Here is a 264,988-nt window from a genome sequence, read left to right on the forward strand (position 1 = left end):
CACACACACACACACACACACACACACACACACACACACACACACATGCACACTAACGATTCCCTGAAGTCCAAAATCATTCAATCAAAGAGGGAGCATTATCAATGGGAGTCGCAGTCGAGGTTCCTCAGTGCAGTGCGCAGAGATCACCGCGTGGTGTCGACAAACTCAGCCAGAGATCCTCCCTAATCCCCCCCCCCCCCCCCCCACACACACACACACACCCAACCCCCCGCCACCCCCACCCATACCCCCTTGAAAAGTATGCACTCCTGACTCCTGCAAGTTGCAAGCCGGCGCAGACCCCCCCCCCCCCCCCCCCCCCCCTTTGTGATGCCTTTGTCCGGCTTCATCTTACAACGATAGGGGGAAACACGACGCAGCGCTCACTGTCGAAACTAATTCATTACGGGTGATGCTCGCTTTAAAACAACCGCAACAAGTGAAAGCCAGAAATTGACAGCAATAAACATACACTCGAAGTGCTTAATGGCTGATATCTTCAAGGCATCAGTATGTATACGGGCTACCGAGGAAAACACCTGTTTTCTACTTTTTTTTAAGTATTGATTTAAGTGATTTTTAACGTTGCTCACCACCTAAAGTACTGTGTATTGCCGTATATCACCTTTACCTCCCGGCGGTGACATGTGGACGCAGCTGAAACATGCAGTGATGAGCTATAGGCGCTGTCCATGGTGCTGAAACAGCTCAGTCAGTCTGTCGTGTCTATAACTCCCTGCTGCTGCACACAGCAGCCGGTGCAATTTACACAAGACCCTCCATAATCGGTTGAAACTGACGTCACCTCGCGCTGCTTCAGCGCATGCAAGTATACAGTTAGAGAACACTGCCTTGAAAAAGGAAGAAGACAACATGCAAGTCGGAGGTGGCTGAAAACACGCGTGGACGGTCGCAAGTCCGTTGTTGTTCACAGAGTGGTGAAGTAAAGGCGCCTAAAATCTAAGCTGAGCGTTCTCTGTAAAACACATGAATGAGGCACTCATGCTTGCGTGAGTGGCATGACATGTAAGAAACCAGTGTTGCAAAATAATAAAAAAATATGTCACAGATGTAAGATATAAGACATGAGAAACAGGATCTGGAAAAAAACAATTTCCCCAAAAGTTCCCCTCCCTCCCTGTCTCGCTCTTAGTTGTTACTAGGCATCTCAGCAGAGCAGGCAGCCTAGAGCAGAGGATCCCCAACACGTGAATACTCCTACGCATTACCGCAGCTCGCTCTCTTTTGAGTGCCTGCAAAATCCCCCTCCGTTGTCAACATGCATATACAAAAACAACAGAAAAGCCTTCTTGACAACAGTTCCATTTGCTGTGTTTAGATTATTTCCCAGAGATGGTAACGCTTGCAAACACAGGCATGCCCTGCGATGAACCCAAGTATCCTTGGATGTCTCTTGTGCAGCAAAAAATGAAAAATGGGCGATTAAGAGCTTCTGTTTCTCAAGAAGTCACGTTCACAAAACAGACCCCCCCCCCCTTAAAAGGCCGACATCATCGCATCATTTAGATCATTATGTGAGAAAGATGAAGTTTTCATACTATGAAACGGTGTGTAACCATGCACTTTGGAGGGCGTTCGCCACCACAACATTCCTGCTCGTGAGAGTGATACTACCCTCATAGTCCCAAAATATCTCATGGTCTGACTGCAAACTTCCCGTCACTAGCACAACACATTCTGTGTCGGGATTTGCGCCACCTACAAAAGAAAGCACTTACCTTCTGGATTTAGATAGTTTTTTTCTCTCTTTTTAAACTTTGTTTTTTTTAAGAGGGGCTTTGTGCAAGCTGAGGCAGAATGAGGAGACATGGAGAGGGTAGAAAGCAGGGCAGCCTACAGTCTCCTCATGCGTCAGGATGGAGAAAGCAGGTCAGTCCGATGTGCGTCGCCTCTCTGCTCTGTCGGTGACTGAAATATTTGGTGTTCTCATTCTGGATTCAGGGAGCCAGCTCAAAAGAAAAGAAGTGAGTTGGTTGAGTCGGAGGTGGTGATGGTGAAGGGAGGCGTGAGGGGTTTGGGAGTGGAAGGGTGGCGGTAGTGGTTGGAGAGGAGCGGGAGAGTACACAAAGTGTACAAATGCGAGCCAGCTGACGGAAAGAGCCCGCCAAATCAGGGGGACTATACGCAATTGGGGAGGCGCGCCACACGATTCACCTCACTGCATAGACTCTCTTCTCCCTCACACTCTGTGCGTGTGTGAGTCTCTCTCTCTCACACACACACACACACACACACACACACACACACCGTGTCTGTGTGTGTGTGTGTGTGTGTGTGTGAGTCTCTCTCACACACACACACGCGCACACACACACCGTGTCTGTGCGTGCCCGTGAATGACTTCCAGACAGAGGCAGAAAACATGAATGGGGCAGGAGAAGTGCGACTGAGAGTCTGCGCTATTATCAGCGCAAACCTGCCGGTAAGGAATAAATCGGGCGCAATTTGTGTTTGTATTTTAACCATTCATGTCACAACACAGGGAAGGGCTTTGGAAAAGTGTCTTGGGGACGAGACCTCCAACCACCTTTCCTTCTCTCACTCCATCTCTGCCTTTGTCTCTCTCTCTGTCTCTCTCTTTCTCTCTGGTCCTCTTCTCCGGCAGTGTGCTATTGACCTGCATTGACGTCATTAGGTTTCCCTTAGAAACACTGACTTTCAAAAATAGTATCAAATTAAGTCAGCCGGCAAAGAGAGAGGAGTGGGGCTTATGAGTGTTTGGGGTGAAGGGGGGTGTGTGGGTGGGTATGGGTGAGGAGTGGGGGGGCATCGTGTTTTATCTATTGATTAAAATAATTATTTTTAAAGTATTAGCTTTAGTGAACATGTCAAAGGGTTTGTCTCTCTCTGGCTTATCCAATCTAAAAATATCCTGCAGCTGACCATGTTGAAAACCTTTTCCCCATCTAACCTGCAACTCTTAGAGCCAAGGCAGCAGACAGACAGGGAGCAGAGAGACAGAAGGTGTAGTTCTACAGGTTCTTGGGATGCTGCGTTCTTCAGATTTTTTCAGTAAGGATAGCAGACCCGTAATGACCATCCCAAAAAAATCATATTGGTTAATTGATCTGGTAAGCCTCACAAGAGCCACCAGAATTATTCTGTCCAGGTCTCACTCGGTACAGATTGAATTCACGCGAGGTGGTTTTAATGTCAAGGAACATAATACATGGGGAGTTGTATTAGGATTTAGAGGAAGAGTTCACTGTTGGGTCTCAGGGTTCAAGTGTGGGAGCTGTCCAGGGTGCTGAAATATCACGCCAAGCTGGGAACAATCAAGATTTTACTGTTAAACTCGACATTTCTTTTTTTGTCCACGCTTTATCTAATTTACCCAATGTTGTTGTAAAGCAGCGATTTGAAAACTCAGAGGAATGGCCTCCATAAATTAGTCTTACTGCCATTATTTTGACAGGCCTCTGACTCATCTGCATCCCGGCAACATATCGTGACTGATAATTGATAATGCTCTGAAGAGGGAAAATGGCAATACACTCCCCGGAATCACTACAGATCTGCAATCAATATGTCTTATTCACAAGCTATGGGAGACGATATAGAAACTACACAACTAAGACCGTTAGTCTCCAAATAAGGTTTACAATCATGATCTTTAGGGTAAACAGAACAAATGTATGGATACAGGGGGTGGGGGGGGGGGGGTGTAGTTATCCATCCACTCTAACTTCTATACTTCTACGACAACATTCATTTTATTGGTGATTGAAGTAGAGAAGCAACTGTGCAAACGGTTGAAAGACTCACTGCCCTCAGTGTTTCAGTATCCACCAGGACACAAAACTGAATTATAAAGGAATACAGTGTAAGTCAGAAATTATGACTCTATCTGGAGATCTATAGTTTACTCACAGAGACACACATCATCATTGATGCATGCACGCATGCTACGAAACACACAAACGTCATACAGATGTTGGCTACTGGTTTGGAACTTTTCCCACCTGTTTTTTAGACTGGCTCCTTTGAAAAGTTGCCCAACCTACTTTACTCACTGGGTTATTTGTGTGTTTTTTCCCAAACGTGCAGAAAGAAACTGTCTTTATGTGTGATGTCTGGTAGAGAGAAGTAGAAGACAAGAGTGAGGAAGGGAGAATGAGACACATCCAGGGAGGGAAGGAGGCGAGCAGAGAGACCGTGACAAACATTCTTCTCCATTAGGACTGAATTAGGCCTTATGATTCATCCTCTTCAATTGAGAAACACATTTAAAATGTCGTATGTTCCATCTCACGTCTGGTAGCCATTTACCACAACGCTTTTCAGGCTTTTGCTGTGACAATTGCGGACCAAACACACTGACAAAAAAGAAAAAGGGTGTGAGTGCCGTTTGGGAGGAGGAAGTGGAGTGTGCGATCACCAACAGAGAGGAAAGATGCTCGGATAACGCCCAAATACATGAACGTACCACTAACCTGCTCAGGTTGTTGCAAACAAAAGGTGTCAGGTTGAACCGGTGGGCGTCCATCCTGGGTTCAGGCAAATGTCTGGCCTGCTGGAGAGCCTTTCAAGACGGCTCTGGAGCTGCCGCGGACCTCTGAACCTCTGTGAATTAAGGGGAACGATGAGTTTTCTCAGAGGAATCTATAAGGGATTCACAATAAATGAGAAAACAATAACTTGTGCTGTTGCAGGTACAAGCTCTGTGGGACTCAAGAGATGTGTGATAGCAGTAGCAGGCGGGGGACCCACATGGGGAGAAATGTATCATAGAAGACGTCATCAGCAGCCATGGAAGTCACGCAGCATTCAAGGGTCAGTGCCAAAACTGATGACAGAGTTAGAGCGAGAGAGAGAGAGAGAGACAGAGAGAGAGAGAGAGAGAGACAGAGAGAGAGAGAGAGAGACAGAGAGAGACAGAGAGAGACAGAGAGAGAGACAGAGAGAGACAGAGAGAGACAGAGAGAGACAGAGAGAGAGAGACAGAGAGAGACAGAGAGAGACAGAGAGAGAGAGAGAGAGAGAGAGATCCAGGGCGTGACTAAGACACTCCGGCCATGGAAAATCAGTGTGCTGTCCTCCTCCATAATAACATAAACACACGAGTCAGACATCCTGTTTTAGCGGAAATGTTGGTCTTGATAACAAAATGAAAATGTCACTCCCTCTATACGGCCTATTGAGCTTCAACCCTCCGCCTTGCCCTCTTTTTAAAAAAAAACCCACGTCAATACAATAATAATACCTTCAAAACATTTGCCTTGGGTGTATGTTGCCCCTCCCCCTCCCTTTTTCCACTTGGATCTCTGCCTGTGTATGTGTGTGTTGTATACACACAGGTCCTTTTAATTTGTTTGATGTCCCCCTCCCATCTGCCTTGTGGCTTTCCATTCCGACTCGTAGGCTTCGTCTTTCTAGGAAACAGTGGGTGTTTGGGTCTGAGAAGGGATCCTTTGCCGGGGTGATGTTATACGTATTGAACCATCATGACTGAAAAAAGGAACCCTCAGAGAATGGTATATCACGATTGTAATGTTTCTTTGTGGATTTTACTTGGTTTCATGTGCGATTTTTGTTTCCTCAAAACCGGCTTAATAAACTGTGGTAATTTAAATCCCTCTACTGTTTGCTTTAAATGTTCCGTTAAAAGAAACAAGTCAAAAATATGTAAAGAAAAGGTTACAAAAAATAGATTATGTTAAAGAAATACCTTTTAAAAGTTGAATTAAAAATGTTAAAAGTCGTTTTTCAGTCATATTTGTTTTCAGGTTTAGCTTCATATGATAAAACAAAATAACACTCAAACTAAATCTAAATCAAAGAGAAGCTTGAAAATATAGCTTATATTAAAATATATATATATATATATATTTGAATTTGAAGCCCAGATTAAGGAACCCTGCGCCCTCTCCTCCCTCCCCCTATTTATTTTTCCATCTCTCCGGCCTAAATGATGTCAATGGAAGCAGAGCTATAGTGCTATTTATAGAAACCCCATCCCCTCCCCTCTCCACTCCACTCTGCACCACACACACACAAATACACACACCACCACTACTTACAAACTCCTCCTACACCCGACACCATCCTCAGCATCACATGCTTGGTTGGGAGCTCTGCTGCACACAATAAACCACCTCAAGAGAAGAATCCGCATGAATCGAGCCGCTGAATATTTATGAACGGCTTTGTCACATGTACGCCGTGCGCGCGCATGCCCCCCCACCCCCATCACCCCGGCCCCCCATTAACGTGTGTGTGCGCGTGTGTGTGTGTGTTTGCTCTCCAAGCCTGGTTATTGTCCGTGCAGCCGTACTTCCCTCTGCAGGAGAGAAAAAAAACAAAGAAAAAGAAAACCCATTGAGAGGGACAGGGGAGATGCGCGGCCCCGAGCTGCTGCTCTTCATTCACTCATTTCGTGCAGTCATTCATTCATTCATCCATCACCTTCCCACTCACTCATTCATACAAATCTCGTCCCGCAGAGTCTGTGAATGGGATGAATGTCGGAAGCCACCTGTTCTGTCTATCTGCTGCTGGTATTCTAGGTTGTTTTGGGGTTTTTATTTTTCCGTTGGAATCACCAACTTGAACTTGTGCGCATGTAAGTGCTCGTGCGTGGAGGGAGGGAGGGAGGGGGCACAACAGTACACTGTGTTCCCTGGGTGAGTTTTGGGAGCTCTGTGCATAGACCAAATGACACCCCCTCCTCTCTCTCTCTCTCTCTCTCGTTCTGTCTCTTGACATTCACATGTTAGATTACGTAACATAGTTTGGGGGGGGGGGGGGTGGAGTGGTGGTGGTGCTGAGGGAGGGGGGGGGGTGTTTAAAGTCTCCTTCCTTCACAAATAAATGCACGGTTTGCTGCACAAGCGTGTTCGACTGAGAATAACTCACGAGGTCTGTTTTTTTTAGACTGCCTACTATTTCTGAAAGGCGGCCGTGATAAAAATAAACTACCCCCCCCCCCCTCCCTCCCTTCCCAAAATCCATCATCCACCCCCATCCTCTCTTAGATTTAGAAGAGCTGCATTTCAAACCTGTCCTTCATCAACGGAATCGTGTAAATATATAACAGGAGCTGATGCGGCTCTATCGGCAGAGGTTAATGATTTCGGGGATCTAACGGAGCAAAACCACGTCCAGAAATCAGTTTCATCGCCGTTTGTGACTTCCTCAATATCTCACTTTAAATGCGATATAAATAATAAAAAAAGGTAATTCTGATCATTTCTGTCTTTGAGAGGCAGAGAATGTACAAATATTTGTATTTTTTCTTGATTGAAGCGCTATCATTGGCATCGTTTCCATGTATGTTGGAACATTTGTGTTTTTGTCTGCGACAGGAGGAACTGATGTATTTTTTAATAAAACTTGGTATATATGCATATAATAAACAGCAGCAGAGGGAAGGGCTGGTTGGGGTTTATAGCGACACGGTGTACATCCACAGCAGTCACATGTGCAGCAGCCGCTACCCTGCACTCCTGCTGAAGTTGACATGTTAACACTCACTGGCTGCTATATTTAGCCCAGCCTCACAGTGCTGTTACTATTCCCATTGTACATGAGGGGGCGGATGGTGCGTTTACATACAAAACATAAGATGGCAGAAAAAGTTCTCTTTTCTCAACAGATTTAGTTGTATGTGTAAACTCCGGGTTGTTATCTGCATCCATACCTCGCTCGATAAATCAATGCCTGGACACAACCAGCTGATAATGATGGATGCAGAACTCAGATGGTGTGTAACTGCCTCGACCTCAACGCTTTCTTCCCTCATAGAAGGAATGTTATTAAACTCCATAACTATTTTCAAGACGTCGAAGTCTGGACATACTGCACAACACTAATAAACTCACACGTTACGCACCAGTCTAGTGAAAAACAAACGACAATCATCCGTTTCAATCATAAATGCTGCTCTCAATTGTATGGAATGAATTCGTCAAAAAAAGGTTTTGTCAAGCAAAGCTCTCCTCGGATGCATTTTGGGCAACCCTGAGTTGGTTAAGTGTGATTTCAGCACCACGGACAGTTCCCGTCAGGACTCGTCCACACACTGAGGTTCAGAACATGGACAGCTCTGAAACATACAGTGCCGTCTACATTTCTGTGGTCCATAAGCTGCTGTCCTTTTACTTCTCCCAACATCGTGTCCTGGACATGGTTGGATAGCATCGCAGGGTCAAGGACGGATGTAGGGCAGAATTCACAAGAAGCTGGGAAAAGACAACTGTGGTGCTGAGAAAACGTGCCGCTGCACTTTCACTGGGCAAAAAACTTTCATGTGGTGCCAGTTGTGATCGACTTAAAAGTTGTGCACAATCCTATAAAAAAAATGGTTGAAACAATGAACATATAGAGACAGTAGCATCTCCTCCTTTCGCACATAATGGTTCTAAAGGAGACGAGTACATTTTTGTGGCATATGGGGAATTTTTAGCACTCCTATCTCAGTTAAGAACCTTACTAATCACTTTTCAATATGAGACGCAGCTTGATATTCTCATCACTTGGTGTTCAGTGAGGAGAGCTCAGTTCAAATTGTAAAAGTTAGAGGCCTCCAGGAGATCTGTCTGTACATTACGACAAGGTGACATAATATGGATCATTTCTCTCCAATTATCTTGATTACAATGTCCATGTAACCATCCCAATTTAACAACACTGAAGGAGGAAATTTAGCAATCTACTCCAGAGATGGTGTAAAATTGAGTTGGCCTTTTGTTTCAGTAAAAGCAGGAACTCCAGGTTGAATTTGTAACTACAGCAATAAAGTATTGCAGGCAGTACTTTTGCATACAACTCCAATACATTTGTTTGAACGATTACTACATTCTCCAAAGTTTCACCATCTTATTCAGGACAACAAATCTTGTATTTATGTGGTTGGGGTTGCGTCTGCTGCCCACTCCCCCTCCTCCAGCGCTTGATTATTTTCAGCTCCGCCATGAGTGTGCGAGTGAGTGTCTCTGTGTGAGCGCGCGCAAACGCATGTGCCAGGCATCTTTGGTTGGCTGGCTGGCTGGTTGGGGAAATACCTGGTCACGATCAATGAGGAGATGGTTCAATCCTGGTCACATACCGCTCCCTACTGTCCTGAAATGAGAACTTGAACTTAAACGACCAGCCTGCAAATCAGTCACGATGAGAGATCAAATTAGGGAACAGATATTGCTTCAAAAGCAACCAACTGATGGTACATTTTGAAAGCTTTCTCTCTGTTGCAGCCTTGTTTCATTTCAGCAGTGACCGAGCACAGTACTTGACCAATAAATAGACAAGGCCCCTCATCACTAAATATTCAGGGTCAAGAAAAGGAGGGGATGTGATGCGAGGATATTTTCTCTCTCTTCCTCTTCTCTGCATCGCTCGCCGGGATCGCAGTGTTCCTCCATGCGCCCTAACCCGAGCAGAAACACAAAGAGACAAAAATACATCATGAAAGCGTTAAGTGACTCGTTGGGTTGGGGATAAAAATAGATCTGGTTGCTCTGCCAGGAAAACCCTGGACTGGATCGCCCTCTAGAGGGGAGACTCTGCAAAGACAAGAGACAGTTCATGGACGGACAAGCGCTTTTGTTTTTATATCTTCTGCAATCAAAATGTGCAGTATTGTTCAACAGTGTTGTAAAGCAACCACCACCTTTATTTCTAATCAATTTATATCATGGATTCATTGTATTTTTGAAACGTCATATGAAATGATACATACTGAGACATGTTTATCCAATGAATTGTAATTAGTTTGTATTTAAGGGAAGAAACTACAGGTGAAGAGGGTGCAACATTTTTACCAATAGGCATCTCCTCAGTTGATTACTTACATAAAGACAATTATTGTACGTGCACTCACATGCAGACCTGTAGCATCAGCAGCACCCACAGAGCTGGGAGTGTGTTTGTGCACGTGTCTTCCATCTTAATGAGAACCAGCTTTGGATTGTTCCGATTGCATGTGGACATGATCCTCCTTTTTCATTTCTGGGTACATTTTAAGAATATGACCTGTCTTTAGAGCAGAGTCTTATATTTTGATAAGGTTTAGCTAAGACTCAATTGGCTACTGGACAAAACCGGGTTAAATTAGGATTTGAATGAGTTTAGTTCAGTTCAAACTTGGATTCTGAGCTAAGACCAAAGTAAAGATCGGGTGAGTAAGAAATACAACACGTTTGACATCCCTCACATCCAGAGTAATGCATACAAACTAAACTCAACCTTTTGCCGTTTTATCTTCAGTTTGTGCTTTTGTGAAACTTTTAGAGCTGCGGTCTTCGCATCAACTGCCTCGAACAGACTTTAAATCTCAATGGGAATCACATATAGAATAAAGGGAAAATTATAAAATGAAGTAAACATTAAGCTGAATGCAAACTATAAAAGTGTGTCTAACGGGCGATTTTTAAGGTGGATCTTGATAGAGCTTTATGTTCAGTCACTTCATCAGAATTACACAAAGTTGTTTCGGAATAATAATCACGATTAGGACTTCGGCATACAGTTTAAGTTCACTTTACGGTAATGAATGTAGAATTGAATGAATTGTAGCATACAGTTGTTTGTGTCAGAAAATGGGCACATAACCAGAGCCTCCACCACCAGAGTGTGTGTGTGTAAAATAAAGTGTTCTAAACAGTAGCAACTATTTATAGCTCGTTTAATTATTGAGAGCCTGATTCTACTCTTTTCTGCTTCAAAAGCCACACATCCACCCCAGCACATCTCCCCCCCCCCCCCCCCCCACACACACACACACACAGGGCTGATGGGAGTGTAGACAGCAGAGAAGGCACGTGTGTGCATGTGGATATTCTAAATGTAGACGCCAGATCGTGAGCTGAAATGACCCTTTCCTCACGCTGCTTTGGGACAGATATAAGAGAGTACAGATAGGGGAAAGACGGGAGGGTGGAAAGGATAAAAGCGAGTGATTGGATCGCCAGGACAGAATGGGAGGAGAGGCTAAAGGTTTTAAACATGCAAGTTTTGAATTGTGAAAAAAGAAAACTTAATACGGAATTGTGTGGCGTTGCATTTCGGTCTCGATACGAGACTAGTTTTCAGCTGAACTACTGCAAACTTCTACAGAAAACAAGTTGAAAAGGACAAAAGGTTCATACTGCCATACAGGTTTATGATAAAAATCCAATGAAACGACATCATTGATTCATACAAAGTAGCATCGTCAGCCAATTCAACTTAAGTTCTAATAAAAAAGAAAAAGATTAAATAAAAAGGTAGAAATAAACGCATTCAACATGTTCCAAACAAGAGGATCTTCATCTCTTCCTACAACGATCCGACAAAAATATTTATCAGTAACAACATGGCAGTCTTTCGTTCCACAAAAATACAGAATAATATTATTAAAAATGAAGGGGGAGAAAACATCTAGGTTTATGCTAACTATCGCTGTGGCCAACAGGATTATGGGGAGTAATTATAATGACTGAGCCCGTTGTCTGATATTCTAAAGACTGGAAACCAAACCCCCCCCCCCTCCCCAAAACAACACAAATAACTGGATGTGTGAGTTGGAAAGTGAAAAAGAGGTGGAGACCAGTTTAAAAAAAACAAATAAAAAAAAAAACATTAGGCAACAGATAGTCCGTCTTGGTGCGGAAAAGATCCTGATGTGATGCAGTTCAATGAGCAACATGTACTGTATATGCGTGTTTGTGCGAGTTTCTCAGTAGATTCGTCCTCGGCTCCTGTTGCCCCGGCCTCCGAAGCCTCGTCCTCGGCCGCCCCTGAAGCCGCCGCGCTGCTCTGGAGTAAAAAATAAATAAAAAAAAACACAGATCAGCACGGCAATATGGTTATGACCTGACCAACGTTGAATTTCTGAGGCAGATACCTTTGTGAGGATTTAAAAACAATGCATATTAGGATTATTATTCAACATTGTGTTTGATAACCATATCGTTAAATCGATTGATGAGCTAGACAGTCTACAGTCGAAAATAAAGTCAGTGCTCCGTCAGCATCTATGTAATAATGACACCGTTTCTAAACGACCTCGAACTTATCTTTGGCATTTCTACACGACAATTGGTTGATACGCATTGGCCGACACATACATCAATGCAGTTGAATATATTAGCAGATTTAGCTCTTTGATAAGTTTTCCCATTTGAGAGCTTGTTTGTTTTGTTCTTATAAAATGAGAAGAACTGCCTTAATATAGAGCATACAGATCTACAATAAACAAGTGGATTACTTAGTTGAACATTTTGATTTGGATACATTGAACGGCTGTGAATCCAAGCTGATTGAAGCGGTCGTCCTCCACTAAGGAGTAGGGTTGGGTATCGTTTGGGTTTTTTCCGATACCGGTGCCTGAACCGGTACCCAACCCTACTAAGGAGCAATCCAGACTTCTCAGACCAAAAGAAATCCTTACTGACACAAATAGTAACCGCAGCTCTATCAAAAACACCCCAATATGCAGTATATAAAAAAAAATTTTTTAAAAGATGCAAAGGCTGCACAACAGTGTTTTAAAAAAGAAAAGTGCCACAGCGCTCCTCACCATAAGTGAAATTGCCGATGGTTGCGCTGAACTTGCCGCTGGGGGGATTGTAGATCTGCCGCGCGTCCCTCCGGGGCTGAGGAGCGACCTGTTTCTTTATGCCGTCGCCGGTGCCCATCTCCTCACCGGACGGGCGCTTGGGCCTGCACACACACACACACACACACACACACACACACACACACAAGAGAAAAGTAGGTGAGGACCCAATAGGGCAGCAAGGACACGCGGACACACGTGTGTGCAACTTCCGATGGCTGAATCAGTGGGAGCAGACTTACGCTGCTGCCTCGGCCTTCTGGACAGGTTTCCAGGACAGACTGACTGTGCTCTTGAATGATGGAGGGTTGTGGAAGAGATCCTGGAAAGAAATATAAAAATAGAACTGTTGGTTGCAATGCAGTTTATATTGTATTCGTCTGATGCACATAAGTTAACGTGTACATTGTAAAGCAATCCTATGAAACAGTTTCTGCTTCTCTAGATCCATAAACGGTGCGATTGATTCATGTTTTAACATTTTACTGCTTAGCGTGACGACGACAAAGTATAGCATGAAAACACCTCACCTTGATGAGGACGTTGATGTTGTTTGTGATCTTGAGGGCCACCACTTTGATCTTATTCTGATGACACAGAGAAGACGGGTTAGTCCGTGATGTACACGTCACAGCAGAACTCAAGACAACGGACACGGCTCAGTTTGCATTTATTGTTGACAGCAGTCGTTACCTCGTCTGTCTTCAGAGCATCTCCGGACTTTCCTTGCAGTGCTACTCGCAGCTGTCTGATATAAACCTGCAGGCCTCTGGCAAAATACTGTAACCTGTTGAAACACAAAGCACATTCACTACCATCTGAAAAGTGTCCATTTTGGGATAAAATGACCACGGTGAGCTAAGCCATCAAACACACCCGACGTGCTCATCTATGTTAAAAGTTCCACTCTACGAGATTTTCTTTGTGTGCCACTCCCTCACCTGATCTTGAAGTCTTTGAGGCGCTCAGCATCCACTTTCTCGATGAGGAAGTCCGGCAGCTTCTTGCCCAGCTGGTGGAAGCCGAAGAGGAGACACTCCACGTAGCTGAACTCCAGTTTGGGCTCCTCGCTTGCCGGGTTCTCTCCGTTCTCCGCTTCTTCTGGTGGCACAGGCATGAACTCCTACATAAACGGGGAAAACATGAGCAGAATATTGTTGTTCGCTTTAATTTATTGTCATTTCAGCTTGGACCATTACAGGGTTTACTGGAACAAATGGATAGCGTATTGTTCCACCAACATATATTTGAACGTTATTATCCTGGAGAAGCAGCGTTCAGTTTTTCTGCTCCACATATCAGGAACAAAGTCCCAGAAAGCTGCAGGTCTGCTGAGACCCTCAGCTCATTTAAATCAAGATTGAAGACCCTTCTGTTTGCTGCTGCCTTTAATTGAACCACATTCAATTAATATATTAAATCAATTTCCTGCATTTTACTACTGAATTTTATTTCTTTAATTGTTTTTAAATCTCCTTTTCTTTTGCCTTGTGTTTTGATGCTTTTAATGGTTTTATGTGAAGCACTTTGAATTACCGTGTTGTTGAAATGTGCTATATAAATAAACTTGCCTTGCTATCCATTACTGCCGTGGACCCTGCACTAAAAATACCGCGACAATAAATCATTACGAGGAGGGCCATTTAAGTTCCTCAAGTTGATTACAGTAACCCCTTTGTATTGTATAGATAATATTAACAACTCTGACAGCAGTAGTTGTTAAACTGTAGGCTTTTAAAAGGGAAGGTTGTTTGTTCACATACAGAGACCAGATGGGACAATCTGACTCAGTAAAGTGAGTAAGTCAAGTTCTTGAATGTCCCACCAACTGCTATTAAATTATCCCTCGCCAGAAAATGAATCCTCAGTTGGCCAGGGGCCCACAGTGAGAGGATGCACACCAACGTGAATGTAAAGCAGGAAAAGCTAAAAAAAAGAGCAGTAGAATCTCAAAATAAATCAGTGGGGACAACTGCCGATGTGTGCTTTGATTTGTAAGTGTGTTTCCACTTGTATTCCTCCAGCTCCAAAAACAACAGGCCAACCAGTTCTCACCAGCAGCTTGATAAACAGCATGTTGAGGTTGGGCTCCAGCTTCTCCATGTCTCCACAGAACGGACTCATCTCAGCCAGCAGCTTCAGCACCTACACACACACACACACACACACACACACACACCGCTTAGCAGATCCCCTCACACAGTGTAATGTGCATTGCTAATGAGAAAACAGTGTTGCGTGGTGCAGACTAATGACCCATTAACAACATGCAGTTGGCTGACACCTCTGACAGGTGGCTGCCACGCTGACTTTGTTTACTACTACAACCGCTCACCAAATGTCAGACATTAGGAGCATCGACCTCACACCGGTGGCCATATTCATCTTGCTGTTATTTAATACATAAACAAAAGATTCTCCTGGATAGTTTAACAACCATATAGGTTTATGCTATGACCTCCGGTTTTAATCATTTTAACTTTGTTTCGTTTTGGCACAGCAGGCGGGTCTAAACACTACACTACCCATGAGCCTTGGCAAGTATAAGGCATGGAGAACGGGCCGGTAATCAGTTATACGCTTTGTCGTTATAGTTGAGAATAAAACACTCAGCATAGCTGCTGAATTCACCCACAATTGAACAAAATTATAAAAGTGAACCGATTTAAGCTACAGATGTTAACACTCAATAGTTAATATCACTTAAGAACCATAAATAAATACACATGAAGAACTCACCTCCAACTGAATGTCCAGCTCAGCCACAGGACTTGTCAGAGCACTGAGGTTGGGCAGGACGTGTTCACAGAAGTAGGTTACAAAACGCGTGGAATGGACATTTTTCTACAAGACAAGAGAAAACTATGATTAATTCATACTTTAATTACAGTAAACCGACCATAAAAAAACACCAATGCTTAGACGAATACATGTAAAAACAGACAATATGCACTGTGTGCAGCAACAACTGGTCGATTAATTGATTATTCAATCAACAGAAAATGAATGATCAGTTATTTTGATTATTCATCTGTTGGTTGTACTCACAGAGAAGAGGGGCAGGGCTTGACGTGTGCACTGCAGCAGGCGGTCAACAGTGTCCGGGTCAGCCGGGTTGAGGGCCTGCTCCAGGAAAGCCTGCTCCACCACCAGCTCCACCAGCTGCTGCCGCCCGTTCACCGTCTGCAGCACCCGCAGGCCCGACACCACACGCATCAACAGCACAAACTCCTCTCCATTCACATCCTCCAGAACCTACGGAGGAGACAGGAAACCCGTAATCAACACGCGCTCTTGTCTGTCATTGTTTGAACTACAACATTATTAAAATGGTAACTAACCCAATGGCCTTTAAGTCAGTCAATCATAATAATCATTTTACTATACATATAGTCCAGCCCTACCTGATTCCAGTCCATCATACGGTGTCATGTAGTACCATTGTTACATTTAGACTTATTCAGAAATAAAGCACTCATCTGTGACCATAGATCACTAATCAATAGTACACTCGATATGCTCACCTTCTTTGTCTCTGCAAAGACATAATCCTCCATCTCCTTTGTCATGACGTCCTCTGGGAGAGTCTTCAGTTTGGTTGACAGAAACTTGATGGCCCTTTCCCGCACTATGTCTTCTCCTTGCAGGATCTGAGAGAAGAGGCCTCCGAGAGTACCTGAGCGATAAAAGACGTTACATGCTTGAAAGGATGGACCATGGACAATTACTTACACATTCATTTTTCACAGGGTCCTCTTTCAGCACAGCTCTGAACTGGGTTGATTTATTGAAGAGCAGTATTTTGGCTCAACGGGGGGGACGCTTACCCTTAGCATCTATCTTGAAGATAGAAACAAGTGCTCCAGTCACTTGGTTGAACTCTGGTGTATCATCTGAAAGCACAAAAAAATACAGATTTCTAACATTTGCAAAATCAAGAGAACAATATACTGTTAAGACTGACAAGACAATCTGATGTCCAAGTTATTATACAGACTGAAAAACAGATTATGATATTCAAAATGGATCACAATAGCGGTGCAAGTAAACGACATGGCTGTACGGCAAGCGAGGTCATTTGTAAAAACAAATAGAATACCCAAAAGGATACCGAAGTCTCTTAAATGTTTAGCTTGAAGCATCCAATACCTGTCTGAAGGAGCTGGGTGAGAATATCTGCAACTCTGAGGATGTTCTCGCCAGTTGCAAACCTCGGCAGCTCCTTGATGGCCTGCCGTCGGATCTGGACAAAGACACATACACACAGAGGGGATTGAGCCCATTTAGATCGTTTCTGTTGTCATGTTTAGAAATGTAGGAGGAAACCCCAAATCAACAAACACATCGAGCCTGCAATTAAAACTGCAAGTTCATCCGATTCCCATACACAGCTCTGTCCTTCAATGCTCACCGACACATCCTCGTCTTCACAAAGATCAAGCTGGGCATTGATGGCCAAGTCGGCCAGTTCCGGAAAGCTGCTGAAGAACTTGGGGATAAACTGTGCCGCCAGGCGCTTCTCCTTCGGGCCACCCTTCACGCCATCCAAGATTACTTGGTAGGCATCTTTGTGCTGCAGAAAGAAGAAATAGTACATCAATAAACCACATTAGAAAACAAATTCATACTAAAGCTCACATTATAATATGATGTCGGTTCCAGATTGAAAGTGACTTTGGTCCAAGGCTCACTGGAGCAACATACAGCTGAACCTTTTTAACAGTGGGTTTCTTGGGACATTGAGTTAGTCATGCTCAGCTCTATGTACGCTTACCACTGTGAGGTGGGACTGCTATGAAGCGGTCTTTGTGGGGGCAGAAATGGGGACATAGAAAGGTAATTTTAACCTGTGAAAACAGTTGTATGATATTCCACGTAATTCCGGGGTAAGCTTTCTTAGGTCTGAGGAAATAACTGGGTCACTACAAATTGATAACAGGAGCATTACAAACTGGCTGTGTGAAGTTTTAAAGAGACCTGCCACGCTATGGCTCTGCAGCATTGACTTTGATCAGTTTTAGTAGGTCCTCTAACACTACACCTCTTTAACTGACAGGCTGGTAACATCCGTGTGCTTAACGTTAATTTAATCTCAAAAGGAAAATGGAGGTGCCTTTAAATTTAGGTTGCATGTGGACTGGGTAGTTTCAGATTTGCGTTAGTCCCAAAATAACCAATTAAACCTGCTGTGCCTCTGTTATACAGGGAGTAACCCAAACTTGCAGAACTGGCAAAAACTCGGTCACTCAACTGCAAACTATGTGCCATACATTTAAACTTAGATTTCATCATTTACAACCAAATGCGTTGACAAACAGGTCAAACTGTTCCCATCAACGTCCAGCGAAACATTATCTTGAATGAGAAGTAATGCGGTGAATTTTAGTCAACATTAGTTGAATTGAGTTGCCCTTAAATCGGTTCACCGTTGATGAAAATGTGTTTGTTCGTAGGTAAATCACCGTTCAGAGGACTTAAGTGATTGTAGTAGTTTGTACCACGGGTCGCTATGGAGAGGCCCTTAACATTAGCACGGACACTGCGTTAGCATGCTAGCAGTTAGCCTAGCAGGCTCACAACAATGTTACGTAACTCACAACAAAGTTAACCACTGCGGACGTGGAATAAGGTCCCGTTATATGTTGTAAAATAAACACGGTCGCCTAATTTACCTGACTGAGGTCGTCCTTAGCATCAGCAAGGACCCCGTAGCTCCGATAGAGATCCTCAATCGTGACCGCCATCAGCGTGCGTCCGGGTGCCTGCCGCTCACAAATAAGACCGCCGATAAGAGAGCTCTTCTCTGCTCGTTTTTGCTCCGTTTCAAAAGAGTTTAGCACAAACAACGCAGTATTATCGGGATATGTGTTCTTCGGAAAAGGCGACGGGGAGAAATTTCGAGAATCCTCTGAGTGAACACCCCACTACGGTCCGTCTTCCCGCAATCGCTGGTGTGCAGGCTGAAACGCTACGGAACAAATCAATAACTTGAGCGCATGCGCAGGTGTAACCAATCGGGTGGAGACTCACAGCACATGTGACCTGTAGAGTGCGCCGAACAGATGCGTAGTAAAACCGCTTACCGTAGGTCACCGAAATGATCACATTAGATGGCTCTGGTTCAAATGACAAGTAAACCGATGAATAAATTAGGCTTATAGCGACATAAATCCCTTTATTTTATTTCATGTATTATGGTCAAATGTTTGACATTTATACTTTTCTAAATTGTACACTACGATAATTTTGGTTATGCATCAAGACACCAAGACATATTTCTTGTATGTGCAAACATACTTGGTAATAAAACTGTTTCCTTTTCCATTTCTGTTTAAAAACTGAAACAGCTGTCAACAATGTCTCAAAACCTCAGTGAGACCAATCTCTATATTCAGAGCTTTGCTCATCATACAATAGTGTTCACTGATGTTTTTGAATGTATAAGACTGACAACTACATGTCAATCATCTTGTGGCAGACTCAGGTTCGTTCACTTGTCAGTTTCTATGTGAAACACAGTAATGTGACCTGAGTAAAATCTGACTAAGAGCCCTTTATTTGAGTTCTGACAAATGATAAAAAAAAGGATACATCATAATGGACAGTCCGTGCAAACACTTTTACCGAACTAATGAGTTGCAACGATTCTGTACAAGCAATTTCCTCTTCCAATAAAATGTTTCTGGCATAAAATTGAATTGAAACACAAGGAAGTTCCAGATGCAAGAAATGTGGTTTCACAGGAACCGGATTCCTGCTCCAAACTGGATCCCGTCACATATCCTGCAAGGAACGGAGAAAATAAGTTGAACTCAATGTCAAAGCAAACCAAGAATCTGATTATTTCCAGTGCATGTAAAGGACACTATGCATGGGACATGGAGATAGAGCAGGTCAGCCTTTCACTACACGATTGTTGGTTCGATCCCCAGCTCATCCTGTTCGCGTGTCCATGAGGGAGACACTGAACAGCAGCCTCCTGCTCCTAATGTATGTGACAATGTTTTTACAATTTTTATTTTTCCCCAAATAGAGGAAGAATGCCGTAAAGAGTGTTGCAGCCCGATATTCCGATTTCAGAACGAGACTTCTCTTTGAGCGGACACAATAACAAACACAAGATCAAGTGAAAGGTAAAGAAAAACGTTCCCCTTAAAGTGTATTTCACCCATGTAGACAAATGTTTACATGTGTGACACCACCTGAGATGATGAGAGCCTCCTGCTCAGACAGTTTCAGTGCGATCGTTTTGTTTACTCTGGTCTTTTTTAAGTTATTCATTCATTGTCTGTTTGCAGGGAAGCTAATGGAGTTAACCTAGTGAGCCTAAAGTGTCCTTAAAGTAAATCAACTTAACCTAAAACTAGCTAACCCAACCAGTCCTACCTGTCTCCACTCTGGACTCCCATGGGAATGCAGTAATTCAGCTCCAGTCTGGCAATGTTCCCCAAACGCAGCACAATGCCGAGTCCGTATGACCAACGGATGCATTCTGCAAGTTTCTTCAAATGTGCTTGTGGCCCCTCACCTGAGTAAAAACAAACATACAACCCCAATCAACAGAAAATATATTGGGCATCTGCAAAATCCGGCAACAATATTTTGAGCTGTTCTTCGCCCGATCAAGAGCCAACTCTGAACTACATAAGATAACAATTCAACCCAGTGACCCAATCCTTCCTTCCATGAAACAATGAACCTTCAACAGTCATTACAGAGGTGCTTGCTCTGTTTCCAACTTCTCACCATAGTTGAGGTTACAAAGGTTTCCGGCGTTGAGGAAGAAGTGTGTTCTGAAGAGATCACCAAAGCCCCCCCTGCCTGGTCTGAAGGGTAGAGGGGTGTAGAGGTGGAGGCCTCCAGCCCAGTAGCCCTCTCCTCCCAGGTAGTCGCCTGCCATATCAGTAATTCAAGCACACAACCTTTCAATTAACCATCAAACTTCAGCCTGGTTACAGAGCAACTCAGCCAAGTTAATGTCTCACCTTCACTCTGTGGGCCCATACTGTACATACTGAATCCCCTGATGCTGGTGGGGCCACCTAGATAGAACCTAGGAGGTCGACAAAGACACAGAAAACATACAACATGCAATGTGAGCTTTCCGTGAAAACAGAAAGAACCGTTCAGTGAATTAAGTTTTTCTGTTGAATTTAGTTAGCATAAAAATTGTACTCCCGCTGAGAGTCATAACTCAGTCGAATCTGAACACGCATACCTATGATACACATATTTTTTAAATCAATGTGACTTACATTTTTCAAGGAAATGTAAAAACATATCTGCAATGTCCAATGCAAATAAACATATATAATCTATTTAGAAATCTTCATTATCACAGTAATCCAGAGATGGTTGTCTGGACATGCATGTGTTCATTGCAAACAGGAACTGCCGATAATCCAGCATACATTCATTGGTGCCAACTTGCTAAAATGGCTCAAGTTGTCTGGAGTGTCGAGACTTCAAAATCCCTTGGCCTTGTTGTTGAGGGTAAAAGGGTGGTGCATTGTATTTCTGTACCTGTCTGCTATGCTTGTTGGCTTGTCACCAATGGGTAGGAGCACACCGCCCCACAATGAGGCAGAAAGGACCTGGAGGAGAGAGTCAAAGGGGTTAGTGGCGTGCACAGAACCTAAATTATTTACTAGAACCTTGTACTTTGGCCCGGTAAAACTGCTTTAAGTTGAACTGCAATAAAGGTAGAGTTAGTAATCTACTTCAAAAACATTTTTTTTTATCTTTGATGAAACTCTTATTACATCCCGACAGAAATCAACAAATCAAATGCTCTGGTATCTGTGGCTGTGTCAGGACTGTAATAAGAATATACTCTTGCTCGTCTCTCAAGACTACCAACCCTAGCTTTAAGAGTCTTTAGATCAGATCATTTGCTCAATGGCTGCAAGGTCAAATCTAGAATCTCACCGAGTCCCAGAAGAGAGTTTTGTTGAGCTGTATCTCAAAGTCCTCCTTCAGGAAGCTGGCATCTCCCCCAGTGTAACCAGCAAGTTCCTACCCAACCACAACACAACAGTGAAATTGTTGTTTATATTGGAATTGAAAAAAAGCTCTGGCTTAGTGTTCAACAACAAACCTGATGGATCTTCAACAGGCCACCTTTCCTGGGAAGAATGGAGGAGCTTCTGGTGTCGATGACCATAGAGTGCTGGAAAACATAATGACACTGTCAGAAAACGTGCTCAAAACGGGTTTAGTACTACGGCGGCTTTTGGATATTGAAGTTTACATTTTGGCCTGTAACTTTGGTATCGTAAGTTCCAAAAATATTTTTTCCCTGGATTCTCTGGGTCCAGGCGTATCTATCCGCATAAGCCACGCCCATTTGTATCCATATTGTATTTCCGCCATTTTGAATCGTGTCAAAATTATTATTTTTTTTTTGCTACCCCTCCTACAAATGTTGAGCGATCGCTCAAGACCAAGCCGGAAAAAGTTATTTTTCATTTTTTCGATGTTCAATACAGTTTTGCTATAGCTGGCCCTCAAATGTAGCTCAAATGCTGTAAGCAGGGCTCATATTACATAACATTTTGAATGATAATGACAAATTTGGTGCCATTTGGGCAACAGGTTGCGCTGCAGCAGTAGAATCTAACTACAAAGCAAGGATATCTCAAGAAAAGTTAATTCAATCTACTTTTAATATTAATAAACAAGTGAAAAGTGCTCAGTGCATCAGCGGGGGCGGATCTTCGGGGGTCTACAGACGAAGTCAAAGATGTCTTCCGCTGCGGGCCTTTACAGGCCGAGGCTCATTGACTGTGGTTCAGTTTTGCTGCTGGATGCTATTAACGTTACAACCAAACTCTTCTTCACTTCCCTCCACACAATTTTATTGGAATGTGTTGTGCGCAAATTTTTGAAAACCCTGGCTGAAGCACTGAACAACAGCTTTGCCATTAATTCTCTGACAGCAGACTTCATGAAACCCCACAGCTGTTTCAAAGCACACAGTAAAATATTCAATGTAAAATAAGAGACGAATACCGAAAGTGAGGACTTGAGGGAATGGCCGCTCTCCTCCCGGACGGCAAACGAGGCAGTGCGAGCCAGACAGCCCAGCTCCCTCCACACTCCCTCCCACTTCAGGGTTTGGTTGGTCTTCCACACGGGGAACTGTGGGTGGTAAATTGGTAATAAGACACCGGTTTATTACTTTTATTTGTACAGATTTTAGGCACTTGTGTCTCCTTAAAACATAGGAAAAATAATGGCTCTGTGAAAGGCTTATCTTGGTAGGCCTCTGTCATCATCCATCCATACGTGATACGTTCATGTGAGGGCAATGCAATTAGTCAAAAACAACGTTTTTTGGTTTCTAGGGAATAAAACTCTAACTCAGAACTGGACTTTGTGGTCCCAAACAGAACATTTTGATGTGACAATCTTCAGCTCATTTTGTTTAAATACAACCTAAATGTGTAAATTCACTTCGTCGATGTGCCCAAAGGCAAGAGATTTTTTTAACTGCAGAAAATGAGAAATAGAAAATAGGCACATAAATATACACAAGTATTTACGCTCAATTCTCCAGAGACGCCTCGATCCGTCTCCCTCACAGAACTCCATGGAAACTGACCCGTTACTTTGTACACGTTGAGTAAGATACTGAAAGGGAAACAAAGAAGAGAGGAAATGTCAACACCCTCCTCGGATTCCCTTGTGATCATGAAACATACCCATCTATAGTTCCTGCATAGATTGCTCGGACACGACTCCAGGAGACCAGCATGCGTACCTGAACTGCACACCGTGTATTCAGGTGATTAGACCTAAAAACAAGTGTGTTTTATGAAGCTGTTCATGTCTTACTTGCGTTCAAAGTTTCCTGGCTGTGGTTTGAAGAAAGACAGGCCGTAGGATGTTTCTTTGGTGCCGTAGGAGAACTGGAAGGTCATTTTCTCCGCCCGACCTAATGCATTGGGTAACTTCAGGCCCAGCACCTGAAAAATAAAGCGGGAGAGATGATCAGGGTTTCCGACTGTGTACCGGTACTTAGAACTTAGCAATGAAACTGATCTTTTCACTGAATCCGTCTGAAGAAATAAATACGTAACAGCATCACTAGAAACGAAAGCTGAAGTCAACATTGGAAATAATCTCAGGTAAGTCAGTGTATGGAAGTCAGTGTATTGTTGCCAAGACACTATGATTTGGATCCAAATCAGTCTGTGGCCTTTCAGAAAGCAGACGATGACATGAGCCATCGCAGCGCTCACCATGCTTCCCTCGTTGTTTCCAACCATGGTGTTGTAGCTGCCCGTCAGCCGTCTCAGCTCGGTGACTTCAAACGTCACGTCGAGGCCGTTGGGAAGAGCGTCTTCACCTGAAGAGAGAGGAAAACAATGAGTCAGAGGATGTATGTACAGCCCAGTTCCACTGTTTAACACGGAAGATGAATCATTAGAAATGTACTTTTATTTGAAAAGTGCATCTGCGCAACCATAAGGCCTCGGAGTGATAGCCAGTACCTCGGGAAGTGTCGATAACAACTTCTACTTTTCTGAAGATACCGAGACGCAGCAGCTTCTGTCGGGCTTCGTGGGACTTTCGCATCACCTGCGCAACAAATTGAATGTTTTGATGCACTCAAAAGCATGAATTGGAAAAGTATTGATCAGTACAGCTGTATCAACATGCGTCTACGTCAATCAAGTTCTTTGCCCGGAAGACTTCTGCGATTTCATAAGTCAGCAGGTCCTCCTTGGTTCTTCCGAGCCCATCTATGTGCACCTGTTGAACTACGACCTGTAGAACAGAACAAACTGAATTAGGAATATTTACCTAAAAACAAACAAACAAAAAACACTCATTCTCCAAATATTAAAATGCTGTTTCTCCCTTCTATAGCATGTCCACTAAAGCTGCAATTTGCCTGCATTTCAGGTTGTTGTTTTAGATTTATTGTTTCACTTCTTTCATTTACAGCTCGTGGGTTGGATGTGAGGCAAACAATCCCAACTCCTCTGCTAGCAGAGCACAAACAAAGCATGGAGACAGTTTAATTACTGCCTGGAACAAAACAAATCTTACATTCTTGTTCTCAAGAACTTCTTGCTTTGGCTCGTGCTCAATCTCCGGAGCCTCGATGTCGTCAGGTTGAACTCCGAGCTCTGGCCCTCGCATGGGCAGAGGGTCCAGGCTCTGCAACACAAAATAAGAGGGTGTGTGTTTTACATTTGACGAATACGGAGGAGTTTACATTCTACATTTACACTATATTACACATGTTGGGAGTGCCAAGTATTCGCCACAACAATGAGGTGCCCAGCAGCAGAGTCGGGCTGCAACGATTGTTCTTTACGATTATTTTCTTGATTATTTGATGAATCAATTGTATGTCCATCACATTTTCAAATGTCTTGTTTACTGTTCAATATAAAACAGAGAAAAGCAGCAAATCAGCACACTGGAGAAGCTGGAGCAAGAGAATTACATTTTTGCTTAGAAACAGTATTGATGGGGTGAAAATAATTAATTGATGAACAAAACAGTTGCTGACTAGCTTGTCAATTGACTAATTAATTGATTAAGCGATTCATTGTTCCCAAGCTAAACCACACCACAATGCAGTGAGATACAATTTCTAAAAAATATAATTAAACCGATTTATAAAAACACATACATTGGACATTTTTGGCCATTGTTGTTGACACATCCATTTTATTATAAAGTATGCAACAGAAGAATAGGAAATGTTGCATGTGTGCCCAGACAAAAAATAAATACAGGAAAATTAACGAATTAAAAAATGATGATTATGGAGCATGACAAATTAACAGAAGAGTGAAAATATTTTAAAAAAAATGTTTTAATACCACATTTATTTACCAAGTAACAGGAGGTTTAAACTCTTTAATCATAAAACTAACAATAATACTTATTGATGTATTGTATTTTGGACTACTCTTGGCCCTAGCTACAGTCCTGTACAATATGTATTGAGAAGAACAACGGTGTAAACAACACTAAGTGTGTAGCAGAGTGTGCAGACTGCAGTGAGTGGAGGAGCCACGAGCATCTCGGTCAATGATTTCTATCTGAATACACTCAGCAGAGCGTGGGCCTCTTTCTCTCTGCACAGCAGCCGCTCTGTCAGATAACTCACTGAACACACGGAGAGGTTAGTTAGTCTTAGCTAACGCGTTCACCGGGCGGTTCCTTACCCTGGCGTGGACGGTGCCCATGCTGAGCTCCGCAGGGCGCGGTCCCGGTAAAACACGGACGAAGCGTTAGGTGGGAAAAGACCGACAAATTTAACCTACAAGTAACCGGAGGAAAGTCGACGAGGCTCCGTTGAAGGAGGCGGCCATGTCACTTCCAGACCACGCCCCTCTGCTGCTGCGCATTCAACACAGCGACGCTGCAAAATGTAAATAATGGATAAATAATAATCATAACATTTTCTAAAAAAGAATAATGTATACTACCATAATATTTCTACTCCTATTTTATTTGTTATGTTGTATCAAATTATAAAATATTATATTGTATTGTTATTTAATTTATTACCAATAAATACAAATAATTCTAATAATATTACTAATAATGGCAATAATAATAATACTATAAAAACAACAGCCTAAAATCAAATACAATTAAAAGCTTTTTCCTTTTCTTTTCAGATAGAGATCATGCTTGCCAGAGATCACATCATATTTTTTAAATTGATCCGCCTGATTAAGTAAATGTATTTAACTAAAACGAAATTGAGTTTACATTTGTGTTTTTATTAAAGCCTTTCATATAATGGAGGATACATACACAAATCACTCCCAACTTTCTGTTGACATCTATGTAGGTTGGATGTATTACTACATACATTAAGTTAGTTATTTTACACGAGTATTCATTGTCATTATTAGAAACTGAATTCATTATCCGGTTTTAGGAAAGGTTATGCTGAGGAGCAAACCAAAGTATCATCCTGTTTGGTGAAAACATACATTATGAAATATATCTTCAACGTATGAGACCTCGTTAGACTGACCAGAGGTGTGAATTTAAACCACTGGGAAATAATTTTGTTTTATTTCGATATCAGAGTAGAGAGGGAAAATAATCATTCAGAACTGGGATGCAGAGCTGCGATGTAAACTTAGGAAACATGATACCCGGTGTACTCTGTTATCTCTGAATAAAACAGTAGAATCTCATCACATATTGCACCTTGACATGGCGTTATTTCTTCAGGCATGGCAGGGTCCGGTTTTTAGAGGAAATTCCCCAAAAATACAAAACTGTAGTAAAAAGGTTGGGAAATGAAAATGACCAAAATCAGAAAACACATGAGCAGTTTAATATAACATGTGTTTCATCGACAAGACACAGCTCCACATAAAGACCCAATGGCAACATCCAAACGCATATCAACATCATAATAAATAACACATCAGCTGAAGGGAACATCAAACAGAAGTTCACAGTTGTTCATATGTTGCTGAGCATCTCTTCAGGCCTTCAACCCTGTAACAACACAATGAGACAAAACGACTTTCATAACATGGTGAATTTTAAAACGCTGGCGAATATTGTCTTTGTAACGCTGTTCAGATTGTACAGGGTGCTCTTACGCTTCTGTTTTGAAGGTCTCGTGGGATATTCTGTCTTGATTGACACCTTCGGGGCATTCGTTGACGTCTTTGATGCCCAGCATGGTCAGAGCTGTGAGGAAAGGAGACTCTGTTAGTAGTTGTTTTAGTCCAAAGTGTCATTATTAATTATTTGATGATATTATATTTTGCTGTATGAAGCAATAATTGGGTGAACTACCTTATGTGACGTATGAATAAATAGGCAATCACTATTGTTTCTAAAGCAGAAAGACTGAATGAATACCTGACAAATGCATTAAAATATTGTTTATCCTTTTCTGATATTAATAAATATCACATATTTAATCATATTGAAAGTGAAAGCCGAATATACTGTCCATGTCCCGTGCTCACCCTGCTTGTATTGGGCCAAAGTGATGCATTTTTGATCAGCGGGGTCCAGTATCCCAAAGACTGCATCCAGGTTGGCTTTGTTGAACAGATTGGGCCCTTTTGTGCCGCTCTGCTGAGCAATCTTCAGCTGCTCCAGCTGCTCAACAAGAAACTCTCTGGGTTTCTCTGAATGAAAGAATACATCACAATTAATCACTGATATGAATGCTTCTGGTCATTAAAGTTAAATCATTGAACACTTACAGGAAAAATATATGGAGCAACAATTTCAAAATGAATAAAATGACATAGAACAATTACTAGTTAACATACGACAATACACTTAGACAATATAACACTTGGGTTCAAGTACATTTGTGTTGTGCTAACAGTTGTAAGAAAAAGACAATGTTTTATATGCAATTGTGTCGTTTTTAAAACCACATTCAGGTTACTACAGGCAATAATAACCGATAACGTTATGTATCTCATTATGTATATTTATTTCAGTGTATTAGCTAACCCTGTTTCCATTCTTTCCATCGAGCAACAGAAGTCCTGATCCAGATAAATAAGGTACAGCAGCCTATAGCCTAAAGAGTGACTGACAAGCTACAACCAAACACGTGTTATGGTCTTTTCATCAGCCTGCCCATAGCACGTGTGTTATGAATGGAGTTAGCTAGCTAAAGAAACGAGAGGATGTTGGCTTGTTGCTCTAACCGGGTCTGTAAAAGAAGAGCATGCTGGTCAGGTTCTCCACGAGCTCTGGGATTTTGTGTTTCTTCAGATAATCAGCGGTGTCTTGCTCTCTATGAGTCGCCATCTTTTCCACTTCACTTGTGTTTACACTTGTTGCTATGATACGCCAACATCCAACCGCGCGCGCACACACCCACACACACACACACACACACACACGCTCGTGCTTGTTTATACTTGTGAGGTCCCTCAATGCTTTGATACATCCAGGCAGAATATAATAAAGTAAAATTACACACAACGTGATAGTTTTCATTTTAATTATGTATTTTTCATTACTGACGTTCCTCTGTGATATTTTGAGGTTGCTTCTTATGTCTGACCAGCAGTCCAAACCCCCAAAATATGAAATTTACAACAAACTTATATAGAGAAAAGCAGTGCATCTTCACATCTCAGAAGCTGCAGATGAATTATCTAAATCATTGCCGATTAAAGTGTTTCATCATTTCAATATAGAGCACTAACTTTTACCACAAAGTCATGACAAATGTTTGTTGTGATATCTTTATTTCAAGCGTATCCTAGAGGGAAAAAACAATCAAAAGATATACATTTGAATAGAATTATCTCATGACTTTCGTAGTTCATGTGTTCAAGAAGCCCTCCCTTACTTCATCACTTGATCTGAAAATGCAAACACATTTCATTCCACTCATGTTTGCTGAAACAAACACAGAAAATATCCATTTGCAGATGTCCAAGAAATGACTTTACTCCCGGGCACGTCGCAGCCTCTAGCTGTAGGCAAAAAATTGGACATAGTGCTTGTTTCAGTGTGTCCATCCGATGGAGGACGTATAAGTCCAGGATCAGTCCACCTTTTGTTCTGCTTTAAGCTGCTGTAACGCAGCCGTAGCTTCTTCTCTGACTTTGTAGCCCAGCAATTCTGTCTTTAGGTCCCCAGGCTTTGGCGGGACCTCTGGTATACTCTGAAAGATTAAAAAAAACAAAAAAACAGGGAGAACTGTTAAACACATACAGCAAGATTGGGCCTGTTCGAATGGGTGGTGTTGTATTATTATTATTATTATTATTATTATTGTTTTGTAAAACATCAACCGTAAGTCTGGCTTTAGTATCAACGAAAGAAAATCCAGATTGGTTGATCATCTTTGAGTAATTGCAACACTTTTACATCTACCATGTGGTGGTTGTCAAATTGCATGATAGGAAATGCAGGCAAACACTATACCATATACAGTGCCTTGCATAAGTATTCACCCCCCTTGGATGTTTCATCCTTTTGTTGCTTTTATACATGAAATCATCGTCAGTATAATTTGTCTTTTTTGACAATTGATATAGCACGTACCAGCACATATTATCCTATGTGTAATAACAGTAGCACCACACAGCGATAGCCACGTACATAAATGGTAAAAGACAGAAAAACACATAAAAACATAATTTTGTCCCTCACCAGATCCGGTAGATAGTACTGGTGGACGACCTGTGCTCCTGCAAACATGGCCAGCATACTGGCACCCAACATTCTCAGGTAACGAGGCCAAGACACACCAGCTGGCATCTTCACAGAAAGCCCTCACTCTGGGGGAGACAAAAACAAAAGAAGAAGAGATGTGTAAACAAACCAAAGCTATATGCCAGAAAGAAGCATGCAATCTTTTTTCCTGCTCCCATTTTATTTAGAAGCAAATAAAAAATATAATGTCAAATGTTGTTCTTGATAATGAACAGTCTCTACTAAAATTGTAAAACAATGCCTCATAATCAGGGCTATGCATCATAATATCAGACAGTATCATATTAGGGTTGTCTAGCTATGTCAAGTTCACTATTTTAGTATCATATGCATGCACACATAACAATAACACACACATATATATATATATATATATATATATATATATATCTATATCTATATATATATATATATATATATATATATATATATGATTGTTAATCACCTGCACAGTACATCCAGTGACAAGGAAGCTAACGTTACTGTGTTTGTTAGCCGTGGTGTAATGTTAGGGCTAAAAACAGATAAATGGTAACACAGCAATAGACACGAGCTGACATATAATGGCGCTAGTAAGACCTCACCTTGTTGATTTCAACGTCTTTTAAATAAGAGACCGCAATATGAATCTAATTTTCACCATAGTAAAGCCCAAATGTCTGTCATTGGGACTCAGGTCACGCTGTTCGCTAACGCAGAGATAAAATATGAGTGGAGCTCTCACTCCGCCTCTATTTACGGATACCACAAAGGTTACGATTCCGTGTTATAATATGTTTTAACTTACTTTGTTGTGCAATTTAATTTAATTTAATTTAGGAGGAATTGACCCAAAAAATGTGGACGATCTGGAGGGTTTAGATATGGACTTTTCCCCATTTGTGTGTTTTTTGACTGGTCCTGTTTTTAATGTAGAGTGATGCACTTTAAGTAAACACACTACTATCTTTGACTGCTACGTTCGTCTGCAGTGTAAATTCGGGCTGGTGCTTTCATATGTACGAGATCTGCCGCCATCTAGCGGTAGTTTGTACGAACTCACACAGTCGATTTCCATACACTGTAATTTCAAGATGTTAAAAATCAATAAATAATGTGTGCTGTTTTACTTTGTAATCGTCGATCATCGGCTGTAATACTATAGTTGTGCAACGTGACTAACCATCCTAAATTATAATTTTTAGTTAGACCCATGCAGTACACCTCCTGACCAAGAGGTGGCGGTAAGCGTTCACTCAACCTGCGCTAAATGAATTATTGAGCGTTTAAATGGTCTTTGTTTTGGGATGAATCCCAGCCCCCAGTCTTCCTATTTGAAAACTAAAGAACAAAATGTATGACAGGTACGGTCGTTCGCTCAAATACCTTCATGTCTCGTTAACCTAGAGGTCTCGTGCGGTTTCAAGACAGCCGTAGGACGGCGTTACGTTGTTGGCTAACTGTTAGCTAAACCTTCCATCTTCCTGTAGCAGCGTCCATAAGTCTTCTTTGTGTACCGTATGTGCTACAAACTCCACACAGCTCACATCTCCAGTGTGCATTGATGCTTTTGGCAGCAGAATGAATGTTAATGTATCCAATAAGTCAACAGTTAAGATGGAAGAAAACCAGTATACATCACTGACGGTACCTACGGATTATTTTCAGCAGTGGTGAGTTGGTGTCGGAGGTGGCAGGTCATGGAAAACTTCTCATGTTTATCTCCCTGACGTCTTCATTTTCATGCATGAGATGGAGAAAATAAATAAATAGCATCTGACACACGACATCATACATGCCTGTATTCTTTGTATTTAGGCTTGTAGCAAGTGTCAGTGTAATTATTAAGGATAATAACCATTTTAACATAAATTGTCCTTTTTTAAATGGGAAGTGGACCAACAGCTTGTATAAGAAGTACCCTAAGTTGTAATTCAATACATGTAATTAACTGGAAAATATAGTTGCCAGTTACAATGTGATGTTTTTGTACTCTGTAGCTGGTTTGGTAAATTGACAATATTTCTTAAATATTGGACTTGTTACTATATTATAAAGCAGTTATTACAACATGACTTGCTACAGGCTTCATATAAATACAGTGGCTCTTATGCAGCCCTTTCTGCCAACTGTGGAATGAACGGGACCACATAAGAAACTCTTGACCTGTAGTTGACTTCACATTAATCACAGTTCTTTGTATGTCTTCATTCCACTGTGGTCCTCCTCACCTGAGCGCACATCAAAGTCGGTGTTAAAAAGATTTGTGGATGCAATGAGTGTCGCAGGTTAGAGGCTGAAAAAACCAACCCACCCGCAATTCGAGCGAGGAAAACTACTTTTAGAGCTGGACTCACGCGCTCTACACTGAATGAAATGCAGAGAATACAAACAGGTGTATATCAGCGCATGTGTGTTTGTAAATATCGTGTCTTGTAAGTTTGCCTCAAAAACCACTTCTCCACGCACCCCATTGAGCACCAGACATCATTTGTCCTTTCTTGCTTTGTCCGGGTCCCGTTTCGTTTTTCTTCTTCGGCTCACCTTCCTTTTCCTTCTCTCTTTAACTTTTCCCTTCCTCCTCCTCCTCCTCTTCTCTCGTGCACCCTCTGTTTTCTAGGTACCAGTCCAGCCAGCAGCACCCCGAGGCGCAGCATGTGATGTCGTATCACAACATGGGCCACTACGCAGAAGGGCCCAGAGATGACCTCGTCATGGCCGAATTGTCTGTCCACCGGGAACCAACTGTCTACCAGGAACCTTTTTACCAGAACTATAACCCCCCGGCCCAAAATCACTACCAGGAGCTGACCTACCAGCCGCACCTCAGGGAGCAGCAGCAGCATCCTGTGCACCTGCACCACCAACATACAATACAGCAGCTGGAGCCGAGTGTTCAGCACCAACCTCCGCCTGCTGCTGCCGCTCAAGGTATGGAAAAGGACTTCATTTTCCAAAGAGTGTCACTTTCCAACCCGACTTTGTCATGTGCACTAAAAATACTGCACTATGGCCCTATTACCTGTGCACTTTAAGGCAACATACATGCATGTATTCATAGTGTAAAACACCACGATACAAACTTAAATAATATCAGAAGTTACGTAATATGTCATGCCAACATGAATGATTTTACCCAATACAAATACGGGATTAATTGGCTCACGCCGTTTGTTTTTGTTCCTCCTCGCTGTCCTAGTTGTGACTCCGGTGAAGAAGAAGAGAGGCCGGCCTCCAAAGCAGCCGGCGGAGGACGGCAAGACGCAGGACGAGGAGAACGAGATCGAGGCCGCCAAAAAAGCCAAGAGGGCTCTCAACCGCTTCAACGGCATGTCGGTGGCCGAGGTTATGACCAAAACCCTGCCTGACGTTATCACCTACAATCTGGACATTCTGATAGTGAGCTATTTACTGGAAGACTATTGGTGTATTTTTTTTTATTTAAAAAAACACCTGGTAACGACTTCATGCTTCTCCCCTCAGATTGGAATTAACCCGGGACTATTGTCAGCCTTCAAAGGACGGCATTATCCGAACCCAGGAAACCATTTCTGTGAGTTGAAATCCAGGGAATTTTGACTTTTACGTGCTCATTGAAACACTTAAGGGGTCGATAGAAAATGTAGAAATGCAATTTAGAAATTTATCATCAACGGAGGTTTCTCTGACAGAAAAGAACGAGTTGCTGAAATCAGGGTTCCCAATGATTTTCATAAACTTTTTACGTATTTGTTATATCACACCGTTTCTGAAGTATTTCATTGAACACAATCCGTTTCTTTGAAGCATCTTTCACTTTTATAATATTATTAGCCATTTATTTTCCTTTATGTTTTGCGCACCCTTTACTGTTCTTATAAGGCCACCAAACACGTTTTATACTGGTGCTGTCGCTCACTTCGCCTCAATCACAGCACAAAATAGACTTTGACTGTCCGTCAGCTCACTGAATTATGCTTGAAAACGTATTTTTATGTGTCTCGATAGCCGCTTGGCTAACTAAATGTCCAACTCTTCTTTCCTATCCAGGGAAATGTCTGTTTCTCTCTGGTCTAACTGACGAGCAGCTCAACTTCATGCATGACCAGAGCCTGCCGGAGACATATAACATCGGCTTCACCAACATGGTAGAGAGGACCACGCCCGGCAGCAAGGACCTCTCCAGGTGAATACCAAAGAAATTGCATTGATCTATTAAGTTCGGGAGGAACTTCTTAAGAATCGCCCGATGTCATCCAGTGTGTCCCTTGAAACAAACAGATAATATTCTTCTGGTTTTATGTTTTTTGTCCCAGTAAGGAGATTCGAGAAGGAGGTCGACAGTTACTTGACAAGCTGCAGAAATACAAACCATTAATAGCAGCTTTTAATGGAAAAGGTAAACTTATTAAAACACCGGAACTACTGAACTTTGAAGTGTTTAGATGGCTTATTCGTAAAAGCCATCGGGTGAGTTTAACAGTGTGTTGACGTTTGTTGATTTTGGCAGGTATTTATGAAATATTCTGCAAAGAAACTTTTGGTGTGAAGGCGAAGAATCTCGAATTTGGTCTGCAGCCGTACAAAATCCCAGAAACTGAAACGGTACATTGAAGCAGCGCCTGGATCACGCTTGAAATGTGCTCAACAAAACAAACGACACGCATATTCACGGCGTATTTCACTTCTCCTAGGTGTGCTACCTGATGCCGTCATCAAGCCCTCGCTGTGCCCAGTTTCCCCGCGCGCAGGACAAGGTACATTTCTACATCAAGCTGAAGGAGCTGCGGGACCAGATGAAAGGCCTGGTACCCAAGATCGAGGTGGAGGAGACGCAGTACTCGTTCGATCTGCATCTAGCAAAAGGTAAACGGCAACAACTGGGCACTGCTGAAACAGGTTTCGGATCGAAATACACTCCCTGAAATACACTCCCTGAAATACACTCCCTGGCTCGTTTGGTTTCAGAGACATACGCGCTTGCTTGGATTTTTGTACCGACATATTTATGTCTTCGATGAAGATCTAACTCCTTTATGTTGCGTTTTTGTTCCGCAGAGGATGCGAAGAGGATGGCAATCAAAGAGGAGCAGGTGGATCCAGAGTATGAAAGCTGTAGTGGGCTGCCTGGTGACGCGAGGCAAAGCAGCAACTCCACCAACTAAGGGAGGCTGAGGAGAGGAGAACAAACAGGCCTGTCTGCCGTAGCACACAGGTAGTGTAGGCACCATGTTAACATCATTGTTTAGTTGGAACTAGAGGGACCTCATGGGTGGTTTCTAGACGTAAAATAAATCCGCTGAACTGTCCGACTTCTCCTTCTGCGAGCAGCACAACCCATCTTCTCGGTTTGCATTGTGGTGTCTTGCAGAAATGGACATTGTAGGCCAGTCAGCGGACAACATGACGCGGGACCACTGCAGCTGGAGAGGTTCGCTGAACAGAAACCAGATACCAGCTGTACTAGTAGCATGATGCATCAATGAGGCTGACAAACCTTCTGATGACACCACAAGAAAAGAGAAGTCATACCGTTTCCTGAGGCCTCGCAGTGTGACGCACAAGAAGGGAAAGTGTCCACCACGGTCACATTTTCTAACTCTCAAACAGACTGCATGTTTTTGGTGTTATTTTTTATCACTATTTATTGCATTTTGTATGGTACACGTGTCCAGTGACTTATTTTTGTATTTTGAAAGAACGACATTTTATGATTTATCAGCTGTATAAATAGGTAATTGTACTCGGAGTTTCTAATCTGTAATTACAGAGTTATTAAATCTCTTCTAAAGCTGGTACGTTTGTCTCATTGTTAAAAGCATGAGGTTTTAATACACAGCCATCAGAAAGCATGATGAATGCTTCTTCTTGAGTGGAAAGTTGGATTTTTACATCTCCACGATGAGAGCAGGATGATTTATACATTTTGATCATTCGCTCGCTATTTCACTTGTTTCCTTCCCAGCAATTAAATACACTGACACACTAAATACAATGTATTAAATACTATAATAACAATAACGGAGCATGGAAGAGGACTTTAAAAAGGAGGAAACCCGACTGGTTGGTACGCAGAGAACACCAGAGCATGAGGCAGACAAAGACCACCATAAAGGTAGCCAATCAAACGGACATTTAGTTATAGGCTGCAAATGATTAACACTACCTGCATGACAGCTGCCGAAACAATGTTTCTGACAAACTGAAGCGTTATTCTGAGCAGTGCTCGTTCAACTTAGCACTCTAAACATCTGCAGCAGTAAAATGCAACATACCAGTTAATACTGTCAGTACATTTTGCGTCCGTCTTTATTGTTACCGCGGTCCAATCCCAATGTACCCCCTAAGGCCTCAAACCCTCAACCCACCTGGTAAGTGGTGGCGTGAGAGAGACTGAGGGCTTGCGAGTGCTTTTACTAATAAACATCGTAACAGGGTGCATCCTGATGGTGGCGAGAGCGGGACTGATGACTTCGTGGTGAGACGTCCTGCACTACCTCCAGCAGCAGCATTGTTGCGTCGCCAACAAGAGGTCACCTAACTTCACCGTGGCATCTTTCTTTGGGGCTCAACTTTGGATGCCAATCAAGGAGAGACTCGAGAGAGAGTCGTCAAAAGTAAAGTCTTCAACCTGGTGACCACGTCCGCTGTCCTCAGTATTCTCACCATGGCCATAGAAGTTGTATCTATACTTCTACTTCTGTTTGTATGCCAAGTTTATTCTGATAGTTGTTTTGATTTATATAGGACTGCTTTATGTTGTGTGAGCTTGAACTCCTACAGCTCTGTTCATTGTTGGAATGCTGAACAAAAGGCAATCTGTATTAATGTATGTAGGTTATTAAGGTACTGGTGGAAATAGGAATATATTAGAATCATGCAAGTAATATGTGTTTTGACTGACAAAAACATCCCTTGTCCTACAGCTCAGTTTTAACTAGACAAACAGGATGCATCCTGTTTGATTATTTATTATAATTTCAATATAAACATGATTTAAAAGTACATATAACTCCAAAATCATTTGTTTACACTAAAAAATGCTTTAAAATACCACAGCGAAAAAAAGTCTGACTGTGTTTGACCCCAACACTTATGTACAAATTTGTTACAGCCTCCAGACACTCAGTTTGTTTTGGCATCATGCCTTTTCTTTAATCTTCCTTGCTGGCATTGTGTATTTGTTTGCATTGTACATGCTATTTTTCAACATTACATCCTGCATGTGATCTCAGGCCTCTATAGAGGTGGGGGGGTCGGGCTCGGTGAGAACGGGAGCCGTGAAGCTGACCCGGACGTCCCGGGTATAAAAACCCTGAAGAACACCGTCCACGACAACATCTGGGAGATCTGCAGGACGAGACGAGAGCTCAGCGGTATTCGTCGGAACGAGGTCGTCACGCTTTTTAATGCTTTTAAATTCACAACGACAGAGTCAGCAGCTGTTACCGTGTGTCGTTCTACCTGATGTGCAGTCGGAGACATAAGGATCCTGAAAGAATCCCAACACTCGCTGATTTGGTAACGGATAACTGAGGAAGCAAAAGTAAAACATTAGTCTTACGCAACATTAATACTTCAAACTTTAAGATGTGTATACCAACTTTGATCATTGTTGTGAAACACATGTTAGTGTAACTGTCATGTTATGTTCATATTCTGGTTAAGTTGAAGGTGCCAGAAGCAGGAGGAGGACGTTGGGTGCTGGAACAGACGTTTGTATGATATAAACGTGTTCTATAGGAGGGAGAACTGAATTCACGGGCCCTCGAATGCAACACACACTGATTTATGTTGTGCAATGATAATCATGGCCGTAATGCTCTGCAGACAGAAGAAGTTAGAAAAGTATGGTGGCCTGGATGTGTTGATTTGTGGAGTGGCATCCAGACTAGAGACAGGAAACGTTTCCAAACTGTCTGATTGCATTAGTATCAACCTGCAGGACTAAAAAGAAATACATCATTCTCAAAAGGAAAAATATAAAACGTTTTATATTGTGGTCATGAAAATGCTTCCGTCATCACTGAAATAATGGTGTTGCAGAGACCAGAAGAGTAATCTGTGCACAATAGCTCCACCACCATCTTTCCAGTGGACACGGTACACATACTGCACCACACAAACACCAGTAGAGAGCTCACCTGTAATCCTGACTGTCCAAATCATCAAGTGATCTGAAATAATAAAAAAACAACTATTACAGACTTCCTGAGAAGACCCCGTCAAAATAAAGGGCCGTGAATACGACTCCAAAGAAACATTACAGACGCTACTCTGCGATTCATTCAGTAATTTCCTGTTTCTTTATAAATATGGTCTTTGAGAAAGAGGACGATCCCACACACAGAACACTACTGTCCTTCCTTTAATGGGACCAGTGGCTGCTCCACAGCACTGGGAGAAATGTGTCGAATGTTTTACTATGTTGCCGCGTTGCCCCCCAATCCAAAAGAATAGAGGGCCTAAATTTAGCAGCGTGTCCAGCATCTCTGGGTCAGAGGAGTCGGTCAGAAGACTGAAGGACTTACTCCATGCTGCTGACCTTGATGCCCGTGTGAAAGTGCTTCACGTGGAGGAAGTCCAGCAGCACCTGCGGCACGTCTTCGTCTTGGTAGATGATGTCCTGCAGCAACAGAGAACAATCCAGACTTGTGACTAAATGATCCCCCTCGGCTCAAATCATTTTAAGGATGTGAATTGTCGTGTCATGCGTGAAGTCAAAGCGTTTGTTGAGTAAAGAATGTTCTTTTAGTCTTTCGCTGTTGTTACTCCTCGACTCTTCAACTGTCTTAGAGAAGCCAAATATTCTTAAAGCATTTTAAACACTTTCACTTGATTTTATAACTTTTACTTTGTTTGTTTATTCACTTATTTTTTCTTTGTTTTATATTTTGTCTTCTCCGTCTCCGCTTATCTCCTTCTTTTACTTTTCCGATTCCTGTAAAATACTTCTTCACAGAAAATATGAACCCATCTATTCAGTCTGGCTTTTATCTCGTGTTTTATAAGTTTATGCTTTTTTATTATTATTGCTTATTATGAAGTTTGATTTTCATACAGTGTTTTAGTATTTATACAGTTTATTTAGTCTAATTTTACTTTATTAACATTTTCCTGTTTTACAATCATCCATTCATTCACTGTTGTATTGTATATTTGTTATTTCCCCTGACTTCATTTGGTGTGCATTAGTCTCATCTTTCCATTTTGGTCTGGTCAATGATTTGTAAAGCACTTTAATTGCTTTTCATTTGCCTGAAAGATGCTATATAAATAAAACTTGACTGATTGATTTGAACTTGTGTTTTGAAAAGAGCTACATAAATTAAGTTGTGTCGCTCACTTAGTGAGGTCAAAAACCCCTGATGGAGATTCCTGTCTTGCACAATGGCACTTGGGCATCACAGAGAGCTGCTGCTGAAGAAGTTGCCGCTTCACTGGACTGGACGTGTTACCTGGACGTAGTCCTCCAGCTCCTGCCTCCTCTGCTCCAGAGGTTTGGTCCTCAGATGGGGGTTCCTTTTGCTCGGGAAATCTGGAGTCTGGATGATCTTCCTGAGCTGCAGGAACCACAAGATAGAACAAATCTGACAGCACACGACACAAAATAGCTGAAATTGAACGGTAGTTGTTGACCAATAGAAGCACTTTTCTGAATGGGCCCCCGCGTGTGTGAGCATGATTCACTTCTTACTGTTTGTTTACCACTATTCCAATGATTGTACGTTGATAATGTACCAAGACACTTAGCAAAGAGCTGATGGAAGGCAAGGGAAGAAGAAGCATGGATGCAAATATTGAATGAGTTAAAATATTTTTCAAATGATCTTTTCAAAGTAGCTCTTTGTACACTGTAAACTCAACTTTTGCACGACATGTTGTACATATTTTTACTGTATATATTCCTTGTTAATATAATTTTGTTTTTTTTCTCTTTAGTGCTACCTTTATATACGTTGCTCTATTTTATTGTTTGATGCGATTTTAATTTAAATATTTAAACATTATGTTATTCTTTGTGCGTGCAGTCCTTTATCGTATAAGAACAATAAAGCTGAACCATGAAACAAATGAAGAACCTCAATGCATATTCTTACAAATGTAAAAGACCATCAAAGGGAAGCTTCCTTGTGATCTTAAATCCATGTTACCAGTCTTATTTTGAGTTACAAAAAACGTAAACATCTCATAACATAAAATGCAGCGCTCCATACAGGAAACAGTCACTAATTCAACAACGTTGGATTAATTGTGACCCTAAAGCAACTTACTTTTCTGTGGAGAGTCTGGAACTCGCTGCTTCTTCGGAGCACAAAATGTTTCCTCCCGTGAAACAAGACTTCAACTCTGAAACGCTGCAAACAAAAGAGGATTTAATCACAATCCGTCATTTAGTGAATTTAATGATTGTCAGGTTGGACATTTAAAGGGCATCATGCTTTTTAAAATGACAAAAAAAAATATATATATATATATTTTTAATCTTCCATTCTTTTTAAAACAGACATGGTTCTCCAATCTACTTTGGGTTAAATTACCAAGAGATATTAAATATAATTACATGTGCTGTAATATTAATTGACTAACTATCATCCACAACATTTAAAACATCCTCCCATCAAGTGAAGACAATCAAATATATCCGGTACATCTGAATATATATTCAGGTATATCTGAATATATATCCGGTATATCTGAATATAAACACCATTGTTCTTTGAATGCTTGATATTTTATTCCATAATTTGTGATGCCACCTGTCTCAGCCATTTTTATCTCCTGGTTAAATAAGAATAGAATAAATGCAACATGTGATGCAATTTCAACTAATGTGTGTGTGTGCAGATTTCTCTTTACATACCAGTGTAACTACAGTAGACGAGCATGGACGGTCCTTTGATACATCTCGTTACACTGTTTGTATGATCGTCTACTGTTTATCATGTCTGTTGATATGACTGTTTCTGATTTCTCGCGTGGCTCTTTGTTTCAAATATAATTATTGACTTGTAACATCTTGGTTTACTACCAATACGGTTTCCTTTGCTTCATGAATGAATTAGAGGCAAAATGTTTTTTTTTGTTTTAATAAATAAAAAAACAATGAGAATCAGGATTCAAAAAGTAATTTCAAAAAAGAGCATTGTGCTGCACTGGAGAATAAACAGCAGGACGTCCTCGTCATACGGTTCCTGCTTATATACTTTATCAGTAATGTCAACAGAAAGGAACACGAGTCAAACGTCTTGTGTTCTCAGACTGAGGTGATAAAACCAAACAGAGGTCAGTTCAGCACACTGCAGAAATTACCCAGGGTCGTGTCATTTTTTTATTTTGTGTTCGTCTAAAATGTAGGTGTGAATGCAATTTATTACTAGGTGACTGTTGCTAACATGGAGAACTATAGTGAAACAAAGAGTTGTTAAACTGAGAAACCGAGGCATTAGTCTTTACATAGGATACACCCAGTCTGTGGGTACTCTGTCTGTGTATGTGCGTGTGTGTGTCTGTGTGTGTGTGTGTATTCAGGGGAGGGGGGGGGCATTCATTTTGTGTGTTTCATGTTTTTCGTGTATAGATTGTTTTACAAGATGATTTGAATGTAAAGTGTCTGAGTATTCTGAAAAGCGCTCTATAAATAAAATGTATTATTATTATTATTATACTGTGGTGAAGTATAAAGTAGCAAAAAAAAATGTAAATACTCAAGGACGGTACAAGTACCTCAAAGTTGTACTTAAGTAAGACTACAGTACGCGACTGTGCAGCCTACTCGCTTACTATCAACATTGTTATTTATTTCAAAGCAAAATTCAAATGGTAGACTCCGTTGATATTTCGATAGTTTTATTGTTTTTGAGTATTTCTTGCACCGCTGGAGGGAAAATCCTGAGCTGAGCTCACTCTTCTACCTGCAGGTTACCTGGCTCACCTGGTGTCGCAGTTATCACCAAACTAGACACGCGGCAGGTTAGAATAGAAAAAAGTGAATATGGAGGAAGAGCACGTTAACGTGTTGTTACGCTGCCGAGGAAAACAAGCGACCAAAAGTTAAAGTGCCAACAGATCAAACGGCGTCCTCACCTTTCTGGTCTTCCCCGACTCGTCCACTTCCCTCTCCATGGATGGTATCGATACTTCAATCATCGGGAAATCTTCCCCCCACACCATCGGACTCGATCAACAGTCTGGGATCAACTTTCTGCAGCTGAAGAGTAACTTCACGCGTGTTTTTTTCTTCTTCTCCGCGTTCAGGAACTGAGAAAAACCCTCAGATCCGTGCCCGTCCGTGTGTCGGTAGTCGGTCTCTTCCTGAGCTCCACCTACACACTAATTGGACGAACACAACCACAAGGCGCGTTCAGGGACGTTAAAGGTGCAGTCCAACATTTAGGGATCAACACCCAGGCTGCTGCTGCTGAGGGAAATGCAAAGTCAGCAGTTTAGTTCACATGACCGACACAACAACGACACCGAGCTGGAGTTTGCTGTCTGGAGCTTTCTAGTGTGAGGTTTAGTGGGTTCAAGTGATGCATCTTGAGGTACATTACTGAAGTATTTTCTGCCACAATTCAGAGGCAACTATTGTGTTTTTTACGCCACAACTTAAGTCACTTTGCAGATTCATATTAACAACACAAAATATTCTAAACAACTTAATTATGATGTGTTACAAGAGGTTCAGATCAAATGGGACTTCATTGGATATTCAGGACATACAAAGGCATTCAAATTAGCCCCACCTTTACCAGCTGCAACATTAAAGTGCATGATGAATAAGTTTACCTTTGGCACAAAATGTATATTTTGATGCTCATACTTAGTTGTACTCTTACTTAAGTAGAAATTGATCCTCCATATTCTACTTTTCTTTCATTTAAACAGTAAATGTAAAAATCGGAATTTTCAAAGTATACTTGCGTCAGTTTCAGAATATGTGGACAATAATTTACATCATTCAAATGCACAGCGTGGTTTTCTTTCTTTCACTCGTGAAGTAGCCATCATATAAGAAAACACCAGCCAGCATTAAAAATAAAGGCGAATCGTATTTTAAACTCTGATCTATGACACAGCGTACAGTTGGAGCTCATAAAGCACATTTATAGAGCGGAAGCACATGATCTCAGGTCAGGAAACAGTCCTTATCTTTAAGACGGTTCCTGCAGTAAAGAACAGCTCCACAATCAAAACTAGGAATTCACATGACCTCCAACTGTCTGTCTCACGCGTACAGAAATGAATAACAAAGTGAGTGAAGTATTAAACAGCCACGAAAGTATCAACATGATGACAACTAAGAAAACTTAATTACTGGTTAATCAGTAAACCGTGAGTTGTTTATCAATCCGAATGTTCGGACTCCACACACATATAACTTAAATCATCTGATACTGTAATACATATGTATAACAGCCCATCAGAGGTGGGTAAACTGTGTTTTCTAAGTAAGAAGGTGAATAAACTGAAGGCTTGGGTTTAAAAAAAGAAAGAAACAGCCTTCTGAGAGCAACAATGACAAATGTTACTTTCAAATCTTAGGTTCACTTCTCACAGAACTTGAAACACAAAGTAAAACAAAAAACAATCCATTGTACATGAAAAGGGATGTAAACCCAGACCACATAACACAAAACTACTCGCATCCTCTCAGGACAGCTGCTCGGAATTCTATAGTAGGAAAGGACACTTCCCGGTCTTAAAGTATGAAGAAAATTAGCTCTTTTTTCCTCACTCAGTTTATTTTATTTCTGGTTCAACACTTAAATAGCACACCCAGATGATTGTCCACGTGTCGATCTCAACCACAATCACATGCTCCTGTGTGTGACTCGTCATCATGGGGTTCGTATCTTCCCACCCCTGTGCTGTTCCTCGCTGTGCTTCAGTCTAAAACAGGCAGAAAACAGCTTACTGAAGCAGCTCCATGTGAGGATATGTGACCTTTATAGAGTCACAGCACGGTTTAAAAATATAACAGCCGTTTCGTCATCGCCGTGTTTTACTACGGCTCATGTGAATCCTCTGTGTCTGAAGTCACAGTGTCAGCAGATACAGATACAGCCGTACACATTAACAAAAAGGAAGTCAGTCTTACTCTTGTTGCTGTAACATAGACTTCTAAAATGAAATCATTTCTTCGTGTTTTTTTGTATGTTGGATTGGATTTAAAGACACTGGCCTGTGAAATTGTTTTTTGCGCTGCTTTGATTTTAGCTTTCTCTCTCCGACAGCAAAGTTCCGTTGATTGAATGAGAGTTTAAAGGGTTTTATAGCATACCAAGAGTTGCACACACCATAAAAGATGTTATGAGGTTTTCATCACGATTACATGTCACTTCAGTAGCCTTGAGTAGAAATGTATCTATTTTGGAGTCACATTAATTTATCTTTATTTAAATGAAAATGTATCTAAATTTAAAGGACTAGTTTGGCATTTTGGGAAATGCACTCTTTCGCTGTCTTGCCGAGAGTTAGATGAGAAGATTGATGCCACTCTTGTAACTGTCCATTAAATATGAAGCTTAGCTTAGCATAAAGACTGGAAACAGGGGGAAACAGCTAGCCTAGCACTGCATTACTGCACCCAGGCAAAACAAATAATCCAACACAAACAACTTGTCATGTTTTTTTTTACTTTGGATTAAACAACCAAGATGTGACATGGTAATCAGTGACTTTTTATAGGTGCTGGTATGCAATGTCTTTTCCTGTGTATGCAGAACTCTCTGTTTCCCCCCGTTTGTAGACTTTATGCTGAGCTTACTGGCTGTAGCTTCATTATCAAAGGGCAGATATTAGAGTGTTATTGATCTTTTCTGACCTGCTGTAGGCCTCATTGTTTCCCTCATGCACACACCTGTTTCCATTTCCCGAATGAGCTCCCCAGAATAACTACAAGCCGCTTTCTCTCAGCTTAGCTGTCGAATTGTCGACTGTGAATTCTGTCTTTGTGGCCAGCCTTCCTGAGAATCATATGTGTCTGTTGTGATCACTTGACTGCCTTTTCAAACCTTTTGTTGCCTCCCTGCCTCGCCCTTGTGCTTTGTTCACCTTTGTTTGGATTGTAACCTGATGCCAAAACAATAAAGCTTTTAATTCAAACTGTCCGCCTGAGTTGTGCATCCAGTCGTCAATAGGCCTTTTTTCACAGATGTCACAGTTTGACAAGAAAAATCAAATTAATGATGAATAGATTCCATTTAGCAGCTTTGAATCCAGGTCTTACCCACGCTGGCTCACTGTAACTCTCTCTGGGACACTTGAGTATATAACTGAGCCATCTTTAGTTGTGTCAGTATCACCTGTGCTTTTCCCACTCTGGCAAGTCAAATTACTTTCGGTTGATCAGGTCATTTGTAATATGATCTTGTGAACCAGGCGCGTCATTGTGTAAATCAGATCATTTGAAAGCTGAAATCAGGAAGTTGTTTTACAAGAGAAGGACTCGAGTTTAGGTAAGTCCCCACAACTTCCCCCATTGAAGTTTTTGCATTTATAGACATACCAGCCGGTTGGGGAGCGTGATGCAATTTGTCCGAGCCGGTGTGTGAATGAAAGAAAGCACTGTCATCCAGAATAACTGTGTTAGCTGACGCATTCTTGAGTTCGGCTCTTACTGCTTCAAACTGGCGTTCAGTAGATCATCCACATATGGGCTGCTACTCAGGCTACAACAACACAACTACATTATTACATATAACAGGAAAATGATGCATTGCCTAAAACTCACGTATAAATGGTAGTGTTTCTGAGTACCAGAGTCCCTTTAGAAAACCTCTCATTTTACCGCAGCAGGGTCTGACAGTTCTCCGCTCAGTGGTTCTGGTTCTCCTGGGCCCAGAAATACAGCCTGGGTCTCCAGCAGCGCGGTGTTGGCTCCCAGAGGGGACCGGACTGGAGTCTGAACTGAGGGAGTTTTTGGTGAACCTGCATGATTTCATCTGATTTTGCCAGAATCCGACCCAATGGCACCAATGACGAGCATTAAGAATAACTACATATAAACAGACAATCTTCTCGCTGATGGTCTTGTTTACGTGTGTAGGTCATAGCGGCATCAGTGTTACATTAAGTTAAGAGTTCCTCTGACTGACTTTAAATGTATATTAAAGTCTTTGTTTTATGAATTAAGTAATGTTTGGATAATGATGTTTGAAAATGTGAATGATTGTGAAAAACAGTCTTTATGAATCTGCTAGTTAAGATCACATCTCCATTTCTCACCAGAAAGCAAGACAGTGAGTGTGAGTAAGAGAGAGTGAGACAAAGGTAATATACAGTATATTCAAAGTGTTCACTACTGTATGACAGAATATTGCAGAATTTTCACTTTCATATATTTTAGGAAAACAGTCCAGCAGGGGCTTTGAATAGGAAAGTATATGATGCAGATAACTGTCTCACTGACTCGATGCCTTTCAGTTTAAATCTCTTGTTTTAACATCCATATACAGATCTCCCAGTAGGGGTCTCCCTAAGTCTTCAAAATAAGGTCCATCTCCTGTCGTCACTATTTGTCAAGATCAAGTCTTCAGAGCTCAACTTTAAGTTGCTTATTTTTAGTGTAAAACAAAAAATATCTTTCTTCAGTTCAAACCGAATGTACCTTTTTATTAAAAGGGTGAAAAGCGCTGCATCTTTTTGAAGACAAAAACACGAACCTTCTGGACTTAGGTATGTAATTTCATGAACACAAAAATTGTGTACGGTTTAGATTTAACTTCCTAAAATATTTGTTTTGAAGTTAAATTGAAAGAGCATCAAGATAAATCTCACACACCGTCTCTATACCAATTGTAGTGCATTTTCTAAATGTAAAGTAAAATTCAAACGCGCAAATAGTTTTTTCTTCTTTCATTGTGGACTCATTTTGTAGTAATTCTCCTCCAGCTATTATTGTAATTTGAATGTACAATCCCTTGTTTTATCTGTTATGTTGTTTGGCTTATGAATACACAAACTACATTGAATGAAAGATTTATTTCATGCCTTTATAGATACTTTTCTTCAATTAACAACATTTTTAACAACTGGTATGAATTAAACTAACATACCAGGATTAAGATAACACAAACGTAAAGCGGCTCTGAAACAAAAGGCCAGCCTTGATAGTGTTACAAGTACAGTGTTTGATATTGTTGGAATGGCAAATGGATTAAAGTTTTTTTTAGAGTTTCCAAGTTGCAGTTTCTAAATGTAGCTGGAAGCTGCAGAGTTAATGATGTCGTCCAAACTGTCCACCTGAAAGAAAGAGTAAGAGAGACAGTTGGACCTGTGTACAGCGTACGAAACGTTTTACCCTCCACTCACTATTGTGATCGTACGTTTTCTAAAATTTGGTGGGAAATGATGATAATCTCATCATTGCTTCTCTGGATCTCTTGCACAGGGTTTCTGAAGCATCATTGGAATGGATCTATAAAGGCTGCTTTGACACTTAGCACTCTGTCAAGTCACATAAAAATAACATCAATGATATTCTCTGTAATGTCAAGACCTGTTTTTAGTAATTGTCTGACATGTTGGGAAAGGAGCTCGTATGCTCTGCAAACAATCCTCAATACAAATAAAAAATAAATAAAACAAATGAATTTATACATGCATGTGCTTGTATATTTTAAGTGTGCAGCAACAGGCTACATGTAGAATACAACATAGGCCACCTCAGTTTTACCTGCTTGTCTTCTCCCACTCTGAGGTTCTTGATCCGGTAGACAGTCACTTGCCCGTCAGTGTCTCCAACCAGGACACAGTCTGTCCCTCTGGTAAACAGCAGGGACTTCACCTTCACACCAGCTGCAGCATGGTGCACAATGGTTGGGTGCATGCTGAAAGGAGGTGTTTTTGTGTTTAGTGGACACGGGAATGTTTCTGGCTCATATTTCAAATCAAATAAATGGAAGTAAACGAGACAGAGCTCTAGAAATACATGCCTACTCTCTGTCAGTCCGACTCACATGCTCGATTTCAGGTCCCAGATCTCCACCTGCTCTTCATTACGGGCTGCAAATATTGTGGACCAGTTTGGGGACCACTTGACGGCATCAACGGCCATCTGGGTGGATGTGAAGCTCAACAGAGGGGTGAAGAGGTCCTTCCTCCACAGATGGATGATCTGGCCAGAGGAGCAGCTCAGGAACACATCAGAACTAAATGGAGACCATTCGATGTGGTTCACAGGGTGCTGAGAGAGAGAGAGAGCGAGAGAGAGAGAGCAAGGTGTAGAGTGAATACACTGAAATGGGGAGCAACAACACTAAAGTCCCCACAAGGTATTGCATGTTGTTATTGTTATTACATGTTATGCAGTGCTACTTGTCACATTGATGTAAGCCAAGTATTTCTGCCAATGGGAACGTGTTCATTTACACATTTCAAATGACTCACAGATTCCATCCAGCTGGACTTACAAAGTGTTGATAAGTGTCCAGAAAATTCAGATTGTTGGAGACGCAGCCCTTGTGGATGGGCCCCTCCGATGTGCCGACCACATAGATGTTGGAGTCCTGCAGCATAAAAGAAAGCCAGGAGAAATATTTCGGTGATATATTTTGAAGTCAGAGAAACACACAACCAGAAACACACAAAACGTTAATCTTAAATTGGCTGTCTGGAAGAAGGAAGTCTAGTGATTGAAATCTAAATTTCCACAGACGCCTTTAGTCTGAGGACTAGGCTCGGTTAAGACCAACCTCGGATCTATTTGATTGCTGGGACCAACTTACTGTTGGATGGAAGTCAACACAAAAAACAGGAGTCACCGCCAATGGCAGAACCTGTTTTGTCTTCTTTATTTTGGCAGATTTCTTCCCAAGCTTCATCAGGTCTGAGAACACGTGTTTTTAAAAAAAAAAAGAAAAAATACAGATATTATTATTACGATTATTGTGTGAGATCACCGATATACAGGTACATGTAATTTACATAAGAGCATTCTCGCAGAAAATCTGCCTTGAAAGTTCCAAAGTGGTAAAAATGAATAAAGCAACATCTTAAAATTTGTTGGACGGGTTATGATATGAAGTCAGGGCTAGTGATGGAATTGATACTGAGCTTTGTTGTTTTCCTGCCTTTTAAGCTCAAAAGCTAATCTGAACATGTGTTGCCAAAAATGATGACAATAGGTGACAATATCACTCTTTACTTCAGAATCTACTGTATTTACTGTTCAAATCCTACTGAAGACCACAGTACCTGAGCAGTCAAAACGATTGCTGCTGTGGAACCACTTGGCCATCCTGCCATCGTCTGACACAGAGACGACAGCATCCCTGTCCTCCCCTGATAATGTCATCGCTGGTTTGATCCAGTTGACCTGCCGCACTGGTTTCAGGTGCTTTTTTAAACAATCGCTACAGAACAGAAAAGTTAGGCAAGCTAACAAAAAAGGAGTTTTGTCCAATAGTATTTCTTTTTAGCTTATTTCCATGCTGCGCCGTCCACACGAACTCACCTGCTGTCGGCGATACATGTGACGTTGTACTGACTGACATCGTAGATGGCGACAGTGCCAGCGTGCATCCCTACAGCCAGCTGGCTGGGGTGGTCGGCTGAGAAATCCAGGGATATGACACAACTGTGACAGTTGAAGACGCGCTCCGGCCACTGCACAGGGGACACGTTTACAATCCGTCATTTACTTAACAACTGAATTGGTTAATGGAGTGCACCCATACACACATCGATGGCAGCTGACTCTGCGATCAGTGGACAACCCGTTCTTTGCCCTGGGCCACAGCCGCCCCATGAATTCAAAATGTACTTAGAAAAAGGAGACAAAAGCTGATATTTCCTATTACCACTTAATTGCAGTAATACTAGCGAGAGGAGATAGGGCGCTGGAAGATGTTGGCTAAAAGGAAATAAAGGGCAAAAAATATCTAAACATACCGTCGGGTTTTTAAGGCACCAGCAGCAGATCAGACTTGGTTTCTGGTTCCTTGATTCAAAGTCACCGTAGCCCACTGCCAGGATATCCTTACAGGGAGTGCAAACAGAGATTTAAGTGAAGTTTGAGATATTTTGCCTGTACAGAAAGCAATAATTCAATTCATTTGAAAAACAAAGAGTAGTAATAGTAAAACAATAACAACGTAAATGTTTGCCCATTTTAATTCTACAAAAAGGGCAACTCCTGCAAGTCTGCTATTTTTCATTAGTTTGGCTTTAATCTCTGCATAAAATGCATCACGGTGTAGGCACAGTTGTTAAAGTATGGCTAAGTGCAAACTGCATATATCAACATTATTAAAATGTGTATTAAATGTTGCCCCTGAAAAGTAAGCTTAAGACACTGAAAAAGCAAAACACAAAATGACAATGAAGCTGGTGGGAAGAATTTGTTCTGCTCTTAAACAACAGCAGCTGGTTTGGGTGTTTTTTGTTGTTGTTTTTTTGGCCTTTGTTACCGGGTTCTTCTTGTTCCAGGCCATGCTGGAAATGTTGCATCCTCTGGTGAGCTTGCAGCTCAAAGTCAAGACATGTTTCAGAGTTGGAGATGAAGAGCTCTCCTCACCGTCCTCGTTCCGTTCCTCTGCCCCAGGCTTCACTGTGCTGTCAGGGTCTTACACCATCAACATTACAACTCGGTATATATGGTACTTATTTAAATACACGTACATTTTACAACTGACTAAATTCCTTAAGTTAAAACAGGAATGGTCCCGAGCGTAACTCCACGGGCTGGTGCACCTGCGCCAATAAATGTGTGAAAGCAGTGGTAACCTGAGCTTACCTTCCATTGTGGGCAGCTGTCTGTAAGCAGCCAGCCTGGTTTGAAATATGTTCGCCACGATGCTCCTCTCCATCACTAACAAGCTGTATTTAAATGACTCTGACGACATGATCAGCTGCAGGTGGTAATCAGCATTGAAACTGTCCTCACACATTTCCATTTCTAACTTTGAGCAAATGGTGCTGGCTGAGGAAATGAAATATAAGAAAATGATACATGTAAGTTATTGCAAAGCTAGTCTCAAGCAAGAATGTTTTCATTCTTAGAACCTCTCCAGTCCTAAACACATGCTGGGACAAAGAAGTGAAACATTAACACAGTCGATGTTCTTCTTACCTGTGCTGAATGAGCTGCAGCTACTGCTCTGCTGTCCCCTCTTTTCTTGACCATTGCTGGTGTTCATGGTAGTCTCTGGATAGACAGCCTCCTCACCACTTGGGGTTTTAATTTGGTTACAGAAAGAGTCATATATGTCCCAGACAGAAGCAATCGTCCCTGTGGACATGAGAGAATTTCAGCGAACTGTCTACTTTGAAAAACTGAAACCTAATAACCATAACCGCCAAACCCACCAACATATGGGTTTATGTGTATAAACTGCAGCACAACCTTGTACTGTAATGGAAAAACAGCTGCATCAATCTGAAAACTCTCAATTGATTTGAAGGATAATTAAGCCTGACCTTCATCCACCGCGGCCATCTTGTCAGTCTGGATCTGCTTGTCTTTGAGTGCTCCATTGCACGTCTGCATTGCTCGTCCCACATACTCATTGTTGTCCAATCTGTTCTTACAAAGGTCAGCATATTTCACGTTTCTCTCGCTGTAAGAACAAGTTGAACATGTCAACAGCTTGCTACAACCAAAGAAGAGTACTGGTTACGACATTTGCACAGACACACAAACTGATATGCACACTGCACAGTATGTGACAGGCAGCTCCCAAGTTAGAGACAAGAAGTGCCACTTCCTGTGCCTGTTGTGCGTTTAAGATTTTGCCTAACATTCAAGAAAGCCAACAAGCATGCACTCACTTAAAAGCTTCTGCATCACCAGCGTCCTCTGACATAAAGATGCTGGGTATGTCCAGCGGTGAAATGGTATCTGTTTCAGAGAGGCAGATGTCTTCTCCCTCAGCCAACATCTCTTCTGTCACATGTTGTTTCACATTGTCTCTTTTCCTCGGCACCTCTGGCGGGGAATAGAAAAATAAAATAAAAATAATGAACATACATGTATAAAACACCACATACATTATCGTATTATACATATGAAAGACCAATTCAAAGCAAGAGAGAAAATTCTAATTGCCAGAAGGAATCAGTGATAATAAACATATATATATATATATATATATATATATATATATATATATATATATATATATATATATATATATATATATATATATATAGATATGTAATACTAACCACTTGTAACTGGAGGGTTTATTGATGTGTCCAGTTTAGGAACACTATGCTCACTGTCTTCAGTCAGTGACGCTATGCTAAATAGTCCGCTGCCGCCCAAAAGTGAGCTGAAAAAGGAAAGAAAGAAAGTCATTATTTAGAACATTTTGTGGTCAGAAATGTGTCTATATATGACAAGCTACACAAATAACAATTGTAACGTAATGTAGGAAAATCTGCAGAACATATATGTATCTTTATATTTAGCTACAAATCATACTTTGATGGAGTAATTACCCTCCCCCACCATCAATAACAATACATCTGTACATAAGACTACTGACTAATGGATTAGTTAATGTTCAACAGAGCTGGTGGTGAGGTAAACAAACTGCTGCTTTGCTCAATTCAAGTCAATTCAACCTGCAAGAGGTCCCACAGAAGCTTGAAGAGGACTTCACGCGGTCTGATTCTGAGTCGGTGAAGAGTTCATCCAGAAGGCGTCTGTCTGGTTGTGATGTCACGTCTCCTGGCTCTGCACGATGCAGCGGCAGAGGGGTGACGTCATTGCCGTCAACGTCAAACACCTGCAAAGACAGGCAAATACACAGAGCCAGAGTCAGTATTTAATACTTAGACATGCTTGATAATAACACAAAACTACAACATGAATAGGAAACGGGAAGACGAAGAATCCTTTAGTTTAACGTTATTTAGCGTTAGATTATAATATAATAACTAGATACCCGGACTGCTCTTCTGGGAGCTTGATCGGTGCTCCTCTTAGGTTTATTCCTCTTCCTGCCACCGACCGAGATGGAGCTTCTACTGCTTCTGAAGCTTGACCTGTGTGTTAAAAGGAAAGCAGCGTGTTGGAACTTGTCCTGAGACTGAAATTAATCGAGAAGATCTCACGTTTCTTTGTCTAAAACAGTGAACTTACGCGGTACGTGCCAGACTATTTTTCCTCATTTTTCCCACACCTCGGCTCGCGTATAAGCGACGTGAAAACAGCTCAAAGCTACTTCTGCTCCAAGTTGCCAAAGAGACGGGACTGAGGAGCCTCGCGCGCTGTCCGTTGGGAGACGTCTCGAGGTTGAAGTTGGCTTCATACACATTATTTTTCTGTTGTTGTTGGTGTTTTATACTGCAGTAAAGTTTCCACAAATCTGAAAATGACTTTGGTTTCTTAAAGCGCAAGACAGTACTGTAATATAGCCTAACTACGTACATTTACTCAAGTTATGCGATTTGAAGGACTTGTACTTTACTTGAGTATTTCAATTGCATGCTAACGTTTCTTTACATTTCTATTCCACTGCATTTGATTGTACTTTCTACTCCACTTTATTAATGTCATAGCTTTGCTACCCAGCAGTAAACAAAGCAGTTCAAGTAAACCCCACCTTTACCAGCTGCATCATTAAAGTGATGCTAACATTAATGCATCACTCATTTTAATCCAGTAGTATATTACAATTCTGCAATGGACCCTTCTGCCCAATGATGTTTTTTTTTACTTTAAGTACATTATAAAGCTAATACTTTAGCACTTTCACTTAGCGTTAAGTAAAAGTACTAAAGCACCAATGTTTTTTCATTACAATGACTCGATCTTTATTATTTCATCACAGTACCGGAAATGGTCTTCCATACATCTGATGGAAGCCTACATCCTGGTAGAAGGAACTACAAATCACGTGACCAGAGCATCACCCCCCCTCTGCACCGAGCATCTCAGAGAGATAAGGCCGTGTGTGTGTGCGTCTGTGCGCCTTTAAGAGCCGTATATATCCTGCTGCCCTCTGCACTAAATCTCCATCGCTGCTCTGTGAGGGCGACAGAAGAAATAAACAACAGCAAGCCACGGCAATGTCCGCCAGCTCCGCGTTCAACGACGAGAAGGGGGGCTCGTCCAGCGTCGGAGAGCCTGAATATGGTCACGACCCGGCGAGCGGAGGGATTTTCTCGTCCGACTACAAAAGGTACGAAGCCACCTGCCTCTTGACGCCGTTTTTATTTGACATAATGTGCAGCGGGCGGGGGGGGGGGGGGGGGGGGGGGGCTATACCGGGGGCAGCTAATGGCGGGGGAGGTGCTGCGTGAAATGTGGTTTCCTGTCTGTTAAAACGTATTGAAATGTTTTAATGCAACCCCTTTGAAGTGAACTTAGTTTGTTGTTCGGCCCGTGATTTTAAAGCGGTGTCTGCCTTTTCTCTCCTGTGGTCGTGAGTCTGTCACCGTGATTTTGGTCGCTCAGGCAGCAGCGTCACACGATGCTGGTGTTGACTTAGATGTGCATTCACTGGTGTGTGTGTGCGTTTTAAAGGCGTTTTGAAAGGATCGGGGTGTTTATATTTCATGTTTTTGTGAGGTGAGATGTGACAGGCCTGTCGGAAGAGGATGCCAGGCCAGCGTTTTCAGCACCACCCCTGCTGGACAGCGCGCAGAGCGGCAGCACACAGCTTCAGTGTCAGATAACCACTCAGACCCGGGTCATAACGACCTGAAATACGGTTTGAGTAGAGAAGAGACCTTCTCCAGTAATGCTCCTATATAAACAAAAAATATATATATTTGTGAGTTTACAAAATCTGATCATGATATATCAGCTGATAATAATTTCCTGAAACATCAGCAAACAATCTTGATACAGACTCCCTAGGTTTGTTTTGTTTATGTGTTGTGACCAACAAAAGTACTATGTTGTACTAGAGAAAAATACTCTTGTCATAGTCCTCCACTGGACAGAATAATGGAGACTAGTTTCTAAATTACCTCAAAGCTACAGTTTGACATTGCTGTACTATAATTTATTGTAATTTATTAGCCGTCACATACACAATACAATATATCCACAATCAGTAAATAACAGGCAGTACATCTGCCATGGTTTATTTATCAATCTTGCTCTATTTTTAACCCAAAGATATTTAGTTTGCTTCCAAATAAGAAAAAAATAATTAATATCTGCAAATTTGAATGCATTTGACAGTCTGGAACCAGCATATGTTTGGCAATATTGATGAAAAATTACAATGAAGCGATTGTCAAATTGCTGCATTTCTTTGTCCATCAACTGATCTATTAATAGCTGTTGTTATCTTGGTTTCTTAGGACGTGAACAGACATGAACAGATTCATAATTTTGGAGGAAAACCTGTCGGTTAGTCGTCCTGCACGGGAACAATTTGTTCCTTCAGCAACATTTTCTTTTTGCACACAGGATTGCTATGGGTAGCAGCTTAGCGAGGCTAAAAATCTTACTCAGTGTTTTGCTGAATGCATCTTTGATTTTCGGTTCCATTGGTTCTATTCATTGCCATATCATGGTTCAATAATTGGGTTACAAACAGCGTGCTTCAGTGTGCAGCCTGCCATAAGCCTTTTTTCACAGCAGACATTTTGACTTATTTGACAATTTAGTGCATTGATTTTGTTATTTGCACGGACATGTAAAAATGTCTCCTATTGAAAAAGAGTGTTTGGTTCACTGGACAAACAGGGAGGAACTCTGGGCTCTGTGCATGGTTTGATAACATACTATTTGGATATAGAATAGTATAGTTTGATATGGCAGTTTCGTGAATTTTTGCCATATTTTGTTGTCTCTCTATTTGTCGACATACCTATACAATCCACATATGTTTAAGGCCCTGCACGCACATGAAAACACTCTTTTTACCTTCATGTTCTCCATAAGCCAATCTGCTTTTTTTTATTCCTCCTCTAATGCTTTGCAGCCAAACAGTTGTGGGTTTTATTATAGTCCTATAACGCTAACAGCAGGTGAAACAAATGCCATTAACAATGGCTCAGGCCCATTGTGTGTCTCTTTAAGCCGCGTCAGTGAGCCAGCATGCACAGTGCCAAAGCCCTGGAGCTCGCTCACCTAAATGTCATGCAGTCATTATTAATGTCATGAATAAACTTCTCCTGTGATGACATGCCAAAAATGTCTGCTGCGAGTAAGAGCGATGCATGTTGGTAGAGCGAAGCTCAGGACATCCTGGTACTTTTGACACAACGCTTTTCAAATACAAAACTAAATATTTTTTTGGCATGTTAAATATTATGGTACAGCGTGTTTCCAGCCACTTCCCACTTCTTCCAGACTCCTGCATTGTCATTCTCAATCCATCCACCAGATGCCCTCAGCATTTCCCACCTGTCCCAGTGTCTCTCATTCCTCTGCTCATCTGTTTCTGCTTCTCATCAGCCCCTCAGTGTATAACCAGCTCTTTACCACTCATTCTCTGCCAGTATGGCAGTTATGCCTTTGCTTCCCAGCACATCCGAACCTGCACCTTTTTTTTTTTTTACCTTGGATTTATCTGTTTGGACTGCCACCCTGTTGGCAACCTGTAAGCCCATTCCTGACCATTGCTGTAGTAATACACGGGGATATTTCCGTCCTATTAAATTGCCCCATCCACTCAGTCGACCCCGAAAAAGGAAGTGATTTCACGATTGTGACGTGCGTGACAATCGTGGGTGACGATGATCAGGTTTTTGTTTGCAGTCTGGTAGAGTGAACATGTTCTAACAATGGTGAAGAAACAAGCTAGAACTAATGACGTCTTAATTTCCAAACACAGCACATCAGTGTTTCTATTAGTCACCAAACCACATCCACCAAGTCCACGAGAGCCAAAACAGGCTTGGGTTTGTCCATTGCAAGGGCTTCAATATAAGGGAACGAGAGCTGAACAGAAACGTCTGTTCCATAGCATAGTTTGTACTCACACGCAGTCTTGAGGAGAGGTGTAGTCTTGCCAAATAATTAAAAACACCCCAAGGGTTTTGTACTGTATCTATGTAGGGCCTTTAAAACGGTTTCATGGCTTCCTCTACTTATTCAAAAAGAATATCAGAAGACGGAAACATGCTGCCAGCTACTGTATGCTGACTAATACTACTAAATGCATTCACATGACTCATCAGTGCCCATGTGTTGTGAGCTACACTGTATGCCTCTAGTTGTGTTTATTCTCTCAGATGTATTCTAAAAAATACTTTTATTTTGTTAATCATTTTCTACGAGTTGTCTCTATTCAGTGTTTCTGTGAACTTAGAGCGTTCTCCTTTTCCCTCCTGTTGTGTTTCACACCTGTTCTCTGCATGTATCTCGGTTTGGGAACATGTTGCAGGCTTTGCTATCAGATGCCACTGCTTCACCATAATTCACCAACAGAGGGAGCTCATTGTTCATAGATGGTAGATGTAATTTGTGGCTGTAAACTGTGACCTTTGGATGTTGAATACTTTTGCCTTGAGTTTTGTTTGCCAGGTTTTGTACTTTCAAACTAAATTCAGCCTTCGTCAGTTGACTCCAGTGTAGACTGGGCGTTGCTGTTATGTCTGTCGTGTTTGCAGAAGTCGATGTCTCCTCAGTGAAAGTAGATTAACCAGATTGTCTGTAAACACGGCAGTGAAAGCGCTGACTCGACCTTCACTCTGTCGTCTCCTTGGAAACACGGCAGATGTGAGATGTTGCTTCAGCCCTCAAACATATCAATCTCTGTGTTACTATTACTCTGAGCAAGAAAAACACACCTTTCCTCTCTTCTGAACGGTGTTCAGTCAGTGTCAAATGACTGTTGTACGAGTCAGTGGATATGGCTTCTACTGTTTTGTTGTGGGGCTCTGCAACACATTGTTCTCTCAAACCATGAAAGCAAATAATTATAAGTAGTATAATTATGTATTTTACAGGGGATGGTTGCCCCTCTTTTGGTTGGGTCTGTGGGCTTTCGTTGGCTTGTTGCTTGTTCTTTTGTGAAAATGTGCCTTTTACATTTCTTTGAAAGACACCCGCCCGTTAGCGATGCCAAAGACATCTGTGTTGTTTTGGGGTTTCTTGGCCCCTCAGAAAGGGTGATAGAAGTCAAACATTGCATTTTTCTTTAAAGGAATAGTTCAACATTTTGCTCAATGCCATATGGAGGTGGATTATGTTTCCCTCTGACAGATCCAGGCTAGCTGTTTCCAGTCTTTATGCTAAGCTAACTTAACCAACTGCTTGACTTAGCCTTTTAATTTAGCACACAGTCATGAGAGTGGTATCAGTCCTCGCATATAACTCTCAGCGTGACCACAAAATGTCCAACTATTCCTTTGAAAAAACCCCACCCACACGCACACACATGCATCGGGATCAAAGATAACACAAATGTACTGAAGTTCACAGCTTATCTCCATCGTGGCCCCAGTGGAATATGAATTACTTGCATAGAGTTAATTAAACCAGAACCAAGAGATCAAAGAGTTTCTTTTAAAAACACCAAAAATACTTTCTGAAGGAAGAAATTCTCTCTGTATTACATCCAACATGGCATCAGTTGTCACAGCATTGTCACTGTCAGTGTAATTCATTGTCAGTGGGTGTATTTACAGATTAAACATATCGTATTAGTCTTGAGCAAATGTCAGCAAGTCCTGACTGAGCCGTTACAGATCACAGGAAGAGCATACGTGGAATTGTGCTTCAAGGCAGTTATTTTTGTTGGAAAAAGAAATGAGTGGGAGAAGGAGGAGGGAGGGAGGGAGAGGGAGGGAGAGAGAGATGTCCTCATCACGACACTGCCAGGAAAGCTGAGTCATGTAAGACAAGAAAAAAAGGTACCTCGCGGAATATAAAAAATTAAGAAAACAGTGACATATTTTTAAACATAATGAGCAAGAGGTGTGATCATTATTTCAAAAGCATCTGTCGGGTATCATAGATAGTAGATGGTTGATGGAGTTTAGCAAGATTGGCACGAGGAGGGGAGCGACAACGTGGCAAAAAGGTGTCTGAGAGGCGGTGTCACTGTGGGAGCGCTCGGATGCGTGGAGAACGTTGTTGTGTGCACGAGAGGGTAGAGAGAGAGCTGGTGCAGCGGCGGGAGGAGTCGCGAGAAAGAGAGGCGGATAAATGTCCACGCCCCTCTCTGCCCGAGCATCCATTTACTGAGCAGCCGATGAGGATGCGTACAGGCTCGGCAGCAACAGAAGGAGCTGCACCGGAGCTCTGGTGGATTTGGATTACAGCACTTCAGGAGGCAAAGCGCATCAACCTGGCCACCGTCTGAAGAGGTCCGTCGCATCATCTTCGTCCACATTGGACGAACTCAACCGCGGAGTGTTAGAACACAGAAGCTGCTCTTTGCTGTGAGGAGCATTTCATAAACTGACCCAGCTGATTTCACACAGAGGAGTGGCTTGGGAAACTGCAGCCTTCCCACTTTTATCTACCGGGGGATTCTACAGGTTGCTACAAGTTCTTCGAAACATGACCACCATGCAAAGGCTGCTGCTGCAGCTGCCGGTGAACGCGGCGAACCTCGTGAAGTCGGTGCAGAATCAGGTCCAGGGCCAGGAGGAGGACAAGAGCCCCGTGCTGAGCCCGGACGGCGGGCAGCAGGCCTGGTACAGCGCTCTGCAGGCGGACGAGCTGCGCCACCTCCGATCCGGAGGTACGGGAGGAGGAGGAGGAGGAGGAGGAGACCACGAGGAACGAGCACCACTGGAGGAAGGTGGTGGAGGTGGCGGAAGTTTCCAAACACAACCTTTGCGGTAGGAAAATCCAGACCTGTTTCAACCCTTTCACGCTACAGTTATTGGTAAAATAAGAGCGTAAGATATTTTACAACAGTATATATAAAATATATTGTAAACAGTAAGTCAATAGTCTGTTCCCCACAACGGGTCTCAAGATAAGTCTTAATTCTAAGACAAAGAACAAGACAGAAGATAAGAAAAAATCTATTTCATCAACACTGAATTGCTTTCGTATCGTGAAATTGTGGATTGATTTGCCATAGGCCTTATGAAACTATTTAAATAGTGTTCTTTTATTGAACTGCTTCCAAGTCATATGCAACATATGAAAAGAGATGCAGCAGACTTTATTTTAAAGGGACACAAGCCAAAGAGGTTGAGGACCACTAAAACTGCACTGAATAATGTGAATACTTTCCTTTTACTCAATTAATGGACTAGTTCTTTGTCTATAAACTGTCAGAGAACACTTAAAATGCCCATCGCAGTTTCACAGATTCCAAGATCACATTGCCAAAATGTCTTGGCCTTCCAGCGATTCCAAACCCCCAAAACATTCACTTTACAATGTAAAACCGAAACACTCATATACAGCAGAACATCCTCCTTTGAGAAGGACATATTTGTCATTTTGGTTTTCGAAAAAATGATTCAAACGATTAATTGGTTCGCAACGATTTGTGTCGTTTCAGCTCCAGTCTGAAGACATCATAACAAAACGCATCGACATCTGCAGCATGTGAAATAGACTAGAGTAGAGAATGCTTCATTTTCAATGCTCACAAGTCAAAACAGATGGGAACTAATGGTAAAAACAAGTGGGTAGTACCCGTTTACTTTTCATACAAATACTGTATGTGCAGCGATGCATAAGTCCAAGGTAAATGTCCATATCTTTTCAGTATTTGTGCCGTTATATGAATATATAAGACGTGTTTTGTGAATCAGATCTATGATATCATGACGGCATGTAGGAGCTGCTGTGCACCTCTATTAATTAGACTCCAAACCTTTTCAAAGGAACATCAAAAGTAGTTCTCTTCAGAAATAGATTTGGTTAAAGAGAGCTATAATTACACTTTTGGGTGTTATCGGGTCGTGCCTATAAACTAGATTATTCTCATTTTAGAGGATGAGAGCTTTACTGAAGTACAGTTCCGGTTGGTTTAAGCAGACATATTTTACATCTGTCACCAAGAAGAAAAAACAAGAAACGTTCAAAGTGTCCGCAGAAAGACTCGGCTTATGTAAAAACCGCCTGCTTATGAATGCATACTGCAACTATTCAATCTTTCCCTTTCCTCTGATTCATGCAAATACATTTCCATATCTGCTCCTTTTGAATGTTGCTGCAGAGCTCTGTTCTTGGTGAACACCGTGACATTGCGCTCGAAGAGGTAACGTTGGTGTTCTTCTATCGAGGAGACTTTTCCGGCTGATCTCTTGGCTTTGGTGCCAGGTAACCTGACCGCTGGTGCTCTGTTGTACCACACCGGGTTCAATAATTCAGAGCTGTTTGTAAATTCAGCTGTTGTTCGTCAGGACGGGACAAAAACCAGAGAAATGAGAGACCCGGTGTTGGTGTAGAGTTACTGTGGGCGTGAGCAGGGGAAGAGTGAACCCAGTCCCTGTAGGTCCTCACTGAGGTGGCATTTTATAGTTTGTTAGAATAAATCATGGTTAAGCATACATACTTTAAAGTACCCGAGGCTGTATTTTGTCTCCTGGTCCAGTAATGACTTCTCAAGTTTTAATTCATTGCGACATTTATTCTTCCTTCTGGGCCACTGTGCTCTGATTAAAATACAGTAGAGTAGAGTTTTAGTGTATGAAGGTATAATGGTGAAAGAGATGTTCTTCTTTCCTTATTGGCTGATTGTTGTTTAATTTTATTGTTTTCTTTCCCACCTTTTCCTGAAATCGTAATGATGCTGCTCTGCTTTTAACCCTTTAAAATCAGACATCCCGTTGCCGGCTGTGGGACATCATTGTTTAAAAGATCTAAAATACACTCTGCTTATAAATATCTAAAATACAAAAAATGTAATGTTTCTACATTTAGAAATATTTTGGGTATGTTTTGTGTGCTTATTTGGTAAAATTGGATGAAAAAAGTTTTTTGTAGATTTGATATAGAATTTATGACACAATTTCAATATTTTTAAATTCATTATTATGATGTATTGACTGAATAAGCTTTTAGCTTGGGTGGTACAGATTTGAGGGATTTAAATAATTTGAAAATACAATAAATAGCATCACAATAAGTAAATAAAGTAGACGCACTGACCATTTCTGTTGCAGAGTTCGAAGGGTTAAGCAGCCATATGTGCCACTACTCCTACTAACACCACGACTTTTACCAATAATGCATGCGCCACTTGTCTGTGGTTGCAAATTGCTGATAATTCCCCCTTGACAGGTTTAATGTTTGGCTGCAGCAAAAGTAATCAACGTTTTGGGGTCCAGTTTTAATTAGATTTCCAGAAAGTCTGTTTGTCTTCAAACACGCCGCATGAATCCCTGTCACGTTTATTAATTAGTGAAGCTGATCGCGGTGGTGAATTGACACCAGCCGTTAAAACAAATTAAAGCTGTGGGTGGTTGATTGGTGAGTGTCTCTAATCCTTCGTGACACTTTGGCGGGTTAAAAAACGTCGAAAGTGCCCGTTGAAGCTTGAACTTTACTCGTCAAGTTGTGTTTTAAATCATGATTGAGTTTCCTGTTTCCTTGTTGAATTTCTTAAATATATTCCTGTAGCTCCACTTTGTGGTTGAAACAGCTTGCGGAAGTATTTGATAGAAACTTGGTGCAGATGTTCATCTTCCTCTTTGGGATGAACAAGCAGAGACTGAATCCAGATGCTGCCATTTAGCAGCAGCAGCAGCAGCTGAATGTTTTAATTTGTCCAATACTTTTGGTTTATGACTAAATGATCTAACGTACTGATGAAATTCCCAGACCAGACCAGTTTTGTGTCCAGTACTAATTAGCAAATGTTAGCATGCTAACATCTAAACTATAATTGTGCAAGTTAACCAATATAAATGCTTATTTCAACTTTTGTCAGGCTCATCCAAATGTTTAATGCAGCACATCTGGTAAAGTTGAAGGGGTCTGTTCAGGCCAAAGTACACTTGATTTCATTTTAGGTTATGACCCTTGGCAGCGACCCCATCATCAGGATTTCACAGGGAGCAGTGAACGAGTGGGACCTTAATTTTCTGCTGGAAATCAGCATTTCAAGAAATCAGCTTTGGATAGTGTTACTCATCCTCATGTCTGGGCTGTCAGTGCTTTGGGCAAAGTTATCTTTGCATTTCCAGAGTTCATTTGTTTTGGGAGGCAGCCACGTACTTGTAACCAAGAAACCAGCTTCGGCTCTCTGCTCGCGTTCCAAATGAACCCGCCACGAACAGCATCTTCTAGATCCTGTCAGGTTGTAATTTGATAATTCTTTGATGCATTTAGGTTTTGAAGCGCGTGACGGTTTGATTTGTATTATTCATGCACTGAAATTACACTTTGATGCTTGATCATGGACACGGAAGCAGAAATCTTTCTTGGCAGAAGCAAACTTGAGTCGTGATAAATCGACTGTGCTCTGCAGTGGCCGCCTCCTCACCGCTGTCACACCAGAACACATGAAATATGTCGTAAACCCCAACAGCCTCATACTGAGGTCTGATGTAAAAACCTCCAACCACTGATGGACCAAGTAGTTTGGAAAGTAATTTGTAGTGTTTGTAGTGTTCTTCAGTGTGTTTTGAAGTACATGAAGATGTTTGAATGGGCAGTTAAGAGTATTAATGTTTGAGTACTCTATAAAGATACAAGCTGCACAATCTTCTAAATGAGTTATTTTACTCTTAGAACATGTTTAGATTTTAAAATCTGCATCTGCAAATGGATCAACTTCAAAATACACATACATTGTTGAAATGATTGATCTGTCGAGGAATATCAGGGCTCTGAATTCTTTCAGTGAAGTCAGACTCAACATTACATTACGGATATTTAAATATGGCCGTTATCTACGTGTGGCACATTAAAACGCAAATTCAATTTCTCCTGGAAAGGAGGGGTGGAGATTTAATGTGACAGACAAAAAAAGAAAGGTGACTGAAACGAAAGAATCCAGATAAAAACTGAATATTTGTACATATATTCTATATAGTGTGAAGTGCTTTATGAACACACTTCTACCACTTTACCTAATAAACGTATGAGACATCCTGCTAATTAAACGGACAACAACACAAGACAAACAAACCTCTTTGGTGTCTGAACGGCATTGAATCCTGCGTGTTATGTATCCGTGTGAGTGACATGAATCGGAGCAGTATACGTCTCAGGAGGAGATCACTGCGTTTCCACAGCTCAGCACATGCAGACCTTCAGTCGGATGCAACAAAGGCGCTGCAGGAAGACAGGAAATCGCTTAACATCATTATATTGCATCTTGCGTTGTCTTGGAAACTAGTCCAGGGAAATGTGCAGCTCTGCGGCCGTTAAATCACATCGCCCACCACCAAACAATCCCCACCCAAGACTCTCTCACTGGGTGGATTCCTCCTGTTCGGTAGTTCTGAGTTTAAACTTTTGATTATGAATACAGGCTGGCGAACTTACAAAGAATTTTTTCAAATTGTTAAATTATATTTTCATTTTGACATAAATATTGCTTTCATGAATAAAAAAAATCTGCTTACAAAGTTTATATTACATTTGAATGTAACTGGCGTCTTTATCCCAGCAGCTGTAGCAGTGATCCTGTCTGCACTGTTGCAGTTATACATACTTTACCTGTTGGCTTACTTTGAGAAACATAGCTCTTATTAGCCATCTTTACACTATCTTTATACATTTATAATCAGAATAATTGCTTCATGCAATATTTGATCAATATCCTATTGATCTACTGTCATTTCAGCACCACAATCTCCGTTCCCACAATAGTAGGTTTCTGAGTTATCTAAATAAAAAAAAGAAGTGAGCGTCTTCTGGATCACATCTGCTGATAGAGAAATGTTTCTTCCTCCATTGCTGCTAAAATATCCATGATTTCTATAAGAGGTCAACATGTTTTAAAGATTATGTCTCTTTCCAACTACCCCGCTTTTTTTTGTGGGTGCAGTTTCAAAGGTTCCCATATTTTGCAAGCTGGATTTCACACTTCAAAGAGAATCATTTCTGGGTCACACTGGCACATTTTTGAGCACTGCATGGAAATCGTAAAACATGTCTACGTTTTCTGGTCTGAGGCCTCGGTAATCTTTCTGTAAACGTTTTTTTGCTGCTTTGCGCGCTGCTGAAACAAAAACGCTGTGAGCTCATTTTCAGTGTTTTGTTTTTTTTCTACTCCCTCAGACATGACGACTTGAAGGAGATGCTGGACAGCAACAAAGACTCCCTGAAGCTGGAGGCAATGAAGCGCATCGTGGCTGTGAGTATTGTTGGGCTCTGGCCTATGGCTTAAACATGTGCTGTGGACAAAGAGAATCTGGCCTTCACTGTTTCAAGCACAGGTCTCATCCTGACTTGTAGTTTGATGAGAACAAGCCTCCTCTGGGTGAAATTTCACACTCAGGTGTGAATTCCCCCTCCCCCCCAAAAAACCATGGTAACCGCTGCAGTCTCATTGGCCGAAGGCCAGGCGAACCCAGGACCCCTGTGGTTCGACCTCTGTTCTATAAAACTATCTGCTTCCCCCAACTCTAAGCTTTCCCCCTTCGACCTCGGTTGAGTTAGGAAGCACACAACCGCTCTCTTCGCCCGGACACCCCCCCCCTGTCCAGGCCACAGAGAATCCAGCTTTTTCCAATCGACCTCGGTTGAGTTAGGGAGCACGCAACCGCTCTTCACCCGGACCTTCGTCCTGGACGCATGAAGACACCTCGGCCTCTCCTCCCCCCTCCAGCATGCACGAGGCCACGGGGAAACAACGGCCCTTCTCCCCTCATCAAACCCTGACAAGCCATTTCGCTGGATGAAACAGCCCGCGCTCACGAATCTGCTTCAGCGATCCGTTCAGTGCTTCCTGCTCCTTTTCCTTTTTGCGCACACCCCGGCAGGAAGACGTCTAGACCTCTCCTGACCGATGATTACCGGGAGACCTACGTACCACGTCGTCTCAACCGAAGTTAGGTCATCCTCCCTGAAGCGAGGATTGACCACGTCTGCGTTTCGCTCCAGAACGAGCTCACGCCACGACGGGCCGAAACAGCGCCAGCTCAAACGCCGCGCTGAGAAGCCGCCCCCCCCCCCTTCCTCTCGAAGAAAAAGGACAGCTTTGCCACGAACACTTCCAAGTTGCAACGAAGCATCTACAAGTAAGATTCTTGGCATTTGGGCATAGCTTAGCTTAAACTAACTTAAGTTTAATTCAGGCCATTCATGTACATGTTGATATTCCCGTGTTTTTGTGTGTTTAAGACTGTCGCGTGATATTGAGGTATTACGCAATCATTACGGAGCAGAGAAGCTCCGCTGTATTTGTGTATCAACTATGACTGTTTCTTTGGGATTATTTTCATTCATCGTCTTCCACTCCGTGTGGAAGTTCTCTTTTCATTAACTCGACTCGGTGAGTGAGCTGAGGTGCGTGGTTTATCACGGCATAAGTTACCGGCAGTTCAAAGACGACAGCGGTATATTTATGCATGATAGAACCAGCAATCAGGCTCCCTACCACATCGCACGCCGAAGCGTGATTCACTTCGAGTTCTCGCTCCTTTTTCTCTTTCCTCCTTTCACGAAACACGCACACACACAGCTCCTAGCTCTACACCTGGGGAACCCCGTTCAAACGAGCGCCTCACATCACGTCCTGCCCAGGCACACGTGACTACATACAGCAGCCTAACTGCCATTTTGGTCCGCGTCACTCGACTCCGCCATCTTTGTAGTTTTTAGCTGTAGTTCTTAAGGTCCCTCCCCTTTGGCCAGCGTCACTCGACGCCGCCATCTTTGTAGTCTTTAGCGTAGCTGTAAGACTCCTTCCTGTTCACCCACAGACCCACACACACACATACACATACACACACAGACATACACCCTCATCCATTTTATTCATTCTTTAGTTTAGGCATATAAAATTGTATGATAACGTTTGTTGGTTGCAATATTAATTGATTTGATCATTTATTATTTTGATTCAATAAACTCTGTTATACTTTCAGGAGCAGTCGTCTGTGATTACTTGTGCATATGTATTTGATAAGACTGTATGTAGTAGCCTGTGCTCGAACTTAAAACCTTCACTGTCACTGAATGTATAGTCATACGCAGACTATTGACATTATGAGTGACTACTAATTATGAGACTTAGTTTTATCGTTTGGTTATTGGTCCCTGTTCGCAGGGTGGTGCCCCGTTTATATTAATAATCATTAATAATTGTTACATACATCAATAATTCTATTGATGTCAAGAATTCAGTTTCTTAAATGCTAATAACCCAAACACGCTCCTTTAGATCCCAACATAATGGTGCCCCGTGTGAGGCTACGTTATTCCAGTTTTGTTACAGTATATATGCACATTAATCCATAATTAATTTTGAATAATTAATTTTCCAAAATATTTTTTTTTCTTTTTCGAAAAATTATTTTTTCTTCTTCTTTTGAATGATCCAAATTCCTGAAACTTATTTCCCAAAATAGGTAGGCTTTGATCTTCAAAATCTTGTCTTATTGTAATTAAATTTTAGATTTTAAACCCAGATTTTTAATCTTAATCTTTAATTCCCTTCTCGAAATTTTATTTCGTTTCCAGGTTTAATTATTCGTTTCATTTCTTAAACTAACAGCCAGCTGTGTAGTAGATTTGATCGTTTTATTTGTAATACCTTGCTTTTTTTTCTTAAATCCCTCCAAAGAAGTTACACACAGCTGTCACAGGCCCAAAGTGCTAAACCACATTAGCATTTTCGCACCTCTGGCTGCAAAGCAGTAGTGATACCTCAGAGCAGCAACAGTAGAAACGTAAGTCACAGAGCTAGACATTTCACTGTGCGCCTGCATGAACCGTAACACTAACAGTAATTAACATCTAACAGTAGAAATCCTAAGTTACAGAACTAGACATTTCACTGAGAACCGTAAACACTAACAGTTTCCGTTCTAACACTAGGGAATTAACAACTACTGGGAGTCGCACTCATTAGAGAGAATGAGTGACGAGAAATCCCCCATTCCTGGAGCTGTAGCTCCAGAAGACACCGCATTACGAGATGCGGTGGCTGATGTCCTCGGACTCACAGCAAAGGAAAGAGAGTACTTTGAAAAATACACTGCTGTCCTATGCGACGAGCAATTAGAGCAGCTGGTGGCTTATGTAAATAACCCAGCAGGTAACAGAGAGCGCCTGATTCAGGACGTAATCGGCGAAATACTGCTCATCTACCATCAGAAAATGCAGCTGCAAGCTGCCCGAACCCGGGCACAGAGCGACGAGCAGCAACGCGAGATCTGGACACTCCGAACAGAGGTTCAGGAGTTGTCACGTGACTGTAGAGCCCTACAGTCAGAAAATAGTAGCCTGCGCAGTGACCTCAGAGAGGTCAACCTAGAACTCTCTAAAGCATCAGAGAGTGATGACAAACTGAAAGCGCTTCAAGGTGTTCCAGCAACCCCGGTAGGTACTGCTACCCCCTATCGAGCCTTTCAGCCCAGTCATTTCTTGGTCTCGGCTCCCTCATTCCCCGAGACCCGAACCACCTTGCATTTCTTGAAAGCGACATCCCCGACCAGGAGGAGAGAGGACCAACACCAGGTCCTAGTCGGCCCAGGTGGCTTCAAAACCACCTCAGGCGAACGCAATCCTCCACGCAGTTCACGCGCGCGACAAGAACTGACCCCATCCCCCTCAGGGAGGGAGGATGATAGTCGTTACCACCATCGCGAGTATGGAGATTTAGACGACTCGGATGGCTCAGGCCCCATCAACCTTGGAGGCCTGTGTACTCGACAGATTGAGTCTCTGGCGAAAGACGTAGAGCGCTTCAATCCCGATAATCACGACTCGAGCATCGATGGCTACCTTAGGGAGATCGCTCGCTGCCTCCTCGACCTATCGCGCCCCTCATCGTGCGAAAAGCTAAAGCTAGTGTGGAAAACCACAGCGCGAAGCGTCCACGCTTTCATGGAAACGCTCCAGCCGAGCATCCGCGACCGCTATTCACCCCTTTGTCACGCCCTTAGGGAGGAGTACTCCCTGTACACCAACCCAGCTTCTGCCACCCTCGGCGCCTTTGCCATTTCCCAGGAAAGGCTAGAGTCTCCGAGAGACTACTTCAGGCGCTTGAGATCTGCGTACTTCCAAGGACGTAACGCCCCAGGTCTAGAAGAAGACCATGCCTTCAAGTCGCTATTCCTGCACAATCTCCACGACAACGTGAGATACGATGTTACCATGCACTGCAGAACGAGTAACCTCACCATGCCAGAGATTAGGAAGTACGCGCAACTTGCATGGGAGACACGCGGACGGCCGACAAATCGGTACGAAGACACCGCCATAGTCTTAGGCATCCAACAGTCGAGCGACTCCGACCTAGCGTCGGAAGACGACGAGAGGACTTGGCCTAGCGAGCCCTGGTCACCCCCGAGGAACAAACAACCCTGGCGGTCGAAAGACCAACGGAACCAGGGGGGTGAAAGACGCCCTCAAGCGCAACCCATCAGGTAACGCTGACTCGCAGCCCACCTGACTAAGCCGAGTGACCTTTCCCCCTGCTGCCAAGTCGACATGGTAGGGGGGGGGGGAAGAGAACTCAGCACACTTCCGGAAACGACCACTCCCATTTCGCACCTCGTTCTTTAACCTTCTTGGGCGACCTTGCTCGCAAAGGCAATGCCCGTTATGTATATCTCTATACATATTCTTCAGTCTTACTGGGGGGTCATAACACTCTTGCTCTACCCGACTCCGGGTCAGAAACGAGCCTCATGTGTTCCCCCACCTTTTCGCATACACCTCTAGGGTGCCACAACCTTAGAGGCCTTTCGAGCACCCTAGCTCGTAAGATCTTTCGTCAACTAAGCCTTCTTCTCCTGCTCTGTCAGCATGAGCCACCTCCAGCTTGTTCAACGAAGCCACCGCCTTCTTTCAGCCGAGTCATCGGCCGGGCCTGTCAAGTCGCCAGTGCCGTAGGTAACTGAACTTGACCTGTGCGCCGGACCTGTCTCCATCTCTAATTAGGAGGGTGGGGGGAGGGAGATATCACCAGCCCGCCATGACACACTCCAGAGTGAAACTGTTCGCGACGTTTCCCTGAGTGCTGACGAACGTGGGATATCTGCCCTCGCCACTCGAACAGCGCGAGGGGGGGTGGGATCTCTGACAACAGAAACTTAGAGAGATGCACTTCACAGGAAGTACACTCTAATCTCGCCAGTGCCGAAACCAACCGGCAGAATGGCGGCTTACTATTGACTACTAACGTTTAACTGCATGCTTCAACTCACCCTGTAGACATGCACTAACCGCTAACACAGCCTACTTCAACCAGAACAGTTGCATGACCTGACAAATCATTGTGACTGTAAACTGATGCTCCACGCTCATAGAGAACCCTTTGCATGCTTTATAGACTCTACCAGAAGTAACCAGAGAAGACATAACCTCTGCCGTAGCAGTCAGATTTAACCCAGGACCTCATCCGAGAAGGCTCAGCTGTCAACAGCTGGAGCAGCGAGAGACCAGCCTAGCTAGTCACACTAGCCGTGCTAACGAAATCCGTAAATCTGCTACCACTACTGTTATGCAACCCTCACAGGTACCTCTGGCCTATAGTCTTGGCAACGCAACTCCAATATCGATAGATTCTAAAACTTAGACACAGGACTCGCTCTAAATCTACCGATCAGAGAGAGATAGACGCACATATCATGTACCAATAGATCCAGAAGCGACAGACTAAACTGGATTCCCTCCTATTCGTAACACCACGTAGCCAACCTACGACTGCTCCGCCGACGGACTCCAGTACTGTCTAGGAGTTGAACCAGTAACCACTGTTTGCCCCTCACCTGCTTCTTGTCTTTCTATTCTTTCCTTCTCTCTCTTTTGTGTTTTGTTTTGTTTATTTGGGTTGTTACTTTCTTTGACACTGTGCCGCAATGCTAGATTATCACAACATCATAATAGCGATTGAATTATTTGGGAATAATGTTTTGCTCACCTATGATTTGAATTGTGTATGATAGTAGATGTAGGTAGAAGTAGTTAAAGTCATCTGCCCAGATGCCACCTTAGTCATCTGCCCAGATGCCAATGAACTCTGAACTTGAACACCATGAACTTGACCACTATGAACCTTGAACTCTATGAACAATGAACACTGCCTGTTTTAACCACTGCTTTTGGTCTCAGGAACACTTGGACTGTCTCACCTCTTCAGGTTTCCCCACCACATGGATGCACATGCCAGCCCTTGGTTTGCTCTAAAGACCGAAGCCAACACCTCGCTCTTCAGAACAAAGGGGGGATGTTGGGCTCTGGCCTATGGCTTAAACATGTGCTGTGGACAAAGAGAATCTGGCCTTCACTGTTTCAAGCACAGGTCTCATCCTGACTTGTAGTTTGATGAGAACAAGCCTCCTCTGGGTGAAATTTCACACTCAGGTGTGAATTCCCCCTCCCCCCCAAAAAACCATGGTAACCGCTGCAGTCTCATTGGCCGAAGGCCAGGCGAACCCAGGACCCCTGTGGTTCGACCTCTGTTCTATAAAACTATCTGCTTCCCCCAACTCTAAGCTTTCCCCCTTCGACCTCGGTTGAGTTAGGAAGCACACAACCGCTCTCTTCGCCCGGACACCCCCCCCCTGTCCAGGCCACAGAGAATCCAGCTTTTTCCAATCGACCTCGGTTGAGTTAGGGAGCACGCAACCGCTCTTCACCCGGACCTTCGTCCTGGACGCATGAAGACACCTCGGCCTCTCCTCCCCCCTCCAGCATGCACGAGGCCACGGGGAAACAACGGCCCTTCTCCCCTCATCAAACCCTGACAAGCCATTTCGCTGGATGAAACAGCCCGCGCTCACGAATCTGCTTCAGCGATCCGTTCAGTGCTTCCTGCTCCTTTTCCTTTTTGCGCACACCCCGGCAGGAAGACGTCTAGACCTCTCCTGACCGATGATTACCGGGAGACCTACGTACCACGTCGTCTCAACCGAAGTTAGGTCATCCTCCCTGAAGCGAGGATTGACCACGTCTGCGTTTCGCTCCAGAACGAGCTCACGCCACGACGGGCCGAAACAGCGCCAGCTCAAACGCCGCGCTGAGAAGCCGCCCCCCCCCCCTTCCTCTCGAAGAAAAAGGACAGCTTTGCCACGAACACTTCCAAGTTGCAACGAAGCATCTACAAGTAAGATTCTTGGCATTTGGGCATAGCTTAGCTTAAACTAACTTAAGTTTAATTCAGGCCATTCATGTACATGTTGATATTCCCGTGTTTTTGTGTGTTTAAGACTGTCGCGTGATATTGAGGTATTACGCAATCATTACGGAGCAGAGAAGCTCCGCTGTATTTGTGTATCAACTATGACTGTTTCTTTGGGATTATTTTCATTCATCGTCTTCCACTCCGTGTGGAAGTTCTCTTTTCATTAACTCGACTCGGTGAGTGAGCTGAGGTGCGTGGTTTATCACGGCATAAGTTACCGGCAGTTCAAAGACGACAGCGGTATATTTATGCATGATAGAACCAGCAATCAGGCTCCCTACCACATCGCACGCCGAAGCGTGATTCACTTCGAGTTCTCGCTCCTTTTTCTCTTTCCTCCTTTCACGAAACACGCACACACACAGCTCCTAGCTCTACACCTGGGGAACCCCGTTCAAACGAGCGCCTCACATCACGTCCTGCCCAGGCACACGTGACTACATACAGCAGCCTAACTGCCATTTTGGTCCGCGTCACTCGACTCCGCCATCTTTGTAGTTTTTAGCTGTAGTTCTTAAGGTCCCTCCCCTTTGGCCAGCGTCACTCGACGCCGCCATCTTTGTAGTCTTTAGCGTAGCTGTAAGACTCCTTCCTGTTCACCCACAGACCCACACACACACATACACATACACACACAGACATACACCCTCATCCATTTTATTCATTCTTTAGTTTAGGCATATAAAATTGTATGATAACGTTTGTTGGTTGCAATATTAATTGATTTGATCATTTATTATTTTGATTCAATAAACTCTGTTATACTTTCAGGAGCAGTCGTCTGTGATTACTTGTGCATATGTATTTGATAAGACTGTATGTAGTAGCCTGTGCTCGAACTTAAAACCTTCACTGTCACTGAATGTATAGTCATACGCAGACTATTGACATTATGAGTGACTACTAATTATGAGACTTAGTTTTATCGTTTGGTTATTGGTCCCTGTTCGCAGGGTGGTGCCCCGTTTATATTAATAATCATTAATAATTGTTACATACATCAATAATTCTATTGATGTCAAGAATTCAGTTTCTTAAATGCTAATAACCCAAACACGCTCCTTTAGATCCCAACAGTATGAATAATGTTTACTTTGGGATTTCACTGATCAGCAGGTATGGATGCACGTCAAGTGGCAGGACAAAGGCAAGGTGTTCAGAGAAAAAGAAACGGCACATGTACAACATTATTAATTCAGTAAAGACCCAAAGCTTGTGCCCTGCACCAAACTTGATGTCATCATTTTGACGGAAAAGATGCGGCCATGAGAGACGTAGATACAAACCAAAACTGGATAAGATTTAATGTCCTGCAGCTGTAAGACAAAGTTTTAGATGATATAATTACAGTGGTTAGAGAAACAAACTGTGCAGTCCGCTGTTAAACATTCATGATCTGAAGCTCCACACCTGTCTCTTCAGTCAGCATCCCAGCAGGACAGCGGATAGTAAAAGAGAAGGAAAAGCTTGAAAACAGGCTGAGATCAAATCTAAAACAGTGCCACCTTCTCTCACAGATGATTGAAAAATGTCACCTTATGATTTATTTTTTTATTTTTTATTGCTCTCCGGTTGTCTCTTTCTCTGCAGATGATCGCCCGAGGTAAAAATGCATCAGATCTCTTCCCTGCTGTGGTGAAAAACGTCGCCTGTAAAAACATCGAGGTTTGTAATGAGCCCGGGTTTCATGTTTCGTGTCTTATTTGCTCCTTTTCTTCATTTTGTGTAGTTCAATGTGGTTAAAAAAATAAAAAAGCTTCTTTCTGCATTGAGGCTTTTTTTCTTACTTAGCTTGCTTGTGATTTATGAATCATCTTATCGCATTTTTTTAAAAGACCCGTGAGATTTGGCTTTATCTCACCTGAACAAAATAGCCATTTTCCTCTTCTTCTCTTTTTAAGTTTTTTTTTTCATCACTTTGCTTCATCTCTTCATTTCAGATTAATCTCAACGAAAATAATTGAAGTAATCTGCATAATTTGGATGAAACATGTTTTCTTTCCTTCTTACTTCTCTCTGTAGGTGAAGAAGCTCGTCTATGTTTACTTGGTGCGTTATGCCGAGGAGCAGCAGGATCTCGCTCTGCTCTCCATTTCCACCTTTCAGCGAGGGTTGAAGGTACAGCAGCTTTCACCAGCGACAATTCCTTCAGATTTTGACTTTTCACATGAGAAATACACACATTTATCAAGATTGGGGGTCTGACGTTATGATTAAACGCAGAAAATGAAGTATTGTTTCAGCCATGCTAGCAGCTTGGCTCTGTGGATGGTAATGTCGATGTGTCAGTCGGTCCACCACTTATAATGTTTCAGCCACCACTTTCATCGCCTCTATTACATTTCCGCCGCTAACGAAGAGCTTATCGTGCGCCACCAAACTGCTTGTGTTGGAAACTCTTCGTCAGTTTGGAAAATAGAGACTTTTACCTTTTTTAAAGCGTTGTTTTCAGCTCCTGTTCATAGACTGCTAGCCACACGTATATGAGCCACACAGATTTGTCATGCACATTTGTCAAAAAAACTCTGTTACCCATTCCTCATGGCAATGGGATATTCTTTTGCCTTTTATAGACCTGGCTAAACTAAGATGATGAGCATGGTAAACATCATGATGTTAGCATTGAGCTCATCGCACACCTCTGCCTAACAATAGCCTCTCATTGCTGGAGACTCTTATTCATATGAACCGTGCTCTGTTCTTCTGCAGGATCCGAACCAGCTGATCAGAGCCAGCGCTCTGCGAGTCCTCTCCAGCATCCGAGTCACGATCATCGTCCCCATAATGATGTTGGCCATCAAAGAAGCGGCCTCTGATATGTCTCCGTACGTCAGGAAGACGGCTGCTCACGCAATTCCTAAACTCTACAGGTGAAATACCGAAATCCTTTCAGTTCTCAGACCCCTGATTCCCTGTTTTGGGTGTAAAGAAGATTATTTAATATTGGAAGATTTCTTCTAGTTATAGATATCAGAAGGCTTTATATCAAGGATTAAAAGAACCATAAATTATACTTTTGTAAGTTAGAAATCTGGTTTTGAGCCTTCAGCTTATTAGAGAGTCCTGAACCCCAGTTTGAGAACCATGAGAGTAAGATCAACACTCAGATCAAATGTTGTTATGACTTATTATCATTGTGAAATTTAAAGCTTTTTATTGCAGTAAAAGCTAAAACCAATACTGGAGGTGATATCCCTTCGTTTTATAATCACCAGAGCATCTTTTTCAGAGCAGATGATGGGTAACTCTTTCTCCAGCATTTTGCTTCATGCCTTTTTCATGATTTTATTCTTCTCCGCTTCCAGTTTGGATCCGGAACAGAAGGACCAGCTCATTGAAGTCATAGAGAAACTCCTCGCTGACAAAACCACGGTGGGTTTTTGCTGATTCTTTTATTTTCAATAAACGCAACTTCAAGTTTGAAAAAGGATCAGAGCAGTCAGCAGATGAGATTCAGTGGCTCAGCTGTTTCAGGGCTGATCATTTGTTTGAACAGGCTCCCTCTTCACCGTTGTCATTTCCAACCGAAATTCAGGTGTATTGTTAAACCCGAGAGGTAATTTGAGTATGCATGGCTTGTATTTTGTGCGTCACTAATCCTCATGGATAACATGTACTCTCCTGACATTTAAGAGAAGCAGCCTAACATCACCACCTGTTGTGTGCTGCAGTTGGTGGCAGGAAGCGTTGTTATGGCCTTTGAGGAGGTGTGTCCGGAGCGCATTGACCTGATCCACAAGAACTACAGGAAGTTGTGCAACCTCCTCATCGATGTGGAGGAGTGGGGGCAGGTCGTCATCATCAACATGCTGACCCGCTACGCCCGGACACAGTTCCTCAACCCAAACATGAATGTGAGTAAGAATACAGAATCAGTACAGTACCCAAACCTTCTGAAATCACGGCGGTTACGTCATATATGTTTGATTGCATTAAGTGTGAATACGGTCCAACGTGCAGACGTCTGTGATGTGTAGCCGTTTACTTCGGATTAGCTTCAAGTCACGTCTGATGGTGCCATCCTCCTCATGAGGCAACACATCAATCAAGATGCTCATGTTATCTGCTGCTGGTACCTCGCATCCAGCAGCTGTCAAAACAATCAGCACAGATAATCAGTGAAGCTCAATGCACCGCGCGCTGACACAATCCATCCTCATCTCTGCACTTTACACCGTAACGCACTTTACTGCTTCTTTTGCACGTCTGTTTAAATGCTACTTTGCATTTTGTTGTCTCATCAAATGAGCTCCGTGCAATGACAACAAAGTAGAATCTGATCGAATGAATCTAGTCTAATAACTCAAACCCTTTTCCTTTCTATGTCGACTCTGGGCTGAAGTCTTCAAGGCTGCTGTCTGAGCCGCAAGTTGGCTGTAGCGGCACACAGTACATAGAATGACTTCACAATGTGCAAATCTGAACTTGCAGCTCGAACTTTGACCGAATAAGAAGTGACTACCACAAGCTCGGTCTGTAAAAATAAAACAAAAGAAATCAGAGACCAGAATTAGTTGCTTTTGTACAGCAGCATTGTGGATTAACTAATAAAATAATAATATTTGCACATCGTCATGTACTGTTATGCTACCGCGTGTAGCCTCATCCTATGTTACGGAGGTCCATGCAAATTTGCAAAACTCAGAAGTGAGTTCACTCGTGTCTCGTCTCAATCACTCATTTGCATAGGGACAGGATTTAGGAAGATTACTGTGCAACAATAGTGTATAGGTGCTCAGGTTTTATATTGTCGGATTCATTTTTCCGCTTCTGCCATTGTGGCTGTGCAGAGGAACAAATTGAAACCATCCAATCATTGTTTCCCTCTTGCACTGTGGACCACTTGCTGTTTTCTGTTTATCAATTTTTTTCAGGCCCACCTGTCAACTTATTTTCTCGTAAGGCGATAAGCAATAAATTGAGACCTTTTTCATAACGTGAGGAACATTGTTATTGTGGTAATTCCCAATGCATGTGGTGACAAATTGGTTGAACCATTTTGCACTGAAGCGAGGATGTCTAATGGTACTTTTCATACAATGTTGCTGCTTTTTAACAAATATATTCAAGAGCAGATTACCATCTGGTGACTTTTTAAGCAACCAATAACTTTCCTTGCAAGAGAGATTTCTGTCTTGGTCTGTTTGCCTGCAACACTCTGCTTAACTCCCCACTGTCGTCGCAGGAGTCCCTGCTGGAGGAGGGAAACGACAAGACCTTCTACGGCTCAGATGAAGATGAGGACGAGGAGGAAGAAGAGAAAGACAAGAAGGCAGAGGCTACCATGGCTAAGAGGAAGCCGTACGTGATGGATCCAGACCATCGGCTGCTGCTGAGAAACACCAAACCGCTCCTGCAGAGCCGCAACGCAGCTGTGAGAGCGCTGCACTTCTAAATAATACACACGCCGTGCATCAGTATAACAGCCCATTCGCTCTCCTCTGAGTCAGTTGCCATGGCGGAGATCACAATTGTTTTCTCTCAAATCATTATTCTACTTTTAGCTGCAGGTCGTTGTTTCGAGTAGCCGATGTCTTCAAACGCGCGGCCTTGGTTCACGTTAACAAGCAGCTGAAGTGCCCCTGAGCCCTTAATCAGAGCTGACCTCGCACTCTGAAATGGCGACAATCTCCTCGAAGGAAATGAATAAAGCAACCCAGTACGCTCGTGCTGCTGTGGTCACCTTGGAAGGCCTGTTTTGTTTCATGTTGGATGTTATGAAATCCTCCCCGTCACACATTATTCTGCTGTAGTCGAGCGGTTTGCTTAAAGGCGGTTCAAGATTAAACCCATTCCTCAGGCAACAAATGTGTTTCCTTATCTTGCATGTTGTAAAGCAGACGATCATTGAGCTCTCAAATTTCACTTTCCGCGGCTTATTGTTTTGCACCATTAAGTAATTAATAAATGGTTTCTCTTTGCCCTGATGTTTTTAAATAGTTACCGGTATGTTGTTTTGGGCCTTTTTAAAGCTATTATTTTGCCATATGCATGTGCAACTTGGCGGTAAGTGGTAAAAAGAAAGTGATTGCAGGTTTGAAGCTTCCTTAATTTAACAAAAATTGTAAGGGCTCTCTGCAGCTTGCCTCACCTCTGCATAGCATTTTAGCATCTTTCAGCTCATTTAATTCCAGTTTATTGTCCATAACTTTACTGTTTTCTTCCACTCTCATCAGTGTTGCAGGCGGCTGTTTTCATCTAAACATCCAACACATTTTTCTGCAACATACTAAATGAATGGATTCTTAATGGAGAACAAAACGTTCCAGATGGAAAACGTATCACATGCAACTGTTGTACTGTATTTGTGAGATTGTATCACTGGTGATGATTTACCCCTCTCTGCCCGTTCCAGGTGGTGATGGCTGTGGCTCAGCTGTATTTCCATCTTGCCCCTAAAGTGGAGGTTGGGGTGATTGCCAAGGCCCTGGTCCGTCTCCTGAGGAGCCACAGGTGAGCTGCACTGTCTATAATTTGAAATAAATTGTCTATTCTAATTGCCATACCATAAATTTTAGGCAGCAGCGTATGCCAAAATGTGTAATCAAGCCAGCAGCGTGAGCAGTCTCGCAACGTTCTCGTGGCTGAGAATTGAGCAACGGTTGAAGATATGAAGCGCTGCGTTTATCTCGCTTGAAAATTAACGAAACATTCACGGCTGAATGTGAGAAGAGGGAACCATAATGACCATGAAACTCAGCAAAGTGGAAAACAGAATGAGAATAGGAAAAAATGACAAGTGAGGGTAGTAAAATAAATCTGTGCGGCCCTGAAGCAGGAAGTGAAATTAAACGGGGAGCTCAGTGAGTCTGAGGTAAACATGAAGGCATAAACCATAAGGAGTGATGACGGCACAGAGGTGGCCTCTCGGCAGTAAGTCCTGCAAACTGTCAGCTTCTTATTGAACAAGTGCTCTTTTGGCTCAGTGTGCTGTAATGGGTTCATCATTCAGCAGCGACCAAACAGCAGCCTCTCTCTGTGGGGGATTTGTCAGGAATCTGTTGCACCGTACGATACGTTTCATTGGAATTTATTATTGCTGTGGAGTCTCGGCTCTAATTAAAACCACATCGGTTTACTACCTTGAAGAATAATGCCGAGATGTTGAACAAGAAATCCACTTAAGTTCTTTAAACAATTGTATTGGTCTTGTTTGTGTACTAGACCATTTACAAATATACCCGAATGGAGATGTCCTGTGGTATGCATGAAGATCAATTGTTTGCGTTTTTTGACTCAGGAAACGCTGTAGCCATGGTTTTTTTTAATGGCCGTTTCAGTGTCTGTATTGTAAAAGTAACAAATTACTTTGAAAATGTAATCTAAGACTAAGATGAATTAAGATGCACGCTACTTGATTGGATTTTCTTTAGACGTTATGTTGCATCTCAGAAAACATGGAACAAGAAAAAGTACAATGGAACGCCACTCAAAGTCAGAGTTCCTACTTGTGAACCCGACTTCACGAAGAAGCAGTTGTCTGGCGTCACACAAGCGCTCACTGTAAATGGTAAACCATCAACTAAATGGAAGTGTAATATATAATTGCCTGTATTTATAAAAAAATGTGTCATTTATTCAAAACGGTGGTTTGTGCCATAGATTTGGACCACAGACTGTATGGTTTGTAGCCACAACTGTGATTTTCACTTCTGTATTGTTTTCACCAAGTGAGAGATATTGTAGCTGGGAGAAATGTCCCATAAATCAGACTCATCTACAGCAGAATATGTCCGTTTCTACTGTTTAATACGTCCATTTCTAATACGTCCATTTCTACTATTGAATACGTCCGTTTCTACTATTGAATACGTCCGTTTCTACTGTTTAATACGTCCATTTCTAATACGTCCATTTCTACTATTGAGTACGTCCGTTTCTACTGTTGAATACGTCTGTTTCTACTGTTGAATAAGTCTGTTTCTACTGTTGAACACGTCCGTTTCTACTGTTGAACACGTCCGTTTCTACTGTTGAACACGTCCGTTTCTACTGTTGAATACGTCCGTTTCTACTGTTGAATACGTCCGTTTCTACTGTTTAATATGTCCATTTCTACTGTTTAACACGTCCATTTCTACTATTGAACACGTCCATTTCTACTGTTGAACACGTCCATTTCTACTGTTGAACACGTCCATTTCTACTGTTGAACACGTCCATTTCTACTGTTGAACACGTCCGTTTCTACTGTTGAACACGTCCGTTTCTACTGTTGAACACGTCCGTTTCTACTATTGAATGCGTCCGTTTCTACTGTTGAATACGTCTGTTTCTACTATTGAATACGTCTGTTTCTACTGTTGAATACGTCTGTTTCTACTATTGAATGCGTCCGTTTCTACTGTTGAATACGTCTGTTTCTACTATTGAATACGTCTGTTTCTACTATTGAATACGTCCATTTCTACTGTTGAACACGTCCATTTCTACTGTTGAACACGTCCATTTCTACTGTTGAACACGTCCATTTCTACTGTTGAACACGTCCATTTCTACTGTTGAACACGTCCGTTTCTACTGTTGAACACGTCCGTTTCTACTGTTGAACACGTCCGTTTCTACTATTGAATGCGTCCGTTTCTACTGTTGAATACGTCTGTTTCTACTATTGAATGCGTCCGTTTCTACTGTTGAATACGTCTGTTTCTACTATTGAATACGTCTGTTTCTACTGTTGAATACGTCTGTTTCTACTATTGAATGCGTCCGTTTCTACTGTTGAACACGTCCGTTTCTACTGTTGAACACGTCCGTTTCTACTGTTGAATACGTCCGTTTCTACTGTTGAATACGTCCGTTTCTACTGTTTAATATGTCCATTTCTACTGTTGAACACGTCCATTTCTACTGTTGAACACGTCCATTTCTACTGTTGAACACGTCCATTTCTACTATTGAACACGTCCATTTCTACTGTTGAACACGTCCATTTCTACTGTTGAACACGTCCATTTCTACTGTTGAACACGTCCGTTTCTACTGTTGAACACGTCCGTTTCTACTGTTGAATACGTCCGTTTCTACTGTTGAATACGTCCGTTTCTACTGTTTAATATGTCCATTTCTACTGTTTAACACGTCCATTTCTACTATTGAACACGTCCATTTCTACTGTTGAACACGTCCATTTCTACTGTTGAACACGTCCATTTCTACTGTTGAACACGTCCATTTCTACTGTTGAACACGTCCATTTCTACTGTTGAACACGTCCATTTCTACTGTTGAACACGTCCATTTCTACTGTTGAACACGTCCGTTTCTACTGTTGAACACGTCCGTTTCTACTATTGAATGCGTCCGTTTCTACTGTTGAATACGTCTGTTTCTACTATTGAATGCGTCCGTTTCTACTGTTGAATACGTCTGTTTCTACTATTGAATACGTCTGTTTCTACTATTGAATGCGTCCGTTTCTACTATTGAATGCGTCCGTTTCTACTGTTGAATACGTCTGTTTCTACTATTGAATGCGTCCGTTTCTACTGTTGAACACGTCCGTTTCTACTGTTGAACACGTCCGTTTCTACTGTTGAATACGTCCGTTTCTACTGTTGAATACGTCCGTTTCTACTGTTTAATATGTCCATTTCTACTGTTGAACACGTCCATTTCTACTGTTGAACACGTCCATTTCTACTATTGAACACGTCCATTTCTACTGTTGAACACGTCCATTTCTACTGTTGAACACGTCCATTTCTACTGTTGAACACGTCCGTTTCTACTGTTGAACACGTCCGTTTCTACTGTTGAACACGTCCGTTTCTACTGTTGAATACGTCCGTTTCTACTGTTTAATACGTCCATTTCTACTGTTTAACACGTCCATTTCTACTATTGAACACGTCCATTTCTACTGTTGAACACGTCCATTTCTACTGTTGAACACGTCCATTTCTACTGTTGAACACGTCCATTTCTACTGTTGAACACGTCCATTTCTACTGTTGAACACGTCCATTTCTACTGTTGAACACGTCCATTTCTACTGTTGAACACGTCCATTTCTACTGTTGAACACGTCCATTTCTACTGTTGAACACGTCCGTTTCTACTGTTGAACACGTCCGTTTCTACTATTGAATGCGTCCGTTTCTACTGTTGAATACGTCTGTTGCTACTATTGAATGCGTCCGTTTCTACTGTTGAATACGTCTGTTTCTACTATTGAATACGTCTGTTTCTACTATTGAATGCGTCCGTTTCTACTATTGAATGCGTCCGTTTCTACTGTTGAATACGTCTGTTTCTACTATTGAATGCGTCTGTTTCTACTATTGAATGCGTCCGTTTCTACTATTGAATGCGTCTGTTTCTACTCCTTTGCTCCATCGATATCTCCTGTGTCTCTCCCTTTAGTGAAGTCCAGTATGTCGTTCTTCAGAACGTGGCAACCATGACGATTAAGAGACGGGTGAGCTACACCTGGCGGTATCTCTTTTGGATGTTTGCAAGTGAAATTTGAAATGAACTGCTGCAAACGGCGCTGCAGATTCACTGAGGGTCTTTCCTCTTCGTCTGTGTTTATGCTTCACAGGGAATGTTTGAACCGTACCTGAAGAGTTTCTACATCCGGTCCACAGACCCAACGCAGATTAAAGTCCTGAAGGTTATTTTCTATCCCGTTCTATTGTGCCGGTGTCCCTTTTCTCTTTAATGTTCATGCTGAATCGATGGAAGACTTTTCATTCTCTGAACTCTGAGGCGTGGTGGCATCTTTTGCCTATTATCAACCATTTTATTGAAGTAAAGAAAAAGTAACATTTTAAAAGTAAAAGCGCAATCTTACTATAGGTAAGCAACATTCCATGAAAAATCTTTACAGTAATTACAGCAAATATGTTTCTGAATATCCCTTTATGAAGTTTTCAGTGTTTAAAAACTTTATTTTTTGCCTTTTGCAGCTGGAGGTTCTCACCAATCTGGCCAATGAGACGAACATTTCCACCATTCTCAGAGAGTTCCAGGTACAGTGAAACATGCTCCATGAAGAGCGGATTGTGTCCTCAGTTCCAAGTAGCAAAACTAAAATTGTACAGGTTTCTACTTCAGCAAGGAGGGATACGCCAACTTCCTTTATGTTTTGCATTGCTCAGTAAATATGTATTTCCTGCAGACTTACATTAAAAGCATGGATAAAGACTTTGTGGCTGCCACGATTCAAGCCATCGGCCGCTGTGCTACAAACATCGGCGAGGTGAGGGACACGTGTCTGAACGGCCTGGTGCAGCTGCTGTCCAACCGAGACGGTGAGTGTTTCTAAGATGCTTTTTAAGTGATTCATATTGCAGTATATATATATATATATATATATATATATATATATATATATATATATATATATATATATATATACTAGAAGGACTTAATTGTTGCAGCTACCATACTTGGATATCGGGTCAGTAGTATCATTTAATCATTTTATCCATCTGCATTTGCAGAATATGAAATATAATTTAGCACAGTGAAGAAAATAGAAGCAGAAGATAAGATGCAAGACTTCACATCCAAACAAGCTGAGAAAACACTAAAACTGTCTAAAATAAAATAAGTATAGGACTGAATTTGAATTTTAGTAACTCAATCTCGGATGAAGATGAGAGAAACATCGTCACTGTTGATTTGTTATTCGTGTATCTTCCTGCTGCTGTACAGAGTTGGTCGTGGCCGAGTCGGTGGTAGTTATTAAGAAGCTGCTGCAGATGCAACCGGAGAAGCACAGCGACATCATAAAGCACATGGCGAAACTAACAGACAACATCCAGGTGAGAGTCTCATTCACAAGCTGTCACAGCTGCCGGTCACAGCAAAGGAAAGGAGGCTGCTTCTTGGTTTGAAAAGACCATGGGTTGCTGTGTTGAAACAAGCTCGCCCAATGAGGTTTAGCCCAACAAAACACAACCGTCTGATTTTATTCTAATTGTTGTCAGGTGCCGATGGCGCGCGCCAGTATCCTGTGGCTGATTGGCGAATACTGTGAGCATGTACCTAAGATCGCCCCTGATGTCCTGAGGAAGATGGCCAAGTCGTTCACTAACGAAGAGGACATTGTCAAGCTGCAAATCATCAATTTGGCCGCTAAGCTCTATCTCACCAACTCCAAACAGGTGTGAACATGTGTTTCTTCATCAATAGTAGTATTTAGATTGAGGCTATATAACTTGTCAACAATGTGTGCAATGCCACCAATACAATTGTTATTTCAAGAGTAAGATTTTACAGTCTTAACTGTTCTTTGTCCCTCAATTTCCACAAAGAGAGCCCCTCTCCACAAACACAAGCACACATATGCAGAAAGGCATCAGATGGTAGCTTTTTCATGTTTCTGCTGTCCTCATCCTACATGTCCTTCGTATTCCCTCGTCTCGCAGACCAAACTGTTGACGCAGTATGTTCTCAACTTGGCCAAGTACGACCAGAACTACGACATCCGTGATCGGGCGCGCTTCATTCGTCAGCTCATCGTGCCCACCGAGAAGAGCGGAGCTCTAAGCAAGTACGCTAAGAAACTGTTCCTCGCCCTCAAACCTGCACCGGTCCTCGAGTCTCCATTTAAAGGTACAGGAGCCGTTTACATTTTTCAGCTGGGAGAGAGTTGAAAGCAAACACCGTCACACTATAATGCTTAAGATAAACCGGAACACTGAAATAGAGATTACTCAAATAGGTGCTGTGGCTCTTTGCAGATCGAGACCACTTCCAGTTGGGTTCACTGTCCCACTTGCTGAATGCCAAGGCTGGCGGCTACCAGGAGTTGCCTGACTGGCCTGAAGCCGCCCCAGATCCCTCCGTGCGCAACGTGGAGGTGAAGGATTCTGTGCGTGCAGTGGGAACAGTAACTTACAGAGACACAGGGGCCCTCTGGGGTCTCCAGGGGTCCGGAAAGGTGGAGGGCAGCGAGGGTTGCTCCCGCCCCAGAGCAGTGCCTCAGAGGGGCTGAACAGAGTCACCAGAGCCTCTCATCCAATACAGCACTAACTCCAACATAACATTGATTCCTCTTTCACGAGCCATCCTTCATCCACTTACAGCCCATAAGCATTAACCGCTCATTAGTAACATGCATCCTTTTTGGCCTCCATCTATTTCCAAAAGGATGCTGCTTCACCACTCCCCCACTCCATGAAGGGAAATGAATAAAGGAGAAAAGAGGGTTATAGCCTCTATTCAATGACTTCTGATTCACGATCAAAACACAGTCGGTGGTGTTGAACCCCCTCGCCCTCTCTGCTGCACTTGCTTCTGTTCGGCAGCAGCTCACTCGACCCGTCCGAGTGATTTCTCACCGACGTTTGAGCCAATAGCACATGCGATACAGAAGGGAACCGATTTGGGAGCTACAGCTTAAGTTTTCACGACAAATCGGTATCAACCGCAGTGAACCACCTCCTGTAGTCCCTGTTGAAGGTTGACCTAAAATAACACCAATATTTCTGTACAGATGCAGCTAATAGTTGATATTAGGCATCAATGTATTGCTTAATTATTGCCCTTAAGTTATCCTCTTCATGAGTATAGCTGAACAATCAAACTTTAATTCGATCTGAATGTATTTCTAGAGCTTCATCCCAACTCACCAAAGTCCCCCCTCTTCTTCTCCATCCCATTCACTCCACGTGCCATCGGTTCATAACCAGCAGTGTGATCTAAACAAAGACATAAAATCAGGACTTGAACGTGTCACTTCTTTGTCAAAATCAAGACTCGTAAAATCACTTGATTTTAAACTGCGGGAGCGACCTCAAGGCTTGATTTTGTCGTCACAGATTTGTTCATTATTGTGATTATGGTGTAGTTTGTTTTGACTCTCAGCTTTATGTTCCATACCCGGTGTTAACTTGTCGTTTACTTGTGATGCAGATTTCAAGATGAGGCCACAGGTGCATTGAGTTACATTATTGATTTGATTTCCGAAGCATTTAATCCCTGCTCTCCAGGCAGATAGTGTTTCTCTTGAGCGGTGAAACTTGCTTGAGATAGCTGATCCATCACAGTGAACAATGTCATGATGCAGCTCTGTTTTGAGAACTCAAAGAAGCGCCGACGTCGGATTGATTTTCTGACTGCAGACCTCATAGCTGCAGCTGGGATTGCAATGCCTTAACCCAGTTTAACCTCTCTTATGGTGGCCTGGCAGGGATCAAATGAAATTAGCTTCTGATGTCAACTGACACATCGACATCAACCGTTTCTATACCTGACTAGAGAAACGCAGGAGTTTTGATCTTTGCTTTCAAACTGGTGAAACATGGCAGCTGTTCATAAAAAATCTCTAAATGTTTTCCCTAATTTCAATGATTTTAGGCCATCGCAATTGCAAAATGATGTTACATTTCATCAGGATAACATTGAGTTAAAATAAAGACTTACATTTGGAGAGGTGATGATCTATTGTGATTATGAGTTATGGTCTTGCAGGGAGTACCACTTTAGTTGCATCCAGTACATGGAAAAATCATGGATTAGTTTATTTGAAATGTACAGATTGTAATTTGGTAAAAAAACAAAATAAAAACCAATACTGCACAGGAGTCTCCTCCCAGCATCAGCTGAAACACCTGACCCTGGGTCAGGAACAACTTGTTGGCACAAACAATGAGAACCTTGAAATAGCTAAAAGCGATGGATGAATTGTTGAAAAAAGTTTTAGTTACGCAAATGTTTAAAAATCGTAAATAATAATGAATATATTTAGGTGATATCCAGCAGCGTAAAATCCATCACAATGACATTTAAACATGATGGGTGGTTTCGATTACGGGACACTTAAACTCATCTGATCTCAAGCACAAGTCTCAAATCTCAACAGTGATTGGACGGCTTCGAAGTTAGTTATAAATCAGTCTAAAAACCAAAATAAAAGAAGGTTTGCTTTGAAAAAACTGTTCAGCAATGACGTATGATACACAACAGCCTCGCTGGGTCATTATCAAAGTGTGAGTGTCCCATTACATCCGCTGCTCTCCCTCTGCACGTTATGCATCTCCACAGATGGAGGAAGTCATAACCACCGGCGAGGGGCGGATCAGCTTGCTAGGAGGCCGGAGAGAGGTGCCCCCCCCCCCGCCTCAGTTTGAGAGTGTGGTGATGTGTGCTTTAAAGACTGCTCTCTCTTTCCTCTCATAGTCTCTCTCTCTCTGGTTGTCATAATGTAGTAACTGATGATGGTCGAGTTGATGAGATTAATACGATTCTACTCCTCAGTGCTGATTCATATTTAAAGAGGCGGCTGCATTTGTCCGAAGTGGAACGAGGTTAACATGAAGATACACAAATGATCATGTTTTGAAGTTGTGGAATAAGAGGTAATGTCAAATCGTAAAGAGGAATTCAAGTAGCAACTGAAACGAGTCAAAAGGATTAGAAAGCTGAGCCTGACTGCAGTTGTCTCTAAACTCGAGGTCCATTCAGTTTCCTGTCCTGGAGCTTTTGACGACATCATGGTCTTCATCAGCAGATGACATTTTCTCAGTTGTCAAGGATCTGCAGATGTTCAAACTTTCCATTATATTATATATTTCATTATTCTGAGCATTTACACAGCTGAGATTGACACTTGCAGTTGACAGAATCTCCACTCAAGGTCCACTTACTCACTTCAGTTTAAGCCGACGGGGACAAGACGTCCCAGAGTCCTTCTGAATAACAGAAAGTTTTCACCGCTACAGTTTCATGACAACTTGGCAATCTTCGTCTGTTGATGATAAAGATGAATGAGGGGTAAATCGTAAAGCGTTTTGGTTAAAAGGTGCGATATAAATGTGATTCATCCAAAAGACATCAGAACAAGAGAGTAAGTGGACCTTGAGCGGATTGTTTTGCCAGCTGTGAATGTGTCACAAATGTTGTTGTTGTTGTTGTTGTTGTGATTCTGAGTGATGTGATCCAGAGCTCTCCCGTCCCGTCCCACCTCGTCATCCTAATCCATGCTAGAACAACATCATGCTTTGTCACTGATGAAGACTGAATGCATTCCTGTGTATTTGCTTGACGTATTAGTAAGTAGTGAATGTTAATGTTGACCTTTTCTCTCTTTATTTAGGTGTATACAGTATAATTAAGTTATATTGGAGTGCATTGATTTTAACAGGGAAAAAAAGACAAATCCCTTGATCGTTTTATTAGCTACCTAATTGCCAGATATTGCGGTAAATACACAAATTTGGCGTTTATTTTTGTCTCTGATATCAGAAGCTGTTCTCACACGTCTTCTTTTTTAGACCCAGAAACATTTCCTCTGCCTGTTTTCTCTTACTTTCCTGACTTTTTATCTAAAAACAACAACAACCGTTCTTCTTTCTTATCTCACCTCCATCCCAATCTTTTTCTTTTCTACATCTACCAGGTTTTTACGCTGCTTGAAAGAGTCACAACATTAACGAGTGTGAGTCAGTTGGCGGCAAAGAGCCCAACCTCGTTGAGCCTCAACCCATATAGCGGCAAAACCCAGAGTGCTTTTTGAACCCCCCCCCCTCGCCTGACGTAGTTGCTGTTCTGTGCTTAGCTCAGCCAAAGCTACCTGAAACACAGCGCCCTCTTCCTCGGGCTCCACCATTAAAGAAGTGATTCTTTTAGCAGGACGTGCTGACCTCTGACCCGTCGAGATTCATTAGCAGCCTCGTGGGTTTTAAATGGGGTCTGGGGATGTCCACACTCATTAGCTGATGTTTCCAGTTCATGAGTCTGGTCACAGACAGAGCGAGACGGATCAATTTCTTTTTTTTCTTGTGTGGGAGGATAGTCGCCGCTCCTCAAAGACATCACTTCTCTTAATGGAACTGCTCCCTGTATTTAAAAGAAAAAACATTTCTGCAACTGGTCATGAAGGCATCACCTGGTGCTATCTGTGCACAAAAATACATTGGTGTCCGCACCGAATTTCTCCTCCGACTGTCAGAATGTCTAAAAGCACATCTGATGGCTGGCTTCATTTGGCTGCATCACGCCCAGGCAGAGGCATTCATGGCCACGCTACTGTAATCTGCCCACGTCTCTCGCCGCTTCTGTCCGAGGAGGTTCTTCAGCGAGGCGGAGCCGACGACTTACTGTTCTCAACTTCCTCTTCCAGGTGCCCGAATGGACCAAATGCAGCAGCCGAGAGAAGAGGAAGGAGAAGAAGGTGGAGAAGCCGTTCTACTCTGATTCGGAGGGCGAGTCCGGGCCGACGGAGTCAGCTGACAGTGGTATCTCAAACGGGCTGTGTCTGTGCCGTCGCACCCTTTCGTCTCATGAGTCCAGTAGATGTTTGTGTGCGAGCATGAGAGTTTTGCTGCAAGCCGACGTGAATGGAGTTTGCTTTAGGGAGACATATCATGATTCAATGTTCTTCATATTGTCAACAAATCCTATGAAAAGTCTTAATATAAAAATGGTCATAAGTGTATATCGTTAATTTTTAAAAAAGGCTCAGTAATGTTCTAAATCTGTTCCATAATTCTCTGGTGTGACATATATTCAAATTGAAACAATGAGGAATAAGAGACAAAAGTCTGGATGCCATTTTCCATCTGACAAGTTGTTCAGTCTTTGTAAAGATGAACAAGATCACTTAAAATATCAATAAAAGCCATCCATGACTTACACCAAATTATTGACAACAAAATCCTAATATGTTGATAATATTTTAGTGCAGGTGTAACACAACTGTCTTTGCAATATCTTTTTAGTCGCATTGTTGTGTGTGTGCACCTAAGAGACCGAAAATCTGGGAATGTCATTGGTGCTGCTTAATCTTTTTTATTGTAACTTGCCCAATACTACACAGTACAAATGTCACTGGATATGCTGTGCACTGTTACCGGGTAGTCTTCACTGGTTTCTGTGTAAAATAACTGACCCGCTCGCCCTCTGATCCCGATCTTCTCCGTCTTTCAGAGTCGGACTCTGCCAGCGGCTCGGAGATCGGCAGCGGCATCGGGGGGAGCGGCTCCGGATCGGAGAGCGAAGAGAGTGAGGAAGGCTCCGAGTCTGAGGAGGAGGAAGAGGAGGAAAAGGACAAGCAGAAGATTAAGAAAGAATTAAAGAAGCCAGTGCAAGAAAGTGAAAGGTAGCACATTCTGTTAATATTTAATGTATGATATTTTATTTTGTGCCAAATATTTAGACTGTTTGACCTGCTCTCATTCGTACAGAAAGCCCACTCTGTGGTTAATGGAGGTCCCTTCATTCTCTTCTTGTACAGACCATTTCACAGATCCAGTTTAGTTGGAATCTGTCTCGTCCCTTATGATGTTAATAACTGCAGCATCCTAAATGGGACCGCTGAAGTTTGCTTTCCTTTCCAGCGAGCAGAGCAGTGACGAAGAAGAGAGGAAACACGAGAGGAAGAGTAAACAACGCAAGAGCGACTCAGAGTCTGAATCTGACGAGGACGAAGAGAGCGAGTCTGAAAGCAGCCAATCGGAGTCGGAAGACTCGGAGTCTGAGGCAGAAGTCAAAAAGAAAAAAAAGGTATTGGAAACAAAACACTCTAAAATGTCAATTACAGTTGAATTTAGGACCCCATCTACAACTAAAATAACATTCACTCATTGACTAATGGACCGAACATTCCTGTATTTAGTCTTCACAAAGTAATCGTCGGTTTTCTTTCATCTCCTCTCAGGCAGCTGAATCTAAACCTCCTTCTAAGCCGGTCAAGAAAGAGAGCAAGAAAGAGAAGAAAGAGATGTCTCTGCTCGACCTCGATGACTGTGAGTTTTTCTCTCTCTCAAAGAGAATACGACAGCAATGACGCTCACTTCAGTGGACGTGTGATTGTTTCTCCTAATCACTGTTGGAAACAAATACCCACAAGAGATAATATAACAAATGGATGAATACAGTCTGAATTTGGGGACATCTTGTTGAATGCGTCTCACACTCTCGTCTCTTGTCCCAGTCGAACCTGCTCCCTCTCCTCAAGTCACACCGGTCAACACCTTCCTGTCCAACAGCCTCGTGACCGACCTGGAGGGACTGTCTATGTCTGACGCCGTTCTCTCTCCGGCAGTAAGTACATCGCATGTCCTTCTTCTTCTTCTGTGGCAAAAACTGATGTGAGTTCAGGCAGGCGTGGACGTAACTCTATAGTCTCCACATCTCATACCTTGCATGCTAACTTATATCAACCCGTTCTTCATCTCCTCCTCTGCCTGCAGGCCATTTCTCCCTCCAGCGCACTGAAGAGCTACGAGCTGCTGCACCGGATCAGAGGGGAGGGTCTGTCGGTGGAGTACTGCTTCAGTCGACAGCCGTTCAGCCCTGACGCCAACATGGTGGCCGTGCAGGTGCAGTTCACCAACAACGCCGCCTCGGAAACCAAGAGCCTGCACATGGAGGACGTGAAGCTGCAGTCCGGGATGAGGGTCAAAGAGTTTCCAGAGATCGGTGAGTGACGGGCGGGTGGGGCCCGACGGGGACGACAACTTCTCATGGGATACAATGTCTTTGTAGTTACTGTAGAAGAATAAAAGGAAATAATGCAATAAGTTTGCCAATGGACGTCCATAAAACCGCATCTTTGTAATAAAAATGAATTCTCTAGTTGAATATAAATACACATTTTTTCATGTTGTAAGCTGTCTCACCAGCGTTCGCATCTTTTAGTATCCGTGCTGCAGTGGCGGACACATGTTTAATCTCAGATCAAAGTTGCTGACTGGCGGTTTGTGTTGTTTTATTCGTGCGTGTGTCAACACTGCTGGCTTTTTATTCCTGCACGTTGACAGAGCTGCTGCCAGCAGGTGAGACGGCCACAGCTGTGATGGGCATCGATTTCTGTGACTCAACGCAAGCGGCGAACTTCCAGCTGTGGTGAGATGGATTCTGTGTTTTAATGTGTAGACTTCCTGCGTTTCAACGCCTGCAGTCCTCTCATAGTACAAATGTTTAGAGCACATAAGTGCAGACAACCCTCTGTCCTTTTTAGAAATATGATAACAATTCCTTAAACAGCTGGTTTTGTTTTTTCACGCGTCTCTCTATTTTCAGCACTCACACCAGGAAATTCTTCGTGTCGATTCAGCCGCCGGTCGGGGAGCTGATGAGGCCCGTCTTCCTGACAGAAAATGAGTTTAAAAAAGAGCAAGGTGAGCGATAAAAGGAAACGAAAGTACTCTATTAATGACTGTAGAATATAGAAAACACTGACTTTACGGGGGAGTTGGTATGTCTGTACTGTGTGGAGGAGGGTAGATTTATTTTATTTTTATTAACGGATTGACATGGGCAATATCTTCTGATCACATATATGCAGTCCACTTAGACCCGTGTTTTACATTTGATGACATATTGATTTGGTCTTTTTGTAAAGGTGAATTACACTGCAGTTCATTTCATCGCCATTTGAAGTCGAGTGCTTTTATTTGAGGGTTTTGCAGCTCTTCCAAATATGTTCATTATTTCCTTTCCATCACTCATCACACAGATTATTATTCTGAGATCATATTGAAGGGATTCATATGCTGTTTTTGCTAAACAGGCGTTGGACCGTCATGTTTTGTGTCAGTAAAAACATTTGTATTTCTGGCGCTCTACGATCAGATTTTACACATTTTATGTAGAGTGAAAAAGTTTCATCACTTAGAAAATTATTTGTATCACCTTGAAATAAATGCAACACCTGTAATTACACAGGTGAGAGTTTACTTTGCATTTAGTCACTTTTTTTAAATTTTGTATTCTTTTGTCATCGTCCCATTATAGACACAACAGTTAGAGTACATAGTCGCATGAATAATCACAGTATTGCACTGTTGTATGTTTCTTTATGTCAAACTGTTTGCTGCACAATAGTTTCATCAGTGCAGGAAACTAAGGGTCCAGCTCAACACCCTAATTTCCACATAAAGAACACGTATACAGGATGAAACATCAAGTATTACAGTTATATTCAGATGAGGGGAAAAAAAGAAGCACATTTAGGAGTAATATAGTCAATAAAGACTTAATTGAGTTATTCAAGAGCATGCAGCTCTTCTCTATTATTTTTAAAGTCTGATACAGTCCTGGTATCAGTACACAGTGAAATGTTCGTTGTGCGACCACACTAGCTGATGTTTCGCAGTAGACCGGATACATTTAGCGCTGAATACTTCCTTGAAGCGGTGTTTTTTACCGTGTGTTGGTATATTTCTGAGATGGGTATTGGGACATATCCTCAGTGTTTACTGACCACTTGAAATACCCCAGCCAGGTTTTTGAAATACAGCCAAGTCTTAAGTGTTTGGTAAGCAGCTACAGACACCGGTTATCAGCATGTTTCTGTTGTTTGGTGTCCATTTCCCATCCTGACTAACACTGAGCGAGTTGTGAGCTCTGACAAACCCGTAGTGACTCTTTAAACATGTGTCATATCCACGGTTCCTCCCTCTTCGCACTGTCCCCCATAGAGAAGCTATTACTAGGTAAGTTGATAGATTTGTTTTTCCCAGCCATCTGTGTGCCCACCTGCCTTTTAGCCAGCCTCACACAGACCACCCCACTCCTCCTCCTCCTCCTCCTCCTCCTCCTCCTCCTCCTCCTCCTCTAATGCCTCCGGCTGACTCCCCCTCCTGCCTTGGTAATCAACACTTAATTGCATCTCCAGCAGCTGCAGACAGACTGACCTGCATCTTATTAAAGGCCGCTCACACTCTGCTACACCGGGAATGACTGGAATTGCTCATCCACTGATCCCGAGTCACTCTTCAAGCACCGTGTGAACAAAAAAAGAATGACATCCGGCTCGTTCATATTTCTGTTTCCTGAGCTTTGAAGCTGCTGATGACCTCTGACCCTGTTGGGAATCTGAAGTGTTGCAATGTCACAATGTTTGTTGTACATTCAAACCTCGTAAGCACGGATTGTTTTTGTGATTTGCAGGTCGAAAGACGTCTTAATGTCTAAAACCAAGCTATATTTGGTTGACGAAGTCAATTTTTTTTGGACGTCTTTGTTTTGATTACTAGATTTCAATATGCAACAAACAAATATTTTCATCAGTGATTAATCTGCTGAATGAATAGTTTGTTTAGTGTTTGAGTGTTTTCCAGCCTTTGTGATTCAGGACTCAAGGAAGTGTTTTATCTGAACACTTTGCCAAGGGCCTGGATATGTATAAATAAAATACATAGCAATTCATCAGCAATAAACCGCGATTTAAGTCAGACGAAAAGGCAGATGATTATTTTGTGTTGTGATATTGTGTGTTTCTGCTCTCCTTCCCTGTTTCCTTATCTTGTGATGGGTCCTAAACCCTAAATTTGGAAGCACTGGTGATCTATACAATACGAATAATATATTAGATATCAAGCAATTTTTAAAAAAACAATCAAATTCCTTTATTTAAGAAGCTGGAACCAGCAAATGTTTGGCGTTTTTGTTTCTTAGTAACTCAAATGGTAAGTCAGTTACTTATGTTGTTGATGAAGAGTTATTGTTTCAGCACTAGTTAGGACTTGCTTCACACCGACATACCATTCAAACGCTGTTGAAACTAAATTTACTGTATATAATCAAGTTTTCAAACAGATGTCTCAACGTCTTTTGACCTGTAAATCTCCGAAATCAATGCAAATAATGTTCATGTAAATGCTTTGGTACAAAATGTCTTCCTTTCAAACTACATTGAACCAGTTTTATTGCTTTGAATTCACCAAGAAACCTTCAGTGGGAAGCATCAGACCGTTCCAGTTTAAGTTCCAGTAGCATTTTGTACTCATTGCTGTATTGAGTCTTGCATCAAATCACCGTTGTGCGCCCTATATACAGTATCCATATACTGTGTGTGTCTGTAGCTGGCAAATATCGTTAAATAACAGATCTAATTTGACGTCATATGTAAAGCAGCACTGTACTGAGTCCCCATACTGATACTGTACGAGCAGCACCTTGTTATTAATAACTGCGTTGCACTTTATGCTACTGGTAGATGTTAAATAGGCGGCAGCTACAACTTTAAAGCTTTCCCAGTTTGACCAGCGCTCCGCTCATTCCTCCACAGGTCAGCTGATGGGTATGAACGAGATCACGGAGAAGCTAACCCTGGCCGCAAAGTGTCGGAACGAACACGCCATCGTCCAGAGGGTGACCACCGCCGCCAACCTCAGCAGAGTCCCCTGTGGGTCAGATAGAGAGTGCAGGTGAGACGATTAGAATGAATGTCATCAGGAAACGTCCTCCTAAATCTCCTGTGATGCTGCTGATGATGCTCTAGAAAGAGGGCTGTACGCTGTCTGTGAGAGAAGCTGAGATCCTGTTCATGTTCACACAAGTCAAGTACAAGCTTGTATGTGTAATGTGTCCAAGCATATTTCTTCACAGCGTTATGCGGAGATGTTTAAAAGTTCCTTTTTGTGCATAATTGTTGCCAAACCTGCTGATTGACGCTCACGTGTGTCCCTCCTTTATTCTGTGGCTTCATCTTTACTTCCGATCTTTGCTACTTTGACCTCAGTCCTCCTGTCCCTCCTCCTGGTCATCCTGTCCACAGGTTCGCGGGCCGGACGGTGACCAGCGGCAGCCTGGTGTTGGCCACCGTGGCGACCAAAGAGGAAGGCGACGCCCAGCTGACGGTCAACTGTGAGAAAATGGTGATCGGCACGATGCTGGTGAAGGACATCCACCTGGCTCTGACGCAGTGACGCGTGAGCTTTCTCCCTCCGCTGCCTCACCTTAACTCACCTCTCGCATATCGTCTTGTAGCATCTCCTCCGGTCTCCTGTTAGCAGCAGCGTCAGCGAGGAAGTTTCCAGAACTCCAGTTTGTTGTTTTGTTCAAGAGCCCTATACTTTTAGAAAGTACTCCTATATTCCCTGCCACAGCTGTACGCGATGTTTACGACAATCAGACCTGATATGAAATCCCTCTCTCCCTTTTAAAGTTTCTTTCATGACGTTATCCAAAAATACTTTTTAATATTTTGCAACTTATTTTCCTTCCATGAGCCAATTGGATTTATTTGACTCAAATTTCTGAGTCAACAAAAAAAAGAGATTTGTGCATCTTCTAAACCTTAAATCCACTTAAAATGATCCCGCATCGACTCATGTCGTGTGAAATAATTGAGCAGAATTTGCTCGCTGAATAACAGGACAAGAGGTGAGCAAAACACAAGGTCGGCTTACTCAATGTTCTCTAAGCTTTCAACCACATCTTGTGGTCTTCCTCTCAGCGGATGCAGTGACTGAATGAAGGAAAGGCGAGTTTATTTGCAATTCAAAGTGATTAACAAAAGACACAAAAAGGTATGAGGACAAGATATAAAAGAAACAAAACATAGGACAAATAGAAAAATACACAAAGTAAGTCAAGTAGAATAGAAAAATGGAAGATAAAAAGAAGAGACAGCAGCTTGTTACAACCCATATTTACGTTTATTGTTAAGCGCCCTCTAGTGGCGGTAGTAAGTACGACAGGAGCAAAGGAGGAAGTCAGGTGACGTAGTGTAAAGAAAAATAAATCTCCTTGCGTTTAAGCAACAAACCTACTTGGTGAGGTTTAGTAAAAGATCAGGGTGTTGTTTACATTAAGCCTTTCTGGTACGTCACGTATCGTATGTCAACTTATATACGCAACATGAGTCACTTGACAAACATGCGTATTTCATCCCAAACCTTTCTTTTCCTAAACCTAACCAAAGTCGTTTTGCTGCCTAAACCGAAACAAATTTGACAGTTCACAACATTAACCACGTGTTCAAAATTGCGACCGTTACATTTCGTAAAACAGATTAAACAGGAGAATAAAAGCTGCAGTTCAAGATAAGATCAATAGTCTCAAATTAAATTGAATAAAAGACAGTTGTATGTTTTAAGCCTTGAAGTAAAAGAAGTTTGTAGAGTTGGATCAGACCTCAAGTTTTTGGGAGTTTTGTGCATAAAAGTGAATGAATGCTGTTTGGTTTTGACTCTGGGAATCAGTGAGGCGATTCTAATCCTCGAGGACGATAGATGAGGCCTTTCACATCCAATGATGGACCCCAAAGTATGATAATAATGTGATCTCACTTACATACTTACATCATGTGATAACAACTCCATCTGCTGAGGAAGGCCATGAGATGCAGCTTGACGTCCCTGAAACACAGTTGGTGAACCGTGTTTTAGGATTTATTTTTTTCCAAAAGGAAGTCTTAATTCAATTGTTTTCTTTAAATCTTGTTTCACCCATGAAGTTTATTTTATTTAGAAATAAGGTGCCCCAAGTAAGTAATTCTAATTCTTTAAATAGTATTCCCACATCTGTCCCACCAGTTTTAGCTAAAGTTATTAATAATCAGACTAATTTAACATTTTAAATAACATAAGTAATGTTTTACATACTGGAGGAATAAATTCCCCCTAAACGCGTCACCACAATGAAACAGACTCTCGGCATTGTCCGTTATTTGAAGTCATTACTTGAATGTAGCATGAAGGCTCCACTGAGACAACTACCGATAACCGAGTCATTCCGTTTTGGCACAATAAACTTTGTTAGTTGAAAACTGCTCCTGGGAATAAAATTCTGCGATTTCCAGCATCTGCCTCGCTGTCATAGTGCACATGTTCATTCCAATAAGTGGGGCATTTATAGAAACTGAAGATGTATAAATGTTATTGTATGTATTGCAACATGTAATACAGCACTACTATACGTAAAGTGTGGCGTGAGTGAGTGTGTGGGCGTGATGACACTGAACATTTCATTTGCTGTTTTTAAAATGACTCAAAATGACACTTTACTTGAAATCATCATGAAGCACATTATAACAACAAACACTGGACAACAATAAGTAGAAAACCTCTTGTATTGGTTGACTGCTACGAGATACAAAGATTTAAAAGTCTTACATTTTACATTTAATTATAAATTCATAAATTTGCCTGAGAACAAATTTCTGACGCAAAGTTCATTTTAATGTAGTTACTGAAACAAATCAGTTTAACACGAGTCACCAAGTTCTCGAGCTTCAGCTAACTCAGTCAGATGAAAACTAAAATCTGATTTCCAGCCGACTGTGTGAAGGTGACTGTTTAGTTCATGAGGATGAATTGTAAGACCTAGAGTACAATGGTGCTCATGATCACGTGAGACACTTTTAACTTGAGTCTTATCTTGATGTCATTTGTCAGGCGAGACCGTTTTCATGCCTTCGGTTTGGTTTTCAGGTCGGAGGTCATGTGGCTTTTTTGTCGTCGTGGACCCTCGTGTGTCCAGCGGCTGCATGTTTCTTATCTTTTAACACAATATCTGTGTCTTTATTTAGTGTTTTACTGTTGGAGAATGTGTTTTACCAAAGGAGTACGTTACAGTCCAACTTCAGCCCTCGTCATAGAAAGCGGAGTGTCAGCAGCAGTGGACGTTTTTGTTTCTGTACCTGTTGCATTGTTCACCGTTAAACCACTCAGACCTGATACTTGTACCGGTAGTTACTGCGTCACAGTCATGATGAAGAATGTAAAGAGTAAGAAATTATACTTCTAATGTAAAGATCCACTTCAAAAGAGAATGCTTCCACAGAAACGGTTGGATAAAATTATTTAATTCATGTCTTGCGATTTCTTTTTCTTTTTTTTAACCTGCATCAGCTTTCAAATATCCAAAGTGTTTTATTCAAACTGTGTGTGGTTGTGAAATGTGGTCCTGAAGTATTACAAGTTTATTTATTATACAAATAAAAAAACCGATACATTCTCATGCGTCATGGGTTATTTACTCAAATCATTCTCCATAATCCGTCCAAAAAATGTCTGAACATTTCAGGGGACGTCCTCGTTTCCTGTAGTGTTGAACAGTTAGAGAAAGTACTGTACCAGAAGGGTCACTTTTTCTACCACTTCTGACGGGTTATTTCCATTAATGTTGTACACACGATATATATGTATGTATATATTATTTATGTACTTTTACTTAAGTTTTTGAATGCAGTAGGGAAGTATTTTTGTTTACTGTTGTATTGCTATTTTTTTAGTTAAGTAAAGTAACTGAATACTTCCTACCCCACCAGTGTTCAGTAAACACACAGCTGAAATGAACAAAAGTAGTATTTATTCAAAAGAAAGATTTAATCACAAACCCGTCTTTACAGATTCCCTTATGGGAGCCCATCAGCACTGTGGCCGCTCTGATATGAAGCTCTGTACCTGTTCTGGTCCTTTATTTTACAACGATTGTGATCTTTGGCTTTCCACAGGATCGCTGAACTGGTGCGGTCCAGTTTGTGCAGAGTCTCCTCTCAAAGCCTCGGTATGCATAGAAGTGCACACGCTATAGAGTTTGTAAAAAGGACTCTTGGTCGTTTATTTGAAAACAATTTGCAAACGGCTGTGCAGTCTGAGCTGGAAAAATGATCACGGAAGACCATTTAAATGGTAAAACTGAGGAATGTGCAGTGTGTTTAATTTCTTTGACTAATTGCAAAACTCTCGACTAAGCAGATAATCAGACTCTACACCTAGAAGCCGGAAACATCCTTCCTGATCCTTTTAAGTTCAATTTGACACGGTGGAGACTGTCCCGACTGTCTTCTTTTCTCTTATCGTTGGCATTTTTTAAAATTAAAACAAATAAGGCACAGAGAGATGACAGAAGGCACAGGATTCAAACATCCACTTGAGAGCAGAAACGGGAAGTAAACGATCAGAGAACAAATGCAGTGATCCTCCAGTCTGCTTCCATCAGGACATTTAAAGGATGTTTTCATATTAAAATGTCATGTAGATCCGAAAGGGATCAAGTGAGCTCAGTCTGCCTGGTTTGTGGAAGCACAAGAGTCACCAGGCCTCCGATCAGCAGCAGAAACGACACCAGCAGGACCGGCACGGCACAGTTTGTGTCCATCAACCGGCCAAAGGCCACGTTACCCATGATGGCCGCCACCCGGCCCACGCCGGTGAAGAAACCGAGAGCAGAGGACCTGAAACACACCAGGACAGAGAAATTGAAACCGCCACGCATAAGCCACTGTTACGCACTTTGCTGAACTTATGCTTGAAGAAACGTTACCGTAGCTGGGTCGGGTAGAGCTCCGTTCCCAGCACGTCCAGGGCGTTCCAGGTGATCACGGACACGCCGCTGAAGATGCAGGACAGGACCAGACTCTGGATCTTGGTCTGGACCATGTAGATGAGGAAGATGCTCAGACTGGACAGCAGCAGGCTACAGGCTGGAGACACAACAAGGAAGGTGGAGAGATGTCGGGACAAGAGACAGCTGGTTATGTGGATGGACATTTCTCAGCAGCATGATCTTGTGGTATAAGTGCATAAATGTTGATAAAATAGTGATCAAAAATACTGAAAGACTCACACAGTAGAGCCTTTCCTCCTAGTCTGTCTATCATGAGAATGGTGAAGATGTTTCCCGGTAGGTTTGATGCAGCAATGATGAAGCCCTCCATATACACTGTCAGGTGAGGAAGGTAAAATAAAATCCATTCATCGCTTTTCTATTCCAGATCATTCTGTTTCTTGGTCGCTGGAGTTTATCCCAGCATGCAGTTGGGTGGAACACAATGGGTAACGCTTTATTTTAGAGGTCTGTAATTCTCCTGGAAATAACTATGTAAATATGAACTAATTATAAGGGGGAATAAAAAAGAAAAGCTCAATTCAAACCCATTTATCATTGAAACTTTATCATTCATGTATTTTGAATTGTATTCTGGCCAACAGGTTAGTGTCTAGGTCATGCAAACAGTTAATTCAATTAAATGGAAGTGTAGAAGTGTAGCTACTGAACAGGGAACAGGGATTAGTCTGATCTGAGGCTCTTTGCCTTTAAACAGTCAGAGATGAATTTCAAATGCAAAGTAATTTGCCTGCAAGTCTAAACACACCCTGAGAAATTTAAGTCATCTGTTCATTTCTTTCCTCCCTTGTGTTACTTTTGTTTTAATAAACACCTCTCTAAATAATATCAATACCTCTTCTAACTATTTGGAAGTACTTTCATGAGATGTAATGTACCGTAATTGCACTAATGATGATTCGACCTCATTCTCAAAACTCCATATTTTCTTCTGTGGCTGAGCTATAAACTTGTGCTTCACGTCGCGTTCTGCGTTTGCTGCCTGCAGTAAAATCTGCATAACTTCTTTGTCATCCCAGATACACACCTGCCATCTTGACCGGGTAGCAGCTTTGGTTGTTGAGTGAAGACGGGAGCGACACGTTGGCGCAGGGCGAGCCGCCGTTCTCCATTCTTTCAAACAGCTCCGGGAACCACATCCATAGTCCGTAGTAACTATATACACACACACACACACGTTAAAAAAGAGATTTTAGCTTTTCGATGACAACAAATGGTACAGTACAGACAGTTTCAATGTGAAACTATAGAAGTGTTACACCGAGACTACAGTAACATGATGAAAAGTCACATAAGTTGTTAAAGGTGAACTTGTTTTTGCAGTTAAGTATCACGATTACTGGTTGTTGAAGATGAACTATTCACAGCGGTTATCTCTCGCTGTCATTTAGAGCTGCCTGCTGTAGATACATATCACATCAGCAGTGTTGAAAGACACTGAATTTGTAGACAATTCTGACAACACAGATATAAAGGAGAGCTCCAGTTTCACTGCAGATGCTCTTCAGCGTAGGTGGTTTCTCACCCGAAGGAGATGCAGTAGAAGACGATGAGCAGAGCGATGCTCCTGGATTTGAGCGGCCCATTAAACATCTGTTTAATGGGCCTCAAGACCTGCAAGTCAAACCAAAGACATTATGTACAAATGACAATGACGGTACATTTTATACAACAATCAAGGAAATATACCAATTATAAATAAAAGGAATAAGAATTATTACCAACAGGGCAGAATGCCCACAGGGGCTCGTAAAGTCCAGTCTTACTGTTAACTTGTTTGTGCTGAAACATTGAATATTCTTAAATAAATGTGTCAAACCCAATAACCACACAGTAAACTTGCATAGAAGTACATACAACCATGCTGCTTCAGGTCCTACAGACACATATTGAACAGTGATGGTCCCTGTGGGTCTACGAAGATGTAGAAGACAGGCATCACCCTTCAATATACACAGCAGAATTTGAAAAATGTGCTTTTACACAGTTCTGCAGCGGTCCTCAGATCAGACAACCTCTACAATCTCTCTGTGGATGTCGAGTTCGTGACGTCACCTTCTTCACAATACAGGCCAGTCTCTCTCTCCGTGAGCCCCGGGTTCTGGTCTCCTCCTGTTCCCCTCTTTGCTTGGAGCTGATGCATAAACCAAATTCCTTCAAAAGACGAGAATCAATACACTTAAGAGTTGAATGAAGGAAATGTTTAGAGAACTATAAAAAAAACACACAAACAATGTACTTTCATCACAAATATCACTTCCCTTTTGATTTCCTCTTTTGCTCTATTTCTGTTTTCTGTTTGTTATTCGTCATTTAAATCTCTATCCTATGCTACAAATATGTACATCACATGTTAAATGTGTCCACTAAAACCATGATGATGAGTATGAGAACATCACTCAGTTCATACCGGTAAATCCTTTCCTTTTCCCCTCATGTTCAGCTTAAACATCACTTGGAAGACGCGGATCGCCTCTTTCTCCCGGCCCGCCTGGCAAAGACGGGACCAAAATCTCAAAGACAGCTCGGAAAAAATAAATAAATAAATAAAACAGCAGGCTGCAAACACCAGAACTAGTCCGGGCCTTTAAATACCTCCATGAGGAACTTGGGGCTCTCGGGCATGAGCAGCCGGAAGAGGAGGGCTGAGGTGAGGCTGGGAACAGAGCAGAGCACCACGAACAGTCTCCAGCTCTGGAAGTCCAGGGTCCCCAGTGAGAAATGTGCCCAGGTTCTTGGGATCACCAACCAGGCCAGACCTGCAGACAAAAAGACAGTAACTCTTTGAACTTCGTTGTCTTATTTTGAAAGCGCCTGCCAAGGAAGTTCCTGCTTTCACCCTAAAGTTTAAATGTGTAAATCTTTGTGTTTGAAGGATGTATAAATACGATTAAGGTTTTTAAGGTGAGAACAATTTGACTAAACTTTGTATTGATCCAGCTTTGGGATTTCAGCCACCAGATGATTTATTTTTGACTACGAGCCGAGACTGAATCGCAATTTGTAGACGTGTTTGTAGTTTCTGGTGGTTAAGACTTGGACGATACGACTGCAATGTGCCCGGTTCTGGAGCTTTGTAGCCCTTCACAACCCTCTGTGTCTGCATTTCCTGTCTGCATCTCCACAGCCGCTATCAAATAAAGGCAAAATGACAAAGGAATATATATATATATATATATATATATATATATATATATATATATATATATATATATATATATATATATATATATATATATATATATATATATATATATATATATATATATATATATATATATATATATATATATATATATATATATATATATATATATATATATATATATATATATATATATATATATATATATATATATATATATATATATATATATATATATATATATATATATATATATATATATATATATATATATATATATATATATATATATATATATATATATATATATATATATATATATATATATATATATATATATATATATATATATATATATATATATATATATATATATATATATATATATATATATATATATATATATATATATATATATATATATATATATATATATATATATATATATATATATATATATATATATATATCAAAACATCTTATTTTTGAGGCATTGTTTTTGCTTTTCAGATATGGAATCTATAACATTTAAGCGTGTAGGTTGTTGTTAAATGCTAACAAAATAACTGCTCTGATATTTCGGTTAAAATGATGTGGTGTTCATACTTACATGAACATAACTCGCCAGTTCAGTGATATAATACGGACAGAAAACTCCACTAGAATGTTTCAGTTTTGTAGAAAGATCAATGAAACAAAACCTTCTCTGAGAAAATATAGTCACATAATATATTTTGTGTTATCCATAATATTGTGAAATTTTAACATTTAGGTGGAGCTTCAATTAAGCCCAGTAGATTTTCTTCCTCTTACTGCACTGGGATAGTATTTCTCTCTGTTATGTTCGTGTTTCTAAATTTTGCAAATAAAAAATGAAATAAAAAAACCTGCTACTGTAAGACAAGTCAAAACGTCTGTCATTAAAAGGCTGATTGATTACACCAGCGAGCTAATGTGCAAAATAATACACACCTCGTTTTAGCATGTGACATGTGACTAAGGTTTGTCAGCACTTTGGTGAAATTGTGTTTTTGATCCCACAACACTGACATTGTTGTGTTGCTATATTCTCCCACCTGCAGCCAGGATGTTTCCGGCCATCCAGAAGGTGGCCAGAGCGCTGATCATTGCACCTCTCCTCAGTCGGGGCATGAACTCTGAGAAGTACGAGAAGATAACAGGGATCGACCCGCCGACCCTGCAGAGGTAAACAAAAAAAGCTGTTCTTGTGTGCTTATTCGCTGCCGTTAACTCATGTTGGACATCACACAGTGGTTGGTCAAATGAGGGCACAGCTAGATTGAGACCGTTGTTTTCCCAAAAAGTCCTTCATGAAGGAACATGTAGGTTCTGTAAGAATAAAAACTGAGACCTGTTGCTGCAGTGTGATCTCTCCAAGCATGGAAATACATAGACAAACATACTGCAGTCACCGTTTGGCCGTCAGCTAAACAAAATATGTAAATCGTATTCAAATCATGTGCTCACCCGATGCCGCTGATGAACCGCAGCAGCAGGAAGAGCCAGAACCACGGAGCCACGCTGGCCAGACCTCCAAACACCCCGTTAACCGTCAGGGACACGACCAGGACCCTGCGCCGCCCCCTCTGGTCCGCCAGGTATCCCCACGCGTAGCCCCCCACCATCATTCCTAGAAAACAGGAAGTAAGACAATAACATGCAAACATCAGTATTCAGCTGTAAGCATAGTTCTGCCAGACTCAACTGTAGTCTTATTTTCCTTTAGTGTTGATTTTACAACTAGACTGAACAATTTAGGCTCTTTTTTGTTTTATACGGTTTTATACAAATGTTGGTAACATTTCTAAAATCTAGTTTTAACCCCTCTACACTGCAGCATCATGTGTTTGTTGTCACCAAACATTAGGTTTTTAATTAGTTTAGACAAACAACAAAAATCCACAACAAAAATCCACCTATATTTTAATTTCCCTTTTGTGTTAATTGTTATTATCTAAATTTACCTCTTCTCTGCTGTCCCAACAAACCATTATTTTCATTATCAACCAATCTGTTGAGTATTTTCTTGATTAATTGTTTAGTCTACAAAATGCTAAAATATATAATAACATTTAAAAAAGTGCCATTCACAGTTTCTGAGAGCCTATGGTGATGTCTTTAATGTGCTTGTTTTGTCCGACACACAGTCTAAACCCCAAAAATATTAAAACCTTGTCATGTATGACAAAGAAAAACAGCAAAACCTCTCATCTGAGAAGCCAAAACCAGAGAGTAATTAGCATTATTGCTGAAGAAAGAAACCTGGAACGACGATCACAACGATTGCCGATTAATTTCTCTGTCGATCGACCTCGGCTCCGTTCAATTGAATGATTGTGAATCACCGAGGAATATGCTGGCAGTGAGCAGGCCCATGTCCGAAGAGCTCAGCAGCAGGTCGCAGCGCGCTGTTGGCAGCAGAAAAGACACGCAGAGGATCTCCACGGCATCGCTGGCATTGGCCAAACCGCACACCACCAACAGCAGCCAGTGGAACGCTCCAAACCCTGAGAGACAAAAGCAGAACAACGAGAGAAGTTATCCATTAAACAATCACCTGACCTCTTTACAGGCTTGTTTCTGATACACATTCAACAGTGGTGTAGTGCAGCTGCCCTGCTCATGACGGTCAACAGACACTTTAGGTTAGAAAGATGTAATCCTCTCCAAACGACATATCTAAATCCTCAAAACTGATTCACCAAGTCCCCCTCCCCCCCCACACACAACAATGACAGCCAAAGGTAACAACAAAACCATCAAACCTGCTTCCTCGACTGCTTCCTCATATGTTAATCTTCTTTCTGCGCTCCCGCCAGCATCACATGTGATGTTTGACGTGCTCCTGTCGAAAATTATTTCTCCTAAAAAGCAGCAAAAAACACAAACAGGTCAAAGGGAACAGAGGTCCCAGATGAAAAGGGATATTTAAGATGCTATTTTATTGTTGGTACATATCACGCCACACATTTAGAGGTTGGTCTTATTATCAAATGAAAGCACTCAACACCTCAATCAACCAATGTTGGAAACTGTCACTACAGATAAAGTGTTTTTATTTTAAGAAGAATAATTCGTTTTTCCACCAAATTACTGAAAACTACAAAAAAAAAACCTGAGCCAGGAAGTATTTGAGTGCTGGTTGGTTTCAAGGGCTCATGTCGCGGAGTAGATTAATTGATTAGTTAATTGACCGAATGTTAATCAACAACTAATAGCTACTATTTTGATAATTGATTCATCATTTATTGGCATTTCAAGCAAAATGCCAATATAGGCAGTTATTGTATTATCAATTACTCCGCAGATTATTTGCCCAATAACTGATGGTTTGCTCTGTAAGAATGAGAAAATGGTGGAAAAATACCCATAACTATCTGTATGCATTGTATTTTATAATATTTTATATGTTTTGTTTGTATAAAATCTGAATCATGAAGAGGAGCTAGCTGTTAAATAAATGTAGTGCAGTAAAATATAGTGCAATATTTCCCTCTGAAATGAAGTAGTAATAGTAGAAAGTAGCATTAAATGGAAATACTCGAGTAAAGTACAAGTTCCTCAAATGTGTACTCAAGAACAGTACTTGAGTAAATGTAGGCTACCTATTTATACAGTATATAGTCAGTAAAGTTGTCATAGAAATGTTGTGGAATCTAATGTAATAGTAGGAAGTAGTATTAAATGGAAATGCTCTCAGTTAGGTACAAGTTCCTCAAAATTATACTGAAGTAGCAGTTATAGTTGTGTAAATGTAAATGTCATGCACTACAAAGCATGTTTTTTCTTCTTCTGCGTGGATAATGTTTATAAAACAACAACTAAAAGAACAACATTACCTCTAAATAAGGTGAGAACTACTGAGTGGTGTGTTGTCAAGACCGAGTTAAACTCACAGTATCAACAAACTCTTACCTTCATCCGGGTCCCTCTCGTTTTCCCCCAGGTAGGTCACACCTGTGAGAAGAGGATCTCGTGCCTCCGCGTCTCCGGTATGCACGTGACGAAACATCACCACCCCGGACGTCTCTAATATGGGCACAGATTGAAACTACAACCCCTGCCCAGTTCCATGTTATAATGTTGCATCTGTCTCGTGACTGCTATAGCTAACAGTGAAGCTAACCAGGAAGTAAAGGAGGGAGGAGGGAGAAAAAAAAAGACAGCGGCGGTTTGCACGTCCTGGACCGCCACACTCACTCACTCTGCTCGCGCTAAGTTGTAGCTCCGATCTTCAGGTGACCTGCAGAGCTTTAGCTTCACGCGAGACACGTCTGACCGTCTGTGCAAGCAGCGAGCAGTTGACTGTTGCCTCCCCGCGTGTGTGTGTGCGCGCGTGTGAGTTTGTTTTTTATAAGATTGAAGATGGCGACCAGCTCGGAGCGCAGTCCTCCTCCGTTCTCCGACTCCGAGGACCAAGATGTGCTGGAAGAAGTCGGAGGCCGAGACAGTGACGAAGACGACGACCTCTTCATGAGCACAGTATGTCTGAACGGAGCTAATAACGTCGGTGTTCACGCTAAGCTAAGCTGCCTCCGATGTTTTTGGCTAACTGACACGAACTGCAAAAAGACTAGTGGGCTATAACGTCACAGCAAAGAGAGTTAATGAGGCGCTTTAGGCAAAAGTTTGTGGAATGTTGTTGGCACACATTTCGCTTGTTTTAGCGTTGAGGAAACTGTAAAATAAATAAAGTTGACTGTGACTTAAAGGATCAAAGCAGTATCGAGTATTTTGATGCATAAACTCCACCTTCTATCACCGATTTGTTGCTTTTAAACATCTTTTGTGGTGATCTTTTAACGCTGTTGTAACACAAACTCCCATTTTGGTATTTTTCTTCCTGAAAAGTTGCATTGATTTTTATCAGGTTGATTGGGCAACCGAGATGACTCCCTTGTGTCTCACAGAAGTTCCTACTTTGCTCAGTATGTGGATGTTTCCTGTGCAGAAATGTCTTCTACATGTCGAGGTTAACTTGCACTAAAAACCCTCTCGTGCAGACTTTTACGACATGCAGTGATGAAGCTAGCAGCAGCTACATGTTAGCAGTCTGGAGGGAATGTGGTCTGTGTTTCTTGTTTTGTGAAAGTTGACATCATCTTGGATTCATTTATTCATAGAAATAAGTGGTTTAAAATTCACTTTCCTTTTTTGTTTTTAATGAGTATTAAAAAAAAGATGGCTCGCGCAGCCTCCTGTCATGTGAGTCACATGACAGGGACAGTGGCTGTGGTCACGCGGTCAGAATCCGGATGTTTTCCCACAGTCAAAGTTCAGAGGAGAGATTGGAAAGTTGCTGTCTTTGATTTTTTTTTCACTGCTGCGTGGAAAACATTACTCAGCAAGTTGTGGATGTTACGTTTGGAAAACATTTTTTTAAGCTGATGTAATGTTTGGAGATTCATTCAGAGTGGCCTCATATATCTATCTATCGCTATCTATCTATCTATCTATCTATCTATCTATCTATCTATCTATCTATCTATCTATCTATCTATATCTAAAAATAAATAAAGATGGGTGTGACTATTGGTTCATTGTTGAGCTCTCAGGCCTCTAGTTGTTTGTTATATTTATTTCAAGATGCACTATGTTAAGAATGTATTTAGAGTATTACTCAATGTGATAATTAGCAACCACGCATGTTATTTACACTATACCTCTGCTGAGAGTTGTTTCTTATGTGGGAGTGGACTAAATATTCCACCTCTCACAATGAGTTTGAGGAAGTTGTGTTTTCGCAATATTAAAGTGAAAACTCCTGGGTAAAGACCACACAACTGGATACCAGAGACTCGGGATAATGCTGCAGGAACAGTTTAAGAAGGTTTATGGACATTTTGATTTTGTTGACATTGATGGTAGGAGGAAATGTATTCGTTTAGCCAGTTCGCTAGATGCACCAAGTGGAGAGGTGTCTCTTGTATTCTTCTAAATATTACACCTCTCTGTATAAAACCATGCAATTCAACTGCAGCCTCCAAAATGATCATAAAGTTTAATCAACACCTCTCTATAAATGTTTCAAATAAACCTTAACTTTACAATCTTTAAGAAAGTGGGATTTATTGCAGGACTGTTGTGTTGCTTTCAGCTAGAAGTACCTCGTCTCTATTGTCTGAGAAAGCTATTTCAGAAACACGATGCAAGGTTTCACCATGAGATTGCGAGCTACTTCATTTTTCATTTCAAAGGATTATTTTTGTTATCAGCTACAAACCCAGTAGCCTGGAAGTAGGTGCTTCCAAAAGTGTCATCTAGCAAAATATAAATGTGTTAGGATGTGACTATGGCTGATGAGTGTGTGGAAGTTGTGTTGTTTTTTTCAGCAATTTTATATTCAAAATAAATGCATCCGTCATGTAAATATCATACAAGAGACGTGGACAATGCTGCAGCGACAGTTTTGTTTAAGTTTGTGGTATGAGGAAGTGTAATAAATAATCTTTTGGTTGAAGTATTTCCTTCCAGACTGTAACAATGACAGTCCTGGAATACATATGACAAAGTGTGGAAAAGGGATTAGGTGGTTAATCTATTAGTTGATTGACAAGAAATGTATCGCTATTTTCATTTCAGTCGTTTGCCAAGCAGAATTCAACGGTTCCAGTTTCTCGAATATGAAGATTTGCTGCTTTGTTATGTTCAGTATGATTGTAGATTTAATATCATTGTTTTGGACTGTTTGTCAGACAAATCAAACAATTGGAAGACATCACATGTAGCTGAAGGAAATTGGGAGTTTTGCAGTTTGTCATTTTATTGTCCAGATGAATAACCCAGAAAACAATTGACCGATAATTGTTGGGTACAGCCCTATTCAAAACTCTAAAACAAAACATATTTTTTCCCTTTTCCCCTCATCTCCAGACCGACACCACACTGCCACCTGCCAGTCATCCCAGCGATGTTTTAATGAAGCCTCCCAGTGACATCATGGATGATCCCATAATCGAGCCCGTCGGCAGCCAAGCGGAAATCAAGCCAACGTGCGAAGTCGTCAGCGAACCCTCGGATGACTTTGTCGACCTCACAAACAACATAACCGACTCTCCTGAAGCTGAAAGTGCCTTCGCAGACGCTGCTATAGACACAACTGAAATCCCTCTAGATGAACCCTCAGATGAGTTTGTTGACATATTTGGAGGTGAAAGTGAAGCTCAGCGAGAGGAAGTCGTCGTGGTGGCGGCTGTAACTGTTGAGGCAGCAGCGGATAAAAGTGAAGTGGCCAGCGACGTGACGGGTCCACCCGACTATAGGAAAACAGGAAGTGATGATGAACAGGAAGCAAAAGAAACGGCCACTGATTCCATTATCGACCTCAGTGACGATTTGCCAGCCAGTGAGACGCCACAGCCACCACCTGCCAGTGACACATTTGTTGACCCTCTGGTTGACTTCCTGAGTGATGCTCCACCCTCTGCTGATGCCAAAATACCCAGCCGTGCAGCAGTCGATCTGTTTGAAGATGAGGGGAAGGACTTGTACACGGAACCACGGCAGACCAAATCTGCCAAGCAGCTGCAGAAAAGCCTCTTCGGCGAACGGGACGAGGATCTGTTCGGTGAGCCGCTGGGTGCCGCTTCAAAGAAACCCGTCAGCAGACAGCTGAAGAGCAAACCCGTCACAACCAAAGCTGCCAGTGACGTTAGCGACACAGGCGGTCCTCTGCAAGACAGTGGTCCTGCTGACATCTTCTCCGAGGAGGCCGTCACCACAGTGCCCAGCATCAAAAAGACCAGCACGGTCAACTCCAAGACTAACGGAGTCCACTCTGAAGAGGAGGCCGATATATTTGCCGGTGGGTCCACAATTTTTTATTAATGTGTAACATCTATTCTAAGATTTAGTGTTCGACAGGGAGAATGAGGGACAAAGGGAGCGTCTCATTCACAACAGATTTATGTGAGAACGGTTCCATTCAAAGTCAGGTGTGCAACAGATGACTGCACTCTGGGTTAAAAGTACTACAATTTAACAACACCTGATGGTCATATTATAGCATTTCAGTGTGTTTTTCACTTTCCAGTGTTTATTTTTTGGAGGTTTAATGTTATGAGATGGCGGACAGTAGAAAGCTGACAGGAAATGAATAAAGACAGACTGAGGATGACGCGTAACAAAGGCTCACTGCTGGACTCAAACCAGGAAATGAATTTCATGGTCAACATCTTAAAATAATTTTGCATCGCAGTACACAACGTTGGATTCATGACGGACAGTTTAATGGAATCCTTAAAATCTTTTTTTAACTCCACGCATCTTTTCCTTGTTAAATCCTGGCGCCTGCATTACCCACAATGCAACTTGAACGCTGACGGTTCGGTCAGAGATTAAAGTGTGTTGTGTTAGTCTACACCCCCAGACTTTTTTATTTTCAAACTAGTAGTCTTCAGACCAAACCGTTGCCGACTCTATTGGCATTACTTTAGGCTATTTGTCAACTTTATTACATGTGCTCCACAACACCTGTAATCAAATCTTTGTGTGTACAAACGGTGGAGTTCCCTTTTACCGCTCCAATAAAACCTGCAATAAAACACAGTGACTGAATTGTATTAAGCTACAGGCTCAAAGCAAAAAAGACAAACGCACCAGAGTCCATGTCTGTGCATGAACGTGCATATTTAGACCATCCAGGATGTAAAGTAAATAATGAACGTCTCTCGTCACGTTTCCATTCAGCATGTAACGTCCTCGGTCTGGTTTCTTTCCTGTCCGTCTCTCACAGAAGCCACGGTGGAGCTTTCTCTGGACAGTCCGCGGGACGAGAGAATGAAAGATGTGCCGATCGAACCGTCTGCGTCCGCCCCCTCCGTGTCGGCAGCTGCCAGCCTGGCCAAGCCCCAGTCTGCTTCCCTGGAGGAGGTACGCGCATATCTAATCCAAGAGTGAAATCTCTGCAGCAAAGTAACCCTGGAAAACTGTTTAGGGATTTGCAAGTTTAAGGTTTCTGGAATATCAGAATTTGCATGTTTATTTACTTGTTTAACGTCTTACCAGAACGAACATTTCAAAATAAGCTGTTAGAAATATTCAGTGTACTGTTCAATAGAAGTGTTTGGCGACTTCAGGCAGTGTTACACTTTCTGTTCAATGTTTGTTTCAGTTGGATGAAGAGGAAGAAGACGAAGAAGAGCAGGAAGACAAATTTGAGATCGCTATCTCTGTCAAAGACCCTGAAAAAATAGGTGAAGCTTATTTCAGTTTTATTCTTTATTTATTTGCCATAAGGCTAGTATTGCTACACTACTATAAACATCAAGCAAGCAACGGTTGTTTTGAGGTGCTTGACTCCTTGATTTAGTTATTTCAAACTTGTGAAGAAGACAAAGGAGTCAAGTAGTGAAACTAGTGATGAAGTATGATGAAGGACCACGGGCAGCTCGCCTTGAGTAATACTCTGTAAGTACGCCTATCAATTTGTGTCTTTTTTGTTTTTCAGGGGATGGGATGAACGCCTACATGGCCTACAAAGTAACCACACAGGTAAAAACTTGTTGAAATGAAGCATTTCATTTGACCTAAAGTTGTTCTTCTTTAATCCAGAGGACGTTCGCTCAGTTACTCATTGGATGTGTGGTAACAATGTCCTAAAAGAGGAAATACTGGTCAGCGTCTTGTAGGGAAAACGCCTACGCACTGGTCTTGGAAGGCAAACATAGATTACATCAGAGTTTCATAGTAATCCACCAAATTTCAGCCTCTTGGGGACATCAACTCCAACCAATACCGTGAATGTGTTTCAGACCCCACTGCCCATGTTCCGCAACAAGACATTTACAGTGAGGCGACGCTTCAGCGACTTCCTCGGCCTCTACGAGAAGCTGTCTGAAAAGCATGGACCAAATGGATTCATCGTGCCTCCGCCACCAGAGAAGAGCATTCTGGGTAGGCTGACTCGGCTTCACTGTTTCCTCTGATACTGTAACTTTAAACGTTTTCTCCATCAGCTGTAAGAAGGGTTGTTATCTTGCACAGGTATGACGAAGATGAAGGTGGGAAAGGAAGATTCCTCATCTGCAGACTTTGTTGAGAGAAGAAGAGCCGCTTTGGAGAGGTAGAGGAGAATAGATTGAATATTAAAGCTGCTTTATGACAATTCAGATACAAAGACCATAACGTTCTGAGCTGTTATGATGTTGCCCTGCTCATAAAAAAACAGGAAAGTGAGGTTTTTCTTTGCATTTTCCCATTCAACAGATATCTCCAGAGGGTCGTAAATCACCCGTCACTTCTCCAAGATCCGGATGTTCGAGAGTTCCTGGAGAGAGAGGAAGTAAGCCAAAAAGTTTGGAGAGTCTTGGTGATCGGTGCCTTTTTACAAAATACACATCTATTTAGTTTTATGCCTGAGCCGCAAGAAATACATCGCCCGCAAAGAGACCACATGTCCATCAACCACTCAACCTGTGTCACCTTGTATTCCTGAGGAAAACCTTGTTTTTCTCACATGCGTCCACTGTGTCGTTTACCGTGAAGGTGTGCGAGAAAAAACGTTTTTACAGTTTTCTTTAATACTTAAAGGTCTTTCTGATTTAATGACACTTTCAGAATAATCCTTTTTTACCACTTCTTGATCACTTTGTGAATCTGAAGCGTTAGTATGTTTGTAACTGCAGTCTGGTGACGGCTGTATTGTAATATGCCTTCAGTTGCCCAGAGCAGTGAGCACCCAGGCTCTGAGCGGCGCCGGCTTCCTGAAGATGATCAACAAAGCAACAGATGCTGTCAGTAAAATGACCATCAAGATGAACGAGTCAGACGTGGTGAGTTCAGCTGTAAACGGACACGTTGTTGCATCACAGCTTCTCAGGAAGAGCAGATTCATCTTTGTTGTGGGGAAATCTGAATTTTCCAGTAAAAAGCAGAACATTTCACGCTCTCAGCAAATGTCATGCCACTCAGAACATTAGCTTGTTTGATTTTCATTATTTTACTGTTTATTTAGTTTGATCGCATAGTTGACTAAAGATGAAGCCGATCAAAGGACCAGTTTGTAAAGAGCTGTTATATAAAGAAACTGAGCTGTGACGCTGATTTCCTCTTGATCTGAGTTCACCACACGCATGCCTTCACTGAGCCGCTTCACACATTCAAGCTGAACACGTGGGATTTCTATGACTCATCTTCATACTTAAAGTTATAATTATTTCACCGTAGTAACCAACAAACTGTGGTAAAGTATTGAAGTTCAATCATCATACAAATGTAATGCATGAGTCAAATTTGTATCCATTTTTGACCCGACGTGACGTGTTTTGTGGTGATGTGGCTTTGTAATGTGATGGAGCGAACAGATGTTAGAGTTTGTACAAACCCTTCGTGTGTTTTGCTGTAGTGGTTTGAAGAGAAGCTGCAGGAGGTGGAGTCTGCAGACCAGCAGTTCAGGAAGCTCCACGCGATGGTCGAATCTCTGGTCGTCCACAGGAAAGGTTCGTCGTCTCCCTTCCAACTGAGATCAAACCTGCATTCTTTATACTGGCCAGCAGGGGGCGACTGCTCCGGTTGAAAAAGTAATTTGATTGTGTCGAAGAAAAGTACCCGGTGTATCTTAGTTTTCTTTACCAATGCGCTCCATAGAAAGTGATATTTTTACACAAACCCACGTCCAGAGAGTATCTTACCCAGATGATCGCGTGCCTGTTTTTGGTGTTTCGAAGAACACGGTGGACGACGCCTGCTTTACCTTTACGTCTGTCTCTCTCTTCCCCTTCAGAACTGTCATTGAACACGGCCAGTTTTGCCAAAAGCACGGCCATGCTGGGCAGCGCAGAGGACAACACCGCGCTGTCCCGAGCGCTCTCTCAGCTGGCAGAGGTGGAGGACAAGATGGAGCAGTTACACCAGGAACAGGCCACGAACGACACTTTCAGCTTTGCAGAACTCATCGCAGATTACATCCGCCTGCTTGGAGCCGTGAGGGTACTGAAAATATCCGTCTTTCTGGATAGTTTAATTTAATAAATCACGGCCAATGTTAAAGCACCGAAAGCACTTTCACTTTTAAAAGGTTAGGAGGTGACTTGAGACATATGTGAGTGAAATTAGACGAGATATGTAGAGTTTTGAGTCATTACATTTCTGTGCTGGTCTCACAGAAACATATTGTGTTATCAGACCATTTATGAGTAAAAAGTTTATTTGCTGTATACAAAGACATTGTAGAAAGGGATCAGTAATTGTTTCTTGAACATTGAAATTCCTCTCAGATCATGTCGGCGCTCGTTCATTTGAAACTATTTTGTAAATGTAAAACAAACATGAAATGATCCTCTGTGTCCGTGGCCTGCAGGGCTCGTTTGATCACCGGATGAAGGCGTGGCAGCGCTGGCAGGATGCTCAGACCGTGCTGCAGAAGAAGAGGGAGACTGAGGCCAAACTGCTGTGGGCCAACAAGCCCGACAAACTGCAGCTGGCCAAAGAGGAGATCTCCGAGGTACTAACATCTCAGGCCAAAAGCAACAAAGTGGACCCGACTTCAGGGCTGGAGTTTGATGTTTGAATCACAAATGAGCCTCTTGAAAAGCTTTCATATTGTTCCTATCATCAGAAACATGGAGCACGGTCAAACAAATGGAGTTAACTTTCCCTCTCGTCTTGTTCACAGTGGGAGGTTAAAGTGACGCAGTATGAGAGAGACTTTGACAGAGTTTCTGCCACCGTGCGCAAGGAAGTCACCCGCTTTGACGTACGGACGTTTATCCTTCGCCACATCAGGTACGAGACCGCTGAAGATGATATTCAGTACTGATCGGTGGATTTCTTCTCTATTTATCTGATCATACAGAAAGAAAAGGCCAGGAACTTCAAAAGAGAGATCATTAACTACTTGGAGTGTCTGCTTCACTCTCAGCAACAGGTGAGAACGTGAATATTTCACGTTTCCATAATCAAGTATTCTTCATCAGTGTACATCTGTAAATAGTTTTTAACTTTTAGTTAGTTTAAGACTTTTCCAACTGTGGCAGTCCTTGTTTTGTCATGTCACAGAATCATGTCTTGTGATTTAGATGATTTGGAGCTGGTGATTTTATTTAGAAAGAATCATTAGTTCATTAGTAATAACTATAAATTATCAAAATGAAAAGTAACAATAGATGTTTCTTTAAGGAAAAGTAAATATAAGCTCAGGAGGGAGGTATGAATGAATTTTAACAGGATGTAAGGAAAAGGAAAGATTCGGCTTTCAACTAACAATTCATTGTATTATTAATTAATCTCTACTATTAATTAATACTTTTAAAAAAGTAGTACATGAAAGTATTTTAAAAAGCCTCTTTCCAAGTTTCAAGAGCCCAAATAATGTGTTCAAATGTACAGTTGAGAAAAGCAATACATTTCATTATTTCATTTCAGAAAGTGAAGTTTTAATTTTCCGTCTGTTGACAAAGTGATTCTGAACTACGAAAGCTTGTCTGTTTGTTTTCGATGACTCCGTCTCTCTTTCTTTCCTCCAGCTCATAAAGTACTGGGACGCTTTCTTACCAGAAGCAAAAGCAATCGCCTAATCCGGCCGTGTGGACGACTAAACAGGCTGCCTTTTTCTGATACACTTTACCTCTTGCCTTTAAACCAAGGAAAATGCAAATGCGCGCGTTGTAAAGGGAGATACAATCAACCTGTTTTTTTAATCACCTTTAACATATAGCTCTGTACTCTATTGTATTAATAATTGTATATTTTCATTTAACCTTCCACAAATATTTTCTTAATGGATGAAAAGAGTTTGCGTATACAAAGATATGGACGCAGGAAAGAGAGAGAATAGACGAATGATTCCGGGAAATGACCCGAGTCCGTAGTTCTCAGGATTCTCTCCGTCGTGTGATCGGGAGCTCCTTCACATCAGCGGTGGTTAATTGTTTACGGCGCGGCTGCTCGCTCATCAAATAGTTCTGGGGACCCAGATGAAGAAAGTGGCCAAGAGTCTCACTATGTTTTTTTTTTTTTTACGACTCAAAGGGATAAAATAACAAAAAAATAAAGAGAGAATTATGAGCACTTCCACCAGGTGGGTCACGTACTTGAGTACCAGCCATGTTGTTTTTTTTGTTTCAGATTTAAGATACTATTGATGCTGAAGGGGGGGGGGGGGTGCAGGGTATTGAGAGGCATTAGATTAGGCTACAGCTGTGGTCAAGGGTTGCATTGTAGGTCAAAGCTTGTGAGTTTAATGATTTACATACGATTTCAATCATAGTGCAAACGTTACTCTTATGTCTGTGCCTTTTTAAGTCAGAATGGTGTTTTTGGTATCTTCCAGTTTGGGAGAAAGTTGTGCAGAGGCTTGATTAAGCGTTACTTCAGCAACTGCCATAACGATATGATGAGTGTCAATGCTGGGGTTGAAGAACGATACTGGTGTTTTCATGTTAACGCCCATTTACTACAAATTACGTAGTTTTTCTCTATATACCTGCGTATAACTCTGGAAAGTAGCGCATTCAAAAAGAAAACAACAACTTTCCAGACAGGTTATTGTATGGAAATCAACCTGCACAGACTTGAAACAGTTAGCATCATGTCTGAGTCTGTTTCTAGTGCGTCATTGTTGTGTGATAATGCAGTATAGTGAGTGTCAGTTGACACCTTTTTAAGGCATAACCAAGCAACAATGACTTCCTTTAGGATAAATGCTGACATGCCCACTGTATGGAGTAGCATTCCCAAGCAGGTTTCAAGTCTCTGCAGTACATTTTCATGCTGTGGAAGTGAAATGATTGGAAAGCAAACGGATTATAGGGTTCTGAATTCTGCTTTAAGATGTGGTTGGCAGTAATATGAGGGTTGCAAATAAAAAATATTTCAATTATGTGTTACTCTCTCCAAAAAAATTTTCATTGTTTGTTCTATAAAATGACAAAATAATTTAAAAAAATGTTTCAGAGAGCCCAAGAAGACATCTTGAAATAGTTCTGTCTGACTAACGATTAGATTATTCTTTTTATGTTAAAGGTACCCTGTGGAGTTTCTGACCAGTGATGGAGGTATGGAGCAGTTTTTGTGACGTTTGGGTCCCTATTTTCATACTACTTCACATGGCGCGGTACAGTCCTGCAGATTGTCACACCTTTTTCCGCTGATTAACACTTGGTGACGTGCCGAGAAACGCAGCAATGCGCCAACCAAGGCAAGGAATACAAATACTGCCAGATTGGAAACTTAGATACAAACTGCCGATTTCAAATTCCTCCACACACGCACACAAAAAAGAAACAAGATACTTAATGCACTTTGTTTGAGAAACGGTGGATGTACATACAGTTTGTGCAAGAAGTCAACAGGGTACCTTTAAGTTACAGTGATAGAGCAGATAAGACGCAGATCCTCACATTCGAGGAACTGGAACCAGCAACTGTTGGGGCATTTTTGCATGACAAGTTATAATCATCAGAATTTTATGTTGATTTATTGTGTTGATCCCGTATTCATTTCAGCGCTAAATAATACTGTCGTAAATGGGCAACAACATGCTAAAAACGATTTGCTGTTGACTTGTAGACATGAGATTGATGTCAAATACTAAACATGTCATGATGAACCTGAAGCCTTGGTCTGCAGTTTGACAAGTTTTGAGTGTTAACATCAAGCGGGAACAAACTCGTCACATGTGGCACGGCTGCCATCTTTTGATTACAGCTTTAACTTCACGTTTGCACGCACCTGAGGTTGTGTAGTGACAAGCTGCACTTTCGTGTAGGCACCTATGCACATATGCAGGCTTTTTCTTTTTTTACAGTTTGTTTTGTTTTTATTAGGTCACATTTTTTGACTGTTATACAGCACTCAGATAAAACTGGTTGTTTGTGCGGCCTCGTACTGTATGTCATCACTTGTCAATGTGCAGAGCAATGTCAGCACTGTGTCATAGAAATTACTTTAAAATCAATAAAAGTTGCACTGTTTACACTTGGAAATTTCATTAAGAACTTCAGACTTCCGTGTCTTATTTCTCCACTTGGGTTGTTTTCTTCCATCACATTAGGTCCTTATAAGTGGTATAGTTTCAATTATGTCAGTCTTACTGTAGTATGTTGATTAATTTCATAGAATAATATCCCATAATAAATGTCCTAGTATAGTATTTAATCAAAAGTAAAGCCTTCATAGTTACACCATGAAGACACATGTCAAAAAAGATTTCATAGTATAGTACGCTGTAAAGAAGTAATTGTATAGTATGTCATAGTATAGTATGTTAAAGTTACAGTATTAAAAAACGTTACAGTATGGCATTAGGAGTCTTATTAAAGTTACAGTAGAAAAATGCATTTAAAAAACATTTCATTTCCGGTTTTATTTTGAAATGTCTTGCTTGCTGTGTCCTGTTTGACTTCCTGTCTGTTTTCTCCCGTCTTGCTTCCCTTGAGTTTCCTCCGCCAATCAGCAGTCATGTCTGCCCACCTGTGTCTTATTGTCCGATTAGTTTTAGTATTTACTGTCATGACTTCCATCTGTTGGTTGTCTGTCTGCTGTTTTATTGGACGGAAGCCTGAAAGCTTTTCAATTATTGGGTATTTTCTGCGCCCTCCACATCTTCTCCTGCGTTTGCGTCCATCTCCATCTCGCCATACAGAAAGTCATACAAAGTCTTTAATATGTGATAAAAAGTCATCGTATATAAAGTATGAAAACATAGAATAGTATGTCATAAAAAGGTCCTACTTTAGCATGTCACAGTACAGTGTCATTAAAAATGAATTTGAAAAGTATAGCATATTTAAAACAATGTAGAGATTCACATTACAGCACATCATTAAAAAGTTTGGTAAACAGTCATAGAATAGTATGTAAGGACTTAGTCCCTTATTACTTGTAACTGCCGCCTTGTTACATATTACACAACTAGTTTCCACAGACTGATGATTCGGAACTTTTGTGTAAAATCAGTGACGTTACCTTCACCAGAGCCTCCTGACGCTTCACAGACAGCCACAGCGTTGCCTTACCATTTATTAAAAACTATTTACAATACGAGTCAGAGTTACACACAGACACCTTTTCACGTGTGCAGCAACACACTTTGCGTCCCTGAAACTGAGATTGTGGGAAACGGCAGCATTGGACCAATTAACTGCTACACATGCCACTACAGGTAAAGCTTTCACGCTGTGCTGCATCCAGGTATCACCAATTAAAACCCAGCCTCACACTAGGAAGGCAAACAGTGAAGATGGGCTGTTACATTACATGTAATATGAAGCAGTGTAGAAACGACGACTCATGACAGCTCGCTACTTGTTTTGGCAGTTGATTAAACAACGTCTTCCGTCACTGTTAAAACGACAAACAGGTTCAGGCAGTATATGGTTTCAATGAATTACATAACAAATAATGTCTCTGAAGCACAGCCAGTATTATACCACGCTGCCGAAAATAATATAAAAGCATAAAGGCTCCAATCTATATAATGTGCCGAGATACAATGAAGAGATGACTTTTAGAAAGAGCCATTAGCCAACAAATACTCTTTACTGTGCCAAAATGACTCGAACATGCAGAAAATGATACAGAGCAAACGGAAACACAGTCCAATACCTCAGCACGTGATGCATTATAGAATACTACAGGCCGGGCTGCTCTCCATCCATTCACTTAGAATTCAATTCAAACTGCAACATTAGCTGGAAAATGAGCATTTATTATCAGTCATTATTCACTACAATTGATTTGATGATCTCCTCATGCAAGGAGCTTTAGGATTATTCAATAAGTCAAGAAGTCAAAGTGAGAAGCACCGAAGATATGAAGCGATATCATCACTTGTCCCTTTCATGCAGCTTTTAACTCGACATCGCGCCGAGTCACGACGGGACACGTTACCAGAAATGGGTCCAGATGTTAAAAGTGAGAATTTGTGTAAAAAAAAAAGAAATTGTGGGTAATTTTGGGAAATAAAGTCATTCGCTTTCTTACTTTACTCCACACATTCTTCTTTCTTCTCAAAACCTGGCACCAACATTACCCACAATGCAACTCAGGAGCCAGCAGTTCAGACGGACATTTGGGTCAAACTGACACTCGATGCTGCGTGACCCACAACAACTCAAAGTTGAGCTGCTTTGTGTTTCACGGTCACCTTCTCTCTCCCGCCACAACTCCATTCCATCTAATAAATGGAAAATGTCTCGTCGTTTGTCAGTTTGCTGCGATATTAAACGACATAACTGCACAACGAGCGCTTGAGCAACACTTCAGCGGCGACAAAGTAGCTGTCCATACATTAACGAACAATACTTTTTGTTGTGTTGCGTTGTCGCTCGTAGGGTGAACGTTAGGCGTAAGTATTCAAACAAGGTATCTCTCCAAGGCCTGTGAAGAGACTTTGGTGTGTAGAATCTGTGGACTTCCCCTTTAAATAAATACATGTGCTAATAATGCAGGTCGTCAAGTCTCAGGAAGAGATTCAACTGGACACGTTCACTGGCGACACGCAAGTAAAAGCTATTTGGGCGATTCAAGGGTGTCACATAACGATGTCAATTCTGCAAAGATTAGACGTTGCTTGGATGTTGGTAAAAACAGGCCCCGCCCTAAAAAACAAAGTATTCATGCCGTAGTACCTAGCACCATGTCAGCCTTTCTCGGCAGCATTGTTTATTGAATTATTTTGTTAAATGACAACACGAAGCAGACACGAGTCATTTCTTCGTGGCTCAAGTCCTTAAGAAATATCCCCTCAGTACGCAGCAAATCCGGTCTCACACACAATAAAATTAATTTAAAAAAGGATGTTCAAATGTCGTCCTGGGTTCAATCTCCTGATTGAGAGAATGTCACCACGTCGTCGTCTTCTTGTGAGGAGAGACGCTGCAGTCGTGCGTAGTGACGAAGAAGCAGCTCAGGTCTAAAACGTGACGTCTCATGACTCCAAAAGTCTGGGGAGGTTCATCCAGCTCGAAACGGACAAATCATCAGGCTCAATGTCGCTCCGATGAGCCGCATGTCCTCCGTCCTGAAGACAAACTGGGGAATTGATGAAGAGACCGCCGGGCACCTTCAGTGGGGCTCGGGGACCGGGCTGCAGGCGGTTTCAGAGCAAAGTCCGAGCAACATATCTGAGATGACCTCCGTGTCGGAAAAAGATAACGTCCATCTCCGTGTCAAACAGTGCGGTGACGGAGAAGGACTTTCCTTGGCTGGTCTGGAAGAGAACATAGAAACTCCTTCACTGAAGCGTTCAAAGTGTTTTATGAAGATGCTTGTGAAGAGGATATTTCACTAACATCTAGCAGCTCATACTTATTGCCACATCTCAGCCAACAAACAATAAAACAACCACACAGGTCCGGACGGTGGTCACAGCTCAGGGCCGAGCCTACCTTGACTGTGAGCTGCTGCCTCGGACTCAGGCTGTCCGGCTGGGCGATGGTGAACCTCTCCTTCCCGCTGAGCTCCAGCGAGTCTGCGCTGTCGCCGGGCAGGAACTGGAGCGGCATGATGCCCATTCCCACCAGCTGGTTCTTGTGCAGCTTCTCAAAGCTCTCGGCGATGACCGCGCGCACCCCCTGTCGAGGTGAGCGACAACAACGAGTGAGGCACGGGGGTGAGGGAGAACTGGAGAAATGTGATACCTCCTTGTGGAGTGTAATCACTGGAATGTAACTGTACCATGTTAGATGAAGTAAGAAGTTGTGAGTGTGTGCTTGAGTTTACCAGCAGGTACGGTCCTTTGGCAACCCAGTCCCTGGAGTTTCCAGAGCCGTAGTCTTGGCCTGCCAGGATGATGAGGGGAACGCCGTCTCTCTGATAGCGATCAGCTGCCTCGAACACATCCAGCTGATTCAAAAAAGGCAAACAAGAGGAGGACATGTTATTAGCAGCTGGTCTGACACTGCAAAAACAAAGGCGGTGCCAGTGCCACAGCTAAAGTATCACAAACACAGGTGTTTGTATTCGCTGCAGTCGTTTACTGCTCTTAAAAAGCTCTCACTCACCGTCTGGCCTGAAGGAATGTGCAAAGTCTTCGGGCCCGGTTTGCCGATGAAGCGATTTTGGAGCTTGATGCTGGCGAACGTGCCTCTGGTCATCACCGCGTCGTTCCCTCTGCGAGCGCCGTACGAGTTAAACTCCCGCGGCGTCAGGCTGAGGTAAACATTCAAAGTGGGATGTAATTCAATGTCACGCTCAAACCCTTTGCCGACTCAATCATACAACAGACATCCGTCCTCGACATTATATCTTTCAATATTTATTCATCAATGAAAAACACATTTCGACATCATTTTGGATGATGAGTTCCTCTAGCGCCACATATAATTCCTGTTGCTTTTGTTGACAATTTACAACTAATTATTCACATTTCTCAGCTAATTTTGGATTGATATCATCTTCTCAAAACCTTGCCATTGACATTTAAATAAATAATAAACTTTATTATTCACACTCGTGGGACAGGCTGTAGTTTGGGAGCAGCCAAAATAAGTCTTGCTTAATTTAGGACGGTGATGAGGACTCGGTGTCCGTGCAGTAATCTGTAAACAACGTGCATCCGCTATTCGATCAGAATCTGGTTTTCACTCGTCTGGACTCCTTCACGACTCTCACCACCACGTCTGATTGGAAACTGACCGTTTGCTCAGCAGGTACTTGGCGGCGGCGCTGACCCGGGCAATGCTGCCCGCCGGTGAGATGTGGTCCGTCGTCACTTTGTTCCCGAGGAACAGCAAGACATGAGCGTTCTCTATGGACTGAGGAGGCGGCACCTCTTTACTCTGAGACAAGAGACAAGCAGAGGAGGCACTTTGTTGTCAAAACTGCTGCCGTTTTTGTTATTTCTGTACTTCCTTCGATGTGAAAAATCAGGAGACTCTGAAGACTTACCAACTTGCTGAAGAAAGACGGCGGACGGATATATGTGGACTTGTGATCCCAGGGGAAGACCACAGAATCTGGACATTCAATGTTGTTCCAAAGCGTGTTCCCTTTCTGGAGCGAGAGAGAGAGAGAGCACAGTGGGAATCATGAATTCACTTGATTTAAATTCAAAGAGACATAAAATCAATAAAGATGGATCGTGTCCTGACCTCCATCCTTCCTCTGAGGTCCTTAAAAATGGAGCAGATGACTGTGTCCTCCTCAGTCTGTTGGACCTCCTCCCTGGACGGCCAGATATCACAGAGATACACCTCCTTCCCCTCCGACGTCACACCTTCCCCAACAGGATGCTCAATGTTAGAAGTGTTCAAGTCTAAAAGCCTTAAATTAATGTGGCTTTTTTTGTTTAATGTCACTGCTATAACCAGACTACCCACAATGCTCCTCTGTCACCTGTTCTACGGCTGATGCATGTCTGCACAAGACACAAAATGACTAAATGTTCACTGCCTGTAATCAGCCAAATCCCTAAAATCCCGTAATGAGCGTCGGGTTTTAGTGGAGCAGCTTAAGAGCTCCTGCCGTGTGCCTTCCTTACCCAGCGGCTCTTTCTCAAAGTCGATTCCCACAGTCCCCGCAAGAGCGTAGGCCACCACCAGGGGAGGGGAGGCCAGGTAGTTGGCCCGCACGCAGTTACACAGGCGCCCTTCGAAGTGCCTGTTTCCAGATAGCACACCGCAGACCACCAGGTCCCCCTGAAACACAGCAGATCATCAACACCGTTGACACGAGGTGCACAGAAAAGCTTAAGATTGCATTTACGGAGATCGAACCTGTTTGATCGCATCCACGACAGCGTCAGGCAACGGAGCCGTGTTCCCCACACAGGTGGCACAGCCGTAGCCGATCACCTCAAACCTAAAAGGTGTGAAGGAACACACAGCGTAGTCGTCAAATCACTCAGCATTCTCTTTCACACAAAAACTCTAACTCAACCATGGAATTGTCTTACGGCCGATCCACACCGACAGTACTATCAGAAGCCCTTTTGACCTCCGTCTCACAGAACAGATACTCTTATATATAATATTTTATTAAATGTATCGATCCACACTCAGTCCTGCGCTTGTTTTATGCTTTCACGTCTATTTTTCTCACATGTAGTGAATCATAATCTGCATCCACAGCTGTTTAAATCACACAAATATCTTAAACATATGAGCCGTATCTACATTGATTGATCAAGGCTCCCAGTCGGTCGGTGAGGTAAACTCACTTCCTGTTTACATAGTTGATTGCTTTTGATTGGACGGCACTACAGATGTTTCCTTGCAACTTTCTTAGGTCCTAAGGACTTTTAAACTGTATTAAACTCTACAGAGAGGTGCTTGTTATTTTTACATGTAAATGGAGTGGAAAAAATAATAGAAACACCAATCCAACAGCAAACTACATCCTCCAAAATGATCATGGAAACTCTTTCAAAACCAGAGCTGAGCAAAGTTAAACTCATGGCACGGGTTTAACCCAGGTCAGTGCCCTGGTGATGAAGGGGCCTTTGTGTGTGTGTGTGTGTGTGTGTGTGTGTGTGTGTGTGTGTGTGTGTACACACGCTTACCCCAGCTGGCTAAAGTAAGGCAGGACTCCGCTGGTATTGAGGTAGTGCGTGACCATGCCACTTCCAGGAGCCAAGCTGGTCCGAATGTAAGGCTTGACAACAAGCCCCGCCTCCACAGCCTTTTTGGCCAGTAGACCTGTCAATCACAAAAAGAGATGACTGAGTTCAGAGACACAAAACGGGATATGCATTCTGTGAATGACTGGAAAAAGGAGAACATTTGGGGATGTGAGAGTGCAGACAGAATCAGATTAATGGATTTCAGTGAAACAAACCGAAAACAGACATAAAGATAAGACGAACAGATCCACCTCAGAATGAAAACCACAATATGCGTCATCTGATAGAGCGACGCTTGGGAATCTTACATGTTCAGTAATGTTCAGCATGATATACAGATGAAATTAGGGGATATTTTCAGAGTAAATCTGATCACAGTTTCATCTTCTGACTCGGTCCTCTACCTGCGGTCAGCATGACAGACGGGTTGCAGTTGTTGGTGCAGCTGATAACAGCAGCGATGACCAGCGAGCCGTGGGCCAGCTGGTACTCCTGACCACCGTGCAGGAAAGGAACGCACGTGTCCTGCTTCTCCTTAGAGATGTGGAAGCCTTTGAAGCCGACCTGCAGGGAAACACCAAAGAAAGTAAATGACTTGTTGTGGTCCACCATGCATCACCATGTACCATGTCAGCATAAGACTGAGGTCTGAGGACACGCCGAGCACAGAAGTGGGAAAGCCTTTACACACCGGCGTAAATATGTTGTGAAGAACAGGTTGAGTTTCGGAAACAAACAACATGGAGGCTCCATAGTCTGAACCAAGACGGCAAACTTTATTACTCATTTCATCCTCGACAACAGCTACGCAGACCAGATCTACTCCTCCTGTTCTTACCTTTTCACAATAAAAGCCTGAGACATATGCTATTTGCAGTGAGTATTCGTAGTTTTTAATGCTCCTAATAAATAGTTTATTTCTCCTTTTCAAGGCAATGTTTTCCAATTGCAACTTATTCTCTTTCACACTTTGTACCCGAGTATCTCTGCCTGGATGTACACTTGGTTCCTCTCCTAAAGAACAGAAGTAGACATTAATATGAGTTTTTTGTTTGTTACCTTCTCATCAAGACAACTCTGGAAGTCTTCTTTCATGCTGCTGACCGCCACTCGGTCCTGAGACCTCTTCGGTCCGCTCACATGCGGCACTATAGAAGTCAGGTTGATCTCAATCACCTGCACAGATGAATGGTTTTAGTTTCACTTTATTATGAAATTGAATTCCTCTACTGCGGCACCCACAGGCTCATTTTGGCACCAACATCATTCCAGACAAATGGGGGAATTACTTGACGTAGTTTTAATGTTAAACACATACAGGGTGTTGAGCCACCACCAATGGCCCTCGAGGTCTGAACATTACCTCAGTGTACTGAGGGTCTTCTGAGGGTTCTTCATCGTTTCGGAACAGTTTCACAGCCTTCATGTAGGACTCCAGTAAGTCAAGTTTTTCCTGGGTAAAACCTGGAAGGAAAATGATGACAAGTTACCAACGCATGACAGAATCGGTTGTTGTAGCCCTTATTAAGCAGCGTCGCTGTTTGCTGACTCACTTGTCTTTTTAAAGTGCTGGAGGGTGACATGGTCGACTGGGAAGAAGCTGACAGTAGCGTTGTACTCTGGGCACATGTTGGCGATGGTGGTCCGGTCAGGAGTCGACAGCTGGGAGACGCCCGGTCCAAAAAACTCCACAAACTTTCCAGCGATCGCAGCTTGCCGCAAGTGCTGGAAAATAAATGCAGAAGATACATAAGTACACACTAAGCAGCAAGAGGTCGATGTTTGTACTGCATTTACAGATGACAGTTTCAGTTTTGATTCTTGCGGCGATGTTTTCGTTTTGATGATTCAAAACTAACTGACTGGGCATTTTTAAACACCACTGTCTCACTGAGAAGAACTGACGTCCTAATAAGGCAGAAGGAGGGCAGAGCAGTGTTACCTTTGTGATGCCGAGGACGATGTCTATGGAGGTGGTCAGAGGGTTGATGGAGCCCACCAGTTTACAGCCCACCACCTGAGGAAGGGTCAGAGACACTGGCTGGCCCAGCATCACCGCTTCAGACTCAATTCCCCCAACACCTGGTGGAGGAAAGCATAGATGTTTTTTTTATTTTTAAATGCTTGACAAATGGGTCAACAACTGGTGAGAACGTTTGAAGTCTGTAAAACGGTTTACCCCAGCCCAGGATGCCCAGGCCGTTGATCATGGTGGTGTGCGAGTCGGTTCCCACCACACTGTCGGGGTAGACGAACCCGTCGGTGACCTGGATCACTCTGGACAGGTACTCCAGATTCACCTGGTGGACTGCGCCAACGTCCGGAGGGACCACGTTCACATTCTTAAACGCTTTCGAACACCACTGTTTGGTTGACAGACAGGGAAAGGAATAGGAAGGAAACATATTTAACTTTGTGTCTCACTCGAGGTACAAATACTGGTTTGTTCTGCTCTGCCAAGTGGGAGAGACAAAGTTCTTTACTTTGAAAGCTACAGAACATTTCCATGAGCCGAAAATGTATTTTGTTTGACGAATAAGCGCTATGAGCCAGTTCCCTCTTTAATAAAAAGTGTGAAATAGTTGTTTTCTTGCTGAGGGTACCACTCCTGACTGTGTGGTAGATATGAAGCTACAGCTAGCTGCCCGCTAACCTTGCTGAGGACTACTTCTTGATCAGGACCAGTTGAGCAGCAGAGTTAAAATAAATAGTCCGACACATAACGCCCATGACATGGTGATTTGTGTTTTTTACACTTTGGTTTCTGCATGGATTAAAAGAATGAGATACAATTTGTAAAAATGTCCTTCAAGACAAGTCTTACCCTCCGATTGTCCAAAACTATTTTTGCTGTTATCTGTACCTTAAAGAACTGAAGCCTCTCTTTGTTTCTGCTGAGTTCCAGTTCCTGATTCTTCAGAGTGGTTTCAGGTCTGCAGGAAAGAGAACAAATCAACTCGAGACATGCTAAAGAGGAACTCTGTGTCAATCAGTCAAAAGATACGCAAACGCATCACCTTGTTGGTTGTGTTTTGATTTAGAAAACGCTCGCCCATCATCGCATGTAAAGTTAGCTGTTAACGTTATGTCAATGGAGTCTAACGTTAGCTAGCGTACTTGTTATTGTTGTATAATGTCACTGACTTTGGCGCTCTGGGACTACTTGTTCAACATTTACCATTTTACCGACGATTAATCGCCAACTGATTCATCGTTAACCGCTGACGCTTCCATTCCAGTTTGTGAAATCAATTTGGTCTTTTAGTTGACCAAACAGCCGTTCCCACAGCTGCAAAGAGATAAAACCACGTTCATGTTCACGAGCAGACTCACTCAGACACAGGCTGCTGGTGGAAAGGGCAGAGGAGAGGCGTGTTCTCGATCTGCTGGACAGAAGGTCGACCCGGGGAGGCCGGAGGGTCACTGCAGGAAGCTTTACGACAGGAGCCCCGCTGGCTCCCGCACTGTGAGCCTCGCCTGGAGGGGGTGGAACGGGAAGGCCCCTGGCTCTGGTTTGGACCGTCCCCTCCACCTGGGTTTGGGGCATTCTGTATGGCACTGTAGGTAAAATATATATATATATATACCGTATTACAGAATACATTATGAGAACAATGCTGTTTGAGTGAATACAGCCAAAATAAGTATGTTTTCTCACTTTCTTTAGCTCATTGTCAACATTTAAAAGGGATAATATTAATGCAAACACACCATTTGCTGAAGTCAATCTGTAACGAGTGGTCTACGATGAGGTCTGTGGGACATTTAGGGTTGACTAGTCCGGGGTCCACGCCAAGTTTGGCCACGGCGTCCCTCATGGCTGCCAGGTCCACCATGGCAGGAATACCTCTGTCAAAGGAAACCAGGAGAGGAACAATCAATCAAGGATTCATAGGAATGTTCAAAGTATGATGATATTCATGATTTGTTTATGTGAAGGCTCAGAAAGAAAGATCATGATGACACAAGATCTAATACGCCAACTCCTAGCGGATCAGCTGTTTCACCCAGATCCTTGTGAAACTCACGTGAAGTCCTGGAGAAGGACTCGCGCTGGAGAGAACGGCACCTCGGCTTCATTCTGCTGCTGCTGCCAATCCAGAAGGTTCTGGACGTCGTCTTCTTTTGTGTAGAAGCCATCACAGTTACGGATTGCTGCCTCCAGTAAGACGCGGATGGACAGAGGCAGCTTGTCTACACAGAGGAACAATGAACACAATGTGCTGTTTCATTTCCTACAGTCAACAATGTGTAATTAAATTGGATTGTTTATTAACCAGACCATGAAGTTACAAACCAAAAAGAGGCTCTCAAAGGTTCATTTAACAATTGTATTTATATACAGGTATATTTACAACATCTTTAAGACTTTTCACACGCATACATTTTTACACGGCTATCTTGAGACACACCTACAGTAAACATGTCGGACTACTTCTTCTACATCGTGCAGATCTGAGCAAAATAAATGCCACCTGGAAAAGGGTCTGGAAACAGGGACATGTGTGTTTAAATATGCGACCTTTCTGTCAGTCAGAGGGCCTGAACTCACCGTATCTCGGATCATTTAGTTTCTGTGGATTGAAGAACTTGATGCTGCCATCTTTCAGCGTGTCGATTAGATGGCTGTATGGGTGCTCTGCAGAGGGAAGACAAACAGGTGTTCATACAACTATCAGCCCAGCCTGTGTCATCAAATTATTTTTTTTGCTCAGCATGTGTACTTGCAGGTTGGACAGGTTTATTACTCCATGAGAATTTAACTTTAAATGTCTGTGCACACACACAGCAGTGCATCCATAGAATTGGATTATTACTGTACATACCACATTGTATTAGTGGTTATAAGTAGCCGAGCAGTTGGTCTCAGGAATGACCAAACTCTGAATTCAATAAGCTTCTTAAATAATGTCTCATAGCCGTCTCAATTCCTGTCCTGCAAGTTTATAGAAAAAGAAAGGTGAGGCTGCGAAGAAACAATAGTAACCATGCAAACGTATCAAACTTAGCATACATTCCTCGTCAGCCTGTCCAAATAAATTGGGCAAAGAAAGCTTTAACCACATTAAACTTAGCTTTTTTAAATGTCAGGTCTCTGTCAGGAAAAACATTTTTAATCAATGATTTTATTGTTGGGCACAAACTGGACATTTTGTTTTTAACTGAAACTTGGTTAAATCAAGATAACAGTGCAGCTGTTCTTATTGAATCAACACCTCACAACTTCAGTTTCATGAGTGAAACAAGAGCGCATAAGAAAGGAGGTGGAGTTGCTATTTTATTTAATGATTCTCTTGTTAATGATGCAGAGAAATGCTACGCTGGTCAAAATAGAGAAAAGAGAGTGTCGGAAAGCTGAGCGCAGGTGGCGAAAAACTAATCTCCAGGTTCACTGTGACGTCTATGAAGAGAGACTTCGCAATTATAATTTGGAACTTAGAAATGCAAGGCAGTCATTCTTCTCTGACATCATAACCAAAAACAAGAACAATACACGCGCCTTATTTGCTACCGTCGACAGGCTAACAAACCCTCCAGTGTCGGTAGCTGCTGAGCTCCAATCCACCTGGGCATGCAATCAATTTGCCTCCTTTTTTACTGACAAAATTCAGAAAATTAGACAAGCAGTCAGTGCCTCCACATCAACCACAGGATATGTGTTGTCCCGATCTCTGAATAACATCCATTCAAATATCATGACACAATTTCATTCAATCGACCTTAGAAGCCTAGAAGACATCATACAACATCTGAAGTCATCCTCCTGCTGCTTGGATATTCTACCAACACACTTTTTCAAAAATATTTCAAACTGCATGACCACTGATCTCTTACAAATTGTAAACACATCCCTTCTCTCAGGTGTCTTCCCACAAGCCCTAAAAACTGCAGTTATTAAACCGCTCCTAAAGAAGGCTAGTTTAGACTCCGCAACGATGAAAAATGATTGGCCAATATCAAACCTCCCATTTTTAAGTAAAATAATTGAAAAAGCGGTTTTCCAACAGCTGACCAACTTCTTGGCCGTAAATAACTGCTTTGATGTTTTCCAGTCAGGCTTTCGACAGCACTGAAACTGCTCTTGTTAAGGTTTTCAACGACGTCCACTTAAACATAGACAATGGCAGAAGTTCAGTCTTAGTGTTACTAGATCTCAGTGCTGCATTCGACACTGTTGACCATGCCATACTCCTAGAAAGACTAAACATCTGGGTGGGACTCTCTGGCACAGCACTTAACTGGTTTGAATCCTACTTGAAGGGCCGAGAATACTTTGTGTCTGTGGCTGATTACACATCAGAGCTGACTAAAATGACATGTGGTGTTCCCCAAGGTTCAATACTGGGCCCTCTTCTGTTCAACATCTACATGCTTCCACTAGCTCAGATTATGGAAAACAACAAAGTGTGTTATCATAATTATGCAGATGACACACAAATCTACATAACTATGTCACCAGGGGACTATAATCCCATACAAGTGCTGGGTAACTGCATTGAACAAACCAACATCTGGATGTGCCAGAATTTTCTTCAATTAAACAAAGATAAAACAGAAGTAATTGTTTTTGGTACCAAGGACGAACAATTGAAAATCACCGCTCAGCTTCAGTCACTGATGTTAAAACTCACAAACCAAGCCAGAAATCTAGGTGTAGTTATGGATTCAGACCTCAACCTGAACAGCCATATCAAGACAATTACAAAATCAGCCTATTATCACCTGAGGAATATATCAAGGATTAGAGGACTTATGTCTCAACAGGATTTGGAAAAACTTGTCCACGCATTTATCTTCAGCAGACTGGACTACTGTAACGGTGTGTTTACAGGTCTCTGTAAAAAGTCCGTCAGAAAGCTGCAGCTGATTCAGAACGCTGCAGCTCGAGTCCTCACTAAGACCAGGAGGGTGGACCACATCACTCCAGTTCTGATGTCTTTGCACTGGCTTCCTGTCCAACAAAGAATTGACTTTAAAATCCTACTGTTGGTTTACAAAGCACTGAATGGTTTAGGGCCAAAATACATCTCTGATCTGCTGCTACCTTATGAACCATCCCGACCCCTCAGGTCGTCTGGGACCGGTCTACTTTCTGTTCCCAGAGTCAGAACTAAACATGGAGAAGCAGCGTTCAGTTTTTCTGCTCCACATATCTGGAACAAAGTCCCAGAAAGCTGCAGGTCTGCTGAGACCCTCAGCTCATTTAAAGCAAGATTGAAGACCTTTCTGTTTGCTGCTGCCTTTAATTGAACCACATTCAATTAATATATTAATCAATTTCCTGCATTTCTGCATTTTACTACTGTATTTTATTTCTTACACTTTTTTTTAAAAATGTTTTAATGCAATGAATGTTCTTAATTGTTTTTAAATCTCATTTTCTTTTGCCTTATGTTTTGATGCTTTTAATGGTTTTATGTGAAGCACTTTGAATTACCTTGTTGAAATGTGCTATATAAATAAACTTGCCTTGCCTAACAATGAACAACAGTGCATTTGGGGGGAAACCGGTAAACGATCTCTGTGGTTTCATTTCTTCCTTTGTGACCTTTATTTAGGCTCCAGCTGTTAAATGTTGATGATATTCTACTTTAAAACTCGGTGTAAAAATTAGGCTAAGCAAGTGCTGAGCTCCTATGGACGCAGTAATCTTTTGAATCTTGGCACAACTCTGCTCACAGGTCTCTCAACAGGACATCAACACGCTGTAACTTTGGCTCTCGGGTTACTGGCTTTGAAAGCAACACTTGTGTGATGATTAGGAAACACAAACTGCATAGCACACACTTGACTTAATCAGTGTTAAATAGTGTAAAATTACTATATGTTGTCTTTTTAAAGAATGTACTGTAGGTTTGGTTTCCTAAATCATATTAAGCATTCACTGAACAAATATAAAAAGGAAGAATGCCCTCAAGCATCACGCATCCCTGATACAGTTCATCACGTAGAGGTGAAAGTCACGGATAAGATGTCAGCACATGTCACAACTGGTTTAGAGCGAGTCTTTCAAATCTGATGAAGCAATGTGACACACTTGGGGTTTCATATCTTCTTCATCTGCAGTATTTCCTCTCAACACGTTCACTTGCGGTGCAGCAAAGAAACAAGAGTATTATCACTGCTGCCAGAGAAAAATTAAAAACAACTAAATGTGATTTAGCTCCATTCAACTAAGCAGGCATGAACCAGCTTTTGTCATAGTTATATCTTTGATTTAAGATCAGCGTTTGTGCCCACTGCAACATATCTAGAAGTAAAATGATTCAAAAAGTGTGCTTTTATTATTAAGGCAGAACAATTTGAACATCCACAGCTAAAGATGCTCGTGACTTCAACCCATTCAATGGAATTTGTCCTCCTTTGGTCACATGATTCACTGCATCACCGTAATGCTTTGTGGCACTCAGCAAGTGTTTTAAATAACTTTATGCAACAAATAAAAGCCATAACCTAATGCAAAGCAGGCAGAATGGAAAACATTCAGTATCATATGTTAGTACTTGACAAGCAACAAAGACACTAGTGAGATCCTGTGGAGATAAATCATTTTGTAAACCTGTTTTCCCTGATAATAACCTATTATTGTTTGGCAATATGTCAAATATCAAAAATCTGACTCAATACTACACTCTCATTTGGGAGTTTGCTTTACCAGATAATGCCATTCCCACGATGGCCTATAATCCCACTTTCAACAGATCCGTTTTGGGTTAAAATATAAACCAATCCTCGTCTTCTTTGTCCAAAATCCCTGGGATTAATACAACTGTGAATTCACGCGTTGTAACGGTAAACTAACGTGGTCTGGATGCTGTCTGCGAACATCAACCATTAAATCCTCTCGGATGTGTCCTGGTGACATGGTATGAGAGACAGCTACAAAGCTAACGTTTAGCTAACACTAGTCCTTATCGTGAAGCACACTCGCTTACCACAACTACTTATCGAGCTACTGGCTGGACGTCTTGACGTGATAAGAAAAGGGAAAGACAATTAGCACACACTTTACGCTTAGCTATAGAGGACGCTAATGTTGTGACATATGTGAGAAGAGCAAATACATATCTAGCTTTCGGCGTTAGCTAATTTCTCTTGCTAGCAAAACGTTAGCTTATATGTCTCCCAAGTTTGACGCCGGGTACACTTTAATAGCAACTAAAAGCAATCGACAGCTACTTTCAGGGGGGATGCGTGTCTTTTATAGAAGGTAAACAGCTGATCGGATGACGGCTAAAATAGGTACGGTTAGCAGAAGACACCTCTTTACCTTTGACTGGCGGAGTGAGCGCCATGATGACTTCTGAAATCAACACGACCCCGTTTTTCACGACTGAACTGGCAACTCCGAGCCGACCAATCAGGAGCACGGAGATGTCGAGCCACGCCCATTCGTGCATCTTCTTTTGTTTTTAAGGGCGGTTTGCAAGTCCTGAACTAAATCCTTCCTTCATGTTGATTCAACTGTATCCTCATTTCTATTGACAGGTGTTTCTATTATTTTGTCCACCACATTTATATCAATCAGGGTATCCAAAATAACAGAAACGCCTCTCGCCATAATGCAAAACAGCTACACAGCACATCAAACTACATTCTCCAAAGATGATCTTGAAGTTGAATCACATGTAGGTATTTAATGTTTCTTATTTTACAGTTTCCAGAATCGGAATCAGGTTTATCTCCAAATAGGTTTTCACAAACGGAGGAGTTAGGTTGACATGTTGTTTTTGCGTATTACACCGGTGGCCCCCCTTTTTTCTGTTTTTAGTTGTACAATTATTCTTTCATATCATTTTTATCATGTGTTGTAATTCTTTTATGTTGTTCATTCCGTACATATGTACGAACAGGGCCAGCAAGGCCTTCTCTGCTTGCTATATATAGTTATAGCTATTTTATAATTGAATCATTTTTCATGAATTCAGTCCGCTTTTGAGGCTCTGACAGGCGGACAGGTTTGCAGCAAGGATCCGCTGTCTCCCCTCTGGAGCTCGATAGTGGTCCCCTGGCGCCCTCCTGTGGAGAAAGTTAGGTTTGCAGGTTGAAGAGACACTTCAAAAATAAGAAAGTCATTGCTGGGGAAGTGGGGTTAATAGGGAATAAAGGAGGGATAGTACGAAAATAAAAATTATAATAATAATAACTAAAGGATGAATGAAACATAAATCTGTAAAACTGTATCTGAGCAAAAATAAATAAATAAATAAAATCAAAAGCAAAGTACTGCAAAGGTCATGACATGAAAAAAGAATAGAAAAATGTACAAACAGAGTACTATAAAATATAATTATGGACTAAGGAAAGTAATTATCTAACACGAAAACCAAACAAACAAACACAAAATAAAATAAAACAAAATAAATATAATTCTCAAATTCTATTCTCCAAAAACTCCAAAAGAGGCTTCCAACACTCTTCACCAAAGCTTTTATTTAATATATCAGTTATATTCTCCTCTCCCAACTCTCTTAGACCACTTTTTAATATTTCTCTCTTTGCCTCGTACCTCTGACATGACACTAAAACATGGTCCACAGTTTCCTCTTCATTACAAAATCCACACATTCCATTATTATGTTTTCCAATAATACAGAGGGAACTGTTAAGACCAGTATGTCCATTCCTTAATCTTGTCATTACACTCTCCTCTTTTCTATTTCGTCCACTAGGCCCTGCACTCCCAACCAATGATTTATTTTTAAACAGATATCGTCCTTTGCTCCCTTTATTCCATTCAGTCTGCCATATCTTTTTGATTTGTCCCTTAATCACCACTTTAGCTTCTGACTTACTTATATTTAATTTAACAATATTTTAATTGTAAGAATAAACTCCAACATGGGCAGGGACCCACACAAATTTAACCACTCCGCATTTGATGGATTCTGTACAGTGCTTGAAGTATTTCATACAGTAAATCCTCTCTGCATCTGGAGTGGCTCAATTTCAAACTCGTCAGTACTGCACATGAATCTGATGCAATCACCACTCTCTCTGGCCTGACGTCCTCGACCCACTGCAAGGCAATAACTATGGCCATCATCTCACATGCAAACAAGTCATCACTCAGTCTCTCCCCACACTCATACTGGAATTCTGGTATTACTACTGCTGCTGCTGTTCTACCATTATTGGGGTCTTTTGATCCATCTGTATGTAATTGTGATAATTCCTCCTGATGTATGACTTGAATATCCCACAGTTTACCCCACATTCATCTCTCATTACTTCAAGGAGGCCAACTTCAGGCTGACGCCCATTCGTTAACTACTGACAGAGCACGTCATTCTAATTCTATATGAATTAGAATTGAGCAAAAGTAAAAAATAAAATAAATTTAAAAAAGTAAAAAAAGGCCATTTTAAGCTTTGTTTGCTCATTGGATGTGCGTGTTCTTTGAAATTCCTACACTTGCATCGCGCCCTGAAGGCATCATCATCATTGACACAATAAACAACCCGCTAACCTGCTAATGTAGCCGAGTTATGTTGCGCCTGTACTTTATAATAATAATAATAAAACAACAACACGGGGCTCCGTGGTCTGCAGCAAGATGGCAACCACTTTATTTCCTTTTCACACACTCCACAAGAACCTCTTTCCTCCTTCCGTCTTATCCTTCACAATAAAAGCCCCAGACACATCCACTGGAACACTGCTTCCTAGAGAGCTCTTAAAGTAACTCAACATAACAGCGTTAACCATAACAGTTACAGCGATCACCTGCAAGTGGAAACTATTTTCATCCTTTTTTCTTCTTTTTTTTTTAAATCAAGGAAACGTTTGTTATGCCGCTCGCAGTGAAACACAACCCATGACCTTTCACCTTTCACTTAGTTTGTTACGGAAGACATGACCCACCGTGTAGCGCTGCAGGCCGCAAGAAAGCAGCGAACAGGAGGCGGAAGGTGAACCAGAGCTACATGATCCGACCAACAGGTAAATGTAATCGGGACGTTAAATAGCGGGCTTATTTCTTGCACTGTGCGGAACTCTCGTGTTAGCGCGAGTACACTGGGTGACATTGCACGTGCTTCCCTTTTTTTCTCCACCTTCACCAACCGCTGCAAAATACGACAACAACAAAAATGGCTGATTGGACTTTCACATGGCAGTGTTACGAAACGGTGCCTGCTTATTAATGTGTAGTTAAAGGTGTAACGTTAGACGCGGATAAAGAGTCGGTCACACTGGTCCTCACTGCTTTGAATACCAGCCGCACAGAAGCTGTACCTTTTCATTAGCAAAGCTAGTCCATGCAGTCAAACGTCCCCTCTCTGTCCTGTGCTTTTCTTTTGCATGACCATGAACGTAACGTTTGGTATTATATATTATGTAGTGTGTAACGTTAGCATGTATCGCAGCCTGATTATAATGATGAAAATAAATGGCAGATTAATTAATAACTGAGATAAGTATTAGTTGCAGCCTTATTTAAGCTATTTATTGTGCGAGAGCCCTGTATTGTTACACAGACTGATTTAGTGTGTTATCTGGTATTGCAATGCCTCTTGACAGCCGTCCTGGGACCAGTCCAAATTCTGAACGAAAGAAAGAATCTTTTAGTGAACCCAGCAGGTGCTTACCTCTGATCACAGAGCTGCACTCTTGTTTACAGGTGTGATGGCAGTTCGAGGGCTGATGACTGTAGATGCGTGGCTTTAGGGGTGCAGCGCTGCTCTAGCCGGCACCATGCAGCAGAAAGGTGCCATCCGAATTATCGAATGGGAGGACCTGGACAAGAGGAAGTTCTACTCCCTGGGTGTGTTCATGACCCTGACCACCAGGGCCACCGTCTACCCGGCCAGCCTCATCCGCACTCTGCTCCAGGTGCAGAAGGGGAAGGCCCTCTACTCCGGCACCGTTGATGCTTTCTGCAAGATCCTGCGAGCGGAGGGTGTGCGAGGCCTCTACCGTGGCTTCATGGTCAATACGTTCACCCTGGTCTCAGGACAGGCTTATATCACCACCTATGAACTGGTGCGCAGGTATGTGAACCAGTACTCGCCCAGTAACACGGTGAAGTCGGTGGTGGCTGGAGGGGCAGCTTCCCTGGTGGCCCAGACCATCACGGTGCCGATAGACGTGGTGTCCCAGCACTTGATGATGCAAGGACAGGGGGAGCACCTGACTCGCTTCAAGGCCAAACCCAAAATGATGCTCACAACAACTAAGCGCAGACTGACTTTCGGGCAGAGCCGTGACATCACAGTGCAGATACTTGCAGCCGATGGTTTCAAGGGATTTTACAGGGGCTACGTGGCGTCGCTTCTGACGTACATCCCGAACAGTGCACTGTGGTGGCCTTTTTACCATTTTTATACAGGTAGGTCAACGCTCTTGTTAGTTGTGGTTTACAGTAGCTGTTCTTAGCTGCTATGCGTGTTTTTAATATATCCTTTTTCGTTCCCAGGGCAGCTGTCCTTGTTGGCGCCAAGTGAGTGTCCCCATCTACTTCTGCAGGCTTTGGCCGGACCAATGGCAGCAGCAACCGCCTCCACCATCACCAACCCCATGGATGTTGTTCGTGCAAGAGTACAGGTAAACCCTGAAAGACGCCATTGTGCACCACATAAATGCTGACATTTCATATGTATTTACGTTTAAGGATTTGAGAGGGTGGGGATACAAATGAATTTAACATTTCATAATTATGTTATTACTTTTGCTGTGGTCACATCAAGTCTATCATATCTGCATTGGACAACACCAAATACAGCTGAGTCAGCTGGTTCTCTCTGTTGCTTCACTTCCTTTAGTTCCTAACGTTACTCAACTTGCTCTCGAGTGCAACAACAGGCTGGCTGGTCAGCTGATGTGTTTGTAGACACCACTGGTTTGTCGTACATACACATCACTTTGTTTCACTCTGTGCTTATACATACGGAACTAAGCCCGGAACGTTTTTTGTTACTTCGCATTATAAAAACTCAACGTCGATGTTGCATCAGGATTGAAAGTTCATTGTAGACCATGAAATCTATTGAGCAGCTGTTCCTGAGCTCGTGATCGTATCACACGATATCCCTCAGGAAAATAAAATGTTTAAGACTTTTTGGTAAGATTTAGTTTTCATGGTCTTCAATACAAATCAAGATAAAATGTGATTGCAACTCAAAGGTGATTTACCAGATGTTCTGTCTGTTGAAGGTGGAGGGACGGTCGTCCGTGAGGGAGACCTTCAAGCAGCTGCTGGCAGAGGAGGGCGCCAGGGCGATGACCAAAGGGTTGTCCGCCCGCATCATTTCCTCCCTGCCCACGTCGGTGCTCATCGTGGTGGGATACGAGACTCTGAAGAGACTGAGTCTGCGAGCTGATCTCGTGGACTCCAGACACTGGTGAAGGGCCAGAGGGACCCAGGACGGCCTCGCACCGGGCTTCACCTCCTCGCAGCCGGGCAGGAACTAGAGATAACAACCCAAATCTGTGTCCAGCCTCGGGGTGACCGCTCGACTGTGCAGCTGCTTTCCACACACCTTTGTAGATCTGTGGTGTTTTAATACAGGTGTGTGGCAGTAGAGTGCAAATGGAGGGAGGTACAGGTGGTATTACCGCGTCTTTCTGTTTGTCAGACACATTTATAATGGCCTTTCTTTTGCTAAACGGTTTCTGTAAAACATTAAGATACATTAAGTGTATAAACATTCAGTGAAAACAATGTTCTGCATCTTGCTATAAATTTGCCTTTAAAAAAAAAAAAAGAATCGTCGATAACTCGCGGCTCCTATGATCATTACCACCTTACTGTATATTTTACGATCATGGAATGACGACACCATTGTGTTTCTTTAATGCCTTTTTTTGTTTTCCTGTGTCATGGCACAGAGGCAGCCTAAGCTTGTGAGCACTTGATGCAGCTTTTACGTTCACAATCCAGCCGGGTTCAGGTTCTTTTTTAATTATAAATACTTACTCCGCATTAAATCACGTGTTTTTTCAAGAGAATAATGACTTTTCAATGTGCCAAATTCTTGAGACACAAATGACGTCTTTGCCCTTTTTGAGCATTTGTAGAGCAGAAAAGCTTTCTGTCTGCATTCCAGTGAAAACTTTGTGCAGAGGTGAGAAACATCTGCTCAGAATCTCACCTTAGTTCAGGCATAAATCAAGTAAGAATACGATTTATTTAATCAGCCATGCAGTTTCTGCAATGCAGGTCTTTGTAACCGAAAGGCTTTCTGTAATATATATATGTGGCTTTATTTACCAGCTGTCTCTGAAGTCACCGCTGCAGGTATGAGGATGTACTGGAACACAAGTGATCAACTTATCAACGTTCTCGGCGGGTGATTCTGCTTCTTTTTGTCCGTGTAAATGGAATGTACAAAACAAAGTGGAGATCGAGAGAATAGAGGTAACGTTACAGGCCTGGGATCAGATCGCTGAACAAGAGGTGGGCATTTTCCACGGTTGTGTTCTGTACATTATTTACAGTGCTGAGATGTCTGACGATCACATCGCCAACTGTTTGGTCACAGAACAGAAACCACAGGGGCCATTGTTTGCTTAAAGCGGACACACGGGCAGACAGACAGCAAAGGATTGTTAAACGTGCAGTTTGATGCGATTTCAACTTGGAGAAACTTGTGCACCTTCGATGAAAAGTAATAAAGAATTCTGAATCACTGCAACTAATTTGAGTGTATGTACTGTATAAAATTGTCTGTTTAGTAGTTTAGAATCAGTTCATTATGAGGCTGCAGTTCACCTGCTGGGCCACCGGAGGGAGCACTACCTCATCTACACTGCTGAAACAACGCTCCCTCCAAACTTGCATTTCCTCAATGCCTTTGCCACAATCTTTTTCACTAGATCCGAAAGTAATGTCTCCAAATGTTGACGCCTCAAAACTGACAAAAGACCATTCGTAAAGTCATTGGCTGTCAAGTAAATGGATCAAAAAACCATGATTAAACGTGCACGAAGACCAAAAAAGAAAAACGCAAGATGAATAAAATAGGAATAAGTAAAATAGGTTTTAATTTACTTCATCGTAAGGGGATTTTTTGTTAACCGATTGTAGATTAAAGTATAAAGCTTTAATATCTGATCTTTTGTTACAAAGTTCAGCCCATAAACAAACAATACAATAGAAACAAGAGTACAAAAACAACCCTTTTATTTGACCGCAGTGGGCCAGTGCAAACCCCCCCCCCCCATATCACATTTACAGTTCGCCCCCCTCCCCCAATTACCAACTCCATGATTTGGTAAACAGCTGAGTAGCTCCTTCAGCCCGTACAGCACCATCATCACATGGGACAGTCGTAGATGTGGATGGAGCGGTCGTCTCCGGCCGAGATGATCTTTGAGCCTTTGCTGTTGTACTTTACACTCCACACCTGAACAAAACAGGAGCAGAAGCAGAGAATGGGACTCAAGTGACATGAAAACTGATATTCCATAATCACAAAAGTGTCCACATATTAAACATTATGCATTCAGCCATTTAAAAAATAGGGAATAAATGTACTTGCTTGGAGAAATTAACCCTTTGACCGACTGGATCCTCGAAAGTTTACAATGATGTTTTTCTATGTGGACTTACAGCATTATACAGTTTGCTCTGTTACTGTCCAGCTGCATTAAGACTGAAGAAGAGTAAGTCAGTGAAAGCACAAACCAAGCAGGTATACTCGTTAAACACCTCACCAAGTGGTGCAGAGAGCTGAGACTTAAGCAAACAAGGGCTACAAAAATGCTCTAAACAGAAGAACAAAGCCAAGCTGAACAATTAATTAGCTGCAAATTGTCCCTGAAGATTTTCGTTTCATGATGACGCATAAAAACAATACAGCGGTCAGCCGCCTATGATCTCTGAGGAGTCGTGATATTTCATTTGGAGAACAGATGAGCCTCCCCACAGGCGTCTGCAACCAGGGATCTAATGACAGCAGGGTTTATTGGTTTAGCCCGAGCTGAGACGTCAGAGGAGGGTCATGTGAGGGGCCACTCCGTGACATTGGCCGTATTGATCCCCCCCCCCCCCCCCCAACACATCAGCACCTACAGCAGATGCATTTTCTCCCTTTGAATCGGATTATAAACGCGCTCCGCGAGGATGCGCCGGGTTCTCTTTGTCACCTGGTCTTGATGGTCGAAGAAAGTGTTGATACACGCTCTGGAGCCGGCGTCCCAAACCTTCACACTCTTGTCAGACGAGCTGAAGGGTAGCACAGGAGAGAGGCCGTGTTTTTAACAGTTTAAAAGTCAAACGTTGTGTTGTCTGGCTGACCTGCTCAGTTTATTTTGCCAGCGTGAACTTGAATCTATGTCTGGAAAAACAGCCTCAGCTGACAAACGGTTTCACACGATGAGAGTGAAAGCTTGGGAGAGCAGACGGCTGCTAAAATACACCGACAGTCAAAGGCAGATGCTTCACATTATAGATAAGAATGTATTTACAACAGCGGGGTCTGTTTCAGGTCTATCCATATTTTCTTCTGGTGGTAAAATGTATTGTTCCAGACATGCAGGTCTTATAAAACGTAATCCTGTGTTATGTGGCAACCTGAAGTTCCCTGTGGTGTTTGATTTTTACCTTGAGACGAAGTGGGTGTTATCTGGAGAGAAAGCCACATTAAGAACCCACGATCCGTGTCCACTCAGTGTGGCGGCCAGGTTGGCATGTTGCCTGTAAAACAATAGCTGAAAGTTAAAAACAAAACACCCTTTTTCCTTCTGTACTGTTTTTGTGTTTGTCACTTCTGGAACACTGGTGCGTCCTTCCTCTCCCTTGTGCGGTGTGTGTGGGTGTGTGTGTGTATTTTACTGTGTATCTCTGAGCATCTCTGGCACAGAATACAGTTCATTCACAAACTCCTCAGCATCCACAAACTCACACGTCATATATTTTGATGTAGCCGTCGTCGGAGGCTGTGACCAGGAGCTGGGAGTCGGGGGAGAAAGTGAGGGATCTGATGGGCATGGCGTGACCTGAAGAGAGAGGAGACTTATTTAGCTTCCTCACTGAGAGGTGGTTGATCAATTAACTGATGAAAAGAAAACACAGTTCAGTGGCTAAACATCTTCCAGCTTGTGCGAATGTGAGTATTTGCTGCTTTCTCTGTTTATTATAATTATAAATCTAACTTTTAGTCAAACAAACAAGCAATCTGAACACCGTGACATCAAGAACATTGTGGTGGACGTTATTCATTAATATATATGAATGAATATATGTATTAATATTTGAACCTACCTTCCAGTGTGTGGAGTAGCTTTCCAGTGGCGATGTCGAAGATGTTGATGATTCCATCGATGGCTCCGCTGGCCAAATATTTTCCATCAGGGCTCTGAGAGGCAAAACAGAAGAAAACCAATGTTATCAATTCTAAAGACAGCTTCCAAATATAGACATGAGACTGGATGAGCTGTTGCTAGTTCTAAAAGCCTTTTTTTTTAAAAGCATTGGAGCTGGAGAGAAAGACTGAACCAAGTTAAAAGGAGGGGAAACACAAATCGAGATGAGCTGCTGTGAAGACGAATCAGTGAGGCCTCAGTCCTGACAGACGTAGAGCCACCACCCAGCCGACCAACAGGACAATGTATGGCTCCTTACGTAAGCTATGCTCAAGATGAATTTCCCTCGAGTGTCCAGAGAATATTCCTTCTTGCCGCTGTCCACACCGAAGATGTTGACCTTGCCGTGGTGGCTTCCTGTGGCAATGTGTTTGGAGTCTGGAGAGAAGGCGAGCGACCAAGCGTCAACTAGAGAGGAGAGCAGGAAGATAGAGAGGGAAGGCTGAGCATATCATACTTATTCTTTTCTAGGACATGTTTATTCTAATCATGCAGCAAACACAACCGAATTAATGCCATGTGTCTTTTCTAGTTAAAATGTCTTTTTAATGTGTCTACCTACTGTATTGTCAGTTGTATTGTAATGTCAATCTTTAGCTAACAAGCCAAATATTATAACATAAATCCACAAAACAAAGGTTTCACATTAACGGGACGTACTCCTGAAGACTCGTTTTTATACTAAACTCTACTCATCACACTATCCCACCACCCAATACAAACTCATTTTAAAAAGTCACAGATGCTCTGAGGTCCAGTCATACCTGGTCCGGCGTCCATGGACTTGATCTGTTTTCCAGAATCGAGGTCCCAGACACGGATGTGAGCGTCGAGGGAGCTGGAGGCGGCGATGGATCCGTTGTGACTGATGTCCACTGACACCACACCCAGCTGGTGGCCCTCCAGAGTCCACTGCAGCTCCAGTTTCTCATCTGACCTGCAGCAACAGTGTGAGACTATTCGGTCACTTCAAGTCAAATAAACTCAACTCAACTTGTAGGCTAACACGGACAACAAGTTCCTAAAAGTGCTCAGAAGAAAGAAATGTAACATCTACAGGTCAACAACCACTGGGCAAAATCTGTACAGCCATGATGTGAAAACTGTAAAATATGTTTTTGTCTGGTGAATATAGAGAGAACAAAAAGAGAAAAAACACAAATACAATATTGTGCAAAAAAACACTCACCATTTCCAGACTTTCACCATATCGTCTAGTGAGCCGGTGATGATGGTTTCTGACCCATCCGACTCACTTTTACCCCACGCTGCTGTCCAGATAGCGTCATCGTGTGCTGAAACAAACATGACAGTGTGATTACAAGTGATGTAATGCGGGGCGGTTATTATGGTCGACAAATCCAATGAAAACACCAAAACCAATCATTTGTTAGCACGTCTCTGAATACTATCTGACTTTCCTCAGATTATCTGTTGTCCTCAGCTCCAAGCATGAACATAAAGTTTCTGTCAAGTTTTTTAAGCATACGTTATTCAAAAATTAGTTAATTGTTGCATTAGTGTGCCAGCTGCTCTCTCTCTATACAACCAGTCCCCCTCAGTGTCTGGACAGGGAGGTGAAGTCTTGTGCTTCACTCTAACGGACCAATACTGATACAAACACCCTCACACTGACCTCATGCACCTTTCAACATCTTTCAATTATCTTATCCATAACTGCACTACAACTTAACAGTATACTATTTGCACTACTTGCATTATGTGCACCTCACTACTTGACTGTCACTGCACAGCATTTCATATGCATCTACATGTTAAGTTATCACACTTATTTCATTTATTGCTCAGTCTTTTATGCTCAAAGTGCATTGCTGGAACTCATGAAGTTCTCTCTCATTAGCACACATGTGGTTCTCCAGGGAGTCTTTACAGCGGGATGGTGAATGTGGGATTGACTTAAAATAAATGTCAGTGACCATGTTCATGATTATAAAGCAGCATGTCACCCAGCACATCTGTGCAGCTCACTGATTTGTTTTTAATAGATTTTGGGGAACAGTGGAGCTCCATGACAATGTATGACAGCTATAGAGGGAGATCTGTTCATGCATGTGGTTACTCACCGTGTTCTTGCTTGAAAAGAATGCTGTACTGAAATCAAAACACATGTTTAGTAAGTATTTGAGGCGTTTCACTCAGAAAAGAAATAAAGTGAGCAATATGTTGACTGTAAATATGAGACTATTTAAATTGGTTGCTTACTTGAGTGCTCATTTTCTTGGTCCTGAGAGTGTGAGTCGGTTAGATTACCTCACGTTAACCTGAAAACAAACGTAAAGTGTGTTAGCTTTGACAAAGCAGGACATGTTCATTTAAAATAACTTAGTTTTCATGAGCTAACATTAGTTTTGCTGCCTTGAAACACACAGCTTATGGTCAACAGCTTAAACGTGTAGAGCTGCCAGAGTTAATGGGAAAACAGCCAAATAAATACCAAATTAAACGTAAGGTTAACAGCACAATATTTGTGTCTTTGCTGAAGAAAAAGCTGCTAAACTACCACGGCTAACAGGAGCTAGCTGTGCCTAGCAGCGGCTATCATTGCAGGTTAGCGCGACAACAAAGTGCAGTTTGCTGTAATAACAGCTACCACAATACCACGTGATCGCCCAGTTTAACGGACTATCTATTTTCACGATAAGGTATTTAACGTTAACTATGATGTAAAATGCGCTCACATACCTTTAAATCTCCTAAAAAATGTTTTATTCAATTTGTGAAACTCGGCGATTTACATGTGAGACGCCATGACAGCTTTCGTTCTTCTTCGTTTGTTACAAAACGGTTGGCGAATAACGCCCGAATCGCACCATCACCCCCAGCGGTGCTGGGGAGATAAAAGCAATTACTGGAGTTGAAAAAGATACAGCATTTTAAATTACACGTAAAAAAACACATATAAATACATTTTGAAAAATATAATTTAAAATATAATAGGTGTTTGAATTAATAAAACAATCATTATGATACAAGCATTTCTGTAAACAATCATTCTGTAATTCTTTCTCTGACAACAGTGGGACAGAGAACTGGAAATATTATTAGATAAACCCACACGATTCCAAATTGTTTAACGAAGTGTTTCATTGATAGGCCAATTTAAATTTAGTTGTATGGAATTCATCATATTATACATATTTCTACACAAACTTACAGCTTGTGTATAAAGAAGTAATTTTAGAAACAGATTTTTGCAGCGGCTCACGATTATTTGACTTCAGATGAGCTCTCTGCCTGTCGCTTGTCTGAAAGTAAAACCTCTGTTGTGCAGAGAGAAAAGCAAACCTGGGCCAGATGAGTTGGGAGAAAAATATTCCAATATTTTGACAGTTGGTGCAGCAGCAGTCTGAGCTCCACACACACTCGAAAACAGTTGTCAAGATAACGTTTCAAGAGAATTATTCCCCAAGTGGAGAAAAGCAAATACAGCCGGTGTGTTTGAAATAACTCCTGAAGTAAAGCTGAAATGGGCAGTTGTGTTACAGAGAAAGGACATCAGTGTGAATCTCCTGACAGCCTGAGTGAAGAAGATGAGAGATGTCTATTTAGAGCAGCGTTTGTGTTACAGACTCAGCATCTCACCCAGAGCGATTTATTCTTGTATAGGACGGAGAACTCTTTAAAATACCAGTAAACAGTCACATTAAACCCCAAATAAATAAAGAAATATGTTTTTAGTGTTGGCAGATCAAGACATCGCGACCCATCATTTATACTCAACAGTCAAACATCCGCAGTCTTTCAAAAAAATCGAGTTAAAAAATAACAAATCTTGAACAAACTCAAAATTGTAATATATAAATAAATAGATCCGTTACAAGACTCATGAGAAGGTTGGCTCATAGGATCCCAATTGGAGTAAAACTCATAATGCAGAGCAAGGCAGCAATTTGGCTGCTGACTTGTTTTTATCGATCACATAAACCACCCACCACCCATCATGGACCGACTTCTTTCTAAATCTTTACATGTTTGTTCCAAAGGCTGTTGTATCAACATCTTCAGTAATGTTATTGTACTTTTTCATACATGCTAAAGGGAGGAAAATTAATCTCCAAAAGCAATTATATGAACACTGAAGATGTCAAGTTAACCTCAACCATCAAAATTGTACATGTACTTGTATTTTTCCTTTTTATTGGTCCTGCAGGTGACGATGCTATTTTCAGCCAAGTGATTGATTTGTTATATTCAGGGAAATAATAATGAAGGCAGCGTAATGCATGAGCTGCAGCATGCTGAAGGGAGAGGAAAGGAGCATTATCTTTTGATATGACAAAATAAAGTGCTTTGAGAGCAGAACAATATCAAATCTATGTATCCATCTCTATCTCTCTGTCTATCTAATCATTCTGTTTGTAGATCACATTGAGGTATTACCGTAGAGTCTATTTTTGCCTAAAGACAAAAACAAAACCTTAAATGCTTCTTTTACATTGAAAACATAGAGTATAAATGGATATATTTACAGTAATATCGAGATAAAGATTGAGAAATCTGGTAGAAATTCAGAATCAAAGCTTTGTCCCGCACAAACTTTTGAATATTCTTTAGAGCAGGGGTCTCAAACTCATCTTCACTCCGGGCCACATCAGCATCACGGTCGCCTCAAAGGGCCGGTTGTAAATGTAAGACTGTGTAAATGTAACTACTCATAACATATTGGTAAATAACTCTCTCTGCATTTTATTATTGTTTATTCAAGTGTAAAAATATTGTACATGCAGTTATATAAATGTAAAAATATATTTAAGCACATTTCTGTTATTATAACTTAAATCCTTTTAATTTAGGGTTAAGAAACCCACATTACTCTATCAAAGATCAAACTATTAAAGAAAATAGCAAAGACAAATATCAAACACAAGTTATTACAATAACTTTGTTCAAAGCTTAAAATCCTTTCAAGGGTGCGTTTGCACAATCCCACATGAAGTATTTCATGTGTTTTCAAAGCCACGTTTAAAGTAGTCTTCAATGTACTCACAATACATTTACATGTCAAATGTACAGTAACCAGCCAAAGAGCTGCTTCTGTGACTGTGTGTTTAAGTATCTCATCATTTTGACTTTCTATCATAGTTATGACTTTCTATCTCATAATTTCGACTTTCTATCTCATAATTTCGACTTTCTATCTCAGAATTTTGACTTTGGGGATATTTTTATTATCAAGTCTAACTTTAAATATTTTAATTTTTTTTAAACTTCTTTTTTTTTTTTGCTGACGTGAAAAAATGACATGGCGGGTCACGCGGGCCTTGAGTTTGAGACCCCCGCTTTAGATGTATAAAAGTGCCTCTTTGTCTCTGCTCTGTTCTTTAAGTTCTTGACGCAATAATTAAATATGAATGCAAGAGGTCTTTACAAATGCTCGCTCCTGATGTAATCATCATTTTACTACTTTTGGCTTTTAAATGATCAGTCCAGCCTGATTATGGGATTGAGTCTTGGTGCACTGTGTCAATGGAAACTTTGGAGATATTAAAAGAAGTGGAACTTTTAAGCTGAGGTGTCTGTTTCTAAGAGGTTTTGAGTCATTTAAATCCGTCCTGTGGAAACTATTTCTGATCCAACACTTAAATATAACATTTGGGAAATGTTTGAATTGAGTAGTTGACCAGTTGTGTTTGGGTGTTGATACTCAGCATACATCATGCCATGCTCCTGGTTTAAGTAGTGTAGTAATTGTCAACTTCCTCTAAAATCATTTCGATAATATTCCCTTTCTTGCCGTTATCTCTGTGGACATAGACATGAGTTGAGGACAGTGAAGGTCAATACAAAAAGGGACAGAAATAGTGTTTTGTCTTCATTTAGCTGCCTGCTCTTCAATGACTTGTACAAATCAATGACTGAATGGACTTGTACCTGTGTAGCGCTTTTCTAGTCTTCGACCACTCGAAGCACTTTAACGCGTGTTCAACATTCACATCTGTACACTGATGGCAGCTGCTACCATGCAAGGTGCCACCTGCCCATCAGGATTCTAACGAAGCATTCACAAACACACATTCGGGGTTAAGTGTTCAACAGAAAACCAACAGAAGCACTTCACACAGTAAAATATAATAGTTCAACATTTAATATCTAAATCAGGGAGTTTAAATAACTTTAAGGAGGATGCTTATATGTGCGTTATTTTGGATTAAAGTTATCAGTTTCAGAAACTTTATTCTCTCAACTACATATTTTGAACATAGTGGTTGGATTTAGAAAATTGAGCTCCTTCTTCTTCTCCAAAAAAAGCTTTTTGAATTATCTTGCCAAAAGATGTCAATTAAAAAAGAATGATTCACAATCAAGTTGTTGGCAAAGTAAAGCACGATAAATACTGTCTCAAAGAACGGATTTAGTCGTTTCGATCCCCAGAGGACACAGACACGTCAGCCTTGCTCTACTGTGTTAATGACACAGAGCTTTCGGTGGGAGGGACCTCCGCTGACTCCCACTGAAGACAGCAGCTATAAAGGAGCTAAAGACAAGATTGCAGCCAGCACACTGGGGCACACAGACGAAGCAAGAGTGCGTGAATAAAACGAAATAAAGAAACGAAACGCTTGGGTATACGAGAGGCAGAGCCCAGAGCAGAGGAGACAGGAGCACAGGGAAGGAGGAGGAGGGTGAGAAAGAGTCAAAGACAGACACAGGGAAGAGGAAAGAGAGAAGCATCAGAGGTTCTTTCGGAAACCCTTCGGACTCAGCCTCAAGCAGACATGCCTAACTTTGCCGGCACCTGGAAGATGAAGAAGAGTGAGAATTTTGATGAACTTCTCAAAGCCTTGGGTAAGCCCTCTCCAGTCTCTTTTCTCCCTCTTCCCCCCCTATCCTTGGTCCATAGCCAGCGCTACATCCCTGCATGAGGTTGACTATCCATCATGTCCATATAGAAAAAGGCTTTTCTTGTTCTTGGAGAATGGCATGCCTGACTTCCAACAGCCGCGTATTGTACGAAGAAGCTCCAAGAACGCAGAGATCTACGGGGAGATGCTGCTGAAGGGAAATCCCTCGGCTCTTTACAGGAGATATGAAACACTGGATGCTGAATTCCAGCCTCAACAGACGTGGTATTGTTCCATGAAGAGAGGAGGGGGGCACAACATTATTCATGTTAGGCATTTAAGTAGGGCATGCATGAGCAATGCCAGGGGAGGTCTCTGGAGCCCAGTGCTTTTCTCTCGTGTCCCACCTTTATTCATTCTCTTTCACCCTTCCTCGTCTTAACCGATGATTGTGATGGTTTAGATTTGGAACCAGCTTAACTGGGTCATTCAATTGTGTTGCGGTGCTTCGTCACGCCGAGACTGCTGAAACAGACAGGACACATCAAAAGGCTGTGTCTTTAGAATAACGCAGACATCTTGAGGGAGTCCCACTGTGTGAGCACGAGGAGCTGCTTCGACAACTCGCCCAGAACTTTGTAGACATCAGCGGTTCCTGTTTTAGCACAATCTGGAAAAGTTGAGCTGAAAAGTGAACAGTTTTGTACGTTGTAAAGCTGAAACAATTAACAGTCTAGTTGTTTGTGCACACATGGCCGATTTCTTGAGTATCTGAGTGAATATTCAACTTCTTTAAACACCCCTACCTGCTATTTTACACTCTGCTGTTTTAATAGTTTAAAATATAAGGCTAGTGTTATTCTACATTCGTCTCATTGACAACAAATCCAATGCTTTTTTATTAAAAAGTATGGCCTTTGTCATCAAAGCTTGGTGTACTGCAGCTTGTGTATTAATCCTCAGCTGAAAATAGTCCCCAGAAAAAGCACAAATTACTCCTGTTTGAGCTACATTGTCTAACATCTACAGTGCCCAGCTGTTTTAGGAAGTGATGAAACTTATTAAAAGTGTGTATTTGTAATTTGTTATTACAGATTTACATCTTCAGTCGGATCAATGGGCTTGGGGCTTTTGGAGTATTACAGACTGGGTCGGGAGGTCAGACAGTATTGAGAGACAGACGAATGCAATGATGATTTTGGTCTTTTCATGGGATTTGTTGACAATATGAAAAACATAGATGAATGTCCGCCTTGTCCTTCAATCCAATGTTCTCTTTAAGACCCTACAATCATTGAGTAAGCCCTCAAAAATGATCCTTCATTCACTTAAATCAACTGTAAAATAGTTTAGTTTGGATTACTTTTGATTCACAAGAGAAAAAAGAAACTCCCCTCAACACCACTTCCCATGTCTTGATACAAGGTCCATAAGGAAACTGTCCCTGGCGCCTCATCCATTCACGAACACATTAAACCACATCTGCTGGAGCAGATCACTCGTTCGTCCGTACATAAGGTCTCGGTCAATGGGGAGCTGCGATGGGCAACTACATTGGATTCCAGTGCCGCCACTTTCCATCAACATCCTCCTAATTATCTGTTGACTCTGAGGTTTCCCTACAGTAGGAGGGGATTGTTATAACCAGGAGTGAACACGCTGAGTGAACACGCTGAGTGAAGAGAGCTGTACGAGTTGATCAGACTCACAGTTTGATAATTGAGAGCAGGCATGTGTGTCCCGTTTTGATCAAAGAGTGTAAAAAATAGTGCAAACTTCATGTACAATTTGACTGCCGAGTAAAAATGTGGATTTGTTTTTGAAAGACTTCCCTGATTCAATGGGGTCTGCAAATTAAATGCAAACTTAATTTGTTATACAATGAAACATTTACATTTGTTGTCGTTCTTGGTTCAAATGTAGGCTTTGTTCCTGTTCACCATACAAGGAGACATGCAGCCAGCATGTGCCCCAATATTTAAGGTCTAGAGTCTGATAGAAGCTGGCATGAGGGCCCGGATAGGTCTAAATCTGTTTGGGGGGTCGAGGGGGCCGGATAGAAAGACAACAGAACATACTGGAAGAGGTTTCTGTGAAAATGTTCGCTCCAGCAGAACAAAAAGAAGCATCTTCTCTCTATTTCTCACTTTCTTTATCAGACACAAATGTAGCCTACATTTGATTTTGTTGGAACAAAAAAATATATTCCTACGACTGAGACGCAGCTTTTGCACATTTTCTCTTGCACGTCTCAATTTTTCAGTATCTAACAGAGATCAACCTTCAGCCTATTTCCTGCCTTTCTTCTATGTCTGTCTCTCATTATTAAAGATGTAACGGGGCAATCTATGACTCCTGTTGACCTCCGTCTGTAGTCAGTAGATGCTCCTTTAATGGTATAGCCTCTACTGGACACAAAACCATGTGTTTACTGTATCAGCAGATCAATTACAACAATCGTGAAACTGCATTTTTGAAAGTGCAAAAATAACATAATGCATATTACTGTAATTAAATATGTTAACATATATGTCTGTTTGGCTCTTTTTCAACTACAAACCAGGCTTAAAGTGACACAAAAGTCGGCATGTTGTAATTGATTGAGTCATAGTGATCGACGAACCGAAAACATCCACAAGGATATTTCATTTGCTCTGCGACAGTGAAACCTCCCACTACTTCCCCCTTTAAAAACGATATGGATCTTGGTGAAATGTTGACTCGTGTTTCCTCCCTGTTGTCGTTCTGACGTGGGTTGATCCTGGTCAGGAGTGAACACCATGCTGAGGAAGGTGGCCGTGGCAGCGGCCTCCAACCCCCACGTGGAGATCCGTCAGGACGGTGACAAGTTCTACATCAAAACATCAACCACTGTGCGCACCACCGAGATCAACTTCCACGTCGGTGAAGAATATGACGAGGAGACCGTGGATGGACGAAAGTGCAAGGTAGTATTGAGAAATTAAGGTATTTTAAATATTTTAATCAGAAAAATTCTCTTTATGGTTGAGGTTATTGGGGAAAAGGATGTAGCGGTAGTCGTTAAGGGTTAAAGTTAGGAAAAGCATCCCAGACATTGATATCGGTCAATACAATGTCTTCACAATGACAAAAACAAGCCAGTGTGTGTGTAAGCAGTCACAAAGAAGCTTTGAATCAGTCAAAATGACCTGCACCACGAGTATTTATTGTGAAATATAAACACAATGACATCTTCTGATCTTTGACATACGTTGACTGTCTTTCATTCCAAGAGCCACATCCACATATGTGTTTTACCACAACATATGTCAGATGTTAAAGTGATTAAATCACTTTAAATCAATTTATGTATCAACAAACATCTCTTTAACAACCATCTACAGATATCCAATTGAATATGTCCTCTAAACTTTGTTTGTATGTGTGCATTGAAGGTCTTCACAGCTACCTTGCGTGCTACTGTTGAAGACGGTTGAATGAAAAATGAATACCTCCTTGCAGTTTCATCCATTTGTATCATCCTCACGTCTGTGCGGCTGGATTAAGGGCAGCTTGAGTTGGGGGGGATGAGTTTCTCTCTGAACCTCTTCAGGCCCTGAGGGGGATTTCTCACATCCTGGTAGACAGTCAGCAAATCATAAACACAAGCGTAACACATAAAATAGGATTTTTAAAATAAAATTAAAAAAAACATACAAGCACTGACATTTACGCTGTTCTCTATTATATGTAATATGAGAAAACTGACTTTAGAGACGTCTGATATGATCCCAACACCGAGGCTTTTGCCTCATCTGTGTAATAAATATATAGGTTGTATAGCAAGATGAAGTGGATGAGGCAGCTCGAGTGTTGAGCCCGACAACGTACGATCACATTCCCAAAGCATAAACGTTTCTCTCTCTTAGGATTTTCTATCTTACTTCATAAAATATATTCCTTTGTAAGTTGGCCACCTCGAGATAATACATGCTGTATATTGTAGCATATTATGAGTCTTGAGGCAAGAAATAACACAAATGAATCACACGTTTTTACTGAGCTTTTTCATGTTTCATCGCAATATAAAAATCTACAACTTTTATGCTCGGTGTGATGTCAATTTACACAACAATCCAATTGCAGCCACACAATGTAGGAAGTCAGCGCTCCAATTTAGAGACGAGACGCCACTGAGTCACTTACCTAAAGTGACTTTAGGTAACGAGATATTTTGCATTATGGTCCAGAGGCTGACATCTGTTTATCGCCCTGTTGCTTAGTAACCGGTGTCTGAGCTGGAGAGAAAGAGAGTCCTGTTTGGTATCAGTGAGGACACACAGTGGGTAAACAACATGTACCGGATATGTGAGGTAGGTTGGTAGGTTGGTGTCCCCTGCTGAAGTGTCCTTGAGCTCGGCAATGCATCTCTAGACTGCTGCTCTGACCACACAAACACTCTTTGGCAAAAAGAGCGTTTTTCCAAAGTTTCTCTTCCAAAGAGGGCTGAACAGTTTCTGGTTCTATCCTGAAATGTAAAACAGAAAATCCACCATCCTGAATAATTCTTTGGCAACAGAAAGCAGTGATATTCATGCTTGTGGAGAGGAGATATAGCACATGGAAAGGGGAACAATTTGTAATTGCGTGCATGCACTACATTAATTCAACAGAATTCAGTCAAAAGCCTGAGAAATGTGAGGTAGGTATTTTCTGGTAACCACATTGCCTTTCTGGGTTTGAGCAATGCAGAAGTCATTAAGGCTGAACTTATGTCCTGCAGCCGTTACATTAAGATGCAAAGTTGCACCGCATAATGTTTGTCAAACAGCAATCAACAGCTAAAGTCTGAAAAATACACTGTTGTCTTTACCTTTCATCTTCTAGTAACCATGTGTTGCAGTCTAGGAGAGCAGACATGACTGATTTCAGGAGACAGTGTGGCTTCTTCTGTCTGTGCCCTGAGGCATGCTGGGTACTGGGCAGGGCTAGACGGCGGTCAGTGTGGCTTCTTGCTACATGACGCCTCACGTCGAGTTGTCATCACACATTTGCCACATCCACTTGTTTGGGTCTGAGCACCAGCATCACAGAAGGTGTTGAGACAGTGACATGATTTTCAATGTTTTGTGTCTGTACTGCAGCACACTGGAGTTAAAAGTTCTCTGTTCGATATTTGACGTCATTCAGTAATAATTATTAGCCATGTTGCATGGAGAGTGTGTATTTTCGGAGCAATGGGTCTTCAGAAAAATATCAGGATAATAAGCTGGTTTCAGAATAATGGTCCATTGGAGCAATGCGCAGTTCCGTTACAGATGATTGCACTGTTAGCGATGTTAGCACTGTTAGCTGCAAGCCGTTGCCTCAGGCGTCGCCATGTTGAGAGCCGTTGAGAGCCAATATGCTCTCAGTTTTACATTTAGCACCTTTAAAGACGCTTAGGCTATTGTCCAAGATTGAAGTTGACTGTATCCAGATTTGGTGGATATTTTTATTTACCTACAATTTTATAAAAATATGTCATTTTTTAAATGATATTCTCTGTATCACATTGGATTACAGAGCCAACAGAAAACATTTTTTTAGTTGTACTGAATACTTTGTCTTTCTTTTATTAAGCGGAAATCAAGAAGGTGTCTCTCGGCAACAAGCACATTGTGTTTTTGTGTGGCGATCATTTGCACGAGTGAAGCTAAACCTGCAGGAGGCAGCGCCCACTGACACTGGTACATGTACCCGGAGGGGCGAGGGGGGCAGTGTGGGGTGTTGGCGGACTCTCAGGTGGAGCGAGTCGGCAGGAGAACCCAAAGTGGGTTTTGGCTGAGGCCGGCTGCCCCTGTGGTTAAAGGGATTACACGCTAATCTGTGGCTGGCAAAGAGCACAGGGCTGATTAACACCGGCACAAGGTTAAAAAGATCCAGTTAATCTGCGTGAGTGCGGTGGGATCAGACGGCCTCCTCTCACTTACAGGAGGAGACAGTGATAAGAGACTTCCTGTCACTCTCAGAGACAACCGCGAAACAGACACCAGACGGGCGTTGGTGCAGAGTGGGGGTCAGAATGAGGCGATTATGATCCTGCTCTGATGGATGGACGTGGAAGACAAATTTGAGGTTTTGCTGCTTTGTGCAGCTGAGGTTGAGTTTTGAGAAATAAAACAGCATCTGTGGTGCAGCAACATTTTCATCTGAACTCATAAACTTAATTTCCCAGCGCAGGACAAACCAAGTCACTTCTGGGCAGAAAGACGTAGACAAAGGGAGTCTTTTAACCCAGCTGGTCACAAGCCATGGGGCTAAATTGGAGAGAGGAGATGTTAAGGATCAGAAATACAGCCTGTCGATAAAAATATTTGACTCAAGAAACAGATGTAGCATCCACGAAAGAGTTTCATCACATACTGACAGAAAGTGCAAGGACAAGATGCCATATTTATTTCCACATAATGGACGTTTTACCCCCTGACGGGTGATCCTATAATTTAATGGTGACGGCAATATGTGAGCTGCAGCCTTGGAGAGGTTTGGAATAAATGGATTAACCCATCTAATCGTGGACCAGGACGTGCAGGGCTGCCTCTATGGAAGCCATTGACGAAGCCGCGTCACACTCACCTTAACCACACATCCGTAGCTGTCGAGCACCGATTGTCCGGATACAAAGGCATTACTTGGAGCCGCATGAAATGGATTTTCAAGTAGCCTAAAAAGCTAAAGAAAAAAACAAACAGGACATGGTAAAAAAAAAAGAAGAAGCTATGCAGGATGAATTTGTCTTGGTCTGAAATGTGTGTGCACAAGCTCTGGTGTGTTATTTGGAAGAGAAAGACTGAAGTCACTTTGTGACTTAATGTGCAACAGGGAGAATGAGAGAAAATCCATCCGAGTCAGAGGCTGAGACGGATGCTAACTTTAAAATGGAGCCGTAGCGAATCGACTCTCTGGGATCTGGCTGTAGAAAAGCCCTGCTGTTGTTCAGCTTGGCAAAGCCTGTGGACGGACGCCCGCAGGGATCCATGATGGCTTTCCTTACCTTTGATATGGTGATTAACATTTGCCTCTGAGAGACAAAGGCTACTGATCCGTCCAACATTGAGCAGGGGTGTTAATAAAATACAAACATTGTACAAATTGCCAAACAAATTGTCTTTGAGCAACACTACAAATCTCATGCTCGAAAAAACATGATGGCATCTCATTATAGGCCCGTCTAGATTTCACTTTAGTTGAGTTGGATTCAAGCAACCGCAGCTTTGATCATCAGTTCCAGGGTTTTGGAGCGGGATCACTAGCTTGAGATGCTATGTTGAACTGGGACATGCCGCTGGCTTCATTGAGAGGCGAAACGAACATCAGCAGTGTGGGAAAATTGTTTCCTAAAATGTCCAACTGTTCCTCCAACGGGACAGCTTTTGTGTCAGTAGACAGTTGAGGTAACGAAATAAGAGCTCAGCTAATGGACCCTAAGCTCAACAAAATGATAAATCCTCTCCATTAACACAAATTAGCGCCACATTAGCGTTCTTTTATGGATTCTTAGCTCTCTGAGTCAGTTACTTCAGGAGAAATTAGTCCTGAAGTCAAAGTCTGACTAATCCTGTTGAAGTCATTTGAAATGTTATTGAAGAGAATCAGCAGATGGAGACCCTGATCGACCAAAGAGCTAAGAGGATTTTATGGTATTATATAGCTTTGTTCATTGACAAATGTCATTTCAAAGTAGGCTGGGAAATATATGGCCAAGGATATATGGACATTATATCCAGTACGATTGTTGAAAATATCATTCATGAACCGTGAGAGTGAATCTGCTGCTATAACTGCCTCCACTCGTCTGGGAGGGTTTTCTTTAAGGACCTGGCTTTGTCTTAGATATCATTGTACTCTGTAGCATCATTTTGCTGTTCCGGAGCAACAATAAGATGAAATGGTGTTTATTCTCCACCTGATGAATGTAAATCCAATTGTCACTCTCTTTTAACTGGTTTCCACCAACTCTTCAAGGAAATACCGGTCCGTTCAGCTTCTAAATGCTCCACTGTTCTTACCGTCTGGCCTCTAACTGTGTCCGGATGTTCTTTGGTGCTGACCAGGTAGTTTAATTAAGGTCTGTTTCTCTGAAAACAGCTTCCTGCTGTTTTTAAAAAACAAACACAAAAAACCCTTGCCCTTTTGTCATCTGATACATCATATTAAACATGTTGACTGTAGCTGCTTTAACTTCTCACCTCGATGCAGTGGTGTAGAAATGTATCCAGGGTGATCCGTGCATTGTGACATCACTGTTGGGTGCAACAGAGCTCATTTCTAACCACACCAATCAGTGGCGCAGGCATAAAGCCTGGCATTAAGTGACCCTTTAAGGGTACGCCTTGCTGATGTGTTTCTACCTTCACTGACACCATCACACTGACCTTTCCACCTTGTTGCCCCCCCCCCCTCTACCCCCCTGCAGAGTCTCGCCACCTGGATGTCGGAGAACAAGATGTACTGTAAGCAGACTCTGGTGGATGGTGGCGGCCCCAAAACCTTTTGGACCCGAGAGCTCAACGGCGATGAGCTCATACTGGTGAGCGCACGGCAATGACTCATCGAAGCTTCTTGATAGACTGCTGCTTAGGAACGAAAAAAGAGAGTCATTCTTTGCAAAGACAAACGCTCTGGAGTTCAGGCGATTAATGAACTCTCAGTTCAGGCTGGACCAACAAAACGAAGACACAAAGTTACTCCCAGTACAGAGAGAGTGCGACCTGATGGGTAGCTGATCTGTATGGGTTGTCTGTTACGTGGCTTGTTCTCATGGAGACGAGAAAGACATCAGGTGCATGCATGAAGATGGGATTTTCGAGCAGCTAGTGTCCTCTGTTTGAGAAATAGTTAATGAAACCAGGCTGGGAGTGCATGAAGTCACGCTGGAGATTCATCCGTAAAGGAAATGAGAGAGGCCGTTTCCCTAGGAGCCGAGCTTTCATCCACCCTGCAGAGAGATGTTGAAAGGAGAACAAGGGGAGCTGCTACGCTGACATTGCAGTAATACCCTCTGTCTTTAGCTAGATTAATATGGGCAGAAGTCAATGGGTGTAAAGCCCCTCCAACGATGTGCAGGGGAGCCGTCCAAGACCAATGGACCGGACAAACAGTTCTCAGGGACTCAACAGCTTTCCTCTCTGAGCGTTCAACGCTCCCACGCTCTGCTTTGTTCTTCCCAGAGTATTTGTAAGATGAACGTCCAAAAGCCAAAAGCTCGAAGCGATAACACAGAAGGTTTAGATGCTGAAAAAGTAATCACAGGATGTTTGATTAGCTTTATATTAGAAGCAAGTGTTTGGAAGAAGCAGACGAAATAATTGAGCGGTGTACAAGAGGGATTTAAATAAATTCCTTTGCATTTGATTGGACTGATAAAAAGTGGGCGGGCTTAGAGCGATAGGGAGCCACAGAGCACCTTCCATGTCGCTAAAAGTTGCAGATTGATTGGTTGATGCATGTCATGATATTATCGGTTGAAATTGGTTGGTATTAGCTCACGTATGTACACGTTATATTTTGTTTTACAGGAAGAAAAGATGATTGAATTTCAATCAATATATTGCAGAATATCGCCGTGGATGGGATCTAAAAGGGTTAAAAATGCATTTTTTCTTCATCATCTTGACGTTAAATAGCATCTCAATATTCAAACAGAAGCTCCTCATTATTCAGAGGAAGCCAGAACATATTCAATCTTTTCTATTGTTTGGGTTGTAAAAGCAGAATGTGTTACAGCGCCTGCCACTCTGGTGACACTTTGGCCCGGCTGCCCTGGAGGAGCTGAAGCATTCATGCACTATCATGGAGATTGATCTGGCCGAGTTGTGACAGCATCTGCGTCTCTCTGCTCTTCTCACCTCAGTCCTCCCTTCTGTCACACCATCGTACAACCTGCAGACGAACCACGTTTACGGTGCAGCTTGTAGCGTCTCAGTTTGGACATTTTCTCATCAGTGTTCACAGCGAAAAGCCACGCAGGGACACATTCTTCCGTCACATAGTCGGGTTCCCAGACGAGACATAGGTAAACGGTATGAGATTGGTTCTCAGGAGATGCATCTTGTATTTGTTACCACAACAACACCAACAAGTAAATCTCGTCACCGTTCACCTGAGACAGCTGGCCGAACTTTGGTGGCAGAGCTGCTTGATAGTGTCTGTGTAAGCGTGAAGGATAATAAGGAACAACTGCGCAAAGAAAGTGGGATGACCACATCGATTGGGGAAGTGAAAGTGAAAATTCCAAATCTGTCTTCTCGAAATTACATTTATATATCTCGAAATTGTTTCCCAATTAGATGGTAGTGGCAAACATATATAATATATAATGCCTGGATTATGTTCAGGGGCATTGATTCCAGTTAAATGTTAACAAATACCTTGTGTGTCAAGTCCCTGCAGACATCTCTATATATATATACATTATACACACTTTGTATATTAAATCATGGCATACTAGAGAGTAGCTGGAGAATTGAAGTGTTAAGATTTGCACTGAAGCTGAAAATAGTCTGAACCCGGCTGTCAGTGCTTTCCTTAAATTAGAGCATGACGATAAGATAACACACAAGAGAAAATGTACTTTTGTATTGCGTATATTTTGCTCTCTAAACTGCAACACGTAATATTTTCTGTCAATATCTGACTGCAATTGGATTTACATGTGTAAATATGAAATCGTATGAACTACTCTGCTCGATGTTCAAACTAACACATGCTCGAAGGCATTCATTGACACACAAAAAGTGACAGAATAAAAAAAAAGAGCGCTTGAGAGAAATGTTTAAATCCTGCCTTGCATTGGGTTTAAACAAAGCAAGGTCGTGGTGCGTGTTGTTTCAGGTACCGGTGAGACATGAAAAACAATCCAGGAAGTCCAGTTCGAGTGACAGGTCTGTGAAATCGGCGGCTTTTCCGATGCCAACAGCACAATGGTTTATAATACTCTGACACTGGATGTTACAACTCTGGAGTGTTCACTTTGGGGCTATTGTGAGGTAAACAGAAGAAATACGGAGCTCACGTCACAAAGCACCCTGTGCACTTGCATGTATTTGACTGATCATTTTGGCGAAGCCCCCTGCTTCACCAGTCTGGCTCCGTTGGTATGAATGCAGCTTAAACCATCTGTCAAGTTGTTCAGTTGCAGCATTGAGCTCTGGGAGGCTTACTGCCACATGTGTTTGTTGGATTAAAAAGCAAATGGCTTTTAAAATGTGTCGCTAACTTAACATTTTCTGCCAGCTGACTGTGAGGGCTACTCACTATCAATTATCCTTTTGTTTCCTCCAGACTTTCGGGGCAGACGACGTCGTGTGCACGCGGATTTACGGCAGGCAATGAAGCCCCTTAACCTTCATCAGGACAAGACAGCCGCCCAGTTGGCCCACGACAACACGTTAAACCCCAACAACACTCTGTCACGCTAACACGCGCTAAACGCATTTGCAGAGTATCCTGTGTCATCTCTCAGCACCAGTCTGCATCGTCTCCACAAACTCTAGCAATGTCTCTGTAATCTGGTTTTCTTGTCGTGAGTATTGTGTCTGCAGTGCAGTCGCTGGATATCTCAGTGTCCATATCTGCAACCCTGGTGTCAGCTGTGTACGTAGGATTTAGTCATCAGTTGCATTGATCAAGTGTTCATGTTTGGATGACGGGAAACAATAAAAACACGGAACAAACAGCAGCAGAGCCTCTTTTTTTAAATGATATGCTAAAATGTAGCCACATGGAGTTATCTTTCAAACAGACATATGTTCACGTTCAATGTTTCCAGAAGCCAAACAAACATTTCCTTCGTCATAAAACCACTTTTTAAAAACAACTTTTAAGAATATGCATTACTTACATCGGCTTGCAGTCTTCTTCTTTGCCTCCTTTTGTTGATGTCGTGTCATACTTCTTGACACATTACTGCCACCAACTGTCAACCAGTGGAGCAGCGGGGCTTGCATGCATCGCTCCATGGCACCACTAGTTGTCGAAAACACCACAGAGCATCTTTAAATAAACACCAAGTGAGTATGGAGGTTATAATTTCATTGTTTACAAGTTGACGAAAGAAACGTCACCTCGGGTCCATTTAGTAGCTGCTCTGGAGCTTTTGATGAGATCACATGGTCTTCAGCAGCAGATAGAGCTTCATCGGTTGTAATGGAGTTGCAAAGATTAAGCTCTGACAAATAGTGATGACATTGAGCTTTTTTTACACATCCTGTGCAGCAGTGATGCAACATGGCACTAGAGTACCTGAAAACATCACAGCGGTGACCTGGGGTTGGGTTTCGCTCGAGCCAGCCAGTGCAGCTGCGCTTTCTCACCATCCAAAAATCTTAAAGTGCAAAGACAAAATGGACAATGTGGCAAACTCCATCTCCGAACAAGAATCCTGTGATGTGATACAAAGCTTCAGAGCAGCTACTGAATGGAGGCACAAGGTAAGGTGGTATTATTTGATCAACAAAGAGGGATTTAATCTGCAAACTCTTGTTGAAGTGAAGACAAATGCAATCATTTAAATATTACCTGTTCCAAGTGGAGGGTAACTTGTGTGACACAACTAGGGGCCGGAGATCAACTTCTGGGATGGAAACAGTCTCTGGCTTTGGGAACAAAAGCGTTGATGTATCAGGCTGTAAGCAGTTATAACAGTGGACACATTAAAAAAAAGAAAATTTAAGATTAAAAAGGATCTTACACAATTTATTGAGAAACCTCTGACTCCCACCAGCCTTACTATCGTAAAAAGCCCGATGAACTTATGCTCCTGAAAGACAAAACAACTGGTGCTCGTTCGGAGCGACCTACAAGAACTCCCAGTTGCTGATGAACTCAGTCACACTTCTTAAAAAGCCCTAAACTGCCCCTTTTAAACCAGCCCTGGCTTTTAAAACCCCACATCCCATCATGCTCCTGCCTCACACTCCTCGCCGCTATTCGTCACTTGCACTGATTCTTCCCCAGAGACACGTCTTTGTGTCTGACACAGCTCTAAAGCAACAAGATTAAAGACAGAGTGGTGCGGGGAGATAAGACCAGACAGACTGGAGCAAATACAGTCAAAAGCCTTCAAGCAGGGCTCAGTCGCTCCAGCGTGACGAACACATTTACATCATGACAATTCATGTGACTTTCCCCTCAGGGCCCGTCATGTGGAGGCAATGTTATTGGACCGAACAGACACAGAAGCATTGTGGTCATCGATCTGACCTCTTTTGCTTCACTAGTCTTTCTAACGGTCTGTGCTGCCCCCTTGTTTCACCAACAAGGTTCTCAGACAGAGAGATGAGAATGTTGAATACAAAGTCCAGTGAAAAGGGAGGATTCAGGCTCCTGGTAAAGATGCACCACCTGTCCCCTCATCTGAGGTTGGTCTACGATCAGTGTACGTGATGCGCGTGGTGGAGAAGACAGACTATGTTATAAAAGGGACACCTGATCTGATGGCGGCTCACTTGTGCATCTTTTTTTACTTTCCTCTTAATCCGCTTGTACTCGCTCTTCCTTCCTCTGCCGAGATGGTGTTTTTTTTTTACTGCCGACAGCTTGAAGAGAATTGGCTACAAATGAACCCATTCACACAGGTTGTGCACATTGACCATATTCCATTTACTTAGAAGTCTAGATTTTGACTGTTCCATCTTGACAAATAATTTAGCTTTTGTTTCATTTAAACAGTGTTTCTGTGCTGCTCGGCAGCTAATTTATTGTTTTCGGTGCATGAGCCAGGCAGTGCACTGCTTCCATACAAATCTTTCAACTGGAAAACCATTGGGCAACTTATTCAAGACACTTCCCCGGTGCAGGTGCAGGACACATGAGTGTATGATCCGGGCCAACACAGCCACAGCTTCACTGCAGCGACATGTATGGCAGCCTCACCCTTGGCGTGGACTCCAGCCTTGTCCTCGGGGTGAATATGGCGAGAAAGGGGCACAACATCAAAAACAAAAAGCAAATCTGTCTCTGTCCTTCACGGCTGCCAGGGATTAAAAGGTTGTCCTTTCAACACTCGGCCTTTCGCGAGGACCAACACAGCGGTACGGCGACTGTTCCCATTCCTCAACGCCAAGGCTTCATGGACGCGTCTATACCGCCCCTGCTTTTTGACCTGGTATCCCCTGAAAGAATGACTTTCCTCCCGAGTGCACCACAATGCTCCGGGAAGCAAGGACCAGGGCGCGCGCCTGCTGTGATGTTAATTTAATGACAAGCCGCTGTTCAGATGGCAGGTCCAAACAGCTGAATAAAGGGATTGTTGTGTTCATGCTCCATTTTGTCGGAGAAGGGGCCCCTCCACCTGTCTTACTGCTCTCTTCTGGGCACCAAACAGTGGAGCCTCTGTGAGCGCAACGCCGCTTCCTGAAGACAAGCGAAACAAAAGTGTCCCTCCTCGTCTCCACTTGGTGTCCCAGTGTATAGCTGCTCCTAGGGCCTGAGTGGGTTTTGGAGTTTGGAACGCTGACGAAGAAAGAGCCCATTAAGTTTCCTGCAAAATAGGACTTGGACTAATTCGTGCATTCCAGTTTTAAACAACTTGGTTCTTATTTCCATGGCTTCGGTCACCGCTCCTGTTGTTAATAACATGTATATGCACCAAGTGAAATGTTGAGATGTGGGAACGCTGCAACAACGTTAAAAAACAGGTTCGCTGGAGCAAGAAACACAAGTAGTCCGATGATCGGGAATGTTTTTAAGACACATCCGGGTTAACCAAATAAATTTAGAAGAGAAACATGAAGACAAAAATTTAAAAACGCAAACTCGTAAGTCATCATTACCATCCATCACATACTACATTATTATGAAGATGATAAACACTTGCCAATGAGATTGTTCACAACCTGGCGACCCAAAATTAGTTTTTATCAATTGCTTATAACTAATCTACAAATTGAACAATTACTTCCATTAATATATGAGGGATTAAACAGAAATAAACCCATAAGTCAGAATTTACAAGCCCTTTATAAACGATGCATTATTAGAAAGCGTTACTAAAATAGTGATACTAGCTGTGGCCTGTCACGAAGCTGCTAAAGTTCTACAGGACGAGTCTAAAAAATGTCAGAAAATGCTAATCAGTGCATTTCTTTATTTAAGATGGTGCTGACTCACCCTCCACTCCGGTGTAGCAGGTGTAACATGCAGCACATTAACGTACATGTATTGCACATGAACACCAAGGGAGGATGGAAGTTCAGCCAAGTGTGTGTGTGAGAGTGTGTGAGAGTGTGTGTGCGTGTGTGTACCCAGCATGCTTTGTGCCTCTGACGTCCCCAATGACTTTCATCTGGGGATATATTTAGTCACGCTTAGGTCTCAATAAATGCTTTCTGAGGGGGTGACACGCACATATTCAGAGCACTCTGGTACCTCTGTCCAATGTCTGCTGAGGAAGAAGATGAAGAAAAGAATGATGACAAAGAAAAAAACATTTACATTTAAGGCACCTGAGTAATATTCTTACACAGAGCAACTTTTGAGTGTATTACATGGCAAACACAGGATTATTATTTTGCATGTTTAGCCTGTTAACTATTATGTTCACATATTTTAGATTACCACAGATCACATTTCCCATATCTGTCACACATCATAACTGTCACACAGTCAGTGTTTGCTTGTTGTTTGTTCTCTGGTTCTGTATTCCAACAGCCAAAAGGTTTTATATAGGTTTCCACATCTTTGCTGAAACCGTGTCCTTGTTATACTCAATATTGTCATTTATGACAATTTGTTACAAGCAGTGAGAACAAACGAGATCATGGTCAACGCGGCAGCAGGTGTAGAGGCCAACAGAGGTTGTACATCTCTGCAGTGATGCTGTTGTTTGTTGTTGCTGTTGTTTGATGTGATTTTGATTTAAATGTCAGTAATTTGGACAGAGCCACAGTAAAACAGCATCGTTAACAAATCTAAACATGAGTCACTCGTTAAGTTGTAATGTGATTTAAAAGACATGTCCCAATTGGTAATGTTCATGAGATAATACTTTCATCGTGTGAGAAGAATACTAAGTCGACAGTAATTAAAACATTTGACAAAAAATCAACTTTAGGCTTCTTCGGCACTGCAGCACTTTGAGTTAAATACTTCAGCAGGCTAACTTCGCTCCCAATGACAATGTTAACATGCTGATGATCAGCAAGTATATTTGTTACCGTGTTCACCATCTGTAGCCTCAGGCTACATCCACACTAGTACATTTTAAAACGCATAACTTTTACTTAAATTACGCTGTAAGCGTTCAAACTACTCCGGCGTTTCCGAACCCCTGAAACAGAGACTTCTGGAAACGCTGCGGACCCCGTTTGAAAACTCTGGGATTGTATTTAAACGTAGACTTTTGAACAATGATGCTCACACTCACAGTTGTTTTTCCTACAGTTGTCATGAACGTATGAACCAAATTTCGTGGCAATCCATGCAACAGTTGTTCAGAGATTTAGAAGTGAACCTCATGGTGGCACCAGAGGAAAAGTCAGAGGATTACCAAAGTCATTCTGATTCATCCTCTGGGAACCATGAATGTGTGTACCAAATTCCCTAACAATCCATCCAATAGTTGTCGAGACATTTCAGTCTGGACCAAAGTGGTGGACCGACACCACCATTTTCATCTCTAAAGCCACATGGTGCATTGTGTTCTCTACTTTCCTAACCTTACATCCAGAGCGTGGTGGACTACGATAAGTTACGTTCTTGTGTTTGACAACTCTGCATGTAAAATGTCCATCCAAAGGTTAAAACAGTTGGTGGAGAGGTTTTTTTTCTGGTCCGTTCAAGTTGCTGAAACTGTTCCGGACAGCAGCTTGCAGCGGTTATGTAAGAGTGCCAGACTTCACTAATCCTTTTATAGGGGGAGAGGAGCCTGCAGGGTTTCTCTTCATCAAGACAAATCAGCCTGTAACGCAGAGACACCTCAGCTAGGCTGTGCATCCACCACCATACTGAAAAAGATCCTCTCATACGGACAAGAACACTGCCTCTGGATGGATAGAAATCACCTGTGAAGCTGTGAGACAGATGAGCAGTGAAAAAAAAGACGAGTGCTTTGTAATATTTATAGCTGCTCCAATTCATGCTTCTTATCCTTCTAATCTGTCTGTCTTCAAACCTTATAACCCATTCCTAAAAATACATCATTTTGGATAATCTGCCCTTATTTAGCAGCGCTACTGATGTCTTGTGCACACAGACTGAGAAGCTGCCATCATCCCAATGCTGTCAACTTTCTTGTCGTGGTTGCCAAGATTGTCTTCAGGAAGTACTCTTCTGTAAAAGAGTGGAAGCTTGTTGAATTTTGAAATACAGCTAACACTGTAGAAAAAGAAAAGAACATGCCTCCCCACACACAAGAAAGAAGAACAGAAATCTACGTGGTCAGCCTCAGTGAGTTAATTGCTCTGCATTGTGGGTGCCAGGGCCTCCGAGCTCGAGGGACAATACCAGCTCTGTAGTAGTGACAATAGCTCTGCTCTCCGAGCCAGAAGTTGCGGAAGCGCCGACATTAGGCAGCTGAAAGCTGTTGAAAGTTCAGGAGTGTGCACTCCAAGGACGAAATCACGCAGAAGAGCTTTTGGGGGGGGGGGGGGGGGGGTGCTGCCTTTGAGGAACTCATTGTTAACGCTGCCAGTGGGAGGCATGGAGGGCTCTGCTGGCATGTGTCGGCCTCACTCCTCGTCAGGGCCTCAGCACCGTGACGGCCAAGTGGGTAAAGGGTGTGTGTGTGTGTGTGTGTCTTTGAGTGTTTTGTTAAGGGGCTGAAAGCTGCAGGTACTGTCAGGGTGGTGACGCTTGGGGACATGTTCAGTCTCTCTGCTCTCACTGTACAATATGTGGGACCACCCATAGAGGCCTGACTAGAGGTCAGTTTCCCAGCAGATCTGAATCTCACGCAAAGCTGCCAAAAGATATTGGTCATGTCTCATCTCTCATGTCACTAACAACAAAGTGAGAAAATAAAATATTCACTATTGTTTGATAATAAGGAGTTTGCTTTGTTTTACACATAACCTTATGATAATTTCAAAGTATATAGTTTCGTTGACTCTTCACAGCCCTTTGACTTACGTATGACTGACTGACTTTTAAGTATGGTGAGTTAAGACAACATGGCTACATTTGCATCCGTCTTACCCAAAATTGACCTTGGCCAGTTTCTGAACACGTGCAATATGTATTTAGTCAAAGAAAATCCAAGCAGAAAATCCTCACTCAATATTTGATAAAATGATTACTGAAGCAATTCAGATTAAAATTTGTTTCTCCTTTTTAAATGTGTGGATTTGCCGTTTTTCTCCATTTCATTTAATGAAGAGATTACTTTTGAAAGACGAACTAATAACCTGTAATCAAGTCATTAGATGTGTTTAATTCATCGTGAAGGAAGCTTAATATTCCTCCCATTGAAAAACAATACTGTGTGTACAATGCAAGGAGCTCTTTGTGCTGGTGGCCAGGTGGAGGACTCCCTCTGCAGGATCCTAAAGGGAATACATCATTTGATCTTTTCACGAAAGACCACCTCTGTAATGTAATTCTTTTTTATTATCCTCTCGGTCTCTATAAGTCTTCACAGATTTTGATAATTAAATCATTGTTCAACAATAATTATGATGGAAAACCAGTATGAACAATATGGACGAGAATTATTCATTATTATAATTACATCTTCAGTACTTCCAAGCAGTGTATATATATATATATATATATATATATATATATATATATATATATATATATATATATATATATATATATATATATATATATATATATATATATATATATATATATATATAAACATATATATATGTAAACATATATATATATGGATCTGGAGAAGCGGCAGAACATGGCTGGATGAATTTACCAATTGAATTACATCAGTTCAGTTAAAGGTCCAGTGTGTAGGATTTGGCAGCATCTAGTGGTGAGCAACTTCTCCAGAGCGCTTGGTTTGTCCGTTCTGGGCTACCGTAGCAACATGGCGGTGCATCACAGCTGACTTCGAGCAGACTTTGACTCCTTTCTGAACAGCCTTCTGCGCACAATACACAGTCCAGTCCAAGTTCACAGTCTGAACATATTTAATAACATTGTTGCCAACGGCAGGCAAGAGGAAAATATTCCAGACCGTTGTAACTGAAATGTACGACTTTTTAAAATAACTTCTAAGACATATTTTTAAAAACTGATCATAGATTTAAGCCTTTGGTATTTCATAAAAAGAGGATATAGCTGAATGATTTAGTACAATTAGTACAACAATAAGTACACTGTGGTGCTGGTTTAAAAGTTAACTATTGTGTTTCACGATCTGTGTGCTGTACTACTTCCTTACTATGATTAATCTAGTTGTCTAAACTGATGTGAATGAGGCTTCGTGTAGTCTTAAGTACCAGGAAGTAAAATGTAAATACCATATCTGAGAAGAAAACCAGGACTACTCTCTGTATATTTATTGTGTTTGATAAAAGGTAAACCAAAAAAAGATTCTCTTTCCGCTGAAACGCGAATGATTGGAGGTTAAGTGTGAAAAAAATCAATTAAAAAAAATCAATCAACTCCACAAAGGGCTCCGTAGGCTACAAATATTGTTTTTATTATTACTTTAAATAATGTCTAAATAAAGGGACTAAAGACATGCTCGAGTGACTTCTTCCATTATCAAAAATATGGCGTGGGCCGATGTTTGCAGCAGAAATCTATCCAGGGAGGGAGGCGCGCTTCTCAAGGTGAGACGTTGTGGAGTCTATCCATCTGAAGACAGATGAAAGGAATCCCAGCATCACCACGGACGGTGTCGGTTGTCAAAGGGGGGGGGGGGCAGTGATTTTTCGTTTTTACCAACCAAATGTCACATTCAGAAGAAAAAACAGAAGTTATTTGTCATATATAAAAACTGAAAGACCTGGATACATTTCTACTTTTCCACATTTTTACTACAGAAATTAAAAAGTAAAGACATAAAGGACCACACAAAGGGGGGGGGGGGGGGGGGGGACAGCTATTTTTATAATCAACTCCCTTTGGTAAAAACTGTAATAAATGGTCTCGCATTTGTCTTTTTCATATACATACTAACTTTAGCCATTGATCACTAAAGTCCACAGTAAGCTTGGAAAGTATTACTAGCACAACAACACAGATCTGTCATAAAAAGTCTGAGACTATATACAGTGTATTTACAACGTGAACGGCATGTGGACAGTCCTCCCAGGATGAGACGAACGTGTGTGTGTGTGTGTGTGTGTGTGTGTGTGTACAAGCTGGTGTATTGGCAGAGGGCATTTTAAAACGGTTGACTTCCAGGGCGGCGAGGATCATTTGTGTTAATAGAACTATATATAATATATATACACAACACATACACTGGAATACATGTCAGTATCTGACATTCACAAGCTGTACAATTTTACAGTCCGAGACCAAACAGTGTTGTGTGGCAAATGTTTTTTTTCTTTTTCAGTTTTTGTTTTTACATAAATGCAACAGTGCTTTTTGATGTTACCCCGACAGTACTGTTTGGGGCTCAGGCACAGTTTCTAATAATGCTGCCATGTGTTTCGGAAGAGCAAGTGTAACCGTCGCTCCGTCTTGTGATTGGTACATAATTGTGATTTGGCCGTAAACCCAGGAATGTCAGAACCAGATCTCTCAGACTTTGTTGTGCTCCCGTCCAAACCTTCAATCTGTGAAACAAAACTGTTGAAGACGTTTTCCTCTCTCTAAATAAGTGCACTTGTCCACCATATTGTTTTCCATGGATACTGTAGAATAACACCATCATAAAGAAATCCCTGTATGATTGATTCACATCTGTGGAGCGCTTACTCTGGTGGCTTCAGACAAAATGGTCCAAACCGAAGCTCAGTTGTGATAAAAGTACAAAAAAAAGCACCACTCTATCTCTCACAGGCTCACCGCTGACGTCGCTGAGCCCCGTAGAGAAGGCTCAGGGACGTGAGGAGTGGCTCCGCGTGCTGGTAAGAGCTCAGGTCTGCGACCGGGTCGTGACGATTCCTATGTTTTGGCACCAAAGGCCCTGCGAAGAAATGGGCCCAGCTAAAAACGCTGGTAAAATCAGTAATCCTGCCGCCCCGGGTGCAACGTACACGGTAGCTAGCTTAATTGTGCTCCCATGTCGACCTTAAAAACACATTAATAAGCCCTCGGCCCTACCTCTGCTCCTGACCTGTTTGACTTCAGACCCAACACCCCCAGAAATCAGTCTCTCTCTCTCTCTCTCCTGTTTGTCCTCGGCTACGGCGCCTTGCTGGGCAGGCCGTATTTGACGCGGTACTTGTTGATGTTCACGAAGTGAAGGATCTCCGGCTGGCGGCTGGTGGTGCAGGGTAATAGGCCTTCGCGCACGTCGCCCATCAGCCACTTATTGGTTTCGCCGCTCATGTCACGGGTGACGTGCTCCTTGGCCCACGTGTCCACCCAGGCCTGGAAGCGCCTGTGCAGCCGTGTGCTCACCCTCTCGTGTGACTGAGGAAAAAGAGGATGTTGTTAGAACGCTCAGCGGGTAGACAGCGACTTCTACAGAGAGAGATGATTAGGACCTTCCCTCATTGGTGGCTGAGAGCCCAAACAATAGACTGTCTGTTCATCTGTGATATACAGTATGTTACGCGCCTCTATACGTCTATTTGCCCGATAAACAGTGTTTATATAGGCCTAGTTTGTACTGAACTGAAAGGAATAGTTTATCATTTTGGGAAAGACCCTGTCTCGCCTAAAATGTGCTACTCTCACATCCTCACATCTGTACAGTAAAAGGTCAACTTTGGATTGAGCAGAACGTGGCTGTTTTCCCTTTTTCAGTCTTTTTTGCTAAGCTAAGCTAACCGGCTGCTGGCTCAGGCTCCATATTTACATATTTAGATATGAAAGCGGTATTAATATTATCATCAAACATTCTCGGCGAGAAAGCGAACAAGCATTTTCACAGAACGTTGAACTATTCCTTTAACGACTAATTACAGCTATCTTTTTAGACTTTTGCATATCTTTGCTGTTATTAGATCGGTTTACCTGGTGAGCTCGCAGCAGAGCGGTGCGTCTGTACATGTAATCCTCAGACTTAAAGACATACACCATCTTGTAGGAGTTGAGTTTGAACATGCACTGCATTTTCTCCTTTTCCAGGGATTTCTTGGCACCCTCGCAGGCCTCTTTGTCCAACTGCTCGCGGCCCTTCTGGTATTTCCTGATCCGTCTCAGATTCCTAGTTACGAGCGTAAAGACAAACGTGATGAGAGTGACTAATGAGAGCCGGCAGGAATGTGTCACAACAAAATCGATTGGAGTTAAATGAATCAAGAGGACTCGTGTTCGACGACTTTGATAGCAGGCGATGTGTTCAGTATACTGAGCAAGATACTCTGATGTTATGTAGTAAAATAAAAATTCCTTACCATTAACATCACCCTATTTTTTCTGCGTCAAAAGACATAAAAGTGCTTTCACAATTCAAAAATAATATTTGCAAATTTGAGAAAAAGAAATGATGCGATAACTCACCTGGGAAGAAAAACGGGCTTCTGAGCGAGGTGCTCCCTTAACTCAGGTGTGGTGGAATCTGGGTTTAAGTAGCGCCCAACATAATCGGACCAACGCTGCAAACAGAGGACAAGTAGAGCGCAGAATTAAGACACAAATTAGGTACGTAAACACTCCCACTAACACCAGTATTACCAAAAGGTTGGCAATAGGTCCTTACTAGTCTTTCCACTCCAGCTGGAAAAGTAGACCCTCTTACTAGACAAAATGTAAAAACAACTTTTATTTGCATTTATTCACTGAGTATTTAGATTCCTCATTTAATATGAAGACAATACTCAAATATAATACTTACTCACTTACTGTGACATAAGCAGCCAAATGAGAATCACTCACTGCCACTAAACATCAATGTGGGAATTCATGACCAGTCAAAAGCCAAAAAATCACGGCCCCAAGTCCTTCTAATTGTGTCAGTTCGCCAGCTATCACAGACTCTATTTGTCCAACTGGTTTGTAAAAATAGAAGAAAAAGAAAACCGACAATCTTTGACAGGATGTAACGGTGTCTTACCTCAGCCTCCATGGGCTCGTCCGAGTTCTCCTCCTCTGTGTCGAGCAGCTCCACCGCGAGCTGCACCTGCGACCTGTTCCTCGAAAACATCACCTGAGAAAGTGACGGAGAGGAAACGAGTGTGACGCTAAATTAAAACAGCGTGTGAAAGATTGTTATAAAGCCAGGTTGTCCTGAGAGGTCAGAGGGCTGAGACGCAACATCAACATATTAATTAAGCCTCATCTCCACTGCATGGTGTGACTTCACTCACAGGTCCTTTTCTATACTTCTTGTTCCACTGCGGATAATAAACCCTCAGAGTTGGCGACATTTGTAGCCGATATGACCAATCAGTGGCCTGCAGTGTTTAAACAACCTTCTAATAACAGGCCTTCAGCTGCATTTACACACTCACAGTGTAACTTTAAAGAAATGATATCCCGCCCCCCCTGCAGAACTTCCAGTGACTGTAGGAACTTTCTGTATTCACCTTGAAGCAGTTCTCATCAGACATGAGCTGCTCGGCTTTCCGCTGATACGTGGCCTCCGCAGAGCTCCTTGAGGACTGGGTGGACACGGTTCCTCCGCTGGCGCCGTTCGTGCTCTCTGAGAGGTAGAGGTCCGTTACTTGGACACATATCTCATCACTCACGATGTGCTGGAGCTGGATGGAGAGAAGGAATTGTTTTAAAGTGGGGCAACAACCATCTCAAAGTGTAGGAACACTGTGCTAACGGAGGCTCTGTGTGGCCGCCAAACGACACGAGAACAACTGGAGGTGAGAGAACAAACGGATGCTTGCCTGCCGGACGATGCTTTGGATGAGTTTGTCCATTGTGAAGGCGATGTAAGCGTGAATGGTGAACATTTCCCTCAGTGAGTCTTCGTACTGAGAAGCCTCCATGTTTCCATCCAGCAAATTCCTAACCATCTCCAAGAAGGCCGAGTAGTAATCCTCCACCTCAATGTCCACTAGAGAGAAGAAATATGATATTAAAATAAACAATCTGATGGCTGCGTTGATCAGCACATGACAGGAAGACTGGCGGCATTTCAATCAATCGTCTTTGGCAAGCGGTGCTTATTTTGGCAGAAGTTAAATTTTTTAAATCTGAGTGATTCATTGGTTCAATATTCAGTAAGTTTTGATATTTTCAGCCACTTTTAGTTTTGTTTATTTTTATTTTGGTGCTTTATGCACCACAAGCCGAGCCTCCTAGTTCCATCATATTGGAGAGAAGGCAGACATCTCTACGGCTGATATCTCAAACACTCTACAACTCACACCAAAGCAATCTAGATTGATAAATAGTACTACAGGTAAGAGGGAATCCATGCATTAGTGATTGTGGGGTGAACTGTCCCTTTAAGAACATAAAGCATGCGAGGGTCTGTCGGTTGTTACTCACTGGGCTCCTTCAGTCTCAGCTGGCTGGCTGGATTATCGTTCTTCTCCTTCTTCAGTCCCAGCACCTCCCTCTCCCAGTCTCGTTCTCTGACCTCCTCCTCGATCTGCCGCTCTGCCTGCCCGTAGAGCTGCAGCAGGCGCGAGCACAGCGTCTGGTGCAGCCGCAGGAAGATGTACCAGTTGTTGTTGACGTAGAAAAGGTTGTAGGCGTCGTCGGAGCCGCGCAGCTTCTGTGCCGCCGTGTTGCTGAACAGCAGCTTGGACTTGGAGGGGCTCCTGCTGCCAGGGACGCCGTTGTGCTTTTTGGACGCGCCTTCCTCCAGATCCATCTCCTCTTCCTCTTCTTCCTCCTCCTCCTCCTCCTCCTCCTCCTCCACGTCGGAGAGCTCGCCCCGCTGGGAGAACAGCATGTCGGGGATGAAGTGGTAGATGATCTGTTTGATCTTGTACTTGTCTTCCTTCTGAATGCCGCTCTGTCGCTTGACGTGGTGGATGATGAGCGCCGCGGCGTCCTCCAGGATCTGGCTGTCCTCGTGCTCCAGCGTCAGGTGGGGGCCCGTGGGTGGCGTGGTGTTCTCCTCGGATGCCTGCTCCTGGCGCTGCGACGCAAGAACAAGTATATGTCAGCGTTTTGGATGCACAGAATACATGTTGACCCTGAGATGAGTGTAATTCTAAAATATGTTAATTCCCATTTGAGATACAGTTTATGTTCATAAAAACCAGACATTACATAAGCTAAACGCTTATGTAAATTCAGATTCCGTGCTGGTACGCCACTGAGGTTCAGAAGAGAGAAACGTACCTCATCGTAAATGCTTTCGATTTCGTTCAGCAGGGACTTGGATCGAAGCACTTTGGTGTCATTCTGTTTGTAGTTGATGCCTTGATGGTCGAGAGACTTGAGGTAATACTTCTCGTTCTGCTCCCTCCAGATCTTGTTGAAGCCCCGTTGGGCTTCCCGCCACTCATCCTCCTTGGTCTTTAACCTGGTTAGAAGAGAAGGCAAAAAGTCGATTCATGTGTGCTCACACAACGGCAGAGCAACATTATGCATTTTGTTAAAGATCAAAAGCTGCCTCCATTTCCAAACACATATTGTAAAAGAATGATTGTTCAGGAGTAAGTTTGACTCCCACCTCTTTAACACGATGGGGACAGACACAGCAGGGTTTTTCTTCAGGCCATCGATGATGTCGGGCGCCTTGTCTCCGTATAGCCTCTGGATGGCCTTGCGGTGCACGACCTCTGAAGAGCCGCCCAGCGTGTTGTCCAGGCGGAACTTGGCCTGCTCCTCCGCCGACATGCGGGACAACTTCCGCTGTACCGCCTCCAGGACTCTGATGGTCGCCAGGTTGGTCTCTAGCACTACATCCAACTGTGGGCGAGAAAACGGGGCGCGTTTAAAAATCCATTGCTGTGTGCCCTTTATCTTGAACTCGAAGTCAAACTGTATAACGGGTCTCAACCTTCTGAAACGCTTTTACGATAGTGATCTATTGGGAAACTTTTCATTGCAGTACCGCACGTGTCCACGGGAAAATGAACCGACGGCGGCGTATCCAGTTCTATAATACATCCAAGAGCATGAACACGTTTGGCTGATACGTTTCCTGATTGGAGTGGTGATTTTCAAATGTAACATTTATGTGAATTCTTGATCACATTTAGACATAGAAATACATAGCTTTTTCAATTTTAAAAATATATGCATGAGGCCCACCAGTTGAGAATAGCCAACTACTGCTTGCCACTGAGGAGTCTCACTGTAGTAAGTCAGAAGTCTTTGTTCGGGGAAGTTTTAAAAGAAAGAAATCCCGGAGGACGAAAATGCAACCGCTAGTTTCTCCCCCCTGTGGTGACGTCAACAGAGAAGTCGTACATGTTTAATGTTCCTGCTCACCTCAAAACGCTCGTCCTCACATCTGTAGATGTGCTCCTCGTACTGAGTCTTCTTGGAGCTGACAAACGTGGAGTCCTCAGACCAGGAGGGGAAGGAGACCCAGGTGTCATTTAAGACCTGGACAAGGCAGAAACAAACACTGCGTCATCTTTAAATTTGAATTAGACATAATTAATCTGTCCACATCAACATGGAGATAAGTCATCTAATTATTAGAAAACTTGTCGTAGGGTTTAAAACAAAAACTTGACTTTTAAAAACACAAATGACAACATTCTCTCACATTTTCCCGCTCTTACCTCTTTACAAAGGGGAGTTCTGCCGGTGCACTTGGGCTGTTGGTAGCTTTTGGGCAGAGCTCTGTAACTGGAACCGAGTCTCTTACAGGAAGCATAATCAATCTCCATGGCGATGCCCTCGGTGGCCCGTTCCTTGGGGTATATTTCGATGTGGGACGTTTCCCGATATCCCAGGAAGTTTTTAAACCAGTTGAACAGCTCTGGGAATTTTCTGTATAACATAATTAAGTGAAAAACATACGTATGATATATGCAATAAATTGTAAAAAAAAGCATTTTTCCAGGTGAGATGACGGAGGACTCACCCTAAAAAGGGCAGCACCAGCTGCACTAGTTCAGCCCTGGAGATCACCTCCTGATTAAAGATGACCAGACAGCGCAAGAAGTTGTCGTAGGCCTCTGCACTTCGCAAGGCTTTGCGCACCTGAAGTGAGAAATAAAATGTCAGAACGGTATGTGACTGACTAAAATACCGTAACATAACTGAGCTGTGCTTATCTTGGAAAGTTTTACTTCACTGAAGTCTTACAAACTTCACTATTTCAAGATTTCCAGAAGGTTCCAGAATGTTAAAACTATATGAAATAACCATGAATAGATACTTGATAAGTCAAATCAATATGAAACAGTATTACTTTCTGAGGTTTATTCTTGCTTAGTGACTGCTTTCTTCCTTCATATCCTTTAATTTAATTAATGTTTGCTTTCACATGAACACAAAGATAAAACACAGCGCACAAAAACCCTCACCTTCTCAAAGAACAGAGATTCTGTTCCGACTCCATGCTTGCTGGCCTCTGCCGCCGAGGAATCTTTCAAGTTTAGTAACTTGGGCTTCTTCTGTAGCGTTACCAAAATAGCAACAAGAAGACATCGGTTTAGTCATCTCAAAAGCACAGACAGGAAATAAAAAGGAAACAGGAGGGGTCGCCAGCTCCAGCGGTATGCGAGGATGCATGCGCGCACCTTGACAGGGGGCGTGGTCCCTGGAGTTGGATGGCGGCGGATCTGGCAGCCGTTCTGATTGGGCCTCTGTTTGTTGTTGAGCTGCAGCTTTTTGGCAGTGCCGCCGTGGTCGTTCCGTACGGCCTCCGCCTTCTCGGCTGTGGTTTTACTTAACAGCTATGAAGAATACACAACACTGATTAAGACGAGGGTACACGAATACGCTCCACCTGACTCTGGATCTCCAGATACGATGGGATTATTCCAGCAAGTCCATGTTTAGAAACACGGTCGAATGCAGAATGTTTAACTGGTATAAAGTATCTGAATAAGAGAGAAACAGCCCATCCTAAAAGTAACTTTTAACATCTGCACTGAAGTGACGACGAGGGTCTCTGCTCACCACTGAGCTGTTGGCATCGGGGAGAAATTGCCCAAACTCTGAGAGCAGGTCCTCCTGGTTCTTGAAGAGTCTCGCCACCTGAGCGTACACCTCCTGCTCCGTCAGAGCCGGTGTGTAGTTCCCACCAGCCTCCTTAGCGTTACGTTGCTCCTTCTGTAGTGGAAAAGCACACGTTCACTTTGAACTTACTGCTGAAACTGAGGAACATGAGAGGCTACAAAGGCCTCCCATCTACATTTCAAAATGCACTTGCAGATTTTCTTATTTGTTGATAAAAGTTTTGAGATTAGGGTCAAACTTGTGGTTGTGTTGCCTCTGCCGCAGGGCCAAACAGAGCTAAGTCGCTACGCTCACGTTATTGAAACGGCAACAGTTCAAGTTTCATAAGTGAAAATGGTTTCATTACAAACATGAGGTCAAGCGGTTCCTTCCTTCAACAGGAAGTACACACGACATCTTATTTTTGCGCTGTACACTAGGGCTGCACTTTTCATGTCGTAGAAAAATAAATGTTGCAATGACAGTTTTTCCCAGAATTGTGCAGCACTTACACATAATCATATAGATTCCTGTTGGCAAAGTATGTGAGAAATACACATAAACATATTTTTGCTAATAAATTAGCTTGTTTGTGTCTTCTTGGTTTAAAAACTGCAGTTCAGCCGAATTCTGTGGCTCCTCCCAAAATGTGACGACATTGCTAAGACCCAGAGGTCTGCTAAATTCTCTGGGCTGACGAATCGTAATGTTGACCACAACAGACAGCAGGGTTACCGCTATGTACCGACTCTTCCCCACAGACAACGGAAGAATAAGATCCTTTGATCACTACGGCTTTCAGCGGCAGGCCACTGACCTGGTACGTGTGGAGGATCTCCAGGAAAGCTTTGTAGATGTCGGGCTGGCCCTGGAAGCGGTTCTTGATCTTGTTGACGTAGTTGATGGCGTGGTTGAACTCCACGGGCTGGTTGTTCTGCATGGGCGGCCCAGTGGGGGTCCCGCTGAGGGGCGGGTGGAGCTGCACGGGCGGGGAGCGAGGAGAGGTGTACGCAGGGATGGACGGATTGCTCTGACTGCTCGGTGTCAATGCCTGGGGCTGAAGAGGCTGGGGGAGGCCACAAAATGAAAAGTTTTAGACGTGTTGCTGCACCGCAAAACGCCAGATTTGCAAAACGTTTTAAAACCCTGTGGAGATGGGAATAACAATATATATGGAGTGAGCTTTTTTGCATTGTTTTGTCACTCGCTGCTCACCTTGCTCATCTTGGCAGGAGTGGGCTGCATCAGAAGGGGCGGGGGGGCGGTGGTCGCAGCAGACGGGAGCTGGGAAGGATGTAAGGGAACTACTCCTGATAAGGGGATGTTCTGGACTGAAATGCCGTGCGGGGTGATGTGGTGGATCTGACCAGGCGTGGTCACGTTGACCAGGTCAGCATGCTGGACCTCAATCTTGTAGCCAGGTGGCAGGAAGGTATTGAAGCCCATGATGAGGTCGGGGTGACCTTTGAAGAGCTGTGACACTCTGCTTATGACGCCAGGGGTGTCAATACTGGGAAAAAACAAAAATAGACTAAATTAATTCAAATGTACCCTGACTGTAATCATGCAATTTCTTATTTTTTTGTAAAGTTTAATTTTTCAGAAGTTCAGTATCAGCTATGGTAGGACTGACTGAGGAGCCTCTACGTGTAAATATTGGAACACTTATTCGGAAAAAGATGAACCTGCCTTTAGATTCTTGGATTATACCTCAATTGTTAAATTATTGTTGTCAGCTCTTTCTGTATTATGTTTCTACTTGAAGAATAAATTAACTCACGTGTCTCTTGGTTGTATCTCCAGAGAATCAGTCACAAATTCATCCCCATATATTTTCCAAACCTGACAGATGCGGCTGCAGCTTGTGTTTGAAATCAACTGTCATCCTGCTCCACCTGGGATGTGACTTCAAAAGCTGCCAACATTGTGGAGCATTGAGAGTTTTACCAAACCAAGAGCAGCTTGTATGTGACCTTTGAACTTTAGATTGTTCTGAACAAATGCATTTCTGACAGAGACAACAGACGGACCGTTCTCAGCAAAGGAGGTCAGTGGAAATTGTGATATAATTGTCTTTATGGAAGCTAAATTTTTTTTTTTTTTCAGGATTAAAAGACAAGTCAACGGCGTTTTATGTTTTTGGGACACGTGGGAATGGTTCTGGTAAGATTCATGGTCTTAAGTTGCAGAAAAACAAGTTATTATTATTATTATTTGTATTATTAGTACTGAATTGTAGAAATGACTTACCATGACAATGTTGATCAAGGTGGGACTGAATGAGTTATAACTCATAAAATGTAGATTCTGAACACTGAGTTGACTGACTTCGGCTGTGCGTCGTAGTAACACAGTATTTTTCTGTAAAATGAAAACGTTTCCTCACCTTTGAGACTTGAACTCTTTCATTATGTCCAGAAAGTCATTGTAGACCTGAGGCTGGTTACCAAACTGCAGTTTCACTTGATCCAAGTAAGACAGAGCGTCTTCTACCTTTGGGACAGAGAAGAGGAGAAGTCCATTTTACAGTCAATTTCATCAACCTGCCAATCTGATGTTTACTTCTACATTTACTTTGGCAGCAGTGACCTGATTCTGATGTGAAACATTTACACAGTAAAAGAACCAAAACTTCATTTAACAAATCAACAGTGACCATTTACCCCACAGTCACTTTTTTAATTTACCACAATAACAACTGGGGTTAAGGGGGAAAATCTGATGTTTGTGTGATACAGATGAACCATCTGTATATTTATTTTCACTGAAGTCTCTGGCATGAACATTCCTTGACATTTGCAGGTTTTCCATTGGACTGTAAGAATCTGTCAAAATAAAACGGGCTGACTGACCTTGAGCCTCTGGAACTGCTGGCCCTGTGCGGAAGCTTGTGGAGCAGCTGTGTGGCTGTGCCCTGACAGCACTGAGGGCCCATGTGACTGGACTGCCGGGCTGTGGTGGTGGGACCCGCCGTGGATGGCTGGGTTCGGGGTGTGCCCATGCCCGCCACTGTTCTGGGCCACGGTGGGAACCTGGGAAAGCAGAGACACCTATGACAATGACGGAAAGTAGTTTTAGTATATCTGGTAAGAATCACCACAGAAAATATGTATGTACAGTTATTTATCTTCATAAAAAGTGAGGCATGCTGATGGCTTCTAGAAAAAACAACAACAACAGAGCTTCAGTTTCTGACAGGCAACACAAACGTTTAAAAGGACAGCCTGAGTTCTGAGCAACGGGTGACTTAAAACTGCTGTATTTGACCTGGTTCTAAATCTAAAAGTCAGAGTATACCTGGTATCCTTGGGGGACGGAGTACTGGACGCCTGCTGTGGGCTGCATGTTGTCAGACACGGCCTCATACACAGCCGGGGCTGGAGCGGGGGCCAGGACGCGATGCTGGAACGCCTCCGGGTTGCCAACGAGGCGCCGCTGCTGGGACGCAAAAACCGTTTCCTGATCCTCCAGTCGCCGCTTCATTATGAACTCATTCTCGTAAGAGCTGAGAGACCTGCGAACAAACAAGCATATGGACCGTATTTCACACTGGCAGTCATCAGAATCCATTAAATCATCAGATGTCATTCAATACTTTGTTGAAGGGATGTGGCAGTCATTTTTTAAGCTGTGAATTTATGGATACACACCACTGTGCCATTTCTGTTGTTTGGCTTGGGAAGAAAATTAGTCCATGGTCTCTGATAATAAAGCCAATGAAACACCCAATGCTGTTAGTGGCATAAAGATGCCTGAGGGTTCACAGAGGTGAACTACATGGAGCGTATTGATTCATTTACTTGTCAGTTTGTGTTATACCTTTGGAAATTTTTTGGGGGAACTCAGTCACGCTGACTTAAGATTAAGTGTGTGTGTGTGTCTGATTACACTTTTCTTTGCAGAAATCCTGAGACTCTCTGGTAACACCAATCCCAGAATAGTACACACAGGAGATGTGCTGAATAGCTCCATCCTGCTATGTACGTAACAACAGAGCAGCTACGTCACCAAAGGACGGCTGCAGAGACGGAGAAGCAACAGTATGCAAAACAAGGAGACTTTGTGTGCATGAGCAGATTGGAGGGAGGTATTTAAGGAAAAGTAAGCAGTTAGGGAAACAACAATATACAGCTTTTGTGTATACAATCTCTTTATTTGGATATTTTAACTTTTATTTCATAAAAGGGGGGGGGGGGGGGTCTCAGAAAGGCCTACTTAAAGATCATGGCATTATTACATTACATTACATACATTTTATCCTCCTTGTTATAAATAACTTTCATTATTTGAAGGCTTTAGACTTTAGAACGACAGAACTTGCAAAAACAAAACTGTGAAAATGTCACGAACAGCTTTAGGTTTACAAATGGTAAAGAAGAACTATGTTGCATGACATAAATGTAAAAATCTTTAATTTTATCCCCACAACTCCTTGCTCATTCAGTGCTAAAGCGATGACGAAATGCATCAGACTGTGAACTTGCACTGAAAGCATTTCATTGGCTGCGGAGACCGAGAGTTTTACAGACCGCCTTCGTCACCGATGCAACAAACAGGTGCTGTGGGAGCGTCGGAGTCAGTCTGCCATTCACAACTTCCTCGAGACAGCAACAACACCATACGCATCTGAATGAATTGCGTTAAGAAAGACAAAGCTTAAAAAAACCGACGGGAGAAGAATGAATTACGTTGCATTACCCAAAATATCGAGCAGAAGTGACACAATGGCTGTCTCGCTGAAGTGTACTTGAGACGCTTCCGACTAAAAAGTATTGCTCCTAAAGAAAGCGAGGCTGCATTATTCATAGAAACCGTCAACTCCACATGGTGTAGTGACGTTATAGTCACGTACAGACAAATACGTTAGCTACATGCTAATCACCATCCCCTTTATGGCCTGGCAACACAAGCACCGACCTCGAGTTACAGCGCGACGCTTCCCCCACGCCCGCCATTTAGAGCGTGGTGCAGGGGGTTACCGCAAAATTAAACTCCCATTTCAGACAGGTAAGCAGGAAAAAGTAGCTGACTTACTGTCCGCCTGGCTGCCTATGCAGCTTAAAAGTATACGAAAGCATTTTCTTTTATATTATCCACACCGATAACTCGTTTTGTCGACAGGGGCTGTGAGCTGCCAGTTAGCTGCTAGCTAGCTAATGTAAACAACATGAGTAGCGCCGACAGGGGCTAAGCACATGCAGCTAGCCGTTAGCGATATAGTTTGCTGAAACAGGCTAATCTACAGCAAGCGTTAGCTATCGATTCACAAGAGAACTCCTATCGGGTCTAGTTACGAGTGAGTGACAAGCAAAGAGAAGCCGATTCTCTGTGTGGTGCACTTACAACGTCTGCTAACGGTTGGTCTGTAGCTATCGCTGTGCTAGCTTGCTGAATGAATTCAGCTGAACTCACCCCTCTCCCAAATAGCAAGCTGAAGATCCCAAATGATGCTTTGATAATCCGTTATTTGTGGGTTGACTGCTGCACCTGAAGATGCCAAAGTGACGTATGTGCGAAAAGCAACTTATCAGTGGCGTGTGGATTTAAAATAAACAATTCAAGCTGTGGGGCTGCAAAGTGAAAAGCTCTCCCCGTGAGAGGAAAACAATCTCCGTTCGGTTGGCTCTGGAAGGGAGGCGGGGGTTTCATATAAATATGGCCCCGCCCCCAGGCGGGCGCTATTGGTCAGTTCGATCAGTGCAGCCACGGAAGGGCGGGGCAATGAACCCAGGTTGTGAGTTTGAACTGTCAATCAATCATTTTTCTCTCACCGTCACCATGCACGCCCATTTTGATTTGAAGCGCGACAATACCAGCGGTGTGAACAGTCCCGCCTGTATTATGTGTAGTTAGTATAACATTTAAGTAAGGCCCCCGTGCAATGTTAATGCGTCTTTAAATTAGACTTTGTAGAGTTTTTTTCGATTGAAAGAGTGACATACCTCTTTATCCTTCACAAGTCTGCTTCACATCTAACATATTCCTGCGGGATATTTTGTATTTCTATCGTGATAATAATAATAATAATAATAATAATAATAGTAATAGAGTTGGATTATACGTTAAAGTTAAAATGCACATCAAACTTTAAGGGAAAAATGCACTTTTTGACTTCCATACTGGGCAACTGCAGTATCTTGTGCCTTCTCTCACAGTATACACAAACAAACTCACACCCTCCATGTTTTAATAACATACGAATGGATAGATATGCATTTTAAAGTATTATTGTAGTTATTATTTTCTTGACCTGATAAACTTATTTGGGGGCCCCTAAAGGTCTTGAAACTCGATTTTGATGCATCGGCTCATTTCAGGACACAACATTATCACCTTGTGGCCCTTGATAACCCATCCCGGTGTGTATTACATATCCGTTTGCATATATAGATTCACTATATGGTTACTTTCAACACTCATCTAGTCAACCAATCATATTGCTGTACCAATACGACATAATACAATACCTCCTTGACTTACACTAACCATGTAGACCACATCAAATCACCAGGCCCTGTGATTGACACCATTTAGAGTTCATCAGATATATCAACATCTATCTACAACGAGCTACTTCCTGGAGTTTGGTAACACGTGACTTTGTAGCAGGGAGTCTGCTTTTGCACTCGTGTCCCGCCTCTTTGTGGGCGCTTCAGCCAATCATCGCATCCGACCGTCGTTGCAAATCCCAAAAAGGTGGGACTTCCAAAATAAACCATCGCCCACGACAGGCGGAGCTGCAACAGCCAGCTCGGGATTCCTCATTCCAGCCCGGGCAGCGGACTCAGCAGCAGCACACAAACATAGTACTCCACTGTAGCCTGGGTTTGTACCACACAATTGCGTGCCTTTCTACAACAAAAAAACATGCACCAGCCGACCGGCATTTGACGAAAAAATACAGCTGTTTTTTTAAACGCACAAAATAGGATTTGTTTTTTCAGCCGCTTAAAAAGTATCAGTTTTCAAGTTTTGTGCAAAAACATGCAAGACAACGCACTGCGGGCTGTGGCGATGCCCCCCCCCCCCCCACACACACACACAACACCGAGCTACACGGCGAGGAGGCTCAGCCCCCCCCCCCCCCCTGCTCTCAGCGTCGGTCGACGTGTGTATTTACAGGCTGCACTCGCCAAACAAAAGGCACTAAAATGCATCATCTGGAAAATCGACGCTTTTGCAATGAACGCTACAGCAAGGGGGCCCAAAAGGCGGTTAACGTTGCACCGTTCCCCTCCCCTCTCCGGTAAGAGCTGATCCGGTTGCCCTTACCAAACAATGCCAAAGTCAAACGGAACGGGAACTACGGCGTCGGTTCGCTGTGTGGAAACATCGGCGCAGCGGAGCCACGCCATTCTCCGCGCCGCGATCCCAAAAACAAAACACGCAGCCCCATTTTTTTCCCCTGCAGAGAGGACGACCGCGCGCTTAACAAATCCTATTCTTTGTTTACTTCAATAGTCGGGGAGTAAAACGTCTAACATGTCTCACCACAACAACCCCCCCCCCCCTCCTCCTCCTCCTCTACCGATCCTTCAGCGTTACATGCTCACACAACGCTGCAGACGAAAGGTTTCGACTTCCAGACCGCGGAATGCCTCACATTACCACCACGCAGCCCGCGCGAGGAGATTGTTTACTACCCGACAAAATGACGTCCTGCACATTTTTGCCATGTATTTGTTGGGGGCTATTCTGTAGTCGACCATTACACCAAAAAAAAAAGCCCCCTTCAATTAATTTAAGGACACAAAAAGCATACGGAGGCGCTTCGACACAAACATCGTTCACTTGTTACATCGGCAACACTGTTAATATTGTTGAGTTTAACCAGCTGTTACATACCCAGGAAAAAGACTCCTTACTCCGGATTCGTGTTTGTAACAAAATAGTTGGAGACGCCCCCCTCCGTTGGCATTGGCGCACACTAGTACACGCGTCATTTTATTTTGAATATCACCCGCTAAAACCGAGGCAGCGCCAGAGAAACAACAGAAGAGTCTCTATGAGTATCGTCTAAACTCAACATCTGTACTGGGGGAGCAGAGGACTGGGAACAGTGGCGGAAAGTAATCAAGTACATTTACTCAGCTGACGTGCTTGAGTACTTGTCCTTTATTTGGGTGTTATTCTTCTACTCCACCTCTACTTTTTTTGGACAGCTGTAGTTAGTTGGCATAATCAGGATTGAATGTACAAAAACAAGTTAAATAAAATGTGATGCATTGTTATAATTTTAACCCGTCAGTCAGGCTTAATTTAAATTAGACCCACCAGCTACATTATTACAATGCTGCTGACATGTCAGTGATACTAATGTAACAATACAATGATATCTATATAATATATGTATACACATATAATATTTAGAAAATATAGTGAAAGGGGTCATTCTGTATTATAATAACTTTTACTTTGATATTTTGATACTTAAATTATTTTGGTTTCACTTTGTTACATTTACTTACGTAAACATATAAACAAGATGTGTTTACTTGTGTTATGACTGCATTTATTTATCGGTAAAATATGAGTACTTCTTGCACCACTGTCTGTACATTAATTGCACTTGTCAAATACAAACGTTCACTCCATCAATGCCTCAGTGTCTTTGCCCTAATTAAGGATGAACATCTCAGGGAATTTTGCTCGTCCCCCATATAATTCTTATATCTATATGAATTATAATATATAATAAAATATGATTGTGCTGGCCCTTCCTTGCATTTTATATGTGCAGTACATTGCAGCAGATATGTTTAATAACTATTAAATATAGAATCATAAATATAAGATATAAATTGTTAAAATAAATGCAAATAGTTTGGTGTGTATTTGTGCATCTATAAAATAACTAAAGCCTTTTTTAAATATTGTTTTCACAACCACTTAATTCAAGTTACCACACCACAAGATAATACTTATCTTAACACGCATTATTCAGAAGATTTTTTTTATTTGTTGACATTAATTTAATCTCTTACTGCGGTTTAAAAGAAGCTTTGCTCTGAGACCTTTGTAAGCAGTTTCGGTGGTGGGTGGTATTCCATAGATGCAACTGTAATACAATTAAATGAAAAGAGAATGGAACAATTATCACTTAGTGGCTAATGCTCTACTTAAACCATGAATGAAAGTAATGGCAGAGATGCCTTTTCTCTTCACCTTAAGGTTGGGGTTGTTCGGTAAACTTCTGCTTTAATCACTTGCTATCAAACAATCACACTAAATGCACTTAAAGAAAAGTTAAGAGGAATGAAATAGATTCGTTAAGATGAGCAGTAAAAATCTTTTCAAAACGTTGCTTTTGCTATTCCGAAGGCAACACAATGGTGAAATCGGAAAAGTTGTTAGTTGCTAGTTGTTAGTAAATCCATTCATACACGATGGAGCAGCTCCATTCTGGTGGGAGGCTGACTTTGTGATCCTTGAACACTTTCCTGCAGATGCAAAACAAATACTTTATGAAGAGAAACTTATTCACAGTTGATTTGTCAAAGAGCTGTCCACGATTTTACATTTCTGTCGAATTACAAATTCTCAATTTGAAGAATTGAGGCGTTCTTGATATTAGGTTGTGCATTCATGAACGTCCCCATCAGTTCAAAAACTACTAAGTTAAGTCTCATGTGGTTAAAATGTAAAGTTTCAAAGATTTCAAACTTATACTTGCTTCCAGATCTATGCAGTCAAAGGCTCAGCAGCAGCATCAATAAACAGAATTCTTGATTCGAGGTTTGTTTCCCTGGTTTCAACATCTTAATTTTAGGAGGAAGATTAGAGGTTTTGGATCTCGAATGAATCGCTCTTGTTCTGTGAACATACCATCAGGTGTAGGATTCAGGGCCTGTGACGCAGTGCCATACAGGGATAATGCAACATACAAAGAGCAATGGTTTCCCCGAGGACATCATACCACACCCAAGAACAAGCATTGTTGAGAGAGAAATGCCCACATGCTGCTGAATTCAGCTCCCAGCATGCTTCACGGTTGCAGTGTTTCAACGCACTGGGAGTACACATCGTTTTGTGGAGACTCCTTTTTTAACACCGTTGCTTACACGGCTGACTTTGGTGTGGTGGGAAACCCAACAGTCAAATTCACAGTACTTGTTAAGTACGCTGCAGTGTGGGAGTGTTCCTGGAGCCACCGCCTCTGCATTTCAAGAGGAAAGTGATGCTTTGGACCTTCAGCTGTCAGCCGAAATGACTGGTATTCATTATCTAGCCCCGAAATGAGGTGAACTTGGTTCAGGTTAGATTGAGAGTCGGATGTGTCGTAGCTTGAAATTTATTTTTGTCTAGACAACACAGTTTGGCTGGATTATTAAATATAAATAAAACAACTGATCTTATTCCTGATTCATACTTTGTTCACCTTTTGATTTTGTTTTAACTTCTTATCTCTCCATACTGTACATTTTCTTTATTATTCGTACCCGTCTTTTATTCTCAATAAATGCCTGATAGTATACAAGACAGTCAAACTGTGATTTCAACAAACGCTTAATGGAAAACGAACATTAAATTACCGATAAATCAGCTTAGTAAGCCAAAAAAACACAGCTTCACGAATGTATACGTTGACATAGTTTGTATTTAATACAGTATAGGTTGATTCAATAGTTTAATAAAGTAATAGGTTATAATATAACAAATATAGAATGAATCTAGATAACTGTATATCGAATACAACAGAAAAATTAAATGAATTGAAAGGAAAAATGATTGTAAAATCAGAGTGCATGATGATGGCAGACTTAAAAATGCTTCATCACAAGCAAATTCAATATGAATTCTGTAGCAAAGAACACTTTTCTTTTTCACCCGGCAACAGGTTTCTGGACCTCGATCCTGTATCCAGGTGGCAGGAAGGTATTGAAGCCCACGATGAGGTCGGGGTGAGCTTTGAAGAGCTGTGACACTCTGCTGATGACCCCAGGGGTGTCAATACTGGGGGGGGGAAATGAATGAATGAATTAAAATGTACCCTGACTGTCATCATCACTTCTGGAATTTGAGTGCATCTGTTTCAAAAAACAAGGACAAGACAAATGACAACAGCAATAACTCAATGACTCAACAAATGTAAGTTGGCTCGTCTGTTCAATCATGTCCACAGTGTAGGAATTAATAAGTAATTCATAAGTCAGTGAACGATAGTTGAATCTATATTCTGTCGTTTGCTTTTTACTCTATCAAACCTCATCAGCACCTGGTACAGGTAGGAGAAAACACAAGCCATCAAAGAGAACCGATCTTGCAGTCCAACAAAGCTTGAATTCTTCAGAAGGTGCGTATCAGCGATGGCAGGACCGACTGAGGAGCCTCTACATGTACATTTTGGTACACTTATTCGGAAAAGGATGAACCTGCCTTTAGATTCTATTCTACTCTATTATGGATTCAGCTGTTCGATTACACGACTTTAAAGATGACTGAAAGTCAGGACTAAATCCTCAAACTCACACAAAGTCATGCACAGCTTCTAGTTATCGTGCTCTCTGAGAATTCACGAAATGACAAAACAACGCTTTTAGCTGCTGAAGAACAAAAGTCTCAACACTGTTCTTGTGGAACTGTTAGTGGAGGGGTAGCTAGTGCTTTAATGGAACGTTTGTTTGAAGTAAAACTATTGTTATCGACTATTATTAGTACTGAATTGTAGAAATGACTTACCATGACAATGTTGATCAAGGTGGGACTGAACGAGTTATAACTCATAAAATGTAGATTCTGAACACTGAGTTGACTGACTTTGGCTGTGCGTCGTAGTAACACAGTATTTTTCTGTAAAATGAAAATGTTTCCTCACCTTTGAGACTTGAACTCTTTCATTATGTCCAGAAAGTCATTGTAGACCTGAGGCTGGTTGCCAAACTGCAGTTTCACTTGATCCAAGTAAGACAGAGCGTCTTCTACCTTTGGGACAGAGAAGAGGAGAAGTCCATTTGACAGTCAATTTCATCAACCTGCCAATCTGACGTTTACTTCTACGTTTACTTTGGCAGCAGTGACCTGATTCTGATGTTAAACATTTACACAGTAAAAGAACCAAAACTTCATTTAACAAATCAACAGTGACCATTTACCCCACCGTCACTTTTTTACAATCTTGACAGGCACTGAGAAAAAAAAGCAGTAAATACCGTATATGAACAAATAATTTACCCAAAGTTTAAAATGTTCATTAAAAGTATCTACTACAGCCACAGCATGCTTTTGGTTAAATGCTTCCCTGTGAAAATCTGATGTTTGTGTGATACAGGTGAACCAGCCATGTAACTACACGAAAATGTGCTCAAACCAGCAACCAACAAATCAACTAAACCTCTTCCGGCCACAAACACACAGATGTCCCTAAAACCTCTAACAACGTCTGTATATGTATTTTCACTGACGTCTCTGGCATGACCATTCCTTGACATCTGCAGGTTTTCCATTGGACTGTAAGAATCTGTCAAAATAAAACGGGCTGACTGACCTTGAGCCTCTGGAACTGCTGGCCCTGTGCGGAGGCCTCCAGGTTGCCAGCGAGGCGCCGCTGCTGGGACGCAAACAACGTTTCCCGATCCTCCAGTCGCCGCTTCATTATGAACTCCTAGTAAGAGCTGAGACACCTGTGAATAAACAAGCATGTGGACTGTATTTAACACTGGCAGTCATCAGAATCCATCAGAATCCATTAAATCAGCCTCTTGATGTCATTCAATACTTCGTCGAGGAGCATGTGGCAGTCATTGTTTTGTGTTAAAATGAGTCCATGGTCTCTGACAATAAAGCCAATGAAACACCCAATGCTGTTAGTGGCACAAAGACACCCGAGGGTTCACAGAGGTGAACTACATGGAGCGTATTGATTCTTTGACTTGTCAGTTTTAGTTTGTGTTGTACTTTTGGAACTTTTTGGGGGAACGAGGCTAATGTCATGTTGACATACGATTAAGCTGGTGTGTGTGTCTGATGACACTTTTGTTTGCAGAAGTCCTGAGACTCTCTGGTAACACCAATCCTGGAATAGTACACACAGGAGATGTGCTGAATAGCTCCATCCTGCTATGTAACAACAGAGCAGCCACCTCACCAAAGGACGGCTGCGGAGATGGAGGAGCAACAAAATGCAAAACAAGTAGACTTTGTGTGCATGAGCAGGCTGGAGGGAGCTATTTAAGGAAAGGTAAGCAGTTAGGGAAACAACAACATACAGCTTTTGCTCCTTTAATCGACTGTCTGTTGTTATATTATGTATCCGTGTGTGTGTGTATTTTATCTATTTCTTTGGATGATAAGTATGTTGCATAACATTAACAGTTTTAATTTTATCCCCACAACGCTTTGCTCATTCAGTGCTAAAGCGATGACTCAATGCATCTGACTGAATTTGCACTGAAAGCATTTCATTGGCTGCGCAGACAGAGTTTTACAGACCGCCTACGTCACCGGTGCAACAAACAGGTGCTGTGGGAGCGTCGGAGTCAGTCTGCCATTCACAACTTCCTCGAGACAGCAACAACACCATAAGCATCTGAATGAATTGCGTTAAGAAAGACAAACTTAAAAAACACGACGGGGGATACACCGAGAACTCGTTTTGTCAACAGGGACTGTGAGCTAGCTGCTAGCTAGCTAATGTAAACAACACGAGTACTACGTCTGACGTAACACTGCTGCCCCCTAGTGGTTAAATCGTGTAATGTTTATGATTCATTAAATGATGTAACACTGCGTTACTAAAACAACTTCGTTACTATACACCACTGCATGTCTATTACATAAAAATATACTTTTATCTTGGTCATGTTTCCAATAAGGTTGTTTCCTTCTTTATTGCTCATATTTCTGACAGTGTACAACAACATGTTCTGTTGTTTCCTCCACCAAATAGTCGCATTTGCCTGGATCGTGTTTTTCTATTTTTAGTAGCGTGCTGTTAAGCCCAGTGCGTCTAAATCGAAGCCTTGCTATCACTGTTTCATCTCTCCTGTTCATTCCGCCACATCTCATTTCTCCCACTTCTGAACTTTGTAAAACCATGGTCCTGTTTCTGTCTTCCTCCCATTACTTCTGGCACCATTCCTTCAATATAATAACACTTTTGCTTTCTCTTTTACTGAAGGTGACTGCAACATCAGTGCAGCTATTATTTTTTTTTTCTTCATCTGCCATTTAATTCATTTGACACCAAAATGTGCTGCTACCCAAATGAATACTACGGTCAGACCAACAATTTGAACTCTGTTTCATGTTTTCTTGTATCTTGTCTGCTGTCTGAATGGCTCTTCTGTCAGCTGACTAATGATGGTCTGTGGTTGTCGACAGCTGTTGAAAACAGGAAGAGAACACGTAACGTTAGCTGTCCTCGTGAATGCCGCATTGTTTAGTTGTTTTTATTACAGTGTCAAAAACCTTCTCATATAGAGTCTATGATCAAAACATACCGGATTCGTCGCTGGGAGTCTCCTCTGAGGAAACCAGTCCACTCCCGTTGGAAACGTCAAACGTGCAGAAACAGGAAGAGAGCACGCTGCCCTTCCTTTAAAATAATTGAGTTTATAAATATACATACGCGTCAGTGGAGTCTGTTTTGGGTAAACACGTGTCACGTAGATTAACTATGTCGCATTTTGAAATGTTAAAATAAAAAATATTTTAACGGGATTCGAACTCATAACTATGGATGCCCATTTCAGCCCTGTGAAGAAAAAATCATGACAAACTCTCAAAATAATGACCTAGCATCTCAGTATCTCATTATTAGATTTACTGTCGCTATATTATATTGTGTAGAAAATTAAAATGGGAATACAGAGAGCTGTGTATGTACAGTATAAATCCACTCTAAAACTACCGCAAATCCCGCCAAGGATAACTTCCGGTCCGGATTTCAAAGTAAAGGATCGTGTGGGTTTAGTTTACGATATTTGCGATTAAGTAATTTATGAGCATGTTATTTCGACGAAAATCAAAAATGAATATGAACAACTTTTACTGTGTACTTTTTGAATAATCCAATGTCCAATGTTTAATTCCCTTCCAGAGACCCAGAATAGGCTTTTTTAAAATCTAACTTTGATGTGGGATAAAAACCCTTTCATCCACAAGTAGTTTATGAGTCTAATCGTTTTGGACTGAGTACTTCTTAGACTACTTGCACAAGTAGTATGGACTACTTTTACCGTTTACCTTTTGAGTAATCCAATGTCAAAAGCCCTCCCATAAAACGAGAATAGGCCTTTTTGTCCAACTTTGATGTGGGATAAAAACCCTTTCATCCATAAGTAGTTTATGAAACTAATATCTTTGGACTGAGCCCTCTGAGACTACCTGCACAAACACGATTAAGTACTTTTACTGTGTACTTTTTGAATAATCCAAGATCTAAGTCCCCTCTGGAGAACAGATTTGGGATTTATTAGAATACATGCACCAATAATGTGAACTACTGCTTTCTTTCTTTTTTGTCTTAACAGGTTTATGATACTTTTTATTTATACCCGTCTTGAAGTTTCAATGAATGTTTGATATTATACAAGACAGTCAAACTGTGAAATAAAAAATACCAAAAAACAAGAAAATTAGTAACCTTAAATTAGCGATAAATCAGCTTAGTCAGCCAAAAAACCCCACAGCTTTATGAATGTATACGTTGACAGTTTGTATTTAATACAGTATAGCTTGATTCAATAGTCATACGAATGATAAAGTAATAGGTTATAATAGAACAAATATAAAATGAATGTAGATAACTGTATATCCTGGGTAATCGTATGAAAACTGTTGCTGAATACAATAGAAAAATAAAATAGGGCACATTTTGCGTCCGTCATTGAAAGGAAAAATAATTCTAAAATCAGAGTGCATGACGATGGCAGACTTAAGAATGCTTCACCACAAGCAAATTCAATATGAATTCTGTAGCAAAGAACACACTTATTTTTTTTTTTCACCCAGCAACAACATAATACAACATATGACACACAGACACTCAGTTTTTGTACATGTACTCCATACTAATGGCAAGATACTGGGACCAGATGAAAGCACTGATTACAACCACAGTCTGTAGAACTTAACAAGTAACACAATAATAATGAAAATATACTTCAGACAAAATGTCTGACTTTCAAGTGTCCAAGAAGGACTCTATAGGGTGTAGGCACAGATTTGTGGATGCCTGTTCTATCATTCATTTCTGGCCTCCCTGTAAAAAATCCTCGTGATAAAGATCCATGCAGATGTTTACAGTGATTCCAAAATGTCACTAAATGTTTCATATCTCAGCATTACTAAATGTAACAATCAAGTTATCCCAGCATCACGTGTCGACCTACAGAATTACGTTTTATGCGTCATCCCATCCTATCACGATGACTGATCTCAGAGCACATTGGGAATAGTTATCTAAAAGTGCTAAGACGTGATTGGTGTGAAACAAAAACAAAAATAAGTATTGCACTACTCATGAGGTCTTAACCGATGACTTCCACAGATGTTGGCTTCGATGGCGTAGTCACTGCAGACGGCTCTAAATGTGTGCGTGTGTATGCGAGTGGGCGCTTAGCGGTACAGTCCCACAACCACTGAAGCACGATGGCACTGCTAGTGAGCATCGGCGACCACAAAGACACTAGTCACTGTCTGTATACGTTAGAAAAATCTCAATTTCGTGAGATGGAAGGTCAGAGGATACATTTGGAAAAACAAAAGAGGAATTCACATGGACAGCAATTTAATGAGTGATCACAGTGGGGATGTATCGGCCATGTATTTACAGCCTGATCATTTCGGATGTGCTTTACCCCTCTTTACTGAGTTTTCTTTCTAAGGCAGAGGAGAATGCATCATGCAACAACGTCTTGGCAAAAGACTTCCTGTATTCATTTTTTTTTTTTTTGAGCGGTTTCACCTCCATGTGTTCAGTATGACACTCCTGAGACTAGCTCGTACCATCCAAGTGACTTAAACCATGTGCTAAAAATGCACTACTCAACATTTCCTGGACACAGGAGGTGTAAAACTATGAACCTAACAAAAAATACATTATTGTCGCATGACAGTGGAGATCAAGCTCCCTATTTGGAATAAAAAAAATGGTGTACTTAGTTAAAGGCTCATTTCACCCCAAAATGAAAATTGTTGTCAGTAACTTGCGACTTGTCCATGTTACTTATAAATGCAATAAATACAATTTGTAAATGTATTAGAAAGAAAAAAAGGTGAGCTGGCTACTGTGGTTCCAACTGTGTTTCCAATAAAATAAGTTTAGCGCTTACTTCATGCATCTAATCAAGATATTGTCTGTGTTCAGTAATTATGCCTATTGGCCATTCATTTGGCTGTTAAAAAAACAAAACTTTCCACAGCAGTTGTGAGGAGAAAAGTAACTTTTTGGTGCACAATGGCCATGTTAACTTGACTGAAATGCAATTAAAAGTCATTTATTTGCAGTCAAACAAAGTTTAGTACAGTCTTAACCAATATGGCACGAGTAGATAATGATTGAATTTTTAATTTGGGGTGAACTACTCCTTTAAGGTCCCCTAAACCGTCGGTTTAAAGTGGCAAAATAAATATACAAACATCACCTCGATCACTCCACTCAATGTGCCCGACCGCAGACCTGATCAGGAGCAGTTTGTTCACGCTACCACGTGTCATCTGAGATATGTTCGGCACAAACAAAATGTCACATTGTTGGAAGCGAGAATGTTATCGCATTGAAACATCACAATGTCACCCCTCAAGCCTTTTTCTTGTCACCGTCTCGTCTTGGCCTGCCAATGAAGAATGGGCCTATAGTTTCAACAGACAGCCTCTCCCACTTTACTTTCCTGGTCTCACAAATTGGTCACACAACACAGTTTTGGGGTTGACAGATTTGACTGCAGAAATCTCAGGGCTCGTAGGTTAATTGGGGAAGTCGGGGGGGCTTAAGCTCACTGATTGGCTGGGAGCAGGCCCTGCCTTTGGGCATGCTCCAAAATGGCATTGTAGCAGAAGTAGTACTGGTCGGGGGTTTGAATGCTGAAGGCCCTCTGTGTTCTCATGCGTTGCACCGTCTGGCAAACGTTCAGTGAGCCCACGTCCTGTAACTGGGACAGACAGATGTCCAGGGCACAGAAGGTACCTGCAAGCAACAGGGCCTGTTAGCAAAGACACTTTTTAAAGATGCGTTTCCATCCAATTGTTCAGCACGTTTTCAGCATTTGAAATGGCGCAAAATAAAGAAATGTGAATTGTGCGTTTCCATCAGCTGTTGTGGAGCGAATAAACTAAGTTTCATCTGAAGTTTGCTGGACAGGCTACGCTTTACGCATGTGTGTAATCTGCCAGTAAACAGTAGAATTAATGTTAGAGGTTGTGAACCTGTGAACCTATATATAGAATTAGTTTCAATTGGGCAAGTTTCATTTTCTTTTATGCCAGCTAAAATTGGCCTCGTTTCATGCTGTCAAAGACAACAGAAGTACATAAAATACGACATCCGACGAATGAAGCACAATGTGTAATACTGTCTGGTATGATATGACGCAAATTCAGGCTTAAACAATCTCAGGACCTCACCTGTTCTCCCGATCCCTGCACTGCAGTGCACCACCATTGGGGGTCCCTGTGGGTGGCCCGCCCACTGAAGTCCCAAACTCTTCACCACTTTCCTCTGTTGTCTCTTCACAGCTCCCAGGAAGTCAATGAGAGTCACTGCTGAGGTGGGAACGCCGTAGTCAGGCCAGCTGAGGTACTGGAAATGACTCACTTGTCTCTGTTCACATGTCTGAATGGATCAAATATGTTTTTAGTTGTATGCTTCTTGAAATATGGCTGATATAAAAAGGAATTTGACATTTTAGGAAAATATGCTAACTTGCTCATTCACCAAGAGTTAGACGAGAAAGTCAATCCCACCCTCACGTCTGTACGCTATATATAAGGCTAGAGCCAGCAGGTGTTTAGCTTAGCTTAGCATAAAGTAAAGACTGAAACATATCTTTGATTCTACTGTGCATGTATGCTTTGTTTTGTTTGTTGACATCCTGAATATCGATGCACTTTCCTGTTGCAATACATATTCTCGGTGCATGGCTGTACCTCAGTGTTGTGCAGCTCGAGCGTGGTGTGGTTGTAGTGGGTGTGGTGGTCCACCCTTTGGTTAACCACCGCCATGTGGCCATAGACCTCCTGCCCCCCTTCCTCCAGAGGCCAATACTGTCCGCACTTCCTCCGACTGCCCTCATCTGTCCTGCAGCACAGAGACAGACAGGACGTACTTAGTCAGAATAAACTCATTTCACCAACCTTCAAAAGGAGAAACTGGCACCGTAAGTATGAATTATATTTGGAATTCAATAAAAAGAAAATAAGCTTAGATTACCTGGTTGTCATCACAATAACGAGCATGTTTTGTTCCCAGACCATTCTCCAGAAATCCCCGTAGGTCTTTTCCAGAGGTCCTGCACAAGTACAACAGGAGATTCAAGGCACATTAAAAAGACTTCAGTTCAGTCAGTGATCTGTGTAATGGAGCAAATCCATTTCATAGAAAATCTATTTGGATTTTCTTAAAAACCTAAAACCATCCACATATCCGTCTCAAATTCAAGTATCTCTTTAAACACTTGTAATAATAATAATAATAATAACAATAAATACACAGTTATCATACCTTGAGTACCAATGTATGCATTCCTCTGTTTGTAGCCGTCCATGAAGCTTGCGTTGATGTAGTCTGATCTCTGTGGGAACAACAAAGCTTTGCTACAAAGACGAAGTAAAGGAAACACTGAAAGGAGACTCGTGCTATCACGTGAATGAGGCTGTACAGCTCAGTTGTCTACATGGGGCTGATGGAGTATTCAATTGTTTTAAAAGAGTCAAATAATGTGGTTCCACTTTGTGGACAAACGCCAGCTAGCTTGTGAATCAGAACACTGGCCGTGTGGCACATTTCTGGACAGCTGACAGCGATCAAGAGTGGAACTGGCAGTCTTTTTCTCTCCATTTGAATGACAACTGTAATGTGCAGATGAACAAAATGAAAAGAAATAATAATAAACCCCCCACCTCGTTCCTTCTGGATTTCAAACGAACTCTTGTTTGATCAAGGCACAGCACGTCTCCATAGCGATTCCTCTCCTGGTTGTAAGCTAATCTGTAGACAAATGATACCAAACTGTACTAATGACACTACTTCAGTAGCCAGTTTGCTGGATTGCTCGTTTTATACAACCAACAATGCAAAATCCAAATATATTCTATTTTCTCATCGACATAACAAATCAAATCCTCACATTTGAGAAGCTGAAACCATCAAATCGTTGGCGTTTGTGCTTGAAAAAGTAGTTGCGGATTAGTTTTCTGTATAATCGACGAATCGATGAATTGTTTCAGCACCGACAACAAATCATTTCACCTGCTTCTGATGCTCGTGTGAGCCTCAACTATTCACCCCATGAACAGAACAAGCCTCAACGACGACATTGATTCAGAGTGGAACCCTGAATTGTTCCCAGCAAAAATGTAAACTTAATGAATTACTTTTAGAAAAATAATAACAGTAAGGGTATTGTTAAATAACTCCTTGTTGTGAGAAATGATCTCATGTTTGTTCTGAACCGCCACTGCTCTAAACGTCTGCTGCTGTGGACTCACTGTGCACAGTGGAAGCTTCCGGGCGGCGGCTCTTTACGGAGCTCCTCGTACTCTTGATGGACGCCTGAGCGCTGAAGCCTGCCGAGGTGCGTCAGCAGCTCCTGCGGGCGCATCGACTCGGGTCCCGGGACGTGAATGGAGGCGTCTTCCACGGGAATGCCCACCAGCTCGTCCACCGGGTCTACCCGGCCGTTCTGGCCCGCCAGGAGCTGCTGGTTCCAGCTGTACGACTCCAGAGGCAGCAGGCCGCCGAGGTGCTGCGGCAGACAGTCTCTGGGGAGGTGTTGGCGCAGCTCGGCCATTTTCACCATCTGAACCTGGAGTTGGAAGAGAAAGGGGATCCACAGATGGGAATAAGTTCACCTGGTAAAACGTGCAGCCAACTATGGACACCTTTGGTGGAGGGCTGACATTGCCGATTCGTAATTAATGTTCCTTTGTTTTACAATTTGTATGTCCTTGGTTGCATGAATAATCCTGAAACACAATTTAGAGTAGACCATCAGGTGACTCTCAAGAACTCCATACTAATGAAATGACTGAGGGGCAGTAATGTCGGCAGGATGATCGACTCCTGTGATTCACGCATCAACATCCCAGGGAGTAGGCGGCAGCGGGTGGATTAGTGGTCAAAGAGAACCCCCTAATCAAATAATCATTTGCAACAATCAACGACACTGAATTGCCAGCTCACTCATCGCAAACATGGAGCAAGTGTGAGGAAAAGAGCTCCTCCATTTACCCTCTCCCTAAGTTTCTCCTTGAGAAGCAGGCTGAGCAGATTGTACGGCACTCGAAACCAAACGGGGGCCCCGACGATCAACACCTTCTTCAGCCTGGCAGGGAACGCCCCCTGGTGGAGAGAGACAGAACAACTTAGAACAAACTACAGCGTGCATCAGATTCAACAGGATTTATTTCATTCTTTTGGGTTAAACAAGCTCAGGTCCTTTTCCCCAGTTAGTACAGTATGTTTGTGCTGGTGTGAGAACTGTCAATAGAACCCCGAGGAACAAACAACCGAACAGAGACCGCCTGAAAAAGGGACTCTGGACCACAGGATTTTATATTAACAGATATGTGATTTGAGCATGATTTCAGAAGCTAAACTACGAATAAATCCATCGTCTGATTGTAAAAGCTGCTCAGGAAAGATGCACCAGTCATCTGGGAGCGTGTGAAAGGACAGTCCCGTCTCTCTGTCAGTCATTATTTATGATGTGCAGTCCAATAGAAGCTTTCCGTTCTCGTGTGGTACTCCGGTATATATTAACTGCATCTGATGAATTCACTGCTACAGTCCGTTTTCAGATCAATATGTGGGCACAACTGACATGCAGCTGATGCCGATGTGGCCACAGAAGTGTCTGCGCTATTGACTCCAGAGGACATTCTACTAGATCCTTAAAGCACAAATCACTTAGAGTGGTGCTTATTTTGGCAGGTGCCTGCAAGTATGCCTACATCTGAGTACTACACAGCCATGGTGTGTGGATTAAATTACTCTTATGCTTGTCAACCCAGTCAGTGGAGCCACTATTTCTGCCCTTTGGACGGGCATTCAATTCCGAGAAGACACCAATCCTGTTTAAATCAATCAGCTTCTTCGCAGGATGAAGGACATAACTCCAGAGTTACGTATTAACCTGACCCCGAAGAGGAGTCAATCATTTTTAACAATGGCAGATCACTCAACCTACCTCCTTTCAATAGGTGTAGTCGTGTGGACAATAAGTAAATCTACATCCTGTGAATATTACACTGCATTCTTTAGGATAATGCATCTCATTTTCTCAGATGTTTAACGAACATTTACTGCAGATGTATGAAATCATTTAATGTAAAACGCAGCACTGTGAATCAGACCTTGAGCAGGTTGAGGATCTTCTTGCTCAGGTCCAGCTCAAAGTTAGTGTAGTTGGAGCCCGCCATGTCGTAGATGAACACCAAGCCGTTCCTTTGGGTCTCAAAGCTGTGGGAGAGACGTCTCTGTTAATGCTTCGGATATCTCAACAAACAGGTCAGGTAACAACTCACTTATGCAAGCAAGCAAATAGACAGCAAACTGAAGCAACACTTCAAATAGCAGCCGGTGGAAGTCAAACGTTCAGGATTCCCTCAGGGAAAACTAACCCACTCGGAAATACATCGGGTGATGTATTTGGGAAGGTTTCCAGTTTAAGTAAAATACTGCACCAGACTCCATTGCTACAGCAGAGCATATTATCCCAGGGGAGACCGGCTGCCCAGTGTTGGTCAGAAAACGTTTCACTGATACCGCTCACCTTTCCACGGCCCGATCCAGGAGGTAGAAGAGGGCCTGAAGCACCACATGGTTGCCTGTCTTGTTCGGGTGGTGCAGTTTGGCCGTGTACAAGGCAATGGAGGCCCCCGAAGGATCCCGTACACTCTGGAACACACAAGACTAACAGGTTATATCACCACTCAGTCGATACGTTTGGCCCCTTTTCACCAACACCTCAAACTGTACTGAGCTGTTGATCAGCATTGGATACGTGTCTCGGTTGTTTTTTCCCCTGCATCTCCAATAACAGTTATTGCATTTTTCATTCGACGCATGAATTAGGATGTTTGTGAAGAATGTTTTTACCAACATTTGACAGATCTAAATGGTACTTCTATGAGTTAACTGGTGCTGGTTTAAAGTGTGACAACAAGGCAGCCAAATGGAAGCTCTGCAAAAAAAAAGTAAGAATGAACAATGACCACAGGGGGGCACCTCATTTCATATGCTGGTTACTGGCAGGCTGCCAACAGTTCAACAGGGGGGAAGGACTCTTGTCATGATGCTGCAGGTCTTACAGCTCTTTTTCATCCTGAGAGGGACGCGGATCATATTTTTCCTGTCAGACCTGATCAGTGTCAAGGCTGCTGGTGTCAAGAGAACTAGAGGCTCTTCACTTGTGAATGAAGCCGCACTGAGCAGCCTTTTGTAAGCAAATAAGCCCGTGTTCTCGGGCACGGGGGCTAAAAATACCTCAGGCAGGATATGAAGCACCGCTGCTGAGGCTCGAGACCGCCGACGTCAGACGAGAGGATGTGCAGCATCAATGCCACTGTGGCACATCAACGGGGAAGGAAGAAGGGAAACGCAGGAGCGTGTGTGTGTGTGTGTGTGTGTGTGTGTGTGTGTGTGCGCGCATCTTTCATGGTTGTGATTTGGCTGACAGAAAGCTAAATTTATCTGGCACAGGATATCCACTTGGCACATCAGTCAATCAATAGCTTGCACCCCAAAAAAACCTTAATTCCTCATTATGAGAACATGCGTTCAGGATTTGTACCCTCAACCTTTTTTGTCAATGAGAACTGGGCTCATCACATGAGCGAGTGGGGGTCGCTTTGTTGTGAAAGTTATTGATCGATTGATCTTCAAGCCATGGTACGTCCTTGCCAAGGCCAGAAGAACCAACATTTTTGGAATTTTATATTTTTCTTTTCAAATTCTGTGAAAATACCAAAACAAGCTAAACCTGTCTTGTGATTTTCTGATCATGGTTTGATTAAAAAAAGGCAAAGTCATTTTCTGAAAGAGCTGACGCCATCGTTTTCACCAAATATGACTCAAACAAGAACAAACAGTACATTTGTTGGGGACTATTTTCTGCTGCGGATTAATACACATTTGGTGCACTAGTGAAAAATGTCAGCATGACATCAAGACAGTGTTATGTGGGATTAAACCAAAAAATACCTACAAAACCCGTCGATGATAATAATGAAAGAACATGAGACAGTGAAACAATCCGTCTCATTGTTCACATGTTCGTGGACAACAATGGAGGACTATGGGACAAAGGAATGAGCTGTGTTTGAGGATACTCAGACAATACCTGTCTTTGGGGTGAATTCAGCGTTGGTTTTGGTTTCTTCATTTGATTTGTTTACAACAAGTAAACAAATAACGACCTCCCTTATCCTTTAATTGTTTTGTATTCTGACATGTGACTGAACTTTAGCTGTGGAGGAGGTATAAAGAGCACTCTTACCAACACGGTGAACTTTCCGCTGAGCAGCTCCGAGCGCAGAGGTTCTTCCTGAGGCTGAAGTCGGACGATTCCTTCTTTCAGACGCGTTTCCTGAAGAAAACAGATCACAGCAGGTGAAGTCAGGCGGTGGAGGAACTAGAACAGGCCGTCACTTTGAGGTGAATTCCTCTCTGTGAACAATGGAGAACCACCCGCCTGACTTTCCTGTCAGGAGGATCCCTCTCTGGAAGGTTTCCATTCCCTTTTTTCCCCGCATACCTCCAGGGAGGTTGTGTGGGAGTGTCTTGAACTCATTCTAAAAAGGGCCAAGCATGGGAGGTGTCTTTTCCATTTGCTGTTGAATTTATCTTTTTTTTTTTTCTTCTTCTTCTTCTTTTAAATAATGTGGGCCCTAAACTGTGATTAAGGGCTCTACAAATATACTTCACCAGTGACAAATATAGGACAAACCTAATTTACCTGGAGGACAAGGCACCAATCCCAAAATAATTCCCCCATAATTTCACTCACACTGATTTTAACAGTTTGGTTTTCATAAAAGCTTTTTCGTTTGATCAAGAAGCCACGATGAAAGCTACTTCTATTGATTTCACACTCACTGCAGCGCTCCTATTCCTTCATCTTTTAAGATTAATGTTGTCGTCAGTCATGCGTTATTAGTAATGAGAAACAAATGTGACAGAAAGACGAACATGTAAAATAACCCACTATGGGTGTATTATGCTGGAGGGCAGCCATATTCCAAATCGCGTTAATGCAGCCTAACTATTCATTGCAGAAATTAAGAACCCGTCTTGGTGGTTGAAGGGACGTTACTTAAAAAGGTAAGAGGCAGAAATCCTGCCCCGGAGGTCATAACTCACTATTCACTGGGATCACTGCCAAGAACATCCAGAAGCTGCAATACATCCAAAACAGCGCTGCCAGGATCCTGATGAGAGTCCGGAAGTATGAGCACATAACACCCATTCTGCACTCCCTACACTGGCTCCCTGTCTCATTCCGGATTGACTACAAAGTCCTACTACTCACACATGAATGCATAAATGGACACGCACCTCCCTACCTACAAGACCTCATCACTCCCCAAATCTCCACCCGCACCCTCAGATCATCAAACAGCTCGCTCCTCCGGGTCCCCAGCACCAAGCTCCGCACCATGGGCGACCGGGCCTTTGGCTCGGCAGCTCCACGCCTATGGACCAGTCTCCCTGACCACCTCAGGGCAACACAGACACTGGTCTCTTTAAGACCGGCCTAAAAACCTTTTTATTCAGGAAAGCCTTTCTGACCTAAATCACTGTCAGTTATTTCTTTTGTGTTTCTGTTCATTCACTGGTTTTTATTTTATTATCGTTTTTTTTTATGTTTTAACTATGCTTTTTACTATGTTTTTACTATGTACTGGCTCTGTGGCACTCTGACATTTTGTTTTAAATGAAAAGTGCGTTACAAATAAAATGCATTGTATATGATGCATCCATCATATACAATGCAACAGAACACCATTCCACCTGGTCATCCCTTACTATGTTTCTGCAAACGTGACACCACCCATTCTATTAATATTGAAATATCTACAGTATATATACACCGGTATATATATATGTTTTTTACTCTTGTTTTCTGTTTTGTTTTTCTTGCCGGACAACCAATTGAAACCCACGTACATGCATACATGAACATCTATATGCACACATACTTACCTGTTTTTCATTTTTTCATATTTTGTTTGGTTTTTTAAATTATTATTATTATATAGATATATATTTTTTTCCTCCATCTCGAAAGGCTCAAGGACATTCTCACACACACACACACACACACACGCACACATACACACACACTGACTATATGGTATTTGCTGGCTTTTATCCCACTGTTCTTGTCATCCTCTTGTTATGTCTATGTATTGTCTTAATATTGTCTCGTGTCTTTCAATAAAAAATAAAAAATAATAAAATAAAATGCATTATAAGAGTCTGTGCGAGGCGACTGTGAAGTTTCCGTTTGCTGCAGTTGATCGGAGCAGATAAACCCCATTTTGCGTGTTCAAATTTGGCCAGAATGAAATTTACAGCAGAGTAAACCATTTAGGGACAAATGGGACACATCCCTCGACTCCCTGGTAGTTAATACGTGACCAGAGGAGAGGGCCTTGATCACGTGATTATTTTCAGATCATAAAGTTAATGAGACCTGCAGTCTGATCCACTGCTGCTGCCCTGGAGGTTTCATCTTCATCATCATTTTCCGGTTTGATGGTAATAATATCACCACGGTCACCAACTGCTATTTCAGTGATGTGGAGTGAACAGACGTCTTCTCTCTGCTACGCTGTGGCCCACAGTCAGGTGGCCTCTCAACCTCCCTATGGCAGACACTTCTAGATATACAGCTCGCTCCAATGCACTGAAATGTCTGAAACTTGGTCCAGTTTCAATTGATGGTTCTCCCCAGAGCGGTGGTTAAGAACATAGCAAACAAACGGGAAACAAAAGCGAGACCAGCAATGTTTAAGAGCTGTTGTTCACCTCTAAGGCTGAAAAGAAGAACCAAAAGCCCCAGAAAAGAAATAACCGAATGCAGCGAGAAACCACAATCCACTTCTTACATTTGTCTTAGAAATATAAAAAGCATTGAAGAGGATTGAGCTCAATAGGACACTGTTATGGAGGATATTTGGTGACCAATTTCTGAAAAGAAACTGAAAATAAAGATTGAAAGAAATATAAAATGCGATCATTGTGTTTGATATTGTGGAGCCTGCAGGCTCAACACACCCTGCCCTGTAAAACGTTATGTTCCTCATTGAATCGAACCTCAGCCGTCTCAACCAATGAGCTTTTTCTGATGACGGCGCAACACTTATTTCATGACAAGCTCAAAGCTCTCCGGAAAGCTGAATAAGCCTGCATGCTGCGTCTTGAAGTATCACCCCGGAGTGTAATTCAGCGGGAGTGTGTGTGTGTGTGTGTGTGTATGTGTGTGTATGTGTCTGGCACCAGGTTTCTTTTGGTGCATCTGTTTAGGCGATCTCTTGCTTGGCTACGGCTTCTGTAGACATGTGTTCAATGAAACAGGCCTCGTGTTACTGCGCTATTGGGTGTGGAGAAGATGCTCTGAATGACCTCCACCCTTCTACCTCCAACTGTGTTGTTTGATTGCTGTACTTTATTTTGAAAAGGACTTTTAATACTTTTGCATTTTGTGCAGATACGATCTCAAACCCACCGAATGCAGCAGATGTGTTGTCCTGATTTTATTCATTGTCCTTTGCAACTTCTTTACTTCTTTCCATCTGAAGTAATCACAGTAAACTGCAGTTTGGGTCGTTTGGGTCGACTTTGCGGTCGTGTCATAATGAGGTTAATAGAAAACAACAGGTTCTGTGGAAGTAACGTCTGATATTCAGCATAATGACATTAGATTGTTCCAGTGTGGGAGTAGATTCCTCCGATAATGTTGAAACAGAAAAAGTGTTTAGACAGACTTGACAGATGAGTTTCTAAATTTAGCTTTCACAAAGACGGAAACTATGTTTTCACCAAAACATTGGAGTTATTGCTTGAGATGAGTCAGCTCATATCAAACTATTCCTTCACATAATGACTCTTCTGGTCGCAGCTTTGGGTTTCTGTTAAACTCGGTAGGACTAACGTTGAGAGAAGCCACGAGCATCACGGTCTCCCTTCATCCACTCATGATCTTAAGCACAGCCGAGAAAAGAGACAAACAGAACAGTCCTTCATGTTTTCACAGAGTGATGACATATGGTAACATCATACATGTAGAACTGAGTACAAACGATGAAAGGTATTGAAAAGTGTAATAGTAAGTTGAATTGTGCCAACTTGGTGAAAATCATTAAGAATATTATAACAATGCCCAGTGTTCCCAAAGATGCTCTCACTTGCATGTAAAAAGGAAAATGTGTTCATCTTAACTGTATTTTTATAGAGTTTTATAAGTTGGTCAGCTGTTTTCTAGCCACTCTGTTTAACAGATGAAGATTCCAATATGGCAACCAGAGAGGCCGCCACCTCCGCCGCTCTGCTGTTGTGCACACGTAAGCAGCTGCAAGTTCATTTGAAGTGATTCTCTCGTCTATTCTTACTCTGTAGCTGTGGAAAAGCTCGATGGCTCGGAGGACGTCAAACTTGCGAGCCATGAGGAACTTGACGGCCAATTCCCTGGACAACGGTGACACTCCATGCTGACTGGTCCACTTGTTGATTTCCTCCAGAAACTGCCTGGTAGCCTGAAACAGACACAGATGTGGTCACAAAGGTTGGTACTCCCGTAATCGAAGGGTCAAACAGAGAGGAAGTGAAACTGGGTTTTAAACTCGATACATCCTCGGAGGAGGAAGCGCTATCTACGGCTTCGCAGAATATTTGACAGCGTGTTGAGGCCCGGTGAGACGGCTGTGATCGGGTTTCATGAAGAGTCGTATGCGTGCTCTGCTCACTGCGCGCGTGTTTACAGACCGTGCGTACGCAGGGAGGTACAGAATTAAATGTGTGAACTGTAATTTGTGCAGAAAACCAAAAACCATGCTCGTTCAACTTGTGTGTCAACCGCAGCTATCTTGGGGAGAGCGTTGGCACTTTGTGAAAACCATGAAGGGACAAAAACATTTTAAAAAAGGGACAGTCTATGGTTGAGCTAAAAGTAAAACTGAGGGGTGACGCATGTAAACAGCAGCATGTAGATGACCAGGGAATTTTGTTAAGGAAAAGAAAACTTCCAGTTTACAGCTAACAACGTTCATATGTGTGTGTATGTGTATATATATATATATATATATATATATATATATATATATATATATATATATATATATATATATATATATATATATATGACAGTGGAGGTATCGGACAGTGGAGGTATCAGACAGTGGAGGTATCAGACAGTGGAGGTATCGGGACAGTGGAGGTATCGGGACAGTGGAGGTATCGGGACAGTGGAGGTATCAGACAGTGGAGGTATCAGACAGTGGAGGTATCGGGACAGTGGAGGTATCGGGACAGTGGAGGTATCGGGACAGTGGAGGTATCGGGACAGTGGAGGTATCAGACAGTGGAGGTATCGGACAGTGGGGGTATCAGACAGTGGAGGTATCAGACAGTGGAGGTATCAGACAGTGGAGGTATCGGACAGTGGAGGTATCGGACAGTGGAGGTATCGGACAGTGGAGGTATCAGACAGTGGAGGTATCGGACAGTGGAGGTATCGGACAGTGGAGGTATCGGACAGTGGGGGTATCGGACAGTGGAGGTATCGGACAGTGGAGGTATCGGACAGTGGGGGTATCGGACAGTGGGGGTATCGGACAGTGGAGGTATCGGACAGTGGAGGTATCGGACAGTGGAGGTATCGGACAGTGGAGGTATCGTACAGTGGAGGAATCGGACAGTGGAGGTATCGGACAGTGGAGGTATCAGACAGTGGAGGTATCGGACAGTGGAGGTATCGTACAGTGGGTTTTTAATGTTTGTCTGCTGAAAACAGCCGTCTGCTGTGGCTGAAAATGCTACGACAGCAGTGAATAAAAACAGTTGCAGTGACATCTTTTGCACAAAAGTATATAAAAAGGAAAGTTGCAAATGTGTTTTGTTTTTACACTTTTTAAAAATCAAAACACAATATTCAGACACGAGTTCAAATCTAAAAACAACAAAACAAATGCACTAAACTTGTAATTTGGGAAATGTGTTCACCATAAAAGGCCTTCCACCCATCTTGCAAATAACTTATGCATTTAGCCGGGAGTCTTTCAAGAGCTTCCTGTCCTCCCCTCTGCTCTTATTATACACTCCCTCAGGAACCATCCCCCACCACCCTCAGCACCCGCAGAGGGAGCGAGTCAGCACCCAGTGAATCGTCAAAAGGCGACACAGGAGGCAATGAAAGCTCACACTTTAAAACACAGGAGCCCCGCTTCTCTGGTGAGGCGCAGCGGCGGCGGGGCATGCGCGGGAGACAGGAAGTCGAGTTCTGGGGGTCCACGGCTCTTTAGGAATACAAAACGATCAGTGAGAAGCGCTGAGCCTCGAGACAGGACGCCACTGTCTCTCCTCAGGAAAGCCAGTGCTTTCACAGACAGGGGGGGGGGCGGTAGCTTCTGCTCTGTTCAGCTGCCTTAACATGCAAGGGATGCGGGACGACTGCACCTGACGAGGCCGAGGTCGCTTCATATCCGATTCTCATGGGGAGGGGGTGTCGGTCTGAATCCTGAGCTTTTTCAGCGCGGCAGTGAATGGATCTCTGATCACTTCGAGTAGATTCTGCAACATTGGCATCAAATATAGACAATTTAAACTCGTAAATGTTTCAGACCTCACAAGTAAACTGTGACAGAATACTGTGGACCCGATAAGAAAACTCTACCAATACTTTACTGGGTTAGGTGTCTTTTTCAGCCCAGTATTAATACGCTTTAAGTTCCTTATGGGAACAGTACGTGTTGTAGAGTTTATAGGCACATCTAACAAGGTTTAACAAGGTTTTCTTCTGTGGAAAAAAAGAAAAAAAGGTTTGTTTTCGTACTTTGAAGTTCTGTAGATTTACAAAGGCAATATTCCCATCGTTGTCACTATAAAAATGTGTTGGACTTCTTTTACAAGATGAATTATCAAATTCTGTGGTACTGTCCTTCAACAGAAAGTCCACTCGGTCCACCTAACGCGGGCCGCCGGCTCCTTCTTGTTGTTGCACTGTGAAGCGGTAATCCTTCGGTGTCGGCCAACGACAACTTCCTGTCAGGCCGCTGTCAGGTACACTCGGGTTTCCACGATTTCAATGGTTTGACAGCTGCTCTCGCTCTCTCAGTCTTTTAAGGAGAGGCTGCCAACTCCAGGCAGTGACCCTCTGTTGGTTTATCTGCACTCGGGGCCATATCCGCCAGAGTGGAATTTGAGGATGAACCGGTTTGTTTTTGTGATAGCCCACCAGACTGCATTGGAAGACTCAATGCGGAGGAGTGACTTATTCCAATTCCTGGAGGATGCATAAATATTTGCTTGACTTGCTCCAGTTCTGATACAGCAGATCATTTCCTCTGAGTTCTTGAAACACTTAATTCTGGCTTAAACTGCCTGACATGAATCTAAACAGACTAAATCAGTCCATCGGACCACAAGCCTTTATAGTTTCCGCTGTCTTTATGTCCACGGTTTGTAGTTCTCAAATGCTGACCGAGACATTTAAACAATAAACTGCTGACATTACATAATTCAGTTTGTTGGCAAGGGTTGTTTATTTGTGGTGTTGACAATGACTGTCGATAGGTAATTGATTAGGTTCACTGCAGTAGGAACATACTGTGAGTTCGTAGATTAAGTTGCAGTTGGGTCTTTGCCAAACAGCCCTAAAAACAAGTCCACGGGTCCAAAAAGATTTGAAACCCTGACCCAGATAACCACGACAGAGAAAAATGGCGTCAGTGTCCGAAATCACTACCTTATTCAGTCAATTACTGCTCCAGCTGTTCCGATACCGCTATCAGAAATGCTTCCAATAGCTATTAGCAACGGGTGGGCAGCACAGTCCTGCTCGGCTAAATAACGGCGCTAACAGCTATCGTTAGGCGAGGTACATGTTGATGCGTTCAAGCTCCATTCAGTAAAACTGAGTATTAGGCAAAAGTAAATTATGTCTGAATGTAATATTGTAAAATGTAGTTTTTGGCGACAAACTTGAAGACCGGTAAATGCAGTTGTTTGAAGGAGATGTTTTCACAGCAATAAAATAGAGACAAATGTTGTCCTATTTAACTTTAGTTTTTGACGCAATGGTATCGGATTGGTAGCCTACTTGTATCGGCCGATACGCATGTTCAGTAATAGGATCAGTATCGGTAAGATGGTGTCGAACATCTCTTCTCCGGAGTAAAAAATAAACACTCAGAAGTCTGCAGTTTGGTCTGACCAATCGTGGCACATGCACAGATATTCCGTTAGCTATCACAAAAGACTAAGAAAACCAGTAATTATTTATGTTTGAGATGATGGAACCAGTGACTTTTCCGCATGTTTGACTAATTGTGTCAGCTCTACATGATCTTTCAAATATTTATAACTCATATCAAGCAATGCTGAGGCTGCATCTATGTGTTTCGCCTGTTGTACACGCTCGACACGTCTCTGGTACCGACTGCTGTCACGGGCCGATGAAGCTTCGGTAACCTTCTCATGTCCAAGAGACGGAGACCAGTCTGGATTATCGGCATCTTGGAGAGTAGAGGGTTTACCTGAAACAGTTTGTAATAAACATTGAAATACAAGTTTACCGAAGTAGTCTTATCGGATTAATTTATATTTCCTTTATTAAATACTGTTCACAAACGAATTAGTAAATAAAATCACTGACCACTTATAAAGTGATCCGCACATACTCTAGTGTACGCCAAATTCCATTCCTTTATATCTCGAGAGATGCGTGACAGCCATTTCTCGCGACGTCGCTTGGATAGCTCCTTCGTGTCATTTCCTTGATGTGTAATGACCGCTGGCAAACGAAAGAATGATTTCTTGTCTCTATCAGCTCTGCTGCCACAACCAAAGACAGCACAAAAGTTCACCACCGATGGGTTATGCGACTCAGCCGTGCATGCCAGTGGCTTTGTGTGTACTCCAACATGGCCGACAGCTAAAACTGTGACGTCACACGAGATCGCTCTATAGTGCGATAGATGACTTTGTCCAAATTGCCAACCACTAATCCACCTTCAGCGGCCATTCTCATGGTGCCCATTTTGAGATGTTAAATATAGGTGTATGTCAATGAATAGCTGCCTTTCATTTAGATGTGTCAGTGCCACGGAAATGGTCTTGTACGCACTGGCTTACTGGCACACACATTATTTTCACGTTGTTTTATTGACTACAAGCAGGATCCTTTGTTACAGGAATTAATGTCCGAGTATTGACATACTGTCGACTGTACTCACAGTCCAGCCAGGAGTCATAATGTACACGGTGACTGTGTTATTGTCTCAGCAGACAGAAACTCGATTAAAGGGTGATGGAAAGTAGTGTGTGTGTGTGTGTGTGGGGGGGGGGGGGGGGGTGGGGGGGGGGGTGGGGGGGGGGTGTAACTGCAGTGTCATGATTGCAGATCTTAATGCATTTCTTTATCTTTACATTTCAAGAGAGGATTCGTGGCTGACCTCGACATTACCTTTTTAGAAATCTGTCTGATTACAGACGCCATGCGAACCTATTTACAAATGTGGGACTGCTGCTGCTTCAGTGAGTCCCATTTGGCACGAATCAATACCAAAACAGGAAGTCAATGACGTCACTCTCTCCCTATTCCCCAATTTCTCTCACTTCACTGCTTCCTGGGAGTAGACTCACCGCACACAAACACAACACACACACACACATACACACAGTTTCTCTAAAGCACATGATAGACGCACACTAACGCACTCTGTAACTCGTAAACTCCCCCTTCCCCCGAGTCTAGTGGAAATGCTTTTAACAGCTGCCTTTAGAATGAAGTTCCAGTACACCAGTGTATGCTCCCGAGAGAGCCACCCTGCCTGCCACACACACACACACACACACACACACACGGCTGTGGATGTAATGAGGGCGTCCGGTACCCTAGCGGGGGCCCTGGCTCACACAGGAAATGGAGTAGCCAGATAAGGCTTTCTGCTGGCCAGATGATGAGAGGAGAAGAGCACACACGAGCCCAAAAGCACCAAAGAAGACTTACAAATTCAAAATCTAGAGACTACAAACTGATATTTATTCCCAGTAACTGACAATGTACGGAAACAGAAACTACAGTCTCTTTGCTCATGTTGGATTTTTATGGTGTTGTACCGTTTATGCCACGATAGCTTTGACTGGTCATGTTTGAACTACAAATCAAGATAAATGCAGTTACACTCGTTGCCAGCTCATTAAGACGAATAGTTTGAAACAACAGTCCTACATTACACCTTCATAGATGTTGTAATGTTACGTTTTTGTAAAGGAGTCAATGCAACTTAAACTGGCCTTCCCTCCTTGATATAAATGTGATGGACAAAATATTAGAGACACCTCTCAGTATAACACTGTACAATTAAACGGCTTCCAAAATGACCATACCTTTGAATCAACAGCTACAACCATTATAACGTTCACAAAGGAAGGGCTTACTGCAGGACTGTTTTAATAGCTACTTTTGGCTCGGGATAGCCTAACCTAATATATTTGCTACTTTATTTGTATTTGGAGAACACTAATACAATCAAGTTTAGCAATCCAGGTTTAGCTGGAACGACTAATTGGGTCTTTTAAAAGTCTTCAGGGCCTGAATCCATGAAGCATACTAGAGGTACAGATGTCAGAGCTGAAAGGATTGTTCAGTTATTAATGATCAGTCGAAACCGGTTCAACTCTTTTATAAAAAAAAAAAAAAAAAAAAAAAAAAAAGATTCAACTTCTTTCTGATTCCAGCTTCTCAAATGTGAATATTTGCTGTTTTCGAGCATAAACTTAATAAACAAGATAGAATAGAACGTTTTATTTTTTTGCCACTTTAAGTTTTTATTCCAAAATATGTGTATGCCAGGATGTTACAAAAAGGAAACTTGTCAAAACTAAAGTTTACAGATTTGTTTCGGCTTACATGAACGAAGTGTTGATGAAACTCATTTAGGCTTAAAGGACCAGAAAGAAGATGAAGTTAAATGCATTTCCCATTCTTGAAATTGGATTACACGTGTGTCTATTTCAAAGCCACATCACTAGAAACACAGCAGAAACAACGTTTATGCTGTATACATTCCTGAATGAGCCGAATGTGGAAGCAGACAGCGTTTCCAACTCTTTCCCGGAGTAACAACACGGCCCGTGCCCTCGAGTGAACAACGCTACAACAACCAGGAATGAACATTTCACATGCGTGGAGGCTGATAGAGGCTGATATCGGCCTGTTTCGCAACACTTCAAGCTCAAGCGCTGGAGAGGAACTGACGCCGATGCAGCGCGAGCAACAACAATCCGCAAGAAATCGATACAATATTTCCGCTCCGCATTCAGGGCTGCGTTTCGCAACAAACCCACATTGCGCACGGCCATCGCTGCAGCGCGTTCACGCAAACGCTCGGGGGGCCAAAAAAAAAGAAGATAATACCTCCAGGTAGGGCCGAGGCTGGGACATTAAGGGCGACGACACACAGAAAGGAAGAAGTGGAAGGGCTGTAAAAAGGCCTACCTGTTCTTCCTCCGCCGATAAAGTAGCTGCCATGATCCCCCACCGTCAGCTCTCTGGTCACCTTCTTCTTCTAACCGAGACACGTCCTTTTTCATGAAGTGGAAGATGACGGAGATGTCCGTGTGTCTGTCCCTCGTGTAAAAACGGGGTTTAGGGGTTGTCCCTCTCGCTCAAAGTGGAAGGCATCTGAATCGCTGCAGTAATGAGCTGAACGTTTCTTTTCCTCTGGAAGCCGTTTATGACTGCGAAACACACGCGAGGGGGCCAATCTGCTCGACTCTTTGCCTCCCAAACTACACAGAAAACCCGCTGATGGTCGTATCAGATTTCACCGAGGAGAAGAAAAAAGAAAAAGAGAGGACAGGGAAGAGGTAGAAAAAGAGGACAGCACTCGTGCAGCTAGACGAGGCTGTGCTTCGGCTCGATGACAGCTGGGTTCAGACCATGATCTGCTGCTCAGCCCACTGACTCCTCCGGGCCAGGAATTGCATGTTTCTACCCTTGAACCTCGCCTTTATGTCGTGTGAGAGACACACACAGAGAGAGAGAGAGACTGGACGCTGTTCGTTCTGCATGTTGCTCCACCCCCTGGTGGTTAAAACCAGAAAATGACAAAAGATCACGACCTCCGCCTTCATTCATAAAAACAGGAAAATCACCATTTTGAGTGTCAGTTTGCACCTTGGAGGAGGGTCGAGAAGGACTCCTGACATATAAACACTGTAACGAAAATAACGGAGGACTTAACGTGATGTGGCAAACTAGTTCTTGGCTTGTGCAACTTGCTATTTAACCAGCGAGACTCAGGTTACAGGGAGTAGCAACAGTAAGGCCCATAACCAACTGAAAAAAGATAGGATTGTGGTTTCAATCATGTTTTTACACACATTACATAAGCAAAAAATGAAATGTTGAGTGAGTTTTCGAGGTTCTGGTCGATGGATTTCGTTACCTTTTAACAAAGCCTACGTTTTAATTATGCATGTTAAACTCACCAGCTTGATATGGAAGAGCTATCAATCTTACCACACAAGTAGTGAAAGAAAGGACAAATAGTGCAAATGAATAAATACTAAATGGATACATGGACTGGGTTATAATGCGCAGTAGGCAGCCGACATGTAAAGATGTCTATAAACTGTGTATATGTATATGTATATATATATATATATATATATATATATATAGCGCAGGCTTTATATTGTGAGTAATAGAAATGTAGATCATGAAAAAAAAAAAAGAATTGAACACAGAAAGTAAAAAGATTTGCATATTCACTCCACTTTTCTTGTCAAAGAGGGAGAGTGGAAAACAACATACACAAATGCATTGTATGTCTTAAAACATGTCAGGAAGGTTTCTTTGATGCAGCCATTGTAGTCTATACTTAACAACATACTGCTTTTGTGCACATTATGTGCATTAGCTATAGCCTACCTACACGTACGTCACAAAGCACTCTCCAAACTATCACTACACATTACTAATGCATGAAATAAAGTGAGAGGAAATAACTAATAATAGGAGCAGGCTCTTACGCAATAGTTGGTTGCAAGAATAGCAATTTAATTAGTGAAACTCGACTCATGCATCCCCCAGGCTACATCATAATCCAGTACGCTTTACAGGAATTACATGACATCACAGGAAACAGAAAACACCGAACGGTACAATAAAGTCGCTGTAATATGATCCACGAACAAACACACTGCGGGTCTGCATTGAAATATTATATGCAGATATCTTTCAGCAGGGAAGTTCAAGTGCAGTCAGGATATTGCATTTCCTGCAGGACTATTGACAGCCCTTCAATTCATACCTTGATGTGTTTCTAATGGGGTCATGAAAGTAATCTGATGCAAAGCAGGGAGAGTGTGTGAGAGAAGTTGGTAAGATTCCTCAATGCTGCGTTAACTTTCACGTCATCTTGTTCCAGTTAAATAAGGAAAAGCCTTCTGACGTCAAGTGTTTTTGTAAGAAGAGGTCGGAAGTTATAGGTACATTCACATGCCGCTTATGTTTTCTTTCCACAAAAATAAATAAAAATAGATCCCAGAATAGGCGAACTGTAAATAATGAGGCGTGAGAAAGTCTCGCTTGAAAAGTAAAGGGAAAAGGGAGCGGACAACAATAGACTTCCTGTTGAACTACAGCTGACATCATGTCAGTTGGGAAATGTGATTGGCTAAGTAAGCACTGCCCACGTTACGTCCAAAAAAATCAAACGTGTAAGAGATGAAGGCCTGATTTAACTCACTGCACTGGTTACTAAAAGCTGGAGAGAGATTACAAGCACCTCTAAAGCTCACTAATTAACAAAAACAGGAGCCTAACAACACACACTGGTTTTAGCACACAATAAACAAGGCAATTTAATATATTGTTAATTGGTGAACTTTAGCGGTACAGGTAGGCCAAGTTACCGCGCAGGCTAAACATCAGATGTCTGGAGAGTTGCAGGAGAAACACAAATCTACCTCCTTAGAAGGCTTGTGACGGCAGCTTTCATAGAGATCAGAGGCCTGAAGTAACAGTGTGTGTGTGTGTGTGTGTGTGTGTGGGGGGGGGAGACGGAGTGTGCTCTGACAAGTGCTCAGTTCCTGGAAAGTGATCGGTGCTGCTGACTAATAGCTGGTTTCTTGCAGTAACCACATGCCTGACTTTGCTCTCTTCGACAGCCCTCTCGGCTTAGCGGTGACTGAACGTGAAAGGAAAAAAAACATCCGACTGTACTCGATGAAATGCACTCGTCAAACATTTCTCAAACACTAAACGTCTGGAGGAGTCAAATACTTTGGACCCTTTTTGCAGACATTTGAATTTGCACACGTGTTTTCTGGAGTATCATCCAAAGGATATTTTACTACTTTAGATCAGATTTATCCCAGACCACATCAACACTGTTATAACATATTTATTGATTTTTTACTTTTAAGTATAACTGAAATCTCACCAAAAAGACCAAGAACCTGCCAGCTACTAAATACTCTTTCATATTACCGTTTAGATCAGTGGTGTTTAATGCTTTCCAGGAGTTATTGCGTGATCACATATTGTAATTGTGGTTTACCAAGAGTTTCCTTCAGCAGCGTCGTGCACCTCCCTCTACTTCAGAGATCTCCTACGTTTCCCAGAATATGTTACAACAGTCCCCCACAGAGGGGCGGTGGATGTGGTATCTGCACCTCGATGTTCCGTTAGGTGGTGAGAGCAACAGCGATACCATCGAAAGAGCAAGAAAAGGAGAAAACAAGTTTTTTTGTTTTTTCCAGCGAAGATGAAGTGAGTAGTTGCAAAAACACAACTTGTATTTTAGCTGCAGTGCATGCTGGTCTAGTGAAGCTGCAAGTAGAGACGATACACGTTCCTATAAATCAGCTTTTACTGCGTGACTTCTGGACATTTAAGTTGTTTATAGAAAGATGCATCTTCAAATGCACAACATGCTGTACTGTTCAGGAGCAGGAGCTGCCAACAGCAGCCATCATGCTAATTCGCGGATTCGCAGGCCACAAAATGACATGGCGCGGCCGAATTTGGCCCGCGGGCCGGGAGTTTGAGACCCCTGGTCTACAGCCAAGCTAGTGCTGTCGCTCTTTGGGGTTAACATTGCTGACATAAGCATGTTTACACTGACATTCCTAACATGTTAGTAAGCAGCAGGTATGTTTACATGCTATACTACATCTGAGGTATAAGGGAATTAAATAATGTGATAGAACTAGAAAAAAGTCAAAGGATCCCTAAAGGGTAGAGAGTAAAAGTTAACACTTCTCCCTCAGCTACCTTTAAAACCATATAACTAATCATTCCACAAGCAACTTTACTTCAAACTATTCTCACAAAAAACAAAAGTGCAACAAAAAGAGAAGTATAAAATGAGGTTGGCGTTCTTGCTAAGTTATTGTAAACGACTTCATGCAGCTCAGACCCGCTGACCCGAGGCAGAGATCTCAGGTGTTTGTTTCTCATGTCACCGAAAACTAAGTTCACAACCCTGCCAGACACTTTCACGTCTTTTCCGGTTGACAATTTCCGCCCAGCTCTTCAGTTACGCAAACGGCACACAAAGCTCAGCGCAGAGGGGAAGAGAAGTGCTGATGTGCGCTGCTATCAGCAGAATGAGTGAGTCACGTCTCACCATATACTGGAACATCAGCAGCGTGCACTTATATCGACAGTGCATGTGCAGTGAAGTCTGAGGTGTTCCTGCAGAGGGTTTTAAGACTCAGTTAAATGATTTTCCACTTTATTGCATGAATAAACTATGTCAATTATAATCTAATATCATTTTGTATGTAGCTTTGTTTAGCAATGACATTTACATAATCATTCCCTAAGAGGTATACATTTGTAATTAGATTGGTTTCTCAGCACTTGTTTTTGGAACAAACTGTTTTTGAACAAATTATTCAACGGATTCAGAAATATACCTTTAAAAAAAAAACTTGGGAACACAGTGCAGGCTAATAAAAAAACATTTATTTAGAAACATACGCTTTAAAAAAAATCGTCTAAACAATTTTGAAATTCAACATTAAACTGTAAAAGTCCACATCTCTGCTGCCATTCTGCATTGATCGCAACTTACAGGGTGTGGCCAGTCAGCGACACCTCGCATCAGAACAGAGCGCCACTCTCCGCTTTGGCTGCTCAAACATCTGATTTCTGTATTTGTGTCGCAGCGATGACAGCCGTAGTCTGCAAACCACTGACAACAGTAAAGATGTTTCTTGTGCATTATTCGCTTTAAGTGCAGCGTGGCAGAATAACACTTCACCACAACATTTATCTCTACACTTCGCAGTAAGCTACGTCTCACAGAAGAAACCTCTCGTCCTTTTTGATTGTATGCGATGGCGTTATGAAAGGAAGCTGCGTCACAGACCGCGACTAAGTCCTTTTAGTGGCTAAATACTGTGCAATTACTCTGTTCTGCAACAGGTACAAGTTGTCAATGGCAGAGTTTAAAAAACGCACATATACGGCATAGCTCTGCTACTCTGCACTCTGAGGGCGTCCTGAGCAGTGCCGGATTAGAATTAGCCATGCTTTACAATTGTCCAGATCGGCAAAACCATTCAGCAGACATTCTAAAGCGCCATATGTGGGCCGCCGCCACTCAGAAACACAGAGTTAGCAATTTGCATCTCGTTAAGCCTCGCACTCAGTTCTCCATGGTGGCTTCCCGTATTGGCTTTTGGTTCAAGAAGTTCACAGCGTCCCCGCCGCCCTGGCTCGGCGTGGACAGGTACTCTAACTCATAGCTTCCGCTGCTGTTGGCCGGGCGGACCTCACTTGATGGTTTTTTGTGTTCCAGGATCTGCTGCAGCTGCTGGCTGGCGTACTCGGGTTTAGTGGTGAGGGGTCCTACGGGGACCTCTATGCCCAGGATGTCGGTGACCATGTAGGGGCGAAGCCAGCCCACCAGAGGGGTGCTGCCGGGGGTGTAGTGGGTCTGTCGGTGGTAGAAGAGCAGGCCGTCCACCTGCGGCAGGAAACTCAGAATTAAACTAATCAAAGCACCATGAGAAGCAAACTAAAAGTTTGCATGCATTTCTTAATAAGATGAGTGATCGGACTCTAACACTACATGCGATGAGCAGCAGTAAGGTGTTGAAGAGTTGAAGGAAAAGAGATGTTCTCTTACGCTGAAGCTGTACTCCGCAGCCAGGGCTTTCTGAATCAGCTCCGCTGTGCAGTCGATGCTCTGGAGGCTCACAAACCGGAACTGTTGGACCAAACAAAACCAGAGCACCGCGTTGTTAGTTCCAAACACAGTTTGTCTTCTTGTCAAATGTGAGAAACATGCTCTCCAATGGTGAGTTTACGCCTCAAAGACTGAGCCTGATGTAGCTCCTGCTTGGCCGTACCACCCCATCATCATCTAGATTTGTGTGCAAGAATAATTTTAGTGCATAATTAGTACCGAAGACGGTAATGGACGTTTGCCTTTAATTTACCTTTCTCAAGGTTCAAGTTCAGCACTTTATTTATCCCTTATGTGTAAATAAGGTTCAGCAAGCACAACAAACACAACATGCAGAAAGTCAAGATTGAATCAACATGTTGAAGTCTCTGAAATAGCAGCGAGCAAGGACAAAATGGGGCACGAAGTGAAGCGGCTCTCTTCCCGTTACTCACAGGGTTGCGCTTGGCGATTTCTGAAAGGCCGTCCGTCTCCTGCACTTTGGACTGGAGCCAGTAGAAACGGAACTCAGTCTGTTGATGAGAAACAAGTACTGTAAACAAAAAAAAAGCTCCTTTTTGCATACCGAGCCAATAAGATGGGCAACGTGGCAAAAAAAAAGATGCACATCTGTGGCCCAGACTCTGCTACATAAGCAATTAGACAAGCATTCCCGGATCGCTTGCTGGAGAACTAGACGCCAGTCTTACCGGGCAGTCGTAGACCGGGTGGCCTCTCCAGCACATGACGTCCAGGATGTAGTACGTTCTGTCCACCTCGCTGTAAATGCAGTCCAGGATCGTGTAGTCTGCACGGGGAACGTAGAAAAGGGCCATTTACGGATATACAGACTATACCACTGTAAAGCTTATCTATAGTCACTGACTATCTCAACTCTTATTTACCGAATAAAAAGGCAGAAAGACGTTTACAGCCTTGTAGCACAAAACAACCTCATATATTCTGTTGTAAATATATTTGGTACCTGTTGAAAAGCTGTGATCGCCCCTCCCTCTTCTAAAAAGCCTGAATGTGAGAATTCCATTTAAAGTGTTTTGAAGTTCTTTCAATGTTGTTGCTCAATGCACTGCATCTACTACAGTGCACCACTGCGCTCCCCACACACACACACACACACCCGCCTACCTTTCCCCATGGCCGAGTTGTGTCGGTTCCCACCGGGCAGCAGGGAGGGGAAACGGTTCACACAGTAGCCGCTTTTAGTGTACGCTGCAGTGGAGCCCTTCAGGAAAACAAAAAGAAATCTGATGAGGACATCACTTCTGGATTATTGCCCAGCTTTATTAGAAATATACCATCATGCAAGTGGATATTTTATGAATCAACTTATTGCATTCGTGCCTGAAGTTCCACAGCAGGAACTTTGAAGATAAAAGAGTCACGCTGGGTAACCGTAACAAATGATTGTGATGAAACTCGTCTCATTCAGTTATCCTCAAACCATCGGTTTCGTAGAGAGCGCTGTGCTGCGGTGTTCCAAGGATTTGTCGCCAATGAGGTCAAGATCTGAAATACTGAATAAGGATCCAGATGACTGTCGCTATGACGAGATGGATGTTTGCATCAAAGGGTGTGGAGTGACTCTAGGGTGTGGAGTGAGAGGAACCCTGTAGTCTTGGGCCAGTATGACTGGACAGGCATGTCGTAGCAGAGCTACCAGTCATCCAATGCTGCCTCGAACCTTTTCATTACTCGTTAAACACAAAAAGAATACAATACGGAGGCAAATGAAGCAACGGTTTAACATGTAACACTACCACAGGAGAAACCACGTGCAATGTCCGAAAGGTAAACCGGAAAAACCCCAAAGTTCTAACAAGTTCATGAACGAGAAGTTATTGAGAGCAGAGTATTATTCATGTACCGATGATGATTTTGAAACTTTAGAAGGTTTTAAATTTGACGGGTTTCTCAGTGTCACCCTGGCTCCAACTCATGTGTCAAATTTGGATTTTCTTTCACCCCAACAACTGAGAAGATGGCGACAGTGTAGATTGAAACTCAAAAGTTCCAAATCAGTTTGCCACGATGGACAATTTTCAAAAGAACTCAAGGCAATCTCCAACACACTCAACAAAGAAAAACACACAATGAAAAAGCTAGACTGTCAGAGTTGCAGCCATGGCTGACTGCAGGATAAAGGCCTTCAGAATGCAACTGTGAATCAGATGAATCGTCTCTTTAACAACGGTCGCCAAGTTAATGATTATGAAACAAACCACATTCCATTGTGGGTTCTAAATCTTTACTTCCAAGTAAACTGCCCAGGTCCCAGGAGGAGATGAGTTTTCATTGGTGCCGTGCATTTTGGCTACAGAAACCCTCATATTCATAATCTCAAGGCGAGTAGTAATCCACTGTGAGGTTGTGAGATCACGTGGTGGTTGCCAGCGGAGGGCCAACATGGCAGCAGTCAGGCCAGCTAACATTATTCATCTCTGTAAGAAGCCAGCGCTAGAGTTGACTTATGGTTAAGAAGTAAAATAATAGGAGAGCGAGGTTTATCAACATTTAGTATCTTCAACTTCTCTGCAGTCCCAAAATAGGTGCACAAATGAGTTCATGTGATTGTCTGGTCAGAGATCACAAATTGAAGAAGAGTTCAGATTCGTCGCTCGTGTGTGACACAGCGTGCTTTTGTCACTTCTTGTTTTCTATCGTCTCAACACTTCTTGGGCGTCACGGCCAAACCCTTTTTTTCTTTTTGCATCATGTTCTTATAGTTATGTGACACTCATGTTTTTACGTGTTTAAAACAACTATATAGCAGTGGCTCTATAAATGCATCTGCATTATTTCATTTATATAAAACTGCCTGTAATGATCGACATGATCCTATGAGCGCACATGTCAACATGAAATCACTTCAGACTTACCGATAACTCCGTCACAAGCTCAGGAAAAGTGTGCCGAACTGTTCGCCCACATTATTCATTTGGAAGAGGATTGCTCACACAAGGTGGCTCATCTTACTCAGGGGAACGACACGCATCGCTTCTCCCCGGCACCAGGGAGGCAGTGTTACATTTACAAGCAATGAATGCAAAGTATACAACAATCCTCTCAGAATATTGATTCAAGCTAGAAAAGATCTCGACTGCGTGTTGCAACTCATGACGTAATAACTTAAATTTAATCAAAGCTCATAATGTAATAATGTTCTGAAAACCATGACACAGGTTTTCCACCAGGAAAGTTGTTTCAATGTCACTAAAATGAGAATAGCTGGTCCACCTTAAAAAGGTCAGACCACCTTAAGTGAGCCTGACTAACCCTCTTCACGTTGACAAGCGGCCTCGGCTTGTAGCGTTTATTCTCCGGCAGCCTGAACTGTACACACACACACACACACACCACACTGCAGTGCTACGCTAACAGTTGCTAACTTAACAGGCAACTCACCGTCACACACTCTCCTTGTCTTCTTAAAGCACCCTTTTAGTTTGACATGACACAAGTTGAGTTGTTCACTTAAAAGGAGGATATTTTTGTTATTTTCAACCAGTTCCAAACTGGACGTGTGACAAAATTCATAACGACAAAATATCCGGTGACCTCGACAACCGAGAAGCTTTACAGAGATGATGCTGAATTTAATATACTGGGTGACGTGTAGCGTGTGAAATAATTGTTCCACATGATTGCACTCCCAGTGATTACATTATGAGCTGCTACATTCATGTTAATCACATTCCAGGAGTGAACAGACTTTTGGTCAGGGCTGGAAGATGAGACATCAAAAATGAGAGGAGGTCGAAACTAGTTTAAAAGCCAATAACGAGCAGCTCGCAGCTTAATTGATGGGTAGTTCTAAATGTGGTGCCTTCAAATAATCATCTTCCTCCTCGCTGATCCAGGGACATCCTGTGAAACAGAAAGGCAGTGACGTGTTCTTACCTTGGAGGCAACAATGAGAGATCTTTTCCCCACAGGACAGACCACTATCATCCAATCGGTATCCAGTTCTGACGGCACATCCACCAGCCACTCTGACAGCATGAGCTGAAGGAGGAAGACAAACTCTGTTAACAGCAAAGCAGCATTTCATCTTCATTAACACTGTAGTCAAACAGTCAAAGAATGATAACTTCAAAATCTGTTTGGCTTGTTAGGCCGCCATTCTAGAGACTCCTGTGCCCTCTGCTGGCCCAGAGGAAGAATGCAACAGCAAAGCACATGTGCTGTCATTTATGAACAATATCGCTGGGTCACACACTGACCTGGTTCGCATAATGCTTTGGCAGCTTCCTCTTCTCAATCTCCATCCCCTCTTCCTCTGTGTCGCCATCTTGCTTCCGTTCCCCCTCCTCTTTTTTCTCCATGTCCTCCTCTCCATCGCTGTCTGCACCCGTCCAGTCCCCATCGGCCAGACGCCGCGCATGGTTGACGTAGTTTAACCTTTTACTGAGGATGAACACATCGGCGTGATTAACTTGTACGTAAGGCATGGTAGTCGCTCAAAACACTGGAATAAAACTGCACACCCTGATGAAGACATGTCGGTTCTAACAAGTTCATTTCAAATACATTTTGCCACGTAGAAGAAAGACATTTTAATCTTGCACAAACCCTACAGCTTGCTTTTGATTTTATTAGAAGGAGAATGCCATTTTATACTTTTTTTTACCATATTCCACTCATGCAATAAGCACAGTACACCTTAAGGATCCAAAGAGCACCTGTATGTGATTTGTAGATCACACATCAGTGCATCTACACACCCTGCATTCTTAAGTTCACCAATCATGTCAAGCTGGGAGGAAGCCATCTTTAAAAGTGCTTTCCAGAGGATTAGCGTGTCTTGGATGTATCCGACTGTTACTGTAGTCCTAAGTGTGCAGCTTGGAACACAAAGAAGAAGTGAATGGAGAAAAGGTCTCCGGTGTATTGTCTTACGTCATTTAGTAGTAGTGGTGCTAAACATGTGTTCATGGTGCAATGTAGAAGTAATAAGTGCTGCGAATCATTGTTTTTATGTAATCTGTGACTCTAGATCGGAGAACATGTGATCAAGAAGAGACATGCTCCATACTGTGAAGTAATATGATATCTACCTTTTCTGCAGGTCAAGGAAGCGCCGCCGTCGCTCGCTCTGCTCCAGCACGCTGTACTTGCTCTTGTACTGGGCCAGCCGAGGGTGGGGGGCGGCGGTGGTGTTGGGCTCCTTGGACACAGCGAAGCTGGCCGAGAGGGCTTGGGTGAGGTCATCCATGGGGGCTCTGTTGAAATCAATGCAATTCTATATTAATGCTGCTGATAATTCCTAATCTTTAGATTTGCATCGACATTACCTTTGTGTGCTTGAACATTTGTCAAATTCCCAAAGTCTAAGGTGATACTTTCAAATTGCTTGTTTTGCCAAAACCTGCAGATCCTTACTTTTAAGAAGCTCAAACAATAAAAGCTTCACAAATTACCTAAACAAATTTAATTGATTATCAAAATACACTAGGCTTTAGTACCACCATTAATTATATTGTGACTAACATTAACACAGCTACAGTAAGTGTATAAACACATTAATGGACAGCCATTGTCAACATCAGATTATGTAAAGTTTCTACATTTATCATGTCTGCACCCTCGACATGTGGCTCCACAAATTATTTTTTGCTCCATTAAAAGTAAAGAGAAGCTACACGCTGAAATAACGTTAGCTGGTGCCACAACACAATATAACGTTGTGTTGTCATCACTGTAATATTTGCACATGTAGCCATAACAAATCCACCCGGACGACAGAGGTCTTCTCAGACGGGTGATAGAGTTTTCAAAAAGCCCGGGGACTGCTACGTATAGCCAGTTAAGAGAGCTAGTCACGTTAGCAGCTAACGTAGCACTGTGCTAATCCTGCTAGCAGCTAGCACTGTGCTAACTATTGGTACTATGCTAAACCTGCTCGCAGCTAGCACTGTGCTAAACCTGCTAGCATACAGTTAGCCGGACCAATTGTGCGCAACACTGAACCTAGAGTTACGTTACTGCTTTAAATGTCTACTAGCTACACCTAAGTATCAGCCCCAAAATAACTAACTACCTGGACAGCAGGTTTGGTCAGATATTAGCATTAATAACATCATTAGCTAAATAGATACCTTGGGCATTCAGGGAGGCTGCTGCTGAGACGTCACGCTGTCATCTTTCCCACCAATGGAGACTATTAGTTGGCCGACTAAATACTGAAAACTAACCCGGAGTTTTACGGAGCAAACTTCTGCACTTCATAGATGTATTAAGTGTTCGAATACATACTAACATCTTCAACTGAAGTAAAAGTAGCAATACTATTGTGTATAAATACTGTTGTAAAAGTGCTGTATTTCAAATATTACCTAAGTAAAAGTACTAAAGCTTCCACATATACTTAAAATACCAATAGTTAAAGCACCCCGCTTTGTATATTGCTGGGTAGCTTAACCTGTACTAATATAGAATAATGAATTAGTTGTTTTATATTTTGTATCAATTATCTAAATCTGCAAAGTAACTGAGGCTGTCAAATGAATTTAGTGGAGTAAAAAGTGCAACTTCTTGCTGAAGTACAAAGTTGCATAAAATGGAAGAACTTAGATATGTATATAAAATGCATATTTGGAGTGTATAATAAGACATACTACTATAATAGGTCCTCATAGTAGTAAGTAACAACAACATTATTATCAACATCGTCTGGAGCCTGCTGTTGTAATCTGTGTTGAAGGTTATAATCTGTTCCTCCTGTTGGGGGCGACGTTGAGACAGTTTCTCTTCTCCAAAGAATATAAAGGAGCTGATGAGAATAAAAGACGACGAGCAACTCCAATTGTCCAAGCCTAACGTCATGGAAAGAGTTACTTTGTTGCAGCGCGCACAGGAATAAACCCAAAGAAACAACACCGACCCGTGGTCTGTGTTGATAATATGTACAAGGAGATTGTTTAGTTGCTGTTATTGCTTTTTTTTTTTTTTTGGTTGGAGGGGGGTTGAATTCAAAGGATCGACTGAAGATGCGCAGGGACCTGTTTACAAGGAAAACTCAGCAAGTTTCAGTCCGAGGGAATGCGGAGCAGGATCACGATGCACAGGGGTCCTCATCCCTCTGTTTTCCTTCACGCCAGGCCACTTTGTCTTGAAGATATTTTCATCAAGGATCACTTTTAGGCTCCGTAATAAGTGTTCGACACCACGCGAGGTTGTCGTCCTGTTTCTGAGGATTAAAACCACCGACGGTGCTTTTTGGAGGAGCTCTCTGGTGAAACCGGTTTTTTGTGTGTTTGACCCTGTTGTGTTTGTGATGTAAAAGGAGGAAGAGAGTCCTTCTGTTGTGAGGAAGTCACAGTGTTATGGAGCATTTATAGCTTAAAGTTGAAAGACTTTTAAGTGTAATGGACAAGAAGACAATGGACTGATAGCCTCAATGGGCTGAGGATGCAAGTGGTCACAGTAGGTCTATTTTAGACTTTGATTTGGAGAGCGGATAGAAGTAATAGTTTTACATAACTGTTAAATTCTCCTGTTTTTCCTAAGTGTCAGCTCATTAACTTTACATAAGTTATACTGTGCTGTTGCACACCTCATTCAACAGCTGCCATGTAATTTGAGATGAGTTTAAATATTACAGTGAGCTGGTGTCAGATGTTTCCAACACGGCATGCATCAAGACAGCAGCATCAATATCGACTAGGCACTATGTGCATGTAGATTTATTTTTTTTGCTTGCTTTTGGACCCACTGGAGTATCAAGATGTCGGTGAAAGCCAAAGCAATCTACACTTTTCTGAGTGAAAACAAAGAGGAGATCAGCATCCAGGAGAACGAGGAACTGGTTATCTTCGACGATAAGTCGGTGGACGGCTGGTTTCAGGGGGAGAACAGCCGCGGGGAGAAGGGTCTCTTCCCCGCGTCCTATGTGGAAGTGATTCGCACCCGCTCAAACTCGAACGTCACCGACTGCTCCATAAGCCCGGCAGGGTCTCTGGGAAACGACTCCTCCTATTTCCCCTCAACCCCGAACACCCCTCTGCATTTGCAGCGGAGTTTCAACGACGACGATGACGACGATGACGACTGGGACGACTGGGACGACAGATCCACGGTGGTGGACGACGGGGACCACATCAGGAGCCCCGGGGCCAACGGGCATGCCCATCCGAGCCCACTGTCCAACAACCCCAATGTGCACTACCGGGCCAAACCACACATGGAGAGACAGGACAGCATCTCCAGCTCCAGGAAGGGCAGCATGGTGGGCCGGAACCTGAACAGGTTCTCCAGCTTTGTCCGCTCAGGGGTGGAAGCGTTTGTGTTGGGCGACGTGCCCATGATGGCGAAGATAGCGGAGACGTACACCATCGAGATGGGCCCCGTGTGGCCCCTGTGGAAGGAGAGCCCACAGCCTTTCTCCTGCTCCATCGAGGACCCCACAAAACAGACAAAGTTCAAGGGCATCAAGACGTACATTTCGTACCGGGTCACGCCGAGCCACACGGGGCGTCCCGTCTACAGGCGCTACAAACACTTTGACTGGCTGTACAACCGCTTACTGCACAAGTTCACTGTGATCTCCGTGCCTCACCTGCCTGAGAAGCAGGCCACGGGGCGATTTGAGGAGGACTTCATCGAGAAGCGCAAGAGACGGCTGATACTGTGGATGAACCACATGACCAGCCACCCGGTCCTCTCCCAGTACGAGGGCTTCGAGCACTTTCTGATGTGCGCCGACGACAAGCAGTGGAAACTGGGCAAGAGGCGGGCGGAGAAGGACGAGATGGTGGGTGCCCATTTCATGCTGACCCTGCAGATCCCCAACGAGCACCAGGACCTCCAGGATGTCGAGGAGCGTATCGACACCTTCAAGGCCTTCGGCAAGAAAATGGACGACAGCGTGATGCAGCTCACGCACGTTGCCTCGGAGCTGGTGCGCAAGCACCTGGGCGGGTTCAGGAAGGAGTTCCAGCGGCTGGGAAATTCTTTCCAGTCCATCAGCCATGCGTTCATGCTGGACCCTCCCCACAGCTCGGAGGCCCTCAACAAAGCCATCTCCCATTCAGGCCGCACCTACGAGAACATTGGAGAGATGTTTGCAGAGCAACCCAAGTACGACCTCTTCCACATGCTGGACAAGCTGTCGCTCTACCAAGGCCTGCTCGTCAACTTCCCCGACATCATTCATCTACAGAAAGGTAAAAATCAGCCATGAGCAGTTTTAATCTGTGAGAGAATTCTCTGATGTAACTATAAATGTAACCATGCTACAAAATGTTAACGATGATCACATCCATGATCAACACAGATGTTTGGATGTATCCTCGGCCTCCCATCTGAGTTTTAATTCCTGCAGCTTCATTCATATTTGAACTGAATGTCCAAAGACAGCTTCTTATTATGATATTGAAATGACTATACAGTAACTTTTCTTCCCCCAGCCACCAGGCCACACAATGGGCTCTTCATATCACAGCAAATACAATTCATCAGAAGGGCCAAGCAGATTATTATTGGACCTAAATACTCGTTACTACTTTGTAACAAGCGCTGTAGCAGTCTTCACTTGAGACGAGCAGCAGCTGTGAGATTTGCAAAGGCTTCAATAATTGTTACGAATAAAACACACATTCTCTGCTCATGGGAACAAACTGAGCTGATGGCCCGTGATCACCTTTTGTGCTATTTGTTTTGTTGTGGATGACAGGTCAGGTCAAATTTTGCCTCCAGCATCTCCCATCATCACACACATACACGCACGCACACGTACACGTGCACGTGCACATAGACATGCACATGCAGACATAAGATGTTTTAACCTGAGAATGACACATAGTGTTTGTAAGTTTTATGTGTCAGACTGTTTGCCAGCAGCATCTGAGGTCACTTGCTCCAACTCCTTGACCCTCACACACACACACACACACACACACACACACACACACACACACACACACACACACACACACACACACACACACACACACACACACCACACACACACACACTTTACTCACTTTCCACACTCTCTTTAATATGACATCATACAAAGTGTGTCAACAATTACTGTCATTAGAGCCTGAAAATAATTCAATTTATTACAGAATTAGTGATCTCAAAAAAAACGAATGCTCATTATGTGGACAATTAGGCTGCGTCTTTGGTTTGGAGGTTCTCCTTTTCTTGCTCTCTGGGTTCTGTTCAAAGTTTGATGAGACAAATAGGCAAGTGTAGTGTAATATTACAACCAACAGCCATGATGTGGCATGATGACACCTGGGTGACATGGGCAGGGAGTGGCTTATGGACAAGTGATCTTTTATCATTTTATTCATTTATTATTTCATCTTAAAGGTGCTGAACTCCAAATTCGGAACTTATCTATGATTAGGATATGGCCTCGACACGGCTTTCAACATGGCGGCGGCTATTAGCTAACAGCGCTAACAGCTAAGCACATGGCCGCTTCCATGACCATGGGTCATCGGCAGTAACCGCTGTATGCACGCGCAGCCGTAAACAACGTAAACAGAGAAGCTCGGATTACAACACACGCAGAGGGACAGTGACTTCATTTTACTGCTCAGGTAAACATAACACCACTATATATTTACATGGTAAATAATTGTTTGCTGCTAAATGCTCTGAATTTCAAATTTAAGTAGCATTTAAGTACTAATCCTTTCAAACTATTTTATTCTGGTGACACCCTTGCTCATGTACGAGCATACTTGCGGTTAATCAGTGACCTGTAACTCTAACTCACATTCCTGATCTGAATCCTCTGTGACGGTTGTGTTTGTGACGGCTGATTTCCATAAACCTCACGGTGAAATATTAGTTCTGCTCAGTTCTGCACGGCAAACTCTGGCAGTTTTCTCCTGCGAGCCCTGTTAGATGTTGGTCCAAGACAGTGGGAGAACGGACATATCAGCATTCTGTGTCAGCTCTCAAACAAATAACTGTATCAGCTGTTGGAAGGAAAGGGCTGCTGCCAGTGAGGAAATGTGCTTTCGGTAAATGTTATTATCGTTCCTTCAAACAGCTGGCAATCATTATCACAGAGGTCATTTGTGATACAGTTCGGCAATACTTTCGTTTAGTCACTCCACCCACGAAATAATGTGAAAAACAAAGCCACCTGAATGACGTTAAATGGTCAGTCCACCCAAATCACAAAATGAATGATGTTATTATTGAACCCCGGCGGTGTCAGATCGTGGAGATAGTGTCGGTTTCACGTGTCAAAGTTTTGAGATATCTGGCTCTGAAATATCATTTTTAAATGCTCGGAGCGCCACAGAGGAAATTCCATTCACCCCCATCATATCGGGTTGATAAAGGTGGAAATCCCCAAAATGCCTGCTAGGCCATGCACCACCATGTAGGAAAATATGTCTATCTGTAATTTTGGCTGACTGACCTGAAACTTTCTAAAAGATAAGATGTTCGATAACACACACTCAGTTCAACACAGTCAAGCTTATGGTGCTTAATGTTGGCTAAAGCTGCATATTGCTGTGTCACCGACATTACGGAGTCAGATGTACGGCTTCATAACTCTTTTTCTACTTGTGCTGCTGTTACCATTTTGAATGTTTTCCCATTATGTTGTAATTGTCGCATGCAGCCACACTGCTAATCAAAAGTTACATTGTGTTTCACTTTCAGGGAATATTATCAAAACTAGGAGGAAAGGAAAAGAGAGAAATTATACGCAGTCATTTCAATGTTCTTTTGCAATCATGTTCAGCATTTTAACATCACCAAGGGATTTCTTTTTTTTTTACCATAAAAGGATGAAGAGAGCCATTTTTAAGAAGATGACCAGGTCTTGTGTGGAGGACAAACATGTGCTTTATGCCAATAAAACAAATTATAGAGTAACTGTTTGCAGCATCTAATATTTCGGAGGATAACTTACCTTAAGTTTAATAACCTCAACATACTTTTATACACGTCATGCATTGCTTGACATATTTTTGCGGGAGGTAATAAATCAAGTTAGAAGCAGTCATTTTATTATCGACTTCTATACAGACTTATTTTTGCAACCAGAGGAGTCGCCCCCTGCTGGCCATTAGACAGAATGCAAGTTTAAGGCACTTCCACATGCGCTTCACTTTTCAGAACTACAGGTCGCCGCCTGGTTTTGTGGTTAGTTTCATACTAAAAGACAACAGACGATTAATTACTTGCTCTTTAATGAAATGGTTTGTGATTCCAATCTTGTTGTTTTAGGCACATACAGTTTTTGTATATCTGGTTGTATTAGACAACATTCAACATTTGAGAAGCTTGATTTCTTTTATTGAAAAAGGGGATTTGTATAAAATGCTTGTATTCCTCACAGCAAGGCATTTAAACAAAAGTATAATTTTGTAATCTGTACTGAGACTCAGGTGTATTGTAGGTTCTATTGGAAACAGTATAAAAAAATGTGTACCGGAACTCAACCTTAGCCAAGAGACAACAACTACTGTACGCGAGGAGGTTGTGGAGCAGTGTTTTTGTGAATGCAGAGACCTTTTCCCTCCGCGGAGTCGTCCCTGCCGGCCCAATAACTCCCCTTGATGTGACTTGTGTTCTGCTGAACCAGATACAGCTGTGGCAACACTCAGAACACGCAGGACTGAGGTCAACCTTTTCCGGTGCACTACTCCTCCTCTTCATGTCCTCATTGCTCCTTCCCTGCCTGCCTTTGCCCTTTCACTGACTTCTATAGGAGCTCAGGAGGTTTTTTGACTGTGATCCTGGTGAGCATGTGAACTTCAGGAATGTTAACCGTCTTTGAGACGTGGTGTTGGGCAGGGACTGCATGTGGCCTTGATGAAAGGGATTTACTATCTCGTTCTCCCATTTTCTCTGTCCTGTTTTGATTTTTACTCAACTGATTTTAAGTCTTTTAGTCTTTGTTGTTGCTCAATCTACCATCAGCCCTGGTTTCAATAATGGAGAATGGAGTAAACCTCTGCCAAAACCAACCCCAAAGACCTTGATCTCATTTGAATACCAGGGGGATCTCGATGAATGGGGTTAATTACATTCGATTGTTATAGAATAAAGGACCTGTGAGGTTTTCGTGCGAGAGGCAGATTTGTAACAATTAGTTGTTGGTAATCCTGGAAATGTATTGTACTGTCTCTTTTGTGTTATTGTACATAATCATGAAGTGAGCTGTGCTGGTCTGGTATCAAGCTGGTCTTGAATATTAAATGTGTAACCACTGCGGTTACATTGACAGCAGTGGTAACGTGTAAGGTATTCGTGAGAGTAAAGCCAGATATCATGTTCTGTAGATTTAGTACCTGGCAACAACCGGGACTCTAATCAGAGACAAAACCACCTCATAGCTTTGACCAAACTCAAACGAGTTCACAATAGAGTGAAACCACCCCGCCCCACGGATTGGGTATCAGTCTGTTCTGATCTGGTGATGAAATGTGAGGCGTTGGCTCTGCATGCGATCTGGATCTGCATCACCGGTGTCCCCAGAATGACACGTTGAGGAGAGTAACCAATTGAGGTTGGATTCTTGTGCATAACCCCCAAAAAGTGATGGTTATTGTGGGTTAGCTGGAAAAGGCCACACTGGAATAATTGCAGTTTAAAAGTTCATAAATTAAATAAAACCAAGAGGAACAAGTCATGACATATGTGCAGTGTTTTCAAAATAAAATGCGTCAGACCATAGATTTTCTCCTTCTATCTCGACTTGTTTCTTTGGCATTTAGATCATGTAGAAAGTGCCCCCCCCCCCACCCCCCCGATAGTGGGATAAAACCTTCTCTGATCCACACCAGAGGGGAGCATTATTCACTTTGAGAATGAGCGAGCTCCTCTGGGACGCTCCCCAGCCCACCAGCCAGACTTTTAATCTGGACAAGAGGTTAGTTGTCCTCCATACGGCAACACATTACAGCAGCACATGCAGGCTCCATCAGTTTTGAAGGAAACGATATGTCGTTGGCAGCTGTGAGGAAACGCGTGCGCCGAACGCCCCCTTGATCTGCAACAGGGGTTCGTCTGATTGTGCCTGCGTGCACACACGAACGTCTTTGTGCTCTTTATCTGGAACCGTTCTCAATATTGTTTCATTTCCTCAAAGGGCTGACCAGGAGCTCATGCCGTGTTTATGTTGTCTTACAAACGTGTTGCAGATTAACATTCCATACACTGGAGACTGGTGACAATGGAGAGCAGACGTTTTCTCTCTCCTCTTTGCTTACTCATAAATCTCGACGAAGGCCCTCGTCTTCACACAAACTGTCAATCCCACATGCCTCTGCATTCCTGTCTGTGCTGGCCCAGTGCGCTGCTGTTTCACACTGAAGGAGATTACAGATGTCTCCAAGTACTCGGCCTTTACCACGACCCCCTCCCCCCCTCCCCCCCTCCTACTGACTGAGAACTGCAGATTATGTGGTGAAGTGTCATTAGACTGAATAAGGCATGAGGTAAGAGAGGAGTTATCTTATTTTGTGAAGACCAGCGCCATATTTCTTTTAATATTCTGTCCCGCTCGTGATAATAACTGGAACTGGACAAAGCATTGATACCTTTCAGTGCACAACACAGTCTAATAAACCACCTCCGCCAACCATGACGTCGGTTACAACAGATTGTAACACTTCTCTAACACTGTGTCAACAAAAGCTGTGTTGACAAAGGAGCGTCAGTGATAGCTTGCTCTCGTAGCTGACTTCTGAAGTTTAAATTAGGCATGGTAGTCTGTAAGGCCATGTTCAGACAAACAACAGCCTTGCTAAAAATGCAGCATCCTCACTCTGTGCAAGCACTGCATTGGCAGCAGTGGGGTTGTGCCAAGTTGAACCTTGCTCAACTTTTGCATCACAGCAATGCAAAGCCATTCGTCACACACTGAAGTGGCCAAATAAGTATGCTATCGTCGACATGCACTGGGAAAAATATGGCCTGCAAAACAAATCATATAACATCGAATACACGGTGTTTTTTTACTCGTAATAAGTAAGTGACTGTTCACTTGGTAAGATATCTTGAACTAGGAAGTCATATTTAGGCCTTTGAAGATAAAAAAAATAGTTCTTGAAATAAGCTGAGAAAACTCAATTTGAGCTATATTTCACCAGCATTTGGAAATGGTGTGTGTCATATTTAGCCTGTAATGCTAAAAAGTAGAATTATTTTAACTTAACAAGATATTCGAGATGCATTGTCTAAAGTTAAGTCTACATTGTCCAAGTTCCTACACCTCACTAACATGTTACTTGTCAGGTGATTGTATGCCATATTAATTGTTATAAGATATCTTGTAACAATGAGACAAATAAACTTGGTAATATGCAGACGTGGTTCGTGGTTAGCAGTAGAGCCTCACAGCTGGAAGCGTTCTGTGTGCAGTTTGCATGATCTCTCTGTCGGCATGTTTTTCCTCAGGCCCAAAGAAAGCCTGTCGATGTGAATGTTTGTCTGTCCATATGTTTTTCTTGTGAAAGACTGGCAACCTATGCAGGATGTACACCTCTTACTCAATGCATGCTGGGATAGGCTTCAGTTCCTGTCGAGCCTGAACAGGAAAAGAGGTTGACTCTCCCTGCATTGTTATGAATCAATGGAAAATAGAAGTCATCTAAGGCATCTGCATGTGCGCATGTTTTCATCAATTTATTCTTTGGCACCACGGTCACCAGTTAGCTCACAGATTAATTGTTTTTCTGGCTCTGTCCATTGAGCTCCAGTGCAGCAAAATAAACCCCAAAACTAAAACTTCGAATCTTTGTCACGTTCAAAGGGAGCAGTTAGTGTCCTAATCTTTTCCCGCCCCTGACAGGAATGAAGCTTTAACTGTCAGAAGGATTCTGGGTCGTCTGCCAATGTAGCTGTAGTCATGGTAGCGCTGACAAGATGGAGACGCCGTCCCCTTCGAGGAGAGGACATTGTCAGCTGTTGCATTCTCTGGTCTTTTCCCGTGTCACGAAGAAGCGCATCATAAAAGTCAGGACGATGGAAAACCCTCGTCATTTGACCAAGGCTGTGATTTGGTAGCAGGATCGGCCAAATGTCTTTCATCAGAGGCACATCTTGCATTTTTTAGATTTGAGCTGCCTCTCTAATGTTATTGCAACACTTCTCGTTAGACAGACGTTACAGGGCAAACAAACGCAGGAAGGCATCCATCTGTTTTGTAGCAAAAGAGCTAAGACTGTTTTAGATTAATTGAATGTCACAATCAGGAACTGAGCAGAACGCTCTTCGACCCAGAGGGATCAATACGCCACAAAACAATTGTGATGTCACAGTTAATGTTGACACTGTCATTTCTTTTACTTGACGTGTGATGACGTAAAAATATTTTGTATCCATATCCAGTCCAACTTTTGATTTCACTGCGACATCACCGAATATTTCATAAAAATGCATGAAACATAAGCTGCAAAGGGATGAAATAAATCCCTTTGCAGATGAATGTTGGGCTATTAGTGGTGATTGATTATATTTCCCTTCAAGATCAGCGCTGAGCATATCCCGCTTAATAAACATGTCTGAGGAGCGTGGATTAGTAACACCAGCTGTGTGAAAGTGAAGTTTATAATAGTTTTAGATGAGATTCTCTGCAGCCTATTAAAAAAACATCTGTCCAACATTTCTTTGCATGGCTTGCATTAACAGCTTTGGGAAGCTTAATGTCCTATTTATTTGAGTGTAACAGTTGCAGTCAAAAAAGTAGTAGATGTGCAGAAAGTCATATCGAGCGAGCGGAGGAAATTGCCCGATCGCAGATGAAGCATTTCTGGTAACTAATTCCCTGTGCAGGCTGGAGAGGGTGGTTCTGTTTTGAACATTCCTCATCCCTGAAGTAATAATATAAAAAAAAAGAATTGGAAATGTTTGTTTCAGTGTCCCGTAGCCGATTAGCCCCAAAGATGAATGGAAAAGGATATTTGAGATGGCATGAATCGGTTGTGAGCACATTCCAGCTCAGGACACAAACTCCAGCTCTGTTTTTATCGGTGTATCTGATAGGCTGGCGTAAACACCATTACCTACTGTTAGCTGACTCAGCAGGAGGCTTTTTCATGTTTGTGTATCTTCAGGGCTTCTAAGAGCCACATTAAACACTGGCAGATATGACGGTCCGTTTGACCCCGGCATGCATTCTTCAAGCTGTGCCTCAGTTTGTCTTCCTCTCTTCTCTTCTGAAGCCTCCCTTTCCTCTGTATGTTCAGCTCTTCTGTACATCTCTTGTCTTGTCTTTTTCCTTCCTTTCCTTTTCAGCTTTCCTCTCCTCTACGTTCTATCAAACTCGACTATCAGTATTTACTTTGCCTTCTCATTACTAAAGGCCCGGTTAAACCAGCATTTCAAATCACAAAATGTTCCAATAAATGAATTGATTTCTTTGGAATTGCCACAATGAATAACTTAAACTGTGGGGTAGATGCAGATATGTACTTTATTGAGCCTCAACTTCAAATTCAGCTCCGCTGTCACAAGGACAGATACAGGAGAACATTCCTGCCCACTGCAATATCACTGTATAATAAATCACCTCTGGCCAAGTCAAACACAAGACTGTAACTCTGATGCACTGTTGCTGCTGCTGTTGGTGATCTTGTGCACTACTGTTTTGTTTATTTTTATTTTTATTTTTTTGTGTGAAGACGAGATCAACAGGGAACAAACGCCTCATCAGTTCACCGCGGTGCTCGACTCTGACGTCAGCAGCCCCCTCCACACACACAGCCCTTCACTAATGCTGAGTGTGTTAGTGGTGACAAGCCTCATTTGTCCTCAGTTGAAAAATGTTTCTGTTTACTCGTCTGTCCGATGTGAATAACATCCACTCATCTTACTCAGTCACGTTAGTTCTTCCCAAGTTTGAAGTCTTGGAACCAAATTCACAGATTTGTTTATTTTACAATACACTGATGAGTCATTCTGATTACGCACATTTGAAAAGGACACTGTGTTTTCTTGTCAGTATTTGGACTTTAAAGCAGTTTATGGCTTTCAGACTTCCAGTATTTTAACTGTGACTGTATTCTAGAAAGGTGTATGGCCGTTTCAGTGACTTTATTTACCAAACCATAGCACATTATCTTAATAAATATTTCCACGTCTTAAAGGACAAAATGGGGTTTTTGCATTGCATTTGCAAGTCAGTGGCTATATTGACCGAGTACTGTTCACACAACTAGAAGATTGTGAAGCAATAAGCAAAGTGTCCCACAGTTGGAGATTGTGTTCAGCTTAATTACACACCAATTATAGTAAAATTCCTTGTCAACAAGTTGATACTAGCACACCACATCAGCTCATGTTATGTGTATAATACATTGGACCTGCACATTACAGGGGGCAGCGGATTGAAACAAACTAAAGAGGCTCAACTCCAGTTTAATGATGCCTCCACTTTGGGATTCAACAGGAAGAAATTATTTGATCAGCTGTGATTTGAAACCATGGTCCCGGATGAGAATGAGTTCAAATTAGACACACGTCGCTTGAAACTGCTGTTTGCAAATGTTTGGATCCTGGAAGGATCTGCAGTGGAGAGAAAATAACGCTGGCTTTGCTGAAAAGGAGCTGAGCTGTATTGAAGTGGGGAATGTCAGCAACACTAAACACAAGCAAGCAACACTCACTGTAAACAAATACACATTATCTTCAAGAGGGACTTCCGCTCTCAAGTTGTGTCAAATGGATAGAAGACAGATGAAGACGTGGAGAAGAAGTGCTGCACTTCTTGAATTCATCACCGCAGTGACCTCGGGCTGTGGGAATGAGGAATCCAGCAGATGCAGAGTTCAGTTCCCCGGAGGCTTGTGACCATAATTAATCTTGACTATCCTCATTATTTTTCTCTCTGTCTGACACACACACATACTGTATTTTCATACTTTGGTATGATCATGAAACAGGTATTGCATTTGCATTCTATGTGGCTATAAAAAGGTCTTACGCAAATTGGACTTGGCGAGCCCTGCAGACGCCCTGCTAGAAAGCCCTATTTGTGTTTTAGCTCCCCTGCACACTGTTGCCCCCTTCTCCCCCTCCTCTGTATCTACCCAGCACAGACCCATGAAGCTGTCACATGTGAAATAGTTTCATTCTCTCTTTGGCCACAGCCATAAAACATGAGGTAGCCAGTCTGGTTGGGCAAGATAAACAAATCCGGCGACTCTCCAGCCCACTGGCCATCATAATATCAACTTGGTGAAAGGAGGCCTTTAGTGGGAAAGAGGGATTGTTTTCATATAATAGTTGGAAACCCACACGGCTTTGCTTTTTACTCGGCCACAGTCTTTTTGCAGCTTGTATTTTCGGCTTTAATAGTATCGTTTTGCGTGATTTTAGAGAGCAGATTTAGCTGCAAGGAAGAGCACATTTTGCATTAGCTGATCCCAAACATTTTGATTCAAACCCCCCTCCCCTCCATCATGCACATACACACACACACACACACACAACCATGAGCGTCTTTCCTTTATGTCCCACACACATGCTATCTGGTGATGCACATTCTCCTCTCATGTGGAAAACAGAATACATGAATGTAGGTCACCGCCACAGACTATCGTCCACACGCCTCCTTGCTGGAACAGACTGAAAGTGCTGTTCATGCTTTCCCAGACTTCTGCCAGGAATTCCATACGAAATCCAGGGCGGCATGAACTCACAGATGCAGTTAACGGATTAAACCTGCAGGCTGCAGCGGATACATTAACGCCGTAAAAACCTCTAGTGCGTGCAAACTAGGTTCTGCTAGCGAGCTCAACTGCATGTCAGTCTGAGGCAGCCTCGCTAATCCGGTGGGAAATGCAGCGTGGCGACATGCCACTCGTCTGCCATGTTCTTCCCTTGGAAAAGTGACGTCCTGTTCAGTCTGGGGGAACGTGGTTACAACTTGTCGACAACATACTGAAACGAGACGTTTGGTATGCAACTGAAACAAAGAGTAATTGTTTCGGTACAGCTTTACAGGAGTGAATTTCTGGGGGAAAAGTGACACTGTTGGTCTTGCTCAGTGCCATGGAGGAGATATTGGTTCAACACTACTATAGCAGGTTTTATTTCATGTATCACAGCATAGAGTAATACAGACCCACCCAAAGCCAACAGAGCAATAAAAACCGTTTTTAAACACTGCTGAACTTTTATTACAACCTTTGTTACAGGGTTTTTGTTTGTATGCTTTCGTCAGGAACACAGTTTTACTGCTTTTCAGTAACTATACGTCATCTTATCATCGCCAACAGCTTATTGGGACTTACTCTAAAAGTTTTACTGAAAATAGTGACGTTTTAGTTGATGTAACTTCAAAAATCAGTCCAACTAGACACAAAAACCCCATCATTTCTCACTTACATCTAATGGTATCCGGCCATTCAGATGGTTTTATTTGCCCAGTTTATCTCCCTCTTTAATACTTATGAAAACAAATCTACGGAAATTAGTTTGTCGGGCTCACAGCATAAAATAATGACATAAATCAGCAGTCAGTGTCCTTGTTGCTCTGTGTAACGCCCTGCAGCTTTCTCAGCAACTATAACTTGTAGAACGCAGTCCCTTTATGAAAACGGTTGGGCGATCTGTGGATAAGTCTGAGCAACTGCTACTCAATGTTTGTATAAAGACACGTTGCCGTTAAATGTTTTTAAATGTAGTTTTCCGATGCTGTGGGCAGCACAAATATAATGTACCTTCCTTGTACTGGGGTGAAGACCGAAATCTGTCAAAAGGAAACCTGAGAAGTAAAACCACCTGCATGGCTTCGATGCCTCCATGTGATAAAACATGTTTTTGTTGTATGTGGGTGGAGGCACAAACGTCAAAGATGGATATCTCAAAAACTGGGCAAGTAAAAACGAAACTATCTTAATGACCACATACCACTCGAGATAAATGAGACGAGTTTTTTATGCCTCCGCGCCAATGATATCTAATAATATGCAGATCACGCCAATTTCATATAAATGTCTCTATGATAAAATTATGAAGTGATGATATTTTGCAAAAATATGGCTGGACGGCCTAATGGTTTTGCAATAACAGTTTCCCCGCTTTTCTGTGATTCGAATATCACAGACTTTTAGAGTAATATAACTTTTCTTCTTAACCCAAGGTGCCTTTGCCAAGGTGAAGGAGAGCCAGCGGATGAGCGACGAAGGGAAGATGGACCAGGACGAGGCCGACGGCATTAGGAAACGCTGCCGGACGGTCGGGTTCGCCCTCCAGGCAGAGATGAGCCACTTCCACCGGCAGAGAGAGGTGGACTTCAAAGACATGATGCAGGCCTACCTCACGGAGCAGATCGCCTTTTACCAGCGTGTTGTCCAGCAACTGGAGCGCACCCTGCACATGTACGACTGTCTGTAAAGACACCGAACTGCTGTCCAGTTCAAGATGCCAAAAAAAACACGAACGAGAAAGGAAGATCCAAGTCTTCACTCTTTTATCGAGGCGTTTTGTGTTCGTCATGTTTGGTTCAGTTGGAAAAGACTTGCAGATAAGTTCAGCAATAGTTAGTAGAAAGACATAAAAGCCAGTCAGTCTTTCCCTTTGATGGATTCAAAGTCACTTTTTTTTTTCATGACCTACTGTACCTTTTTATTCCTGAAATACACATCCCATCAGCAATGTCACAGCACATGGTTCATTTGACATAATTTAAGGTGTTTGAAACAATAAAATAAGAATATAGGTTCCGGATTCATAGCGAATCTGTCGTTGATTGTTCTAAAGTGTAATACCATGAAACGGGTCCTGTTTTGAAATTGTCCCCTTCTCTCCAACATCATGCACTTTGTTTCTAATTTCTTGAACCCCCCCCCCCCCCCCCCCCATGTATTTTGTTTAATTTACCAACATCTGATCAACAATCCAGTCACAGATTTTTCTCCTTGGACCTTGAAAATATCTTTATTTCTGGCCAAACTCGTGCACTGCGTACTTTCACCATCATCTTGTTGAGTGAAAGTGTTCACTGCATTGAAATTGGTATCTGTGTCTTGTACTCTTAGTACAAGTCACAGATGTCTGTCTGAACTTTGCACCATGTGGAAGACTTACGTAAACTGCACAAATCTGTTTGTTTTCTTGCGATATCCATGCATTAAGTGCCTTTAAGGATCTGAAGCAATCTGATGGAATATTTCTAAATGGGCCATTTGTCTGTAGAATGGCTTGAGTTTTATTGGGGGGATTATTGCAAATGAGTTGCATTTAGAAACAAACTTGCACATGTTTTCATACACTAGTGTGTGTTTGTGTGTGTGTGTGGGTGAGCGAGTGAAATGAGTCAACTACTGCGCTGATCAATTCCCTTTTTCACGGTGGAAAACAAAAAAATATATCTTCTTTTATGTTGCAGCAGGTTTATCGAGCCAACGACGATGCAACTGAAAGTCAGTCAGCTGAAGTGTATGAAGGGGTTTTGTGAGGCAGAACATCAAGTTGACATTTCAGTGTTTAAATCGTTTTGTTGACACAAGACCAGATTCTTCCTGTTGTTAGAGTTTAGTGATCAATGTAGTCTGGGTCAAAAAACAGTATGATTTAATGTTGATATCAAGTATTTTAAACAACATCTAATGCACAAATAAAACCACATCATATCATTCCGATCATCTATATACCCTGTAGCCATAATAACTCATAGACGCTTCTTTGCTTTCGTGCCATGAGTTTGATGAGAAGATCGATGTCACTCTGATGTCTGTCCCTTGATTATAAAGCTACAGCTAGCAGATGCTTAGCTTAGCAGCTAGCCTGGCTCTGTTCAAATCTTATCTAACACTCACTTCTTAAAAATGTTATATTGCCTTTGTTTAACCCGTAGAAAAAACAGAGTGTAAAAACTTCAATATGTGATTTACACCCAGTAAAACCGCAACTCGTCATTTTTTACACTTGTGTTTTGTACAGATTAAAAACAATCAAATACCACGTGTTATTGGTGATATTTAGAGATGTATTTAGTTACCTGTGGACAGAGCTAGCTGTCTCCACCTGTTTCCAGGCATTATGCTAAGCTAAGCTCAGCTAACAAGCCAAGAAAGACAGCAATTATTATGATTCATTAATAATACCTTAATGCTCTCCTTCCAGCTGTGATCACAGTGATGTATCACTTGAGTTTTAAGTGACTGTGAGGATCCGAGTCCCACTCTTCGCTGCTTGAATGAGATGTTTATAACTAAATTAGAGATGTTCCAGTAACATTACTCACCCTGTTTAACAAGAGAGAAACTAAATTCACGGCAACTTGCGGTTAGACGAGACTATCTTAAGCGTCGTGTTAACCGATTTATGTGGAGTCTGCGTTTGCAATTATAAGCATGAGCTCAAGAAGTACAGGGAATGTTTGTGTCAGCTTGACACGCTCCTCCTCAAGCCAGTGTTTATTCCTCAGTTGTGGGACACTGATTCTTCATTTTGATGGAAGAGGGATTGATCTCTCAGTGGTGTGTTTGGGTGTGGATGAAACGTGAAAAGGAAACATTATCTTTGTGACATCTCCGCCGGGTGTTTGTGAGATCCAAAATGTGAAGTTAGAGCCTTATTATGGTTCTCTCTCAACAAAGAAGTGCTGATTCAGTGCAGGCTTCTCAGTAAACAAATGGTCTGTGTGTGTGTGTGTGTGTGAGTCAGTTAGCGGTACTGTTCAGTCCACATCTGCAGCCTTTAACTCTTTGCTGTCTAAATGTGGTGTTGTTTATGATTATTTTTGAACAACCCTTTGCTTTTCAAACTTAAGCATTTTTTTTTTTCTGTCAGCATTTGCACTCATCGCCGTTTCTCCGAGACCAAAGACGTCAGACATTTTCTACTGGGCTTCCTTCCTTTTTTTACTCTGTTAGGTTGAAGTGAAATTGAATGTGCTCTCTGGTTTTGTAATTGAATCTGTTCTACTCTGAGGAAAATGTGAAGGGAGCGTTTGGAAAAAAAAAAAAAAACATTCCACAAAGAACACCAAATGAGAAGACAGATTTTGGGCAAATGAAAGACACGCAAGGTGCAAAAGAACAAAAAACATTCAAAGAGATGCTCAATTAGGTTTCATAATGACATTTTCCTCTCATGTTCCAAAGCTGCATGACAAGTTAAATGCCAGGCATTTTACACAGGTGACTGTTTCTTGACATGGATGCGTAACCGGGTGAGTTGCAGGAACTCTATGCTTTAGTTTCAGTCTCTGAAATAACAGATGGTGATTTTCCATAAGTAATTCGTCACTTGATTTAAGGGAAGGGGACCTAAAACTGTTAATAAAAGTAATGATGGCGATCGCATGCTGTCTGTCTCGTCTTTGTGGATTTGTCAATATTGTGAGTTTGTTTCCATGCAGACGTTATATCTGGACTACTCAAGTATTCTGTGTTATAGTTGGAACATGCGAGCGTCATATTTTCTTGACAGTTACCCATACAACTCCTCTCTTAAGCATAGACAACAATTTACCAAAGAAACACTGAAGAAAATCATCTGGGACACTGAAACGTTCACCCGCCTTCAGCCAATGAGCGTTTGTTTTCCGTTCCGTTGTCATATTTCTTCCCATACTTAGCACACGAGGATGTTCGTGAGCGGGATGTGATGACGCACACAAACAGTTTGTTCTGAATATAACCAAAACAAGGACAGCCAGGAGCTGCTATCCAAAGTTCTGTGCACACGCAAAACAAAAGAACACATTGACGTGCCAAAATGAATGACACACAGAAGAAATGTGCGCACATCTTGCTGGAAGTCTGAATCGAGCAGAATTCTTGACATCAGATTCCAGGTTGGGTTGGAGTGGTCAATCTGTTAGGTCTGTCTGTATGTTTACACCAGACAGCATTTCTTCCTGTGTTCTAGCCATGGTAACGCTGTGGCTGGCTTTGTCAGACAGTTGGTTCAGACTGAAATATCTCAACAACTGTTGGATGGGTTGCTATGACACTTTGTACAGACACTCATGTTTCCCCACAGATACTGAGGTTTGTGATCCCCTAACGTTTCCTCCAGGACCACCAGAGAGGTTAACCATTTTGGTTTTGACTAAAATATCTAGACAACTACTGGATGGATTACTTTGCCATTTGCTGCTGATCTTCATGGTCCCTAGACGATGCATTCTTCTGACTTTTGTGAGCACTTAAAGTGACAGCTAACCCCAAAATCCAAAAATACAGCAGTTTCATGTTGGAACTATTTTCTTTCAACCATAGTTCCTTTACAAAACTGCTCACAACAAGGTGTCAGGATTGTAACCGGCAAAACCATCTAGTTTGATAAATAGCAATACAGGTTTCCCTTTGCGGAGCGCCTAACAAACAAATTTCCCCTTGCGGGATGAATAATAAGTCAAATTCCTTGTATGTTCAACATACCATGGCAATAAACGGTTCTGATTCTGAATCTGATTTTGATAAAGTATCTATCTGTCTATCTATCTGTCTATCTATCTAACAGAGTCGCTAGCATGGCACCACCCTCTCAGTATTACTTCATATTAACTAATTGCTAACATGGCGACAGCTAGACTGACGGTTAGCAGCTAACGGTTCCAACAGAAGGAACAGTGCAAGTAACAGGGCGGCGTTATTGGCAGTAACCATCGTATGAGCGCAGTACAGAGCGGTGGTGATGAACTAGCCGGTGGGGCAACCACACTGGGACTCACATTCACTCACACGGACACGTTAAAAAAGCACAGAGAGGCTCGTATAACAACACACACAGAGAGGGAGAGTGACAGCGTTATCTCTCAGTGCGCCAAATCTGAATTTCGTACTTTTAAGTATACTTATTTAAACTCATGAGATAGCAAATGTTTATCTTTGTTCATAAAAAACAGAAGCTGTTCTTTAGCTGTGTGGATGTGTAGGAAACCCCCCAAGAAACAGTTAACACACATCCTCATACGCTCATTTTTGTCAACGAATATCTTATTGAACGTTTCCTGATATGAGTGAAGCTCTCCTGCTGGGTTAATTCTTGGATACATCTGATGAATGCCAAACTGTAATCGAGTACAATATGTTAAAGAGAAACCCCGGCTTTCCCCTTTAATCTCTTCCAGATGTTTCGGAAGCAAATTTTTCATTTGGACAGCTCAAAATCAACAGCTCCGTTGCTGAAGTGAATGAGGCGTTGGCATGGATCTAAATAACATTGAGCTCCCTCTTCTGTTTTAACCCTAACAGCAGGTGTCTTTGGTTTGTGTAACAGTTCACCTCCGTCGCGTTGACATATTAGTGATGCTCACAGTTGCTCTACTGTTTGTCAAGAACAAGGTGTACTTTACAGATGCACGTCCAATCTTTTCAACTTTAAAAAGAAGAAAGAATCCAGATGTTTCTATTTGAACCCAATGCCTGGGTCTGATGGTAATGTTTCTGGCCTTCTCAGGTTTTCGTATGCAACAGGAACGGCGGGTTGATGTCACATTCATGATATGTGCCAGGAGGAGGCGTCATCAAGTTCACTTAGAAAACCCAAGACTGACGGGCGAGAGAATATCTAAATTTGAACCATAAATCCGCACACTTAATGGGGTGGTGAAAGCAGATTTAAACGGTATTTTCAGACAAATTAAGTTTGCCTTCCACACACTTCTATATTGTACACCACAGAGTACTAGTGCAGCAAAAAGGCCTCAATGGTAGTAAAATGACACCTTGGAAAAAGTTCCAAGACCTTAAGTTGTTGCCAAAGTAATGCTAACAGTGCACTTCTCCGCAGCTACCCAGTTCGTGTGAGCGAGGAAGTGGGGGAGATGAAAATCGGTCAACTTTGCCTCCTTTTAGGCTTTTTCCATCAGACACAGCCGAAGCCTGGATGAGCTAACTACCTCTTTTCCAGAAGGGAACAGTTGTTGATGCTGCTCCAGCTCGGTGCTACAATTGTTTTATCATTCAAAAAACTCAAAATACCCTGTTGCTCCTGGTCTGGTCATGCTTGGGTGCCATGGTGCGATTCACATTTACATTGCTTATTAGCACATTCGTCTTCATGCCTGTGACGTCCAATGCAACACACCTGGCTCGTCTAACGGGGGAAAAGCGTAGATTTCTTTCAGGTCTGCAATGCTGCTGCTCGGGCACATGGTAAAAGCGTTATGGCACAAAGTGCCAGCAGATGTCCATAAAAGAATAAAAAAAAACAAAAACATGAAACTGCTCCTTCCCTTTGCTGACCAAAGGGAAGGAGCAGTTTCATGTCTGCATAGCCTGGGGAGGAAAAGTGCACCTCCAGCCCCTGGACAGGATGCCTCAGAGGACACGACGTACCCAGAGTCCTCATTTGTTTCCCTTAATGAAAACTCCGTGTGAGCTGCATGAGCACAGAAGCGAATGTGTTGAGGTTTAACTGTTTGACTGCAGACATGAATCACACTTTTTCAAACATGTCAAGACGCAAAGACTCACATTTCCCAGTCATTTCTACGGAAGATTCCCTCAAGTATTTGGTCTGTATGTAAAGCAGTATAAAGGATTCTTGAGTTAAATTCGTCATTACTATCACTTTCATGGATGACCAGACAGGATTGTTGTCTCCCTCCTGGACTGACTGGAGTGACATGGTCTTGACCTCCACGCTGCAGAGGATTACAGCGTCGTCCTCCTCGAGCATTAGGAGGAAACAAAGGCAACAGATGGCCGAATCGACACACATGGTGGGTTTGGTAATCCCTTCTGCTGCTTGCTGCTGGGGCCAACGTCCCAGCAGGGCCAAAAGCCAACATTCACACCAGATTTGTGTGAGTTTGGGAGAGGAATCCTGGCGCTGCCAGTCTTTGGGGGTAGTCATTGTCCCTTTACTGAATTACCAATATAAGTTATAATCATGAAAAAGTGTTATTTCAACCTTTCCAGAGATGTCATGGTAAGTATTTTTCTCATTTAGTTTTATGCAGAGACAAATAGGATTATCGAGGTAACTCCTTATTGTTACAAACGTTTTTAGCTTGTAACCTCGGAAAATGAAGCAATATCTACGAGTGACCATTAAATGTGCAATGTACCGAGCCACCTGCTCCAAAGAAATAGGGGGAAGCATTTCATCTCTACTAGGTCGATACAATCTAAATGTACAATCATAGTTCGTATAAAAGTTATTTAAAAAAGGCAACTACTAACTAACAGCAGGGCAACGTCAAACTTTACAGAAACTGATGAAACTCTTGAGAGCCGGTCAAAATAACGCTGTTCTCTTATGATCTTCACATGTGGCGTCGTCTTCTAGGTTACTTAAGCCATCTGTGTGTGGTGAGAATCACAGAAAGTTTGCTTGTTGGACGGGGAGTCGTGGGCAGAAGTGGTATTACAAGAAAGTAAGGGCTCCCCACTAGTTACAGTATATGCTAAATTCAGTAGATATCTCTACAACACAATACATAGATGTATTTGACATATTGCCAATAATGTAACTTCTTCATATTCTGTTGATATTGTTGATTGACTTTTTGAATGTTTAAAACTAAAATTCTGGTCATAGATAGATTCAATTTCAAACTCAGGTCATGTGAGAATTAGTTTTCAAATAAGAAACTCCCATAAAATGCCAACAGTTATTTATGAACTATTATAAACTGACACATATGTGGGGAAGTGGGAAAGTACGACTGCCAAGAAAACGATGAGTCATATCTCTTCAAAGCTTGACCATTCATTCTGAATCAAAGCCATTTGAGAATAAACAGTCCACAGTTTACAGATGTTGTTAGTATAACTTGTGTTGCCTAAATCCAATCAGTGTTTGACATGTCAGCAAATTGTTTAATCAATAGATGTCAACAAATATACAGAAGCGAAAGGGTTTTGAAGCTGATGAAAACATGGCCACTATGGAGCTAAGGCGTGTTTTTATGGAAATCATTTCTGAAACACTGGTAGAGCCATCAGATAGACATAGGGCAGAGGGAACATAGGGTTGAGGGAACATAAGATTAAGGGAACATAGGGCTGATGGAACAAACATGAGGAAACATTGGGTTGAGGGAACATAAACATGAGGAAACATTGGGTTGAGGGAACATAGGGCTGATGGAACAAACATGAGGAAACATTGGGTTGAGGGAACATAGGGCTGAGGGAACATAAACATGAGGAAACATTGGGTTGAGGGAACATAGGGCTGAGGGAACATAGGGCTGAGGGAACATTGGGTTGAGGGAACATAGGGCTGATGGAACAAACATGAGGAAACATTGGGTTGAGGGAACATAGGGCTGAGGGAACATAAACATGAGGAAACATTGGGTTGAGGGAACATAGGGCTGAGGGAACATAAACATGAGGAAACATTGGGTTGAGGGAACATAGGGCTGATGGAACAAACATGAGGAAACATTGGGTTGAGGGAACATAGGGCTGAGGGAACATAAACATGAGGAAACATTGGGTTGAGGGAACATAGGGCTGAGGGAACATAAACATGAGGAAACATTGGGTTGAGGGAACATAGGGCTGAGGGAACAAAGGGCTGAGGGAACATAGGGCTGAGGGAACATTGGGTTGAGGGAACATAGGGCTGATGGAACAAACATGAGGAAACATTGGGTTGAGGGAACATAGGGCTGAGGGAACATAAACATGAGGAAACATTGGGTTGAGGGAACATAGGGCTGAGGGAACATAAACATGAGGAAACATTGGGTTGAGGGAACATAGGGCTGAGGGAACATAGGGCTGAGGGAACATAAACATGAGGAAACATTGGGTTGAGGGAACATAGGGCTGATGGAACAAACATGAGGAAACATTGGGTTGAGGGAACATAGGGCTGAGGGAACATAAACATGAGGAAACATTGGGTTGAGGGAACATAGCGTTGAGATGACACAGTGCTGAGGGAACATAGTTGAGGGATCACAGTGCTGAGGGAACAAAGGATTAAGGTAGGGCCGAGGGAACAAAGGGTTGAGGGAACATTGGGCTGAGAAAACATAGACATGCTCCACAAAAAAAGGCTCTCTCTTAGTAGCTACTTAATGTGCATGATATTAAATAATTTCTTTGGTACACTTTTCTTATATCTCTGCACTAGTGTCTGTCTTTCTGTCTCTCTGACTGCCGTTCTTTACCTCTCTGTCTCCACTCAGGCATTGCCAAGGGGGAGGGGTGACCCAGACTTTGGACTGACTGGTTCCAGATGAATCTTATTGTCCGGAATCATCAGAAAAGTGTATTTCAGGAGGCTGAAGTGGTTATTTCTGCCGAGTAGGAAGTCCAGATTGAAGTCTTTAAATGGTCAGTAAATGGCTTGGTGAAGGCGTTAGATATAGTATGTGACTGTTGGGCTTTATATAATTAAAACTCTAGTTCACACACACACACACACACACACACACACACACACACACACACACACACACACACACACACACACACACACATACACCCACACACACACACACACACACACACACACACCTACACACACACACGCACGCACACACACACACACAACAGCCCAGTATCCATTTGCTCTGTGTCGATCAAAGGGGCCAACACTGAGGTTAAAGGTCACATCTTCACTTGCTCCACTGTTGCAATGAATGTTTGATGATGTATTCCTGGAGGTCACTTTTTCTGGATAAAGGGAGATAAAAGTATCCACCTCAGGTTCATATTAGAACTTCTTTTCTTATACACATCGAGTACAAATGCCAAAAACACTCTGTATACCGATCCAAAGCCAGGCTGGTCTCTTACAGTTGCCTGGCTACACGAGAGGACATTCCAGTGGGTTGGACCCGAAATACTTCCACATTGTTCCGGGAAAGTCACAATTAAAAGGTTTTGCTGGTGGATTTTTTTTCAACAAAATCTCCTGACATCAGGCCACAACAGCTTCAACATAGTCGTCACCGCTGGGTGACATCAGATGTGTCCACAGAGGACAGAATGTGTTGTTAAAAAAAAATTCTATTCTCTCTGCTGCACGACAGAAACAGACATTTAAATGCTGACACATCAATTTGCTCTAAGGGGAGCCTACTCAGCATTAATCGACTGATTTCTTTGCCAAAATGAAAAACCAAAAAAAGAGAGCCAAGAAGTCAGAAAGATGTACAGCCTGGAGCGGCTCCACAGATAATGAACAGGAAACTGATTTTATGAATTCTTCATGCTAATTTATGAGCCAGCATCATGTTTGTCTTGTGATAATGGTCCTAAACCACACAGTATGTTAATATTACAGCCAGTAAAGTACTGCACCTCAAGTACAACTTTGAGGTACCAGCACTTACGTATTTTCATTTTCTGCAACGAGATACTTCTACACACAATTCAGAGGAAAATATTGCACGTTTGCACGTTTTTACTCCACTACATTTATTTGTTAACATTGGAGTGCATTTAAAGTGCTGAGAGCATACTTTATTCACAATGGAATCCTTGTGGCTTTGTTTGCTCTTACACAATTGGTAGCTGGGAGGAAAATATGTAATAAATCCTTGTACTGAACAGATGTCTAAAGGGCTGTGAATGTATGTGTCTATGTGTGTGTTTCTTTAAAATGTTGACATCTTTTCTTTGCCACAGGCCCAAACAGGTAATTCATTTTTTTGTGCGTCACATGGCACTATCTTGTTGCTGCAGAAGTGAAGAGAGATTGTGAAATCCAAAGATTTTTAGATAGCAAGCACGAGGTAGCTGTGGAAATGGCAGCTGGGTAAATAAAGAGAACAGCTCAGGCTTGGATCAGACAAATACAAGGCCTGTAAACTATTATTCCAGGACACAAAATTCTGCTGTTACATCCGGACCACAGTCTCTAATTGAGCGAGACAAAAGCACTGCTGTGTCGTCGCATGGAAACTGCAGTGGTGGTAATTCTAATCTGGGCACTTCTGTATCTATATAAAGCTGTCATCAATGCTCTTTCACCTTCGTTATTTAAAAATACATTCATACTCCAGACACATTTCTACATTTGAAAATGAATCAGGCTTCAAAATGAATATTTTGTTTCCAATATAATCACATCTAGGATTTTGCGGCATCCAGTGCTGAGGTTGCAGATTGCAACCAACTGAAACTTTCTTTTGTGTGCCATCCGCGTTGGAGAACGATGGTGGCCGACGCAAAAAAGCAAATGGCCTTATCTAGAGCCAGCGTTTGGTTTGTCCATTCTGGGCTAAGATGGCGGTGCAACATAGCGGACTTCATGAAGAAGACCTGCTCCACGGCTCATTCTGAGGGAACAAAAACACAAGGATTTTGACCCAAATTCCTCCAGAAAGGGTTACAGTACATGTATATAGGATCACATTCATGTTGAGTTGAGATGGTTCATGTAGCAAAGTGTTTCAGCAAATCATAGCACAAGTAGTTGTTCTAGCAACAACTGCTGGGACTGCTGACAACAGAAAAGAGTTGAACTTGTGGAAAGTTCAGCTCACATCCTGCAACCTGAAGGCTTCTGAGCAGCTGCCAGAGATTGCTCATCTAATGAGCCGTTGAAGTGTTGCACGAACGCGACTGCCGACCTGAGTTCAAAGGATATTCCATCCAAAATTTGCTTTTTGGATGTACAATACTGGGCTTGAAACTGTAACCCTAGTTGACCATGTATGAAAGAGGTGATGGGAATAAAAGCACAGGAAGAAAAGAAGGATTTTATGAGAGAGAAAGATGCAAGTTACTTCTTGCAAATATGTAATATACAGTCGGGAGTGACTCATTCATTTTGACTGGAGATGAGAGGTAATTTCACTGTTTGTGAGCCAGGTGGATATCATTAAACGATAATGATATCCTCCTTCTTAACAGTATCCTTTGACTTGTAATGTTGGAGTAATATCTAAATATGTGCTTTAGAGTGCAGTTCAGCAAATAAAGTCAAGATGTAAAAAACACAATCATTTCAAGATTGCTACAAGTATGTTTTAGTGGCAACTAAGATACAAAAAACACAATAAAACCACCCAAACATTAAATCTGGAAGGAATTAAAGCACCCTGTTCAAAATAGACCTCAATAAAAGGCACCAAACCATAAAGCGTTTTGGGGCTTTCTTACTTCTCTATACTCGCTGGGTTAAGGAGAATTCAGATCAGTGAAACACGCGCACCCTCATCGTCTCGAAAAGTCATTAACTGCTCATTAACAATAATATGGAGGAGCAAACCGGTTAACCACTCTCATCCATCCACCAACTGCTTTGAAAGGATCCTCAACAGACGGGTAAGCACTGTTGAAATGACAACCACTTGTTTCCACCACAGACGCTGAAGCACTTCTCACCGCTGGCGTAGCTTCTAGCATGGCTGAACAACACAGCGTTGACATTTACTTCTTCACTTAACACAAACCCTTCCTTCACTTAACTGGATGATCACGGCCGCTGCCTCCAATTTTAAAGCTGTAAAAACATCACTAATCACCAAAATCAGTGTCTCAATAAATATGGCAAGATTTTGGCAAGTCGTGTCATTATTAAGACATTCTCCATGGTTCGATGATCTGATCCGTATCAGGCCGAGCTCAGAGGATGTTTCCCAATCCTAAATATCATGATGAAAACTCAGCTTGTATTTTGGCTGTGAGAGGCTATAAACAGGTAAGTTATATAATCCCATTGTTTGTTAATGCGACATGAACAGTTCAACATGCTCCCTGTGCTCCACATGAAGTCCCCGTCAACCTCTCCCTTCTGGGTCTGCAGCCGGGCGGTAGAAGATGTCCCTCTGGAGACAACAACCGTTTCCTCAGAACACAGTCTGCATTCCTGAGACGCTGTCCAATCCCTGAAAACAACATTCCTGACTTGGGACGAACAAAAGCCACAAAAATCCATTATCTCCCAGTCCAAAAGCCTCTCTCTCTCTCTCTCTCTCTCTCTCTCTCTCTCTCTCTCTCTCTCTCTCTCTCTCTCTCTCTCTCTCTCTCTCTCTCTCTCTCTCTCTCTCTCTCCAACCATTGATTATTGATTACCATTTTGAAGCCTTGAGCCATTTCAGCCATCAATGTATATATTGCTAAATATTTCCAGAGAAGAGATGATTTCTTGCAGTACAACATCAATCATATTCCGTGAGTTTAACTTCCATTCCCCACAGTGTTTTGTGAGGGTGTGACTCAGCTTTGGTCTAACGTTGGAAGGAAGATCTGACAAATAATCCATCACTAAACTCAAAATCTGAGAATTAGAGTGCCAGTCAGCTTAATCCAGGCACCTAGTAGCTAGGTCAAAATGCATGAGAAGAAATACTTACAAACATTGCATGAGACATTTTGTCCATGCTATAATGATGAACGAGAGAAAGGCAGAGCCCTGATTGTTAGCATCTGAGAGGTAATTGGTAATTTCTGTCAGGCAATGCGCTCACTTTGAGGTCATCTTCTTAAGATTCCATTCGTTAATGTTATTACTTCACCAGATAGGAGTTACACCCAGCCACTGGTTTTGAAAACACAGCTTAATAAGGAGGATGCCAAAAAACAACCACAAAAACAAGAATTACAAAGGAAATTGCTGCCCTGCCCACGACTGTAATTGCTTTTTTCATTTCAGGAGTCACTTCGAAGGTGAAATTTAAAGTAGGGAAATACAAATCCCAGGTAGCATTATCAAACATACAACACAGAAGTGTAAAGGTTGAAGCGGTTAATCAGCTCGCATCACGCCCTGTGCAAATGTCAGAGCGTGAAGGGAAAAAGGTAAGAGGAAGAAAAGGCTCTGCTTGTTCGGCTGTGGAGGCATGCCAACATTTCCCCCTCTAGTCTGCAGCTCTGTGATTTTATTTCTTCCCCACTGCCCCCTCTGACTGTGGTTTCAAGCATTCCTGGATGATTGGGGACTAAGCTGTGAAGAGATATTACCAGCAATTAGACAGATCCCAGTAAATCTTCCACACCAGCCGAGAAAACATCCACTAAATTTGTAAACAAGTCGCATCAGTGTTTGTGTATGACCAGAGAGCTACTACAGTATAAGAAGTGTTAATACATCTTCTCGTGAATGTTTAATAGCGTTTCATTAGAGGCACTAATGAGGCAAAACAGATGCTGTGATTATGTCATGTCAGAAACAAACATGTCTGTCACCATGGAAGTTACACCACAGAAGCTAGTTGCCTTGATCCAGTTTGTCAACTTACAATGCTCGTTAACTAAGAAGCTTTTAATTAATGTATCTTGTTTCAACACGCCTTTTTCCATATGTCAATTTGAGGTTGAGTAAATATCATTTTTTCTTTTTCTGCACGGCAGCTTTTTCTTGCTTTCCTTACTTTGTATTTGCTAACAAGCTTGTAATAGCAATTATTTTAGGTGATAAGTCAATGTTATGTTTACAGCTTGTTTAGCTGCCACTGAGTAGCCAAAAATCCACGATGGCTCCTCCGGAGGACACTGCGTGTAAAGAGCGATTATCTTTCAAACTCTTGTAAGAATGTTTGTTAAAATAGTTTCCAAGCCCAAGCAAAGATTTATTAAGTTATCACAAAGCTCCTCCAGACCCACAGGAAGTTATTATACAACTGTTTTCACAGGCTGCATTGTACTTGCCATGACTAGTACATTGACTTTGACATGTAAAATTAGCCGAATATTCCTTTAGAGTACAAGGAGTAGTCGTATATTCAGGTCGTTCTATTTGGTTACTTAAAGTACACATTGTTAAGTTCAATTTAACATGTTTTGAGGAACAGATCTCCTCCCCCATCCTCTGTATGACTTGAAACTGCCATGTGGTGGCCTGTATAGCAACGTCGGTGATGAAAAGCAGCGGAGGCAGACAGCTCTAAGTGAATTTCCAGAAGGGCTTTCTCTCAAAATAACTTCCCAGTTAGGTCCTGCAGACCTTCGTCTCCGTCTGCGCTGAACCCCAGCCTGCCCCGATCTGACCACCACCTCGTCCACACTTCCTCTGGTCATGTCACCGTTTGGTGCCCTCATTTGTCCAAAATCAACAGGGAGAACGTGCACAACTTTGTGCCATAATCACAAACCCGCCTTTGAAAAATAGCAAGGAGTGAAACTTTGGCAAATTGTAAAAGAAAAACAACTACCGGCCAACTTGGAGAACATCATCACTGTTTTGCACTTTTCATGCATGTGTGCATTCAAACTATTGCAATTTGTTTTGTATTGACACAATAAACCCTGGAACGAGAGCTCCACCCTATAAGCTGGACGGAGAAACGACACAAACCAGATCTGAGGGCCTGACTCTCCCCAGCTTCCAGGGAGGGGTGACCGGGGTCCACCCTGGGGATTTCCTGCCCAGTCCAGTCTCTTGGCCTCTCTTCATGACTTTTGGAGAGCATTAGAACGTATGAAAATGGCGAGGATAGAGGGTGGGTGGTGAAGGAGGGTAGAAAGATGAGGCACAATGGAGGGATGAAAGGAGGATATTAGACGAGTGCTGTGTTTTTCTTGGCTCTCTATGTAGTCTGTCCCACCCCACTGAAGGGTATTACACACACACACACACACAAGGAAAACACAACAGATATTTCCATGACAATAGTGTTCCAGCCAGTGGGAGTAACAAAGCAGGGTGACCACAGTGCATTTCTCACAGTGGAGGAGAGGGTGAAAGTCTCGCTGAGCACCGGACCCGAGGAATCATCTGCTCCGCTGGTCAGGCCACAAAACCAAATAAGCTGTGCGAGGACTTCAGAGGCAAGCTGGCGTCTAGGCAGCCATCAGGGGAGGTGGCTCAGTATGTGGGGGTCTGTGGCAAGCTGAGGAATGAATTGTGCTCATTAACTCTTATTCAGTAGAAACCACTTGTTGCTGTAGGGTTTTAATGGGAAAGGGCAGGAAAGCTGTGCAATAGTTCAACGTATCCTCATACATTGCATGCATACGAGCTTTTTAAAATAAACTCCTGCCTTCACGGGAAACAACTAGCTTTAACTTCGATTTAGGCAACAAAACTACTGAGGTAGGTTTCGGAAAAGATCGTCGTTTGGGGTCAAATATCTATGGAAGTGTCGTTACTAAAGAGCAGGTTTTGTGACAAATAAATCAACGTTGACTTCTTGCTTTACACGTGGAACGAACAGTAATCCTGTGGGTGGAACATCGGTCTTTGTTTGACCTATCTTCCCACCCTGTGTGGGGTTTTTCAGTCTGGTTTATGATTACATAGATCACATACAAATTGATTTTGTGGGATATCTTCAAATTACAGTACATTTTGTTTCAGAGGTATAGCTACGAACGCTGGATGAGAACGATCCTAACCTTACTACATGGTGTCAGAAGCCTGCTGTCAGTGGAATGCAGCTTGGAGATGAGGTCAAGGGGAGTCACACAAACTACAGTGTCTGCGGTTGTCAAAATAGAGAATAAAACAGCATAACCTCGAGCTTCTCATTAGCTTGTCATACGGGACAAAAAGAACAAAAATAATCGACACAATATATTATTACTCTGCTGTCCATCCATATGATTTATATGTCATGACCGGCTCATAGCCATGGCTCGTTTCAGCCATGGCTATGAGCCGAATAAAGTAAACACAACATTGACATAGTACACACACACACACACACACACACACACCTACACACACACACACACACACACACACACACACACACACACACACACACACACACACACACACACACACAGTGTACGTTGGGCAACAGGCTGTTCACACAGACACACACACGTGTTTCCCTCCCCCTGCTGTCTGTGTGTGCCCTTCTGTCTGAAAGCCCTTTCTTTCTCCAGGTCCGACTGCAGCGACGGGGCTTGACTCTCACCATGACCCCATACCAACACAGTACACTGCTCTCCTGACCCCAACATATGGCCCCGGAGACCCAACTTCAACCTTCTCCGACCGCTGCATGTGAACACAGACTGAATGTTACATGTGGACAAAATAAATGTCAGAGGATACTTTTACAGCATATAGTTGAACTCAATTAAAAATAATGGAGTAACCGGTGTTTTGGGATTGGTGCATTTTATTTCCAAACTTGGATTCAGTTTGTTGCTATCATCCCAATGAACTCAAACCAAGTAACAGTAAAACATCGACATCTGTTGTTTTACTGGTTACTGTTGCATGCAAACATTTTGATCCTCTGACTTATTGCCATTTGCTCAAACTCAGACTGAAAGAGAAAAACACATGAAGTACTTTTTTATGGACACGTAAAAAGTATATCTGCCCATAATGTCAACAATAGGATGCAAGGCCTACATACAACTTTATTGTATCTGTATGACAGGTAGGCTATGATTGTGTATCTCAGGAGAGAGTGATTTGATCACAGACACACATTTTTATGTTTAAAAAAACTTTTAAACCAGTGTCACCAGTGAGTGCCTCAATACATGAAAGGTTTGACATTTGTAGCTCTGGCATCTTCTTGCACACATGAAAGTGAGTGGTTTTACAGCTAAAACTGTGTTTGTTTTGAAATAAATAGACAGAAATTCATCAACTGGAAATGCTAAGTAATAAGACATCACAGTATGTGACCGGTTGATGAGTGATCCCTGAGAATTGCAGCGCGGCAACGACACAGTTTACTGTAACACCAACAATGTCGGCAAAATGAGAAAGAAAGCAGAACTTGCGGATAGCCACATCGTTTGGAGAGAATTTGATGCCGTGGAGGATTCAATTTGACAGCAGCGATGCACCAATCAGGCGGAGAGGTTTTATTTTCAGGTCGTGACTTCTGCACTGGCGTGAGAGATGTGAGGGGGGGGAACAGCATGCATCTAAACACATCCAGCTTCAGAGGTTTGTCCTTTTTCAATGCCACTTATTGCATGTCGAGAGCTGATGGAGTCTGTAGATAACGCGGCAGAGCAAAGTCCAACGCAAACAGGCATTTCTCTTCCAACGAGGCTGACTCTGTAAGAGCTGAAGCCATGTCAACACAACCCGGCTCAGACTTATATTGAAGGTTAACAAGCAAACTGATGCTCTGAAACTCAGAGAATGGAGATAATACTGATTTGATTGCCCGATGCTTTGCTTGTAAAATGAACTTGGGATATCTGGAACATTTCCTGTACGGTGAAGTGTATCGATGTGATGAAACATCAGAGTTGATTTATTTTTTGGATACTTTATTCCAAATGGCTTGCCAAAAAAGACAACATCTTTTGCAATTCTGACGCCCTTTGTTTGCTCTCTATCCTCAACTAGAAATATGTTATTCCCAAACACAAACAGACAATTATACATTCTTTCACTGACATATTGAGAACTACAACAAACTTTGAAAGCAGTTTAATGAAAGCCAAAACAATCAGGGGATACTTTGTCTGGTCCATGATGTTCTTACAAATTATTCCTCGTCCCTGCCTTGAGTGTTTTCATTCCTCTCGGTCTTTAGGGAGTGAGGAGGACAGCATCTGCCAGTCAGCGGGCCATTCGTTCTAACCAGGCCAAACACATTACAGACGGGTCCTGCCTCAACAAACACTTTTCAGTCCAAAGAAGCAGAAATCGGGGATCTAATGAGAGGCAATGCGGTTACAAAGAAATGTCCAACACCGAGCACATCTGTGGGAGTGGACATTGGGAGGTGTCCATTCAGTATCAGGAGAAGGAAATGATTCCTTCCTCAAGACGAACAACACCACAAACACTCCTTCAATGTCAGAACATGAAGTCCTTTCACAACTTGTTTTGTACTCCTTGTAATACAAGCTCTTACAAAATAGAGCACCATTTCCAATACTGAGGTCAATGTTTGATCTTCAGATCAGGCATTCACATCTGTTCATAACTCCCATCTCTTATTTCTGGTGAAGTTAAGAAAACAAAGTAGCATTTCAGCTTTGACATACTCATAGTGTTGCCTCTGGATACAGATTGTCCTACATCTGTGCTGTTCATTAGGATTGCTAGAGACATTTTTTATTGGTTATCGTATTGTCAATTTCATTGTTTTTGTCTACAGTACAGTGTACAGTATTTTTGTTCCTTTCATTTCCACATGTATCAAACTTGAGACTTGACTGCTCAGAGACCATGACATAAGCAGACACATGTGGAGGAACAGCTGTGCCAATGCAGCTTATGAAACCTGCAAGATGAGCGGCTGGGAGAGGAGCACAGGGACACTAGTGACACCGGGAGAAGACAGGAGAGCAAAGAAATGTACAAAGCTGAGAAAAACACTGAAAGCAAAGGCCATTCACTGGAAACAATGACGGACGGAGAGATCCTTGTTAAATGCTGACGAATGGCTGCAAGACCTGTTCTGAGTTCTAAAAGGGCATGTTTGCACCCTAACACCACCTGGTGGTCAAAAGCACTCACAGCATCTATAGAGAGAAGACAACAAAAGGTTGACAAACAAGATGTTTCCCTGGGAAAGATTCAGCACTTTCTTTTACGGTAACTAATTAAAACATAGACAACCCTGTGTCTTTCTCTGGGAAATTGTATTTAATTCTGTCTCTTGTCTCTAATTTCCTCTCAAAGTTACATAAAACTAAAGAGCAAAAACATGTCTTTAAAAATTGTCAATAGATTTGGAAGATCGTGAGAGGCAAACTCTTTCAAAGCTTAGTGGCAAAAACCGCAAATGAAAAGTCTCCCTCTAATTGAAATGACACCAGACTCAAGCTCCAGAGCAGAACGAATGACAGTAATCTAGCATGAGGGCACAGAAACATGGATTCATCTCACAGCACCTTTCAGCAATAAAACGAAAGTTACGGACGTAACTACGGTTCTATGAATCCTGGATGACCGCCAGAGGCAGTGCTTAACACTGGATGTATCCCGTCTCGCGCATGCGCAGGTCGAATATTTATATCAACAAAGTCACGTGTGACCTCGGATGACCACCGTCATCTATAAGTTCCGGTGTCATCCTGAGCTCAGTCCTATGGAATCTTCTCGCGAGTTCACGGGATTCCGAGTGACCAAGAACTCTGGCGGTCATCCAGGATTCATAGAACCGTAGTTACGTCCGTAACTTTCGTTCTATTTCATCCTTACTGACCGCCAGAGGCAGTGCTTAACACTGGATGACTTATACCAAAAGAGTCACGAGGAAGCACAGTAACTACCCCTTATAGCTCCGGCAGAGAAAATTGGCCAAGAACCCTCCCCAGTGGGTGAGGGCCGGCAACGTTAACTCTGTAGTGTTTGGTGAATGTGCTCGGCGATGCCCATGAGGCCGCCGCACATGTATCCCCCACAGGCACACCACTCAGGCTTGCCCTCGGTGTGGAGACACTCTTGGTAGTGACCCTTCACCCCGGATGGCCGAGCGCAGCCGCTCGCCTTGTATGTATCGGCAATGGCCTCCACTATCCAGTGGGACAGGTGCCGTTTTTCCTTTTTCCCTTAAAAAGGAGCACAGCCCTTCTTAGGCTCACCATAACTGACTATGCAGGCAGTGGCTGCCATATAAGCTCTGAGGGCCCACACTGGGCACAGCAGCCTTGACCTCTCCTCTCCCGATGGGGGAGGGGGGGGGGGGTCAACTTTGCCAGCTGGATAGGCCGGTTTATATGTGACCGTATCCACCCCCTTGGGAGAAACACTGCCTTAGGCCAGAAAGTGACACCCAAGCCATCTGAGTTCCACCTCAGACATGATTCTTCCACTGATAGGGCATGCAGCTCGCCCCCACATTGAGCTGAATTGACAGCAAGGAGAAAACCGTCTTGCTGATAGCCATCTAGGCTCCGCCTGTGCCAGGGGTTCAAAAGGACAAGCATAAGCTGTCCAGTACCAAGGGTAGGTCCCATGCAGGGGAGACCGGCCCTTATCCAGGAGAGACTGTAGAAACTCAGTACAGCAGGCACGGGCGCTGTACTGGGACCTTGTTCTGAGCCGCACACTAGTCGGAGAACAGCTTCCACCTGTTTCTTGTACTGCAGGCAGGTAGACCGCGCACTGGCATTCAGAATAGTCCGTCAGACTGGTTCTATGCAGCCACTCAGCATCCGGTCGGGCCCTCCCGTGACCCCTAATTGAAGGCGGCAGGGATTGGAATGCCAAATCCGACCCTCTAGTTGCGACAGGAGATCCCTCCTGTCGGGGAAGAACTCTGACAAGCTTACAGCAAAAGCAGAGGGAATGGTGGAAAGGCATAAAGAAGATCCTCTGGCCACGTGTGAGCCAGGGCATCTTGACCCAGAGGGCTGGTCCTCCGTCAGGGAGACCCAGTGGGGGCAGTGGGTCGACACGTCTGGCTGCAGCCGCCACTCTCCCGGTGGAGGCTTGTAACGGAACAGGAAAACCACAACCTTGTTCCATTCTCCTGGTGGGTACATTGCCCACAGGCTGGTCAGGCGAGGGGCCTCCCAAGTCAGAAGGCCACGGTGATCCCCGTAGCAACTTCTGCAGATCTGGTGCCCCATCGATAGTTCATGGGAAATCACAGCAGAGGTGCTGTCCACCGGACAAGCACATGCTTTCCCTTCAACATGGAAGGAAGTGCTCGAGCGCTAGCTCTAGAACCTGGACCTGCGGTCTTTCAGCAGACAACTGCCCCCAGGCTGTCCCGTTCTGTCACCCTGCACCCGCCTTGAGAGGCAGGTAACTGTTGTGACAATCTCCTGGTGGAATGGAACCGAGCCCCTGGGGCTCGGTTCCTGGGACACTGTTCGCCAGATATGCACTCCCTCCATGGGGATAGTGAATAGATGAATAGACACTGTTTCGATAATATTATTGCCCTGTATCTGTGCCACTTGGCATCCAAGTGAAGGCTGTTCAGCCATCCGCACTGGGGCGACAGACAGGCCCTCATAGGGCCACCCTAATGAAGGTTATGCTCTGAGAAGGGCTCAGGTAGCTCCTCTCCATGTTCACCTTGAGGCCTACCGGGCCACGTGAGAGAAGGCGAGCAGTGTCCTGTGGCGCCTGAAGCCGGGACGGCGCCTAGGTCAGCCAGTCGTCTAAGTACGGCAGTATGTTCACGCCCTGCGATTGCAGGGGGAAAGGACAGCAGTAACACACTGTGGACACCCATGGGGAGATGGGAGAGTCCGAATGGAAGCACCCAGGACTGAAAGTTGTGGTGACGCACCATGGGAACAGGCGTCGATAGACGTGCACCACTCTCCCTTGGAAATCCGCTGATGGGAGAAAGAACCCTGACAGCCGGCCTGGAGACATCTCCTGGCACCCCTGCCGGGGGGGACGGGGACGTAAGTAGGGTTGTATAGGTAGCGGTCCGGCCTCTCAGCAGGACGCCGAGGCCTGTTGCGCTACTAGGGTAAGCTGGAGGCTGAGAAACGGCCTTGTGGGCCAAAAATGGGACCCCTAGGTCTGGGGGTGCAGGCATGTCCCTGCAAAGACCAGAGAACTGCTGCCAGGTCTGGCTAGCTCTAACAGTCCGCTGAAGCGCCTGTACAGCAGCTGACTCGAACAGCTCACCAGGCTCCACTGGGACAGTATGGAGGGTCCTCCTACATGTCTCAGATAGGGGTGACTGCGCCAGCCAAACCTGGCGGCGAGTCTGAACCAGGGTGGACATCATCCATCCACGTTCCCTCGATATGAGCGCAAACGCCTGCAATGAAGCATCACTGAGCAGAAGCGTCGAAGTAGCCCGCTGCAGAGAATCTGCGAGGGAAAGCATGAGGTGGGAGAGGGAGTTGTCGATACGGTGCACAGCGCTGCTGTGTCCTAAGCCCTGGATAGCAGGTCATCTTTGACCCGACATTGGGTCGAGGGCACCTGGCATCGGGCCTCAGAGTCTCCTCAGGGGAAACTGATGGACGCCATAGTCGTCGAACTGGCTGGCATACGTGCAAGGCCAGATTTGCCACCTCCTGCATGGTCTGATGTAAGGCGGGAGAGAGCCCTGGTGTCTCCACCATGCACGCAACTCCCTCAGATATTCCTCGGAGGGAGGAACAGAAAAGGTGGTGAGGGCGGGAAGGTGCCTGAAGAAGGCACTCACAGGTGGATGCTCCAGCTGCTGTGTATGCCCGGCGTGCAAGCGCCATACCAATGACCAGGGTAGGTTGGTCTGGATTCAGCTGCCCTGACAGGGGGAGGTAGACCTCCCGCATCAGGTGTTCCACTTCGGCCAGCCTAGCAGACCTTACTGCTCAAGGCGTGATGCCGCAGGTCCTGCCTGGGTTCTCCCTGCTAGGGCAAGAGGTCAGGGCCGTCCTCCGGCTGAAGAGGAGCTATACAGGTCCTACAGCCGGGAGAGTTGAACATGGCCGCGATTCTGGTGGAACCCTTGTCCCACTAGTTTATGCGGAATTCCCAATCAGTCCGAGCGAGAGCGCTCTGCTGAAGGTTGAGAGAACAGGCAGGGGGCAGTCAGTGGCGAGTGATCCTTCGGACACTCTTCCCTTAGCCAGCCGCTGCGGATATTGGTGACCCACCAGTTAGCCTGAGCGAGAGCACTCTGCAACTGCGGAAACAGGTCAGGCAAAGTCCCTATAGTGAGAGGGGCGAGGACCCTCTCTAAGCCCACTCTCTTCACTAAGATAGTTGCTGCAGATATTAGTGTCCCCCCAGTTAGCTTGAGCGAGAGCACTCTGTTACCGTAAAAACGGACAAAACAGACCACAGTCCGTACAGTGAGAGGGGAGCGAGGACACTCTTCACTAAGATAGTTGCTGCCGATATTGGTGTCCCACCAGTTAGCTTGAGCGAGAGCACTCTGCCACTGTGGAAACAGGTCAGGCAAAGTCCTTATAGTGAGAGGGGCGAGGACACTCTTCACTAAACTAGTTGCTGCCGATATTGGTGTCCCACCAGTTAGCTTGAGCGAGAGCACTCTGCTACTGTGAAAAACGGACAAAA

At 42.6% G+C, this 264,988-nt stretch overlaps 19 protein-coding genes across 32 annotated transcripts; 6 read left to right on the forward strand and 13 right to left on the reverse strand.

The window, feature by feature from the left end:
- Nucleotides 1-11,096: 11,096 nt before the first annotated feature.
- Nucleotides 11,097-18,520, reverse strand: api5 (apoptosis inhibitor 5). Its single transcript, XM_079269616.1, has 14 exons — nucleotides 18,232-18,520; nucleotides 16,971-17,132; nucleotides 16,709-16,802; nucleotides 16,387-16,452; nucleotides 16,084-16,235; nucleotides 15,608-15,814; nucleotides 15,299-15,403; nucleotides 14,615-14,704; nucleotides 13,501-13,682; nucleotides 13,253-13,346; nucleotides 13,090-13,146; nucleotides 12,802-12,881; nucleotides 12,521-12,663; nucleotides 11,097-11,757 (listed from the first exon to the last, which is right to left on the reverse strand). Exons 1-14 carry the CDS (start codon nucleotides 18,301-18,303, stop codon nucleotides 11,678-11,680), a joined length of 1,584 nt encoding a protein of 527 aa, XP_079125742.1. The 5' UTR covers nucleotides 18,304-18,520; the 3' UTR covers nucleotides 11,097-11,677.
- A 194-nt stretch (nucleotides 18,521-18,714) lies between these two features.
- samm50 (SAMM50 sorting and assembly machinery component) lies at nucleotides 18,715-25,901 on the reverse strand. 2 transcript variants are annotated; one of them, XM_079266784.1, is made up of 15 exons: nucleotides 25,750-25,901; nucleotides 24,617-24,727; nucleotides 24,230-24,331; nucleotides 24,055-24,142; nucleotides 23,803-23,909; nucleotides 23,396-23,526; nucleotides 23,104-23,191; nucleotides 22,571-22,699; nucleotides 21,657-21,728; nucleotides 21,488-21,574; nucleotides 21,083-21,153; nucleotides 20,545-20,612; nucleotides 20,306-20,452; nucleotides 19,946-20,087; nucleotides 18,715-19,342 (listed from the first exon to the last, which is right to left on the reverse strand). In XM_079266784.1, the coding sequence occupies exons 1-15, from the start codon at nucleotides 25,768-25,770 to the stop codon at nucleotides 19,297-19,299; spliced, it is 1,410 nt and encodes a 469-aa protein (XP_079122910.1). In that variant the 5' UTR covers nucleotides 25,771-25,901; the 3' UTR covers nucleotides 18,715-19,296. The 2 variants fall into 2 exon arrangements, with proteins under 2 accessions (XP_079122910.1, XP_079122909.1); XM_079266783.1 differs by having other exon boundaries at nucleotides 20,306-20,461.
- A 1,102-nt stretch (nucleotides 25,902-27,003) lies between these two features.
- On the reverse strand, nucleotides 27,004-28,336 carry efcab10 (EF-hand calcium binding domain 10; the record flags this gene model as incomplete). Its single annotated transcript, XM_079283918.1, has 4 exons — nucleotides 27,004-27,049; nucleotides 27,157-27,247; nucleotides 27,532-27,696; nucleotides 28,234-28,336. The coding sequence occupies 4 exons, from the start codon at nucleotides 28,334-28,336 to the stop codon at nucleotides 27,004-27,006; spliced, it is 405 nt and encodes a 134-aa protein (XP_079140044.1).
- A 435-nt stretch (nucleotides 28,337-28,771) lies between these two features.
- uqcc6 (ubiquinol-cytochrome c reductase complex assembly factor 6) lies at nucleotides 28,772-30,464 on the reverse strand. The gene is made up of 3 exons (XM_079266669.1): nucleotides 30,343-30,464; nucleotides 29,696-29,823; nucleotides 28,772-29,204 (listed from the first exon to the last, which is right to left on the reverse strand). The coding sequence occupies exons 2-3, from the start codon at nucleotides 29,801-29,803 to the stop codon at nucleotides 29,085-29,087; spliced, it is 228 nt and encodes a 75-aa protein (XP_079122795.1). The 5' UTR covers nucleotides 29,804-29,823; nucleotides 30,343-30,464; the 3' UTR covers nucleotides 28,772-29,084.
- Nucleotides 30,465-31,009: 545 nt separating this feature from the next.
- On the forward strand, nucleotides 31,010-35,488 carry tdg.2 (thymine DNA glycosylase, tandem duplicate 2). 4 transcript variants are annotated; one of them, XM_079297236.1, is made up of 10 exons: nucleotides 31,010-31,101; nucleotides 32,358-32,668; nucleotides 32,937-33,136; nucleotides 33,221-33,290; nucleotides 33,767-33,902; nucleotides 34,033-34,115; nucleotides 34,227-34,321; nucleotides 34,411-34,582; nucleotides 34,775-34,931; nucleotides 35,088-35,488. In XM_079297236.1, the coding sequence occupies exons 1-9, from the start codon at nucleotides 31,091-31,093 to the stop codon at nucleotides 34,879-34,881; spliced, it is 1,185 nt and encodes a 394-aa protein (XP_079153362.1). In that variant the 5' UTR covers nucleotides 31,010-31,090; the 3' UTR covers nucleotides 34,882-34,931; nucleotides 35,088-35,488. The 4 variants fall into 4 exon arrangements, with proteins under 4 accessions (XP_079153362.1, XP_079153361.1, XP_079153360.1 ...); XM_079297234.1 differs by having other exon boundaries at nucleotides 31,059-31,410; XM_079297237.1 differs by lacking the exon at nucleotides 31,010-31,101 and adding an exon at nucleotides 31,999-32,132.
- A 1,413-nt stretch (nucleotides 35,489-36,901) lies between these two features.
- Nucleotides 36,902-42,093, reverse strand: snx22 (sorting nexin 22). 2 transcript variants are annotated; one of them, XM_079272926.1, is made up of 7 exons: nucleotides 41,804-42,093; nucleotides 39,991-40,074; nucleotides 39,175-39,279; nucleotides 38,248-38,342; nucleotides 37,861-37,893; nucleotides 37,181-37,248; nucleotides 36,902-37,066 (listed from the first exon to the last, which is right to left on the reverse strand). In XM_079272926.1, the coding sequence occupies exons 1-7, from the start codon at nucleotides 41,888-41,890 to the stop codon at nucleotides 36,948-36,950; spliced, it is 591 nt and encodes a 196-aa protein (XP_079129052.1). In that variant the 5' UTR covers nucleotides 41,891-42,093; the 3' UTR covers nucleotides 36,902-36,947. The 2 variants fall into 2 exon arrangements, with proteins under 2 accessions (XP_079129052.1, XP_079129051.1); XM_079272925.1 differs by having other exon boundaries at nucleotides 37,166-37,248.
- Nucleotides 42,094-46,912: 4,819 nt separating this feature from the next.
- On the reverse strand, nucleotides 46,913-52,837 carry LOC306782959 (dynein axonemal intermediate chain 4-like; the record flags this gene model as incomplete). Its single annotated transcript, XM_079276471.1, has 15 exons — nucleotides 46,913-46,963; nucleotides 47,397-47,550; nucleotides 47,680-47,906; nucleotides 48,133-48,228; nucleotides 48,448-48,548; nucleotides 48,917-49,074; nucleotides 49,176-49,327; nucleotides 49,613-49,699; nucleotides 50,131-50,285; nucleotides 50,457-50,642; nucleotides 50,793-50,951; nucleotides 51,140-51,279; nucleotides 52,289-52,452; nucleotides 52,612-52,711; nucleotides 52,809-52,837. 15 exons carry the CDS (start codon nucleotides 52,835-52,837, stop codon nucleotides 46,913-46,915), a joined length of 1,959 nt encoding a protein of 652 aa, XP_079132597.1.
- An 878-nt stretch (nucleotides 52,838-53,715) lies between these two features.
- On the forward strand, nucleotides 53,716-98,498 carry ap3b2 (adaptor related protein complex 3 subunit beta 2). 7 transcript variants are annotated; one of them, XM_079269391.1, is made up of 27 exons: nucleotides 53,716-53,850; nucleotides 64,779-64,854; nucleotides 73,447-73,521; nucleotides 73,879-73,974; nucleotides 74,566-74,726; nucleotides 75,162-75,228; nucleotides 75,528-75,710; nucleotides 77,042-77,230; nucleotides 78,212-78,309; nucleotides 82,222-82,276; nucleotides 82,400-82,471; nucleotides 82,767-82,829; nucleotides 82,979-83,111; nucleotides 83,518-83,627; nucleotides 83,793-83,969; nucleotides 84,234-84,420; nucleotides 84,549-84,679; nucleotides 88,931-89,045; nucleotides 89,737-89,908; nucleotides 90,147-90,312; nucleotides 90,467-90,554; nucleotides 90,743-90,852; nucleotides 91,002-91,230; nucleotides 91,572-91,656; nucleotides 91,834-91,931; nucleotides 94,826-94,964; nucleotides 95,279-98,498. In XM_079269391.1, exons 1-27 carry the CDS (start codon nucleotides 53,738-53,740, stop codon nucleotides 95,463-95,465), a joined length of 3,375 nt encoding a protein of 1,124 aa, XP_079125517.1. In that variant the 5' UTR covers nucleotides 53,716-53,737; the 3' UTR covers nucleotides 95,466-98,498. The 7 variants fall into 7 exon arrangements, with proteins under 7 accessions (XP_079125517.1, XP_079125520.1, XP_079125518.1 ...); XM_079269394.1 differs by having other exon boundaries at nucleotides 95,315-98,498; XM_079269392.1 differs by having other exon boundaries at nucleotides 84,549-84,667.
- A 357-nt stretch (nucleotides 98,499-98,855) lies between these two features.
- Nucleotides 98,856-107,374, reverse strand: sv2 (synaptic vesicle glycoprotein 2). The gene is made up of 14 exons (XM_079275144.1): nucleotides 107,265-107,374; nucleotides 106,976-107,089; nucleotides 105,826-105,924; nucleotides 105,406-105,567; nucleotides 104,528-104,690; nucleotides 104,116-104,237; nucleotides 102,490-102,653; nucleotides 102,305-102,385; nucleotides 101,950-102,048; nucleotides 101,420-101,508; nucleotides 100,922-101,049; nucleotides 100,114-100,209; nucleotides 99,811-99,970; nucleotides 98,856-99,721 (listed from the first exon to the last, which is right to left on the reverse strand). The coding sequence occupies exons 2-14, from the start codon at nucleotides 107,070-107,072 to the stop codon at nucleotides 99,538-99,540; spliced, it is 1,644 nt and encodes a 547-aa protein (XP_079131270.1). The 5' UTR covers nucleotides 107,073-107,089; nucleotides 107,265-107,374; the 3' UTR covers nucleotides 98,856-99,537.
- snx1a (sorting nexin 1a) lies at nucleotides 107,085-118,988 on the forward strand. The gene is made up of 15 exons (XM_079275131.1): nucleotides 107,085-107,542; nucleotides 109,934-110,864; nucleotides 111,795-111,931; nucleotides 112,173-112,254; nucleotides 112,509-112,552; nucleotides 112,813-112,954; nucleotides 113,045-113,123; nucleotides 113,267-113,342; nucleotides 113,719-113,832; nucleotides 114,405-114,498; nucleotides 114,783-114,988; nucleotides 115,359-115,502; nucleotides 115,674-115,754; nucleotides 115,854-115,925; nucleotides 116,524-118,988. The coding sequence occupies exons 1-15, from the start codon at nucleotides 107,426-107,428 to the stop codon at nucleotides 116,572-116,574; spliced, it is 2,370 nt and encodes a 789-aa protein (XP_079131257.1). The 5' UTR covers nucleotides 107,085-107,425; the 3' UTR covers nucleotides 116,575-118,988.
- Nucleotides 118,989-121,635: 2,647 nt separating this feature from the next.
- On the reverse strand, nucleotides 121,636-134,882 carry ireb2 (iron-responsive element binding protein 2). Its single transcript, XM_079276608.1, has 22 exons — nucleotides 134,833-134,882; nucleotides 130,114-130,200; nucleotides 129,590-129,755; nucleotides 129,273-129,410; nucleotides 128,895-129,119; nucleotides 128,425-128,494; nucleotides 127,741-127,924; nucleotides 127,504-127,643; nucleotides 127,115-127,286; nucleotides 126,925-127,025; nucleotides 126,621-126,737; nucleotides 125,966-126,125; nucleotides 125,502-125,637; nucleotides 124,717-124,801; nucleotides 124,482-124,638; nucleotides 124,093-124,217; nucleotides 123,890-123,994; nucleotides 123,638-123,780; nucleotides 123,004-123,151; nucleotides 122,723-122,845; nucleotides 122,389-122,574; nucleotides 121,636-122,210 (listed from the first exon to the last, which is right to left on the reverse strand). The coding sequence occupies exons 1-22, from the start codon at nucleotides 134,855-134,857 to the stop codon at nucleotides 122,100-122,102; spliced, it is 2,904 nt and encodes a 967-aa protein (XP_079132734.1). The 5' UTR covers nucleotides 134,858-134,882; the 3' UTR covers nucleotides 121,636-122,099.
- A 2,471-nt stretch (nucleotides 134,883-137,353) lies between these two features.
- On the forward strand, nucleotides 137,354-141,182 carry slc25a44a (solute carrier family 25 member 44a). 2 transcript variants are annotated; one of them, XR_013771928.1, is made up of 4 exons: nucleotides 137,354-137,504; nucleotides 138,184-138,891; nucleotides 138,984-139,106; nucleotides 139,716-139,855. XR_013771928.1 is itself a non-coding variant. In XM_079267520.1 (4 exons), the coding sequence occupies exons 2-4, from the start codon at nucleotides 138,258-138,260 to the stop codon at nucleotides 139,905-139,907; spliced, it is 954 nt and encodes a 317-aa protein (XP_079123646.1). In that variant the 5' UTR covers nucleotides 137,361-137,504; nucleotides 138,184-138,257; the 3' UTR covers nucleotides 139,908-141,182. The 2 variants fall into 2 exon arrangements, 1 of the variants encoding a protein (XP_079123646.1); XM_079267520.1 differs by having other exon boundaries at nucleotides 137,361-137,504; nucleotides 138,979-139,106; nucleotides 139,716-141,182.
- Nucleotides 141,183-141,764: 582 nt separating this feature from the next.
- skic8 (SKI8 subunit of superkiller complex) lies at nucleotides 141,765-146,661 on the reverse strand. Its single transcript, XM_079267026.1, has 11 exons — nucleotides 146,571-146,661; nucleotides 146,091-146,149; nucleotides 145,952-145,979; nucleotides 145,057-145,162; nucleotides 144,632-144,804; nucleotides 144,127-144,275; nucleotides 143,767-143,860; nucleotides 143,408-143,501; nucleotides 143,107-143,199; nucleotides 142,650-142,728; nucleotides 141,765-141,907 (listed from the first exon to the last, which is right to left on the reverse strand). Exons 2-11 carry the CDS (start codon nucleotides 146,100-146,102, stop codon nucleotides 141,818-141,820), a joined length of 918 nt encoding a protein of 305 aa, XP_079123152.1. The 5' UTR covers nucleotides 146,103-146,149; nucleotides 146,571-146,661; the 3' UTR covers nucleotides 141,765-141,817.
- Nucleotides 146,662-150,333: 3,672 nt separating this feature from the next.
- On the forward strand, nucleotides 150,334-162,319 carry crabp1a (cellular retinoic acid binding protein 1a). Its single transcript, XM_079266978.1, has 4 exons — nucleotides 150,334-150,674; nucleotides 153,440-153,618; nucleotides 159,090-159,203; nucleotides 161,957-162,319. The coding sequence occupies exons 1-4, from the start codon at nucleotides 150,605-150,607 to the stop codon at nucleotides 162,005-162,007; spliced, it is 414 nt and encodes a 137-aa protein (XP_079123104.1). The 5' UTR covers nucleotides 150,334-150,604; the 3' UTR covers nucleotides 162,008-162,319.
- A 7,262-nt stretch (nucleotides 162,320-169,581) lies between these two features.
- On the reverse strand, nucleotides 169,582-186,615 carry LOC306779766 (paired amphipathic helix protein Sin3a-like). 2 transcript variants are annotated; one of them, XM_079271767.1, is made up of 22 exons: nucleotides 186,581-186,615; nucleotides 182,033-182,249; nucleotides 181,588-181,785; nucleotides 181,122-181,228; nucleotides 179,951-180,245; nucleotides 179,553-179,801; nucleotides 178,697-178,849; nucleotides 178,315-178,470; nucleotides 178,099-178,188; nucleotides 177,654-177,772; nucleotides 177,349-177,559; nucleotides 177,050-177,166; nucleotides 176,286-176,524; nucleotides 175,952-176,135; nucleotides 175,148-175,745; nucleotides 174,541-174,710; nucleotides 174,229-174,402; nucleotides 173,757-173,849; nucleotides 173,204-173,298; nucleotides 173,098-173,119; nucleotides 172,715-172,907; nucleotides 172,034-172,168 (listed from the first exon to the last, which is right to left on the reverse strand). In XM_079271767.1, the coding sequence occupies exons 2-21, from the start codon at nucleotides 182,216-182,218 to the stop codon at nucleotides 172,764-172,766; spliced, it is 3,600 nt and encodes a 1,199-aa protein (XP_079127893.1). In that variant the 5' UTR covers nucleotides 182,219-182,249; nucleotides 186,581-186,615; the 3' UTR covers nucleotides 172,034-172,168; nucleotides 172,715-172,763. The 2 variants fall into 2 exon arrangements, with proteins under 2 accessions (XP_079127892.1, XP_079127893.1); XM_079271766.1 differs by lacking the exon at nucleotides 173,098-173,119 and having other exon boundaries at nucleotides 169,582-172,168.
- A 2,869-nt stretch (nucleotides 186,616-189,484) lies between these two features.
- On the reverse strand, nucleotides 189,485-193,260 carry LOC306779792 (paired amphipathic helix protein Sin3a-like). The gene is made up of 5 exons (XM_079271800.1): nucleotides 193,174-193,260; nucleotides 192,961-193,054; nucleotides 191,220-191,355; nucleotides 190,551-190,657; nucleotides 189,485-189,688 (listed from the first exon to the last, which is right to left on the reverse strand). The coding sequence occupies exons 3-5, from the start codon at nucleotides 191,325-191,327 to the stop codon at nucleotides 189,559-189,561; spliced, it is 345 nt and encodes a 114-aa protein (XP_079127926.1). The 5' UTR covers nucleotides 191,328-191,355; nucleotides 192,961-193,054; nucleotides 193,174-193,260; the 3' UTR covers nucleotides 189,485-189,558.
- A 1,086-nt stretch (nucleotides 193,261-194,346) lies between these two features.
- On the reverse strand, nucleotides 194,347-215,083 carry ptpn9a (protein tyrosine phosphatase non-receptor type 9a). Its single transcript, XM_079271786.1, has 13 exons — nucleotides 214,615-215,083; nucleotides 207,509-207,652; nucleotides 203,392-203,481; nucleotides 201,667-201,791; nucleotides 201,248-201,353; nucleotides 200,124-200,234; nucleotides 199,382-199,698; nucleotides 198,794-198,881; nucleotides 198,396-198,465; nucleotides 198,105-198,183; nucleotides 197,822-197,972; nucleotides 197,300-197,507; nucleotides 194,347-196,862 (listed from the first exon to the last, which is right to left on the reverse strand). Exons 1-13 carry the CDS (start codon nucleotides 214,645-214,647, stop codon nucleotides 196,672-196,674), a joined length of 1,713 nt encoding a protein of 570 aa, XP_079127912.1. The 5' UTR covers nucleotides 214,648-215,083; the 3' UTR covers nucleotides 194,347-196,671.
- Nucleotides 215,084-219,074: 3,991 nt separating this feature from the next.
- snupn (snurportin 1) lies at nucleotides 219,075-226,487 on the reverse strand. Its single transcript, XM_079269921.1, has 9 exons — nucleotides 226,420-226,487; nucleotides 225,379-225,543; nucleotides 224,545-224,728; nucleotides 224,222-224,326; nucleotides 221,450-221,546; nucleotides 221,014-221,111; nucleotides 220,759-220,836; nucleotides 220,265-220,345; nucleotides 219,075-220,102 (listed from the first exon to the last, which is right to left on the reverse strand). Exons 2-9 carry the CDS (start codon nucleotides 225,534-225,536, stop codon nucleotides 219,782-219,784), a joined length of 1,122 nt encoding a protein of 373 aa, XP_079126047.1. The 5' UTR covers nucleotides 225,537-225,543; nucleotides 226,420-226,487; the 3' UTR covers nucleotides 219,075-219,781.
- An 852-nt stretch (nucleotides 226,488-227,339) lies between these two features.
- snx33 (sorting nexin 33) lies at nucleotides 227,340-241,714 on the forward strand. The gene is made up of 2 exons (XM_079280799.1): nucleotides 227,340-229,485; nucleotides 241,395-241,714. Exons 1-2 carry the CDS (start codon nucleotides 228,048-228,050, stop codon nucleotides 241,646-241,648), a joined length of 1,692 nt encoding a protein of 563 aa, XP_079136925.1. The 5' UTR covers nucleotides 227,340-228,047; the 3' UTR covers nucleotides 241,649-241,714.
- The last annotated feature ends 23,274 nt before the right edge of the window (nucleotides 241,715-264,988 follow it).

The sequence above is a fragment of the Melanostigma gelatinosum genome (genome assembly GCF_949748355.1).
Source record: "Melanostigma gelatinosum genome assembly, chromosome: 1".
NCBI classification, from domain to species: Eukaryota; Metazoa; Chordata; class Actinopteri; order Perciformes; family Zoarcidae; genus Melanostigma; species Melanostigma gelatinosum.

Bases quoted from the DNA above. Each gene is read 5' to 3' on its own strand.
- api5 (XM_079269616.1), bottom strand. From the start codon at position 18,303: ATGGCGGTCACGATTGAGGATCTCTATCGGAGCTACGGGGTCCTTGCT. The intron at 17,133-18,231 runs GTAAATTAGGCG...TTCTTTCTGCAG, and splicing joins CTAAGGACGACCTCAGTCAG to CACAAAGATGCCTACCAAGT. The intron at 11,758-12,520 runs GTGAGGAGCGCT...TTTTTACTCCAG, and splicing joins CATCGGCAATTTCACTTATG to AGCAGCGCGGCGGCTTCAGG.
- samm50 (XM_079266783.1), bottom strand. From the start codon at position 25,770: ATGGGCACCGTCCACGCCAGG. The intron at 20,088-20,305 runs GTGAGAAGTTGG...GTTTTTACTCAG, and splicing joins CCTTTGTAACCTCAACTATG to GTGAGGGGCCACAAGCACAT. The intron at 19,343-19,945 runs GTAGGACTGGTT...CGTTCCTTGCAG, and splicing joins GGAGTCCAGAGTGGAGACAG to GATATGTGACGGGATCCAGT.
- uqcc6 (XM_079266669.1), bottom strand. From the start codon at position 29,803: ATGCCAGCTGGTGTGTCTTGGCCTCGTTACCTGAGAATGTTGGGTGCC. The intron at 29,205-29,695 runs GTGAGGGACAAA...TTAATCTTTCAG, and splicing joins AGTACTATCTACCGGATCTG to AGTATACCAGAGGTCCCGCC.
- tdg.2 (XM_079297235.1), top strand. From the start codon at position 31,319: ATGAATGTTAATGTATCCAATAAGTCAACAGTTAAGATGGAAGAAAAC. The intron at 33,903-34,032 runs GTGAATACCAAA...TTTTTGTCCCAG, and splicing joins GGCAGCAAGGACCTCTCCAG to TAAGGAGATTCGAGAAGGAG. The intron at 34,322-34,410 runs GTACATTGAAGC...CACTTCTCCTAG, and splicing joins AAATCCCAGAAACTGAAACG to GTGTGCTACCTGATGCCGTC.
- snx22 (XM_079272925.1), bottom strand. From the start codon at position 41,890: ATGGTGTGGGGGGAAGATTTCCCGATGATTGAAGTATCGATACCATCC. The intron at 38,343-39,174 runs GTAACACGTCCA...CTGTTGCTGCAG, and splicing joins AGCTGGAGGACTACGTCCAG to GACATCATCTACCAAGACGA. The intron at 37,249-37,860 runs GTGAGCTCTCTA...TTGCTTCCTCAG, and splicing joins TTGGACAGTCAGGATTACAG to TTATCCGTTACCAAATCAGC.
- ap3b2 (XM_079269388.1), top strand. From the start codon at position 59,139: ATGACCACCATGCAAAGGCTGCTGCTGCAGCTGCCGGTGAACGCGGCG. The intron at 73,522-73,878 runs GTTTGTAATGAG...TTCTCTCTGTAG, and splicing joins TCGCCTGTAAAAACATCGAG to GTGAAGAAGCTCGTCTATGT. The intron at 91,932-94,825 runs GTGAGCGATAAA...ATTCCTCCACAG, and splicing joins TGAGTTTAAAAAAGAGCAAG to GTCAGCTGATGGGTATGAAC.
- sv2 (XM_079275144.1), bottom strand. From the start codon at position 107,072: ATGTTTCGTCACGTGCATACCGGAGACGCGGAGGCACGAGATCCTCTT. The intron at 105,568-105,825 runs GTTTGATGGTTT...TTTGTCTCTCAG, and splicing joins GGAAGCAGTCGAGGAAGCAG to GGTTTGGAGCGTTCCACTGG. The intron at 102,654-104,115 runs GTGGGAGAATAT...TTTTGTCTGCAG, and splicing joins CGGAAACATCCTGGCTGCAG to GTCTGGCCTGGTTGGTGATC.
- snx1a (XM_079275131.1), top strand. From the start codon at position 107,426: ATGGCGACCAGCTCGGAGCGCAGTCCTCCTCCGTTCTCCGACTCCGAG. The intron at 111,932-112,172 runs GTACGCGCATAT...TGTTTGTTTCAG, and splicing joins AGTCTGCTTCCCTGGAGGAG to TTGGATGAAGAGGAAGAAGA. The intron at 114,499-114,782 runs GTTCGTCGTCTC...CTTCCCCTTCAG, and splicing joins TCTGGTCGTCCACAGGAAAG to AACTGTCATTGAACACGGCC.
- ireb2 (XM_079276608.1), bottom strand. From the start codon at position 134,857: ATGGCGCTCACTCCGCCAGTCAAAG. The intron at 129,411-129,589 runs GTGAGTTTCACA...TTCCTTTGACAG, and splicing joins GTCCTTCTCCAGGACTTCAC to AGGTATTCCTGCCATGGTGG. The intron at 123,995-124,092 runs GTCAGGACACGA...CTCTCGCTCCAG, and splicing joins ACCTCAGAGGAAGGATGGAG to AAAGGGAACACGCTTTGGAA.
- slc25a44a (XM_079267520.1), top strand. From the start codon at position 138,258: ATGCAGCAGAAAGGTGCCATCCGAATTATCGAATGGGAGGACCTGGAC. The intron at 138,892-138,978 runs GTAGGTCAACGC...TTTCGTTCCCAG, and splicing joins TTTTTACCATTTTTATACAG to GGCAGCTGTCCTTGTTGGCG. The intron at 139,107-139,715 runs GTAAACCCTGAA...TGTCTGTTGAAG, and splicing joins TTGTTCGTGCAAGAGTACAG to GTGGAGGGACGGTCGTCCGT.
- skic8 (XM_079267026.1), bottom strand. The intron at 144,805-145,056 runs GTGAGTGTTTTT...CTGTTGCTGCAG, and splicing joins ATGGTGAAAGTCTGGAAATG to GTCAGATGAGAAACTGGAGC. The intron at 141,908-142,649 runs GTGACAAAGAGA...TGTTTTGTTCAG, and splicing joins TCTTCGACCATCAAGACCAG to GTGTGGAGTGTAAAGTACAA.
- crabp1a (XM_079266978.1), top strand. From the start codon at position 150,605: ATGCCTAACTTTGCCGGCACCTGGAAGATGAAGAAGAGTGAGAATTTT. The intron at 153,619-159,089 runs GTAGTATTGAGA...ACCCCCCTGCAG, and splicing joins TGGATGGACGAAAGTGCAAG to AGTCTCGCCACCTGGATGTC. The intron at 159,204-161,956 runs GTGAGCGCACGG...TGTTTCCTCCAG, and splicing joins ACGGCGATGAGCTCATACTG to ACTTTCGGGGCAGACGACGT.
- LOC306779766 (XM_079271766.1), bottom strand. From the start codon at position 182,218: ATGAAGCGGCGACTGGAGGATCAGGAAACGGTTTTTGCGTCCCAGCAG. The intron at 172,908-173,203 runs GTGAGTTATCGC...GCTCGTAACTAG, and splicing joins AAGCCCGTTTTTCTTCCCAG to GAATCTGAGACGGATCAGGA. The intron at 172,169-172,714 runs GTAAACCGATCT...CTTTTTCCTCAG, and splicing joins CTCTGCTGCGAGCTCACCAG to TCACACGAGAGGGTGAGCAC.
- LOC306779792 (XM_079271800.1), bottom strand. From the start codon at position 191,327: ATGAAGCGGCGACTGGAGGATCGGGAAACGTTGTTTGCGTCCCAGCAG. The intron at 190,658-191,219 runs GTCAGTCAGCCC...TCTGTCCCAAAG, and splicing joins AGCAGTTCCAGAGGCTCAAG to GTAGAAGACGCTCTGTCTTA. The intron at 189,689-190,550 runs GTGAGGAAACAT...TCCCCCCCCCAG, and splicing joins AAAGAGTTCAAGTCTCAAAG to TATTGACACCCCTGGGGTCA.
- ptpn9a (XM_079271786.1), bottom strand. From the start codon at position 214,647: ATGGCAGCTACTTTATCGGCGGAGGAAGAACAG. The intron at 203,482-207,508 runs GTAAGAATAGAC...TGTTTTCTTCAG, and splicing joins AGCTTTTCCACAGCTACAGA to GAAACGCGTCTGAAAGAAGG. The intron at 198,466-198,793 runs GTGGGGGGTTTA...TTGTTCCCACAG, and splicing joins TGAAATCCAGAAGGAACGAG to AGATCAGACTACATCAACGC.
- snupn (XM_079269921.1), bottom strand. From the start codon at position 225,536: ATGGATGACCTCACCCAAGCCCTCTCGGCCAGCTTCGCTGTGTCCAAG. The intron at 224,327-224,544 runs GTCAGTGTGTGA...TTCCTCCTTCAG, and splicing joins CAAAGCATTATGCGAACCAG to CTCATGCTGTCAGAGTGGCT. The intron at 220,346-220,758 runs GTGAGTAACGGG...TTGGTCCAACAG, and splicing joins AAATCGCCAAGCGCAACCCT to TTCCGGTTTGTGAGCCTCCA.
- snx33 (XM_079280799.1), top strand. From the start codon at position 228,048: ATGTCGGTGAAAGCCAAAGCAATCTACACTTTTCTGAGTGAAAACAAA. The intron at 229,486-241,394 runs GTAAAAATCAGC...TCTTAACCCAAG, and splicing joins CATCATTCATCTACAGAAAG to GTGCCTTTGCCAAGGTGAAG.